At 55.6% G+C, this 284,652-nt stretch overlaps 1 protein-coding gene across 1 annotated transcript; it reads right to left on the bottom strand.

Moving 5' to 3' along the window:
- Positions 1–44,232: 44,232 nt before the first annotated feature.
- Positions 44,233–265,269, bottom strand: GRIK3 (glutamate ionotropic receptor kainate type subunit 3). The gene is made up of 16 exons (XM_038557875.1): positions 265,120–265,269; positions 131,065–131,241; positions 122,230–122,487; positions 115,559–115,740; positions 113,063–113,116; positions 103,873–104,046; positions 102,934–103,077; positions 97,815–97,922; positions 94,439–94,552; positions 87,078–87,281; positions 72,903–73,126; positions 67,345–67,463; positions 64,971–65,188; positions 53,703–53,925; positions 52,957–53,207; positions 44,233–50,404 (listed from the first exon to the last, which is right to left on the bottom strand). The coding sequence occupies exons 1-16, from the start codon at positions 265,232–265,234 to the stop codon at positions 50,210–50,212; spliced, it is 2,760 nt and encodes a 919-aa protein (XP_038413803.1). The 5' UTR covers positions 265,235–265,269; the 3' UTR covers positions 44,233–50,209.
- Between the last annotated feature and the right edge of the window lie 19,383 nt (positions 265,270–284,652).

Genomic DNA, 284,652 nt, shown 5'->3' with positions numbered 1-284,652 from the left:
AAAAAGTTGGATCCTCCACCTCAGTGTCATCAAAATAAATTCTACATGGACGAGTGGTTTAAACCATTAAATTTTAGACGAATCAGAAGGAAATATGGGTGAATATCTATCTGATTTTGTAATGAGGAAGGTATTTCTGCGCACAGTGCTTTGAAGAACACACAAAGAAGGGAAAGAATGACAAATCTGAAAACAGAAAAGTCAAACCGTAATGCAGATCAAAATATCATAAACAAAATTAAAAATCAAACAACAAAATAGGAAATAATATCCGTAACATTTGTGATAGTCGAAGTGAAGAACTCTTACCGATCAATAAGAAAAACCCAAAACCCTATTAGAAAAATGAGCAAAGGACATAAATCAGGAATTTACAATAGGAAACGACATGTAGCCAATAAACATAGGAGAAATTTCAGCATCACTAGCAATAGAAGTAGCTCAAATTAAAACGAGACACAGAGTTTGCTTGTCATCTTAGCTAAGCTTTTCTTTAAAAAAAAAAAAAATCGTAGTACTTCAGGCTGGCAAAGGTTTGAAGGAAAGGCAACTCCTCTGCCCTATGATGGGAGTGTGAATTGTCACAACCTTTTGATAAGGCAATTTATTTACTTGGATCAAAGGCTTTAAAACATCTGACCCTTTGATAAAAACAATTCCATTTATAACCATTTCTTCTAAGGAAATAATTAGACACGTGCACCAAGATTTATTTCCGAGGAGGTCCCTGGCGGCGTAGTACACAATAGCAAAAGAATAAAAACAGCCAAATGAAGATGATTTACTTAGGATGCCCTACGTTAGGGGATTTGTTGACTAAATTATGTGAGATTCATATGAGGGAACGCCATGAGGTCATCAAAAGCCACGTTTGCAATCGTATTTAGTTTTTGCAAAAGTGCCCGAGGCATAGCGTCAGGTGGAGATTAAGGAGAGTCCTGGGCTGTATTGCTTGTGTGGGGGATACACTTCCAAGTAAGTGTGCTTGGGGGCGTGTTTCTACCTCCACCCGCCCCACTGTCTGTCTGCTGGAGGCTGCTTGTCCCTGCAGCACGGCCTTCCCTCCTGGTGTCTCTGCCATTCCCCGGGATCACACCAGCTTGCTGGGCACTGCCCCTTTCCCGGGTCCCGGGTCCCTTACCCTCCACGGCCTTCTAACACCTGCAGCCGGACCGGCTGGTGGCGTGTTGGATCGCCTGGTACCAAAGCCTCGTCGGGGCTTTCACGTTCTAGAATCCCAACCGGACACAGCCAGACGACAAGAAGGCTTATTGGTTCACAAGCCATGGGAAGTGGACGGATGTACTCAGAAGACAGAACTGACCACAGCTGGGAGTTGGTCCTCCAAAGTCTCCCGCCCCATTTCTCACGTCTGCTGCTGCTCTTGCCTCCTACTCAGACTGGTCTCTTCCGAGGGGTGGGAGAGGTTGTCACCGATGATTTCGAGGATCATGTCTCATGGCTTTGCCTTCGGAGGAAGATTGACCCTTTGCAACTTACTTCTGATCTGAAATTCTCAGAGCGGGTGCCTGATTGCCTGGACCTGGGTCAGGCCCTCTCCCACGGGGCTACAGGGTTCACTCCTGGTTGACAGCTCCCCCTTGAAGCGCAGGGTTCCAGTAGGAGAGGGAGCGGCTCCCCAGAAGAAGGAAGGGTGGCAGGGAGGCAGGTCCAACGGCTCTCTCAGGGGAATGCCAAAGGAATACGTTAACCTCCCCAAGGCCTGGGGGGGAGGGGGGAGTTAGTCAAATTGCTCCTTTTCTTTTTCTTTTTTTTTTAAAAAATATTTTATTTATTTATTTATTCCTGAGAGACACAGAGAGAGAAGCAGAGCCACAGGCAGAGGGAGAAGCAGGCTCCCTGTGGGGACCTGGACCCCATTCCAGGACCCCAGGGTCACGACCTGAGGCAGATGTTCAACCACCGAGCCACCCCAGCGCCCCAAATTGCTCTCTTTATCTTTGCTTAGGTTCCCTCTCTCCTTCCCAGGAGCACAGACAGGAGTCCAAGGTGCTGGGCCGTGGGAAATCGCTCTTCAGGCTGAGGCTCAGAGCTCACACATTGTCCCCTCCACCCACCTACCATTGGCCTGAGCGACCCATTTGCTCAAGGCCAAAATCAACTGAGTGGGGTATTATCAAATCACTCTTTTTCTCTTATTTTAAAGAGTCAGTGTATAAAACTACAACCGTATACTACGGTGCCCCTATTAGGATGGCTAAAGCAAAACAAACAAACCCCCCCCCCCAACAAAAAATACACAAAGAATCCCAAAAAACAGCCTGACAACACCAAGTGCTGGTGAGGATGCGGAGAAACGGGAACTCTCCTGTGTCACCAATAGGGGAAGCACACTGCTAGCGCACCTTTGGAAAACCATCCGACGGGTTTTTATAAAGCTAAACATAGGCTGACCCTAGGGCCCAGCAAGTCCGCCCCCAAATATTCGCCCAAGAGAAATGAAAATTTACACTAAAGCCAAAGACGCTGGATTGGGGAGGCTACAGACCATTTCACTCCGTTTTATAAGATCCTCTGCAGAAGGAAGGGTTGTAGGGACAGGGAAGGGAGAATGGGTTTTAAAAAATTATGCACGGCCAGTGTGGTCTCATTCTAAAAACGCCTTTTGTTTCCTTCGGTGAATTGTTTTTTTTGTTTTGTTTTGTTTTTTGTTTTTTTTGGTGAATTGTTTTTGTCAGAAGCCTCTTCCTCTCCCTAGCCTGGACTGATCTGGTCACTGCTGTGTATTCAATATGTTGCATAGCCTGCATTGCTTGGAATTTCCCCTTTTCTGCTATCGAATGACAGAAATTTCTCTCTAAATCTAGTGCTTAACCATCCTCAGGGAGGGTGGCTCCTCTTTGGTTCTGATTTCAAGCAAGGTCAGACTCTGTAACTAGTTTTCCAGTTGGTAGTGGCTGGGCCTGACCCAGGCCGCACCTCTGCAGGCTGTGCGGGCACCAGGAGCAGCATCCGAGGGGGGTGTCCCCAAGGAGCCGGGGGGGGGGGGCAGGTCCCAGACTCAGGGAATCCAGGCTTAAGAGGTGATGGGTGGGATCTTTAGTGAGGCTGGAAAGACAACACCAACGGGGAGAGGGACCCCAGGGCAAAGGAGACTCAGGCTCTAGACCGCTAGGCGAGGTGACAACCAGGCCTGGAGAGGTCGCAGCAACTTGGCTAGTTGCATCCCCAGAGCGAAGCCAGGGATGCAGCAAAGGCGGGGCAAGAGGGTGGATGCAGGCCTGCCAGCCCTCCGCTCTGCCCAGCTTCCTCGGTGCTTGAGGCCCTTCCCGCCCTCCCCCAGGAGCCCCAGCCGGGCCCTCAGCAGGTGCAGGATGCTCATGCGCAGTGAGCAGATCTGCGGCTACGAAGGCTGCAGTCCTCTGCGAGGATGCGCTCCCCGAGGCAGATGGTGGGTTGTCCTGGGGCCCCGGCCCCTTCCCCGTGTCCCCGAAATGACCTCTAGACAATCAGAGACTCTCTTCCACCCGCTAGTCTGCTCTGTGCGTGCAGGCAGCCGGCCGGTCTCCGTGGGCTGACCTCTGGCTCGGAGGCGGCCACAGGGCAGTGGTGGCATCAGTGTGCAGCATCTGCCGCCACCCATCCCCACCCCGTGATAGAGCTCCCCCTTGACTCCCTCGGCCCGGACACCTCTCACTTTCCCGGATCAAGCTTCCAGCTTGGCCTGGCTGCCGTGGGATCCTGACAACGGGTCCTTCTCCTCGGCTCAGTGGTCCTCTGTCAACCATCCAGGGCAGTGACTGGGCCTGGAAAGGGACATGAGGGCTGGGGGCGTGGATCTCGAACCCAGGGAGGGTCATCTTATTCCATGAGGTCTGGGCTGAGCTGGCCTCTGCTGACGGAGGGAGGAGAAACCGGGCAGAGAACGTTCGCCAGGAGACCTCAGCGTGGGTGCTGAGCCTGTGGGTTCAGGGAAGCCACGTCCAGTAGTGGCTGGCAGTGACTGTGTGCGGAGCTTCCATTCTGCGATCCTCGGGGCCTCTGTGGGGCCTTAGTTCCCATCCCAGTCTGGTCCCAGCTGTGCTGCAGGGAATGACCAAAGAGCCTCATCCTTGTTTGGGACAGGGTGGCAAGGGGAGGCTTGGGCTCTGTTTTTTTCTGAAGCCCCTTGGTGGTACGAGCAGGGGAGAAGGCAGGCTGGCACCCAGAGCAGGGGTGACCTGAGGGTGGCACCTCGAGGACAGATGATGGTGGGTGTGTGCTGGGGGAATGTTCCACACAGCACCCTGGGGGCATGTCGAGGTGGGGCAGGCTCTTGGGAGGGTAGATGGTGGTGGGCGGTCCAAGTTCTGGTCATTTGAGAATTCCTGGGGGATGTGACCTCCTTCTGGGGTCCAGCTGAGGAGGTGGTGACATCCTGGCAACAGAGGGAGGTGGTGTGAAGTGGCTCCTTGAGTCTAGGGGTAGAGGGTGCTTTCCAGAGGGGCTGGATCTCACATCGGTGAACAGCTTTGTTCAGAAACGTTTGTCTGCATCTCCCAAGATTTTTTTAGGACAAATTCCTAGAAGCGAAATTTCTGCGCCAAAGCGTAGGGGCAATGGTCAGCTTCTCTTGTCTGCAGTAGCAGAGCCCCTTCAAGCTGGCGTACCAAGGCTAAGCAAGTGCAGGCAGGGGGAGTGGTGACACCCGCAGAGGAGAAGCTCGGGGGGCCCACATGGTTTCCGTCACAGTCCATGGACGGGTCTGGGACACGGTCAATGCTGTCAGGGCCTCGTTCTCTCTCCCTTCATCTCTGGCTCAGCTCTCTCCCAGCTCCACCCCTGGAAGCTCCAGCTCCTTTCCCACCAGCTCAGCCGTCAGCACAAAAAAGAGAATATCTCTTTCCTCTTCGGTCCTCACAAGTCCTGGGCTGGGTCTCAGCAGGACTGGCTGGAGTCCCCGAATCAGTCACCAAAGGCGGGGAGTTGACACAGTGCCTCCGTTGCCCTGGGTCTTGGGTCACGCACTTAGTCCTGGAAGCCAGAAGTGTTGTCCACCCAAGCCAGTGACCCAAGAGTGAGGGAAGGGGGCATCCCAAGAGAAAATGGGGATCCTGTTACTTAAAGAGGCTGCACAGCGAGCTCCACAGATGTCCACTACTGGCAGGAACATGGCTAGTGACCATCAAAACTTATTTTAAGCGATCACTCAAGGGGCCATGGAGAACCTGTCGGAGCAGAGGACCAAGGAAGGCCGGAAATCCTCGAAAGAATCCTTTGCTGCACATGGATGGAAGACCAGTGCGCGTCAGGAGTGGGGCCAGGCATCGTTCCAAGCCCAGGGGCCACTGCCCGCAAAGAGCATCCCTCCTGTGTGGGGCACACGTGCAGAAGGAACAGACGGTCAGGGTCAGCGGGTCACAGCGCAGTCACCTGGGCGTCTGGGAGGGCAGGGGCAGCGCGGGGACGCGTGCAGGGAAGGCAGGGATTGAGGCCTGCAGGAAGACCGCTGTGCCTCGAGGCCTGGCGAGGGACCGCTCCGCGGGGGAAGCAGCCTGAGCCAAGGCTGGACGGGAAGAAAGGGGAAGAACGTGTAGTTGAGATAAAGGAAGAGATGGGGAGGGACGGCCCGGCCACGGGGCTTGCACTTGACCCCACAGCGCAACGGGGCGCCAGTCAAGACTCAGGGGGAGAGTGACTCGGGCGGATTACTCAGGCTGCCGTGGCAAAAACCACGGCCGGGCTTTGTATCTTTTAATATTTATTTATTTACTTATTTGTTTGTTTTAAAATATTTTATTTTAAAAAAAATTAAAAAAAATAGAATATTTTTATTTTTCTTACATTTGTTTTTATTTAAGTTCGATTTGCCAACACAGAGTATAACTAGCCCAGTGCCCATCCCATCCCGTGCCCGCCTCAGTGCCCGTCACCCAGTGACCCCAACCCCCCCTGCCCACCTCCCCTTCCGCACCCTTTTGTGTGTTTCCCAGGGTGAGGAGTCTCTCTCATGGTTCGTCTCTCTCTACCTAGTTTTTCCCACTCAGGTCCCCTCCTTTCCCTTATTTTTAATCAGCAGAGTGTGTCTCCCAGTTCTGGAGACCAGGAAGTTCAAATTCAAAGGTATAGCCCCTGGGGCTCTGATGAAAGCCCCTCCCCCTGGCCTGTGGACGGGCGACTTGTCACCCACGTGGCCCTCATGGGTGCAGGTGCCAAGAGACAGAGATCTCTGTCTCCCTCATCTTCTGAGGCCCCTACTGCCACCACCACCACCACCACCACCACCACCACCACCACCACCACCAGGAGGGCCTGTCCTAATCCACCCCTACTTTCCGCCCTAGGGCCCCGCCCTCAAACACCATCACAGCGAGGGGGTGGGCTTCGACATGTGAATTTTGGGGGGCAGGGGGTAGAGATGGTTTGGCCAGGCGTGGAGGGCGTATGGAAGGTGAATAACGATACAGGGGCACACCCCTTCTTCCCCTCACTGCTCCCCGTCCTGTGTCTCCAACCCCTCTCCCTCCCCCCGTCCCCCCTTCTTCCCTCTTCTTTTCCTCTCCTTGGAGGATGGGGAGCTGCCTTCCCAGAAGTAGAAGTTTATGGGGAAGTTCATCCTTGGCACGAGAGACATTCGCCTCACTCCAGAAAACCCCCGGTAAAATAAATCTAATTAAATCTGTTACTGTTCACAGAGACTAGTTTTGTGGGCAATTGACCTGTTTTATTTATTATGTAAACCATCATGAAACCCAAGCTCCATATTATTTATGCTAATGGAAGGGAATAGGTAATAAATCCCGCCTGAGGATGTGGGCAGACCAGATGGTGTGGTGGCACTTTGATGGCTCGTACTGGAGGAACCCGTGCCAGACGTGGCTCCCAACCCCGGGAGAAGGGTTGGGGGGCGCGGGGAGGGGGTGCCGTGGAGGCCTGGGGGGCAGCCTCACTCTCAGCAAATTGCAAAGTGCTAATGAGAAGAGGGGGGCTTTCTGGGTCATCTCCCTCTCAGAGGAAACTCCAATCTGTGTTATATCCCTTGGGGAGACGGGAATAAAAATAGACTCAGGCGCTCCTCCCGTGTGCCACGTCCTAGGGCGGCAACTGCCATCTACACAGTCACACCAGGTTTTCACAATAACCCTGAGAAGCAGGTCTTACTTGTCCTACTTCAGGGGCCAGAAAAGTGAAGCTTAGTGTCGGAAGTGGGTTTGAACCCGGTACGTTGGACTTGCAAGCCTCAGGTGTAGGTAAAACAGATCCAGGGAGGAAGGAAAGGAAGGAGCCAACGGGGTGGGGGGAGAGGGAGCGAGGAGGAAAGCAAAGAGGGGAGGGCGGAGGAGGGGCCAGAGGAGAGATTGGAAGGGGGGGCAGGGAGGAGGGAGGAGAGCAGAGGAAGGCAGAGGGAGGAGGACTGACGGGAGGACAGGAGGAGGGGGAAAGAGGCAGGGTACTTTCTTTTGAGGACAAGCTGGCCCAAGATCTATTTTTTTTTCTTTTTCAGAAGATTTAATATATTTTTTTAAAATTGTTTTTATTGGAGTTCAATTTGCCAACATTTAGCATAGCACCTAGTGCTCATCCCGCCAAGTGCCCCCCCCCAGTGCCCGTCACCCAGTCACCCCAACCTCCCGCCCACCTCCCCTTCCACTGCCCCTTGTTCATTTCCCAGAGTTAGGGGTTTGCTGGCCCGAGACCTTGAGGGGAGAGAGGTGGTTACATGAGGATAGGCCCAGGGCTGGGCGGCTGGAGCGGTTTCTAGGGGGGAGGGTGGTGGCCTCTTAGGGACAATGACGAGCAAGGAGCTTATTTACAGCTGAAGGCCAAGACTGTCTGCTCCTCAAAGAAAGGAAGAAAGGAACACAGTTCAGGAGCGTGACCCTGGGGTCCTGGGATCGAGTCCTGCGTGCAGCCTGCTTCTCCCTCTGCCTGTGTCTCTGCCTCTCTGTGTGTCTCTCATGAATAAATAAATAAAATCTCAAAAAAAAAAAAAAAAGAGAGGCAGCGGGGTCAGATGGGAGTTTCCAGGGGCCTTGCAAGTAAGCAGAGTCGGCCGCCCGCCTGCAGCCCCACGGCAGGTGGCACCCGGTAGCCACCGGCTCCCATGGCAGGTCACCTGCAGATCCTAGTTCTCCTTGCTCCTCACGGGCTAAGGGGCCACAGGAGAGGACCTGGCTCCCCAGAGTGGTTTGATTCCTTTTCAAGCAGGTAGGCACCGTCAGAGAAGCGCAGAGAGGGGTACCACCAGAGGGTGAAGGCCCTGGGGCTGCCGCTGGGGGCCGTGTAGACTGGTGGGTCGGCCTCCGCTTCCCCAGGGGACGGCAGTGCCTCTCCAGTGTTGTGGGTGGGGACGGGCCGATGCGGTGCCTGGTGCACGGGGGTGCTCCCTGAGCTGGGGAGGGGATGCAGGGAGGTGAGTGGGGGCTCTGGGGAGGGGAGGACACGGGCCTCGGGGAAGTAGGAGCTGTGATGCCTCGGCCCACGGGGAGCTCTGCGGCTGGGGTGGATGCGCATCAAAGGGTGACCCGCTGACCCAGTTTGCCCAAGGTCCACAGGGTGCCCAGGATGCGGGGCTCTCATCCTGGGTAACCTGGGACATGCGGGGTGCCCCATGTTGCCGACTTGTCCTTCGTGGCGTGGGGTCTGGACCTGTGTATCTCGGTGGACGTGGGCTGTCCCCAAGGAGGGGGCTTCGCCGTGGCGAGGTGACTGCCTTTGGCTGAGATCAGTTCCTGGAGAAGGACGCGGCTGTGAGCTGCCATTGCCCACACTGCGGGCCGCTGGGGACAGGTGTCAGTGAAGGTGGAGGCTGAGCGGCTGCGGTATCCACGGCGGTGGCTTGGCAAATGCGTCTTCTCCTTGCTGCTTGTGACCGAGGACAGGGTAGCTGTAAAAAGAAGTTTCCGGGACGCCTGAGTGGCTTAGACGGTTGAGCGTCTGCTTTCGGCTCAGGTCATGATCCCGGGGTCCTGGGATCGAGCCCCACATCAGGCTCCCTGCTCTGTGGGGCGTTTGCCTCCCCCTCTCCCTCTGTCTCTCTCTTTTTCTCTCATAAATAAATAAAAAATCTTAAAAAAATTTTATAAAATGAAGGTCCTTTAAGGCGTCACAACTGGTATCAGCTGCTGCCATGGTTTTTCTTTCTTTTTAAAAATCTACTTCTTACAGATTGTCCAATTTGTTGGCATGTGATTTTTCACGATTTTCTCTTATAATCCTTTGTATTTCTCCTCCATTTCTCATTTTATTTATTTGACCTCTCTCTCTCTCTCTCAATGGATGAGTCTAGCTAGGGGTTTATCATTCTGTTTCTCTTTTCAAAGAACCAGCTCCTGGTTTCATTGATCTGTCCTATTGTCTTTTCAGTCTCTATCTCATTGATTTCTGCTCTGATTATTACGGTTTCCTTCCTTCTATTGGTTTTGGGCTTCGGTTGTTCTTTTTTTTTTTTTTTTTTTTACCAGCTTCTTTATGTGTGAGGTTACGTTGTTTGAGATTTTTTGTTGTTGTTGTTGTTTCTTAAGACAGTTCTGTATTACTATGATCTTCCCTCTTAGGACAGTTTTTGCTGCATCCCAAAGATTTCGGACCTCTGTGTTTTCATTTTTGTTTTTCTCCAGGTATTTTATTTTCTGATTTCCTCTTTGACTTCTGGGTTGGCTCATTCACTGTTTAGTAGCATGTTATTTAGCCTCCGTGTAAAGGTGCCCTTTCCATGTCTTCCCCCGTGATGGATTCCTCGTTTAACATGGCTGTGGGCAGAAAAGACGGGTAACGTGATTTCAAGCTTCTTGAATTTACTGAGACTTGTTCTGTGGCCCGACATTTGAGCTATCGTGGAGCATGTTCCATGCACGCTTGGAAAGAATGAGCATTCCCTTGTTTTGGGATGGAATGTTCTGAGTATGTCTGTTATGTCCATCTGGTCCCATGTGTCATTCAAATCCACCATTTCCTTGTTGATTTTCTAACGGGATGACGTGTCCACCGATGAGAGTGGGGTAAAGCCACTGCCATCTTTAAGAGCCCAGGAGGGCTCCTCCAGACCTTGTTCTTGGCTTACTTGAAAGGGAAGATCTTGTGCTCCTGCCGCTATGTAGAGACTCTGGGGGTCTGCACCCAGGGGCCCAGGGAGGTTCCCATCACTGGGTGGGACAGTCTCTTGGAACATCCACTCGGGCCGTGGAATTAGCAGATTTTTGAGCAGGAGATCCTTTTGCTTTTCTCATGGTGATTATTTTTTCTGTCCTCTAGTCTGGGAGTCCCAAACCATCTTTGACTCAGCTCATTACCATAATTAAAAATAATAGCAGTTGACATTTATACAGCCCTTTCTAGTGCCAGGCACTGTTCTAAGTGTCTACAGGTAATAAATCATTTTACCCTCCCAGCCACCCCGTGAGCTAGACACAGTGATCCCTATTTATCACGACAGAGCCCGAAGCCCAGAGAGGTGGAGAACCCGCTCAAGGTCACGCAGCTAAGAGGCACCAAGACGAGGATACAGAGCCAGGTGGTTTGCTTCCAGGACCCGTGCTCTCATGCACCCAGCAATGACACCACTAGAATGAGACCGCCGAATAAATTCAGACTTACTCTGTTCCCGCTGGCAGCTTTATCCCTGCACCCTCTAATAATAATATTATTTTTAAAAATATAGGTGCAATTTGCCAAGTGCTAATTCTGCATCAGACATCATGCGAACTGCTTTACCTTTATCACTTCTTTCATTATCTTCACAAACCTGTGATTCGGTTCTGATTATCCTCATTGTACGCATGCCTGTCACTTCCCTAAGGTCACAAAACGGGGTGGGTGGGGGGAGGAGGGCAGAGCTGGTTACTTATTTCTGGGTGAAAGATTCTCACAAAGCTGGTGGCCTCAAAAGAGCCACACGTGTTTTTTTTTTTTTTTTTTTTTTTTTTTTTTGCATCTGAGTGTTTTTGCGGCTGAGGCGCTCAGCCGGGTCTCAGGTCGGTGATTCCTCGGTGCCAAGTGGCATTGCCTGGGGTCCCTTGATGGTACTCAGATGGTTGCTGGGCCGGGCTGGAGGGTCCACAGTGGTTTCTCTCATCTGTCAGGTACGTAGGTGGGCTCTGCTGGGCCCCCTTGGGTCTCCCCGTGTGGTGTCTCCTCAGGCAGGTGCACTCCTCACATGGCAGCTCGGGGCTCAGGAATGAGTGTTCCAGGAGGCAGGAAGTGGAAGCTGCCCAAGGCCTGGGTCTGGAACCTTCTAGTGGGCTCCATTAGGCAGACCCATCCCAGCTCACCCAGGTGCTGGAGGAGGGGACCTGGACACCTGCCATGGGAAGCATGCCAAAGGATTTGCTGCCACCCAAATCTACCACAGGGAGTGAGTCCATCCACCTCCAAAGCCCGCACCCCCACATCTCTCCATCTTCCTTCACTTGCTTCTCCTTTCCCTGTGATGCCCTCACTTCAGAACACCCAGCGACCAACAGGCTCTCCCCAGCCTCCAGACCTCTGAGACTGGCCTCCAGGAGAGGGTTGTTTGGCCGCCTGAGCCTGTGCCCCCTGACAGCCTCCCATAAAGCTGCAGGTCTGACTTGATCTTGGTCCCAGACAATGGCCCAGGTTCTCTCCTTCCCTCCCTCCCCTCCCCTCCCCTCCTGTGGCCCTCCCCTCTACTGCCTTCTGTACACCTCTCTCTCTCTCTCTCTCTCTCTCTCTCTCTCTCTCACTTTCTTGCTCTACTTTCTCCCTAGCAGCCCACCCCCCAGCCCTCTCGTGGTTCCCAGATGGCCACAGTGGCTCCAAGCCCCACAGCCTCCCAGGTAAAAGGAAGTGCAGCCGGAAAGTACTAGCTGGGGAGCTGAGGCATGAGGCTGCAGGGTAGACACCACAGACCTTGCACGTCTTCAGCCTGAGGCAGCCAGGGGATGACCAGCACCGGACTGGAGCCGGCATCAGCGCTGACCGGGGAAGGCTTTGCTCTCACCCGGGGAGGGGGGAGGACAGTGGGGCTTAATGGATTCACCCCCCTCCTCAGCTGCATGAACCGATGATTCCCTCTACATTTAAGGGTTTCAGTCGGGGTCTCTGTCATGTGCAACACAAGAGCCCCGGCGATGGTGGGTTTGCAGCGACGCGGCCTAGATATTCAGGCCTGGGTAATGGTAGCACCTCTCTCCTCTCCAGAAAGAGCGTGGAGCTTGCCTGTCTTGGCTGGAGCGCCTACACGGGGGACCTGAGGTCCAGGGAGGCAAGGTCGCATGCAAAGGGAGTGAGGTCTCCGGACTGCAGTCCAGTGGGCCTTCTACCTTCTGAGATGCCTCAGCAGGGAGGAGGTTGTAGGGCGGTCTCCCGAGGCCTCCACTGGTCAGCACGGAAGGCTGGAGGGCCACAAGGCCGAGGCCCGATTACGGAGGGTGGGGGTGTGTGGACACCACATTTTCCTGTTTGCCTCACCGTAGTCCAGCCACGCTGGCCTGCTCAGTTTCTGGAATGTGCCATCAGATTTTTGTATCAGGGCCTTTGCACATGCTGTGCCATCTGCGTGGAAAGAAAGCTCGGTCTACCCTCCCCCTCTTTGCTTTGCTATTCTTTTCTCATTTTTTCAGGCTTCAGTTTAAACATCACTTGTCCAGGGAAACCTTTTCTTGTCTGCCTGTGTGGTTCGATAAATATTTATTGAGCCCCTAATAGATGCCAGCCACTTCTCTGGAGGCCAGTGGTGAATGAGACCAATTAGAGTTGGGTGAGAACACACACACACACACACAGAGACACACACAAGCTAGGAAAGAAAATGAAACAAGATGCAGGGTAATAAATGCCTGGGGAAGCGGGTGAGAAATTTCAGATCGTACGGTCAGAAAAATGACCCTGTGAGGTTACATCTGGGCCCAAAGTCGAGGAAAATGAAGACTGAGCCGTTGAGAAATCTAAGGCTGGAGTGTTCCAGGCAAGGGAGTGGCCAGCGTGGGGGTGGGGAGGCTGGCTTGAGGGTTTGGAGCCTGGAGGAGGCAGGGTGGGTGGAGAGCAGCGAGGGAGGTGAGGTCACAGGTGTAGACAAGGGTGCGGGCCAGGGACGGCCTTGGAGGTCCCAGGAGGGATTTGGGATTATATTTAGTTTTGTAATAAGAAGCCATGGAGGGTTAAGCAGGGGGTGATGTGATCTGATGCCCATCGTTGCAGGCTCCCTCCGGCTGCTGTGGGGGTGACGGGTTGTGGGCAGCAGAGCATGGGGGCAAGAGACTGGCCGGGGTCACGCTGGTGGGCTGGGCAGCTAGGACGGCCCCTGGGCCCAGATGACAGCCGTGTTGGTGGGGGCAGGGGTTGGATTCTGGATATGGTTTCAAGGTAGAGGCCAGCAGGATTTGCCAACAAGCTGGATGTGGGGTGTGATACGGTTTGGGCTCGAGCAGCTGGGTAATGCCAATGAGATGCAGAAGACTTGGGGAGATGGGTTTTCAGGGAAGCCTGAGAGTTGCAGTGAGGTTAGATAAAATGAGGAATGCTGGGGCGCCCGGGTGGCTCAGTCGGTCAAGTGTCTGCCTCTGGTTCGGGTCATGATCCTGGGGTCCTGGGATCGGGCCCTACATGGGGCTCTGAGCTCAGCGGAGAGTCTGCTTCTCCCTCTCCCTCCGCTGCTCCCCCCACTGGTACTCTCTCTCTCTGACACATGCTCACTCTCTCTCTCTCAAATACATAAAATAAAATCTTAAAAAAAAAATTGGAATGCCTCTCGGGTCAACGGGGAGGTCCAGTAGGCAGTTGCATCTATGAGTTCGATGTTCCAGGATGAGATGAGCTCCGGATGTGAACATTTGGGGGTTCCTGGTTCACAGAAGGCCTCTAGGGCCACGTCCTTGGGTGAGGTTGCTGAGGGAGGCAGGGTGGAGACAGGAGAGGAAAGGTCCAAGCTCTGAGCCTTGGGGCCACCAGCGCCGGAGGGCGGGCCTAGTGGGGGCCTGCGTTAGCTTCCTGGGTGCCTTAGGACAGCGGAAACATCCTCTCACGGGCACGAGTCTGAGGTCAGGGTGTCTGCTGGGCTGTGCTCCTTCCAGAGGGTTCCAGGAGAATCTTTGCGGGCCTCCTCGGGCCTCTGGTCGCTCAGGTGTTCCTTGTCTTGGGGCTGAATGATTCCGGCACCACCTCCGTCTTCATGCAGCCTGCCCTCTTCCCGCCCTGGGCCCCCTCTTCCATCTCTCCCCAGGGCACTCACTGGATTTAGGGCCCACTGCACACTCCAGGACTGTGTGTCTCATCTCGAGATCCTTAACTTACCTTCATTTGTGGAGATCCTGTTTCCAAATAGGTTCATATCCACGGCTTCTGGAGTGTGGACACATCTTTTTGGAGGCCACCACTTGACCTACTACAGGGGCACGGGCACAGAGAGGGGGTTGGCCAGAGAGGGGAAGTCAGGTGGGAGTGCCTTTGAGAGGCAAGCAGAGATTTCCAGGAGGGGATGGCGACAGAGGGGTCAGGATGAGGCTCCCCCTGACCGGTGGGCTTGGCCCGTCGAGGTCACCCAGGGCCCGCCGCAGGCTCACAAAGCAGCCTGCCCCGTCTGTCCGTGCCAGGCCCGGAACTACAGGCGTATCTGTAGATGTCTACTTGCCCTGCAAGGCCGAGGCCCCCAAAGGGGCAGGGACCATGTGGATTCTCAGGGCCTAGTTCAGAGCCTGGCAGACGACGGAGGCTCTATAACATTTCTTTTTTTTTTTTTTTTTTAAGGTATTTATTTATTTATTTATGATAGTCACAGAGAGAGAGAGAGAGAGAGAGAGAGGCAGAGACACAGGCAGAGGGAGAAGCAGGCTCCATGCACCGGGAGCCCGACGTGGGATTCGATCCCGGGTCTCCAGGATCGCGCCCTGGGCCAAAGGCAGGCGCCAAACCGCTGCGCCATCCAGGGATCCCGCATTTCTAATGGATTCCAGAGGTGGCGGGTGGGAAGGACGGCCCACTGACACCCAGCAGGGAACTGGACTAGGCAAGGCCAGCTCACCATTTTGCACAATGTCTGCCTGTTTCCAAGTGATCTGACCTAAGGAACCTGCTCCCAGGGGGCTGAGAGTTGAGGATGACAGATCGCAAGGAACAGTCAAGGGACATCTGGGGCTCCCCAGACACCCCAGACCATGGTTTTCCAGACTTCCCCAGAACAAGGCTGGGGTCTTAACAGTATGAGCCGAGGTGGCACCTACCCCGTCCTCCCTGCCTCCTCCGCTGAGGGTGGAGGCGAACAGGGTCTCACTGGGATCCAGGGTGCGGGGTGCGGTCCTGAGACAGAAGGGATGGGGGTGGGGGTGGGAGGGAGCTGGGGGGGGCAAGGGGTGGGCTCCACGGAGCAAACTGCCGGCCAGGCCTGGGCTGCGGGGAGGGTAGGAGCTCTCTGGGCTCTTCTTCTTTCTGGATGGAAATTCACCCTACATCCTCCCCTCACACCTGGGGAGTGCTGCCTACACTACAGCCAGGGTGCCAAATGCTAATCCTGGTCTGGGCCCGGATAAGCTGCTGTTTAAATAGTCAGAGATTAGTTTTCAAATTGACAAATAAAGCCCATCTGGAGTGTTAGGAGCCGGCCCCTCCAGGGCCTGGCTGAGCAAACCCAGTTTAATTATCACGGTGCTCAGCCCGGCAGGGGTGGGGACAGATTGGGGCAGCGGGGGTAGGGTGGGGGCTTCTCTACCTCAGCTGCCCGGCTAGTCCCTGCCTGAGCGTCCTAGCCCTCAGGAGTCAAAGGACAGGCATGAACCCACTGTGCCTCCCCCCGAGGAAGGGTGGCGGTGACATCCTTCTCTGGGGCACGAGCAGCTCCAGCCGCAGGAGGACCCCCCTCTGCCCCCTGCCTCCCGTCTTCACCTGCGCCCAGCGTGCCCCTCCACCCATCCCTGAATCTGCCAAAAGAGCCCTGTGCACCTACTGTTTTCCGGGCACTGTTCTGGGCACGAAAGAGGGAAGGCCCTGCCCCCGGAGCGTGTTAGTCTGGGGGTGGGCAAGCGGCCAAAGGATCACACGGGTATTTAGTCATCGACTCTGAGATGTGTCGGGGCTGGATGTGGTTGGCGGGGGTGAGGGGAGGCTCCCGAGGAAATGGCATTTGAGCTGAGGCTTGAAGGGCAACGGGGAGTCAGCCAGGTGAGGGGGTGAACGTGAGCGTGTGTGCGTGTGGATGTCGGTGGTACTCCAAGCAGAGGGAGCACCCAGCACCCAGGCCCTAAGGGAGGGAGCGCAGCGCCCCTGTGTGCCTGAAAGGAGGCCTCTGCGGATGGGGAGTGATTCCAGCAGCGAGGTGGGGGCCGGAGGGGGGGGCCCTCCTGGTCTGGGATCCAAAGAGCTGGGAAAGCCCTGCAGGCTTCAGGCAGGTGCACGATGCTTAACATTTTTAAAAGATGGCCCGGCTGCGGCCTGGAGATGGCCCTTCCTCTGCCCGGAACACTGCCCCCAACCACTCGACCCCCGGGAGGGAGGGAGAGCTCGTTGGGACTCAGCTAGGCCCTCCCCTCCCCGAGTCCCCAACCCCCTCCCCCCACCTGCCTGGAGGCCGCCTGTCCCCACCTCTGCAGCTCCCCTTGGACTTGGTCTGACTTTTCAGGGCCCAAGTCCTCCCTGCATCAACGAGGAATGAATGAATGAACGAACGAATGAATGGAGTCTTGGCTCTGCAAAGAGGAAGGCCGGTTCTGGCCAATGGTGGGTCCTCAGGTTCGGCCTCAATTCCCTTCCTTCACACGTTGACCTCTCACGGACCTCTGTCGTCTCCCCAGGCTCTGGGACGGGGGGGGGGGGGGGGGGGGGGGGGGGGGGTGGCGGTGGGCCCCTGGGGGAGGGCGCGGGGGCACGAGGCCCGATCTGCGGCATCTGCTCATTTCTGAACGATCCAACCGTGGGCAGCGTCACGGGGAGCCCACAGCCCAGTGCCCCCCGCCCCTGCCCTGTGCTCCGTTGTCCCGGGACCCGGCTCCCCGTGTGCTCAGGACCCTGTTTGGTCCAGCTGAGCCTCAGGCACTCAGGGGCACCCCGGCCCTTCTGACTCCCCACCGCCCCGGGGGAGGCTACACCCCCTGCCTTGCTGTTCCCCTCTCCCTGCTCAGCTGGCAGCTGGGAGCCCCCCATTTCGGTCCTGCCTGCCCCCGGCTCAGGCTCATTCCCCTCCCGTATCCTGAACTAGCACTCAGGGCTCTGGGTGGCAGGAGGGCTGCAATTCGGGGGGGCACGGTGAAGCCCCCAGTTGTCCTTCTCCCAAGTTTGCTTCCAGTCCCCCTGGGCAGAAAGGTGGGGGGCGCTTGCTGGGAGCGGGGGCTGTCACCCACTAGCCTAGCCTGTCCTCTTCACGCAGCCCCGAGGAGCCCGGCCGGGCCCCAGCTGACCGGCGCTCTGCTGTCCTTTGGGGGAGGTGGCCTGTGAGCCCGGAAGGTGGCAGTTGGCACAACAAAAGTGGGGCCGGGCGGGGCGCAGGCTGGGGCTCCCTGACGGGCCCGCTTTCTGCCTGGTGATTACCCATTACTTCCCGTCAGCGCCTGATAAGCCGTTATCACGGAATTACCTGTCGCCGGCTCGGCGTCCCTATGAAATCCATTACTGTCCGTCAAGGCCTGTGGCTAATGCGACGCGCCCGCAGTGCCCGCCGCGCCGGCGGGGCTCGGATGGATCCGTGGCCTGTCTTCCCTCAGCAATCACACCTCGTAATGGGGTCCGGGTCGGGAAGTGACATGAGGTCCCGGGATGTGTCATTCCGAAGGGTGGCGGCGGGTGGGGTGGGTGGGTGGGGCGCCTGGCTGGCTCTGGGGCGTGGAGTGTGACCGGAGGGGACCCGAGGGGTCAACCCCTCGTGCCAGGCCCTGAGTCGGAAGGCAGCCCTGGCGGCCGGGAGCGGGGGGGGGGGGGCCCCTACGGGGATCCGGAGCCGGCAAGACGCGTTGGACGGGAGGCAGGATGGACAGACAGACGGGCCGATGCTGGGGTCCCAGGCTGGATCCCAACAGGCTGGAGCGTGTGCCTTGTTCTGTCCGGGGCGGACTGCGGCCCCCACCTGAGCTCTAGGTCCACCCCTGTGGCGGCTCCCACGCTCCCGCAGCAAGGCCTCGGGCACCCGAGCCGCTCTCTGCCTCAGTCTCCTTATCTTGCAAATGGGGCCAATACTCAAGTATCAGCAGGTGGCTGGCCGGGGTCATCCTCATCTTGTCCCTCCCCAGGTATGACTTGGCACCTTGCTGCCCGCCCACGGGCCCAGCGCTTCAATCGCCAACCCCTCCCGGGCCTCATCCGCGTAGCAGGGCCAACAGCAGGTACCTTGCAGTGCAGTAGAGGGGATCCCGAGAGAACCTTCACTTCTGTGACCTCATTTATCCTCCTACCCCTGGTCTCTCCGAGCCAGCCATCCTGGCCTCCCAAGTCTTCAGACACACCAAGTCCACTCCCACCTCAGGGCCTTTGCACTGGCCGTTCCCTCTGCCTACAATGTCCTTCCCCAGGCCTCCTCCAGCTGATGCAGCCCTTCACCCCATGTCACCGTCCCTGCGAGGCTCTCCCAGATACCTGATCCCAAACACCGCCCTCTCCCTGTGCCCTTTCCCTGTCCTGCCCAGCGCCTGCCACTACCTGAACACCCTATATATCTGGAGGAGCTGACTGTCTCTCCCTCCCTCTAGAATGGAGTCCAGGCAAGGGCAGGAGTTCTGTCCCTTTTGTTGGTTGCTGTACCCCCGGCCCCCAGGGCAGCGGCTCTGTCACAGGTACTCAGCACACGTAACTCGGAATGACCGAGGGATGGATACAAGCACAGCTCACACGGAGGTACTAGAACCGCCACCTTCATGGCGACCCCCCTTTGCTCACGTGCTTCCCCGACTTTCCCTGTCGCCTCCTGTCCCTTTTGTAGGCCACGGCATCTCCCCTACCCCACGGACCAGCACCTCCCCTGTCCCCTCCCATGTCCTCTTCTTGCCCCCCCAGAGTCCATCGTCCACACAGCAGTTGGAGTGCATTTCTTTAAATATGAATCAAGATATATACATACTTTCTCCTGATTAAAAGCCTCCAGTGAATTCCCATTGTCACTAGAATGGATTCCAGCCCCTTCTAGGTCCTTCACGCTCTAGCCTGAGCCACCTCCCAAGTCCCCTCCTTCCTTCTCACTCGGGCATGGGGCATGACGTCCTGCCTGCACCCCCTGCCTGGAACGCTCTTCCTCTAGACCCTTCCATGGCTGGCTCTTTCCCATCGCTGTGCAGGGAGACATTCCCCAGGACCCTCAGTCCCATCCCTTCCTTGTTTTCGGCAGGGACTTATCACTCATTGAGGGACTTATCCCTCCTTGGAATTGTTTTTATTTAATTGCTTCTTAAAATTATCTCTCCCTCCACCAAAAGGTAAGTGCCTCAAGGGGAGGGGCCGATTTACTTAGTTCTCAGCTGGGACCCCTGTGCTCTGTAAATATCGGGTTATGGGAAGAAAGAAGGAATGGAGGAAAGGAAGCAAGAAAGGCAGGAAGAAACGGGTGGTGGGGAGGTTTCCTGAGGGCTTCTTCGGCATCCGACCCTCGTCCTCCTCTCCAGTGAGTCCTGCTGCCATCCTGGGGGCTCAACGGCCACACGGGCAGGCTGTCCAGGCCCTGGCCTCTCAGCCACAGATGCTGCTGCACCCTGGACCCTCCCCTTGTTCAAAGCCTTGCTCAAAGTCTTCAGTGCTCTTCCCTGTCTCTGTCCACAACCTCCTAGTCTTTCAGCGGATGAGCTGTGTGATGGCAGGAAAGCCACTTAGTCCCTCTGAGCCTCCCTTTCCTTGAGTGTGTCAATGGGCAGAAAGTGCTTAGCTGGCGCCTGGGCTGGATCCTGTCCCAACCCTCCCCACCTCCCTGCCTCCAACCCAAGGCTGAGACTCGGGCTCTGCAGGTCCATGGGGTGTGACCCAGCAGGGTGACCAGACCCAGCGGAGCAGTCCCACAAGTGCTCGAAGGAACACTGAAGCCCGAGGGCCAGCAGTGTGGGCCGGAGAGTAGGTGCTCAGGGCCGCTGAGCGAGCACCCACAGCGGTGGTCTTAGAGTGCTGTGATCATCGACCACCTCACAGATGAGGGAACTGAGACCCAAGAGGTTAGGGACGTAGTGTAGGGTCGTGGGGGGCTGAGATGGGAACCCCGGTGGCCTGGCCCTGGAGCCTGAATCCTCAACTGCTTCCTGTTCTTGGGGCACACTGTGCACCTGTGGGGGGCAGGGGGGGATGCCTTTGGTCCTCCTCTTCTCCCAAAGCGTCAGGTTGGGTGAGTTCGTGGAAACAGAGCAAGGACAGGGTGTGGGGAGAAAACTGGGGGAGCATTGAGCAGCCCGCGGGCTCAGCCAGGCCCCGCGGAGACTCCCAAACCCAATTAGCAGTTTTATTAAGGACAATTGGATTAGACGTGTCTGCAGCAAACGTTTGCTTGGCTTGAGCTGGGGGAGTTTACTCATTTTTCATTAATGTGCCTGCTCCCTGCTCCGCTGTCGGTCCTGGGAGCGCTTGGCTGGCGGGCTGGCCACACATCCTGGCATGGCCGGGGCCTCTCTCCTCTCACTTCACCTCACCCTCTGTCCCCCCTGCTCCTCTCCAGCTCCCCAGGGCAGGGTCCTGCCTCTCTGTGCCCCCCAAGCAGCAGAGAGGGGCCCCCGGCAGGTCTGGGGCTGGACCCAGGAGACAGGAGCCCAAGGGATTGGCCTCTCTCCACTGTCCGCAGCCTTCATCCCTTGAAGCAGAGAGGCCACTTCACATCCTTGGGCCCCGGCTCCCTGCAGGGAAATGTGCTGCGCACGTGACCACATCTCCTTTATTATTCCCTCTTCTGGGCTTTTGCACCTGCTGATCCTTGGGCCTGGAAGGTTCTTCTCCAGCTCTTTGCATGGCTCCTTCTCACCTTTCAAGTCTAAGCTCATATGTCCCTCATCCCCTCCCTGATGATCTTAGCCCAAGCCAAAGAATAACCCCAAGTTATTCTTTGGATCATCACCCTGTTTTTTTTCCTTCATAGCTCTTACCCAAGCGGAGATGATGTTGTTTTGCGTCTCTTGGGTAAGTAAATAAATAATAATCCCTGCGACAACCCTATAATGTTCATTATTATCCTCACTTAACTGCTTGGGAAACAGAGGCGCAGAGAGGTTAAGGAGCTTTCCAAGGTCACACAGAAGGTTGGTGGTGGAGCAGGGACTCCCTCCCTCCGCCAAGCTCAGTGGATGCAAAGCTATTACTGTTTCCCTGCCATTCCTGGGGAGCCTCTTCTTAATGAGTACAGGGTCCCGAGGCGGCCCTCCTGCACCCACAACCTCGTCCTAACACAGAGGCCTGGGAGTCCCTGATGGCTGGGTGGCTAGGCCAGCGGGTTAGCCTCCAGGTCCTGCGCCTGCCAACTGCTCCAAAGTAGGGGTCAGGTAGGTCGTGGACCGGGTCCGGGAGGGGCAGCCACGGGCCTGTGTGTCCTCTAACCCCCAGCCCAGCAGGGCCAGTAAGTGTGACCACATCCAGCAGCAGTATATTCCCTCCCGCTGCAGATATTAATTGGGGGGTTTATAGAAAAATCCATACGATGTGAGTTATCCAGGGCGGCGGTCGCAGGGAGAGGCACAAAATCGATAGTGAGAGATTGTCTTATTTCCCGGCCTCTGTAAGCGGGGATGGCGGGGCGCTCAGGGGTATGTGCCAGCAGGCGGAGGTCAGCGGGCTGCGGGAGCCTGTGGCTGCCAGCCCTGGGGGAGGCTCATCTCAGCGCCTGCTGGGGCTGATTTGTATTCTCCCTCGGCACTGTCAAAGGGCTCGGTAAATATTTATTAACACTTCTCCGCAGGCAAGAGCGGCTTCTTGGCTGCCAGCTCCTTGGGCACCAGACAGTGGCAGTGATGCTCTGTGCCGCACCCAGCAGCTTGCCCGTGTTAAGCAGCAAGGGTGTCCCCAGGAAATGGGGTAACCCCCCCCAGGGCTGGAGCAGCTCATCAGGGAAGGCTCCTGAGGTTTTGTAAAAGAGGGAACCTTGCAGCTGAGCCACCCCAGCCTCCCGCTCCCTCCGCCTTGGCTCCCTCCCGTCTCTTGGTTGGGCCACTTGACTTCATTCATTTGTAGGCTCAGGCCTGCTCTTGGCCACGTCTTAGCTGAGATCAGATGTTCTGGAGCAGTGCTGTCCAGAGAAAATGAATACAAGATGAGCCACAAATGGCAGCCATGTATGTAGTTTAAAATTTTCTGGTAGCCGCATTAGAGGTTAGAAAGAGAAAGATACAATTAAAGTTAATAATATCTTTTATTCAACTGGATAGATCCCCAAATATCAACCTGGGATCAAAATGAAGAATTATGAAGTGGAGGTGGGCATGGTGGGGGATGGGGATGGGTGACTGGGTGATGTGATGAGCACGTCAACCAGTGAGTTATTGAAAAGCACGTCTGAAACTCATGACGTACTGTATGTTGGCAAATTGAGTTTACATTAAAAGAATCTTGCACAAAATTTAAAAATTATGGATGAGACATTTTAAATTCTCTTTGTCACAAGAAGTGTTTGAACCTAGCCACACTTCAAGCGCTCAAAAGTCACATGTGGCCACCATGTTGGACAGCTCAGCTGCAGAGAGCGCTGTCTGGGACTCAAGTCGATGCCCGGTGCCAACATATGGCCAGACCCAGAGCGGGTAGCAGGGCCTGACCAAATGATGGTCATTAGTGTTGTCCATCCAATATTTCCAGTTCTGGGCACAGGTTAGGACTGTACTTGCCCAGCTTCTGAGGGTAGAGGTGATCACTCACCTTGTCATGGCTCATGAAGCTGAGTGATGTGGGACCTGTGATCTCCAGGCAGGAGCTTGAAGAGCAAGGATGCAGTTCCCCGTGCAGTCCTGTCCTCTGCACAGTGACCACAATGCTCCACAATGGCAACTGTGCCAGCCTGAGCCTCACAGTGAAAGACCAAGGAGCCTGATGAATGGTAATGGGCCTATAGCGTGAGCCAGAAGTAGACTGTTGTGTTGAGCCCCTGACACCCCAGGGTTAGTTGTTACTGCAGCGTGTCCTGGCCGATCCTCGCTGGCCTACGTGGATGGTGGCCCGGAAGACTCCATTCACCCATCATCCAGTGACGCTGAGTGAGTGAAGGCTTCCTAAAGCCCATGGCCTGGGGATGCCACAGAGATGCAGCCAAGCAAGGGCCTCACCCTCCTCACAGGGGACCCAGGTGCTAAGGAACAGCTTTCTCCGTTGTGTGTCTGATAAGAAGTGAGATGCGCGTTCCAAGAAGAGTGCGAGGAGCGATGAGGCTTTGTGAGGGGATTCGGAAAGGCTCCTGGGAGCAGGAGATGCTTAAGCTGGGTGCTGGAGCATGAGGGGGAAGGAGGCAGGTAAGGGGATCGGGGTGCAAGCACTCTGGTGGCTGCGGGAACCCGAGGTCCCAGGGAGAACCGTCCTCCCCATGGGAAGTGGAGAGGAAACGTCTGCTCCGGGGGGAGCAACCTCTTCCTTCCATCCCCCTGCACCTGCCTCCCCGCTGGCCTCCACAGGAGCAGGGGGCCCTCCCGTCTTGGGGAGACTGAGCTTGCTCTGCTCGGCCCTTTCTCCCGAAGGTGTCAGTGTCTGGATGTGGAAAGAAAGAGGATGACTTGTCCTTCCCTCAAACCTCCATAGCGTGTGTGGGGAGGTGGCCCCGGGCTGCGGGGCGGGTAGCAGAGACGAGGGTAAAGGGGCCAACACGGCTCAGATTCTGCTAAGCCTTGTAACCATGGTGAGGGCTTTAAAACATGATCATATTTGTGTTTTCAAATGTCCTTTAGGAAGGAGAAGGGATTGGGGGTGTCGGGAGCAGAAGCACGGAGAGTGGCTGGGGGGCTGTGGCAGGCGGGCGTCCAGGCAAGAGAGCACGGTGACCTGGGCCGGCGGGACGGGGGCGGGCTGGGGGGACACCGTGGGGATGGGGAGAGGCGGCGGACAGGACAGTGGTACCGGGGGGTGGAATCAACAGGACCACAGGACCGGGTGTAGGGCGGGGGACAGACAGGAGTCCCGAAAACCCAGGTTTGAAGCAGGGGCTTGTGTCCGTAGGCCACCCGGCTCCTTGACCTGCGCCGCCTTCTCGAAGAACTAACCCTTGTGTCTTCGCCCCCATTTGTCCAATTCTGGTGGGAGGACGAGGTTGTCATTTATCGGGCTTGCTTAAGCCCCACTGGCATCCGCAGAGGCCTCCTGTGAAAGACCTGAAAAAGGAACCGGATAGATATGTTTTAACGTCAGGGAGTTCTGCGAAATGCTTGGTTTTGGATCGAGTGCCCTCGATGCCCCACGGGATGCCGGGGACGTGTTGTCACAATACGGCGGGGCACCCTAGAAAGCGCCGGGGCCACCCGGGTCACACAGCCCGCCGCTCACTCCCACGTGACCTTGGACTAAGCACCTAAACGAAGGAGTGGGATTTGGGGGTTCCACAAACCTGGGGTCAGGGTGTGACTGCCCTACATACGGCATGGGCCTAGAAAAATCACGGAGTGCCTCTGAGCCTCAGTTTCTCTATCCAATGAGAGTAACATGAGTTCCTCCTCGGAGTGGGGGGGTGGTCCCAGCACGCAGTTCGTGGAGTGAGGTGGGCCCCACGACGGGTGGTGACCTTTGCCACCGGAGGTAACTCAGAGACACCACGGCCCCGAGGACAGTTCTGGAAGCTCCAGGGATGGGCTCATCGTCCCCTCCCCTCCCCTTTCTCTTCCCTGTCTGCTCAATACCCTTCAAAAAGCACCCCCGCCACCCCCCACAGAGGCGCAGAGTGTGTTCCACAGAGAGGGATCAACCCGCAAGGTGGGGCCGTGGGGCCGATTCCGCGCCAGCGCATCTCTTGGCGTTTTTTGACCCCCCACCCCCCGATCGGACCTCTTTATTTCATTGCGGAATTGGGGGTTTTGCTCATAGTGTTTACCGGGTATGTAAAATATAATCACAGCGTTATGAATATGAACTAGATTATTTTAATGATTGCAGGTAATTTAAAACTTAAGGGCAATCACCCTCCCCAGCCGCCTTCTGCTGCTTCAACAGCACGAGCGAGCGGCTTGAAGAGCGACCTCCGCACGCCCGCTCCTCAGCGACGTGCCTGGCCAGCCCCGCGCTACAGTTATCTGGTTATTGTAATTGGTGACATTAGGAATAAGGAACGCGCACAGGAAAATCCCGGCGCCTGGCACGCCAGGGCGGTTTTATTCATTGTCGGAGAAGTTCCTAAAGCTGAAAGACGCAGCCACGTGGGCCAGGGCGGCACAAGGCAGGTGTCGGCCCCTCCTGATTGGTACATAAAATGATTGATTCCGGAAGCCCACCCTAGCTGACAAGTGAAATAAGCTGTGCTCGGCCTCTGTCCTGCACCGCAGCGCCCTGGGAGTCACGGGCTGTCACCCAGCGTCGGCAGGAGGCCCCCGGCCTGCTGTGCCCACGGCCAGCTCCAGGGTCCCCGCCGTTCTTTGTCCCAAGGCCCCCAGTCTTCTACGTTCCTTGTCTCCGGTGCCGCGGTCGCCGTCTCTCCCTTGGGATGTGATGCCCTCTCCCCAGTTTGGCCGCAGGGTCGGCACCTTTTGGGGTCTGACTGCAAATAACAGACATAGGGGCCCGGAAGCTCTAGAGAACCCCAGCCTCTCTCTTTTAGGGAGCAATCGTCATCCCCGTAGGTGTCCGCTGGCAGTCTTGTAGTTAAGTGAACACCTACGATTTATCGAATGTTGCGGCATGTTGGGTGGTATTGGGAGCACTCGACGTACGTCATGCTCCACACCCAGCTCGTGTTGCAGACGTCATTGTCCCCACTTCATAGACAAGGACCCCGAGGCTCCGAGAGGCCAACTCACTTGCCTTAGAAAGTATGTTTTAGTCGGTGGCAGTGACAAGATTCAAACCCAGGTTCTTCCAGCTCTTACTTGCTCTGAGTAGCTTTTCCTTAGAGGGGTAAGGGAGGGAGGAGAGGAGGGGCGGGGTGAGTGCACACAGGGGGCACGGGGAGACAGGGGCGTGGGGATTTGGGGGCACTCCTAACTTCTCGTGGTTTTCCTAGGAACTGGAAGGCAGGTCCTGGGCTGAGCAGGAGAGGAGGAGTTAGGTGAATGATGGGTTAGAGACTTGAGGGGAGCAGAGGCATTTTAAAATGTGGGGTGGGGTGGAGGAGGACGGGGGCGTTTTCCTGATTGGAAGCATGGAGAGAGACGAGGTTGAGAGTACAGGCCAAGGGGGATACTTGGGAATGAGGGGAGAGCCCAGGCCCTATGGCTGCGTGGGGGCCTGCAGCCGTGTAGGGAGCTGCAGGCACGGAGACGGGGAGGATCGCCGCGAGGAGACCAGGTGGCAGGAGCCAGAGTCACAGGGGTCCAGCCCCTTGACCCTAGGGGACCGTACCCAGGCTGCGCCCACACCCGCACCCTGCCTCTCGGCTCCACCCAGAGCCCGTTCTGCAGGGTGACTGCAGATTCCCAGCTAGGGGACACGGTTAAGGTAGGACGATTTGCCTCTCATTCCTGCTAATTTGCTGCTTCTGCTTGAGCTCGTAAAAAGTTTCCTAGCAAAACCATTCCGGCCTGAGTTCCTGCTGGAGCCCGCTGTGCTGCTGTAATTAAGCTTTGATTAGCCGGCTATAAATTCCCTTTTGGAAGCCAGCACTGCCCTTGGAGGGCCTCTGCGGAGGGAGCCAGCGCTTGGTGCATGCATGCCCTACAACTTGGGTCAAGTTTCTCTGCCCCCTGGGGGTCCGTGGGGGAAGGTGGTCGGGGATGGAGGCAGGGGGCGCTCCGCTGGGGCTGAGACAGGGACCCAGGCCCATTGGGCACCTCCCAGAGGTGCGCCATCCAGGAGCCGAGGGTGTGGCAACTCCCAACCAGAGGCCCCGGCCAAACATATTTTTCTACCATCACAAGCTTGTTGCAAAGTTGGTTTTATGGATGCACTAAACCTGCCTTTTAAATTATCGTCGAGTGTAATAAAAAGGCAGAAAATCGTCAATTTTCCTGAGAATGTGAGTAAAGTGAAAGTTAGTTACATGTCGGCGTGGGAGCCGCGGTCCAGCTGTGTCTATGATCGGAAATAAGCCCTGAAAGCTTTGTGGGAACAGCTGCTTTGGGATGGAGCAGCCAGGCTTACACTTCACTGTGAGGAGGTGGAGACAGAGCCCTGGGGTCCCGCACGTCTGTAGGTTCCCCCCGCCAAGGTCCCCACCTCCAATCAACCCCAACCCACCAACTTCTGGCTGAGAGCTAGGAGGGTCAGACCCCTGTGACAGGGAATGGCCAGGGGGTGATGCGTGTGTAGCAGGTGATCCCCAGAGCAAACCAGACCAACCCCGATGTGCAGCATTTGCCACGTTCCTTGGTATAAATAGTCCCAGCTTCGGAGCACCAGTGTGACGCCCCGGAAGTGGGAATTGGGAAGAGATGCTCGGGAATGCACCTTCGCATAGTATTGCCGGACTCAGTCGATGGAAGCAGGCTTAAGGTCATAGGTAATGGTGAAGTCATGAAGACATGATGAGTTTTGTGCATTGATTACCTTTGTTCATGATTTAGTTTATTGAGTTGCTAGTTTACGTAATTCAATTTTTCATAATGGCTGAGTTTAACAACCGGCTTGAAAATTTGTGAAAAATTAGGGCAGCCCCGGAGTCTCAGCGGTTTAGCACTGCCTTCGGCCGAGGGCGTGATCCTGGGGTCCTGGGATCAAGTCTTAGCCCGGGCTCCCCGCATGGAGCCTGCTTCTCCCTCTGCCTGTGTCTCTGCCTCTCTCTCTCTCTCTCTGTGTCTCTCATGAATAAATAAATAAAATTTAAAAAAAATTTAAAAAATTGTGAAAAATTAATGATGGGCCCGGCCAGAAGGCCCGAGGAGCAGGCCTCGCTGTGGGGAGCGGGTCTCAGAGCATCCTGCTGGATCGCCAAGTCGCAAGGCAGGCCCCCCTCCGTCTTGGGTCTTGATTTTGTTCACTGTTGGATGCCTGCCACCCAGCTCAGTGTTTGGCGTTCAGTAAATGATTCTAGAATTTATGAGTAACAGGTGGCAGGAAATGTCCCTTGCAATGCGTAGTGCGGTGGCGGGACTGATTCAGAGCCAAACCACTCTTCTGTGCCGGGGACCCCACCAGCCATCCCCTCCTCTGCCCCCCCTCCCTCCCCCCACTGCACGCACATCTTCGGCTGGGGTGGGCCCCCCTCAGGGCAGGCTAATGCTGCAGAAAGAGAAGCATACGGATCTGATCGGATCAGGACTCTGATCCTGGCCCTGGCTCCCCCCTGCTGCTGACCTGGTGCAGGTTAACTCAGTTTCCCCAAGACACTCAGATAAATGGAAATAATCTCTTCTGCCTTCAACAAATATTTATGGAGGACCTACTGGGTGCCCGGCCCTGCTGTAGGTACTGCAGGTACTCAGAGGAACAGAGCACAGAGGAAAAAGTCGACACACGCGCTTAGCAACCACTCATAAAGCATCACAAAGTATGATCATGCTATGGGGGGAAAGGACTCGGTTTGTGAGAGAATGATGGGCAGCGTGATATGGAGGTGGCCGGGGGCCTCTTGTGAGGACACAGCACGCAGGGCCTTAGGAGATTGTCCCGTGGCAAAGGGGTAGAAGAACATTCCAGGCAGAAGGAGCACCAAAGACGCAGGTGGGCCGGCGTGGTTGGGAGGTCTCCGTCGGTAATGCAGATGCTTGGTATACAGTAGGAGCTCAGCACACGTGCCTTTCTGTCCCTCCTCCCCTCTTCTGATTCTCAGTGGTTTTGACGGGACAGGACAGCTACTGTCCTGAACAAGAGGCGCCCCGCCCTGTCTGCTGGAGGCGGCTGGAAGCACCGGGCAGGTAAGATGGACCCCTGGGGATGGGACCCAGGGCCTGAACCCCCCCCCCCACGTATCTAGTGAGGGGTCAGGCTTCAGACCCAGATAACCCTGCCGGCTCGTAGAGATTTCCACGTTGGCTGCTGTGGAGAAGGTCCAGATGTCCGTGCAGCCTCCAGACCAAGAGCACATGTGCCACCTGTTTGCTCCTATTCCTTGGGCCCCCCGCCCCCACCTCACCTGCCCCAGAGCCCATGTCCTTCTGCTCTGGCCTGGAGCCAAACTCCTTCTAGTAACTTATGGTTTGTGCTTTCTCTCCCGACCCCGTGCTCTGAATTCACCTGTTCTTGTTTCTCCTTCCCTCAGTGTTCATTTAACGTGTACTGTTTCAAGCTGTCTCGGATTCTTAGCTTGAGTGTGGTGGGAGAGATTGGGTAGGGAAGGGAGGGAGGGAGGAAGGAGGGAGGAGGGATGAGAAGGAAGGAGGGAGGAACAGAGAGAGGAAGAGGGAGAGGGAGGGAGGAGGGATGAGTATGGTGAGAGGGAGGGAAGGAGGGCTAGAGAGAAGAGGGAAAGTGCCGATGAGAAGGACGGAGGCAGAATATGGCATGCGGAGAGGGAGTCAGGTACGATCCGAGGGAGGGAGGGGTTTCTTGCAGGCTTGACGTAGGCGGGATCGGTGGGGAGGAGGTTTAGGAGTTGCTCTTCTTCTTCTTTCGTTGCTTTCTGTTTTCGTTTCTTTTCTTGGGAGGAGGGAGGGAGAGGAGGGAGGAGGGAGGGGGAAGAGACAGACACACAGAGACACACAGAGGGAAAGACTGAGACAAGGAGGCCCACAGAGCCTCCACTGTAAGGTGCAGGGCACCTTGAAGGCACCATGAGTTGGGTGAGGTCAGTGCCGCCCCCACACCCCCAGGAGCGCCCCCCCCCAGGCTGGCTCAGCATGCCCAGACCAGCAGCAGACCCGGAGCAGACTGGCCGGTCCTGGAGCCCGAGTGGGTGGGCAGGCCGGGCTGGGCGTGGGCCTGGTGACCCGTGGGCTGAGCCTCCGCCAGAGGAGCCTCCAGGGCCTGAGCCTCTGCGGGATGAGCCTCTGCGGGCCCCACAGACCTGCGACCTCCGACCTCCAACCTCCAGGGGCAGGAGCCAGCCGTGCAGGCCTGCTGAGCAGCCACTGCGGGAGGCAGAGCCCTGCCCGCCCTGGGGGCCTGGTTCTCTCCTCAGCCCAGGGCTTCCACCGCCCTCCTCAGGCCCTGCTGGAGCCTGGCGCTGGGCCCGGCACCCCCAAGTCCCGGCCTCATGCTCCTGCCCTGACCCCTACCCTGGGGGTGGTGCCCCGGGTGCACTGCGCTCTTTCCCTCATTCGTCAGGTATCAGCAAAGCCCAAGTCTGCCAACCAGTGTCCGTGTCCTCCGGTGGGTGAATGACGGCCCCTCGGGGATGGCCGAGTCTGAATCCCTGAGCCTGCGAGTGGTACCCCGCAGGACCACGCCAGCTGGGTCGATGCCGTCCAGTTAAGGGGGTTGACATAGGGCGACTATCTCGGCTCAGCCGGGTGGGCCCGGGGTCACTACGGTGGTCCTCGTAAGGGGGAGGCAGGAGGGGTGCCTCCAGGAGGGGATGAGGACAGAGAGGAAGGGGCCTGAGGAGGCCCCGCTGCTCAAGGACGAGGACGGGGACACAGCCCGAAGGAGGCGAAAGCTGGAGCTCCTCGGGAGCTGGACAGGCAAGGATGTGGACCCCCCCGGAGCCCCCCAGAAGAACCAGCCCTGCCGACACCCTGACTTTACCCCCGGGACGCTCACGCCCGACTTCCCGCCTCCGGATCTGTAAGAAAAACGTGGTCAGTGTTACAAAGACCCCGAGTTTGTGACATTTCGTCATAACAGGAGCAGGAAACTCAGAGAAGCCCTGAGACGCACGGCCAGCATCTCGCGTCCACCCCGGCCTCCGAGCCTGATGCGCCAGGCTCCTTCCACTCGGGGGGCACTTCTCACCCCTGATCTTGACGCTCCTCCAAGATGCCCCTCTCGCCCCTACCTCGGGAGGTCCACCCAAACTCTGACTTGCCGCTACTCACGCCAGCTTCTTACCCCAATGTCTGGTCTTTGGGGGAGACCTCCGGCTTCTCAGTTCCTGGGTTTACCTGGGGCCTCCCCGACCTGGACCTCCCCCAGGGGCCCCTTTCTCCGAGGGCGGAGCAAGAGGATAGGTGACTTCTGGTGACCTCTGCCTTCCTGGGCTTTATAGGGTCCAGTAGCTGCACGCACGGAACACCAGAGCAATGGCCCAGGGGGAAAGGCTGGGCACGTTCACCAACCAGGAGAAGAGAAGTGGCTTGTTTTGACTACATAATAAATTCAACCAAGGGGTCAATAAGTATTGAGCTGAATTGACCTGAATAGTCTAATAACAACCAGAGCTACGGTGCAGGGAGGAACCAATCGGCCCGACACATCCGCGACACTTGGGTCTAATTCCTACGGTGACCTCTGGGACAAAGACTGTTACTTCTCTCGTACTCCAGCTGGAGAAATTGAGATTCAGAGAGGTCACGGGACTTGCCCAAGGACACGCAGCCAGAAGACAGAGGAGCCAGGATTTGAATCACCCAGTGTGGTCCAGCGTCCACATTCTCAACCCTACTCTTAACTATTTGCTGTCATCTGAGCCTCAGTGTCCCCAGCTGCAGAAAGGGGTCAGGTGCATGAGTACCAACCTCGTGGCTCAGCATGGTAGTTACTGGAATTTCTCTGGGCTCTTCCAGTGACAGGGGATGATGCCTGGGCTGGGCACGGGTGGCCTCCGGGTCCCCAGGGAACCCACTCGCCTTGTCCGGTACGTGCCGTTCCCAGGAGCAGCTACTCGTCTCCCCCAAGGCCTCCTCCGGGTTTCTTTGAAGAACTGCTCTGCCCCTGGACGATGTTCCGTGTGACACGCTGTTTGTCTCGGAGCAGGAGCTCGGGGGGTGGGCTGCTGCAGGATGCCAGCCGGCCCGCCGATCCCGGGGGAACGACTGCTCTCGCTGCCTCTGTGCTTCTCGGAGATGCTTTCCAAGTGGCCCGTCCGCTCTCGCCTCCCCAGTGCCCGCAGACGCCGGGAGCGCTCACAGTCCACCCCGTGGCCGCCCGGAGTGCCGGAGGCCGCCTCCCGGGTCCTGGGTGATGCAGTGCTTAGGGCAGAGGTCTCCAGGTGGGGAGCCGGGTATCAGGCCAGGTAGGGGTCCCTGCTGACAAGCCGACGTCCCTGGGTCCCGGAGGGCCCCACGTTGCCCAAATTCTTCCCCAATCCCAGTCTGATCCAGTGCTTTGCATTCCCCCAGCTCCTGCACCCCCTACTGGTGTTAGTGCCCTTACAGGAGGCAGGTCAGAACGCAGATGGGCATCTCCAACAGGTGACATTAGCAGCACAGGACCTGGCTCCTTCAGGGCCTCCCAGGACTGGAGATGCCTTGAGTCCCCCTGAGGGAGACACCGAGGCAGGGGCCAGAGCCTTTAGCTCAGACTCAGAAGCAACCCAAGCATAACCTGGCAGCGGGGGGGGTGGGGGGGTGGGGGGGGGGTGGCGCCTCCTACCAGCCAGCGACCCGGGGCTGGCACCTGGATGCTGGCCTCGCCTCTCACATGGAGCCAGGGACAGAATCCGCCCCAAAGAGCGCTGCTGGGAAGGTGACGTACGGCACGTGCCTAGCTCAGTGCCTGTCTCATGCTAAGTGACCGGCAGCGGGCTGAGACCCCGGGACCCCCAGCCCAGGATCCCCACGGTCCCTGCTGCCAGGACGGCCCAGCCTAGGACGGAGCGGTCCATCCGCCCCTGCTCATCTGTCTTGGCTCCATCCCCTGCGGGGGCCACCTTCCCAGTGGAATGGGGTGGGGGGGGAGCCCTTCAGCATTTCCAGCCCCTGCTGAGCTTGTCGCTTACCCCTCAGCCCTCCCGCCAGGCCCCCTCTCCTGTGCCTTCCTCATCCTCCCTCCAGCTCAGGCCTGAACCCAAGCCCCCCTCACCTTCCTCCTTCAGGTCCCGACTCACTGCTGAGTCCACAGCAGCTCGTGGTGCCTCCGCGTCCCACCCCACGGCTGGGGGATGAGGCCTCCCTGAGCCCCGGGGGTGCCCGAGCACTGGTTTTCTTAGACGGGGTCCTTGAGCAGAAATAGAGGGTGCCCCACCCGCCCGAGACCTGCAGGCTCAACCCTCTGGGTGTGGGGGGGGCACACTGGGAGGCCGGGGGGACGAGGACTCTCCCCAGGCCCCCCCAGGTGCCAGGACGGGGCCGGATCCTCTGTGTCCTCGGCTTACAGGGGAAGACGTGCTTCTGGGGCTGTGCAGGGAGGGCGTCTGAGAGGCACCTGCAACTCCGGAGGACCCGCCCAGAGAATTAAGAGGTCTGGTGACTCTTTGGGGCCCTGCCTCCCACGATGAGTTTTCCTGGCAATCTCAGTAAGAAGCTCTGCCTTCATTATTCCAGTTAGCCTCCAAGGAAATAAAAATATTTCACTCCTTTGACATGGTTTTTTGTGCTATTTTGCTTTTACAACCATTCCCTTTTAAGTGCATTTAGTTTTAAGCTCCTCAAATCCTTTTTAAGGACACGGGGATAAGTCTGCGATGAGTGAAGCAATAAATAGAGAAATCTGAAGGAGGGATCCCTGGGTGGCGCAGCGGTTTGGCGCCTGCCTTTGGCCCAGGGCGCGATCCTGGAGACCCGGGATCGAATCCCACGTCGGGCTCCCGGTGCATGGAGCCTGCTTCTCCCTCTGCCTGTGTCTCTGCCTCTCTCTCTCTCTGTGTGACTATGACTATCATAAATAAATTAAAAAAAAAAATTAGAAATCTGAAGGATTGTGAGTTTCCTTCTCTTCCCCAATTTGCCCCCTGGCTCCTCCCCAAAGCCTGACCGAGTGCCCTGACCCCCTCCAGAGCTGGGCCAACACCCCCCCCCTGCCTCGCCGACCTCCTCCCCACCCCGCCCCCCCAGGCAGGGGATAGAGGGTGACCCCAGGGTACGCAGCGGTGTCCGGGCGCAGGGCCTGACTGGCTGCTCAGCCTGGGACAGCCCCAGGTCGTGGCCAGCTCCAGGCCACCCCCGAACCTTAGGTCTCATTTCTTGCACCCCTGCTTGGCGTCTGAGTCTCTAGAAGCAGAGCCTATGACGGGGATCGGAGGTGAGTGGGTTGAGGGGATGCTCTCCCGACCAGGGCAGTGAGGCAGCGGGAGTCTAGCTTCAGGCCCATCCCGCTGCCAAGCTCTGGTGCACGGAGCCGTGACCAGCCAGGAGTCACAGAGGCGGAGGATCGCGAGGGCCTTTCAGGGGAAGGGGGCCTGGGCTGGGAAGCTACCTCGCCTGTGGAGGCCCAGCCCCCCGGAGTATGCCTGTCTCCCTCCCCTCCCACGGGGCGCCCACTTGGCCCTGACTGAGCTCCTGCTGGGGGCCAAGGCCTGGGCTCAGCATCCCGAGTCCTTCACGAGACCCTCACAAGGCGCGGCTTCTGCACCCTCACCTACTGGCGAGGCTCACAGTCCTCTGACTGATGATGAATCCCAGGGCATGCAGCTGTTGGATGGGAGAACCAGGACTCAATTTTCTTTTTTTAATGATTTTATTTATTTATTCCTGAGAGACACAGAGAGAGAGGCAGAGACACAGGCAGAGGGAGAAGCAGGCTCCATGCAGGGAGCCCGTGGCGGGACTTGATCCCGGGTCCCTGGGACCATGCCCTGGACTGAAGGTGGTGCTAAACCGCTGAGCCATCCGGGCCACCCCAGGACTCAAATTCAAATTCTGAAAAGCCCATGTTGGCGCTGTGTTCTGGGCCCTGGGCGGGATTCCGCTCGGCAGGGCCTCCTCCATCCTCGGTGGCCCGGCTGTGTGGCCCCTTCTGGATAGTTTCTAGTCCTGGGTGCTGGCTCCGTGTTACACACCCCTTCCCGCCCCCCAGAAGCCCCACTCATCTCTGGTTTCAGGGTCCCCGCCCTTCACCCCAGACAGCCTCACGTGTCTGCCCCCTGAGCCCTGCCTCTGCCAGGAGCCGGGAACACCTGACGTGCCCAGAGATGACCTCTCCCTGGCGCGGGATCTGCTTCTGTCACCATCGACTCCGCTGGCGCCTCCATCAACGTAGATCTTCCTAAAGACAACAGACATTTATCCCTGACAGGCAGAGGTGCAGCTGTGATCGGATGCTGGGGGCCTGGGTTGCGTGCTGTCAACAGATTGATGAGGGCTCGTCAGTCAGTGTGTCAAAGGGGCCGGAGGAGAGGGCTGGGGAGTCAGTCAAAGGCCGCGTGTCCTCGGCAGGGGCCACGTCCCCCCCGGGGCCCGGCCTGAGCTCTGGTCGCAAGCCGGCTCACCAGACGCATGACAGAGAGGAAGGAGGGGCGGTGGCATCCTGAGCGGAGCATGAGCTGGCTCAGGGTCTGGGAAAACAGGCTGGACGTGGGGGCAGACAGGAGATGACAAGTAGGGCAGGAGGCGTCCCCGGGATGGTTCCTTCCTCCGTCCGGGCCGCGCAGGACACACAGGTGGTCAAGCACGGTTGGGCCTCTGGTCCCTGAGACGCCGTGGAAGGAATGCGCATCACTTGTGGGCGGAGGCAGGAAAACGCTTCCATCCACCCCTCGCTCTGCTGCGACAGTCGTAGAGGACACCTGGCTCACCGATGTGCACAGCGGCGGCTGGACCGCAGGGCAGTAAACGTCGTTGCACTGAGTTCTTGGGACTCTGGGGCTGTTTGTTGTCGCAGCAGCGCCCGGCCTGGCCTGACCACTGCAGGTGCGGTCTGACGATCACCCACTGCGAGCCCGGTCGGCGGTGAGCACTTCCCTTGATCCTCTCACTAAATCCTGCGGCATCTCCCGATGGATGAAGGGAAACTGAGGCATGGAGGGAGCAAGCGACTCTCACACGTTGTCACATCGTTCGTAGACGGCAGGCTGGATGTCGGGCCCAGGCCCGTGTGGATTCCAGAGCCGGAATTCTTTTTTTTTTTTTTTTTGAAATATTTAAGTTATTTATTCATGAGAGACACAGAGAGAGGCAGAGACACAGGCAGAGGGAGAAGCAGGCTCCATGTGGGGAGCCCGATGTGGGACTCATTCCCAGGACCCCAGGGTCATGCCCTGAGCCCAAGGCAGACGCTCAACCACTGAGCCACCCGGGTGCCCCCAGAGCTGGAATCCTTAGCACAGGGCTTCCAGAGAGGCCACCCTGATTTTTCTGTCCTCCCTGGGCTCCGGGCACCAGGGCTTGGTAGGACGCAGGGGAGCACGTGAAAGCCGTCTTCAGAGTGTCCCAGGCAGTAGCGGAGTTCCTGACCGGGGCCAGTCGACGGCCGCACGCACACCTGTCTCTGCTCCCATGGAGTTTGAGTCAGGCGAAGGCAGTGGCCACGCATGGTGTGGAGGCCGGGCAAGCGGTGTGAGCGCAGGTGTGCATGTGAACACGAGTGAGGGGGGGACCGAGTGTGTGCAGCCAGCAGCCCGGCCTGTGTAGCCCAGAATGAATGGATTGGTGGGGGGATAAGGGTGTGCCCCAGGCCGGAGACCACACGGAGCCCCCCTCTGGGTGGGGGCCGGGGGTCTGCCCCGTGTCCATCAATCCTTCCCAAGGGGGCCGGGTCCCCCGACTTGTGTTTGGGAGGCAGGGGGCTGGCCAAGTACCCCTTCCCACCCCTCGGGGTATAGAGTGGGGCTCATGACAAAGCCATTCGTGGGCCGTGGCCCTACCTCCACTTCCAGAAGCAGCGAGCACCGGGGTGTGGCTCAGTTTCAGCTCTTGACGAACCGAACGGAGGCTGAGCCTCGAGCTGGGAGGAAGGCAGCACGTGGAACAGAAAGGCAGACCGATGTGGGTTTACACGCAGCGTAGACTGCTTGCCCCCGGCGACCTTGAACCAATCCCCTCACTTCCCATCATCGGTATCTTCATCTGATATGCAGGAACAATCGCTTTTCCCTTGAAGGCCGCTGCTCAGGAGGACTAACTGCCTCGCCCTCCTTCCTCTTCTACCCTTTCCAGAACATTCTCTCCAGCAGCCCCAGAGTGATGGGGGTCGGGCCACAGGTCCTCCCCGGCCGGCCGGGAGCTCAGCCGGGACCCCGTTCTGGACCACGGAGGAGGCCTGCCCCACAGGGCTCCTGGCGCCCAGCTGCAAGCGGCCCCTGCCTTCACCCGGAAAAGCAAGATCAACCTGAACATAAAGCACCCCCAACGTCGCCGAGCATTATGTCCCTGGAGGGAGTTTGCAGGCGGAGTAATGTATGGGTCCATTTTTAGATGTTGCTGAATTCCATTTGCCGGAGATCTGTGTTTTATTGCCGTATCAGTGTTTCTAAATTGCACTATATTTTCTTAGCTTGATGGGAATTTACAGCACCCGGATTGGAGCGAAATGGGGCTCTCCCCGAGGCTTGGAAATCACTGGGGTCGATTGCTACGGCTGCTGCCTCCCCCTTGGATTGCTTCTGCTAATTAGTCACATGAAGAAGAATGGGAATCTGAGGAAGGACACCCGGGAGGGTCGCTCGGTGAGACCGTTTTGAAGGCTGGGAGGTCTGCGGCTGCTGCCTGCGGGGATCTGGGTGCCCCAGATGAGGGCCATGGAGCAGGGTGCTGGGGCAGAGACAGATGGGAGGCTGGGGAGCTGGGGAGGGCCCAGCCCGGCGTTTCCCGGGGTGGGGGGGCTCGACATTAGGTTGAGGAGCAAAACCCCAGGAGCCGTAAAGCTGCGCACTGCACATCCTTAGGGTGGCCTCAAAGCGCTCGCGGATGCGACTTCTTGATTCTCCTCCCGAGAGGAGAGGCCGACAGGGGTCACCAGCCCCATCCTGCAGATGCCGAAACCGAGGGCGTAGGGGGCCAAGGCACGAACTAGAGCTGGGAACCCAGGGCCGTGGGACCACAGTGGTGTTTATTGGCCCCTGCGCATGTGGCCAGGTGGCATCCCCTGTCCCTTTCCACTTTGGAGGCTGGGAAGGGGTGCTCTCATTTGCTGAGCCCGCCAAGCGGCCGGCTCGGCCCTAGACACTCCTGGCCTCTGCTTCTTCGACCCCGTAGAGGTGGGTGCGGCCCAGCCCACGGCATGCAGCATCTGGGGCTGGTAACAGGCTTGGCGGGCTCCCACGGCGACATGCAAGTAGCAGAGCCGAGAGCCGGGCCAGGGGATACCTGGTTCCCAAGCTCATCCCTCCCCCGCTTGCTCCCCTGCTTCTGGTGACACCTGCCACCGCCACTCCTGGTGCTGTGTGGGGGGGTGACCACCCGAGCCTGGGGTGGGCATCCGATGCATTCTGGGATCAGATGGTCGCTGTCTGGCGCTGCCGTTCCGCGGGCTCTCGCGAGGGAGGCCGGGGCGCTCAAACTGCACCTGCGCTCACAAAACCACAGTCTCCCCTGCCCCCAGCCTCCCCGCCTGCTGCAGTAGCACCCGGGGCACGGGGCCGGGAGAGGATGGAGTCCCGAGGACCCAGCTGGGGGCTGCAGAAAGTTCTGGCTTGCTCCTCTGGCAGGTCCTGGCAGTTTGTCTCACTTGGCAGTGATCCTCTGTCTAAAAGCACGTCCGACGTTTTGTGCAATAAAGTTAATGGACTTCTCCATCTTAGAGCAGCTGAATTCTCTTGGAGCAGATGCTGAGGGTTATGGATGTTCTAATTAGGAAGCTGCCTTTGGCATCGAGGGGAGGAGGGGAGGCTCGTGACGTTGCGCGGCCCGCCAAGACCCCTTGCCAAACCGCCCCCCGGAGCTCGCAGGGCGCACACGCTGCGGCACAGGAGACAGAGCCGGTTCCTTCTGCTCCTGTCTCTCCCTTGCCTTCCAGCACCAAGGCCCTCCTCGTTTCCAGAAGGGACCAACAGGTCCAGACGAGGTGGCCGCGGCCTCCCGCGTCTGAGGAACCACAAACAGGCTTTAGTGTTACAATCCAATAAAACTTACAACCAAGTTAATCTGACACATTTATTGATGTGCATAATTGTTATTGGGCTGCACTGCAATTAGGCATAAATGGTAGGTCATTCCTGTGAGCGGCTGTAATTAGTAATTCTCATTTTTGGCTGAATCGAGTTCAGTTGGTGTTTTTTTTTTTTTTTTTCCCTACAAGCATAGAAATTCCCCAGGGTCCATAAACAGCATTGGTTATCGACTGTTTTCTGATTCACTCATTCATTTATTCGCTTACCCGTTTATCAAATCTGTGAGATGGGGGTTCCAGCCTGGAGGTCTCATTCTGATGCTTTCTGGGTGATTGTGGCTGAGTCGTTCTACTTTTCTTAGCCTCCATTGCCCCATCTGTAAAATGGGCATGATGTCCCCTAGCTCATAGGGCCATGGTGAGAATGCCGGGAGCTGAGGTCCGCAAACTGCTCACACAGTGCTGGGTCTGGAGTTGTCACCTCGCTGGCCAGAAGGTAGTATTGGGATGATTATTATTTTATTCATGACACCTTCTCCTCGAAAAGGAGACCAGCACTGAAGAGTTCTCAAGCTTTTGACCATCTGATCACAGGGCGATTCCGGGTGCCAAGGAGGCCGGACCCTTGTACTTTGCAGGTGGCTGAAGGCAGGTTATTCAAGAGGGCACGGAGCCGGTGACATTTGGGTTACAGCACCCACTGTGACCTCGACCTCACCCACAGGTGAGCAGGGCTAGGAAACCTGTAGTTTTCCCCATGTCTTGGCTCACCACTGCCCAGGCGTTGGGAAATGTGGGAGGGAGTCAGACCTCCCCGAGGGGGAAAGGACCCACAGAGGGCCGAAGGCTTTTACTAAAATGCTGGGGCCTGAGGCTGGACTGGGGAGAAGCTGGGCCTTGTGGCAGGAATGTGAGGAAAGGCTTTGGGCCAGAGGGGCTGGACAGAGGGGAGCACTGTCTTGGAGGAGAATCTAGGGGCCTGTGGCTTCACCCTGGGAGATGGGCTGTGACTGTGGGGCCCTGGGCAAGGCTAGAGCTGCAGTGAGGAGGGATGGGGAGGCCAGGGCTGGATGCCAGGAGGTGGTGAGGCACCGGTGGCCCCCTGAGCTGGCAAGGCAAGCAGCCCTGGGTTAACTCTGGAGCTCGGGTAAGTCACCTGGCATCTCCGAGCCTTAGGCCACCCACCTCTACAAGGGGGTCCCAGGAGGTGCTGTCAATACCTTATGTGTCTCCTGTCCTTCCCACCTCCCCACCAATGGCCCCAACTGCCACCACTCGCATTGCTTTCCCTGCCCCAGAGCCCACCTCGGCAGCTGTGGTGTGCGAGAAGTACCCAGGTCCCCCTTCGGAGACTAGCCTCGATCAACGATTGGTGTATACATACCCCTGCTCTCTCCCCCCTGGGGTGAGAAGCCAACTAGCATATTGTATGCTGCTCTCAGAGGTCCTTGGGGACATGAAGCTTCAGTTGCCCTCCCCCCTTCCCCTTACATCTCGCTGGATACTGACAGCTCAGTCTTCAAGGAACTGGGGACAGAAGCCTGAACCAGGCTGAGCTGTCGCTTGGATCTTTGGGAATAAAGGATCACGGCGGTCCTGGGACGGAGGCAGGACTTGGGGGCTGGTCTGGCTGGCTTGTTCCAGGGCCGGTCAGATGCTCTGGAAGTCATCTCCACGGGACCTCCTCATCCCAGATCTGGTCTAGAGGCCGAGGCGGGCAATAAATCCCCTCGGTAGAGCTGGTCCCAGCATGGGCCACCCTGCAGAAAGGCTTCATCAGCGGCCTCATTTGCATAAGATAATGAAACCGCAGTAAAAATAGTAAAAGAAAAAATGGCCTGGCAACTTTGTTTCCATAATGACAGATGCTTCTTAAACACTCGGCTTCTGTTTCCCAAAGAAGTGCCATCAAGGCCCCTGGGGAGCCGCGTGTCCCTGCAGCCTGATCCGTGGAACGGCGACCTGCAGCCCCAGGAGCGCCCGGGCTCTGACCTCCTCCTCCTCCCCGCTCACTGCACTGGGACATGGAGGGGACAAGGGGAGGTGAATGAAAGGCAGAGAAGGACCCTCGCAAACACTGAGCCAAGCTGTCTGACACCTGGTGTGTGCTTTCACGGGGGCTTTTCTCTTCTTGCTGTCATGAGCACCTCGAGGCTTAGGACTGTGAACCAAGCTGTGGGCTTTGGAGAGCAGGGCCATGACCTAGAAGGGGGTGGGGATGGGTGGGAGGTGGGGGCCAGCTCAACGGGTCTCAGATCCCTGCGCTCCAAGGAGGGTGAGACGGCCAAGGTCAAGGCAAGGGGATCCCTGACATCAAGGGTATAGTTGTCTGTGATGGGGCTCCCCAAGGCGAAGAGGCCTAAAGAACCCAAGCAGAATCTGCTTTGGAAATGTCTGGGACTATCATCTCCAAGCCACCAGGGCTCCACAGTGACTGCATGGGAAGCAGAAATAACCACCACAACCGCAGTGATGATGATGATGATGATGATGATGATGATGATGATGATGAATAAAATAAAGAAGGAGCTTGTTCCCCCAGCAGAGAGGGAACGCTCTAATAGTCTCAATTGGCTAGGGGCGTGTTGGGGGATTTTCTGCTGTGCCACCACCTTCCCTCTAAGTGAGTCTGTGGAATCTTTGGCCAGATTTGGTTGTTGGTGGAGGGGGAACAAGATCATGCGTCCTTCCAGACAGTTTGGGTCTTAGACCAGGACCCAGACTTTCGAACTTAAAAGCTGAGTACTTGGCTATCTTTGTTCCCTCTGTCCCTGGCTTTGTGCCTGCTATGGGACAGGACTCCACTCATTTGTTACTTTCTCCCTCAATAAAAGCTATCATTGGTTGAACTGTATTGGTGCCCAGTCATTTGGGCTCCTCTTCCTTCCTTGGGGAGGGAGCAGCGAGAGACCCCCCTGAAAGGAGAGAAACAGCATCTCCTGCTCTTGGGGTTGCAGTGGGGAGGGAGAAGCAAGGTCTAGGATCATTTCTTGCCTCCTTAAGACAGGGCTGTGGAGAGAGCTCAGTGCTTGGGAGGGCCAGCCAGGTAGAGATGGGCTGTTGAGAGGTAGAGTCAGGGGCTCTCAGAGAGGCTGGGGGGACCGGGGAGTTTCTGTCTTCTCTGTGTCCAATCCACAGACAATCAGAGCCGCCCTACTATTCTGAGAGGCCTGGCTGGCCCTGATCAGGAGCCCAGAGTGTCACAAATGGGCTCCTGGACCAGGCTCTGAGCCCCAGCAGGGAAGGAGTCTTGTCTCACTACTCATCAGACTATCACCTGTGGAGGCTCAGCATATAGTAGGCCCTAATTTTTTTCTCCTTTTCCTCCTTCTTATTAATGAAAATTGCTGTCACTTCTTGTTGGCTTATGGTATGCCCAGCCTGTGCTAAGTACTTACTGTGCTTTTTTTCATTGAGCCTGCCTGACCGTTCCATGAGGGGAGGATTTCATGATGACTGATACATTTTATTTTATTTATTTATTTTTAAAGATTTTATTTATTTATTCATGAGAGAGAGAGAGAGAGAGAGAGAGAGGCAGAGACACAGGCAGAGGGAGAAGCAGGCTCCATGCAGGGAGCCCGAAGTGGGACTCGATTCCAGGTCTCCAGGATCATGCCCTGGGCCGAAGGTGGCGCTAAACCACTGAGCCACCTGGGCTGCCCCAACTGATGCATTTTAGATGAGGAAACCAAAGTTCAAGCACGTAAAGTTGCGGTGGTGGAGCTGGACTCACACAAAATATTCAAGTTTATGAGTGGATGGATGGATTGGGGGTGGGTGGGCAGCTAGACAGATTGGTGGAGTGGTTGATGAATTGGTAGATGGGTGGAAAGATGTCAGGGGAATGGGGACAGATGAGTGGATGGATGGATGGACGGATGGATGGATGGATGGATGGATAGATGGATGGATGGATGGATGGATGGATGGATAGATGAGTGGAGAGATGGATGGGTGGATGAGTGGATGGATGGTGGGTAGTTGGGTACATGAATGGATGGGTAAGTGGGTAATTTACTTGTTCCTTCACTCAAAGTGTGAGCCTCATTCCTACTGGCTCTCTTCCGTCTCTCTTATCCACATTATCCTACTCCTTGCTGGGCCTGGAGTCCACCCAGAACTCTGCTGTGTTTATTCCTAGGTGATGGACTTTACCTCTGCTTCCCAAGGGCTGACAGATGTCCTTCAACCCAGGGCCTCTACCTGGCTTGGACCCAAAGCCTCTTCCTGGGTTGTAGTTGTAGGCTAGAGCAGAGTTCTCAGATACAGTGGCCCACTGGGGTTCTGGTCTGCTCTTCATTCTATAGAGATTTTGGGGACCTTGACTTGGCACTTGCCAGCCAATGGAATAGGACGGTGGATATTTAGGAGGCCTGCTCAACTCACATAGCTTTCTTTGGGAATTTTGGGTTTTCTCAACTCTCCTAAAGCAAAGAGCCTGGGTACCATGATTATATTATGGGACCCTTCACCCCCGCTGGTCACAGCTGATTGGACCGTAAGTGACCAACTAACCAGAGCTGGTCCAATAATAGTCATTCTCCAGGGAATTAGAGTGGCGGCACTGAGAAACCGAGTCAACGGTGGTGGAGATCTGGGCTGAAAGATCATACAGAGTCAGGACTGAGCTGTGTCAGGTTCTGAGGCAAGCGGTAGAGGAGATAATGGACGTCTAGAGCTTAGCCTAGCACATGCCACGTAGGAAGCGCTCAATAAATATTATGACTTCTTATGATTAGGATGATGTCATGGAGGGTTGTGGATGCAAATCTCTACGACGCTGATGTTTGCATGAGATCTGGAAGGCAGAAGAGAGGCAGAGGCCATTTTTTGCCCACTTTTAAGCTGTCTCTGTCACAGAGATATGAGAGTTTTTAACAGGATTGGTTCCTAGGTGACGAGAAGCAACGTCATGGGGGCGGTGGTGGCAGCAGCTTCCTGACCCAGGCTTGCTGAGCCCCAGATCACAACCCTGGGATGTGCTTTTGCCTCAAAGCTCTAGTCTCAGTGTCTCCGAGGTAGCTACTCCCTGGGTGGGTCATTGCTCTGTTGTCCTGGGAGCCACTGGAGGCCCGGGGGGGGGCCTTGCCCCCTCGTCTCTTCCACTTGTTTTATAAACATCTGTGTTCAGTTCCTTCCTTTTTAAAGTCCCCTGTCCCGGACCCTGGTTATGTGTACAGTTTCCATCTCCCGAGAGTAACCGACTTAAACCTTCCTTATTTCCACTTTGAAAAAGCTTAGGCCAGATCTCTGATGGGCCGTGCTTGGATAAGAGGCCCACCTGCCATCCCAAGCTGTGGCCAATGGGACGGGGTCACATAAGGACATGACAATTCGCCGGGTAGCTCTGTGGGTGGTGACAAGTTGGGGACAGATGTGCCCACGGGAAGACAGAGGTCAGACGATGTCAAGGGCAGACACCTCACCTTGTTATCTGAAAGGAGAACCGGGGGCTGGGCTGGTGCCCCCCACCCACTCATCCCAGGGTCTCCTGCCCAGGAGGACACAGTCAGCCTTGGGGAGAAAATGACACAGCTGCCCGGCACCCTCTGGTTTGACGGAGAGAGCAGAGAAGCAGAAAACACACCTCAGGGAGGGGGGACACTGTTTTCTAGAAACATTTCTTTATTTAAAATTTAAAACCATATTACTTCATACAGCAAACTGTGCACTTTGATATATCACAGTGTCTTAAAAAGGAAAATAATCAGATTTGTTTGGAAAGTTATTTACATCAGCCTAGAATGATTGGCAAGTAACACAGTTACTATGAAACCCAAATTGTTACAAAATGTTTACAAAAAACTATATTCATAGAAATTCTGCATGTCCACAAAGGGCATCCCCTGAATGGCCCAGAGACCAGTGTGTGGGAACCATGTTGAGTGGGAGTGGGGGGCATCCAGGCACTCTGGTCTGGGTGGTGGGACAGGCCAGGGGTCTCGCATGGCGCTGTCTGGGGGCTCAGCCCTGGGGCTGGGAACCCAAGTCCCCGACAAGGGAGGCCCAGGCAGACATGGGGTGGGGGTTTGGAGCACAGTGGCATGAGGGCCCCTGGAGCCAGGACAGGCCCCTCCTCAGGGGGCTGGATTCAGATGTGCTCTGGCGGGTGGGGGGGCCCCAGAGGCAGATTAAGTGCACACCAGCCTGACGCCCACGGCCGAAGCAGAAGGCCGGCTGCTGACCACACGGAAGCCCACTCCAGTACCTTCTCTCCTGCAGATTCCAGAGGTGCCCTGACCGGTGACGGGGGCAGGGCCACAAGCTAAAGGACTGGGATGGTGAAGCATAGGGGGAGCCGGGCAGGGCAGGGCCACAGGTCGGCGGGGACGGTGGGGGTGCTCCCTGCCAGCTGCCCAGCCGGGGGAAGAGGAGGCAGGCGGATGGCTTGGGCTGTGCTAGGGCAGGAGGGCCGTGCTGCTTTCTCCTCTTCACCTGGTGTCACTGCACTCTCCACGTGTCCGGCTCCCCGGTCACTCGCTCACAGCCGGCCTCTGGGTCAAATGGGCCTGGGGAGGTTGTCTGCAGTGGGACAAACCTGCTGGCATTACTGCCATCACTACAGCTGCTGCCCTGTTTCTGGAGGCCCCAGAGATTGGGTCTGCAAGATAGAGACACACTGCAGGGTGATCTGAGGTCTTCCATCCTAGAAGGCAGGGGATGGGGACAGGGCCAGTAAGTAGGGCAGAGGGACACTGCACTGGCATGCAGACAATGCCTTCGGGGCCATTCTCTTTAAAAAGCATTTTCCCTAGCTGTGAACCGTGACGCTGTGTGTGGGTGAGAACCTGAGGCGGAGGCCTGTGCCACCTAGAATGCTCCAGCCTCTCGGGATGTTCTAGGTGGAGCCTGACACCCACCTGGCCACTGTGACGAGAACAGGTCGCAGGAGCCAAGTGCTGGTGTGACATTTCCCCAGACACAGGCCCTGCTTGCTGTCCTGCCTCAGATGCTCTCAGATGGAGACCAGGCCCCTGGGTCTCTCCCGCCTCTGGCCAGGGGGCACCTGCTGGGCCAGGCCCATCCGCCAGCCCCTGTGGTCCAGTCCTCTTCTTCGCGGTCTGCAGCTGGGACGTACGCAGGGCCTTCCCCATCCCACGGGGCTCTCTGCGGCTCCTGCCCCGGGTGGCCTCCCTCCCAGACCTGCCTGCTGTCGCCCCGTCCCTCACCTGGTCCCCACCCATACTGGCTGGGTTATGTACACTCTGTGTGCAGACGTGCGGGGAGGGGTGCGTATACACATGGGCTACGGGGCATATATACACTGTGCATATATATATATATATACAGCATATATATATATATCTTTTTACATTCATATATATATTGTACAGAACATTAACCTTCTACCAAAAACAGTTTTGTGACGTCACATATGGCCTCAGCTCTGAAATTTTAACTCCAGGGCAAATCCAGGACTGAAAAATGAGAGCTTGATTCAAACTGGCACGGGGACAAGGAGCAGGGCCCTCTCACCGCGGCAGGCAGCTGGGCCCGTTCCAGATGCGTCTGTCCCGCCCGGGAGACTGTTCCAGATGTGTCCATCCGTTCAAGACCTGTCGACAGAATTGGGCTCAGTTCTTGCGTCTGTCTGCGGGCCCGGGGCCCGTCCCAGATGTGAAGTCCATCCAGCTGTTTGTGGCGAGATCACCGGGCCCTTCCAGGGGGCTGTGCACACAGGGCCAGTCCAGACACGCGGCCAGGGTTTGGCCAACTTCCAGATGTTTGTGCATATCACTGAGAATGGCTTGGGAAGGGCCCAGCTTCATGCTGGGGGATGAAGCAGCAGCTCGCAGACCTCCACACCGCACCCCTGGCAGAGAAGGCAGGGAGGGGGCCTCTTCTCTCAGCGAGCGTGAGCCCGGCCCCACCTCTGCTCTCCTCCAGCATGAGGAGGGGGTGACTTCTCACCAGGTGGAACCTTCTGCCAACCCTGCCAGGGCCTTCCCCCCACCTGGGCTATCACTGCTGCCTGACACATGCACGAGGGAGGAGCCAGGTGTGCTCTTCTTGTGGAGGCAGTCTTGGCTGTGAGGTGGGGGGAGGCCCTCTGAGCTTTCAGGGATCCAGAGTCAGCTCATCTGCCCTCACGAGGGCATTATTCCTCTTGAGAGACACTTGCAGAGGGGCCACCTGAATGGTGACAACGCTGTCAGGGTTTTCTTATGTGTCCACAGCAGAGAGACCGGTAGCAGGTCAAGGGGAGAGAGAGGAGGAGGAGGAGGAGGGTTCACCGTCCAAAAGCCCCAGGGCCTTGGTGACTGGCGGGGGATGGGGATGGGGGGGTCTCCTCACTGCTGCCCCCCAATCTGGCCAGTCTGAGCCGGTGGGAGATGGGGGTGGGAGATGGGGGCGATCTTTTGTTAAGGGAGGGCCAGACAAGGACAGTCCAGCACCCGCCCGGGGAGGTCCCATCTTTTGTTCCATCGAAACCAACGCTGACACTTCCACGACCCCCCTCGGTGCTGCTGGGTGTGGGCACAGCCTCCTGCTGGCACGCCTGACCAAGCCTTTAACTCCTCCTGGTTGGCCTCCGTGGGAGCACCTCCTCCTCCCTCCTCCCTCCCCTGCCAGTGTCGTAGTGCCACCTGGCCCTGTCCATACCCGGGAAGACGCTCACACTCAGGCAGAAGTCGTCTCCACTGCACTCTCAACGCCGGGCTGGTCTCGAAGCAAACAGGGCACCAGCCGGGGTCTGCACATGGGCCACACAGACGGACATAAGGCTTGGGCGGGAGGGGAGGTCGGGCAGCGTCACCCCACCTGCATTCGGAAGTCTAAAGGACTAAAGGACTAAAGGACTCCTCTCATTGAACTGTGCCTCTGCCATCTACCCTTGTCCAGACGAGACACCTTCCCAACCCATAGGCCACTGCTCTCCTCTCCCATCAGACACGCTCACGGAGCACCATAGGCAGAAGCACATGATCTCGACAAATCCTTGTGACAAACGATCTCTCCCTACAGCAGAAGTGCAAACACACCCCGATCCCCCGCCTTCCTGATGGTCCATCTCTGCTCCTGCTCTGAGCCGGAACACATGCGTGAGTTTGAACACACGTGTGAGCAAGCCTCCCCCCACCCCCTGCTCCGAGACACTATGGTTCCACGTGGCTTCGTGCATCGACCTGTGCGGCTCGTCTGTCTGGTCCTGTCCTCCGCCTCGCTCTCCACTGCAAATGCAAGCCCACGCGCACATGTGCACACTCGCTCACACGTGGACCCCTTGATGACATGGCTTTTCCTTTTAAACATTTGGCAATGCTGCGGGTTTTATCCTGTCCTCCACTCTCTGCCATTGGTGCATAAATGTGCACGCATGTGTGCACACACACACACACGCACGCATGCATGCACGTAAGCACACCCACTCGTGCATGCATGTGTACGTATGTATACCCCCAGAACCCCATTAAGACATGGCTTCTCCTGTTTTTACATGTATGGGGCTCTGCTGCTTGTCCAGACTTGTCTCTCTCATCCCAAATTCACACACATGTGTGCACACACACGTCGGAACCCAACGGATTCTATTATTGCGTGCCCTGGACTCTTGTCTGATGACCAAATCGGTCCTTCACCCCCGGTCCCTACAGCTCTCACACACACACAAAGATACACACAAATGCACACACACACACAGACACACACGCACTCCTACACACAGCATGGCTTTTCCTGTCATTACATGTGTTGGCGATGCTGCACGTCCAGCTCTCTTCTCCTACCTCCAAGCACACAGCCTGTTGGAACTGCTGGGATTATGGGAACCAGCTGGCTTGGTCCTGCAGCCTACAGTTTGGAGGAGGAACAGTATTTATCACATGAGCCCACTGCGCTCTCCTGCTCTGGGAGTCCCTGGGGGGGAGCCAGAGATGATCCTTCACCCCAATTGAGAAGGTCCTTGAGATCTAAATGTAGCTCTTCCCTAACCAGACTCCCTAAGCAGAAGCAGGAGAGAGGTGACGGGGTAAAAACGAGTGTCTTCTGGGTCCCCGTCCAGAATCTCCAGGCTTCTCTCCCCCGCTCAGAGACCGCCCTCGGCCCTTGGCATGGGAAGCCCTGCCGGCCTCGTCGTATTCTCTAAGGACACTTTGCTCCTAACCCTTCCATGTCTCATTCCTTTTCTAGAATCTTAAAGTCACAAACTTGTAGAGCATCCATCCTACCTAGCTGGAACCCACAGGTCATCTGGTCTGGCCCTAACTGGTACCTCATCTGCTACTATTTCTTTGCTGTACCCCCAAACCCCACAAGGTCCAAGCTGCTCTGGACAAGAGATTGGGGCCTAGATGGCCTGTATCTCTATGTGGGGTCTTTGGTTAATTCTCCAGGAGGCAGCTTTTCTTTCCCTATCCTTGGGGCCTCTATGAGCTCCGATGTCCTGTCCCTGAAAACCTTCCTTTCTGGAGAGCATCTCTAGGTTTGGCAAGTCCAGGAGGCCAAGAATTCTTTAGGGCTCCTCTGGCTTTCCCCATCTACCCCAAAGTAGACCTGAATCCCTCTTTGGAAGAGGGGTGATGACTTTTACTTCAATCTAGGTTTCTCTTCTCCTTCCAAGATGACAGGGGAAGTCAAGGTCAACTGGCCAGGAGTGGGGAGTTGCTGAGGAGTAGCTGGCAAAGAACTCAAGCTCTCAAATGCCACTAGGGTTTAGAAAACAGCTCAGTAACCAGCAAAAAAATAAGCCATCCCAATGGCTCGTGGGCCTCTGGGATTTCCATGGAATCCACTGTTCTTCTGTCTTCAAATATGGGCTGAATCTCTGGTCAGCCTTTGTGGGAGATTCAGGGGGTCCTCTATCCTCTGGCCAGAAAGTAGAAAATTTGCTCTGACCACTCACTCCCCCACTTTATACTCCTGGAGACCTCCTTGAGGGATGGGAGCCATTGGGACACTGTCCATAAGAATTCAAAATGGCACCTTTGTGCATTCTCCTCTCTCCCATACCCCAAACTCCTCTTTTCCTCTATGGAGCTCTGTGCCTTCAACTTTGCCAAGATGGGGGCTGCCATACATGGTGCCAGGTCCAAGAGACCAGGACTACGTGAGCAGCCCCTAAGGGATGAAGTCTTCTTCTGCTCAAGACATGTGGGGTGGCCATCCCCCTTCTTCAGCTCCCATTGGCAGCCACACTACAATCCTTAAGGTACCCAAGGTTTGTGTCTCTGGGCTCACGGTCATGGCCCAGGAGGCCCGGGCTCACAGGGAAGGAGTGGCAACATACAAGCTGATTCCCATTTTCTTTGGCCTCTGCAGGGCCGGGGTAGAAACTTCTGACTGTGGAGGAGAGTCGAGGGGCAGGTGAGTTTGGCCTGAGAGAGGCATATGTGCTTCCTTTGGCCTTGGCTGTCTCGGCTGGCAGGTTTCGAAACCCACAGAAGAAACGAGAGGCGAGTGAGGCCCAAGTAGCTGGCCTGGGGCCTGCTGGTTTCCCAGTAGGTAAGGGCAGAGGGCTCCTGGCCCAGCAGGCAGGCAGCAGCTCTGACCCCCAAACCCAGCATGGGCACAGGGGAGGGGCCTTCCAGTCTCCTTGCTTTCCTCTGCCCTGCCCCAAGGCCTTTGGTCCCCACCCCACCTGGGCCTAGGGGAATACGGGGGCCAACGATGTGCTGCAGGCCATGCTGTCCTTGCCCGGAAGCCGGCGGTCGTTGAACGTGTGCATGTTGATGACAGCATCAGTCTTGACCATCATGGGAGGCTGTGGCTTGTGCTTGACCCGACGCTGGCAGGTAAGGGAGAAACGGATCTCATCGGCTACGGTGCTGCAGAAGGAACGCTGGGGTGGGGTGGGGGGCAAGGGGCACATGGGTGAGGCCTGGTCTTGCAGCCCCTGCCAGCCCCTCCCCTTCCTCCCAGGGCTGTGCCAAGGCTGTCCCCCCACCCCTCACCTTTAGGCCTCCCACCCTCTGCCCGCTCCAGATGACCAGTTTGTGAGGCAGCCTAAAGCGTGATGTCCTTGTTTGGAGGCTAAGGTAGATGGATCGCACCATCCCATCCCCGTTTCACAGATGAGCAAGCTGAGGTCCTGACTGGCATGTACATCAAATTTGATTTTTCACCACTAGATTCTGAGGGTGGGAACCAGCCAGCTTCATCCCTGTGAGCCCAGCTCCCAGCACTCGGCCTGGCCCCGTGTCAGACCTAAGAAACACCTGATGAATGTATGGGTCATTCTACCCCTGGGAGGGCTTCCCACTAAGGGGAAAATCCCCATGGTCCCACTTGGGAAAGTCCAGCATGTTTCTCCAGGTGTGCCACGGGGAGGGAGGTCCCCGCAGGGCAGGTGGTGGCAGTGGCTTCTGGCCTGGGTCCCTGTGGGTACCCGAAGGGGGCGGCAAAAGTGCAGCTTTGCCTGCAGGTATCTGATGGCCATGGCTCCTAGGAGACCAATGGCCAGAGCCTGTCCTGTGGCTCGTCTGGAAGGCAGTGGGGCTGTCGATAGCTCGATTATGCAGTGAGGCCAGGGCAGGAGCACCCGGCAGCTGAGCGCTGGCTGTGCAGGGTAGGGGGGTCCTGGGCTCTGGCTCCGCCTCTTAGCGCTTTCCCTCCAAGCTTCCCCTTAACGCCCCCCGCTAATCTCTGGATAGCATCCCTCCTCACCTTCCTTTATTCATTCTAGGAATATTTATTGAGGCCCCACTAGGCGCCAAGCACTGTTCTGGGTGTTAGGCATACAGACAGGAAAAAGACAGTTAGGACCCAGCCCTCAGGGAGCTTAGGGTCTGCGAAGTGATAGCAACAGGTGATAAACCTGCCAACAAATATAACACCTCAGAGCATGGTAACTAGTAAGAGAATAAAGCAGCAAGGTGGGATAGAGGGGTGCTGGCCGTGGGGGCAGGAGGGATGGCCATTTCAGCTGGAACCCGAATAACCAGAACATGCCAAAAATGTGGTTTCCCAGTAGAAATGGGGAAATGGTGCTCCGGCAGGAGAGCACTGCAGGCGGCTGGAGCAGCACGTGCCAGGGGCCTGGGGCTGAAATGTGTTTGGTGCGTTAAGCACTAAAACTGAGTCCAGTGTGTGTGTGCGTGGATGGAGGAGAGTTAAGGGAGGAGAAGAGGGGCAGGAGAAAGTCCGACAAGTGGGCAAGGACCAGATCTGGTAGAGTTTTTGGTGGATTGTGGGTGCTCATCCCGATTGCAATGGGAATTCCTAAAGAGTTTGTTTTTTTTTTTTTTTTTTTAAACGTATTGTGTGTGTTTTTTTTTTTTTTTTGTTTGTTTGTTTTTTTTGTGTGTGTGTGTGTGTGTGTTTTTAAAGCCATCCTTCATTACCGGACATGGGGTGGGGGGTGTTCCCCTCCATTTTTCATGTGATCATTAACACTCCAGTGAACACCCCTGTATCTATCTTTGGCCACTTCCATTTGGGTACATTTCTAAAAGCACGATTCGCTGTCAAAATGTGCGGCCACTTTCAAGACGCTGTCCGCGTCCCTCCAGAAATGTACCCACGGACGGCTCCCGGCTGGACTGGGGAGCGTGTGCCTTTCCCCGTGCCCGTGAGAACCGTGACCCCAAGAATGATCTTTCCCCTTCCTGTTTGCTGACTCTGGCTTACAGATTATAAGGGCCCGCATCTCATCTCTGATCGATGCAAAAAGTGCCTGTTTTGAATGGTCCCGTCCACACGGCCCAGAACCGCAATCTGCTTCCACCCTGGCCCTGGGTCCCCTTGGATGTCTCCGAGAGGCATGCGCACATTTAAATTACCCCGTAGCTACTCTTCCTTAAGACACCAATGCCAGGCTCTGCCCCTGACCAATTAAAACAATCTCTGGGAGTGAGGCCAGGACATTAGCACTTAAAAAACTCTCCCTGTGATTCTAATTTGCTCCCAGGACCCAGAGCCACTGCTCCTCCACCCTTGAATTAATCAGATGGGTTAAGCGGAGCCCAGCCAACTGCATGCTTGGGCCAGACCTCTTAACATTCCTTTCTTTTTTAAACTTTTGATTATGGAAATTTCCAACTCTATGCAGAAGTAGAGAGAACAGTATAATGAACCCCTATGTAGCCATCACCCAGCTTCAACGATCACCCTGGAGGGTTTTATGCAGGGGAATGACATGGTTTGAATTAAGTGTTAAACAGGGCACTGGCTGTGTTCGGAGAGCGGATGGGAGAGAGGAGGCAGGAGGGCCGGGCTGCTGCGGGGTGCCCGCTGGAGATGGGGGGGCATGGCCTGGCCCAGAGTCCCAGCAGAGGGGGGCGGGCTGAGGCAGGGTGAGCTCGCACACCGCACACCACCTGTGCCTGGGAGGCGGGAACCCGGCTCGAACCCGGTCCTCCACTCGCCCTCCTGTCCCCAGCTCTGGACGCTCACCTGCTCTCGCTCTGCCGTTTTGCGGAGCTTGTACACGAACTCGCCCACAGCCACCAGCACAGACAGGACGAGCCCGGCGGCCAGCACGATGAAGATGCCCCCGATCTTCTGGATCCCCAGGGCGCTGGCCTCTTTGTTCTCCTCCTCGGGGCACCCGCTGCCCCTCCACCACTTCTCCTTCATGATGTGCAGCTTGTCCTCCTCCTGCAGCTGCAGGATGGCGATGGTGATCTTGTCCCGGTACGGGGAGCCTGAGTGTGGGAGCGGGGGTCTGGCTGGCAGTGGCACCCAGGCCACATGGTTCGTGCCCCTGCCAGCACCCTGGGCAGCGCCGGCCACCCTCCCCAGCCTCCCTGGATGCTCGTAAAGGCCCCTCTCTGAATCTTCCCATGGTGTCTGGATGGGAGCAAGGTCCTGATTTGGGGTAGGGGGGTCTTGCCTCGGCCCCTGGAAGGCCCTGTGGATCCAGGCTGCATCAACAGGAGTGAGGTCAGAGAAAGCAGGCATGAAGCTCTGAACTGACCCCCCACCTCTGCGCAGGCCTGACGCTGGCCTCACCAGGTTGTGACTCTACTCCTTTGTCTCTGGGTTGAAGAGATGCCACCTTTTGAGGCTCAATGGGATGAGCTGGGAGAGGCAGCAGGAGACTGTGTGCAGAGCAGACTAGGGGGTCCCGCCCATCCTAGATCCCCCAGCGGCCCCCACCCCCCGCTGGCCCACCCGCCCGCCCGCAGCCCCTTGCTCACCCATGGGTGTGCCAATGCCGTAGCCCTTGGAGTCGATGAGGCCCCCGATCTGGGTGAGGTTGCAGTTCCTCTGGGTGACGTACTCGATGGTTGTGGACTCCATGAGCAGGGCATAGTCTGCCGTCAGGGTCCTCTGGATGCCCTCCTCGTTGTTCTTTACCAGCGCCGAGGGCTTGCTGCTCATGAAGGCCCACATCTTCTCAAAAGTGGAGATCTTGGATTTCTGGGCCACGACAGAAGGGGGATGCACACAGTTACTGAGCGCGCCAGGGGCCCAGCACCACACGCCCCCCTTAACAGGGCTCTGGTCACCGAACTCTGTCTACCACCCTCTGAGGGAGGGAAGGCCACCCCTTGCTCAGATGTGGCAACTGAGGCCCTGGGAGGGAAGGTCCCAAAACACATAGCTGGTAAGGGATGAAGCCAGGATTCAGACTCAGGCCCACCTACTAGGAAGCCCTGGCTCTTTGGCCACACGGCACAGTGGTTTTCAGACTGGGTTTTAAAGAAATGCCTTCTCCTTCTCTAACATTTATGAAAGGTTTCCATGTGCCGGCTCCGTTCCGAGAGCTTTGTCTGCATTAACTCACTGATTCTTCACGACAATCAGGGGAGGTGGGGGCTACCCTCAGCTCCATTTGACAGAAACTGAAGCCATGGCCAAGGAGCTCGCCCAGGGTCACTCAGATACTAAGTGGCCAAGCTAGGCTTCCAACCCGGGCCACTGGCTCTCGTGTTCCCCACCACTTCGCTGCCCTGCCCCACAGAGAACCCCGTGAGGCTAGAGAGGGACCCCTGAGTACTGTGTTCCAGGGGAAGACGAGGGTTTCCGTCTATGGCGTTTCATTCGGGAGCGGGCGAGGAGTGGGGGCGCTCAGAGCAGGTGGTGTGCAGGCCCTCCAGCTCCTACCGGGAGTGGCCCCGAGCATCCTGGGTCGGGCGCTGCCGTATGAGCAGAACTAGCGTCCCTAAGACCAGGCCTGGTGGGTGGGCTGCCGTGCTCGTCCCGCCTGGCCGGGGAGGCTCAGAGAAGGTGCTGGGGCCGGCAGACCAGGCCGAGGTTGAAGGGCCCCCGCTGCCTGAGGCAACGGGCAGATCGGGTGCGTGGCATTCACGAGATTTCTCAGGAAATGACTGCCAGCCATCTCCCTGCTCCCTGCGGGGAGTGGCCCTGCCCCACGGATCCCGGGGCAGCAGGTGGCTCTACAGGCCCCGTTGGACTGGGCTGCTTCCAAGTCTGGCTGTGCCTGTCTGTGATGTCAGCCTGTCTGACTGGCACCCGGCCCAGCTCCGGTGTGCGTGACGGCGTGGGGGTGCTGGAGCAGGCTGGTGCCGGGGGATGGGCAGGGGACTCGGAGGAAAGGGTCTACTCTTCTCCGGGGCCTCCCCAGCCCTGGTGAGGGTTGTCCTCCCCAAAACTGGCTCCTGGAGCCCCAAGCAGGCCCAGGGGAGCAGGGAGCCCTGAAGCAGCAGGCAAGACCCCATTTGGAATTTGATGGAGACCCAGAATCCATCAAGGGCAGAGATGCCTCCTCCCGGCCTGGGGGCAGACAAGCAGACAAGCAGCCACTGTCCTACCTGTGATTTCCCTGCCTCGATGTGGAAGTCTGGAAGGGCTCGGATGCTTCTAGCTCCTGCCTGCCCGCAGCCATCCTGCTTTCTAGCCAGTCCCGCTTGCAACTACTCGGGTCACCACCAGTCCCTCCGGCCTCTCCAACTCTCACCTTCAAACCTGTGCTCCCCAGCTACTCCCTCTTGCCAGCTACTCCTCCCCCTCAGCTTTTCCTGCGGCCCCAGCCGCCCTCCCCTCCTAGCTACTCCTGCCCTTAAAAACATTCCCGATTTCCTGCTTTTCTGACTCCTCGGACATTGCTTAGTCTCTAGATAGTCTCTGATGTCCAGACTCACCTTCTCTGGCTCCTTTTCTCCCTCTGGGTCTTCCTCACTCTGTGACTGTTCCTGCCCAGACCCACTCTGGTAGGAAGCTTCTATCCAGCTCCAATGACCCCTGTCCCTGGTACTCATGCCCTTGTGTCATCCCCTCCCCCTTGAGGGTGGGCCTGTCTAGCTACTCGCTTTTTTAACTGCCCCCAGAGGTGTCACTTCTGAGGTTAGGTTACAAGAGACTGACTCTCCTGCTCGCACTCTCTCTGGCTCTTCTCCCTGGCTGCTCTGATGGCAGCCGGTGGCCCTGCTGTGAGTCGCCCTGTGGAGAGGCCCACGTGGCCAGGAACAGAGGGCAGCCTCCAGCCAACAGTGAGCAGAGAACTGAAGCCCTCAGTCCAACAACGCAGGAGGAACGGAATGCTGCCAGCAATCACGTGAGCGAGCTTGGAAGCAGAGCCCTGAGATGACTACAGGCTTGACAGCAGCCTGTCCCAGACCCTGTGCAGAGGACCCAGCTGAGCTGTGCTGCCTCCCGACCCAGTCAGTGAGATTACAGTGCTGTTGTTTTAAGACACTAAGTAACCTTCTGTGCAGCAAGAGGCAACTAGTACACTCTCTTACCCACGTACACACGAGCTACTTCTGTGCCCCAAATAATTGTTTTTTCAGGTAATCAATTCCAGTGATTCCTCTAATCAGATCATCCAGGTCCAATCCTCTCTGGTGCCAGGGATGCATGCTTCTCAGATATCGGCCCTCGTGGTCACTATAACTAAGTACTATTACTCTACCCGTGGCTCCAGCACCCCAGCTCTTTTTTCATCCCAGTCTCTCCTGCCTTCCAAATTCTTCTATGGGAAGCAGGGGGCTGATAAGACCATTAGGGCTCCCCTTACACCTCCTAATGCATCCATCCATCCATCCATTCATCTATCCAACCACCCATCAATCTATCCATCCATCCATCCTCTCTCATTCATCATGTTCATGTTCCATCCCCGTGCTACCTACACACTAATTCATTCAACTAACTACTCAACTGCCCACCTAGCCTTTTACTTAACCATCCATCCAACCAACCACGTTCATCCATCCATCCAACCATCCAACCAACCACGTTCATCCATCCATCCATCCATCCATCCATCCATCCATCCATCCTCTCATTTATCATGCTCATATTCTCACCTACATACTACCTACACACTAATTCATTCAACTAACTATGCAACTGTCCACCTGGCCTTTTAGTCATCCATCCATCCATCCATCCATCCATCCATCCATCCATCCATCTATCCAACCAACTAACCATGCATCCTCTCATTCATCATGTTCATGTTCTCACTCACATACTACTTACCCACTAATTCTCTCAACTAACTACTCAACTGTCCAGCTAGTGTGCTACTTAGTTACCCATCCTTTCATCCATGTATCTAACCAGTCATCTATCTATTCTCTTACCCAACCATCCACCCACTTCTCTACCTCACCTCTCTTACCCACTCGCTCTCCCATGAAGCCAGTCATCCATCAGTAAATCTCAAACACTGGCAAAAGTAACTTGACAATGAACCGGTCAGGTAGCCCTGCTCCACTTCTTCTGTCTCAGGAAGGGCTTAGCACTCCTCTTGTTTCTGCAAACTCCTCCCCGTATCCTCACCCAACACCCCATTCCTCCCTTACATAGGATGACGAGCAGAAACAGGGTTCTGACATTAAAGCATATGGTCTTTCCAGGAACACTCCACCATAAATGGAGACAGAAATTTCTTTTGGGGGTTGGAGGGCTATTGAGGCTCATAGGCTTTGAGGAAGACACATGAAAGCTCCAGCGGGTAAAGGAACACAATGAGGAAGAACACGAGAGAGAGGTCGGGCCAGTTGAAAGGAGAAGTGACAATACCACGTGAAGCTGGCTGTGATGCTGGTTTCAAGTGGATCTGCTCTCCCAGCCCCAGAGGCAACACATTCACACCTCCACCAGCTTTAGGCAGGTGGCTCTGAAATCTGCATCCCTAGAATGGCCACGACTGTACTTGTTCCGTAGCTTGGGGCTCCCACGCTCAACCACTTCCACTCATGGTCTCTGCTTCCATTTATGTTCCTTCCTGTGTTCCAGTGATTTCGTGATTCCAGGGCACATCCCCCCAAAAGCTCCTCTCTAGCAGGGCTGGTCTGAGGCAGAGAGGGAACACCTGGGGCCCCTCCCAGAGTCTCGGGTCCCTCACTCATCTCTTGGGCCTGGTCACCAGAGGTCTGAGTTTCTGTCACTGGCCTGAGCTCTAATCACCACCCCAGGGAACAGAGTCCCACATATCCATGGCTCCCACGTCATCCTGCCGGTCCCAGCTCCAGTGGGAATCTTACTTAATAAGCATTGCTTCAGGGCCAGTCACCCAAATCAATTAATGGAATCGTTTGGAGGAGCCAATACAGGGCGACGTGCCAGGACAGAGAAGCTTTTTTTATCAGTAAAATTGGCAAGAAAGTAAGTTTCAGGCTCACGACTTTCAATTCCAGCCTCCTCAAAGAAGTAAATTGATTTTCCCCAACTGAAGATACTTAATCTTGAGAATTTAACATTTCTGTACAAGAAAAATGTATATAGGTATATATATAAATGTATATCAATTTCAAAGGAAGCTGAATCCCAGGGAATGCGTGCAGGGAGGCAGTGGCAATGTGATTCCATGCGAGACCTGGGGTATTTTCCACGGTGGAAAGGAGACCTTTCCTCAAGTTAATTGGCTTGCTTATCCCTGGGTGTGGAGGCTTTGGCCTTATCAAATCCACATACTCGAGCAGTTAATCATGTCTCTGGGATTATTTCTGCGGGGACCAGGCATGCTCCCCGAGTCTGTGGCCTCTGCCTGCCGCTGTAGCCCACCTAGCCAGGACAGACTCACTGACCCTTCAGGCCAGCAGTAGCCCCTGCTGTTGGCACCTGACCCCTGAGGCTTGCCTGTGTGTGCATGTGTGTGTGTGTAGGGGTGGAGGCTGCAGGCTGGCCTGGCCCCTGCAGGGGAGTCTGGGTCAGCTCTGCTGCTTGGGCTCTGGTGTCACGCTAACCCGGGTTCCAATGCCGGCCCAACTCCTGCGTGGCCCCTGCATTTTGGCCTTCCGACTCTGCTCCTGCTGGAAGGCAGGGCTCTGACTCTGGACAGGCCAGCAGATGGGTCAGGAGACCCTGGAGGCTGAGATGGGGTGAGCCTTCCAGCTCAGGGGAGAGTCTGCTGAGCACCTGGAAGGTGGGGGGCTGGGCTGATGGGCCTCTCCAGGCCCTTTCCAGGCTCCGTGGCTGCAACAGGACAAGGCTGTGCGAGGGGGTGGGGACCAGACGATGCTGGAGCCCTGGGGAGCCTGGGAACCTTGGCCCCCAGCTCTGGTCTGCCCCCTGAGCGGCCATCCCCTGCTGTGACGGGCCTCCCCCAGAGGGCTCTCCTTGGAGGAGCTGCCTTCCGACAGTCTCTGCCTTCAAAGCTGCCCAAGTGATGTCACATCTCTGAGCCTCATGTCCCACATCTGTGAGATGGGAGTCGGCTGAGCACAGAGCCCGGCGCCTAATAAGTGCTGGACAAGCGGATGACATCATTATTTCTCCTGAAGGCTCTGTTTTCTCATTTGGAAACTGGGGATAATCTAGAGTGCAGAGTTTCTGTAGAAATGAAACGACACAGTGCTCAAGGCAGAAAACCCCCACTGTGGAGAGGGGCCGGGGAGGGCGCTGTAAATACGGAAAGAGCGCCGAGTGGAATTCTGATAGACTGGGAGAGCTGTTGCCTCTTGGCTCCCACAACTGTTGCTCAGCGGGAGAGCAGCTCTTTCTGGAAAGCCAGATCTTTCACATTTTCAAGAAGCTGGAAATGGGAATTTTTTTAAATGCAAAAATCTCTCCATTTTAAAATGCTGGCAACTCACGTATGAAAATGTAAGCAAACCGTATGGCCCCCCAAAACCGTGTCTGCGGGCTGAGCAGGCCTGTGTGTCACCACTTTCAACAACAAACAATAGGGAGAGTTGACACTCACTACACTGCGATCTCTGTGTCAGGTGTTGAGCTGCTTATGCACATCATCCCACTGTCCTCATCTCAGTAACTGCGAGGTGGCTGCTATCATCAGACCCATTTCACAGATGACCAAAGGCAGGGGCAGAGAGGGCCTCCGTGCCAGGAGCGCTCAGTCACTCCCCCCTTCACTGGCCGGGCCCTGTACCTGTCCCTGCTCCTCGGCTGCTGTCTGGGCCTCTGAGTCCTCGACGAAGCCTGCGGCCCCCACCTGGAGGGACTCGGAGGAAGGGAGACTCTCCAGGTGTCTCCGGGCGGGACCCCTCTCCAAAGTGGTCTGGTTAAGCCCTTTGAGGACTACGGGGCAAAAGGAGAAGAGCGTCCAGCCCACTTCCCAGTCTTCTGGGTCAACCAGCTGGAGGGGCTTCGGACTGGAGTGCTTCCGTGTGCCCGGTGCTGGGCTGACCGCCGGACGTCCAGCAGTGTGCTCAGTCCTCTCGCTGGTGGGCATCAGTATCCGTGTCACACGGGTGAACAGACTGAGGCTCGGAGAAATAAAGTGACTTACCCAAGGTCACCCAGTGGAGACAATGCCCAAGACTCAAGTCCTGGTGTGTCTGACCTTTAAGACCGGTGTGACCTGACTGCGCCAGCAGGGTGCCCGGCACCGAATCCTGCGTGGCCCCCGCATTTTGGCCTTGTGACCCTGCTCCTGCTGGAAGGCAGGGCTCTGATTCTGGACAGGCCAGCAGATGGGTCAGGAGACCCTGGAGGCTGAGATGGGGTGAGCCTTCCAGCTCAGGGGAGAGTCTGCTGAGCACCTGGAAGGTGGGGGGCTGGGCTGGTGGGCCTCTCCAGGCCCTTTCCAGGCTCCGTGGCTGCAGCAGGACAAGGCTGTGTTGGGGGTTGGGGAGGCCGGACGATGCTGGAGCCCTGGGGAGCCTGGGAACCTTGGCCCCCAGCTCTGGTCTGCCCCCTGAGCGGCCATCCCCTGCTGTGACGGGTCTCCCCCACGGTGACACCAAAGGGCACTGGATCCTTGGAGGAGCTGCCTTCCGACAGTCTCTGCCTTCAAAGCTGCCCAACGAACACGCTCCCCCAGTGTTCTCCTTTACATTTTGCCTACATATTTTTACAGCCAAACAGTGCTTTCAAAGACTTCCTTTTTCATCTCCTAATTAATTTTTATCTTCCCAGACGGAGGGAGGACAGCGCGGGAGACGCTGTTTGTGATGTTTGCTGCTCCCCGACAACTCTTCAAATGAAATTTCCTCTGGAACGCCGGGGCGCCTGGAGCTGCGCGTCTCCCGGGCTGCAAGGTGCGCGCCAGGGCTGGTGCCACCACCACCCTCCCGACCGAGAGCCCAAGAGGAGTGTGTTCTCTTTGGTTCCTGTCCTTAACACGTCTCCTCCTCTGGGCCACTTGGCTTCTGCTGTCCTTGTGCCGCTGGAGCAACTAGGACGGCTGCGTCAGGACTGTTAGGCTGGGGCTAAGCGCACCCGGCTGTGGCTTGGCTCCTGCCCCATCGAGTCAGAGAAGCCACAGGCACACGGTGACACAGCATGTGGGCCCCGGTGCCGGACCGTTGGGGTTCAAATCCCAGCTCTGCTTTTCACGAGCTGTTGATGGTAAAGCAAGTCAGTGGGAACTCAGGTTGCCATGGAGCCTACCTTCCTCAGGTGTCGAACGGAGACGAATGATAATGGTTTCCACGGTCCCGGCTTGCCGTGAGGGTGACACGCGTTACATTGGCTCAAGTGCCCCAATGTGGCCGGCACCTACTAAGTGCTCAACAGATGCTACCATTACCACTGACCTTGCCAGTGTGTCCTAGAAGTTCCGTGGCTGGCCCCTGAAGCTGATCCTTGCTCAACCCCAGTGCCGCACCCACTCGTGGGCAGGGGAGAGGCCTAGCCCTCCAGAAGAGCCTAGAGTGCGCGTGGGGGAGCGTGCTGCGTGTGCACACAGAATTATCTGACCTGACGTCGTGCTTCCTCCACTGACCTGCTGTGTGATCACAGGCAAAACCACCCACCCCCTCTGTTTCTCCGGGTGAAACTCAGGTTTCCTTCCAGCTGTAAAAACTGAAAGTGGTGAGTCCATCAACAGATGAACGGATAAAGATGTGGTCTCTCTCTATATACAATGGACTACCAGTCCATTGTATATATAGAAAAAAAAAAAAAAGTGAAATCTTGCCCTTTGCAATGACATGGCCGGAACTAGAGGGTGTCATGTGCGCTAAGGGAAAGAGGTCAATCAGAGAAAGACAATTATACGTGGAATTTAAGACACAAAGCAGAGGATCGTGGGGCGAGAGAGGGAAAAATAAGACAGAAGCAGAGAGGGAGACCAACCATTAGAGACTCTTCATCACGGGAAACAAACTGAGGGTCGCTGGAGGGGAGGGGGGTGGGGATGGGGTACTCGGGGGACGGGCATTAAGGAGGGCCCGTGATGGGATGAGCCCTGGGTGCTATACAAGCCTGATGGATCACTGACCTCTACTTCCGAAACCAGTAATATTATATGTTAATTATTTGAATTTAAATTAAAAAAAAAAGTGATACTGAGGAGGCTACCACTTTGCCCAGGGGGCTGGGAGGCAGGAGGTGTGACTGGAAAGCCCGGCTGGTAGAGTAAGGAGGACAGAGGCACATCCAGGGAACTTGGGGGGGGGGGGGGTGTTGTGCTTCTAGCTCATCGTCTGGGGTGGAGTCAATAGCCCCACATTCGGGCTCCTCTCTGCCTGCAAAGCACCCCATTGCTGCCGTCAGGGAAAGGGACCCTGGGCTAGAAGAGCCTCCTGAGAATTAAAGCAAGAGACAAGGTGGCCAGACGTCCAGGGCAGTTAACTGGTGATCGGGAGCTGCTGTTCCTGGCCAGGAGCCCTCGTGAGTATGGGCCCCGGTGCCCCAGGCCCAGCTGGGTGACAGCATATATGCGCGAGGGCGGGGTGGGCCGCCGGGGGTGCCGCTGGGCGCGGAGGACAGCGGCCCGGTGGGGAGCTGGCCCTGGGCTCTTGGAAGCCAATGTGAGCATCTTAGCGTGGAGGGCGGGGGGAGGCCAGGGCATCCAATCTGCGGCGATGAGCCCGCACCAGGCTTATTTATGCCGCTTCCCTTTGATCGGGAGCCCTGCTTAGAGACGGGCTCATGTGTAATGCATGAGAGATGCTCGGGCACAGTCAGAGGGCTGGGCCACAGCCTGGGGACACCAGCAGGCACACTCGCACCAGCACACACACGCGGGCAGGAACCACGACATGCACACGCAGACAGTGCATGCAGGGGCTGTTGCACACACATAGGCACGGCCCGTTACATACACAGGCTGACACCTACACAGACACGCTTGCATGCAGGGGCCATGACACACACACATGCATGGCCCGGTACATTCACAGGCTGACACCCACGCAGACACGCGTGCATGCAGGAGCCGTCGCGCACACACAGGCATGGCCCATTACATACATAGACTGACACCCACACAGACAGGCGTGCATGCAGGGGCCATCACACACACATACGAGCCATTACACATATGCATGCCTGGGCTGGGACACACACAGATGTCATCCCCCGTGCTCACCTCTGTCCACATGTACCCGTGGGGACATCCAGGTAGACAGACACACATGTAACCTCCATGCACATATACATCTAGACATTCTGGCACAGCCACACTCATAGGCACATGTCCATGCACCCAGATCACAGAGACGCACGCACACGTATGCTTGCCAGTACACGTACAGATTTTTGCAAATACTCACGTCCAAACACAAAGATACACATACACCCACACAGGCAGACTTTGCACACCAGCACCTGTGTGTACGCACGCACCCTTAAATGCAGGTTTATATGGATCACGCACGCACGCAGGTGCACACATGCTCACATACCGCTCACAAACACGTAGGGTCCCAGAGAGCTCCTACTATGCCTGTGACGATGCTTTTATGCGCCCAAATGCATGTATAGTGACCCCTCAGGAAGGCCACACTTGCCACTTCTCAGTGGCAGCAGCAGTGTCACACGAGGGGAGCCCTTTCCTTCTGTCTTTCCTCTTTACTGAACACCTGCTTCCATCCTCAAGGAGGGTCACAGGGGAGGCCAGAGTAGGGGAGAGTGCTGGTGGGGCTGCAGGGCGCGGGGGGAGAGGTTTTCCCTCCCAGTCCTCTCCCTCCTGCCCTCTCCTCACTCAGGCCCCACTGGAGGCTCAGTCCAGTCCTCCAAGGCTTAGCCCGGAAGGAAACCAGAGCTGGAGGATAGGGAACAGGGCCCAGGCTTCCAAGTGACGAATAAATAAACGGATGAATGGACCTACAGCCCCCAGAGCTCCCGAAGCCTGACCACTTCAAAGAAACCATGAGAACAGAGGCACCTGGAAACTCATAAAAACGTGCATTCTTGGCCCTGCCCCAGACTTCCTACACTGGAAACCCGGAAGGCGGGGCCCGGGAACCTGGGTTTTCCCAAGCCTCCCAGATGATTGGGATCACGTTCACGTCTCAGAACCGTGGCCTAGAGAATGGGCTTTTGCAGGAAGGCAGACCTGGGTCCTTCAGCTGTTGAGTTCTTGGACAACCTGCTTCGTCACTCTGAGCCTCAGTTTCCACACGTGTACCGTGGAAATAATCGTGGTGTCTACCTCACAGGAGTTGTCGTAAAGGGTCAGTGAGGCCGCGCTGCTAGTCTGGGGGCGGTAGCTCTTGTGATTTTTACCTTAATTCCTGTAAGAACATTTATCCCATCAGTCTCCTAAACCCTAGCTACTCTAGTAAGTGAAAATCCTTGGGGGAACTGGACCAACACCCCCAAAGCAGGAGGAGCAGTAAAGCTGGGGCCAGACCCCATCAGAACAGGAGCCCTAGCAGGGACAGGGGCTTTAGCCGGACACCAGCCGTCCAAGAGTATAACATGCGAAGAAATGTTTATTTTTTGCTGCTGCCCCCTCAGGGGTGGAGAGTTTGCCGCCAAGCGCAGGCCAGCCTCTTAGGACACGGATGTCGCCGAAACCTTAAGCCAAAGGTGAGGGAGCCCAGTGGCCCCCGTACGTGTCTGTGTGTCTGGACCACGCTTCTCCTTCCCCCTTTCCCAGCCTCATCCTTCCACCTGTCCTCCTCCGATGATTTAGAGAAAAAACCAGCACATTGACCCCATGCATGGTCCCAGGTGTGAAAATGTGTAGGATCTGTGCTGGGACACACTCTGGTGGCCGCACCATCATCACAGCTTCCCCAAAGTCAACTGGTCTCCAACAGGGAAGGGCCCGAGCCCTGGGGATTCCTGCACGGTTTGGGAAGGACAGTGACGGGCGTGGGAGGGTCCGCTCGTGCAAGGGAGGGAGAGGGTCTCACCTTGAAGAAAGTCATGGTGGCCCCATCCTTGACGGCCCCATACTCAATTTTGGTTTGCTTGGCCAGGTCATCAGCAGAGTCGATGGGCGACTCCATGCGTTCCACTGTCAGAAAAGCAGCCAGGTTGGCCGTGTAGGAGGAGATGATGATGAGCGTGAAGAACCACCAGATGCCACCGATGATGCGCGTGGACAGGGCTTTGGGCATCAGCTCTGACCCTGGGAGGATGGAGAAAGGCACGTGGTCCCTGACACCGTCTAGGGCTGCTCAGGGCCCCGGTGTCACAGACCCCACTGATGACCTAGTAACAGCTCAGCAGTGGTCGTCACTGTGCTCCCCGGACCAGCAAGCAGCGCCTGGGGTCTTGCTAGAGTCCCCAGCACATTCTCAGGCCCCTTCCCAGGACCTACTGATTCTGTCCCTTCAGGGGTGGGGCCCAGAAATCTGGGTTCGGCCCAGATCAGCCCTCCAGGTGGTTCCCGTGCTGCTAAAATTTAAGAACCAGATGACACGCGCACGCACATTTCATAGGACCCTGGGGTCCCTGGGTCAGAAGGGCTGGGGGTAGAAATCCCTGCACTCAGGTGAATCCTGCTCCCAGCTCCACGTGACCGCGCTGGACATTTTTCCTCTCTGGAGACTCATCCATCCTCAGTCCCAGCCTCTCACAACTACCGTGAGGCCGCCGTGCTTTCACTGCAAGTGAGAGTGCAAATACGTGCCGTATACAAACACAAGCCGGCTGGGCGGTGCTGTGCAGCAGGAGGAAAATCAACACTTTTTGAAGCTCTTTGCCAAAATAGATCACTCTTCCTCCCCGACCTTGGGCGTGGAGCACAATTTAGATGAAACCTTCTAAGTGAAGTAATTAACTAGGCGGCTTTCAAGAGATTTAAATAGCAAGTGACTCCTGAACTTTCCAGAATATTGGGACCTGCATTCTGAAAAGTGCTTTGATACGGATGATTTTTTTTCCCTTCTTCTTCTACTCAAAGAAATCACTCAAAGGAGAGTTTTTCAAATACATGACTATTTTTTCTCCCTCCTAATCAAAACCCCACGGGGAATACATCAGGGGCCAGGCTTTGAATAGCCCTGGAGGTGGGAGAGGAGAAGCGATGACTGCGTTGAGGGGCTTCCGGGTCTTTCCCAACTGTCCCTGAGAAAAGATGATGGACAAAGAAGTGAGGTGAGGCTCCAGGACACACATTAATGGTGGGACAGAAAGACGCACTTGCCCTGAAGGCAGCCTGTCATCGCTTCCCAGCTCCCCTCCGCCAGATTGCTCCACCCCCGAGATTGCTCCAGGTCATCAGCAGAGGGTTTGGCAGGTAGTGGTCACTCAGGACACGCTGGGATCCTGTCATTCGTTTGGCATTTGCCGACAGAGGTCTCCTGAGGGCCAGGGTTTGTGCTGGGCCTCGAGAGCACACACAGCTGAGTGCCCTTGGATCCCCTTCCTTTCCTTGCCCCCTTGTCACCCAATGCGCCTTCATGGGATCCTAACATAGGCAGAGACTTTGGTCCCACCACCACCTTCTTCTCTGAGTTAAGAGGCTCTGGACATGTGACTCGACAGGTTGAACCCATGAACTTGTGGATCCTGGCCAGAAAGGCTGGGGATGGGGGGTCCTCCCTGGGAGGGGGATGCTTCTCTCCTGGCACCCACCCTTCTGCCCATGGTGTCTCTGCAGCCAGTGTGGGTGCTCTGCTTTCTGAGACATCTGACTAGCTGCAGAGCTGACCAAAAGCAGGGCCCCCAGGCCAGGGTCAGGTGAGATAACCAGCCGTCCCTCTAGAGAATGTAGGAAAATGTTGTCCTTCTGTGCAGACCCTTCCTGATGCACTCAGGCTGATAGCCCCACCTTGACCATGACCCTGCTCACTCCCAGGCTCCCCACGGCCAGGTGGTCACCGAGTCCTATCCTTGCTACATCCTGAAGTTCTCGGAGTCCATCTCTGTCTTCCACCCCCATGGCCACCACCCAGGTTCAGGCCTTAACCTCCCTGCCCCCAGTCTCCTCCATCCTCAGCTCGACTTGACTCAGCCAGAGTGTAAGGTGACAGGGCCATCAGCCGGGTTGGCCCCAGCAAGCAGGACGCTCCTGCTCCACAGCGGTTAGGGATGAGCCCTGCACATCACGGGTATAGGGTGGCTTATCTGCTTTAGCCTCACACCCCGAGCCCCGTCCAGCCACGGTAGCGAGGGTGGACGGGGACCTGAGACCAGGGTACAGACCAGGGCTGACAGCTCAGCAGGTCTGAGGCTGCTCTGGAGGGTGGGCAGGCTCTGCTGACTCAGGGGCACCCCGCGCCCCCGACCTGCCCCCCGACCCCCGGGAGGAGGGAACCCCTGGGGAGAGAGGGCACATACCTTGCTGCATCAAGGACCCCATTCCGAACCAGAAGCTGTTCAGCAGAGTGAAGTTGTTTTCTACGACCTCGGAGCCAGGATTGCAGGGATGAGCATCGTACCACTCGTAAGGGCTGAACCTGGAAGGGAGAGGGGGGCAGTGGGGCAGAGCTGCGGGGAGCCCACGGAGGAGGGGGCGTCCAGGCCACGGGAGCTGCCTGTTTAGCAAACATTGATGTGCTGCCACTTTAGCATCAATTTACTCGGTGCTCTGCTGGGGAGGCAGGGAATGGGAAATCAGGGCCATTTTGCGTCTTGTTCTTTATCGTTAGTGCCCTTTTCCGGTTGTAAAAGTAATTCAGCAGTATCTCTGAAAATTAAAAGCACACATGCCCTTCAACCTAGCAATTCCGCGACTCATTATCTGGCCTAGGAAAAAAAAAAAAACAAACGCCCTGACATGAGCTTATATAAAGAGAAGCGCGCAAGGGTGTTTATCAAAGCATTGTTTGTAATAGCGAAAAACTGGAAACAGCCTAAATGTCCTTCAACAGAAGAATGATTAAGTAAACGATGTCAGAGGCACCCTCTGCAATGTCACACGGCTGATAGAACAGAACGAGAGACGTCTGGAGGTACTGACGGGGAAAGATCTTCCACCCATACTGTTTGGCAAAAAAAAAAAAAAAAAAAAAAAAAAAAAAGATAAAATAAGAACAATATGATCACATTTATATAAATAGATTCGCAAAGATACAGCTCTCTGGTGCCTTACGTACGTGTGTATACAAACGCATTGGAAGGGTCTGGAAAGATCCACATCTAAAAAAATACCAGCGTTTATTACCTCCGGGGAAGGGGGGTTCAAAGGGCGGCCGGAATTTCAGAGAAGCCTGTTGCTTTAGACAGATTATACGAATTTTTAGAAATGAGAATGGGTTTTTTCTATTACTTGTATACTTAAGATGGGGGAAAAAAAAAGCAAAGCATACTCTTCATAAAATATTCAAGCAGTAGAGAAGACTACGATGAAAAAGTGAAGGAGGTCCTCCAGGATCCCACCCCCGGGGAGAGAACAACGTGTTATATAATTGTTCAGATTTTTCTCTCTGAATATACAAATACCTGAGTGACAGGGAAAAAATGTTACTTAGAGCTGCGCCCCTCCCCACCCTACTGCCTGGTAAGGAAGAGAAGTCCTGATAACTGGAGGGATCTTTGCTGCATGGATTCCAGGTGAGGACATGTAAGCAGGGGGAAGCGAGAGCACCCTGGGGAGACTGGGAGACCCTGGGGAGACCCTGGAGAGAGCCCCCCCCCAGAGGCTGGCGTGGCTGGCGTGGGGTCGGACGCTGAGATGACAGGCCCAGCAGGAGAGGCGCGTCCAGTGGAATTTTGTTTTGTTTTCTAATGCATGATATGCTTTAAGCGTGATGTTGAGACTTTTCTATCCCCCTTTTAAAAGCTTTAATAAATTATACATTGATCACCAAAGCTCGCGTGAGAAGAATTCCGTTTTCACCACGTGGGGAGACCCTACCCATGTGAAATCTTAAAGGGAGGCTTTAAACCAAGATGGGGATATTCAAAGGGAATGGCCACGAACAGGCTTGAGGCTCTAAAAATCCACAAAGGAGAGGCGAGGCGGAGGCTGCTGTGGGAAGGTTCTGGAGAAAAGCCTCGGGAGGGCGGTACATTCAGGGGTCCCTGCGTCCCCCCTGTGAAGTCCAGGGAGTGGGGTTGCCATGAGCCCGGTGGGTGGCCCTGCAATGAGTAGAGCCTGCCTGGGGGTCTGGAGGGCCGGGGTCGGGCTGCTGGGTGGCTCCCGGGTGCTCGCAGGAGCGCGAGTCCCTGTCGCACGGCATTGGTCTGCAAGCCCAGATGCAGCCAGATACACGGACACTGGGCCAGCAGCGCGTCCCTGGACCAGGTGGGCCCAAGGAGACAGATCCAGCCCCGCGCCACCTTGAGCCCCGTCCGAGAAGGGCCCCAAGACCCCAGAAGGGAGAGGCCATGGGGCAGGGGCTGCTGGCGGAGGAGCAGGCCGGCCAGGGAGGCTCTGCGGGAGGGGGCCCACGTGCCAGGCAAGGCCAGAGGTCTGATTTGCCGGCAAAGGTAGAAATGTCGAGGACTTGACTGGACCCAACCTTCTAATTCCTGATTTGCGACAGTGTTTGTGGTTAGAGAGACACCGAGGGTCTCTTTCTGTGACCTGGAAGCGAGCCAAGAAGTGACAGGTGCCTGCAGGGCTCTGCCGGGGGCAACGAGAGCCCCAGGTCGGAGCCCCCCAGAAGGCCGGGTCGGGGTGGGGAGACAACGTAGAGATGATTTCTGATGAGGCCACACAAGGGTTGTGGGTCTTACGTGCACACACGTACGCGATACCGAGGGTTGTTTTCAGACACAAGGAAGGATGATACCGTAGTGCTGCCTGCAACTTGGGCTCCTCACTGAGTACGTCACCGGCCTCCTGCTAGACCCGTTTTTCCAGATGTGCTTTTTCCTCTCTGAAACTACCTCCTAGGGGTCTTCGATCCCTCCTCCGCTGGCGGTGCTGGGCCCGTCCCCGTCTCCCACTGCCGCACACTCTGCCGGAAGAGACGCCCCTGAGGACACCTCCATAGGCACCCATGCCCACGGGCAGGCCCTGTCCTCCAAGGAGAGGTTTTCTAGATTTGCGGGGGGGGGCGGGGGGCGGTGGAGACCATCAGTGGTGACTTTCAATAGGATAAATTCCCAGCGGTGGAGCTGCCCATCATGATACAACCACCTGGCTCTAGAACGGGCCTCTTGGTCCAACAGGACTTGGAGGTTGACAAAATGACAGGTGCCCATTTTGCAGATGGGGAGGTGGTTTGGAGCAGTCAGGGGGCTGGAGGGCCCAGATTCTAACCCCTAAGGCCACAGGAGAGGACAGAAGTGGGTTGGATCCTGGATAGTAAGGAAGGTGTCCCCCAAAGTTCACGAAGGATCTTGGATTAAGGGCTCGCAGCTGCGAAGGACCGTCCAGTCATGCACACGGGTAGGAGCTAGGAGAGGCTGACCTGGTGATACCTCTAGGTCTCCACTTGTGGGAGAAGCTGAAGTCCAGCCCTGGTGATGGAGGTGTAGACAGAGCACCGGCCAGCTGGGGCCATCTCTTCCCCGGGCTGCTCATCTGCACTGGATTTGACCAGAATGTGAGTCCCGGGAGCTGGACTGGCTGGCAGCTGACCCTCAGCCCTGCCCCGGGGATCCCGCATTTAGGACCATGTCCTTGCCATGAGGGCCAGCCATCCCGCTGTCTCCCTTCCTTTCTCCTTCTCCCTCTCCGAGCATAAAGCAGAATAAACAGGTGGCAGAGAAGAGCGTTGGTCAACGCGGGGACTCCTGGTGCTAGACAGACACAGGCCAGGCCAGCTGGCAAGCTGGGCATCCCCATAACACGCCACAGCTGCCCTGGAGCGGCCCGGGGAACTGCCCACGCTTCCAAGACCCCATGTCTGGGGCAGCTGCGTCCGGCTCTCCAGCAGCCAGCGTGGAGTGGTCCAAAGGACACCGGTCACGTGGAGGGGGGACAGAGGCCACATCCATCCTGTAGATGCGCCATGCTTGACTCGGTGTTGGAAGACATCGAGTTAGCGACGACCTGCACAAGCCACGAGGTGACACACAAAAAATTTGACTCTCTGTCTAAATAGCATGAACGTTGCAGCGCGGGGCCTGCGTCCCTGCTTAGCACAGTGTGTTGGGGCCAAGGAGCGGCTGCCCCGCTGGCCAGGCGTGCGTCCTCCTCCTGCTTCATTCTCTCACGCTTCCTGTCCGGCCCCGGGCACACCAGTGTTTGCCACCCCGATTTAAAGATGGGCGGGTCTGGCTCTGGGGTCCAGCCCTGGAAGCAGAAGCTGTCTGACCTTGGGCCCTGGCTCGGCCTTCCTGAGCTTCACTTGCTGCTTCTGCACAGTGGGCAGAAGTATCCCCACCTCCTCAGACCTCTGTAAGGATCCGACGGGATGGGTGCGAATGAGGTGAGTGTGGTGCAACGTGATAGCTGTCCTCTGTTCAGGGCCCTGTGGCCAGGTCCCTTGTCCCTCTCCTGTCCCCTTGGCTGTCCTGTGTCATTCTAGCAGCTGCAGAAGTCCCAGCTCTTCCAGAAAGCCTCTCCAGCCTAACCTCAGGAGGGGGGCCCCTACCTTCCCTGCCAGGAGACAGAAGGTGAAAAGCAGGCTGAAAGGCTGGGATGGGGAGACTGGGTGGGGGGACTGGCCTTGCATCGGTGGGCAGGAATCCTGCTGGAGAAGCCAGAACTGCTTTCCAGGGGGCAGGAGCCGAGAGCCGGCTAGAGCTGCTCAAATGACGGTGAGAGCTCTGGAGAGGGGCGCCTGCTTTCAAAGGCTCGTTAGGCCATTAGAGAAAGAGGCGTGATGAAGGCCTCTCCCGGGGGGCTGGGCAGCGGGCGGGGCCGGGCAGGCAGGCGGCACCGGCCAGCTGGCAGCCACGGGCGTCCGGAGAGGAGAGGACGATTTCATCCCTCACATCCTTCCCTTTGGTCTCTCTCTGTGCGGGAGGAGGGAGCCAAGGGGGCTTGGTGGGAGGGAGCCTTTCAAAGAAGACTCAGGAGGGAAAAAAAAAAAAGGCCCAAACACAAGTCCTTGAATCTCCAATTGCCTCTCCAAAGAAGTCTCTCTTCGCACCTTGTTAGGATGTAGAGGACAAAGAAGGAGGGTGGGGGCTGGGGCTGGAGCCTGGAAGCAGGAGGCAGAGGGCTGGGGGTCCAGGAGGCACCGACCTGGGGCAGGGGCACAGGACACACGTCCAGGGGGCCGGGGATGTGCCTGACACACACAACACCGGGTGGTCAGAGCTCCAATGCCAGTTGTGTCCCTTACTGCTGGGGTGGCCTTGCTGGGCACGGGGCCTTTGCGAGCCTCAGGTGTCTCCCATTCGTGGCGGTGACGGGGCAGGGGGGTGGGTGGCGCTGAGAGAATTAGGTCATGAACAGGGCTGTGAGGCACAGAGCTCGGCGCTTGGCAAGCAGCAGGTGCCCAGTAAACACGGAGCTACACCTGACCCTGGTGACCACCTCCGACCGGGCACCAGCAGGCTCGTGCTACGTCTAGTTCGTGCGGAGGACCGAGTGTGCGAGGCAGCTGCCAGCATGTGTTATGGACAGGGATGCGTGTGTTTATATGGCACTGTTCCTCCCACTCTGTGGACACGGTCTGTTTTCCAAGTTTCCATCCTGTCACCGGACTGTCCGATGCACGGAAGTCTGTCGTCCTGGGCGCCTGGCCCAGGTGGTGAAGCTCTGGGCAGTGACCTAACCTCTCCAAGCCTGCTCGAGGGGCCTGGGACACTCCTGCTGCCTCCTGGATGCAGACCGGGGTAAGGCCTGGGGATGCAAGCTTGGGGTGGGGTGGGGCGGGGAGGAGGGGCAACAGAATGTTCTGGGGGTCTGAGCCTCAGGAGGGTAGAGAGGGGCAGGAACAGCAGTGGCCCGAACCTGGGCCTTCTGTGCTAAGGCCCCCGATGTGGTGACCAGTGTGGCTTCCCTGAAACCCCAACCTTGGGCCAGAGCCCTGGGCCGGCATCGCCCTTACCTGGCAATGACAAAGAGGACACAGCTGACCCCCAGGTAGGCGAGCAGCACATACATCCAGATGTCTGGGGACAGGGGGTTGAGGAAGGAGAAGACACTGGGGTTGGTGCCGTTGGGCTTTCGATACAGGATGCTCACACCGAGCGTCATGAAGGGCTTGGAGAAGTCGATGGCCTTCTCACGGACGTGGGTGATGGTCAGGGGGGCCACGGCCAGATCTGCCTTCTGCAACGAGAGGGAGACACACACCCAGACGTGAGTAAAGTCTCAGACGAGCAGGGGACAGACACCTCTTCCTGGAGGAGGGGAGGGCAGGGGGTCAAGGGGAGTCTGTCTCCAGAACCTTGGGGTCACTCGACCGTTCTTCAGTGTTGACAGACCCCCTCCTTCTGTGCCAGGCCGGGCCCGGAGTGCCGAGGAGACAGTGGTGACTTAGACCGAACCCCTGTTTCCCAGGAGCTCACGGTATCAACGTGCAGCGGAGGGAAACCCATGAAACCTGCACCCGTGTGGTTCGCTCCCCAAATGGCGCTTTGTCAAATACACACAGTTCAGCAAACCTACACACACTTAGAAACAGCTCCTGCTCTTTACTGGCGACTTTTCAGACATCACGAAGAGGACGCGGAGTCCGGAACAAACCTTCCTTGAATCTGCTTTCCTGTCCTGTCCACTTCTCGACTGCTTCTCCCTCTTCTGGATATTTTATGCACCCTCAAAGCCTCAAAATTCAATTGGGCCCATATAATACCCTCGTTAGAGGGAGAGGGGAGCCCAGAGCCCCCTTCGGTCGGTCGGGTGAGGGGAGGGAAGAGGGCAAAGGCGGCTCGGAGTGTTCCCACGCTGGCCAACTTGAGCTCATCACAATGTTCAGGAGGGTAATAATTAAAGGTCCGTCTCTTTGGTCTGAGATTTCCTGATTAAACACCTATAATCCCTCATTCCCATCTTCCCAGCCTCCTCCCCGTGGCTCTCCTCCTACAAAGGCCCCATTTAATTGCTTCCTGTTCCCCACATGCCCTTTCCCGCCTCCATGCTTTGCACACACTGTGCCCTGCCGAGAACACCCTCTCCCCGCTGTCTCTAACCACCACCCCTATTTCCGCGCATATGCCGCCTCCAGTGCCAAACACCCATGAAGCTTGCTCACCCCCACGGTAAGGTCCTAACCCGCTCAGTTCCAATGCAGGATGCGTGGCCATGGGACTCTCTGTCTTATCTGCCTATTTACCTGTGACTTCCTAAGCGCAGCTGGGCCATAGCTGGGGCCTTGCTTTGCTTGTCCATTCCCAAGCCCATCTCAGCCCTGTAGTATTGTTGACGGTGTTCCCCCTGGGAGGGCTCCTGTGGATAGTGACCTATCACAGCGTGAACCGGGTTATCACTTCCCTGTCTTAGGAGAGGGCAGGACGGAGAGGTCAGGTTCTAAAGAACAGCACGAAAGACCCTTTGGCCAAGGGTGGGCAGCTGCTTCCGACACCCTTTCTAAGGCCTGTAGGCAGCCACCCAATGGCTTGGTCCAGTTTGCTTCATTCATTCATTCACTCACTCGTTCATTCATTTTATGAGCTCCGCTAAGCACGAGAGATTCAGAGCTGAGCCAAAAGGACGTGGTTCCTGCCTCGGGGCTCACAGCCTAGTGGGGGACACAGACATTCATCAAACTGTTTACTAAATGGTAGCTGTTAACACCATCTCTGATTTCACCAATCCTAGCATAGGGACCAGCCGCCAAACTGAAGTCAGACTTCCAGGAAGGGAAGCCTGACCTGGGTAGACTCCGCAGCTTCCCCAGGCTGGGGGCGGCGGGGGTGGAGGGCGGCCTTGCTGGCAGACACGAAACCACGACACTGCAACCTCCGTGTTTTTCCTTTTAAGGGCAGCCCCCACATCCGGCGACTGACATGCGGAGCCCAAGGGTCCAGTGACCCTTAGAACCTGGGACACCAGGGAGGAGGAGCCTGTTATAAAGGACGTGTCAGAGTGGGATCGTCCTTTGGTAAATTTTGGAATGTGTGAGTTGGAACTTGCCTTGCTTCGAAGGCAGACGAAGAAGAAGTGCACAGCTGCCGCCCCCCCGGCCCCCCGGAGCCCTCAGGGTGTATACAAAGAAGAGAACGATCAGGGAAGGTGCAGAGTGAGAGACCCAGCTCCTGCTCTTACGGAGCTTCCGGTCTAGTGAGCAACCAAGGGGGGATGTTGACAGGACTCAGTAGGGTGGGGACAAAGGTGTGATATCCTGGAAGGTTCCTTTTATTCTCGAGTTCAGGATCCTCTATAATGTTGGCACAAGGCGGGTGTAGTGGGCTTTAGATTCTAGAACTCAGCCTCCCCTGGCCCTGGCCCTTCAAAGCACATTGTTTGGGAGGCTGTGCTCTGACTCCAAAGTCATCATCGCTGTACATTTGGAGCTGGTCTCTGGGAACAGCTTCTGGGGCTTGGACTGGGTTCTCGGGAAGGATCTCAAAGTCAACGGTGCCAGTCTTCCTCTGGCTTTGATGGCAGGTTGGACGAAAGGACTAGTGACCGAGGATCAGGGTGTCTGCCGCCATGCGGGTTCCACGAGAAGGGGTCCGGGACTGGCAAGGAGGCCAACTCTAGAGCTGCGGGCACCTGCTTCTTCCCTAGCGCCATCCTGGAACCTTCCTAGGATCCGCCCGCCAGCTTCCCGCTGCTCTCGGGCTCTCAGAGGTCAGGAGGTGGGTGTCTACACACATTCTGTGCCTACAGCAGCCAGTCAGCTGGTCAACCTGCTCTCCTTCACGGGGAGCTTTGATGCGTGTTCTCCCTCGGGCTTCAGGAAGCCTGGCGTTCTCCACTTTGATTTTGGTTTAGGCAAGAAACACTACATTTCACCGTTGGTTACGATTTCTCTGAAAAAGGCATTATTTCGTCCGGCTTCCCTTGCAAGAGTGGAACAGATGTCAAGCCTCTGCTTGTCAGTTCATTACTTGGAATGAAAGGCCCAACCTTGGCAGGCTCTTCCCACTTGTGCAAGAGTTCTTTGAGGGTGATTCATAAAATCATAGGCTGTCAGAGCTGGACCAGAGACCTTCAGGAACATCTATGCCAACCCTCCACTCTTATGGAGGGAAACTGAGGCTCCATGAAGGTCCAAGGCCTTTGCTCTCATGCTCACGGTGCTCACAGCTTTGAACAAACCAAACCTCTGACTCGTCCAACATATTCATTGATCTCACCGGTGATTTGTTGGCCCCGTCTGCCTCAGGACCTTTCTCTACTTTTGTCTAAACCTCTCAACTGGGCAGGACAACCCTTCCAGGACATTACTTGAACCCCATAAGCCGGTTTCCACCTCCCAAGAGTCTGTCAGGACCCACCTGGCTCCAGCCTCTCCCACTCTGCTCCATGGGGCCACTTGGCGCCCTTTGCTCCCCCACATCTCCAGCAACCAGAGCTGAAGGCAGGATTGGCTAAACCACCTGCAGCTCCCTCTTCTGGCCCAGAGCATCCTGCCACCTCAGCTGCTGGCTGGACACTACTAGCCTTGTCGCAGAAAGTGAAACCGGGGAAACCTCCTCCAGATTCCAAGAACAGACAACAACCATGGTCCCACTTCTTGTAACTCATTGCTGATCAGCCTTCTCCTCTGCCAGGGGTCCTCCAAGGGGAAAAGCTCAGGCCCCTGAGCCCCAGGGGGGTTGCTACCTGGGTCTGGTGACCCTGCTGGCACCTGCCTACTTGCATTCTCAGGTAAGGTCTCCACCAGATCCCCTGTCTCTATGCTCTGCCTCTTGTTTGGGATCCCCTGGGTGGGGTGCAGGGGGATCTTGCTGCTCAGATTGTGACCTGCTACGGTTAAAATAGTAAGAACCACTGTCATTCACAGATGGATCCTATACCCCAGGCATTGCTAAACATGCCATACAGGATCCTCCCAGCAGCCTCACGTGGCAGTAAATGTCCTAGCACATTCTAGATGAGGGTGCTGTGGCTCGGTCAGGCTATGAGGTTTGTTCAAGCTCTCCTTGTCTGGGTGGCCAGTGGCGTCGGTGATACAGTAGTGAGTGAGCAGAGCTGCCTTCCAAGCTGGTGAATGGCTGGGCCGGTACCTGGACTTGGTTCACTGCGACCTCAAACCCCCATGTTTTACCACACTATCACGCAAACCACATGTAGGGGGGTTGAATTGTGCACCCCCTCCAAATATGTTCAAGTCCTAATCCCTAGCATCCGTGAATATGAGCTTGGAAATAGGCCCTTCCACTCCCCGCCCCCCAATAAAATAGTCTTTTATTATTGCCACTGGGATTAAACAGCATCGGCGAGATTGCCGGGGGAGTATCGGGCACTGTGTGCAAAAGGGGGCACAGTGTGTATCTTCAGTGGGCGTGTTTACTTCCCCCAGGATCGGGCTCTCTCTGGCCCCTGCTGAGTGTCCCTGAATCCATCACTGGGTCCAGCAGCCGCTCCTGGGCGTGCAGCACCGCGGGTCTGTGTGCATCCGGTCTCTACCTCGCAGGTGTTCCTTTGCATGTCCCCAGCAACACTCCCCACGTGGTTTCAAATTCTCACAACACTCCTGCCTGCCTCTCCAACAGCCAAAATTAAAAAAAAAAAAGATATTGATAATACCAAGTGCTGACAAGGATGCATAGCAACCGGGCCTCTTCTAGCTTGTTGGCGGGAACGTAAAATGGTGTGGCCACTCCGGTCGCCGGTTATGAGAAAAGACTATAACTCCGGAATGGCTGCATGGAAGAGATGCATAGGGCAAGGTATGTGGGAAGGGAAACGAAGCTCCCGCGTCCTCCCTCTTTCTCTCGGGGCACGCCACTCTCCCCACATCTCCATGGGTTCACCAACCTGGACGCTCTGGAAATAGGGTCTATGCAGAAGTAACGAAGTCAAGAAGGGAGTCACACTGCATGAGGGTGAGCTCTACGCCCCAGGCCTGGCGTCCTTACAAGCGGAGAAGAGGACACACAAGGACAAGGACACACAGGCCCCGTGACACTGGGGGCAGATAGCGGAGCGATGCAGGGTCAGGCCAAGGAACACCACGGATGCCCCCCGCAGTGGAAGCCGGGGGAGGGGGCGTGATGTGATGAGCACTGGCTGTGACACGCGGCCGATACATCACTGCACGCTACCTCTGAAGCTAAGTGTGTACTTGATTGAGCTAATTGAGCTTGAAGGAAAAAAAAAAAGGACCAATTCTTCCAACACCTTGACTTCTGATGTCCGGCCTGCAGAACTGAGAGAGAATAAATCTGTTGTTTTAAGCCACTTAGCGTGTGGCCGTCGGCCACGGCAGCCCTGGGTCCCTCGTACACCGGCCACTTAGATCCTGAGCAGGATGCACAAGGCTCCTCCCACCTCCCCATTCACAAGAGCAGGCCCTACGGCTGGGCCCGCGCTGCCCTGGCCCGAACGTGGGCTGCATTGCTGGAGACGTGAACCCCACTCCGGCTGCCGACCACGGCCGCCACGGGGTCTCCCCATTGTACGCTTCGCATGGCCTGGTCTGCCTTCTGAGCCCTACGGCTGCAGGAACATGCAGACTCGCCCCCGCTTCCCTCCAGATCCTTCTGCTCCTGCTTCCTCGGCCCCTTAAGAAAACCAGTCTCACTCCTGCCACGCACGCGGGACTTCTCCCCAGGGCTCTGTGTGCCGCCTCCCTGCCCACGTACGTGGTGGTAGCCACGGGCTTCGCCCTGCGGTCTTCCCTCAAAGTCGCGTCGCTCCAGCTAGGATGCGTCCACTCTCAACCCTGCTGACTGTACATTGAGACCCGCCTCGGCCCCGAGGATAAGGCGTTCTCATCAGGGGTTCCGTAGCCTTTAGATGATCTAAGAGAACTTTCTGCAGCGCCAGGGAAGCTCTGCATCTGCGTCGTCCAGCCCGGGAACCGCTAGCCCTACGCGGCTTGGGTAACTGAGGAGCTGAGTCCATACTTGAATTAATTTTGAACTAAAGAATTTTAAAAGTCGTCTTTATTTTAAGTTCAGAAGTAAATCACCCCCCATAGCTGGTGGCTACGGAGCTGGAAAGGGCACACGGGCCCTGCCCGCCTCTCCAGCCTTTCCTTACCTCCTGTCCCCTTGCGTGTGTTCTACTAGCTTCTTTCGGAGCCCCTCACCTCAGGACCTTTGCACGTGTGCGTTCCTCTACCTGGAGCTTCCGAATTTCTTCCTCCACAAACTTTTTGTCTAGCTAATGGCTACTTGGGGTCGCAGCGCAGTTACGCCCACAAACAAAATCCTCCGATGGTGATGTCCGGTTTCCCTAGTGATTCTTCTCACGGCACAAGTATTTTCATGCCTAGTGTTGACCACAGCTGGGTTTTAGAGAGGCTTGCTGGTGTCTCCCCTGCTGGGCCATCAACTCCCAGGAGCAGGGCCTGAGGCTGTGTCTTTCCACCGCTGTGCGCCCCACGCCCGGCCCAGCGCCCGCCGTCCGAAGACTCTGGGACTGAGCGAGCCAGCGTGTGCGGGAGAGACACGAGCAAGCACATCCTCAGAGCCAGCTGGCTGAGCACCTGCCACTTCGTAAGGGCTCAAAGCAAGTCCCAGGGGGTGTCTGCTGATGACCCCCCAGACTCCAAGCTTAAGGAAACCCAGCGCTGCTTTGAGAGCCACCGGATGTGAACCTGACCACCAACAGCCCCAACAACCCACACACCAGAACTCCGGGGAGAGAACCCTGGAAAATTCTCGAGTTGTCTACGGATGGGTCAAGTCCCAGCACCTGTAGTCTCCACACGCTGGCTTCCTGAGCCGTGGCGGCCTCACTGCCCGCCTGGGCGAGCTGCTGTGCCCACAGCCCCTCGTGCTGCTCCTCAGGGCCCTTATCACAACTAACTTACTTGTAAGTCACTGTTTAACCCCTGGCTCGTCTGCTGGTGTGTAAGCTCCAGGAGGGCAGGGGCCAAACTGGATCACACACGGGTGTATCCCTGGGGTCAGCACGAAGCCTGGCCTGAAGGAGCTCAGTAAAGTTCTTTTGCAAGACTGACCTACAAAATGCCCCTAACGGTCCTAACCAACCTTTACCACAGCCTAAGGGGGGGGGGGTGCTGAGCTCTGCCTCGGTTTCCCTGCTCGGCACCCCTATTCTCCCTGAAGCCACCTGACCCATGCTGGTCTGCTTGGGTCCTGCCCTCTGCCTGTCTCTCATCCTCCTCCCTCCAGTTAGGACCCTGTTCCTGGGACCCTGGCCCCAGAGGGCCCCTTACTTCTGGCCTTTCCACTGAAAGCCCTCACCTGTCCCCATGACCCTCCTCAGGGATGTCTTCAGCTCCACATCCTTCCCCGGTCATTGCCCTGGGCTGCCTGGCCACCCTGGGGAGGGTCACCTGTCTCTCCCACCCCCAGCCTGGCCTGCTCCACCTAGGACTCTGTTCCACCCCCAGGTGAGCTCCCAGCAGGCCTAGCTTGCAAGCGCCCTGTCCCGGGCTCGGGGAGGGGGCCTGAGTGGGGGCTGGGACACAGCCTGCCCTGGCCGTGTAAACAGGGGTCGGGTCCAATGCGTCCAGGTCTGCTCCCTGGTTGGAAGACAATGGGACACAGTGGGGTGATGGCGGTAATGTCTGAGACCAGATCTTCCCCTCACACCTGCCCTCCTACCTGGAGGCTGGGAGACATCGTCCCAAGCCTGTGTCCTCCTTCACTCACCCGACACGTGTGCCACCTTCATTGCACGCCCGGAAGCCACAAATGACCCGGGCCCCCTCCCTGGATTTCTCTGCAAGCTGCCGGCCAAGGGACAGGGAAGGTATTTCAGAACTGCCCCCACCTGTCCCAAGTCTTTAGCAACTTCCTCCAGGTCCCAGGCAGGGCGCAGCTCGGGGGGCGCCCCCCGCTCCGGGACATGTGATGGGGGATGCCCCCCTCCACTCCCACTTCTGAAGGAGACCCCCTTCCCACACCTTGTGTCACCAGCAGGCAGGCAGGGGTCCACCCAGGGCCCAGCGCGGCAGGGTCCTGCCAACCCTGCAGGCCCCCTGCCGAGGGTGGAGACGTGGGCATCCTTGGTGCCCCCCCCAAGCAGGTACCCCGTCTGTACCCCGGGTAGCTCCTCCTCTTTCTTCGGTGTCAGTTGGAGTCCCTTAGGCAGAGAAGCCCGAGTCCTTGCTGCTTGTCCTACACCTCCCAAGACCCCTCCACCCCGCGGTGGCACCGCCTGCAGTTGCAGAACAATGCAGCCTGGCTGATTCACTGTTCCCATGGGGCGGGGGGGGGGCGAGGGCCGTGGACGTCTGTCTTGGCTGCTCCCATCGCTCTGGTCACCGGGTCTGGCACCTGCTGGGTGCCTGGTTCGGTCCTCTGCCCTCAAGCCCCAGCCCAGGCGCTCTGGCTCTGTCCAGCCACCCGCAGGCACCTCACCTCCTACCCGCCCTGCCCCTGCGGGTCCTGTGGCAGGGTCCCCCCCCACCCCGGCTCCCATGCCTGCTGCGCCCAACCCAGAAACGCATGCACGTCAGGAGGAGCCCATGGGCAAACCTGTCCCCCTCTTCTCCCCAAGACACACTCTGTCAGTCTTCTCTAGGGTGTCGACTCAGGTTCTGGTGACACTTGGTACTGACAGGCTCAACCGTGAGTCCTCGTATTGACTTTGGTGCTCCTGCTCCATGTCCCCGCCCCTCACGTGCTCCCTGGCGCCGCACCCCCGAATGAGCTGGCGCCCCAAAGCCTCTGCCTTGGGCCCTGCCATCCAGGAGCCAGGCTGAGACGGCGTTCCCTCAAATCCGTGGGATGGACAAAGGAGCCGATGACCCTCGGCGGGGGTTGGACAGAGCCCACCCGTTGTTCCCTCTCAACGCCCTTTCCCTCCGAGCCCCCTTCACCCTGGAAGCTCCCCTGTACCTGTGCCTTGACCGCTCTTGCACCTGCCTGTCTGCACCCCGACCTCCAGCAGGGCTTCTCCCCAGGTCTTCCCCAGGTTGCTCTGCTGGCTGAGTCCGTGCCCCTAGAGTCCTTCGGTGAACCTCACCCCGGCCTGCTCCCCTGCCTGTTCTCAGGCAGAGCCGGAGCTTCCCCAGAGCTCCTCCGTCATTGCCCTGGCGACCCGGCTGCCCTAACAACAGTCCACCTTTGCACCCCATCAGGAAATCCCCTGCCCTCAGCTGCCTCGTCCCATCCAGGACTCCACCTGCCACCGGTGAGCTCCCAGCATGCCTTGCTTCAAAGTGCACTGCCTGAAGGTGGTTTGGCTGCACAAATGGGGGCCTGAGGTTCCCCCCCGCCCACCAGCCATGGGGGCCAAGACTAAGATCCAGTTACTGAACGGTGGGGGACATGGTGGGTGATGGGTCACGGCCTTGACACCTGGCCCTCCGCTTGCACAGGATGGGCAGCTCCATTGTTAGGACCCCACCGCCACGTCTCCGGGGAAGGTGTGTGGGTCCATGTGCTCACTCACGCGCCCTCGTTCGTCACCGCCTGCTCGGCGTGCCCAGCCCAGGTGCTCAGGCCGCAGCCAGGAGCATGCATCGGGGCCTCACTGTCTGGAAGAAGGGTCAGGCGGGGGAAGTGGGCACTTGACACCGAGCCATCCTCTCTGCCCGGCACTCAGCCCTACAGGGAGGCAGACGGGGTGTCCGGGCAGCGCTGCTTCCACCCGTGACCACCCCAGTGTCCATCTTGTTTCGTCCCCCATCTTGGTGGATCTTGGTCAGGCCCCATCCACGAGCCAGGGAAACCCCCCGACCTGCTCTAGTGAGAGGTGACGACTGAGAGACAAGAGAACTGATGGCTTGCTGTGGCCAGGAGGGCATTTCTGCACTCCCTGCGGGCCAGGCTCCTGCGTCGTCTCTGCCTAACCCACCCGCTCTGACTGCCGGGCTCAGGACAGCGGCCGGACAGGATCCCTGGGTCCCTGAGAATGAAGCTTGCGGGAAGCCAGGCCAGGAGCACTCGGGAGGCCCACGCGGGGGCCGCCCCTACCCGTCGTGCCAACGCGTGGATGCTGTTCATTCCTCTCCGTAGACCTCCCTGCCTGCCACTTGTCACCCTCTGCCCGTGTCTTTCCAGTGGCCTCTCCTGTCACCCACGCTCTCCTGGTTCTCCTCCTTCCTCTCCGGCCTTGGCAGGCGTCTTGTGGACTCCTCCTTACCCTCTCTCCTTACACGCCCGTGTCGTTCGCGTCCTACCCAGGCTCCCATCTCTCCTCTGCCCTCAGTCTCTCCCCCTGGATGTCTCCCGAGGTCCCCCCCCACCCCGAGGTTGTGCTGAGGACTCCCAAATCCTGACCTCCTGCCCCGCTCCCTCCTCTGACTGCTCAGCCGTATGGCCAGCCGCCTACTGGCACCTCAACCCCAGCCCGCTCTCCGTACCTCCCCTCCATCCTCTACGTGGCCAGGAGGCCCTTTATTTGGGGATGACACTGTCCTCTTCCCAGCTCTGGAATTTCACCCCTTGTCCTTGTGCAAAAATCCTCCCTTTCCCTCACCTCCTTCATCCAACCAATCACGAATCTTTTCAACTCTACCTTCCGGTCTCCTTGCAGAGCTATCTGGGCCTTCCTTCCCCACCGTGGCCCTCCCTTCTTGCCTCCACCATGTTCTCCTTCACCCAGGTCCCAGCGATGACCTCCAGACTGGCTCCCGTTTAGCCCAGCAGCTCGGTGACTTCCCTCCAGGCCCATTCTCATGTCACCCCCTCGCCCCACATCCTCTAGCTGTGCCCTGCAGCTCTCACACTGAGGACCAAACGTCCGTGTGCAGCACCCAAGGCTCTTCAAGAACATCTCTTGCCCCCTTCTGGAGCAGTAGCCTTTCTTCTTGGGTTCAGACTCTCCACTCTCTGAAATCGCTGCCTCCCCTCAGCACCCTGACCCCCGAGCACGGTGCTGGGGACCGTGTGTCAGGACAGAAGCTCTGGATGGCAGGCGTCAGGAAAGGCCAATGCTCCAAGTGAAGCAGAAGGGGCGATGCCTTGGTGTGTGCCTCTGTTCTCCATGAGTCTGAACAGTGTCAGTTGGTTTCCCGGGGCTCCTATTTGTGTTCAGAGGGGCCAGGCTTAGATCCCGGGTCACTGTGCCCCCCCTGCCCCCCGGGATGACCACAGCTGAGGGGCCGGCCCCACCACCGCCATGGTGTTCATCCTCCAGGAGGAACAGCTCCCAGGTGCTGCCCATTTACCAGGCGCCAGGCGCTCTGCTAAGCATCTCTGTGCCGCAGCTCATTAAATCGTCCTACAAACCCTGGGAAGAAGGCTTTTTTATGACTCCCATTTCGTAGATGTGGAAAGGGAGGCCAGAAAGGTTGAGTATGTGCTAGACCCGGATTGTGAAGTCATCTCTGTTGGATTCCAGAGTCATTAAAACACCTGCGAGTAATTTAAGGCTTGGGTGTGTGAGACCTTGGAGAGAGGGGGAAATGGGAGAGAGCAGGCAGTAAAAGTGGAGAGAGTGGCAGTCTGGGAGAGCTGGGGTGACGGATGGAGAAATCACTGCTCCGTCCAGGTGCGTCTGTTGCATCAGCGGGAGGGGGGCACCCTGCACGCGCCCCATCCTCCTCCATGACCCTGGCTCCCTGGAAGGCCGTGTGGCACGGGTCGGAGGTGAGCGGACTCTCTGGTCCTGCTGGTCAGAGGCTCCGCCCGGGGCCTCCGAATGGGCCTCGGGGGTCAGATTCCTGCAAAGGCAGGCATTCATCACTTTTACGTCTGCGTTCAGATCCCTAATAAGGAAGTAATAATATTGCCAAGCCTCTACCACGCTATCTATGAGCTAGCGAGAAGACTAATTATCTGACGACACTAATAAATGGTTATGATGTTATTAAAAATGGCACCAAGCTAGGATTAATAGGCTCATCAATTGCAGGGAATCGGGTTTAACAAGGTCCCCTGCATGTCCCGTCAGGGCCCGCGCCTTGATGGATACGGCGCCGCACGGAGCCCGCGGACGAGGCCGCCCCCCTCTTTTCCCCGGCTGAGGGTCAGCTTAGAGAGGTCAGGCCGCTGCTGGGGTTTTCTGATCCACCCCCTTTGCGAATTGCTCTTCAAAGCTCCCGACGCCGGAGAGGCTGTGCCCGACAAGACTGGCACCAGCTGGGCTCGCTTCCACAGGTGGCCTCGGTGCTCCACGTGACCCCCTCCGCCTCCCCAGCCCGGCAGCCTCTGCAAATGACAGGCTCGGGCACCCACTGGGGCCCCACATTCCAGATCCCGGGCAGAAAGCGGGAGTAGGGGAGCTGATAAATGGAGATGCCTCTGGGGACTGCTGACTAATTTCCATAATAATTATAGTTATTACTAATAATGGTGACAACACCACTCCCTTCCGTTTAGACTGGATTCCACAATCTGGGAGCGCTTCCCCACCAGCTGCCTCCTCCGGGCCCCAAACCACGCTGGGAACAGGCCGGGCAGGTATTCTCGCCCTGGAGTTAGAAACTGGAGCTCAGAGACATAAAAGGATTTCCTGAAGCCCCCACCCCGGCCTCCTCGAAAGAACAGCCTTATGACAAAAATAAAAATAAGAAGAGCAGGTAACGACATGGTGCAGACTGCGGAACGCGCGTGTATGACCTCACAACCCCCGGGGCTCGTTCTATGACTGCCATTCCCGTTGTACAGAGAGGGAAACTGAGACCCACAGAGGCCAGGAAACATGTCCGGGGGTGCACGGCGAGTGAGCAGCCCAGTGGGAACCAAGCCCAGCCCCCAGGTCCTGCTGGCCACCGCGAGCCTCTCCCACCAGCCTCCCACGCGGGCCCGAGTTCCCGGGGCCTAGGAAATGAAGGCTCTGCTTGAGCCTTCCGGCCACTCTGAGCTCCAGCTCCGAGGCTCCAAAGCGGGGAGGGCAGGAGGGTGAGCAGGACGCCCACCCAGAGACGCAGGGCGGTAGCCATCCCTCTCCCCAGCCCCCGGCTGGATCCGTGCAAAGATCCACCCTGCATGAGCCTACCTCTGCCCTGGCTCCCGGGGTTGGAGGACAGGGCTTCCGAAGGCAGAGAGCCTCCAAAGGCTCCTCCGCTTGGAAGCCCGGCTCCATCACCTACGAGCCGTGGGGCCTCACCTCTCCCTGCCTCAGCCCCGTCTGTAAAATGGGTGCATCGCGGGGCTGTTGGGGGGGATAACTGAGAGGGGGAGAACAGAGTGGCCTGGCATAGATCAGGCCCTCCCTCACCTTCCTTAGCAGGTCTTCCCTAACAGATGCCTCTGGAAGGCCAAGGGCCCTGGGCCAGAAGGCAGGACACGTTTATTGTGGGACAGACAGGCCTGTGCTCCTCCTTTCATTCCCGCAACAACCGTGGGAGCTTTGCTGGTTGTCACTTACTCCTGTGTTAGACGTGGGGAAACGGGGCCTTGGGGAGGTTGATGATGAGTGTGCGCCGTCGCACACCTGTCAGGTGCTGAAGTGGGGCCTGGCTGTAGCTCTGTGGGACTGCCGCCTGGCCTCCTAACTTCCGGCCTCTGACAGGTCTGGGTCGTACCGTGGGCTGTGCCCCGCACCTCGCACTTCCAACCAAGAAGGAGGGATTAACGCCCAGGCCACAGATGGGGAAACCACTCAGAGAGGCCCCCAACGGCCCCGACTGCACAGCTGGGGAGGGAGGGCCCCGCGCTCGAACCCGGGGCTGTGGCCACCCCACACGGTGGCCTATGCCTTCCTCCTGGTGTCCCACACGCCCCAGGCCCCACCCACGAGCTGCTCCTTCTTCCCAAAGCCCAGCCTGTCTGCTTCCCTGGGCTGAGCAAGCCCCACCTTGGCCCAGTAAGTCCCTTCACGCAGCCCTCAGCTGCCTGCACCCCCCGTCTCCCCATCATGCCCAACGTTACTCAAGGCAGCAACGGATCCAGCTCTGTGCCTAGGGTTTGTGACGTGTTTTGCGCTGGCACCTTGCCCACATGGCTGGGGCATCCTTTGGAGGCTCCTCAAGGAGCAGGAGGCAGGGACAGGCTGAGGAACCCCTGCAGGGTGAGCTCACCAAAGACACCAGTGCGAAAGGCACAGTCAGATGGGGGCCGTGCGCGTGTGCTGGGGTGCAAGGCCATGTCTGGGAGCAGGGAGCACGAGCAAGGCGGGCCCAAGGGAGCTGGGTCCTTCCCAAGTCACCACCTCTGTCTCCGTCTCCCCTGCCCCCAAGGCCCCCACCTGCCAGGATGCCCCCTACCCCCGACGTGCCTTGCCGGGGCTTGGCCAAGCCTCCCTGGGGGGGGCGGGGTGAGGGGGGGGCAGCCCCCCGTGCTCCCTTCCCACTTACATGGTCAATGAGCTCCTTGATCATGCCGTTCCACTGGCCCTTGTCGTCCTGCGCCCCGTACTTGCCGTCCTCCACCAGCCGGATCTCGTAGGAGAAGCCCAGGATGTGGGCCAGCTCCTTCAGCAGGTCGATGCAGTAACCCTCAAAGCGGTCATTCCCAAACAGCGTCCTGTCGGACTTCCGGAACATGACAAAGGGCTCCTCCTACGGGGACAGATGAGAGGGGCTGATGAGAGGGGAGAGGGGCTGACGACGGCTGAGCGGCTGGGCAGAGAGCCTGGGCTGGAACCTCTGCTCCTGTGTCTAGGAAACCTCTGGGTGGCTTCGAAGGGTGGTGTCGAGTCAGGCCAATGCCGGGCCTCCCCAGCGGCCACTGGCTAGCGGGCCCTGGCCCTGAGCGGGGCTCGGTAGGTATTGGCTGATTACCTGTCCCATGGTCCCGGAGCTAGTAAGTGGTGGAACAGGCATTCGAACTCAAGACCATCGGATGTGAATCCTGTGCTCCCTGCCCCACCATCGACGCAAGGCCCGAGGTTCTCAAAGTGTGGTCCCGGCCAGCGGCTCCAGCGGCACCCAGAAACGTGTGAGAAACGTTCGCTCTCTGGCCCCTCCCGAACCACTGGGCCAGAAACCCTGGGAGGTAGCCCTCCAGGGGAGGGGCGCCTGGTGGCTCAGTCTGTGAGCATCCGACTCTTGATTTTGGCTCAGGTCACAATCTCAGGGTTGCAGGCTCGAGCCCCTCTGTTGGGCTCTGCACTCAGAGCTTGGGCTTCTCCCTTTCCCTCCCTTTGCCCCTCCCCTTGCTCATGCTCATTCTCTCTCTCTCTCTCAAATGAACAAATATTTTATTTATTTATTTATTTATTTATTTATTTATTTATTTATTTATTTATTTATTTATGATAGGCACACAGTGAGAGAGAGAGAGGCAGAGACATAGGCAGAGGGAGAAGCGGGCTCCATGCACTGGGAGCCCGACGTGGGATTCGATCCCGGGTCTCCAGGATCGCGCCCTGGGGCCAAAGGCAGGCGCCAAACTGCTGCGCCACCCAGGGATCCCTGAACAAATATATCTTAAAAATAAAATTTTTTTAAAAAAACAGCCCTCCAGGGGATTCTGATATCTGCTCATGTGTGGGAACCCGGCTGCACAAGACCCTCCGTCCAGGGTCCTCCCGGACACCTCCCCCTGATGGCTTCCCACACCCCCTGCTACCTCTCTCTCCTTCCGGGGATCTCAGCCCCCAGCGTGAGGATCAGTGAGCGCTGACAACCACGAGAGCCTGCATTTGCGTGCGGACACACTGGCCCTGTCACACCGCCCAGCCGGGAGTGCTCCCAGACAGACACGCAGCATTGCCTGGTTAAACCCCGACTTCACTGTGCCGGGGGAGTGGGGACCCATAACCCCACCTTACAGCTGCAGAGAGTGACCCCAGGAGGACGAGCAACTGGCGTGAGCTCACCCTGTGGGCAAGGAGAGGATCTGAACTCTGGCTGGTGTCGGCCCAGAGTGCAAGCGCTTAACCACCTCACAAAGCCCGAGCCCCTGAGCCCCAGGGTGCCTCTCCCTGGTGGGTGCAGGGTCCTCGGCAGGTGGCTCGGGGTGGCAGGGGGAAGAGCACAGGGCCCGCTGGCCCATGTCAGGGCTCCTCCCTGCCGGGCGATGTGGAGCCAGCAAAGGGCTGGGAAGAGCCACAAGTCTGACTGATTTCTCATTTGGAAGCAAGCCCCTGGTCACCCTGGGGAGAACCGGGGGGAGGAGGCAGGACGGACCCGACAAGGGAGCCTACGGAGTGAGCACCGAGGGCTCTGACGTCCCAAAATCCAGGCCCGTGGCCCGGCCCCGAAGTCCAGGTCAGCACACACGTCTGTGTTTCCACGGGCCCCGTGCCCCCAGCTTCACCGACAAGTCCCCGTCCCCAAGCTGCGCTGGACGAGCCACTCCTGAGCCAACTCGGCATTTCCTGAGCTCCTACTATTCACCAGACACGGATCTGGGCACTCTCACAGGCTGCTTGATTCAGGCCTCACAGGCTTGCAAGACGGGGGGCGTTACTCCCGTAGCATAGACGAGGAAACACACTCAGAGAGGGTCAGTAAGTGGCTCCGGGTCACACAGGGGTTGCACTGCAGTCTGATGGAGTCCCACTGCATGCACTTCTTCCCACCTGTAGCCCCTTGGCCTCTTCCTGGGCCCTAACCTTCCCCAAAGCCATCTGGGCATCGTCCCCCCGACCCCTCACCTATCTGAAGGCCCCGGAGGCTGAGCAGCAGCTGACTGAGCGCGTGTGCACTGGGAATCCCTCGTGCACATGCCCGCGGGAAGGGCACACGTCGTCACTCCGTCAACCAGCTCGGCCCTGCCTTTGACACCATGGCCCCGGGGGCGGAGTGAGCCATGGGAGGCCCCGGAGAAGACCCCTACTGGGGCTCCTCGGGCGCAAACCCGCCAGCAGCCTCCTGCTGGGCTCGCGCTGTGGCAGGTGGGCTCCATTCTCTGGCCCCCGGACCCCCTGGTACTGCTACCTTCCAAAATCCCATCCCACCGCGGGGCTCCTTTACTCTCGATTTTCAACATTCCTTTGGGATGCTTCAGGGCCAGGCTGGGGGCTCCTGCCCCCCCCGCCCCGGGATCCCGAGAAAACCACTTCTCGGTCTAACTGGGTGAGACACGGGGTCCTCGGCCCGACTCTGCGCCGAATCTCCGTGCCTCCCACCCCGACCCGCCACCACGCAGGCAGCTCACGCACGAGTTTGGCGAGAAGAGCCCAGGTGGGGCTGGGGCAGGTGCTGGGGGCGCAGTGAGCAAGGACTGGGGGCCGGAGCTTCAGTCCCAACCCCTCCTTCCGGTTGCACGTTCTTGTGCAGTGAACAAAATGCACCACCGTACCTGGAGGCCCTGATGTTAGCTCGAGGAAAGAATCGGAGAGAAGGTACTGTCTCTCCCGGGGGAGTCACCAACCACGCACACAGGTCCCTGGGCACAACCTACCTCCTTCTGTAAGTAGACTAGGGGTAAGACTAGAACCCACCAGACGGGGTTTGTCGAGAGGAGGACACGAGCCAATCTGTGAAAAGCGCTTACAACAGCGCCTGGCAAACGTCAGCTGCCAATACGGCTGATTGATTGATTTTTTTTTTTTTTTATTAATATCATTGCCTTCTTTCTGCGTGCTGGGCAGCCTGCGACCGCAGGGCCCTTTCCGGCCTAGAGACCGTGCCCAAGGTCACCAAAGGTTAAAGACCAGAGCTGGGAAAACCTTTTCTCCGGAAAGGTCCCTGAGCCCTGAGCCGGCTCACTTTCTGACCCTCCCTCCGCGCCCCTCCCTGGGTCTATTCTCTAAAATTAGCACTTCATTTGTGAAGCCACCACAGCCCCAGAATCTATACATCTCCATATAAATACGCTGCCTTCGGAGCAGCTGTAAAATGCCATTAATTTCGGGAAGTGCTCTGCGGATGGCATACATATTTAACAGCCAAAGCCCAGAGCATTAAAATGGTGCTCGCCTTAGTAATGTGTCTCCAGACCTGCAACATTTCCTAGGGGGTAATTCTGAACTCCGCCAACTACTTATTCATGGACTATTTCACAATTTATTACTGGAAATGTCCAGACAGCCAATTCACAAGCTCTCTCGGCTGCTAATCGATTGCTCAGTGAAGGTGCCCTCAATTTCATAACTTTACGCTCTCCTATTGCTCTGGGAGCCGGGTAATATTTCTCTTCAACAAGTCACAGGAAACAGGGGTCCAGAAAAATAACCTTTTCCGACTTTTCGTTGCCAGGGCTCTTAGTCTGGTTTTCCACTCTGATCGCTTACACTGACGTGAGAGCCGGGCCTGGCGCTAAGCAAGCTTCTCCCGGCGGCAGGACCTGTGGAGTTGGAAGGGGTCTTGGGGGAACGAATCCAACGGTGAGCTGCCCGACACCTGCACCCCTGAGCTCCCTGGTGATGCAGGCCCTATCCACATGCATCCGTACAGGCGTGCGCCTGTGTACACGATGCCACCAGCCCCGCCAGACCACGCTCTGGACGTTGTCTGCTGAGGCCTGCTTGGCCGTGGAGGCCGAAGGCCCTGGACCCAAGGCCATGGTTTCTGCTGGTTAGAACCGGGACAGAGCACTGGGAGTCCTGCCTCCCCCGCAAGTGGGGCCTAGACTGGTCCTGGCCCGGGATGGTCCTCCCAGCCCACGTCCTGGCCTTCTTTTGCTTTTCTGCCTCTCCTGTTTCCACAGGCTAGGTGTCCCTCCCACCTGGCCGTCAAGTCTCAGGTGGTCACATGCGCACAGGAGTCCCTCCTGCCTGGTGGTTGAGTCTCAGGTGGTCACAGTGTGCACGGGGGTCCCTCCTGCCTAGACATAGAGTCTCAGGTGGTCACATGTGCACAGGGGTCCCGCCTGCCTGGTGGTTGAGTCTCAGGTGGTCACAGTGTGCACAGGGGTCCCACCTGCCTGGCCGTTGACTCTCAGGTGGTCACAGTGTGCACATGGCACACAGACACCCATCAGTGTGTACCCACACACCCACGTGTGGCTGGCCCAGGCCCACACCCACACATGTACCCGCACACGTGTCATCACTGCTGCTTTCTTCAGCAGCCCAAAGAACTCTGAACCTTCAAAGGCAGGGCCCCCAGGAGCGAGCCAGGTGTGTTTTCTCGGTGTGTGAGCTGTGGTTGGAGTGGATGAATTTTTCATGAGGCCGTGGAAGAGCAGAACCAGAACAGAAGCTGGGGCCCGGGGAAGAAAGGGGAGCGGGAGAGGGGAGGCTTCCAGGCCCTCGACCCCAGACACGGGGAAGGCCACCTGCAGCTCTCAGGGGCCAGGGCTCTGTCCATCTGTGCATCCAGGCTAAGGGCACCCTTGGCTCCTAACTCTGCTCTCAACCATCACATCCTGGTCGCAAGGCACGTCTGTCCCCAGCAGCTGCCGGACTCGTGTCTGCAGGTACGAGGGGCAGCGGGTCAGCTGGGGGTGTATGTGGGGCCGTGGCCCAAGAGGGGCTTGTCAGCTCCCTATCCCGGGGGGGATGGGGTGGCCAGTGCCTGAGAGCTGGCGGGTGGGACTCCCAGCGAGGGACTGAGTGCATCAGGTCGGGGCCTTTGCAAGAAGCCGTGAGTATTGATCCAGAAGCTTGGAGAAGGGGACATCTGCTGGGTCCCACCTCTGCGGGTGTAGACAACACCTGTGCGCCTTTGCAGAAGTCTTATGCCCTTGAAATCTGGCTGCTGCCATTTTAATAAAACGCGTACCGGTGGTGTTTCCAGGAGTGTGACCCTGCATCCTTCCGGGGACCTCACCGCTCCCTCGAGGGCATTGTTTTGTGGCTGAATCATCGGGCCCACGTCATCGCCCTTCCTCCTAATCTCTCCCAGCACACTAGCTTTGCACCTTTCTTAATCTTGTCTTGTGCAAAGTGTTTTATTTATATCTCACATTTTATGCATCTCTGTTTTTTAATCTTTTACCACCTTTTTATTATTTCATTTTTACCCTTTTATATTTTAGCCTTGTCTCACTTTTATCCTTTTGCTTTCCGACATTTCGTCCTTTTTTTTTTTTTTTTTTTTTTTTTTTTACCTTGTCTAGCTGGAGCTGTTAATTATTTATTTTAATTTTTCATCTTCCTTGATGGCTTCCCTTTTCATCTTGTGCCTTATTTTTCATTTTTTTCTCGTTATTATTTTTCCTTTTCACCTTTTCATTTCGTTCCCTTTCAACTCTCTTCTCTTCTGTTTGCCATCCACATCAATGTCCCCTCAATTGCTCATCAGTCTTTAATCCCTTTGCTCTTTTTTGTCTCTTTTTAATCTTTCTAGTTTTTTGTTTTGTTTTGTTTTTTTACACAATTGTTCCCTTGTTCCTAATGAAATCTTTTGACTTAATGGTCTTAGCAGTCTGATTTATATATATATATATATAAATATATATATATATGTATTTAGTTAACAAAAATTTGATCAATAAAGGCAGGCAGGATGTATGGTGATGGGGGAAATGCTTGGGGGAGGAGGGCTCATGCCCAAACCGGGGGGGGCAGCAGGTGTCTCCCCAGCCCTCTCACCCTGGCTCTGTCACGAGTATGTCCATGACCACTGTCAGGACTCCATCACCTTTGACGGGATCCTCTCAGTGCTAACCCTGGAGACTGGGGGTGAGATCCACAGGCTACAGGTGCTCCCTAGAAGCTGCTACTACCCCTGGTATAGGCTGCTTCCTGGGAGAATGGGGTTTAACAACTATGTCCCTTCTTGCGCCAGCGTGTGCACCACCGGTCCACCAAGTCACACTAGAAGGAGAGCACAGGACCATCCCATGGGGCAACTGAGCTCCAGCACCACAGAAGGGCCGAGTGCTGGGTGCCCTGCCCTGCTCTCAGGTTCCATCCCGGGGCAGCCTTACTTTGTCCAAGCACTCCAAATCGGGTTGAGCCCTCTGTTTTATACAGGATTTGTTTTATTCGTGTTGCATTTATTGTACTGTGTGTGCTTTATTATAAGGAGAAGATGACAAAATTGTCCTCAAAAGGTCTTTGATGAGAATCTGCTGGGTGGTCATCAGGCTGCCTCTGCCCAGGATGGCCCAGCTTGGGTCCCCAGGAAGAGTATGGGGTCTTTGGACACCCTAGAGGCCTTCTAGGAGGGCTAGTGTGTGGGGAGAGGGCATAGCAATGGCCTTCTGTCCATCCTGAGCTCCAAGGAGCAGAGAGACCTCCTTGGGTCAGAAGAAGGAGGCGCTATTCAGTCCTGGGGCTTGGAGGGAGGGTGGCAGGTGGGGTGAGCATGGAGGAGAGCTCTGGGGATGGGACCCTGTGGCCTGTGGCATGTGTGTGGGCTCCCGCACCGGCTGGGCTTTCTGGGGGTGGCCACAGCACCCACCATAGCCCGGGGGACCAGTGAGAAGGGCCTTTGCCCTGGGGACTGAAGTGAAGAGGTGGGCCATTGAGTCCTGGTGCAGAGGGCAGGTTAACCTCCCTCCTTCAACCCCATGGTGGCTCATACTTGGGCTCCGGGGTGGGGGAGGTGGGGGTTGCAAACCCATAGGCCTCTGCGGATGGGCTTCCAAGCAGGTCTTTTTTTTTTTTTTTTTTTCCAAGCAGGTCTTGAGGACCAGCTCACTGTGGTTTGGGGAAGAGGTCACCAACAGTCACCCCCTGGGGTCTTTGGCCTGTGACCATGAGCAGTCGCTGCGTTCCAATGACTGAGGGCTTGCTGAGGGATCCCCCAAGTTTCCACCCCCACCCCATCTTCCAGCCTCGCAGCAGCCCTGAGAGGTGCCCTGTCTATGCTGGGTGGGGTCCCTCTGGCCCGTCCCCAGCTCACACAGTTCCTCCTGCGGGGCTGCAGGCTCTTACCAGCACGGTGGTGACGATGAGGGACCGGTTTGTCAGAGAGTCAGTGACATTAGGGCCTCGGCCTTTGGCGACCTCCGTGATGTTGAGCCCCTCCGCGGGACTCCACACGCCGACCTGGATGGACAGACAGATGGAGAACAAGGGTGAACCCCCCGTCTTTCCGTCCTTCCTCCACACCAACAAGGCCATCGACTCGTTCTCCTTCCTGGGAGCACCGTCATCATGGCCAACGTGCTGCAGGCTGACCTTTCTGACAGCCCCACCACCTCTCTTCATCTCGGAGGCGGCTCTCAAGGTGTCGAGTCTCCCAGGATGGCCACCACCCGCCTCGCTGGCCACCTCCGCACAACAGGCAGGGAACTTGCAGAGGAGAAGGTGAGTGCAAAGACAGCCCAGGGACCTCAGCCTCATCAGGAGCAGAGCAGAAACACTAGGAAACCAAGGGTCTTGAGGCAGAGGCGATTTGGGCCTGTTGGGCCTCCCCCTTCCCAGGGAAGATGCCCATCACCCAGCTGCTCAGTCACTGGGTCCCACTCAGTGCCTCCTCCCTGGGGCCACCCACCCTCCGCAGCAGAGGGCAGGGCCTGGAGCAAGGGAGATGCTCATTGAACATTTGTGGGGAGTGCCTGGGTGGCTCATATGCATTGAGCATCTGCCTTCAGCTCAGGGCATGACCCTGGGGTCCCGGGATCGAGTCCCGCATTGGGATCTCCCCGTGGGGTGCCTGCTTCTCCCTCTGACTCTCCCTCTGTCTCTCATGAATAAATAAATAAAATCTTAAAAAATAATAAATTTGCAGAACGGGTTAACAGCTGATGAGGCGTGTTCACACGCAGGAAGGCAGGCTGGGCAGGAGCTGGTCTTTGTAGCTGTTTCGGGGGTGGCAGCCCAGAGCGGAGACCCTCACTGCAGGCCTGGTGGCCGCTGGGCTGGAAGGCAGGTTGCTTTGTGGTGGTGCTTCTAAAGTGGGCCGACGTGGCGGCCAAGGTGGCATCATCCATGTCCTCCCAGTGCCCTTGCTGCTACAAGGCCCGAGGCTGGAAGAGGCCGGGAAGACGGAGTTCACCAATCCTTCTAACCCCCTGGGCCCCACTCTGCCCTGCTCCGCCCCCTCTCAGGTCCTCTCCCTCAAGGAAGGTGCTGGCAGGCCCATTCTGTCCTTGGCCAAGCTGGGGGGGGGAGGCAGGGGGGCACTCAGGAAACTTAATCAATTAAACAGAGAGGCCGAGTGCAAACATCCCATTCAGAGAGCTGCGCGGAGCAGATAGCAGGGAGCCGTGTAATTATGCCTGGGTAATTCGGCCCTAATCCTCCCAGAGCCACCGGCGGGAGCTGGCGGGATCAGCTGTGACCCGGCTTAGCAAACAGAAGCCATGATACGAGAGGCAGGGTGGCTGTGTTTGGGCTTAGCACCCTCTCCAGGCAGGATTTCTATCTGTGCAGACCCCTCCCCAGAGCCCAGAGGAGAGACACGCAGGCCGCGTCAAAGAGGCTCTTGTCTCAAGTGGGCCGAGGGCACGAGGGTCCCTAGCAGCACACCTGTCCAGCGGTTCCTGAGCAGCTGGATCCCCGGCTCCAGCAAGCCGGTGTGGACTTCCAACTGCATGGCCTGCTAGGCACCAGGTGCCCCGGGGGATGTGAGAACAGTTAGGACCGAGGAGGAGGCCCCAGCCCTGCAGAGGCTGTAATGCCCCCCGCGCCAGGTGGCTGAGAGTAGGAGCCCCTGGAGGGCGCAGGTCAGCCTTGGTCCTGGTGCAGCAGGTGGGCTTCCCTTGGGTGTTAGCTACAGTCACTCTGTCCGGGGAAGAAGGATGCTGTGGAGGCTCAGATGGAGAGCACTCGCCCGAGCCTCTACCGACGTCTGCTGCGTGCATCCGAGTGGGCAGCTAACTGCCATCCTCAGAATTTTAGGCCATCCCCAGAGACGGACAGGTGAGAGCAAAAATGAGATGCCACTCGAGCGAAAACCATTGCAGTCTCCCTGGAGGAGGAGGAAGGGCCCCCCAGCACCGCCGGGGTTTAAGCAGCGGCCGGGAGACTGCTCCATGAGGACTCGCAGTGTGAGCAGGCTGGGCCAACTGGTATCCTTGATCTTAGGAGCACAGGCCACAGCCTCTGTCCCTAGCAGACACATGTGGCAGAGGAAAGGTGGGGTTTCTCTGGCCACCCCAGTCTGGGGGTCCCCAGGAGCTCGAGGGAAACTCAGAAGAGAGGAAAGTCAACTTGGCCACAAGGTACAACCCAGCCAGAGCTAGGCGTGTGCCTGAGGGAGTGAACGTGGGGGACAGAGGCCACCTAGGCCATGGTGGCCACGCCTACAACCAGGGCCACCAGGTGGGCAAAGGACAGGCCAGCGGGAGTGGGGGTGACTGGGCCCTGGGGAATGTTTTGGGGGCACTGGAGAGGTAGGGTGGGTTCATTCTTGGAAGGCCATAAAGGCCCAGGGGAGAGGCTGGAGCTTAACTTGGCACCAGGGGACCACGGAGCAGGGCAGAGCTGGGCTTTGGGAGGCTGTGTGTGTGTGTGTGTGTGTGTGTGCGTACACTCAGGATGGCTGGAGGCTCACAAAGTGGGGTGGAGAAGCCAGAGCTGGGTGCTAAAATCACCCAAGGGAGAGGCCTGGCCCAGGGCAGACGGGTGGACAGGAGAGTAGTAATCAAGGCATCCTGAAGGCCCAGCGCATCAGAGCATCAGAGCCGGCCCCTTCCCCTCCTGGCTTTGCTCCTTGCTCTTTGTACACCCCACCCCCGGGCTGGACAGATGTCCTGGTGTGAGACGGGGTGGCTGAGCCCCCGGCCCCAAGGTCCCAGGAATGTGGAGAACTAGGGGCTCATGCTGAGTGTCCTCCTCAGCCCAGCAGGATACATTGATGGTTCCCAGAGAGCAGAAGTGGCCTCATGACAAATACCTGATGGTGGCCACACGGAGGTCCACCCCCCTGGAATCATTGAGGCCTTAGAAACCAAGGGTGGGAAGTTCAGAACCCATGTGCTTCAACATCTCTCCAAAGATAAGAACCAACTCCGGTTCCCAGACAACCAATCACGTTGCTTAATCTTTGCTTAAACGTCCCCAGTGACAGTGAGCTCACTACTCCCCAGGTAGGCACCCCCTGGTGGGTAGAGTTTCTCTTACCCAAAGTCAGGTCTGTCCATCTGCACCCCGAGCCTTTTGTTACTTTTCCTAGGTTAAGCCTCCCCGGTGGCCCTCGCTCAAGGGGCGACAGCTGGGGCGTCCGCCATGGCCGGGCCGCTGGGGTCTGCACCCGTCCAGCCTGCCCGCCCCGTCACGTTCTCCGAAGGGTCCAGGCCCAGGCCACACCGGGTCCCATCAAGCCCCCACGGTCTCGTCCCTCCCTCTCCTGAGCCCCGCGCACCTTCTCCAGGCCGTCCTCCTTCAGGCTGATGATGTCCAGATCAAAATCCGTCCGTAAGCCACTGGTTTTGTTGAAGACGATCCGTCCAGTTAATCCTTCCCACTGAGCCTGCCGGAAGGGAGAGGGGAGAGCGGCAATTCCTCGGGCTCATAAATCATCATTCGGTACAACTGTACAATGCTTCATTTTAATTACTCTTTGCACCGATACTGTTCCCCCAAGACCATGATTAATTAATAATCACCTCCATCATTGCTCGGGCTGTGGTGCGAGCCAGCGATTTCCATAAATTCTATTATGCTCTTTAGCCAGCTTTACATTTGCACCTTCTCGTGTACAACATCGATCTCAGATGCACTCAAATGAGCCCCCGCCTTGAAGCGACGAGGAGGGGGGGAGCCCGTGTCGGGTCCCCAGAGAGGGGCAAGGAGGCAGGCGGGCGGCTTGGGGCAGGCGAGAGCCGCGTGGAGGCAGAAAAGGCAAGAGGCCAAGCCGGCCCTGGCTGGAAGGACCGAGACTTGGGGTAGAGCCCGAGGAGGCAGAGAAGCCACCCCCACTGTCCCCGGGGCTCCAGCCCCACGGGGTCACGGTTAAGCACACGGGGGTCGGAATGCCGGGTCCGACCGCAGTGAGCTGTGTGAACTCGGGGACTCCACTTCGCCCCTCTGCCTCGGGTTCCTCATCTCCAAGACGGAAATCCTAACAGGACCAAAATGCCATGAGGGTGGAATGAGAGAAATCCCGCAAGATACTTCGGACAGCGTGCGGTACGTACAGCCCGAGCCCTGGACCACTGGGAGCTTCTGTGATCTCTCATTGCCCTTAACGACATCAACACAGAGACGCAGAGGTCCAGAGCGCACGCGGGACCCAAGCTGAGAGAAGCCCCACTCTTCTAGCTCAGCGGTGGGCAAACCGTGGCTGGCGGCCCACGTTCCCCCGCCGCCTGTTTTTGTAAACAGTTGATTAGAGCACAGCCACACCCGTGTGTTTACTCATGGTCTTTGGCTGCTTTGGCGCAGCCACGGGCAGGCCTGAATAGTCACAAAGAGACCATCTGGCCAACAAAGCCTAAATGTTTACTATCCAGCCCCTAACAGAAAAGGTTTGCTGACTCTGTTCTAGAAAATAGCCTTCCTGTGGGCCCAGGGGATGCCCACAAAGTACTTCCCGCTGCTCAGGGCGGGTAACCCACAGCCCCGGCAGGTGGGCCAGGTGAGGTCACGATTCCCATCTCACAGAGGAGGAGGCAGGCACTTCGCCCAAGCTCACAGGGTGGATGAGAGCTCCACACTGCCCCTCGGGTCCCAGGGCCCCACCACCCAGGCTGGAGCCTCTCTCTCCCTCTCTCCTCTCTCTCCCTTCTCCGTGGAGGTAGGAGGCTGCGAGCACACAGGTAAATGCCTAAAATGCCACAGGCTTTCTGCGTCTTGGAGGACAAACCCATATATCCGGGAGTCCTTGGTAACCAGGAAAGGCTGGGGTCTGGAGGACAGGAGAAAACCTGGAGCTCACACAGCCCACTGGGCCTGTGGGGCAGGGGAAGGCCTGAGCGTCACTAACCACACCGGGGTCATGATGCCTCTTAGGTTCTGAGAAGGGTTCCAGGGCCTTTCCCTAGCTGAGCATCCCTGACACTTATGCTCCCGCTCACAAGGTGACATCCAAGTTCACAGGATCATGGATCCCTGGAGGCCAGAGTAAAAGCTGTGGGCTTCTCCAAGCACTTGGGCAGCTGGAAGACATCGCAGTGTGTGCAGAGGAGAAGCCTGGTACAATAACTTGGGCAGAGGGGCAGGGTGCGGTACTCTAACTCAGGCAGAGGGGTGGGGCCTGGTACACTAACTCGGGCAGAGGGCAGGGCCTGGAAGCAGTCCAGAAGGCCCTAAAACGAGTTGGACGGGATGAGGGGAAGATGACCCATTACCTAGGTGTTAAAAGAAAATGTATCACGTGCGTAGCGAGTGCCGCGCACACATCCCGACTAAGCGGTACATCCCCTCATTTCCCCTTGGTTGTTTCCTTCCACGGGGCTCCCCTGGATTCGGGCTGGCGCTTGGCTGGGAGGAGGGCTGGTCACCGGGCCAGGGCCCGAGGCCTCCATAGAGACCTGTCATAGCGGGCTAACCTCCTTCCCCGAATGCCCTGGTTTTGTCTCATCACGATCCTGCCCAGGTGGGTGTCGCCGTCACCCCCATTTTATTAGAGGAGACACCGAAGCTCAGAGGGGGACTGAGCCAACAGTCATCTGCAGGACACAATCCTGGTCTGCAGGGATGGCGTTGAGGAGCTTCGGGTCACTGTGCCCAAGTCCTGCGGGGGAGGCTTCTAGAGCCCGGGGGCCGGACACGGGGCTGGGGCCAGGGATGCAAAGATCAGAGAAGGTGGAGACCACTGTTCATGGCTTCACAGAGCGGCTCAGCTCCCCCTGACCCCCCAGGCTGGCTCCCCCTCCTCTGCACCCTCACGCTCCCTCCGAGCCCCCAGGGGAAATCACAGCAGGTGCCTTCAGACCTGCACTCAGCGAAGCCTTCCCCCTTGTCAGCTACAGAGGGATTAAATGCCAGCAGGGGCACCGACTGCCTGCGGGCGGGCGGGCGGGGAGGGCGGGCAGGGCCGGGCAGGGGCAGGGAGCGCCGGCAGCTCCTCCCCGTGACATTTCCCGGCCTGCCCGCCCCTTCCAGCCACCGCTCAAGACTCGCTAAATGAAAGATGCTTCACGCGCTCTGAACTCCGGCCTGGTATTTCCCAGCTCCTCTCGGAAATGCCAAGTCTTTAAAATGATTTACTGTCATGCAGTCAGAGCGGGAGGCGGGCGACTTGGAAATGGTCTGAGGGAAGACGGGTGCCGGGCTCAGGCAGGGGCACTTGGGTCCCGGTCTCGGGCAGCCGCGGTACTGCGGGCAAGCCACGTGGCTGCTCCGGGCCTCCGTCTCCACCGCCCTTCACCGCTGAGCCTCAAAAATTCCAAGGGGTGCAGGGAAAGCAGAGTGGGGGCCCCCAGAAGCCGTGTGGCCCAGAGATCCTCGTTAGCTGGAAACCCATCATGGAACAAGAAGCCCCGGGGAGGGCAGTGGTGACGACACAAACAACAGGAACAGCAGCCACCCTGTCGAGCCTCCGCTCTGTGCCGGGCTCTGGCCTAAGCGCTCCACACACACCCTAACTCGCTTCCTCCTGCCAACAACCCCAGGAAAAATCTCCAGAGTAGAGTCGGACCGGAGGCACAGAGAGGTTCAGCAGTTGGTCTAAGATCACACCGCTAACACGTGGGTCAAGCTTCGAAGGCATTTTTGTGCAGCTCATAAGGTCCCAGGGTTGTGGCTTGGGTCACTGACCCCCACCCAGGGGCCTGTGGCCACTCAGGCAGAGGCCTGCCGATGGAGGGGGCACAGGGGGCTAGGCGTCAGGCCCCAGGGCTCCCCGAGAACCAGCGGGTGCTCTCCCAGGCTAACCAGGCCTGCTCAGGGCACTGGACAAGCAGCTTTCCTCTGCAGTTTTGAGGGGCGGGAGGAGAAGGGACCATCCCGATGCTCTCCTACCTACATACCTGACCCTGGATGGAGCCCCTTCCAGATGTGAGGGGAGCTGGTGCCAAGGGCTTCATGCCTCCCTCACCACCACGGTGGGATGACGCTTGCCAGGTGAGGACACGGACACCCGGGGACGTCTCGGACACACGTGAAGCCACCCCACTGGGAGAGGCAGACAGCTCCACGGGCCCGTGCCCCATCCCTGCTCCTTTCAGCCCCGTTCCTAAGCAGGATGGTGAACCGGGCACCTGCGGGAAAGCTGCCCTGCCTGCTGACTGTACGCTGGTGGGTTCCTGCGTTTGTCACCCTCCTGCAGCTGCCTTCCTTTGCCCGTGGGATTGCATTCCTGATGCCAGGACTCGGCTCGTGTCTGCTCCCTCCCCGGGCTATGAGCTCTGCGCACGCAGGAGATCGTCCATCTCAGCCCCATTGGATCCCGGGGCACAGCTCGGTGCCTGGCACCCAGCAGGCCCACACAACTAGCTGCTGAGTAGCCGAACGAGGGCTCAAGGCAGCCTGCCTCTCTCCCGGTCCAGTGTGGCTGCTACAACCCGCCTCGGGGGCTTCCCTCGACTGCACCTGGAGCTGCCCGGACATGTCACTCCCTCCGACCCGGGGTCACCCTGCCTGGATCTGCTCCCCGAGCCTTCTTCATCCACCATTTACTGGGATTTGACTCTGCCCATGTGCTGGGCTAGATGCTCTGTGTACAGTTTGCACACCGTCTCCTCAACGACACTGAGGCAAGTACTCTTTATGCCCACTTTACAGTCAAGGAAACTGAGGATCAAAATGTTAATCCTCTCACCCAAAGTCACATAGCTAATTGTGAGGCAGGCAGGATGCTTGCTTGGCCTTGGCCTTAGCTTCCCCACCCATAAAACGGGAACCATGAACTGCAATCCAGAGCTTACAAGGGCAATGACGATGGAGGGTCCTTCAGAATTACCAGTTGGCATCGCGAGTGCCAATGGTCATCTTGCAGCAGGACAGATTTCTGCTCTCTGGATCCCCTGAAGCAGCCCCACGGATGGGACTTCTTCACAGCTGCCTTGGTGCCAGCAGAGCCAGGCCGGGGGGCCCAGGACATGAAGAGGAGTTTGGAGGGCTGATTATCCAGCCAGCCTCCTCTGCCCTGCACCTGCCCTGAGCCCCTTCCCTACACGGCGTCTCATCTCAGCTTTCTGGTATCCCTCTGGGGGGCATGCTTTGTACCCCCTTTTGCAGATGAGGCCATCACAGCTCAGCCAGTTTCTCTAGCTTGCCCAGGGCCACACAGCCAGAGGCAGAGACCCTCATTGCACCGGAAAGCCCAGGCAGGTCCTGCTGACACTGCTGAGCACCCACGGAGAACCTCCCACGTGCCATGACCTTAGCCTCCCAATCACCCTGTAAGACTGGTCCTGTCCAGCCCATTTTTGCCCAAGGACACTGAGGCTGGGACACGCAAACCAATGTGCCCAGGTTTGTGTGGCCTGGAAATCAAGTCCTCCTGACACCACACCTGTGTCTTTGCTCTGCAACACGAAAGACCCCCAGGGGAGGTGGCCTTGGGGGGGTATAGGGGGTTGCAGGGGAGCACTCACCTCCTTGATGAAGTTCATGAAGCGGCCGCCAAAGCGCCAGGCCTTGTGCCGATGGCACTGCAGGGAGTTCACGGTCATCTGGGGTGCCCGCTGGTAGCACACAGACACGATGTGGACGGCGTCGTACAGTAAGGCCGCGTCGGTCTGGAGGGGAGGGACAGGGCCTGCCTGAGAGCAGCTCCCAAAGCCCGAGCGTCCTTGACCCGACCTGCTCTGTCCCCTTTCCCTTCCCCGACCAGGCACTTGGGGTCCTGACCAGGGAAAGGCCCCCAGTGACCCCATCCATGCCCCCAGTGAAGGCCAGACTTGCATGAGCGTCCCTGTTCTTCTTCTAACACCCAACTCCAATCTTCTCTGTAGCTCAGACCTTCTCCTTCCAGACTCTCCTACCTCATTCCATCACTCCTGCTGCTCCTGGGCCCCATTCACACCTTCTCCTTTCCTGCCTCCCTAAGCTCCAGCTGGTCACAGCTCCAAGTCCTTCGTGCCCAGGGCCCCATGTCCTTGTCCCTGCGCTTACAAGCCTCCCTTACCACCCTGGGGTGGGACTTTCTGACTCCTTGTGTTCCTAAGGTCTGGCTGATGATATACGGGGCAGGTTTTAGGAGGGGAAGTGGTGCAAGGGAAGAAAGAGATAGGGAGGGAGGAGAGAAGAGAGGATAGAAGAGGGAATGGAGGGACACCTGGGTGGCTCAGCGGTTGAGCACCTGCCCCTGGCTCAGGGCGTGATCCGTGGTCTCAGGATCAAGTCCCACATCAGGCTCTCTGCCTGGAGCCTGCTTCTCCCTCTGCCTACATCTCTGCCTTTCTCTCTCTGTGTCTTTCATGAATAAATAAATAAAAATCTTTAAAAAAAAAAAAAAAGAAGAGAGAATGGAGCAGGGGTTGGGGCTGGGGGAGAGGAAGGGAGGCCCTGGCTCTGGCCCCTGGCTGGAATACCATCATCACTCCATCCAACAGGCCGGACTCTGCCCGGGGAGCCGCCTGCAGCCGCTCCATGGACCACTTCTCCACGATGGCCGAGACATGCGGGTTGTCTACGTTGAGGATCCGGAACCCCGTGAGGTTCACCCCAGAGTAGCGGTAGGGCTCCAGGTCTAATGCATACAGATCCTTGACAGAAAGAGGTTCCAGTAAATAAAGGTGTGGCCTGCTATAAGCTCCAGCCACCCCTCACCCCGGCCACCGCGGCCCCACACCTCCTTCTCCCAGCGCCCAGAGCCCAAGGCTGCAGAGCCCTGCCCTGCAGGAGGGGAGGCCTGCGGGTGATGGAGCACCTGCAGGAGCATCGGACGTGGCTTGACTGGAACTGCCTCTGCCTGGTGGCTGACCTCACGTACTCACTGCCGGACCTCCGGCAAGGGGTTCAGCCGGTTTCTTCGTCTACAAAATGGGGATCGTGCCTCCTTTATGGGACCTGGTGCAGCAGTTCACTCCCAAGGCCCAGCCCAGAACATCAAAGGAGCTTGGTAATGGTCACAACGGTCATTTCCAACGGCGGGGACCAAGAGCTCTGGGTCTGGGCTTCTCCAAGTTACCCAGAGGGAAGCTGAAGGCAGTTATTTTATTCCCCGCCCCCTGCAAGAGGCTATTCTAAAATACTCTTTTCTAGCTTTTGCACCGTGAAGGGAACCATCAGAGAAATGAACGGGCTGAAAGGGAGAGGTACTTGAAAAGACGCTCCACGTCACTCATCATCGGGGAAATGCCCGTCAAAACCACGAGGCGCGACCGCCTCACGCCTGTCAGAATGGCACAATCAGAAAGAAGCCAACAGGTGTTGGCGAGGACGTGGAGAAAAGGGAACCCTTGCGCCCTGTTGGTGGGGATACAAACCGGTGCACCTGCTGTGGGGGACTCAAAAAATTAAAAATAGAGCTACCCTAGGATCCAGCAATTCCACTTCTGGGTATTCATCTGAAGAAACCAAAAAACAAACAAACAAACAAAAACTGATCTGAAAACATCAGTGCACTCCTAGGTTCACTACGGCATTACTTGCAACAGCCAAGAGAGGGAAGCCATCGACGTGCCCATCGATAGATGAATGGGTCAAGAGGAGTAGAAGTATAACTCGGCGGCAAGAAAGAACGAGATCCTGCCCTCTGGGACACCGTGGCGAGGCCCCGGGGGCGTTATGCGAAGTGAAGTCAGACAGAGAAAGACAAATACCGCTTGATTTCACTTATAAGTGGAACCTCTAAAACAAAACAGACAACACACGAGCAAACTGGAGGGAGAGGGGTGGGGGGATGGGCAAAACAGGTCAAGGGGATCGAGAGGTACAAACTTCCGGTTATAAAATAAGTCAGTCCCGGGGAGGTAAGGTGCAGCTTAGGGACTGCAGTCAACAAGGGGGCGGTCACTGGTGACCAGTGATAACCACAGCTTCGGGGGCGATTATTTAGTAAATGCGTAAAAATACGGATTCGCTATGTTGCACCCCCGGAATGAATATATCATTGCAGGTCGGTGATAATTCAATAATAATAATAAAAAATAGTCTTTGTGCTTGGGACTCCAGGAATACTGCTGCCTTCTTCTCTCTGCTCACCTCCTACATCACCAGCCAGGCCTCCTCACCCCCTGCCTCCTCGGGGTGGCTGACTCCCAGGCAGCCCGTCTGTCCACGGCCAGGCCTCACCCGTCTGATGTAATGAGTGGGCCCCCCACCCCAGGCCTTAATGTGTGGGGCGGCAGAACTTCAGGTGATCTGCAGCTCCAGCTCTGGGGCGAGGTGAATGGGGGGGGGGGGGTGGCGGCAAGGAGGCAGAGAGCGATGGGGTGGGGATGCAGGGAAGAAGCCGGGGAGCTAGGCTAAGGGGAAGGGACAGTGGCAGGGACGTAGGGGAGAGCTCCGTCTTGTCAAGAAAAACGCCCCAAACTTGTAATTAAGGCAGAAGGTGAGCACCGTGTCCTTTCCGTGCCGTGTGGAAGCATCCCGGCCCAGGCCTGCCGGGCACGGAGGCCACGGTCAGCTACTGGCCCCGGGCTCTGGGTTACCCTGGAGCTGTCTGCCCCTTGAGAAGACAAGCCCGGACGCTGTGGTTTGTTGCCCTTGCAGGACAGGAATGCATTTTGTGACTAGCCGAGCAGTCTGACTCTGTGCATCTCCCTCCATATAAAAACCCGATCCCCCAAAAGCTCTCTGATTGCCACCCTACTGGTTCCCTTGTTAGCGAACGGACTTCATCTTTGATACGTGCTCATCCTATATTTGCGTGGATGACGCTTCACTTTCTGCAAAACACACTATGATAATCTAGATTGCTCCCTTCCTCCCAGGGGGGGAAACAGGAGTCCTAAGGTCCTCCTGGGCAACTGTGTCTTCTTCCCCTGGCTCCACCCTCGTCCAGCTGCCTTCTGTCCTGGCCCCTGGTCCACATCTTCTTTCCTGGAAGAGAATGGCAGCCACCGCCCCTCCCCGTGGGCCATACTTTTCTCTGCATGGCTGCAGTCATCGGAAATGGGACCCAGGCCGTCACGACCCAAGCTCCGGTTAACTCGATGGTGGCTCAAGGAACCATGAGCCCAAGGAGCAGCTCTTCTGTGTGGCGCTGACTTCATTTGGTCTCTCGGATGTTCCTAATTAATGCTAAACGGCTCCTGCACCCCCGAAATGGGCCCTTTCTGGAAGACACGGTGTTGGCTTCCTCTTCGAAGGTTCAGGGAGTAGGATATCGGGGAGAGATCTGGAGCAGACTTGAACCCCGGGCAAGAAAATTTAGTCCTAGCTTTGCCCAACCACATAGGGCACTGATTCTAGGCCCAGACTTTGGGATGGGCAAGGGGCCGGGGGGGAAGCAGGAGGTAGGGTCTTTGGCAAGATGAGCCAAAGGGTGCCTGGCCAGTGTCAGTGGGGAGTGGAGGTGCCCACCCTCCCACCATCCCATCCCGACACTCCTGCAAAGTAGCTGCTTAAATGGTAGTGACCTCTTGCAGGTGAGGAAACGGGGGTGCAGGCATGAGGTAGGTGACTCTCCGAAGGCCATAAAGCTCCTGAAAGGCAGAGCAGGATTTGAACCCAGGGCTGTTTCGATGGTATGCTGGAGCTGGCTCGCGCTGGCCTGAGGGAGCCAACCTTAGCACTTCTCAGCTCTTTGCGACCAGCGACCTCACATTGGCAGCCTGACCCCGGCCGCGGTGGGAGCATTTCTCCGTGGGAATCAGAAGCACCGCAAATCCAGGATTTCCCTCCCGTGCACAGGGAGAGCCGGTTGTACACCACCGTCTGTCTTATTCAAAAACTCCGACGCTCTTAGGTCCCCAGGGGTTACCAAACACACGATACACATCACAACTGTCTTTGGAGCTTTTCTGCGGGGGGACGTAGAGGCCACAGAGAGTGTGGGGGCGCGGCCTGGCAACCCTGTGACCTGAGAAGCCCCTCACCTAAGTCATTGCTCCCGACGGGACCTCGCTGGGGGCAGGCGTGCAATCAGAGAGCGGTGGAGGGGAGCGGTGGGGGGGTGCCTCTGTCCCCTGCAGCCCCGTCCTGAGCACGGGGCACGGGCACGGGCACGGGAGACAGCCCGGGCAAAGGTCAGGTGTGCAGCCCGCGAAGCCAGGCCATCTGGGTTTTGGGCACACCTACCCTCCCTACCTGGGTGGGTTCGGCTGCCAAGTGTTGGCGATGATGACAACGGGACCTAGCAGGTGGGGTTGTCATGAGGAAGGAACGGGGTCGTGGTTGTGCGCAGGACACGTCGGGTGCACGGCCCACGCCAGGTAAGCGTCTGACAAGTACTTGTCTTCTGCCCCCTGTGGCAGCAGGTAGTGACAGCCACGGGATGCAGCCCCAGGGACATTCCTGAGGCCTTTCTGCCTCACCCGTCGGGGCGGCACAGAAACAATCACCCTGAGCTAGTAGCAAACGTTAGAGCAGCGGGCCGCGTTCCAGGTGCCCTCCGTGCACTAATCCCTGGAGTTCTCATTTCCACCCTGCCCCAGGAGGGAGTCCTTATCACCCCATTTTGGGGGAAGGAACTGAGTCCCAGAGAGGTCTAGGCTTCACGGCTGGAGAGCAAGGGAGTCCAACCCAGGCAGTCGGGGTCCCGAGCACCTCCCTCTCCCTCCGTCCACACAGCATTCAGAGGGGCCTTTCGGAAGGATCAATCCCAGCCCGTCCCTCCGGTGTTCCTGGATCCTTACTGCCTTCTCAGAATGACTCCAAGGTCCTTAGCTTACAAAGCTCTCGGCCCCTCCCGCCTCACTTGTCCTCCCATCCTCCCCCACGTTTGTTTCCGGAACCAAACCACCTTTGTTTCCCTTCCCCCCTCCTCGCTGACCACTGACCCCACCGTGCAGCCCCTCATCCCCCCCGTGCCAGCATTTGTGCAGATGTTCTCTCCTGTGGCCGGGAGGTCTCTCTTCTCAACCCTCTTGCATGGGCTATTTTCTGAGATCCGATTCAAATGGCACCTCTTCCAGGAAGCCTCCCCTGACTGCTCCTTTACGCACCCAACAGGGTGGGTCGTGGGTGCTTCTGCTTTTATCTTGAGACCTCTTGGCTCTCACCCCTCTGATAACAACTCATAGTGTCTGTCTCCCCCCAGGAGCCCCTGAGCCAAATACTCCTGCAACGCAACATGGAAAGAGGAAGGGTCAGCCAGCCAAGTCGCCCTCTGGGGGCAGCTAAACAGCACTGGGAAGGGCGTGGGCCGGGAGACTGGTGTTTCCCATCCTCCTCTCCTGGGACGGTGGAGGCAGGGTTGGGTAAACTGCCTGGGGGGAGGGTGGGACCTGTAAGGGGACAGCTCACCTTCCATGAAGGCAGGTAAGGGAAGGTTGGGCAGTTTTGTTTTGCAGAATTCGAGATTGTGAGTTTGGGGCCAGAGCTAACTGCAGGGGTCATGGAAGAGAAGCTGACCTCTGCTCCCTCCGGGGGGTGGGGGAGAGGGGTGCCAGGCTCACGCCGCCCCCGCACGGGGCACAGCCCCTTCCCATGCAGGCTGACTGCATGGATACGTGAGGCCTGGAGGATGCCAAAGCATCAGCCTGCCCAGGGCATCCGTGCCTTGGTTCACCGTCCTCTGGGACCTGAGGCCAACCAGACTCTGGGAGGGGTGGCATCTTTGGTCTGGGTGGAGGGTCCGGGGGCTGCGGACACCAGCCCTTCCAGGCTCCAGATGGAGCACTGGGTCCGCGGACGCTCACACAGTGGCGAGCTCGGGCCTCACGGCTGGGGTCCCCTCCCTCCCTGTCACGCCGAGCCTGGGTGCGCAAAGAGTCGTAGGGTTTGCTGCACCAAGTGTCCCCACTCCCGGGACGCGAGGGCGGCGAAGACCAGGGAGCTGCCCAAGAGGCCTCTTGGTCCAGCTCCAATCCCGTGTCCAAATCGCCCCGGGCCGAGACCCCCCAGCGCCGCGCACGGTGAACTGTGCACAACCTTGTCGCTTGGCAAAAAGTTGCTGTTCTCGATGCCAAATGTTGACACGCTGAATTCAGTATCGACGAGGGACCTTTTAGAAACATTCAGCATAACATAATAGACTAATTCATTAGCACCCCATGGGTCTGATGGGTAGAAGCTGAAGCTCGGAAAACATTGCCTTAAGGAATGACAGATGAAAATATCTTTCCCATGATATAACTGTTATTGCCGGGAAGTGGCATTAATTGTGATTGCTTATCTATTAATTTATTATAATTCTTTTTTCACCTCCAGGCTTCTACCTACACATGACACGGACCAGGGGCTCAGCTGGGGCTGATTAACGCAGGGTTATCTGTGAACGGCTCGAAGCTGGCTGCAACAGATAGTGGCCGCTGGGGTAATTAAACTGTCTTCTGCGTGGAAGAGGCAAGTTTCGAGAATTTTCTCAGAGGCGAAGAGTTGGTGATGCAAGTTTCCTAAAGGGAAGGAGATCCGTGCCAAACACCGCGGCCCTCCGAAACGCAGCCTCCGCTGGCCAATGGACAGAGAGAGGCAGGATCACGAGGTGGACTCTGAAGCCAACGGGACTGGAAGGAGGATCCTGGAGCCGGAGCCGGACAAGGGCTGGAGTGGAGTGGAGGGGCCCGAGGGACAGAGCTGCTGTCCCGGCCGGCAGGGGGGTGAGGGGACAGATATGCCGGGGGACCCCCGCCCCGATGCATACACACATCCTCAACTGCAAATGCAGTACTCTTTGTAGTGCAGGGGGTGTGCCTCCCTGGGGGTGCAGATCCAGTCTCCCCGACCCTCACGGGGAGGCCCGGGGAGGGACGGGCGGTGGCCTGGAACAGCCACGCACAAGACCGGGAGTCAGGAACCAAGGCCTCTCTACCCCTGACCGGCTGCGAGACTCTGGGCAAGTCATGCAACCTGTCTGGTCCCAAGTGTGCCCATCGATTGACGGGGAGCGAAACCCCTCCTCTATGAAGAGGAAAACCAGCCATGTGGAGAAAGGGCTTAGGAACCTGTGAGGTGTGGGCCCTGCTGAGATTTGTGGAGCCTCCATTCCCCCCATTAGTGTCAATCACCATCCCCGGACCAGCGCTGCGGGGTGCGGCCAGAGGAGCCCAGCCAGCACCGCACACAGCTTTCCGCGTGACAGCTCCCGGCACCCCCCCCCCCCACCTGCCCTGCTGGGCCCCCTTCTTGCTCGGTGACCGTTATGGGCCTTGGTTTCTCCTTTCCTGTAAAACCAAGAGATCATACCTCCCTTGGAGAGGTGCTCTGAATTTCGGATGAGATGGAGTCCGCTTAATACACAGGAGGCACTTCATCCCCCGAACCCTTACGGACGTAGCACTCAGATAATAAACACCAGGCCCTCGACCTACTGCTCGCTCAGCGTAGCCATGCTAGGAGGCAGCGCTGTTTCTGTGGCTCGTGTAGGTGGGAAGAGGAGGCACAGGGGGGTGAAGTCACGGGCCCAGGAAAATAGAAGAACCTTGACTCTAACTCAGGCAGGCTGGCACCAGCGTCCACGCACGGTCTGAGCTGCTGCTATGACAAGGGTGTCGATAACTTCACTGGTTACTCTCTACTTTGTATGCTGGTCATTCACTCATTCAGCCCCTAATACGGCACCTCCTGCATGCCAGGCACTCTCTGGGCGCGGGAGCTGGACAGGTGAACCGGACACCCTCCTCGATCCTTATCTGCACCCAGGAAGCCTGCCAGCTGGAGAGCTTTGTGTGGAGCCTACACTCTGCACACACACACACACCCTCGCCCCGGTGCCCAGCTTGCTGCCGGAGGCCTTGAGAGCATCTGTACGGCTGCCAGGAGTGAGTACATGGCCTGAATCAAGGAGATCAAAAAGTAAGAGAAGTGGATGCTTTTAGGGCTAGAGGAGGCCCCACGGCCCTAGGACCCTGCCCTGAGCCTCCCTCCAAGACCTCTAACCTTGAGCCCAGGAGGGCAATGGCATTAATGAAAGGAACATGGGGTCACTAGGGAGGTGCCCTCTCTTTGGAGTCTTGTCTGAAAGGTCATGCCAGGCCACAGGGCTAGGGCCTAGAAGTTGGTCTCAGCACCCTAGGGGCCCAGGATGGGTGGACATGGCTCCCATGCCGGGGACAGGGCCTGGGGCCCCTGGAATGGGCCCCCTGCACCTTCCCAGCCTTGCTCCTCTGCCCTGCTCCCAACTCCACACGGGGTGGAACATGCGGGGTCTGGTGGCCTCACCTTTTGGCCTCTAATGACCTTCCAGGATATAGTGTGACGCGGAGAAGTCAGCTTGGGGAGGCAGAAATCCGGAAGGGACTTGGAGAAGAAGGTGCTGGATTTCAGTCACCAGCTTCCAGGACCCCTTTCTCCCCATGTGACTCCTGGCAGGTCCCCGGATCTGAGCTCTGGATCAGGTGAACGTGCGGGGGACGGGGTGGGGGTGCTGAGCTCTGCTGTGGGCACCGGGTACAGTGGGTGGCGAACGAGCAGTGCTGTGCTGGGAAATGCTTAGTAACCAGCTCTCGGGGGAGCGGAGGCTAAATTTGTAGTATTTGCCAACTTTGGTGGCACCGATAGTCGTTCCATGGCCAAATTCCAGGTACTACGTGCGACCACCGAACGTGGGTTTGGGAGCAGAAGACTACGACGGGCTCTAGCAACCAGAGCGAGCCTAGCCCAGCTCCCCAGTGAGGTGCGAGCTTGCCCCTTGGCCTTTGCTTATGCTCTTCCCTCCGCGTGGAACGCTCTTCCTCTCTCTCCTTGGCGAACTCCTACTGACCCCTCAAGGCCCTGTTTAAGCATCCGCTTCCTTGTCTCAAATGTCATGAGACACTCAGCGGAGCCCGGGCGCTGGGGAAGGAGTGTTACCTGGGTGCCAGATGGACGAGGGGACGCGGAAGCCTGCCAGGTGGAAGCGAGGCCGACGGGGACGGCAGGAGCCTGTTCCGGTGCCAGGAACGGTCAGAGATGCCGCCACTCACCCCAGAGCTGGGCTGGGTGGGACAGTCCACTTGGGGCCCCAGGGAAGTGCGAGAGGGGCTGGCTCCAAGACAGGGTGGTTGGTTGGGCGGTGGCGTCCCTCTGGCACAGGGATCTCTTTACTCTGCTGATTTCAGGCCACAACTAATCATCCTAATGGGTTTAAATGGCCCTGAATGTTCTGCGAGTTTGGACAGGACCCATCTGGAGCCTGAGTGGGCTGGCCCAGCTGACAGCCAGTGGGCAGACCTCAGCACGACGCTGCGGGAATCCAAAGCAGCATTTCCTTTTGTTGCGCGAGGGCCTGAGACATCACAGGGGAGCGTGTGGGTGGGAGCCCAGGGGCAGCATCCTCAGAGCAGCTAATACTTGCACAGCTCTTCACACCAACCAGGCACCGCTCACAGCATTTTGCTTTCTGAGCTCATTCAGCCCTCATGGCAATTCTAGGAGGTAGGAGCCACTATCGTGCCCATTTTGCAGACGAAGAAACTGAGGCAGGGAGGTTCAATGACTGGCTGGTAATCGGAGGGGCTCGTGTTTGCTCCTGCAGGCCTAGAGTCCCCCACCGCCCGTGGTCACAACGTGATGGCATTTCTCAAAGTGGGCGGCCCATGAAGATGACGTCTCCGGGCCCTTGCCGGGGGCCACGCCCAGAGCCTTCGGAAGCACGGCCAGCCTGAATCTCCGCAGCTGTCCCCACCCAGCTGACCTTGCTCCCAGGGCGTCACCCCCCCCCCCGACCCGTGCCAGGACCCGGAGGTACGTTACCAGAGTAGTGAAGATGAAGTGGTAATACTCGGTCATCATGCCCATGGCCATGGCCTGCGGGAGAGCAGGGCGTTAGCAGCCTGCACAGTGTGCCCGAGAAGCCCCCTCCCCATCTGCACCCCGGCGGTGGGGACCAGACAGACTGGCAGGGGCTCGGGGGAGGCTGGCCACCTGGACTGGGATGTTCCCCGAGACCACCTCCCCAGGCAGCCGTGGGCTTCACACTGGGGCCAAGTCACTTGGGATGGACTAACATGCAGAACCTTGGGGCACCTGGGAGGCTCAGTCCCTTAGGCATCTGCCTTCAGCTCGGGTCAGAATCCGGGGGTCCCGGGATCGAGCCCCCGTGCCGGGCTCCCTGACCAGTCTGCTGGTCTCCCTTTCCCTCTGCGTCTCCCTCTGCTTGTGCTCTTTCTCTCTCTCAAATAAATACAATCTTTTTTTTTTTAAAGAAATGCAGACTCTTGGGCCATACTCTGCAAGCAAAGATTCCAAATTTTGCAGGGCCGGGCTGGGCCCAGTCCCCTGGCTTTTCAGTGGGCGTCTCTGGGCCTGCAGTCTGGGGCCCCAGGTTGCCTTCTCGGTGCCCCGACCCCACTGAGTTGAGCTCACTGTAGACAGAGCCGTGTGGAAGCGCACCCTCCACCTGCCCCCCCAGCCCAGAAAGGCTGCACTGGGGCAGAGCCTCCGGGGGTTGGGGGAAGGAGGGTTGGAGCCAGCCCAGCCTCCCTGGTCCAACTGACCACCAAGCAGGCCGCACAGCTGCTGTGGAATTATGACCGTGCACCAACACGAAGCCTGCATTACGTACATTTACGTATTTTATCCGAAACCTATCACCTGTAACGTTCACGACCACAATGCATTGTCTACAGAGTTCTTCCGAATGCCGGGCCCACTAAGTACCCTGGAGGAAAAAATGTCCCAGGGTCAGGTTCACGTGGAAAGTGCCCCTCGTTCTCTCGCCCTCTTGGGGATCCACACCCCGCATCAGCAGGTGATTCGAGGTTGGGACCAGGCCGCGGTCAGTAGACGTGTTTGGTAGGAGGGTTCGGTGTGTCTAGCGGAGCAGCAGGTCTCTAGGTTTAATCCTGGATGTTTCCAAGTCAGGCATATGTGGGATGGATGACCTTGGGCCCCTTCCTTTCCCCTGGAGCCTCGGCTTCCTCACCTGTAAACTGGGCATGATCATCGTTGCCACCTGCCGGGGTGGCAGGAGCTACATGGACCTGGCCCACAGTCACTCCTCAGTGTGACCCACCAGGGCTCTGGCTGTTATAGGTGCGGGGAAGAGAAGGGAAGAGTTGGCAGTCACCCGGGAAGGCGGGGTAAGGGACTTGTGGGGAGCCTAGGTCTATTTATTCATGAGGGATACAGAGAGAGAGAGGCAGAGACACAGGCAGAGGGAGAAGCAGGCTCCCTGCAGGGAGACCATGCGGGACTCGATCCCAGGATCCCGGGGTCATGCCCTGAGCCAAAGGCACACGCTCAACGGCTGAGCCCCCCAGGCGTCCCTCCTCCACAGTGACATTAAAGACGGCCCACACCCAGGGCTGACTGAGCCCCGGACACTGGGGTACACTCTTCCCTTGCCTTATCTCAACAGAATCCTCCATCACGGCTCCATCTACGGAGGAGAGGATGACGCTGGTCCCCCAACACCAGCGGCAGAAGCAAGATTCAAACCCCCCAAGGAGTTATTTAGCCACTGTGTGAAGGAGCCTGAGGGAAGACACAGGCTGCCAGGCGGCTTGGGCCCGACTGGAGGAGGGTGGGACCTGGAACCCCCCTCCCCGCCCAGGACTTGAAAATGCTCCTATCCTGGGGGCTCAGCACCTACCCCCCACCCCCCACTCCGTGCGCCTCCTCCCCAGCTCGAGGTCGGGACTCCGCACTGCACAGAATGCCGCCTTCGCTCACCAGGGACCCTTTCTGGGGCCATACGATTGCCTTTTACACAGGCACTGGCTCAAATGTGAGTGTTTTGGGTTTCGGCTGTGGCACCCTCAAAGGAGGCTGTGGGCGATTTTGCTGTTTATGTCTCCGGGAGCTGGCGGGGGCTGCTCTGGCTCCCCGCATGCCACGCCGGGCTGTGTCTGGAAAGGAGCGGAGGCCCATCCAGGACCGAGAGCGGCTCTCCTCCCCCACGGTCGCTGCAAAGTCGAGCAGATGGTGCGGGGACTTCAATAAACCTCCCAGCAGCAGGAGAGTAACACCAAGTGCTGCGGGCTACGGGGAGCTCCCGGGAACTGGCGGCGCGGCCCTCCTGGGGCTGCTCCTGCGACCCCGGGGCCCCTCCGTGCTTCCCCCGAATGTCCTGGGTGGCCTCGGGCCCCTCTGGGCAGGCAGCGGGCTCACCCCCGGGTCATTCCAGCCGCACGCCGGCTCAGACCCTGAGGACACACTGCGCACCTTCTGTGCGGGAAGGGGCGGTGGGGGGGCAACAGGCGGGTCCCCCCATCCCCTCCAACCCCCCAGCTGCCAGGACTCACGCACCTGCTTGAGGATCTGGGCGGCCATGGTGTGGCTGCAGTCGAAGATGATGCGGAACTCCCGGCCCCGCTTCATCTCCTTGAGCAGGGGACGCGAGTCGTCGGAGTCAAGGGGGAGCTGGCGAATCTTCAGGCGGATGTTGTACCTCGACGGGGCCATGATGAGCTCCTGCAGTCGGATGAGCCCTGGGAGGCCCCGGGGTGCAAAAGACACACGTGTGCACACAGGTAGACACAGCCGCCGGCCCGCCCAGGCTCGGGTGTGCACGCAGGTCTGCGGACACAGACACGGATGCGTGGCCCACTGCGTTGGGTGCATGTGCAGGGATACAGCCACATGGGTCCAGACATGGGCACGGGGACACTCGGGTACAGCGCTGTGCACCAGGCTGTACACACCTGCACACGTGCACACACACACACACACACACATTTATGTGGGTATGCATGTTGACATGGACGTACACCTGGGCTTATTCACACACGCAGACCAAGGCGTGTGCACACAGATACATATACACCATACGGAGTCACCAGTAGGCACGGATGGTTGACCCCCGTTGACCACACCTACACGCTACCCCCTAAACTATGGCGTGCACACAGATTTACTTGGAGGCCAAACCAGAGGCCACCCCGCTTCATCACCCCACCTCTAACGCCGGGAAGCGTGGGACGTGCTCCAGGATGTACCCGTGAGCTATGCTCTAGGCTCACCTGTACCAACTGCTGGGCAGGGTAACCCCAGGTGGTATTTTGCACCCCTGACCCAAGGGCAGGCTGCCTCATTAACCTGACCCATTTTTCCAGGCTCAATGCAACCGCCTCCTCCAAGAAGCCTACCCCTACTGCTCTGTCGGAACAAGCCACACCCTACCCCCAGCGGGTGGCCTCCCGGCTCAGCACTAGAGCCTCCGCGGGCCTCATCTTACTCCCTCGTCCCACCAAGTGCTCCTTAACCTCAGGGCTGGGTGTCCACAGCCCCTAGCACAGGGCCTGGCACTTAGGTGATGCTCGACACAAATTTCCATAATTGAATTGACTTTCTGTTTTTTTTTTTTTTTTTTCTCCCCACACTGAAAAATCCATCCTCCACCCTGGCATTTTGCAGAACCACTTAATCTGGGGACTTCCAGGGAAAACTGAATGTCACTTCCTGGAGACAAATGGCTTACTTAGGTCTAATTAAGTTAATTTCTGTCACTATTTCAAGGTCCATTCTTGTGACTCTGGCCTGTTTAGCCGGGGAGCAAGCCTGCTTGCACCCTCAATACCCTTCCCCACTGCAGGGAGGGGCTGAGCCAGCAGGGGCCAGGCGCCCAAGGGGGCCATCCCCTCCCGCCCACTGGGTGCCCTGCCCACATTCAGGGCTTGGGGTCTGTGTCCTGACTGCACTGTCCACTCAGCCATGGTCCGTCCCCCACAAACAGCACTCTGGTTCTCCTTTGGGAAGCCACTCCTTCCCCATGCTCGGACCATGTGACTTGGGAGGGCCCCATCCCCAGCTCGAAGGGCACAGCATGGGGCCCCAGCCTGGCCAATCAGCATGCATGTTCCCCCAGGCATAGGGCTCAGAGACGGGTACATGACTGCCAGCTGGTCCTCTCAGGTGACTTCCAGAAATGGTCCCTGAGCAACCGGTAAGAGATGCCCCCTTTTCGACTTACCTCCGAATGGGGAGGAGGTAAAGCTAGGCATCACCACATAGAACCTGAGAGGGATTCCAACACGGCAGGAGTCAGGACGCACGAGGTCCTGATGATACCCATTTGAGCCTCTGGATCAAACAGAACCTGAAGCTAAAACGGCTTCTGAACTTCCCAGTAGAGGCAGCCAATCAAATCCACTCCTCCCTTTCTTTGTGGTTAAGCTGGTTTGCTCTGGATTAAAGTTTGCTATCAACTATCACAGCGTCCCCTATCTGGACGGAGCCCCCCTCCCCCTGACCCCCGAGTTTTCCAACAGAGCATCCAGGTTTCCAAAGCCATTTCCGACACAAATGCCTGCATATGTTCGGCTTCTCCTTCCCATTCCAGGGACTGGACACGAGGAAAGCAATCTGGCGTCCATCATTCCCCTCTGCGGGGGAAGACAGAGACATATCCCTGTGACCTAAGCCTCCCAAGGAGCTCTCCAACAAGCTTGGCCATGGCCATCAACTGCGGGCCACCCCCTAGTCCCCTGGAAGGTCTCAGACCCAGGTGTATGGGCTGCCAGAGGGCCCTGGAGTCCTAGAGTGCCCTGGGTCTTCCCCACACCAGGCTCAACAGCGGGCAGGAAGAGGCCATCAGCTGACCTGCACAGAGGACGGAGGGGCCCCAAGCTCCTCTGGAACATGCACCCAGCCTCACCCTCCCCTCCCCAACCAGCTCCCGAAATCCTCCGTTGGGTTGAATGATGCCACCCGCTTACACCTGTCACCCCGGGAGGCTCCCAGTCTTCACTGTGCTCCCGCTTGCTCAGAGTCACGCGCAGTATCAGCGGGCACGTGAGCTTTGGGGATGCAGGACGTGAGGGCCGGGACCGCCTGCACGCCGCCGCCGGAGCAGAGGCCACCAGAGTCTCCCTGTCAGCCAAGTGCACTGCCCCGTGTAATACACAGTGACCCACATCCTCCAGCAGCAAATGTCAGACCTCCTTCTCCATCAGTGTATTCCCCAAGGGGACCAGAGGCTCGGCTCAGCCCACCCCAGCAGAGGGTGAGGCTCTTGGCTCGCCCGAGATGAGCTTTCCTTCCTGGCTGCTTCCCTCATCAATCTCTCTCAAAATATCTGCAGTGAATCATGGTTGTTAGAATCCTGCTTTTCACTTACAAAGCACTTCTGCACTCATTACCCTATTTAAACATCTCCCTGTCCTAGAAGGCATGTAGACGAGGGACTTTTGTTCCAATGTTACGAAGAGACTGAGGCGGTTAAGTGACCGGCCCGAGCTTCTGCAGCGCGCCAGCCACGGGACCCAGACTCGAGACCCAACCCTTTGGCTCCGAGGCTGGGGCCCCTTTTCTCCACCTCGGCTTTTCTCTAAGACCCTTCCCTTCACTGTTGACATGAGTTTGTCTTTGTGTGCAGCTCAGGTCACGAAGGTGTGGCTCATCAAAGGTCCCCAGGCAAATGCTGTCGCCTCCCATGATAATCATTTGTGATATTCTAGAACTGATGCCCTGACATCCTGAGATCACGTGCCCAACGAAAGGCCAAAGTTGTTTATGTTCCTATTATCCCTGCGCTTTTGCGTGTTCACAAGATCATATTATAAGCCCTCCAACCATAAGCCCCAACATCTGTTTTGCTTCCTGCCCCAAAGAGGACATCCCCAGCTAACAAATCCCACCTCTCATCATTATAGTCTATATTATGGTAATAATACAATTAATAATAAAATAATTAGAGGCTCTAGAGTTATAAAAAAAAAAAGGCTCTTGTCCATGCTTGAGGCTCTTGCTCTTGTCTTCCAACTAACCCCAGTGCTTCTCCATGACACCCAACACACCAATGGTGTGGCCATACAGCGAGCTGTAACAACTCTTCTCTCAATGGTGTAGACCTCTCTGCGTCATCCTGTGGTCGTCCTTGTCTGCTGGATCCCAGGTGCACTTAGAAAGAGTTCTCCCTGCAGGAGGTGGCAATGATGACTCTAATTCTTCACCCGTCCCTCTAGGTAACCCCCTTTGCCCCATAACTAACTGTGCAGTGGGCTCCAACTGCAGGCAGGTGACCTGCCCCACTCACAACATTGGGCTCTAGCATGTAACCCGTGTTGGCTGGGGGTGTATCCACAGGCATGACACGAGCAGACATTTGGAATGGAATTGCACACTGTTCTTTGGCACCTCTGCCATGGTTGTGACAACATGTCCATGCGGGCCTGCTGGTGGGGGCACAGCCGGTTGCCCCTCTCATCTCCACCAACCGTCCAATGACCCCCTACCCCCACCCCAAGCAGGTGAGCGATCCAGCTGAGACACAATAACCACCTAGCCAAGCTCGGCCACTCACTCCCTGACCCTACGGACTCGGGAGCTTAAACAAAGGCTGGGTATTTTAAGCCACTAAGTTTTGGGGTGGTATGTCTCACAGCATCATTATAGAAATATCATAGAAACTGCTGTGTCCCCTTCTAACGTACTAGGAGAACCAAGGTTCTGTGTGGGTGGCTGTGTGCCGGTCCCGAGAGAGGACTCGTCCCTTCCCTTAGGATGGCAGGCACAGATCCGGTGAGCTGCAGGGGATGGTCGGCTGGGAGGTTCCCAGACAAGCTTTCCTCCTTGAAAAGAGGCACAAGTCCCATGGAGAAAAATCCCTTGGGCTTCTGCCCCTTCCTCTCTATCCCCCGGGGTGTCAGCATGTGAGGATGTGATGCTCGGAGCTGCAGCAGCTCTATTTTGACCATGAGAGAGAAAGCCAAGAGAAGCGTGATGACACTGACCCAGCGCCCTGACTCTGTCGAGCTGCTAAACCAGCCCCAGAAAGGCCCGTCTGCAGACTTTTTGTCAGTTAGAGAGAGAAGCACCTAGTGCTCAGGTCAGTTTGGACTGGGTTGTCTGTCATTCCCGCCACGACATCCGAACGCACACAACCCCCATAGCAGAGACAGCCCAAGCCTGGTCTTCAGGTGCTTCCCACTCTTGGGGGGCGGGTCTGGTAACCCACAAGCTGTCCCCTTGAAATATCCTGATTCCAGGAGCACACCTCCTCTTACCATCATCATCATCATTGAAGTCGTATTATTATTTGACTGAATCCACCCCCGAACCCCTAGGACCCGGGTGTTCTTGGCCAAACCCTCTCCATCACTGACTCCCGTATGTTTTGAAATGTCTGTTAAACGGAACTGATCTGAATTGAAAATCAGGTTGAATCAACTACAATTAAATACTGTCAGAAAGGGTGTCCTAGGCACCGGTAGGGGTGACAACATGATGACAGGATCGCCTCTTCCTTGGGAAGTTAGTTAACCATACTGCAGGCGAGTGCGTGCCCACCCAGGGGGACCACAGGTCATTCCAGGCCACCCGAGTTGATACTCAAGTGACGTGCACGCATCTCCAGAGCTAAGGCACCTGAGGGGAGGAGCCCCAGACGTCAGCCAGCGTCAGCCCTGAGAGCCTCATGGGCCCGGCACCTGCCGCTTTGCACAGCCTCTGCCTGGAGGCCCCAGAGCTGCTGGGCCGTGGGCCACGCCACGGTCTGTTCTGGCTGCGCCGTGTCCGGCTACAGTTTTTTCAGCATCGCCTCCGTCCACATCCAGTTCTTCCCTTCCATTATGGCCCCCAAAGTCTCTTCCAGGCAACCCCTCAAATCCAGGCCTCCTTTGCTCCCGCCTGGATCAATATAGGGCCGCTGGCCTTCTCGCTCTTACCCGCCCCAGCCAGGCTGTGCTTTCTCCAAGGGCTGCCATGCACCGTCCCACCCCCGCATTTTTTGCTCCCGCTGTTCCCGCCGCCTGTGATGCTTCAAGACTGCTCTCCCTGTCTGTCTACCCTCAAAGCCCAGCTCATGTCTCCCCCTGGTAAGTCACCCCAGATGAGCCAAGGCCGCAGGGCTTCCCCTCCCCGAGTCCCTTGGTGCTGACTCTATACACTTGTCGCCTGATTCTTAGCTCTGATGGGCTGGAATGACCGGTGACCTCTGGGTGCGTGCTCACGCCCCTTCGATATAATTAACTCCTCAAAAGATGACGGGAGCACCACATCCTCATTCTTCTCCCTTACTGGCACCCGCCACTCTCTTCCTGCCATATTTAATTATAATTTATTTCATCTTGATTTTGAATTCCATTCAATTCACTTCAGCTCAACAAGCATTTAAAAGCGTCTACATTGTACCAGGCCCTGTGCTAAATCCTGGAGGCACGCAAGGCTCAAGGGCCGGACAACAAAGCAGGCTCAAAGCGGCACGATCATCCCCAGTGGTGTGCTAAGACAGACGATCTAACAGGGCTGCCAAAACGCTGGCAGCGACCTGGAGCTGGGTACTCGTGCCCCTCAGTGGCAGACACCTCACGCTGGGGGCACTGAGCAGAGGTGGGCCCCCCACCCCCGGCCTCCAGGATCTCCTATCTGGTACTTTGGGCATAGCAGGCACTCCACAGATGCTCGTAGAATCCTGAGTTAAATAGACAACTTTTCTGAGGGATTCTCTCCCTATGATTCCTACTCCCCATTAGGAGGTAATCAAGAGCTGACAGAATCACAGGCTGCAGAGAGCTGGAGGGTTCTTTCCAGGCCGGATGCTATAGCTCTTGACTTGACACGTGGGCAGAGAAGGGCCAGATGGGTTAAGTGACTTGCCAAGGTCACTCTCTCTTAAGAGGCCAGGCTAAGAAATGTCTCGGGACATGAGGCTTTGGAAAGAAACAGGAAGAGAGGAAACGGTTCTGTGCTACTCAGCTCACGAGCGTCAGAGCCAGTGCACGCGCCAGCCTGTGTGAGTCCAGAGCTGGTGCTCATAGCCAGCCCGGGGCGGCACACGTTTGGTGCAGATGGGAACGTGAGTGTCAGAGCGCAGGCAGGTGTGGGCACAGCTGTGCCCGGGGCAGTGCAGGGGCCTGGGGGGTGCTGAGTGCAGACAAGAGCGTGCTGCGGGGGTGCGTGCAGCGTGGGGACGGTGTGAGGCAGGCTGCGGCTGAGTGAGGGGTGAGGGTGGCTGGAGTGCCCTGGGCCCGGCTACCCACCTGTACTGTCGTCATAGACCACGGTGGCAGACCGCCACTTGAGGTACTGGACCAAGTCGAGGATGGCGTGGCTGAGGGAGGCGTAGTCAGGGTAGAGGTTCACGTAGAAGGTGTCCTTGTTGTCCAGCGGGTGGTGTTTCCAGCGCAGCTGGATGTGGGGCACCTCCAGGGCATTGCAGATGGACTGGACGGCGTTGGTGCAAGAGCCCTGTGATGGTCCGAAGATCGCCACCACGCCCAGCGCCAGCTGGTCACAGGCTGCAACGGAGGGGAAGGGGCGGGGGTCAATGCTGGGCCTCAGCGGGTGGTTGGGGGCTGGGGACAGGGTGGTGCGCTGATTTTGGTGATCCCATGAACATAGCAGAGATCTTCCGAGGGCGGACGACTGAGGCTGCCTGTGAACCTCAGCTCCCTCATCTGGGAGCTGGGGTTGCAGTCCCCCCCGCCTCATGGGATCATAGGAAGGTCGAGCAAGACTGTGCGCACAAGACCCTCAGCACCGCTCCAGTGATGTGGTCATCACTGTGCTGAGCACCCCCAGCTCCAACCTGCCCTGTTCCGGGGTGACGGCTGAGACACCGGCAGGATGAAACACCTACTCACAGTGACGTTAAACCCCAGCCCCCGCCTGCTTCCCCACTTCCCATGTGCTCATCTCACCTCACTGGACATCACCATGTGCGTGTCCAGGATGCGTGTCAGACCGAATGTGTCCCAGATGCAGCCCCCTCTGCCCCTCCAGCCTCCCCTCCTCAGTAAACCAGCTCCACCGTCCTTAGTGCCTTATGCCCTGAGCCCTGGCTTCCTCTTGACTCCTCTCATTCTCTCCTATCCTGCACCCCAAGTGCTTCAGCTTCAGAACGTGCCGGAATCGGGCCACTTCTCACCATCCTCTTCTGCTTGCACTACTGCAGGAGCCTCCTCGGCTGCCCCAGCTTCCTCAGGGGCCCTCCCTACCTTCTTACCTCTCACCACCTCAGGTGGTTACATCACACCTTGGCTCTAAAAGCTCCAATTTCACTCAGTCTAAAAGCTAAAGTCCTCACGGTGACGGACGAGGTCCTGCTTGCTGTGGTTCCTCTCCACCCATGTCCCACTCCTGTCCTCATCACCACCACTACCACTTTTCTGACGTTATCCCATATCCAGTCATACTCCCGAAACCCCATACCCTGCTTTGTTTATTTATTAAATGACCACCGGAAGTCTTGTTCATTTGTTGCCTTTCTACTCCCACTACAATGTCAGTACAAGGCAGCAAGGGCTTGATCTATGTTGTTGAGCACTGTCTCAACAATAAACAGTGCCTTAATGGTACCTAAACGTGCTTAAAACAGTACTTGGTCTGAGTAGGTGCTTCACCAGCCTCTGCTAGGTGCATTAGTATTGAATCCTGGTCTTCCAATAGTTTTCATTCTTGGGGGAGGCCCAGGGGCTCAGGTAGGTCAGAAAGCAGAAGCTTCTGGGGAGGGCAAACAGCGATAGGTACAGCAGAGCTTTAACCAAGCAGCCCCAGGGCATTTGGGGCTCAGAGGGTGGGTGTAGACTCACACAGGGATTGTGCCTGAAAGATCCTGAAAGTGGGACCTTTCAGGGCCAGTCAGGGAGCTCTCGCCCTTTTTTCTGGCAACTGGCTCTGAGTTTCCTGTGGGCTCCTTCGCCTGCTCCACTCCCAGGCCTTGAGGACTAGAGCCCGAGCCTTAGGCGCTGGCCTCCTTCAGGCCCCAGTCATTGGGTTTGAGGATGGTCATATGACCAGTCGGAGTCAACGGGATGCCATGAGACCTCACACCAAGAAGTTAGCACCTTCCCTGTGCAATGGGCCATGCATGGTGTGGGGAATAAGATCTGGCTGTACTGTAGCGACCTTGTGCTCACAAAGAAAGTGCAGTGCTTAAGGAATGGAGTCAGTATGGAGGGGAGCAGAGTCAAAGGCAGAGGAAGAAGAGCTCCTGACCGAGTAGAACTTTGGATTTTGGTTACGTGAATCAATACATTCTTTTTGCTTAAACCATTTAGGATTTGGTGTTTTGTCACCTGCAACCAGAGGAGCCTTAAGCAATCTTTCAATAGAGTGTCAGCAAACTCACCAGCCTGTGGCCATCTCTACCTTTCTCCTTTTGCCTCTAGGACCCTCTGATTGATTACTTAGTCAAACGACTAGTATATTTCTTCCCTTCCACTATCACCTCCAAGAATCTGCCTTTTGGATTTCCCCCTCTGATATGTGCCTGAAGCAGGCAGGCAAATACTTCCTACACCCTCACCCTCACCCAGCCCAACCTCTTAGGTCATGTCTGCCTGCCCGGGCCCAAGGTCTAGATATCTGGTTTGATGGAGGCAGGCGAGAGTGGACCAAACACAAGTTAAGTTTCGGCAGAGGATCATTTAAGAGTGATTTTGAAGGAGGCAATTTTGATTTTGATACCAATTGTGAAGATAATGATAAAGGTGATTGCAGTGATGGCTGTGATGGTGGAGACCATGGTGTGAGGCTGTTGATGATCATGGCCATGGCACCGCTGAAGATGGAACTGATGATAATGTTGATGTTGTAGCATAATGGTGGGATGATGATGGGATTGACGATGATAAAAATATCAATGCTGTGACAGTAATGGCGATGATGCTGGTAGGAATAATGACCATGATATAAGCGTTGATGAGAGAGGAGGTGACAACAGTTTGATGCTGATGACACTGTGGTGATGATGTTGGTGGTGATGGGGCTGGTGATGATAAAGATACTGACACTGTGACAGTCATGAGGAGGAGGAGGAGGATGATCTTAGGGGTGGTGATGTTGGCAAGGGTGTGAATGGAGGTGGTAACTATTTTGGTGGCATTGATGAGATTGGTGATGATGAAGATGTCAATGTCATGACTGTGATGATGGCAGTAGGGAGGATGGCCATGACGCTGGCATTGATGAGATTAGTGATGATGTAGATATCAATGTCATGACTATGATGATGGCAGTAGGAAGGATGGCCATGATCTTGGCACCGATGAGATTAGTGATGATGAAGATGTCAATGTCATGACTGTGATGATGGCAGTAGGAAGGATGGTCATGATGCTGGCACTGATGAGATTAGTGATGATGAAGATGTCAATGTCATGACTGTGACGATGATAACAGGAATGATGGTGATCATGTTGGCCCTGATGAGGCTGGTGATGATGAGGAAGATGTCAATGTCATGACTGACAATGGCAGTAGGAATGATGGCGATGATGTTGGCACTGATGAGATTAGTGATGATGAAGGTGTGGCTGTCTGGCAGTGGCGTGGTGATGATGACAGTAGTAATAGTGATGGCGGTGGTGATGATGTGAAGAGTGGAGGTGATACCTTTGTTGATGGTGATGATAGTAATTGTGATGATGGGGCATTGTCATTGATAGTAGTGACAACAGTGGTACTAGGAGGATTCATCCTGCCAGAGACACAGTGATTAGGTCTCGTGGCTGGGTAGCAGGAAACAGCAGTTCTGTCCTTCACCTGTTTTTCCTCTTTGGCCTCTCTCCTCATCCCCTTTTCTGTCCCCTCCTGTTCCTTTCACCTCCTGAGGATCTTCCAGCCCAGAAGAATGCTGCTGCCCCTAAGGGACCAGGGCAGGGGTTACAGCAGTAGCAGTAGAAGCTTTATCTCCAGATGTTTCCAGGGTAGCAGCCAACTCTTGTTCTGGCAGCCCTGAGCACACACTGCAGTAATTACATTATTTGTAGCTTCAATTTGGAATCCATTTTCTGGTCATTTTACAGTAACTCAATGGTTCACAGTCATTGCAGGAGTCCACAGCCTGAATGCAGCCCCCCCAGCCCCCTTTCCGTGGCAATTGTCATTAGAGCAAAAATTATCCCAATCAATTTGTGTCTTAAAAGGAATTGAACAGCCCAGAGAATAAGTGAAGGCAGAGGAGCCTGGGGAGTGCTGGGTCGATTCCAGGCCTGCTCCGGTCAGGCTTGGAAGAAAACACAGGCACTCTCTGGGTTGCTGGCTCGGGCATCGTTTGGCAGTCACTCATCTTTTAATTTTCCACAAAACATTTAAAAATAAAGACAATAAGTGAAAGTCCCTTTTAATGGAGGAAAGGCCTCTCGGGCCTCCTGTGGAGGGAAGGCGTAATTCTAGCGGAGCTGGTGGGGCATGCAATGCCAGGCCCTGTGCACCGTGCCCACTCCCCCCACGTGGCCCAAGGGGCTGCATCCAGCTGCAGCTGGATTATCATCCTCATTGGGTTAATTAGAAAGAAGCTCAAGGTCATATCCCAGAAGAGTCCTAATGATGATGCTCCAGAGGAATACATTTTCAAAAACCGAAGATCAAAAGAAAAAAATAAAGATCAGGGGAACAAGGGGTTCCCCAAGGGATGGAGTGTGCCTAAAGGGGAGAACCATCCGACTGCAGAAATGCCTCCAGGGTCAGACAGCAGTGGCTCTAACTGCAGCAGGGCTCTGTCTTAGGAATAGTATGTATCGGAGGGGTGTTAAGGGAAAGCGAGGCAGACAGGAGCCTCAAACTTTTTTCTCTGGAGACATAACCCAATACAATACAGTGCATCAATTTTAAGCATAGACTTCTATGAAATTTTACATATAACTGCATCCATGTAGCTACTACTAGGATCAAAATATAAAACATTCCCAAAACCTAAGAGGGTTATCTCTTCCCCTCTCCAGTTAATACCTGCTGCACGCTCCTCCCTCCCCCAGAGGTGACCCCACATTACACCTGCGAGGCTCATCCATGATGTTTTGCATAAGCAGAAATTTTTTTTTCTTTTTTTTTTTTTTTACTACTAATCCAAATTCCATTGTATAAGTATACCCCAATCTATCCATTCTCCTTTTGATGGACCTTTATTTCCCACATTCGGCTGTTATCAATAAAGCGGCCAGGAACTCCCTTGCACACATACATTTAGCTTTAGTGAGACATTTCCAAACTCCCCTGATAAGTTCAACCAGTTTTCACTCTCACCGACACTGTGTAGGAAAAAAAAATCAACCTCAACTCCTACCTCCCACCAAACATAGAAAAATCAGTGTGAGGTAGATCATAGAGCTAATCCTGAAAGACGAAACAACAGAGCTTCTAGAACGTAGGAGGAAATCTTCACGACTTTAGGATAGACAAAAATAGAACACAAAGCCATTAAGCATAATGGAAAATATTGATAAATCAGACTTCTTTAAGTTAAGAACTTTGTTCCTCAAAAGATCTTACTAAAACAGTGAAAAGGCAAGCTCATTTGCAGCAGATACATGCAATCACAAAGGATTCCTACCCATCATATATAGAAGATTCCTACAAGTCAATAAGAAAATGACAAGTGACTCCATTTTAAAAGTGCTTGAAAGGCTGAAAAATCACTCCTGAGGAAAAGGGGATTCAAGTGATCTATTAGCATATAAAAAGATGCTCAAGATCTCTGGTCATCCGGGAAATACAAAGTAAAACCACAATGAGATATCCACCACACCAACCACCAGAAACAAAACTTAACTTTATCACATGTTCGTGATGACATACAGTGATTGCCGCTGCCCTGCGCTGTCCTGGGGGATTGGTGTCAGAACTCTGGAACGCTGTCTGGCCAAACATATGACATCCTATGACCTCGTATTTCTACTCCTGGGTGTCTGCCCACCAAAAAAATGTGCACATTTGTGCACCAAAAGACATCTATGAGAATGTTCATAGCAGCACTACTCTATGGGCCCAAATGGAAACAACATGAATGTCCAATAATAAATACGAGTTTTAAAAATTGTCTTTGTATAATGGAACACTGCACAACAGTGATTAGATTACTGTTACATCCAGCAACATAGATGGATCTCACAGGTATATTGTACACACTGCCAACACGTACACACTGGTCTTCTATTTATGTGAAGTTCAAAAACAACCAGAACAGTCTATGTATGGCACCAGTAGTCAGAACAGTGGTTCTTTAGTCCAGCAGCAAAGAGGCAAGAAGGCGTGTAACCTGGCAGAAGATATGGACAATAATCACATGATTACACACACACATACACACACACACATATCCACCAATCAGGGTTGTGAAAGAGAAGTCCAGAGCTTTATGAGGTGGAGACTTGACTGTGTCTGGGGACTTGGGGAAGGCTCCCCAGAGGACCTAGACAAATGGCAGGGCAGAGGTAGGCTAGGAAAAGGGCATTACAAACAAAGAGAATAAACATGTGCAAAAGCCCTGAGGTGGGAGGAAACATGGCCCTTGGAGGATGGCAGGTAGGGGCAGAACCCAGAGGCCGAGGGAGCAAATGGCACAGATGTGGCTGGAAGGTCACCTTTGGGCTAGACTGGATAGGCCCCCATGGGCTCTGAGCATTTGGGGAAAGAACAACAGGACACGCCAGCCAGGGTTTTAAGCAAACAAGTTACATGGTGGGGGGTTGGAGGGTGTGGCTGTGGTCACAGGGACCCACTGGGCTGGACTTCCAGAGCTGCGTCTTTCTGTCTCAGGTCTACTCACTACTTGGCAGTTCCATGTCATGTAGAACTCTAAGTTCCGGCTGGAGGAAGTGCCTCAGAAGACTCTGGAGTTCTGCCCTGGGCTCACTGCTGCCTGGGGAAGGTCCCCGTGCTGACTCACAAGTGTGCTACTAAAGAGTTGTTGTATTATTTTAGTAACTTTTAGAAAACATGGACAGAATATACCCAGCCTAGCCCTTCGGGGTCATCGTGTCCACATAAACCTCTGTTCTGATTCCAGGCGTTTGTTCTGTGTCCTCACCTTTCCACTGAGCATTTTTGGTTGAGTTCAGCTGCTTTCTAGCTGGACGAGGCCAGGCAGAGGATGCCAGCAGGGACTCTCAGTGGGGAGGTGGATATCTGACTGTACAGGGTTGGCCACAGGGCATGTGGAGAGAGAGCTGGGAGGACACCGGTAGGGAGGAGGGTTGCCAGCGCAAGGAGAAGGGTGATGGGCAAAGGACCACTCTTCGAGGCTATCAGAGTGGAGTTCCTCTAGTGTGTCTGCAGGCTGGCTCTGGGACTCAGGACAGTGGTATCAAAAAAGTCAGGGGCATCGTGCTCAATGTCAGGGATCCTGTGTTCTTGGGTTCACAAGGCATGGAGGAGCAGGGCAGGTGAGATGAGGCCAGCAGTGGAGAAAGTGCCTGTAGATGTGAGGCCCTTAACCTGAAGGCTCAGTGGGTAGAAAGCAAGACAGCCAATGTCCTGAGAGCACAGGCCAATATGGTACCTTGTATGTGCCAGACACTGTTCTAGGCACTTCGCAAAAGTGTGTCCGTTTTGTAGACGAAAAAATTGTATTTTGTTCAAGGTCACAACCAAGATCAGAATGGACAAGGTGCAAGGCTAGGCAGTCTGGCTCCAAGCTCATGCTATGCTGCTTTTCTATGCTAAGGTGTTTACCTACAATGGGGCTTTGGGAAACAGAACCAGCCCCAGGAATCACCTCGGTAGGTCTATACCTGGGAGCCCAGGAGGCCTTGATTAACTACTAGGAACCCCTTTGAAAGACCAAGGGGATCTTTTGAATGTGCCTCAGTCTACCCAAGATGCATGAATGACACTGTCCCTAAGCTCAGCAGGCAGAGGTCCTGGGCAAAGATTCTCAGACTCCCATGCCCCATTCTCACATCATTCATTCATTGATTCATTCAATAATTATTTCACTGAGCACTTACTATACATCAGTCTTCTAGGTGCTAGAGTTATATCAGTTAATAAGAGACAGCCTTCCTTTCAGTGGTGTTGGAAAGAAGGGGAAAGACATCAAACACACACCATTAATTAACTACAAATTGTGACACGCGCCTTGAAGAAGAATAGCAAGGGACTATGATGGCAGATTATAGGAAGGATGATCTTATCTTCCCTGGGAATGAGATTCCTTAGGCCTGAGATTTTTAAATGGAGTTCTGTGGAACTCTTGGGATATATGGAAGCTATTTCTAGAGTTATCTGAGCCTCTAAGTTAATTTCAATTAAGTATGTACATGTGTATAAATTATGTTTTTAAAACAATAACAAAGGAATATATGTGCTATATGCCACACAGGAAACTGCTGGCTCATTCAGGTATCAACAAGTTGCTTTTTTTTTCTCCCTGAGGAGCCTGGAATAAAGTTCTCTAGTCATTTCTGTGGAGTCATTGGAGCTCATTGTAAATGTGTCACTAATAAAGAAGGATGCAATTCAACGTTCGTTTGTTTTGTTCTTTAGAATTCAGGCGTGGGAAAAACTGTTTTACTGGATTTACTAAAACTTATTTTTATGGCATAATTTTCCTGTTACTGTGCAGCTAACACAAAATATGGAAACTATTGAATGCGGAGGCTAATATCAAACTTCAAGTGTCATCCACAGCCCTCTGGGGTCAAATTACGTTAGCCATAGAAGCAGCCTCATTGTTTTTAGTAAGTCTTTTTACAGCAACTAAATGTTGTATAGTTGAATTACTCATATTCTGGGTGGGGTTTCAATGAAAGAAAAACAAGTCTGGAAATGCCGGTTCCGGTTCAAAGGTGCTGGGGAGAAGAGCTGACCTTCTCATTGCTAACTCCCCCACCCCACCTTGGGTCTCATTCTCCACCTCCTCCCATGGTTCCCTCATTCCTTCACGGCACATGCCAGTGGCTTGGAAATTCCTGAGGGACAATCTGGGGGAGGACACAGCCTACACTGAACTGGAAATGTGGCAGGTCCCCAAACCAGGCAGACCAGGCTCTAAACATCCAGCCTACGAGAGCATGGGCCTGTTTTCAGGACCCCGGACAGCAAACACAACTCCTCTGTCCACAAGCTTGGAAGAGTCAAAGCTGCAAACTCACCCTTCTTGGTGGCCTCGAAGCTGTCATGAAAGTGAATCCTCTGGATGTCATAGGTCAAGGTTGTGTTGGGCAGCAGAGTCCTGTTCCTGTTGATGATGTTGGCAGAAAATCGAAAGGCATGCTCCTCAGCATTCATGACCTGGGCGTTGGGGCCGTCCGCATACTCAAAGATTCCTCCTGTAAGAGATGGGTAAAATCATGTGTAGCTGGGGAAGGGGGTGGGTGGGGGTAGAGCATGCTAACAAAGATGCTTGGCTCAGAAGGTTTTATGGACAAGATTTTCCCCCTCACACAAAATGCTCAATACTATCCTAGATAATTCCATGCTTAGAAATCATGCTAGAGCATAAGAAATACCAAGATCCTCCTAGTTCATTTCACTCAGCCAGCAACAGAGACTGACAACACAGACTGCCAAACAGAGCCAAATAAAATGCCCAACTTATTAATATTGTTATGAAAATTCTCAATAGAGTGCTGGCAAGTAGAATCTATTAGAATACTACAAGGATAACATACCATGACCAAGCACAGTTATATTCAATATAAAGAAAAGGTGGTTCAACATAAAGAAATCTATGAATATCATTCCATCGCATCAATAGTCCAAAGGAAAACATAACATATGATCAACTCACAAGATGCAAAAAGGCATTTCATAAAACCCAATATCTACTGCTGTTTTTTTTCTACTGCTGTTAAGAATGCTTAGCACCAGAAAAGCTACTGCCATGAAGCCTCTTTAGATCAAATTCGCTTTCAATATCACACTAATGGTGAACACAGGAGACATTCTCATTAAAGAGATAAAGGAAGGAAAAAAAAAGAGATAAAGGAAGGGTAAAGATTCAAACCATACCATTAGCCAACAAAATAAGAAAGAAAAAAGGATTTAGAGACACACCTCTTAGAAAGAAAAAAAATTCTTGCAAACAAGATAAATGTTTTCCTACAAACCCTTAATCCCCCACCCCCACAAAAACTAGTTAAGAACTAGTAAGAGAGTCTAGTTAAATGACCAGTCAGCACAAATTAATACCATTTCTTTATATCAGTAACAACCAGTAAGAAAAATTAATGGCAAAAGATCTTCTTTCTGAGACCAACAAAAATATTAAATAACAAGTAACAAAAAAAAAAAAAACAAGTGTGCAATTTCAGCATTAAAAATGACAAAAAACACTAAAAGGGAGAGATGTAACAGCAGACTTAAGTGAGGAGGCATGGCATGCTCCAGGACAGTTAGGCTCAAGAATAGAGGTGTTGGTTCATTACAAATTAATTTTTCAATGTAATGCCATCCCAGTCAGAATCACAGAAGGATTTTTCTTTTACTGGACAGGATGCCTCTAAAATGCATCTGGAGGACTAATCAGGAGATAGCAGCCTAAAGAGATGACAGGTGATCTGCACTGCCAGATTTAAAATGTATCATAAAAGCCAAAATAATTAAAAACATGTCCTAATGGCATATGAAAATACAGACAGATCAATGGGATGAGATAAAAAGCCCCCAGAAAGAGAATCGAGTAGAGATAAGTATTTAAGACATGACAAAGGTGGCTATTTCCAACCAGTAGGTAAAATATAAATTATTCATTAATAGTACTGAAACAATTATTCAATTATTTGGGAGAAATTTAAGTTAGATTCCAATCTTAAGCCATCTATCAAAATAAGTTCCAAACAGATTAAAGATTAAATAGGAAAAGTAATGGAAGGCAGGAGGAGAGAAAAGCCTCAAAGTACCAAAAAGGAAGATGTAGGTGAATATTATACAATATTGAGGAGGAGGAGACCTTTCCAAGCATTATAATAAAGTCAGAAACCATAGGAGAAATGCTGATAACTCCATAGAAATAACATATATCAAATAATAATATATCAAAACTACCATCCAGAAAATTAAATGGCAAACATCAAACTTGGAAAAATATTTGTAACATATTTGGCAGTATAAAAGTTGATATTCTTATTTTATAAAAACAAACACTTCAAAGTCAACAAAAAAGACAAATACTCCAATAGAAAAATGTGCAAAGGGCAACCATGGGCATTTCACTAGAGAAAAAAATATTACAAAGGAGCTATTAATGTATGAAGCAACGTGTGCTCTCCCTAAAAATCATAAACTCCATTTCAACCAACAGTGAGAAACCACATCTTGCCCGCCCCATTGCCAAACATAAAATAACTTATAACACCCAGCTTTGCTGAGGGCATTTGGAAACAGACACTTGCTTAATTGTTGGTAGAAGTGGCAACTGGTATACCTCGCCTTCCTGGTGGTCACCAGAAAATATCAAAAGCCTTAAAAATGCTTAGGTCTTTGACTAAATACTTCTCCTTGACTCATTACTTCAGTTTCCAGGAAGTGACTCCAACAGCAATGGTGGACACACTGGTCATGTATGGGGAGGGGATCTAGAGATGTCCAACACCAGAGAAAGAGTCAATACATTATAATAAGCTATATAATTCCCATATAACAGCAAAAGTATAATGATTTGGGAAGTGCCTACGACATATTTTTTAAGTGAAAAGCAAAGGTTATAATGTTGGAGATGCAGTGCGATTCCACATTAGAAGAGAAAGAACAGAATGGGGATGGCTGGGTGGCTCAGTGGTTGAGCCACTGGGGTCCTGGGGATTGAGTCTTGCATCAGGCTCCCTTCAGGGAGCCTGCTTCTCCTTCTGCCTCTCTCTCTGTGTGTCTCTCTTGAGTGAATAAATAAAGTCTTTTAAAAATAAAAAAAATTTAAAAAGGAAGAACAGAAGGAATATAAGGAGGAATTTATACAATTGACAAAAAATAGGAAGCACTTCAAAACAGCACAAGTGAATAGCCCTATGTTGTAGATTTCTTATTTTGTTCTTTTTACTTGTCTTCATTTTCCAAACGAAGCTTTAGGTTTTCTTTACTCTTTTAAAAAGTCAGCTTCGTGGAGGTAATATTGACATTAAGAAATTCCACAAAATGCATCTTGTTTTATGTGTACAGTGATTTTTGGCAAATTCATGGAATTGTGTGACCATCATCACAATTGTGAACATTCCTATCACCCCAATGAGATCCCTTGAGCCCGTTTACGGTCAAATCACTGTTCTCAGCCCCAGTCGCAGGCAACCGCTAATTTACTTTCCATCTCTAGAGATTTATCTTTTCTGGACATTTCATACAGATGGAATCATGCAATAGGTGGTCTTCTGCACTTGGTTCCCTTCACTTAGTGTGTTTTTGAGCCTTATTCACATTGTAGTGCAGATCAGTGCTTCATTCCTTTTTACTGTTAAATAATATTACTTTCTACAGTTTTACTGCATCTTATTTATCCATTTACCACCAAGTTAATGGGTATTTGGGTTGTTTCCATCATTTTGAAAAAAAATTTTTTTGAAGTGACTATTTTAAAAAGTGAACAAATCAATCTGCCCCCCACCCCAGTCTTCCAGAAGGCTTACAATTTGTAACATGTAGTGTTGTAAGCATGTGAGTCTGCGTGGGGGTGCATAAACATGGTGGGCACACCCATAAAACAAGACGAGAAGAACGCATTCCAAAATGTCAAGAGGGCTTCCCTCTGAATGGCACGATTATGGGTGACTTTAATTTCCTTCTTTGTGTTTTTCTGTATTTTCCAAAAGTTCTGCAGTGAACATGTGTTATATTTCTAATCAGAAAAGCCATCATGTGATAGTGTGTATGTGTTTAAAGGAAAATAGATGATCAAAATACCATATGATCCAGTAATTCTGGGGATTTTAATTTAATGCTAGGGATTTAGCATTTCTAGGGATATAAATTTAGAATAAGTTAGAGATACATAAACACATTTATGTAGAAGGATATTCTTGACATAATATTGAAAAAATAGAAACAACTTAATGTCCCAGAGAAGGAGATTAATCAAGGTATTAAAAGTCATCCATATGGCAGGATAACTTGCAGGCATTAGGAGTCAAGGAATAGGATGGCATGATATGGTATCCAAGATTTCCTTCAAAATCACAGGGGAGGGGAGCGTGTGAAGGACGTCCAGATAGGGCAGGAAAGGTCATGGGTTGCTGTTCCCTGGGGCCAGGTCATGGGTACCCAGGGCTCCATTATACCATTCTCCCTAAGTGGCTATGACAGACATCCTCCGTAATAAAATATTCTTTAAGACCATTGTATAAATAAGACAAAATGAGCAAATCGTGGTAGTGCAATCTGAAAAGAGACACAATATTATTTGCAGACGCTTATTACTGTTTTCTTAACAACTCAAGAGAATCAGATGGAAACCAAGTAGAAACGAGACAGCTCATCAAGGAGCCAGCATGCAAATACAGGAAAACAGACAGCCTTCCTATACATCAGCAATAAACACTGAGGAATTATAAGGACAAAGAGAGACCCTATTCACAAAGGCAACAACGACAAAATAAAAAATAAAATACTTTACAATAAACGTGCAATTCTTATACCAAGGAAACTACAAAACTTTACTGGAGGACATAAAAGGAGGCTTGAATAAATGGAGAGACATTACTTTCTCCTGGAAGAGAAGGCTCAATATTGTAAAGATGTCAGTTCTCCTCAAATTAATTTATAAATTTAATGCAATTCCAATTAAAACCAAAAAGGACATTCCAGAAGGGCATACACCAAAATGTTAACAGAGGTTCTTTCTAGAAAGTAAAAAGATAATGGATTGCTTTGCTTAGTGCTTTTTTTCCTCAAGTCCTCTGCACTAGCAAGAGCTTTGGCAATAAGGAAAAAAGCTTTAAAAAAAAAATGCTCTTATGGAATACTTAATGATATAGAAAATGCTCATTCTCCACCCCACCAAAGCAACAAAATTATATTACAGTTTGAAATCTATTTATCAAACTAAAAGCACATTATCTCTATTTATAGAAAAAAAGACTGGAAATTTTTGTACCAACATTTGACCAACGAGTTTATGGATAGAAGGGGTTTATGGATACTTTTAGCTTGCTCCTTGTATTATCTTGATTTTTCCAGGTTATTTACAATAAATATGCATTACTATTATTTTATTTTTTTAAGGTTTTATTTATTTATTTGAGAGAGAGGAAGCGAGAGACAGAACACAAGCAGAGGGAGAGGGGCAGAGGGAGAAACAGGCCCCCTGCTCAGCAGAGGGCGCCTGATGCAGGGCTCAATCCCAGGACCCCGGGATCATGACCTGGGCTGAAGGACCCCAGCTTAACTGACTGAGCCACCCAGGTGCCCCTATTTTTATTGCTTTAAAATGTAAAAGAGAAGCCCAGGAGGAAGTCTGGTCATTATAGATCCCCATCCCAAATGAGGATTGCAGGTCAGGGGACAAGGAGCCATTTCCTAGGGCTTCACCCCTTCCTGGTCTCTCCCATCTTGGCAGGTGGGGAGGAAAGGTGAGAGGTTGATACCTCAGTGGGGGTGGTGACACATCGCAGGCACTGAGACCCCAGCCAGGGGATCTCTGCCACAGGCCAACCTGCCAGTGAATCCTAGGGCACCAAGAGAAGTTAGCAGCAGGCTCCTGCCCACAAGGAACGCTCAGGCAACGCTAAGCAGCCAATAACCAGCCTATGTGTGGGGCTCAGCTGTTGGGACTCAAAAGTGCAAAGGTTCCCAACTCGGACTCCGGTGACCATTATGCCTCCATCTGAACCCTGGCTCTTTCCCCTGGGAGAAGTCACTCAATCTCTCTGAGACTCAGTTTCTCCATCTGCAAAACGGAGTGCATAACTTCCAAGGGTTGACCCTTGCAAGGAAGGAGGAAAACAATGTAACGAAATGCACGTCACAGGGAGAGAACGGAATTCATGGCAATTCTTAAAAAGAAGAAACAACGCCATTTAGAAAACCAAAATGAGTTTTAAACTTCTACGTTCTAGGGCAGGGGCTGACACACTTTTTTTCTGGAAGGGATCAGATGGTGAGTATTTTTGGCTTTGTGGGCCAGATGGTCACCTCAACAACATTTCCACAGTAACATGAAAGCAACAGACAATATGTATGCAAACAGGTAGAGCGGCGTTTTGATAAAACTTTATCTATAAAAACAGGTGGCTGGCTGGATTTGGCCAGGGGGCCATAGTTCACCCTCTCTTCTAGGGGAAGGGCAGTCTTCATCTTAGAGGTAAATGTCCTGTAGGGTCTGGGTGGAGAAGATAAGACGGTGATAGTACTAACCTGCTGGCACGGGGTACAAAGATGGGATGATGATTTTGAATGGGGAGGTGGGGAGAGGGGCCTAAGATGAAGGGGGCAGGTATGATGTGGACCCAAAAAGAGAAAAAGGAAGAGAATATGACCCATGGTCAAAGGTGGAGGAGACCAGTAGGAAACCCTCAGTGGCAGGAAGAGGCCCTGTTAGCACAGGGGTGCTGGGTGTTTAGTCTTCAGGGAGCCTGCCCCTGTGCTGTCTCTTTACAGGAGACCTGACATTTAGTAAAGTCGGCCACGGAAAATGGACACCAGCTTGTGCTCTTTGGGGAAAGCGACAGGAGGCAGGCAGTGCCCAGCACAGGGCGAACGGGGGCAGAAAGAAGACAAGAGGTGCAGGAGGTGGGATGGGAGAGAAGACAGGTTGGAATAAGCAGAGACTCAGAGACAAGAGGCCCTGGAGCATTCTCGGAGACACTGCCGGCAAGAGGTTGTCCCTCCCCCACTCCCACGCTTGGGGCAAGGATAGGCATCATGGAACTTGAACATGTAAAGCGCCAGGTGACCCCAAAGGTTTGAATGTCTAGGGACACCCAGGCAACAAATATATGGGTACAACACAGAGGCTCAGAGAGTGGGATCTGGAAGCAGCAGACCTGGGTTTGAACCTTCCATTCCTAGGCTGCCCTTCTCTCCAGAGAACTGCACTCAGTTGAAGGGGCCACCTTGCCCAGAAGGTTACCCCACTCACTTTGCCCCCAGGGGCAGTTGGCAGCCACTGATGACTCACGAACACTGGGGCCCAAAAGGGTGTTCCCCTTGCCTCGGGATGGGGTTAATTTTGTGATGCACGCATGCTCCAGAGCCCCCCTAGCACCGCCACCATGTGGCATCAGGCAATGGCCAGATCTCACCCCAAGCAGCATCTCTGCCTAGACCTGTCCCCATGTCTATGCTGCTTTGCTTATCCCCTGACGCAGTTTTCCTAAAGAAGTCTCTTCCCTCCTACCGACCTCCTGCATCTCAATCCCTGCCTCAGGCTCTGCATCTGGGAGACCCGACCTAAGATGCGGATGACATTGCTCCAGGGCAAGTATCAACCACACTTCACCTTTCATGCTTCTGAAGGAAGGGAAAGGGGGCACTGAGACTCATCAACCGATAGACCATCAAGGGTTCTTCTACCCTCTTCCTACTGGTTCTTCCTTTCTCCTTTCGTGTAGGGGTCCTGCACAGATCAGGGAGCTTTAGGAGCTCAGGGTCTGATGGGCTAGGGTTCTGATCCACGCTCCACCCCATGGAAGAAAGGCTGCTTTGGGTCTTGGCTTCTGGAGAGAGCACCCTGCCCCACATAGAAGCAGTTCCCCCACTCAATTGGCTCCTCTCCATTCTCTCCCTTCCCATACATTCCTCATGATCGTTATTTAAAGAGGCTAATAAGTAGGTTGGCACCGTTGATTAATGCATAATCTTAATCATGATTGCATAGTGTAATTGGCATTAATTTGAAGAGCCAGTTCATTATGAAAATAATTGTCACTGCTTTCTGCTTTAATAAAATGGAGCAGAGACACCAGGGTTGCTGAGGAACTGGGATGGGGTGTGTGTGTGTGTATGTGTGTGTGTGTGTGTGTGTGAGAGAGAGAGAGAGAGAGAAAGAGAGAGAGAGATGGGTCCCCGTGCTCTCTGGGTGGAGCACAGCCAGAACTAGAACATTTTCTTTAAACAAAATCTTGAGTGGAAACCCACTGGGGTAAAACTACTACTACTACTACTGCTGCTGTTGCTGCTGCTGCTGCTGCTGCTGCTGCTGCTGCTACTACTAAACAACTTATGTGTCAGGGACGATGTGAGTGCCTTCCACACGCTTCATTTAATACTCAAAGAACCTCTACAACCCCACTAGATAGAAACTACTATTGTCCATTTTACATAAAATGGAGGCCCGGGGAGGTTCGGGTGCTGTTGTGACCACAGTGTAGTAGATTCCTTTCTGCAACCTAAGCCAGCTGATTGGAGCCGATTGTGACATTTTTGGGAGTTTTCAATGTGCGCTGGCAGCTTGAAATCAGCCGCCATAGGAGTATTTACACCACAGAAATAAGCAGATGCTACAAGTTAGGGTTTTTTGTTTTTGTTTTTGTTTTTGTTTCCCTGAAAAGTGTATTTCCCTGCACTCCACTGCCCTGGCCTGTGTCCATCACCTGGGCACTTAAAGACTCGATACCACGGTTTCCCGAGAAGGGTCTGGTGGCTCCCAGGGCAACCCCAAGCACAGCGCAAAAACCAGTAGCTCAAAACTCCCCTCATCTCCAGATGGAAACTCAGGGGCAGGGGTGGGCGAAGGAGGGAATGCATCAGCTGGCCAGCCAGAACCAGCCTCCTTCTTGCTCCTTCTCTGATGATGTGCTGTTGTATATTTTGAGAAACATTCTGTATACCCTAAGCAAAATGCCCATTTTGGCTGTTTACTTGTCTGTTAAGTAGGCTCCACACCCAGCATGGAGCCCAAGGTGGGGCCTGCACTCATGACCCTGAGATCATGGCCTGAGCTGAGAGCAACAGTCAGACACTTAACCGATGGAGCCACCCAGGTGTCCCCAAAGTGCCCATATTTTAAAAACTGCTTTTTCTACTTCTGGAAATGTGCCCAAATGGCAGAATTTTCCTGTCTCCCAGGTGAGCCTACCATGGCAGCCTGTGTCAAGCTGAACTGTGACCACAAAAAACAGGAAGAAGGACTGTCACAGCTTCCCTGCCAGGCCTCATCCCTACAACATTAAGGGCAAGGACCCCGGTGGCACCTTCAACACCTATTCCCTCTGGTCAGATGGCCCTAGAGATACCCAGAGGCTCAGGTCTTGGGGCAGATGACAGTGGAAGGCTGAGTCCCTTTGCTTGAGCCCATGATCCCACCACTGTCTAAGGCTGGTCTCCAGTCCGTTGGGATTTTCCTTTTTTTAAAAAAAATTTTGAACAACTTTGTGCTCCTGAATTTGGCCCCTGCATAAAGCAGCCCAGCCCTGAGCGTAGTGAGCCTAGGAGACTCGGCAGGGCCTGCGCTTGCCTCCCCCGTCTGTCTGGCAGCTGAGTCCCAGGAGACACACGCGTTCCCAGCACCAGGCCCAGGCACTATCTTGTCCTCCGGGAGCTTGAGTCTGCTCTTTCTTTTCTGGTCCACTTTGTTCTTTTTCTGAAGTTTCCAAGGTGTCGTGGAGATTAATTGAGACACTGATCAGCGAGATTGTTGCTAACAGCCTCTTCCGGGGGCCGCCTCCCTGTCTGTTCCCATCAGGTTCTCTTCTCCCTGCCAGGGCCCCTGCGGCTCTGTGCAGCCTGTGGGCTGGGAGAACCGGGCTCTGCTCTCTATGCACCTTAGCCAGCCCTTGGGGGACCCCGATGGTGCCTCTGAACTTGCTTTTGGGCCTCTGTGTGCTGTTGTCACAGCAGGAGGAGGAGTCGGGGGACAAGTTAGCTGGCTTTCCCCGCTGGGCGTAATAGGTGGTTTGTGGAAGGCAAGCAGTGCCCAGCAGAAAAGCCCGAGGATGGCCTTTCTGAGGTCGTGGGCAGGGAGAGGGGGCAAGGAGTAGGTATGCCTCCCCTCATTCATTCCTCCCTCCCTCCCTCCCTCCCTCCCTCCCTCCCTCCCTCCCTCCCTTCCTTCCTTCCCCAAGCAGTTTCTTGGCTCCTGCGGGGAACAAGGGCTGTGTGCTGGCCGCTGTGCCTGAGTCAGCTTGCGGCTGGGCATCCTCCCAGGCCTTCAGGAGCTCACAGCGTGGGCAAGGAGATGAGAGGAGGGGCACAAATGAACACACTACACGCCTAAAGATTCTCCATGTGACAAGAACGGTCAGACAGCTGGTGAGACTCAGAAGAGTGCCTTGGAGGGCTTCACGGAGGAGGCGGCATCTGACCTGCCCCAGCTGAGCAGCGGTGTGTGGGGAGACTGGGCCTGGGCTGGCGGCCTGGGCGGGAGACGCCTTGCTGCGGAGGGTGCAGGGGGGGGAGGGCATCCAGGCAGGAGGGGGCACTGGTCAGTGAGGAGGAGCCGAAGGGATGTGGGGTCTGGGATGGGTCTGGATGAGGACGCAAGTAGGTCAGGGAGTGGGTGCCGCAGGGACCCCACCACTTCCCGGCTGTGTGACCGTGGGCAGGTCCTTCCCTCCTGGGTGTCTCCCTTTGGTCTGTGGAAACCAGGGCTATTAGCAGCACTTACCACACAGCTATTTTGAGGCCTAAATGGCAAAAATCATCGAAGGCCCCCTGTAAGCCCTGGAGAGGAGCAAGAAGTTCCTATCCCGAGGGGCCAGGACGCTGGGGAGCACTTCCCGGACACGGGGCATCAGAGAAGCAGCGGAGCCAGCCAGAGGCCCCAGGGGAGGGGCTCCTGATTGAGTTCCGGGGCCTGGTGGCAGTTGTTTTAATTGATCTGGTGATATGTGGAGCTTTGTCTGGAGAACGCGGGGACGTGCAAGTCAAATACCGCAGGATCGACCGCGTCGGGAGGGTGGCTGGAGGCTCCAGCGGTGCCCAGGGACCCTGATGACCGATGAGCTGTCATCAGATGCGAGTGGGGGACCCCCGGGGGCGGGGCTAGGAGGGGGCAGCTGGGGCGGGGCTAGGAGGGGGCAGCTGGGGGCGGGGTCTGGAAGGGGCTGCGGGGGGCGGGGCTAAGAGGTAGTTGGGGGGCGGGGCTAGGAGGGGCTGCGGGGGGCGGGGCTGGGAGGGGGCTGCCGGAGGCGGGGCTGGGAGGGTGCTGCGGGGGGCGGGGCTGGGAAGGGGCTGCCGGAGGCGGGGCTGGGAGGGTGCAGCTTTCGGGGGCAGGGCTGGGAGGGTGCTGCGGGGGCGGGGCTTGGAAGGGCAGCGGGGGGCGGGGCTGGGAAGGGGCTGCTGGGGGCGGAGCTAGGAGGGGGCTGCGGGGGGCGGGGCTGGGAAGGGGGCTGTCGGGGGCGGGGCTTGGAAAGGCAGCGGGGGGCGGGGCTGGGAGGGGGTTGCGGGGGCGGGGCTTGGAAGGGCTGCGGGGGGCGGGGCTGGGAGAGGCTGCTGGGGCCGGGGCTAGGAATGGGGCTGCCACCCCGGGGCAGCTGGCGGGGCGTGCTCTTGCCCAGCGTGCCCTTGCCGGAGGGGCCGAAGGAATGAAGACCCAGAGTCCCTGAGACGCTGGCTGGGCGGCCCACCTGGAGGGGCAGGGCCGCGACACCGCCCCGGTCATGCACACAGGCCCGCCCAGGGAGGCCCAAGCTGGCACGGGAGACCCTTCCCGGTCCACCGACCTCCCCCAGCCTCAGCTGCTCTACACGCATGTCCTGGCCCACCACGCGGTGCCCGCTGGCGCCTGTCCCCAAGCGTGTTCTCCCTCCGCCTGGATCACCTTTCCTTCTTCGTCCCTTCCTTCCCTCCTAAGCTGGCTCCCGCGCTTCTCTTCCGAGCCTGTGTCCTTGTGCCCTAGTCCCCCCCAGGGGCCACCCGTAGGCACTTCCTCTGCGTGGTCCGGGCTTTCTGCACGGGGAACATTCTCTGGCAGTGGTGCAGGTATGACCAGTCCCAGCCACAGAGCCAGGGGGTTAGGAACTCTGCAGACCCTCTGCCCTGGAGGCAGGGAGCAGATGGGTGAACTCGTTTCCTTGCCCCTTAGACGCACAATTCTGATACGATTTAGTTTCTCAAAGGGCCCCAGTGGGGCTGAGCCCCAGGCGTCCACACCGTAGCCCACCGGCTGACACGCTTCCACTGCCTTTCCTCCCTCCCTGACTTGCTTCCCTGTCCATCACCACCTCCCTGGGATCACCTCCCCGATAAAACTGCTCACACCAGAACCCTTGTTGTGTCTGCTTTTGGGGTCCCCTCCTCAGACATCTCCGCTGAGCTCTGAATTCATCCTCTGGAGGCCCCCATACATTCTGATGCATTGCATGACCCCCCCTCCCCAAAAAGCCATTAGGCTGTGGTCCTCTGGAAGATGGGGACACACCTTAGCCATCCTGGCCCCATCTCTTTCCCTCCCCCAATGCCCAACACACTAGCACAGAGAAGATGTCAAGACCCACTTGTTAAATAAATGCATTTGCCAATGCACATCACACACACACACACACACACACACACACACAGAGCTTGTTTTAAAAACCTAATTCGAGTTCAGGATGTTAATACTTTAGTGACAAAGCAAAAAACACACAAACATCCTTCAGACCACCTGTCAAAAGATGCTCAGTCAGGAGGACACAGGGTCTCGCAGTTTCCAAGCTGCTCCCACCCCAGCCTGGCAACATTGGCTCTTCCTAGATGAGGAAGCTTCAGCCGAGGTGTTCTCAGAAGCACCCTTCTAGCCACCCCCCAACCCTCCACCCCCATCCCCTGCGTGGATGGCTAGGTGCCGTGTGCTTGGCGGCACTGGGTGGCGGCAGAGAGAGGAGCTGACCCTCCCTGGCTGAGGGTGAGCCAGCCCTAACTGGGGCTCATCTCCCCACCCCGGGGCCACCTGCTCCATGGTGGTGCCAACATGTGAACGACAGCCCTGCCTCCGCAGCCCCTCAGTGCCAGCTCCCCATCCTCCCGCCCACCCACAGCCCTGCCCTGAGAATGCCAGGAGGCCCCACTGAAGGCCGCTCAAATGCGGAGTGAGCAGAGGTGAGGGGCAGGAGGCGCAGAAGCCAGGAAATTAGTGGAGGAGAAGGAGCAGCCCGTTCTGCATTATTACTCCCATCCTCATCTGTTTTAAATATCAATTGCTATGCAGGTTAAATACTTATTCAGATGCCTTTTAGCTTAAAAGCAAGCTAATTGATCTCTGGAGATCCTGAATGAACAGTGAAGAAACTGCACTAATTATAGAATCAACTTCCACTTCTCTGTTTTGTTTCTTCTCTGACAGCACCGCTGGAGTGACAGGGGCCTGGCGGAGCAGGAACACATGCTGTTTTCATTAGCCGCCACACGCATGCACATGCATACATGCACACACACACACACACGCAAACACACGGACACACATGCCAATGCACGAGGCCCCAGACTGAGGGGTGAGCTCTCCCGGGTGGGCCTCGTAGGCACACCTCTCCCATGTAGGAGCTCTCACAGGTAGGACCCAAGATGCTGGAAATACCAGCACACTTCTCCACTGCCCGGATCCACTGAAGCTGTCTGCCCTCAGCCCACCTCCCCTGTAGGCCCCCCACCTGCACCCACACAAAACCCAACACAAATGCTCCCAAAGCAATCCCAGGTCTGCTTCTTGTGCACAGACCCTGACCTCCCCTGTGCTCTGGCCTAGTGGTGTTTCGCTGGCCTTCCGGAACTAGATGGTACAGCTTTGCCCTGCTGTCTCCCCAGTCCCTCCGCTGGCTTCCAGCTCATGCTCACTCGGTGGTGTGGCGGTGGGGGGCAGGCTACAGTCACAGGGTGCCTGGACTGTGTGACAGCCTGGGCTTTCTTTTGTGTTCTCTACCCCTGCCCGGGTTCTGACTCCAGCTACTCTGCTGCTTTGGGTGGAGGATGGGCACTTCCGGCTCGCTTGGAGGGCAAATTGCATCCCTGCTATTGTGGTGGCATCAGGAAACCGCAGTCCGTGTGCAGGGAGACTAAAGGTCTCCCGCATGTTTGGGAGACTAGAAATTAAATGAGGTCGAGCAGATTCCTTTTCTGCAGGACTTCTCTGGGCATTTATTCTGCTCATGTGCAGCCTCTGAGATGGGGGTAGCGTAAGCAACATTTCCCAAACTTACTTGACAGCCGTGGAAACCTTTTCTGACAGAGCATCTCACTGAAAACGCGCTTTGGGAATCGCTGCGTTACAGTGCTTTGGGCAAAAGTGGTCTTTTTTTTCCACCCCCTTCTGAGGTGTGAGCTATTTGAGGTCCCGAGCCAGAGCCTTCACATCTAAGTCTGCCCCACACACCTGGTCCCCAGCCTTGAGCATTACGGACACACAGAGAGAATGGAGAAAGTATGACAGTGAAGGTGCCCCATCTACTTAACACCGGGTGGGGAGGGCCTCATGTGCACATTTTATTTATTTTTTTTCCAGACTGATTCTGGGACACTCGTGATTGGTTGTTTTTCACAGAGCTTCTAGGAGGTGTGATTACTCCACCAGGCCCCATCAGCCTGTGTCTTTGCGTGTGAGCGCACCTGGGCAGGTGTGGGCACACATCTCACCTGGGGTGGGGACACAGCAGGGAGGGAAGCGCGGGGAGCCAATTCATCAGCCCAATGCTTTGCGTCTCTCTCCCCAAGGGGTTGAAATAAGAGATTTCTGGCTTAATTATGATCATTAGCAAATGAGGCTGCCTGCGTCTTCACCAGCCCTGGGCTCAGCACAAAGAAACTCCAGGCTCATACAAAGGAATTCCAAGTGACCTTGCTCCCTCCCCACTTGGCTGATAGAGACATTTATCTCCTCCGCCCTTCCTTTCCTTTAACACCAGGGAGCACCTCCCATGTGCCAGGCACCTGGTATACAGACATCTACCTTGCTTATTTCCCCAAAGCTCTTTTTTTTAAATTCTCCCCCCCCCCCCCACCCCAGAGCTCTTAACCCAAGTCCAAACGGTCTCCAGAATTTGCCATCTGGTTGACGGGCTGCCACCGCTAGAGCATCAGCCCTTCCAGCGTACTGAGCTCGTTTCTCACTGTCTCCCCAGTGCCTGAAACAGTGCCTACCTACACAGAGCAAGCACCCAGCAGCTATTTCTCAACTGTAACCAAATGCGTGTGAAAGACAAGTATAAACAAGCACCAAGTGTCTGACTCCGGAGACGTAACCCGGGGACAGTGGCTTTCAACCAGGGCCGCTGACTAGAGCGGCAGAAGGGGACGCCACAAAAAATCATAATGTAATTCGGGGCCTTTAAGTGGCAGTGTTGGGGGCAGTGGGGGCGGGGGAGGGGGGAGGAGATTATAGGAGCATCCGGATCAGAAAGCCAAGCACTTCTTGCCAAAAGCCTGGAAGACGCAGAATCAGAGGTCACAGCCACTGAGAAAGCCCAAGGCAGTTTGTGACAGGCAGGACGGACGGATGGATGGATGGACGGATGGACGGACGGCAGGGGCACATTCAAGAAGCGGAGCAAAGCTGCAGTCTTAAAATCTGCATGGACTGTCAGCGGGTCGTGGGGAAGGAGCTGGAATTCGAAAAATAACGGCTTAAAGACGCCACCCACTAAACCCTGCACTTTGAACAGAGGCAGAGACAGAACTTTCTGCACAACCATCTGGTGTGGATCAGCTGGGCGACCGAAAGCGGTTCAGGAGGGGAGACTCCTCGTCAGGGCCCCTGAGAACTGCGTTCCCTGCCTTCTCCACTCATTAGTTCACTTAATCCTCAGAACCACCCTATGAAGGGGATTTGCCTATTATTCTCTCTCTCTCCTTTTTTTTTTTTTTTTTTGGGGAGGAAATGAAAGCTCAGAGAAGTCAGCACCTTGTCCAAAATCAAACAGCTTCTGCAGATCTAGAACTCCTGCTCTGGTTTGAGTCAGGAGCCTGAGACTGCAAAGAGCACACAGGTGATAGAATAGAGAGCATCTATGTCGGAGCCGAGCTGGAATCTCCTCCCTGCGCCTCATCTGAGAAAGGTTAACACCAGCGCCCACAGAGTGCTTCAATCTGTGGCTTTAGTGTCGCTAGACTGATGTTTAAATATTGAGGAAATGGTGTGTGGTTCTCATTCGACGCTGTGGATTCAGTCATTTCCAACTAATTCTCTCATTGCCTTAAAAGGTCATAATGAACAGCAACAACAACACACTTCAAGTATTTCCAAGCAGAGGGAATTAGGCCGTGAGAATAAAAGGGTGGACTCCTGTTTTCCAAGAAGACCAGTCAAGTCAATGCCCCTCTTCCAGCACGGGCCCTGGTCGTGCTTGGGTGGGCTGTCTGTCGTCCTCACCTAGGACACCCATCCTTCCACGGCGACCCCGAACACATGTCACATTTGATGAGAGGCTGGTGGCCTCCGGGCTGTGGATGGGGAACAGGCTTCTGTCGGGGTAAAGGCTCTCTGTCCTGTGATCTGCCTTCAAGTCCTCCACGAATGCCCTCACCCAACGCTGCCCAAATCTAACACAGCATTTTCTCTGCGAACCTGCTCCTTTCCCTGGGCTTCCCATCTCGGGGAAGGGCATCGGTGCCCTTCAGGGGCCCCGGCTGGAAACCTCAGTGTCTTCGCCTCCCATCCCAAATCCCTCCCCACCCTCTGGCCCCCAAATGACTGGGGCCTGTCACTGCCACCTGTGATGCCACCTTCCAGTTCACATCCCGCACCAGGGCATCTGCCTCCTCAGGCCCTCCCTCCCCTCACCCTCTGTCTTCCCAGCACACCCTCCTTGCACCTGCCCAGTGGACCACAAAAGCCCAAACCCAATGGCACCAGTGCTCTGCCTCACGCCCTCCATGGCTCTCTCCTCCCCAGAGGCTCAGGGTCCCAGTTTTTGTTTCGATTTTCAATGTCTTCGTAAGTCTGGCCCCATCTATCTTTGCACCTCATCTCCCGCTAATCGTCTCTCTGCAACGCGTGGTTTAGCCACAGCAGCCAGTTTCTGGGCCGTGCCCCCAAGAACTGCTGCATCTCTATGCCTTTGCTCATGACATTATGCTTATTAATGGGGACAAAGTACTTGGTTGGTTCTCGTGCACCACATACTGGGCCAAAGGCTTCCCGAGCATCATGTGTAATCAGCATCCCTAAATATTAGATTCTCCCTACATTACTAAGGAGGAACGGAAGGGTCAGAGGGAGTGTGACCTCCCTGCCGTTGACACCTGAAACCCAGGTGAGGCCAGGTACATCCTCCCCACACATCACACTGACTGGTCCCACCTTTGGTTTGTGCTCACCTGTCACTGCTTCCGTGTTGGGCCCCAGCTAGACTGTAGGGCCTTCGGGGGATGTGCTGTCCCGAGCCCAGTGTGGGCCCCGGATACAGAGCAGCGGGCAGGAAGCCCACGCCCTTGCAGGCACCACGTACCTACTACATTGTAAAGGGCCACTCCAGGTGCTGGAGGTGCAGGGTTGATCTAAGCAAACAGGCTCCCTCCCTTGGAGCTACCAACTTTGTGATAAGAGCCAGGAAAGGAATAAGCGGGGTGCCCATGGGGGGCTGGGTTTTCTGGCTCTCCCAGGGAAGCTCACTTCTCCCTTCTTGGTGCGGGGGCAGCAGGAGAATGGCTAAGTCCGCCAGCTCCCTGGGCTGCTCACAGACTAAAGGGAGAAAGGATCAGATAAATGAATAAATAACAAGAAGGGTGATGACTGCTCGGTTGCGGTAAACACGGAGTGCATTAGGAGTGCAAAAGACCAGGAGAAATCCCAGGAGGGCTCTTGGAGGAGGTGATGTTTAAGCTGGGCCTTGAAGAGGGAGTAGAAACAGATGGACCGGGCAGAGGAACTGGGGGAGCAGAGCCTGGAAGGGCCTGGTGACTTCGACAGGCGGGCAGGACCCGGCTTGGCCCCACACAGGCCCCTGTCTCCTCCCCGACATTTGTTTTGCTCAGTCCCCGCCTCCGAAAGCCACGCTGCCTGGAGAAAAGGCTGCTTGCTGTCTCTGCAGCACTGCTGTGCCCGGCTCACAGCGGACACGCTGCGATGATGGGTTCCCCCAGCATCTCCCAGCACGTGCCCGCCTGCCAGGGAGCCCCACAGAGGAGGACCGGAGAGTCCTGGAGGAAAACACAGTGCCCAGGGCCTCCCAGGTCCTGCGTGCTGTGGGTGAGCATCCTCAGCCTCAGGAGGGAGACACGGGGGTGCCAGGGAAGGGACCAAACGCCCCCTCTCGCCGGACAGCCGGCTCCACCCTGGCCACCTGCAGGAGCATGCAGGCTGCAGCACAGGGGGGCGCAGTGGATGCTGCTTGGCTCCCAGTTCTCAGAGGCAAGGTCTGTGTCCCCGGCACCCGCCCCACCCCGCACAGCACCCTGCTCAGCCCTGCTCAGCCCAGAACCGTGGCCGAACAGCACCGGGAGGGGATCAAGGAGCTATAGCACGCTCGCCCCTGAAGCTCATCTGTGCCAATGCGTACCCTAGCTCTGGGCACTCATCTTGCCCTGCGGCCTCACTTTTTTGATTGCCTCAGTGTCCCTAGAAGGACAAGACCACAGCGGTCTGGAGTCGGTAGGTCAGGTGCAGCTCCCATCCCAGCTCGGCCACTAACCAGCTCCCCTCCTCTGCCTGTCAGTTTTCACACCTGTGAAATGGGACTTGTGCGTCCCAGGGCCACGGGGCAGGTTAGAGCAGGTGGTGTGCCCTTGGCCCGGTGCCTGGCGCACAGCGGACACACCTTGCGGCCTCTGATTCTCCCTCCCTGCTGCCCTCTGCCCAAGCCTCGGGACGAGCCTGGCTCCCGAATTTGCAACCTCTGGGCCAGCCACCTTCCTTCCATGCATGCTGCATCCTCGGGAGCTGCCACCTGCCTTCCGGACACATTCTGGGGCTGTCCATCTAGCATCTGTCCCTTCTCCCTGTGGCAGGTGGCTCTGGGCCCTCCCATCTACCTGAGGTTACCTGGGGTCAAGTATCCCCAGCTCCGGGCCAGTTCCCTGAGGAGGCTGAGCCCAGGCTGGCCCTCGGAGTCTCTGTGCCCCCCTAAAAGGGAGCCCAGCTGCCCCAGAGCCATTCCCCACACCCACGCCTGAGTTTTGCTTCAACCAAGGCCCTCATGCTGCTTGCCTGGTAATGGTTGGGAAAGGGAGCTGATGGGCAAAAAAGAGGCTCCATTTCTCTCTGGGACCAATTTATGAGTTTTCGACAGCAGCTCTCGCGCTCCTCGTTTCTGCCTCGACTCCGCCCTCCTGCTGCCCCCACTCGCTCCGCTGGCTGGGAGGATTCCAGAGGAGGCCAGAGAGGTGGCCAGCAGCAAGGGGGCGGGAAGCAAATGCCCATTCTGGGATGGGGTGGGGGGAGGCCAGAGAGAGGCTGCGTCCCGGACGTGGACGTTTCTGCACAACCATCCCCTCTGGCACCCTCTGCTCTTGCAAAGAGGCCGTGATGCCTGGCGGTCAGGAGCAACCCTGGAGGTAGCAGGAGCACGGTCGGAGCCCCGCCTCTGCCAGCTGCTAACAGGATGGCGGAGCTGTCTGTCAAACCTGGGGCCGGCCACCTGCAGGCTGCACACCTCAGGCAAGCTCGCGGAGCTCCGTGGGTCTCTGAGTCCTTCCCACAGATCCCGAGGGGGGCCTGCTAGGACTTAAGCAGAGTTAAATGCTCTTAATCATTAGGATCTTCTGTGGCCTTGTGACAGTGCTTAACCTCTCGGAATGCCACCTCGATGCCCAGGGTCTGTGAGGTTGCAGCGCGGGGGCTGCTGGTCCCCTCCGCAGAGAAGCCCGTGTGTGGAGAACCCCCGGTAACCGGCAGCGAGTGCTGCTTTCATTACCGTATTTCATTGATTCCCAATCACACTTTTCTCCTCCACATTTTAACATCCATGAAATGGAGATGGGTTTGCCATAGAAGATAAGAAGGCACTGTGTCATAGTTTAATCGGTGACATTTTTGTTTCTTAGGGAAGTACATAAAATTATGTATCTTACAGTCAGTGGTGTTTTAGAATTGATGAAATCCAAGCAGACCGAGGCAAGAAGGAAAGTTCTCAAGACCTGGGCCTGCTGCTCCTGAGGGTAGCCCATCTGCTGTGGCCCCTCCAGGCCCCCAGGGACAAATCTCTCTGGTCACCTGGGACCAGTGTGTCCCCCAACCCACCCCTCCTCTACTTCTCCCTGATATCTACCCACCCTCTCCTCTTGGAGTGAGGTCAGAGTCCTTCTAGAGCCCTTGGGTAGAGAGGCACTTGCTTTCCTTCTCTGTTGCTCACCAGGGCCTGTGTTCATGGCGCCAGGCTGGGGGTGCATGAGGTGGATGGCCAGGGGGTGGGTGTGCGCTGGGCTTCCAGCTGTGGGGAGCACCCTCGGTAACCCCATGACTGTGGGAAGACAGGACACAGACCTGAGCTGGCGAGGTGTTGGTCCTAGAGGTGCAGGTTGGGAAGAGGGATAGTGTCCCCAGAGCTCTGGCTGCTTCATGGTTTCTTTTCTTTTTTTTCTTTTCTTTTCTTTCTTTCTTTTTTTAAAGATTTTATTTAATTATTTATTCATGAGACACACAGAGAAAGAGGCAAAGACACAGGCAGAGGGAGAAGCAGGCTCCATGCAGGGAGCCTGATGCGGGACTCGAACCTGGGACCCAAGAATCACACTCTGAGTCAAAGGCAGTTGCTCAACCACTGAGCCCCGCAAGTGCCTCTGCTTCTGAGAAAGGAGGAGACACTGAAGAACCCAGGCAAGCCATGATTTAGGGGGAGGCTGGGTGGTGGGTCTGTCCCTTGACCTCCCCAGTCAAGTAACATCCCCAAGCACCTAAAGTTCCACTGCTGCCTTAATTGCTCCCACTCCATCCTTGAACTTCCCAGGACCCAGTAACTAACTAGGTGCTTAACATCGGCCCTAGTTTTGACTGGCCGCTGCTCCTTCCCTCCCAGCCTGGAGGGGACTTGCTCTGAATATCACCCCTGAATCCCCCCCCTCAGCTAATTCAGACTTTTGGCCTCCTTGGGATTGGTCCTGATGATACGGGGCTCTGAGCATACTGAGCCTCAAAGAAGGAAACCTTCTTATAGGGAGCACCCACCCTACCCCTGGCCTTGCACCTGATTTCCACACACACTTTCCCACTGACTCCTCCCAACAGATCCAAGAGGGAGACGAGGGAACGGAGGCTCTGGAGGTGCAGTGAAGCTGCACTCCAAAGCTCCGATTTGTCTGCTGGCATCTCCCTGCACACACTCCTCAAAGTAAGCTGGGCTCCAACCTCTCCCGTAACCCAGAGTCTACCAACAAAACGATGATCAAAGGCAGGGAGACGGTGTCTGTCTGGAGCCTGGGGTAAAGGAAGGCCATGCTGCTGCACGGGAGCCCATGCCAGGCAGGGAGCAGCACCCCCAGCCCTCACCTCTGGTCTGCAAAACCATTAAATATGCACAATCTCATCTTGTTCCCGGGCAGCCGAGGGCTCTGAGTCATGGGAGGTGACATTGCTCTCCAACAGGTAAGTTGTTCAACAGATGGGCAGTCGAGTGGCAAAGAAATACATTATTAATGTTTCTGGTTAAATTAACTGATTAAAACCACCCCAGGTAAAAATGTACGTATCAGCGCTTTGCCCACAGCAAATGAAGAATTAATGGAATATGGCTGCGTCTTTGTAATGAAACACAGACAGGGGCTGTCTGCAAAGGTTCTCTCTCTTCAGCAGCAGCGGCAGGGGGTGTGTGGGGGGAGAGGCCTGATCCATCTGTTAAAGGGACCTGCGCTGATTGACACAGGGGCGGTGGAGGGGGGAGAGAGACCCAAGAGGGCTTCCATAGGCCAGACAGGAGACCTGAGCAATCTGGACTCTGGGCCCCCCGATGTGTTGGAGCCTCGGAGGAGCCTCAAGTCAGAAGCAGCGGGCCACTCCGAAGGCGAGGGCCTGGGTGGGGGTGTGCAGGGGGGAGAGATGGAGAGCACCACCCAGGAAGCAGGGCCAGGGGATGTGGCTCCAGCTCTGTCCCTGCACACTTCACACAAGCCAACTTCCTGGCGGGGCCTTAGTTTCCTTATCTGTCAAATGGGGAGGAGACTGAGACAGTCTTCGGTGCTCTCTCCCAGATCGGTTTCTCTCACATCACAGGTTTCTAGGATGAATCCCTATGTTCACCTTGTCCTCACTCTCAGCAGATAACCTAGTGGGGAGGTGAGCCCCATTTGAGGTGTGTCTGGATAGCCTGGCCCTTGCAGTGCTCTTGGGAAACCCCATTTTTGACGCAAGAACAAAAAGGCCCTCCTGTGTCTATGCAGCAGGTGGCATGCACATGCGTATCCATACACATACACGTATGCACACACTTGCACACACATGCACTGGCTGCCCCATTCAGGCATGTGTCTGCATCCAGGACCCACACATACAAGCAAGTGTGCACACGGACACACACATACTCAGAGCTCCTAGGCATGAGTGCACAGATGTGCACACACAGCTGAGTAAAATGTGAAGCCCTGTCATGTCACGCACGGACGGGAGGATGGGTGCGGGGCACACTTCAGAAGTAGCACTGAGGGTGAGGGGCAGAGAGGGCACTGCTGGGGGAGAGGGTCAAGGGCCACTTTCCTCATCAATGCCAGGGGTTCAGGAGTTCCCAGAGGCTATGACCCAATTCAGACAAAAGTGAGGTTTTGCATAAGTTAAGCAAGTGATCACATTCCTACTAGGGCTGCCCTTTTTTACCCAGGGACCTGGAGTGTCCAGAGTGCCAAGCCCCCCACCCCCAGAGCCCGCTGCACCTGAACTAAATCAGGGGCTGGGCTGGTGCTGTGCGCTCCCCACACCCCCACCCAGGGTCCCGGGAGCTCTCCAAGGTGCTGACCTCAGGAGCCAGGGGAGCTCTCCAAGGTGCTGGTCCCAGGGGCTGGGGGGCTCTCCAAGGTGCTGATCCAAGGAGCTACGGAGGGGAGCCATCCAAGGTGCCGGCCCTAAGGGCTCCAGGGGGAGCTCTCCAAAGTGCTGATCCCAGGAGCTAAGGGTGTTCTCCAAGGTTCTGGTTCCAGGAGCTCTCCAAGGTGCTGATCCCAGGAACTATGGGGCGGTTTCCTTGGGGGGGAGGAGCTCTCCAAGGTGCTGATCCCAGGGTCCAGGAGCACTCTGAGGTGTTGGTCCCCAAAGTGGGGCCCCTGAGCTCTCCAAGATGCCGATGGTAGACTGGCTGAGAGAAGCAGTTTTTCTCCTCCATGGCTAGCCTGCCAGCTGCGGGGAGGGCAGGCGGTGGCAAGGATGTGGGTTGGGTCTAAGCGCCACTATCCTATCACTCACCCAGCCGCCAAGTGCCATGCTGGGGGAGAGGGAGGGGGGTGCCAGCCAGAAGCCTCCTAATGACTCCCAGCATGCGAGGAGGCCTGCCAGGGGGGGTCAGCGCTGGCATCGCAGTATCATTAGCTGTTTACCCTGAGAAAGTTCACACTTCTTGGAGGCCGCGCTCGAGCTGTCAGAAACACTGCACGCAGCGCTGGCAGTTCTGCCAAGTGCACTCCCCAGGGCCCGGCAAAACAAATATTTAGTAGGCGCCTGACTCTGGAGCACACCTACTCGCACGGGGCACAGCATGCCAATGCACAGACACAAACATCCACACAGACTCATTCCCCAGATGCATACAGAGACCTAGAGGCACACATACCATCAGTACATGAATGGATACATGCATGTAGACATGCACACACAAACCCACATTCTCAGGGTAGTAAGATAACACCCTAGGTACTGAGCACCTACTATGAATGTTGCTTACAAGCAATTAATATGCATTATCCTATTTGACTCTCCTGACAACCCTGAGTTATAAGCATTATCACACTCCTATTTTTCAGCCGATAAAATCAAGGCTCCAGCAGGCCCCCCTGACAGCTAGTGCTATTACCATTCACTACACTGATACACACCTGCCCACCCAAAGGCACGTGTACGTCAGACACATACACAAAGATGTGGATGCACAAGCACACAGAGGCAAACTGGGACTCACACATGTGTGCATTCACAGAACCATACTTGCACACACACATGCACAAGCACTTGCACGTGCGCACAGTGCAACCATCTTCCTCCCAGCCTATGCACCCTCTGCCTCAGTGTCCCCAGAGGCATGGACACACTGCTCCAGAGAGCCAGATCATGCACTCTGAGCCCTTCCTCCACAAGCTGCCCAGCTTCTGGTTGGGAGACCTGTCTGATGTCAGTAACAGCACTGGCAGATAGGAGAGAGTGGGCTTTGATTGGGAGCAAGTCCAGATGGTGGCAGTAAGCCCCAGATGTTATATAGAAACAAACAAGCCTGCTGAAATCGGGAGCTCTGCTTCAGCCTGGCCCTGCGGAGTGGAGGCTGGAGCTCTGCTGAGGGTGCAGCCAGTGTGGCCACTAGCACAGGCCGAGCCTGGCACAGTTGCCTGCTGACAGATGGGGAGGGCTCAGCTCTGGGGTCAGGACTTCTGCAGAGCTCTAGGCAGCTTAGCCAAAGGTTACTGGGGTCCCAGTAGCCCACGGAGAAAACGGGTGTTCAGTGCTGGTGTGACAGGAGCCTGGCTAGGGAACCCTGAACATCATCCATGATCTCAGCTCCTTGTTGGCTTGGCCCACCTAGGCACCGGGGCCAGACCTGCTGTCTCCAGGCTCCCTGAATAGCCTCCCTGGAAGCCATCAGGCTCTGATTCACCAGATCTCTACTCTGACTTCCAAGGTCACTGTGCAATGATTCAGGTAGTCATCAAACAAATATATTTGAGACCATTTCCTGTAGATTCCTGAGATCGCAGTGATTCCTAGGCCCAGCCCCTACTTCTACTTTAGGAAGACCCAACTCTACCCTCTGCCCTGGACCTTTGGGCTCCTGACAGAAAAACAAGCCCTGTGAGCAGTGCAAACTCTCTGACTGGATGGTTAGCATCACAGCATGGGGGTGGGGGTGGTCTCGGTGGTGATGGCGGTACATGCTTTAGGTGAACCTGGTAACATATACACGATGTACGTACCTGGAGCTCCTCCTTCCTTCCCCCCTCTCTTCTTCTCCCCTGCTACCCCCTTCTATTTAGCAGAATTTCCCAGGCCAGACCCAGGGCCTTCCCACCTCTCACACTCCCCAAGTTCTTACATTCATGCCCATTTTTTGTTCTCAAGAAAAGATCTTATTAACCCCACCCTCTGATGAGGCAAGGAACTGAGTCTGTATGGGCTTTCCCAGGGAATTTGCATGAAAGGGGGTCATAAGCCAAAGAAGCAAACCTGTGAAAGCAGACTTTCAGACACAGAGCTATGAGGAGGAGCTCCTCGCAGACACATCTCCCTTCCCCAGGTACTGCCTGAATTGCAAAGCAAGGAAAACATACACAAATAAAGTGTCATGTCCTGACATTTGATAATTTAAGTCAAACGTCGAAGAGCATCTGCTAATTACACAGAGCTGTGTGTGAACACCAAGAGACAGGCTCTGGGGAGGCAAAGACCCCATTCAAGAGTGCTAACAGCCATGCAGCCCAGGATGTGCAGACAGAGAGATTTGTCTTTTGAGGTTAAATTAAAGCCCACGTTTCATTTTTGACACAATCCTATTCTTCTGGTGTTCTCCTTCTACCTTCCCAAACTGGGGCCTTAAGTGGAAAAGATGCATTGAATAGCAAATGCAATTCAACAAATATTATGACATGCTGTTCATCACGAGCCCTAAATATTTAACGGTTCAACTTTATGGGCTTTTCATTTTGTTTTATTTTCTTTTTTTGCCAGACATGATGAATTTAGCACTAACAGGCCCCGTGCTGTGGAGCTGCTGGTGCCCTAGTTTGCAAGACGAATGAGGCGAATTTCGTGGAGGTGTCTGTGACCTCCCTCCTTTCGGGCCCCATCAACCTTATCTTGGCTCTGCCCAGCTGGCTTTCTGTAAAAAAGAGTGAGATCGAGAGAGAGAGAGAGAGAGAGAGAGAGAGAGAAGGGGAAAAAGGGAGGCGAGAACGGAGAGGGTTGTAAAGCCTCCATCGGCCAATTCATTTCTGTTTAATCCACCTCCGCGCTGCAGAAAGCGCCTTTGTGGTGATGAGACCAAAGGTCGGTAATAGATTTCAACAGGTTCCGAGAGGCTGTTGACTGCTTGGAGCCGAGTGGGAGAGTGTAAGGCTCCCCGAGAGGCAGGGGGAGAGAGATAATTGGAGACCTGAAGCCCCAGTTTGCCCTCTGGTTCCTGATTTCACGGAGTTAAGAAGAAAAAGAGATTGTCTAGCTTTCCGCCTCCAGAATTGTGCGTGTGAGAAAGAGAGCAGAGGCGGGGGCGCCAGGCCTTGCCTGGAACCCCTGGAGCTGCTGGCATATGGCCACTGTCTTGCTCAGAGCCAGAGGCTGGAACAGAGGTCTGGGCACCTCTGAGCCAGGCTGCTGGTTGGAAACCACCTCTGGAGACGGGGAAGGCCTCGGAGTCATTATTCAGACCCCCTCAGAGCTGTGGCTCGGTGGAGAGGCAGCCACCCACTTGTTGGGCCGAGGGGGGACAGGGGAAGAGGTGATGGAGGCAAGGGCTGGGGAGAGCAGACACTGAATGAATTTACCAGCTGTTCTCTGCAAAAACCCTCGGAGTGTGCAATGCAGCTGGAACAAGGTAAGGAACTCCTACATCATGGCCTAGCTCCCAGTTCCCTCCACCCCAGGGATGTGGGCCCCAGGGACCTAAGCTGATTCCCTATCATCACTCAGACTTTTCACGGTGGCTCCCCCGGTGAACAAAGAAAGAAGGGCATTACTTGGTATTCCAGATGTGTCTGAACAAAAGTGACAGTGCCACGGGGTGGCGGGAGCAAGGATGTCACCCCCCTGCCATGCAAAACCACAGGCTACCTACCCAGGGCTCAGAGTGGCATTCTGCTCATGTGAGTGTAGGGGCAGCCATGTAAGACAGCATCCTGATGGCAGCTGAAGCCAGGCCTGGAGATGCAGGACCAGATGGCCACACCCCTCTTCCCAACACTCCCTGGTTTCCCATCACCCAGGGAACCCAGCCTAGGCTTCGCCCTGCAGAAAAAAAAAATAACCCAAACCCACCTCTTCAGCCTCATTCCCTTATGTTCTCTGCTTTGGCCATAGCAGGCCTCTAAGTGTCCCCAATTATGCACTAGGAAAATGCTCTGATGGAAGTAAAGGCAGGGGACACAATGGCACCTTAGTCAGCTTGGGGGTCCAGGTGTCAGAGAATACTCCCCAGAGGAGGTGCACCTGTGTTGAACTTTAGAGAATGAATAGCACGCAGGAGGAAAACAGCTCACGTTTACTCAGCCCTTACTACATGCCAGGCACCACATCAGTGCTGTACCTACGTTACGTTGCCTAATCCGTAAAATCATCCCTATGGGATTGATACAATTATTATTAGTTTGAATTTACAGATGAAGAAACTGAATCAGAGAGGTGAAGAAACTTGCCCAAGACCAACCAGCTCGTAAGGGACAGAACTGGGCTTCAGAATCAGGCAGGATGAAATCTGAGCCCTCACCCTAACCACTGGACTGTGAGCCTTTGAAGACAGAGGCCACAGGATTCATTTCTGTACTCCTGGTGCCCGGCACGGGTTCCAGCAGAGACGAGGCATCTGTGAATGTTGCTGGATGGATGGATGAATGGATGGATGAAATAATGGTAGAGTGAATGAAGGCAGATGTATTCAAAACCCAAATAGACCCTTTATGTAACAAGTACGTAAGATTACAGTACATCAGTATTTAAGTACATTAGTACATCAAATCTTCCATTTGTCCTAGAACAGCAGTTCTCAGAACACATTCCAGAGGGCATGAATTCCTGGAAATGTAGGCACAAAAGAGTAGCCGCAGTCAGGTGAGTTTGGAGAACTCTGGGTTAAACAAAACTAAACAGGCTTCTTTACTCCAGGCCTTCTCAAGTTCTTTCACTGGGTGCGCATCTCCTGGGACCAGAGCCCCAGTAAACAGAATTTGGGAAGCACCGCCTTTGGGGCACGTTTTGTAGACTATGAGGGATGGTGTAGTCATTATTTACTACAGTGGAAGAAATGGTCCCCACACTTGGCAACTTAAAATAACAATCAATATTATCTCACATGGTTTCTATAAGTCAGGAATTCAGAAGCAACTTAGTTGGCTAAGGTTCTTGCCTGAGCTGTAGTCAGGGTGTCAGTCAAGTCATCTGAAGGCTTCACTGAAGCTGGAAGACCCAAGATGGTGCACTCACGTGGCAGGCCGGTTGGTGCTGGTGTGAGGCCCGAGTTCCACACCATATGGACCGTCCACAGGGCTGCTCAAGTGTCCCCATGACATGGCTTCCCAAGAATGAGTGATCCAAGGGAGCAAAAAGGAAATGGCAATGTCTTCCGTGACCTAGCTTTAGGAGTCCCAGACTATCAAGATCACCACATTTTACTGGTCACGAGATGCAACCCTGATACCACGTGGAAAGGAACAATAAGGGCATGGATGCCGGGACACCAGGGTCACCGTGGGGCCTTCTTGGAGGCTGGCTATCCAGATGGCCTCCTGGTTTAAGCTTCTGGAGCTTGGTGATAGGTACGTGTACGTGTCTCCTCTCCTCAGGTCTGCAGGTGAACACAGCAACGTTCAATTGTCAATTCCCACAGCCGTGCCCAGCGGCTACTGTGGGGTGTTTTCACACTCTGTTCTCAGTAGTTGCCTCTGTTGACCTCTTCAAGCTCTTGACCTTGTGCAATCATAAATCCTAAGTATCAGAGCTGGAAGCTCTCAGCCAGTCCAGATTCAGTTCACAGGCAAGGAAACTGAGGCCAATAAAAGCAAAGACACTGCCTAGGCTCACGGGGACAGTCAGTAGCGAACCGTGGCTTGCAGGTATGGTGCCCCATGCACCACAAGACGTGTGTGTCTGTCCACTGTCCTGAAATTCCGAGTCTGCTTCTCATCCCTACTGAAAGCCAAGGGTTCAGGGGGCTCCAGGTCAGGGATGGTGTAAGTAGAGACTTTATGGAAGTGAGGGTATGGGAAGGGTGGCTGGGTGGCTGTCAATTGAGCGTCTGCCTTTGGCTCAGGTCATGATCCCAGAGTCCTCCTCAGTGGGGAGCCTGCTCCTCTCTCTCCCTCTGCCGCTCCACCTGCTTATGCTTTGCACTCTCTCTCTCTCTCTCTCTCTCTCTCTCTGTGTGTGTGTCAAATAAGTATGTGGAATCTTAAAAAGAAAAGGAATTGGGGGTATGGGGAAAATATTATGGGCTGGGCCCCGAGGAGCCCATTCATATTTGTCCGATCTCTGAGTGACTCTGCTGCTGTTATCTAAGGGAATGGTGGGCACTAGGAACTGTCTCTTCAAAACCCACGTCAGGATCCCTGCAGGGAACCTGCTTCTCCCTCTGCCTGTGTCTCTGCCTGCCTCTCTCTCTCTCTCTCTCTGTGTGTGTGTTTCTCATGAACAAATAAATAAAATCTTCTTTAAAAAAAAAAACAAAAAAACAAAAAACAAAACCTACATCTTGAGGGTAGCCTGGGTGGCGCAGCGGTTTAGCACCGCCTTCAGCCCAAGGCGTGATCCTGGAGACCCAGGATCGAGTCCCATGTCGGGCTCCCTGCATGGAGCCTGCTTCTCCCTCTGCCTCTCTCTCTGTGTGTCTCTTGTGAATAAATTTAAAACAGATTTTTAAAAACCTGTGTTTTGAGACCCACCCTCGTCTCTACACCCAAGCTCAGGCGACCACACAGGCAGTAGGACCAGCTACCCATGTAGGTGGGAGCGCTGAGCAGGAACACCTGAGATGCTTGCTGGCCCTGTATCTCTGACATGGCTCGGATTTGCACTGCACATTCCCAGGGACGATGTCCTTGGAGGCCTGGTGCCCGCCTTTCTGCTCAGTCACAAGTGGTTGCTGGGGCCGGTTCAGAGGGGTCACCCCTGCACTCAGCCGTTGGGACTCCCGGTACTCGTCATGAGTTTCCACAAGCACGTTCTTTCTCTATAAAGTCTGTTTGTCAAATTGTTATAGCAAACCTGAGATGCCGAAATAAGGGCAGGATAAACAGAGAGACTCCGTGGGGGCAAGACCCAATAGAAACAGAAACACCTGCCCGCCCTGGCTGGTGAACTAAGCTCCATCTCCACGCCTGTCCCGGCCAGAGAGAGACACGAGGGGGTCCTCGTCCCCCACGCTGGCCTCAGCTCAAACCTCCCCTCCTCACAGAGGCTTCTCCGACCCCTTCTGTAAGGTCTCCCCCTGTTCTTCCCCTCGTGAATCTGGTCTGTTCCTTCCTAGTACGTAGGACGTGTTGTACTCACCCAGGTATTTATTTACATATTTATCATCCAGCTCCCTTAGCACAAGGTTCATGGGGTAGGACAATGACCCGCGACGGGACCGCTTGCTCCCCTGCCCCATCCTCTGTGTCTAGAACAAGGCTGGCACTCCGCAAATGACCATGCTTGACTTAGGAGAAGAGCATTCGTTCCCCCCTTTGCTGTATGTGGGAGGCCCGGGGACCTAATCTGGCGCTGGGACCAGAGGGGAGCCGCTTGGACTCACGCCGGCAGAGAGATGTGCACATCGCCCTCTGTCTGGGCCTCGGCTGCTGTGTCTGTGGCATCCGGCAAGGACCCTGCGGGCTGTCCGGCTGGGGCTGACTCGCTCACCCCACCTGTGTCCGCCGCCACGTCCCAGGAGGGGACTGCCCATCTCATCTTCATCCTGTCTAGTCTCAGTTGGATCTTGGAGATCGTCTACGTGACAATCTTACTCTTGCTTTAATTTTTATTTATTTTATTATTTTTAAAGATTTTTATTTATTTATTCATGAGAGACAGAGAGAGAGAGAGAGGCAGAGACACAGGCAGAGGGAGAAGCAGGCTCCATGCTGGAAGCCCGATGGGGGACTCGATCCCGGGTCTCCAGGTCGCGTCCCGGGCCGAAGGCAGGTGCTAAACCGCTGAGCCACCCAGGGATCCCTTGTTTTAATTTTTAGCATGCTATCGCACTTCCAGGTGTAGAGAGTTGACCCTGGGTTTTGGGTGGTGCCCAATCTCTAGAAATTCGGGGAGTCTTGCTCCTGAACAAGTGGCACATGCGGTCTGCTCTGGCTCTCGGGACTTGGATGTATGGCAGTCCTCTCCTCCACCTGGGGAGGGACTTGGGGAGGCACCTGAGCCCTCCTAAGGCCTTGCCTTGCCTTTCTTTATCAACTGGTACCACAGACACTTGGAGTTCATGTCCCTTCGCTTCTGGGGTAAGAAGTGAGAGGACACAGAGGCAACATCCCCAGTGCCTTTCTTTCCAATAAAGGGTCAGCAACCAGGATGCCCACTTCACAGCCAGAGGCACCTCCTCCACTAAGAAGGTTCTTGGCTCAAATTAGATTTGTATTGTTTTCTAAGCCACCACATGGCTGTGTCTTACACTAAATACCCCACTCCCTAAAGGCGCTCTCCTTTTCTTTCATTCTAAACATTTTTGAAGAAGAGAGGCGGGGACACCTGGTCCCTCTTGTAGGTGCATCTACAATCAGCGCTCGCCTGTGAACACAGGCCCCACGTCTGTTTTGCTCCCCATTTCACCGCGAGCCCAGTGCCTGGCACATGAATCTATTTGGAATGCTTGTATTGGGATAATGGAGGGGGAAAGAGGTCATGGTGATCCCCAAATCACTGCTAACACTAATCACCGAAACATGCCAAATGACACACTTAGCGTCAGCTGATTCGGTTACAATCACATCCAATATGTAGAAACACATTTACCACTCATTCTGCAGTCTGTTACACTGTCTGTTTCTATCTGAGCTATCTTTTTTGTGTGTGAATAGAGAACAAAGCCTACACTAACATGGTTTGTCACTGAGCAGGCTGAGCTATTTGCTTTCTAAACAGTCTGGCAGCCAGCATAGGCCAACGCGAGGACGGCGAAGCCCAGCAGCTTGCGGGGCTCGAGTTTGCAAGAGGCCCCTCCCCGACCCATGCCATTCCCCACCTCTCAGCCTGGGGACCTCAGTCCAGAGGCCTCCCAGCCCATCACCCACAATCGTATTTTCATCAACGCGCTCACTACTCCCCTCCCAACCACGAGCTGCCCAAAAACGGACTGCAGCCGGGGTGGGGGCCGGGGCGGGGGTGCATGTGGTCATGCTGCCAAGGGCACAGTTGGGGACCTAAAGAGAACTGTGCAGCTCCAGACAATTGGCATCTTCTGAAAGAGAGAGCTTATTACTGCTAGGTAATCAATTTGACTTTTTGCACACCTGCCCCCCCCCGCCCCCGCTCCATTATTTTCCTTATTCTTATGTGCTTTCCCACAGTTCTGTCACCAGCCAGCCAGTCCACCCACAGATGACGGAGCCACTGTATCGTCATCAAAGGTAGGACGTCTCCGAGTGCTTCCGCTGGCTTGAGGCAGCCGTCTTTCCTGTGTCTTACACTCTCCTTTCCCCAACATTGCTTCCAAGTTCCCAGGCAGCAAAGCGAAGCATATGGGGCACAGGGCTGAGAGTCAGAACTCACTCCCTGGGGCTCCTCCTCCATGATCTTGACTGGGTAAAGCAGGAGAGCCTGTGGAGGGGCCTTTGCTGCTCCTCCCCCTCGTGCTTCTGCTTTTTCCCACAAGAAGGAGGAACTTCCATTTGGGCTTCCTGCCCTCCTCTGCACCCCTCCCCTTAAGCCCCACTGTGGATGGGAAACTGTTAATCTGAGTATTCCAATCCACCAGGGCCCTATTGCCTAGGGGGCGGGGATATGTGCCTTAGAAGTCAGGCTCTGAGCAGTCAGGGCCCAGGGCTGCTCTCCAGGTCTCACTTTTAGGGTCTCCAGTCTGCCAGTGGGTGGGTTAGGTGGGGGGGCAGGTCTTCCTTGAGGGCCTGGCCACACTCAGAGAAGGTGAAATGAGGGGGAAGCCTTACTCATTCAACAGATATTACAGAGCCAAGCCCCAGTCCTCATGGAGCTTCCAGTCTGGAGGGAAGTGAAGGAAATAACAAGCACATGGATGTGTGTGTGTGTGTGTGTGTGTGTGTGTGTGTGTAGGGGGGGATTGGGGGGAGGGGGGAGTGGAGAGGCGTGGCCAGGGGGCGGGGCTATTTCAATAGAGCCAAGGGGAGAGCATTCACCAACAAAGGTGCCCTTTCAGCAAAGATCTAGTTCATGGTGAACCCATGCTGGCTCCAACTGATCGCTACTTCCTTCCTAAGATCTCTGTAGCTGGAACTCTGAAACGGTAACGTTTTATGAACTGCACCTGAGATTTTTTTTTCTATGATCACCATCAAATACCCTGGAATGTAGAGACTCTATCTTTGGAAAGCACGCGGCCACCTCCTGTGTTCTAACCCCTTCCTAGTGACTCCTCAGTCTCAGGGGGACCTCACTTGTGATCTTCTGTGCCCCGGGTGGAATCTGGCCAGGACAGTCGACAGGCTCTAGTCTGGACAAACACCGGAGGTCCTTACATTTTCTTCCCCCATCTCGGGCTTTAGTTCCCTCTCATTGAGGCTCGCTTTCCGCTCTTCAGTCTGAGGATCATTCCCTTTGACAAAGAAGAGTTGAGAGGTTTCTCTTTGCATTATTTATCTCTCCCTGTGGCCAAAATAGGCCTATTCCCATGTCTGGGATCTGTTTGTAGTTTCTTTCTTTCTTTTTTTTTTTTTTTTTTTACCCTGAGATTCAAGTTTCTAGAAGAGCACATCTAGGAAGTGAAAACAAGAAAAGTGCATGGCAACAGCGTTTTCCTTTTAAATTTTCAGAAAGCAATCCGAGGGAGTTGGGGGGTGGCGGCTCTCTGAGCACACCATCAATTTGCGGTTAATTGGTTTAGAATTCATTAACCACATTTTCCTGCCTGCCTCTGCCGGTCTCTGGAACGGTGCTTGAGTTCTCCAATTCTTTGAGTTGCCAAACTAATAATTCACCTACTTTATTTCCTGACTCGCAGTTAGTTTGTTTTAGTCTAAATAATGCATATTCAGCTTCATTAGCATATATTTGGATCATTTCCGACTTGAATGTATTCAATCCCATCAATTTACCATTAGTGTGATCATTCAGGGGGGAAGTTTCCATATCTTTCACGCTTGTTCAGTCACTCTCCTCTTTCCTGGGTGTGGGGGCAGGGCAGGGGAGAGAAGATGGGGGAGGGGCGGATGAGGGGAGGTGGTCTTCCCCAGACAGGGAGCTGCCACAGGCACCCCGGGGATCCCAGATTCAGAGGACCCTCTGCTTGAATGGGATGAATGTAATCCACATGTGGTGGGGTTTTCTGGATGCTAATGTTTCTGCATCAGGAGATTAAGGCCAAAAAAGGTGCACACCACCTACTGTGACTCTGAAGGGTTATTTTTTTCTCTACCCAACCCATTCTCTGATTCTCCGATACCAACCGGGTGTCCCAACAATTCAATGCAATCCCAGTGCTAAGTACCCAGAGTTAGTTCAGACCCCACATGTTAACGGCTCAGTCCCACGAGGCTGTCTCCACTTCAGGTGGCAGTTCCAAGGACAGTCCTGGGCCACCTGCCCTTTTAACACACTGGCTATAAATTGAGGGTTCCCACAAGCCCCACTCAGGCTCCATCATTTGCTAGAATGGCTTGGACAACTCAAGAAGACAGTCTACTTTCATTTATTGCCTTCTTAAAAAGGACACAACTCAGAAACAGCCAAACGGAAGAGATGCATGGGGCAAGGTAGGGCGGAGGGTGGGGAGCTGCAATGATCTTTCTGGGCATACCATTCTCCTAGCACCCAATGTGTTCACCAATCTGGAATTTCTTTATTTTTTATTTTTGGAATTTCTTATAAACCTCATCACTGGGGGTTTTGTGGAGGTTTCATTCTGTAGGCATGGTTAACGGAATCACAGGTCATTGGTGACTGAACTCGGTCTCCAGCCCTTTCCCTTCCCAGGAGCTTTGTCAAAGAGGGGGGAACTGGAAATTCCAAGTTTCTAATCAAGACTTGACCTTTCTGGCAACCAGTCCTCATCCTAAAGCTACCTACACCCCAAGAGTCACCCTATTAGGCCAAAAGATGCTCCTCTATCACCCTTATCACTCAGGAAACTTGAGGAGTTCATAGGAGCTCTCTGTCAGGAACTGGAGATCAAGACCAAAAATCTTATTAAATCACAGTGACATTCTAACTGGGTATGAGCACCCAGGATTCGATACCCAAGGGCTCTGGACACTCAAAGTGAGATCAATAATTAGCTCCTTGAGAGGAACATGATATTGGTTCATTCTGTCAATATTCACTGACCTCCCCTACTATGTGCCAGGCACCACGTTAGGCACTGGGTGTACCGTGCTGCATAAAGCATCCGTGAAGCCGTGCGAGTGTCATGGAACTTGCAGTATATGAGTGGTGACGGTCATCAAACAAATATACCTATGTGTGTGTAACAATACAAACCAATCACCAGACACTCTCTTGCTCTCTTTACACCTTTGCTCTGGCTGGTGGGCAGTGGGTAGGAAGGGATTGATGAAGCAAGAGAGGGCCGAGTTACTCTAAACAAGATAGGGAAGATCAAGAGTCTTGCTTTTGCACCACCCTGGGGGCTTGCAGGAGAGAAGCATGCAAGCGTGCAGGGCAGGGGAGAGCCAAGGATCCACAGACAAGGTGAGAACATGGACAGGACCATGGGTCTGGAGTTCAAGGGTCAGCGGGACTCCCAGGGGAGGGAGTGTGTGCAGAAGTGGGGAGGTCAAACCGGAGGAGATACCCAGTTGCCAGTAACTAGCTATGCAGGGGTCTTGTGAACCCCCTGTTCCTTCCCCTTTCTAGATTTCCCCTGGAAGTGTTATACTGGAAAATAGAACTAGGCTGAGGGACCTAAAGGGGGAGAGTTCTGTTTCTCCCCCAACCTGCTACCCAATGAGAGGCAGGTCACAACGCCAGAGCGGGATGGCACTGTGAATCAGATGAAGAACCCGAGCGTGCTCTATCAATGGACTAACTCTAAAACTGAGTGCACGGAAGCCACATCCCTGGAGCCCAGGACAGGATGGGGACACAGCTTGGGGGCCCAGCTTAGTGACACACTCTCAGGAGGTCCATAAGCCCAGCATGAATCAGCTCCCCCAAGGAAGTGCAGGCCATCCTGTTAATGGAAGCAGGGAATCTAGAAGGCAGAAGGTGATACCTTGCTCCACTCTGTGGGCAGGGACAGAACCTGGACTCAGTTTTGAGGTGCAAATGTTGCAGCTGGAAGATACAGATGTTATCACACCTTGCGAGCTATCCCTGTCACCAGAAGACTGTCTCAGGCCTCACACGTAAACAAACTCCATCTGTGTTTATTGTGGTTCAGTGAAACAGAAATCTCCGTACAGAGAAAGGACCCCAGAGATGTGTCCTGCCCCTCACATACCTAGATGATTAGAGTCGAGGGTAGAGGTGGGGAGCAGAGGTGACCCAGGCCCAGTTCCTGCCCTTTGCAGGGGTGACAGTCCCCCTGAGGAGACCAGTCAGACTCTAGGGAAGGAAGGAAGAGAGGGAGAGAGAAAAGAGAGAGGGAGGGAGGGGGAAGGTGAGTGAGAGGGGGAGGGGAGAAGGAGGGAGGGAGGGAGAGTCAGAGACATGGAAGAAAAAAAGAAGGAGGGAGGGAGGAGGGGGAGGGGAGGAGGGAGGGAGAAAGGGAAGGAGGGGAGGGAGGAGACACAGAGGGGGGAGGGGAGGAGGAGAGACAGAGGGGGGAGGGGAGGAGAGAAAAAGAGGAGGGAAGGAGTGGAGGATGGAGGGACAGAGGGAGAGAAGAGGGAAGGAGGGAGGGAGGGAGAGAAGGAGGAGGAGAGGAGGGAGGAAGGAAGGAGCACTAAGAAGCCAGTCTTCCAACTGCTATCACTTCAGGCTCCTAATGACCCATGAGGCTGCACAGTGATCTCTGACCCCCCAGGGGCCACGGAGTCCAGGCGCTGGCCTGGCTGGAGGACGGCCTCCTTCTCAGTCAGCCTGGGCCCCAGATAAAGGCGGCCAGACTGTGCTGAGACGTCTCTCCAAGACACCCGGGTCTTCGGCTCACTAATGTCCCAGCATGAATTCCAAGCGCAGACACGTTCTTTCACTAATAAGTAACAACTAAGCACCCTTTAAGGATATTCCTTTAAGGTGCCCAGCCCTGGGTTGTGTGTCAGGGACAAACCCACAAGCAGGACCTGGTCTGTGTCCTCCAGGCTCTCATGGGTTGGCCGGGGAGGACCACCACGATTCCCAGGCTGTCTAGACTGCAGGACGGCAGTGGCAGGGACACAGGGCATCGGCGGAGCCTGGAGGACAGGGTGGGAAGCAGAGGGTGGCCCCCGAGAGCGGGACAGGATGGGTGCCGCCTCTGGGGTTGTCTGCAGCTGGCTGTGGCTGGGACCGGATGGAGGGCAAGGACGGGGAGGCAGGCCCCATTCTGGGCCGGCCAAGGGGAGCGGTCTACACCTGTTTCCTTTCCCAGAAAGCGCACTGGGCCGTTTTCTGCCCGGTCCTGCCCCACCGAAGCCCTGAGCTGAATCGCAGGCCACAAAGCAAGAGTTTGAAGTGATTAAACAGTAAAACCCGGGCTTGCGGTTGCAGGGGAAGGAATCGATAGTGTCAGTCAGCAATTCCGCGGCGCCTGTGTTTCTGTTCATCGGAGAAATGTGTTTTCAGCCTGGACGGACTCTCAAAGTTCTTCTCCTGCTGAAAAGGCCAGGAGATGAAAAACGGCCCCCCTGTGCCCATCGCCATAGGCTGCAGTAATGTTGCCCAGCTCACCGCACTCTCCCAGCGGCCAGGCCTCTGCGACCCCCACAGGCCACCTCTCCTGGGACAGCGATGCTCCAAGTATTCCCGCTCGGGGCCCATTTCTGACCGGGGGCGCCTGTCCTCTGACCTGGGCCAACTGCCTGGTCACAGAAATTGGTGGAGGGGGTCAGCAGCCAACCCAAACTTAGTCACCTGAGTCCTTCTCTGAGGACATCCAAATGGGAGATGGGGACAGAAGATGTTTCTCTCTTGACATAACACTCTACGCAAGGACAGCCTAGAGCTCCCAGAGGCTATGGTTCTGACCCGATGGAGAACAAAGCCGAGAGGACAAAGTCGACTCAGGGAAGAGCAGGACTCATGAGCCGGAGCAAGAGGGTGGGGCAGGGGGAGGGCAGAGAGATGGACTGTGTCCCTGGTTCTGGCTGTCCCCAAGGCCAAGCCCACCCTGCCTCCCTGCATGTGGCTACACGAGCTGCTCCGTGGATCTCCGGACGCACCACCTGCTTCATGTGTCTCCACCGCCGGCAACCAAGGCCCGACGTCCCTCTCCCGCACGGTGCACAGAGGTGGAAGCTGCAACACGGATGGTGCACCCGTGAGGGAGCCGCTGGGGGAGGCACGGTCCCCGAGGGATGACGTGACCCAACATAAATGTCACCACGGCAGCCTCTCTCCTGGAGGGTTGCCGCAAAGGAAGGAGGTCTTCCAAACGAAACAGTAGAGAAGCTCCTGCCCTTGGCTTTGGTCACTTGGCAAGCGGAGGCCAGGCCCCTTCTGCTGACGGCGAAGGGAGGAAGGGGGCCCTGCTGACACTACCACGAGGACGGCTGCTCCATCCTGGTTGAGATGAGCCGGAACTAGAGCCCGAGTGGGGAAGAGGGAGGAGTGGCCTCACAGGAGGGAAGACTAGGGGAGGAGGAGCGGTTCAGGTGGCAGGATGGCGTCTCACCCACCCTCACCCAGGGAAGAAGACCAGGTCTAGGGATGAGGCTCTGGAGCCCCCAGGCTGGGGCAGCCACAGTTGCCGTTTGTGATGCTTCCTGAGCTAACCTCTGCCCTCTCCGTAAAGCCAGAGAACCGCCGGCCCCATCCCCCCATCCGCGCCCCACAAACTTGCCTTAATAATCGCAGCCAGGATTCCCCGCCCGGTGGCTTCTTATGGAAGAATTCCACACGAATCAGAAAAGCAGACAACAGAGCAACAGCAGAGACCAGGAAGGAGCTGGCGGGGGAGCCATGGTGTCCCGACTGCAGCTGTCCTGCGCCATCCCCACACCGTCATCCTTGCCGTACCTGGAAGGCTGCACGAGCCAGAGCCTTCGCAGATGCCCCTGAGTCCGCATCCCACTTCCCGGGTGTCTCCCCCTTCTGGGTGCTCTTCTAGGAGCGGGGGTGGGGTGGGGGGGTGGGGTGGATGAGACAGGCCAGGCCTCTGCCCTCAGGGACATGCGGGAGTGTGCGCAGTTGGAGCAAGCACACCGAGGAGCAAAGCGATGACACATGTAGTCAGTGTATGTGACCCTGTCACCCTCAGTAACTCAGAAGGAGGGGACGCAGGCGCCCCCGGGGGACGGAACCCACCGCCCCCCCACTGCTGTCCCCACACCTCCACCCTATGGCCCTGGAAGCCCCAGGGAGGCCCTGTGGTTCCATCCAGAAACGTCCGATATTCTCCTTGGTAGCTCTTGGGGGGATGCCCCAGCCACCGAAGTCCCCACTGTCCTCGGCTTGTGGTTGACTTGAACCCCCGTGTTTGCTTCGCCAGGGATGGCCCCAGGTTACCCCTGTGGTCCTGGAGTAGCTAGGAACCCCACCCATGGTCACGCGCAAGTGTCCAGGTTTACACAGCACGTTATCCGCACCCCCCACCCCACCCCCATCCATGGAGTTCCCAAGCTTCTGACTCCCCGAAGCGCCTTGACGGAGAACCAACGTCGGGCATCTTCTCTAGATGTCGGACAAGGTGAGGCGTCCCGCCGCACTGTGCCCCACCTCCCTGGACACGGCCCAGCCTTCAAGGGCCCCGGCACAGGGAGGGGCGTCTCCTCAGGTGGCCTTCCCTGCCCGGCCCCTCTCCTACCCCCCAGCTAGGGCTCTGCACTGTCCCTCACCCCTCGTCCCTGCCAAGAATTTCTCCTGAAGAACTAGAAGCCCCATCCTGCCCCAGAAATGACAGGCGTGGGGGGCAGGTGCCGATCTCTTGTGCTAGAACGACTTCAGCCCAGGACGGACACCAAAGATCCGCTCTCTGGGGCCAGGATCCCCGCCCCCCGGGAGGGAGGGAGATCCCGAGCCGGCGAACAGCCGTGCCTACCTGGGTACACACACGCCACGCTGCTGGGCACCCTCCCCGCAGCCCAGCCAGCACAGCTGGGTGGCAGCAGGCGGCCTCTTCATGCAAATTAAATAAAACAACCTTTTTATCTGTTGGCTGATTCCCTCTTTTGAAGAAATCAACTACAAATTCATTTTTCGGGAGAAGCAATTATGATGATGGATGGAATGTCAGAGAAAGGGAATCAAACAGCAGCCTAGAGGCCTGGGCTGGGGGCCGCCTCATGGGGCAGGAGAGTGGGGTAGGATCCTTTCGGCCCCCATCCTGGTTGGCTCTCCCTGCCCCCTTCCCCCGGCTCTGGTTCTGTGAGGGAAGATGCTGGAAGGATGCTGGAAGGGCCCTTCCCACCGCAGCTAGCGGCCGTCCACTGCGCCTCTGCAAGAGGTCAGAGGAGGCACAGTTAGAGCCACAGCTTCTGGGCGACCAATCACGAGCCCTCATGGTGCGGAGCACTTTCCAGGTAGCAGGTCGTCATGACATCTGCAGATCTGCTCTGCAAGGTAGACATGACTTCACCCATTCCACAGATGGAGAACCCGAGACGCACTGCCGTGCTCGAGATCACGCAGCTAAACGGGGAGCGGAGTCAGGATCCAGTCTCTACTCAGCTCAGAGCCCCAGAGGCCAGATAACCCACCCCTTCTTGCACCCACTCTGTCTCCTGTCGGCCCCCATGAAGCTGGAGCATGGCTTAAGACCACAGGGCCCATCATCGGAGGAATCCACACATTTATTCCACTAATAAATTATACACAGTTTTAGGTGCCATTCAAGGATGCACAAGCCCCAAGTTCTCAGTCAAGGGCTTCAACCCTGGCCCTGGCCCGTGGGTTGGGAGATTTGGAAGAGAAAACATCCCACGGACCTGACACGGGCCTCCCCTGGGGGGGACCCCAGCTCCACTGCACCACCTACGGTCACATCAGCCTTCTGTGCTGGAGAGAAGGACACCAGGGGAGGGACACACGGGACCCCATGCGGCCAGCCCAGAGCCAGCAGCCCCTGGTACTCAGGGAAGGACTGAGCTGCTGGCGGTGTCTGCCGGCCTGTCAGTTCTGAGGAAATCCTTCACAGAGATGGGTCTGGGCTCCCACTTCAAAGGCTCCTCCAGTAAAGACCTGCTAATTGTTGGAAACACATTTTCAGTGAAGTGTGAATTCTCTCTCTCTCCAAAGCTCCAGCGAGTTCCAGGAGACCTCAAGCCAGAAGGAGACTGCGAGGCTGCTCCCTTGCCTGGAGCTAGGGGGTCCCTGGGGGTCAGGGACCACCCCATCCCCCATCGGTCCACCTCCCAGGGACACCTTCCAGGTGACAGCTTGGGTCAGCCCCGGCGGGTGTGGGGAGGGCCAGCTGTAGGATGACGACCGGTTACCCCGCTATTAAAAATAACAGCTAACAGGGGACACTGGGTGGCTTAGTTGGTTGGGTGTCTGACTCTGGATTTCGGCTCAGGTCGTGATTTCAGGGGTCGTGAGATGGAGCCCCACGTCGGGTTCCCTGCTGTGCATGGAGCCGGCTTGAGGTTCTCTATCTCCTTCTCCCTCTGCCCCGCCTCACTCATGTGCATGCGCATGCTCTGTCTCTCTCTCAAATTAATTGTTCGGGGTTTTTTTTTGTTTGTTTTTAAAGCTAGCAATTCCATGAAGCTTGCTGTGTGGCAGGCACTGCTCTAAGCGCTGTGCATACCCAGCGCTACTCATCAGCATCCTCCCCGCAACTCACGAAGTAGGGACTCTGATTTTGCCTCCGTTTCCAGATTAGGACACGGATGCTCGAGAGTTGAAGTAGTTTGTGCAAGCTCATGGTCGTCCGCTGAGCAGAGGAGACAGAGGACCAGCCCGTCAGCAGTCAGTCCATGCTCGGGGCGCGGGACACAGAGGGAGGGGACATAACACACGGGAGGTGAGTGTCCGCAACTCGCTCTCCCTCCCTCCCCACATGCCAGGGCCCTGCTCAGAGGTCAGGCAAGGCAGGGAAACTGAGGACCCTTCAGAGAGAAGAGCAAAGGCATTGGAGTCACCCGGATCTGGGAATAAATATTTTCCAGCCAGGTGACCAGGGGAAGTAAATTAGCCCCGCTCTGAGCTCGTTTCCTCATCTCTAAAATGGAAATTACAATACCTGCCAGCAAGGTTATTTTCAGGAGCTGAGATAAGCAGGTACTCCCATGACCTCGAGAGCGAGTGTCTCCTTAAATTTTGTGCCCGAGGCACCTCATTAGTCTCTCCCTAGTCCCGGCCCTGGAGATAATTACATGTTAAGAATCTGGACCAGAAAATTCCTGGCAAGAGTAAGACGAGGAATGAGCAAAGGGAATGAATAAAGGGAAAATTGAATGAGTAGTAGTCGAGTGAACAATCGCTACGGTCACTCATTCATGGTCCACACTCCTCAGGCAGGACAGGAGGCACAGGGGGTGCAAGGATGGAAGGCGCGCCCTGTCCTCGAGGAGCTTCCATCCTGGGGGTGAGGGAACCCTGTGGAGCCAGGGAGGCCCCTCTCTGCCTGCTGCCCCACGGGGGTGGTGGGCTTCGGGTACTGGACCCACCCAGTGCCACTGGCCCCACGGGTACCTGCTGGGTACCTCTCTACAGGACAAGGCTTTGCTCCAGACAGCGACCCAAGCCCAAAGCCTGGAGGTTTTGAGGCTCCAAGGCCACAGCTCAGGCCCCGCAATTCCCCAGGACATTGGAGCAAACCAGAGAACTGCCCCAGGGGCTCGGGGCCCTGTCCCAGTCTCTCCACCCTACCAGGGGCTCAGGGCCCTAACCCAGTCCCTCCATCCTACAGGGGCTCGGGGCCCCGTCCCAGTCTCTCCATCCTACCAGGGGCTTGGGGCCCCGTCCCAGTCTCTCCATCCTACTAGGGGCTCAGGGTCCTGTCCCAGTCCCTCCATCCTACCAGGGGCTCAGGGCCCTGTCCCAGTCTCTCCATCCTACCAGGGGCTCGGGACCCTGTCCCGGTCCCTCCATCCTACCAGGGGCTTGGGACCCTGTCCCATTCCCTCCATCCTACAGGGGCTCGGGGCCCCGTCCCAGTCCCTCCATCCTACCAGGGGCTTGGGACCCTGCCCCAGTCCCTCCATCCTACTAGGGGCTCAGGGTCCTGTCCCAGTCTCTCCATCCTACTAGGGGCTCAGGGTCCTGTCCCAGTCCCTCCATCCTACCAGGGGCTCGGGACCCTGTCCCGGTCCCTCCATCCTACCAGGGGCTTAGTATCCTGTCCCATTCCCTCCATCCTACAGGGGCTCGGGGCCCCGTCCCAGTCTCTCCATCCTACCAGGGGCTCGGGGCCCCGTCCCAGTCCCTCCATCCTACCAGGGGCTCGGGACCCTGTCCCAGTCCCTCCATCCTACTAGGGACTCAGGGTCCTGTCCCAGTCTCTCCATCCTACCAGGGGCTCAGGGTCCTGTCCCAGTCCCTCCATCCTACCAGGGGCTCGGGACCCTGTCCCAGTCCCTCCATCCTACCAGAGGCTTGGGACCCTGTCCCAGTCTCTCCACCCTACCAGGGGCTCGGGACCCTGTCCCAGTCTCTCCATTCTATCCCATTCTGGGACATGCACAGCTGGCCCAGACCAGGGGCTCCTCAGAGGATGGCAACCATGACTTAGAATTCCACCTACCACCACCACCCCGCAGGAGGAAGGCCTGGAACGAAGACGGGAGGAGAGAAAGGAGAGAGGAAAGCAACCTTCCCTGAGCTAGCCCTGCTAGTGACTGGAACCTTAGGAAGGCACAGGTGAACCCCAACATCTGAGGATCCTCTGGAGGTTGACATTGGCCATGACAAAGGGGGTATCCTTGCTGGAAGGCCCTGCAAACTGAAAGGCACACAGGCCTCCCAGGGATCTCTGCAAAGCATCCCCCACATAGAGGAACCTGGGGGGCAAAGCAGGAAACTGAGGGTTGTGGGATATCAGAGCAGGGGGAGGGAAGTGGGGCAGGGAGAGGAAAAGAGGAAGGGGAGCAGGGTGGGGGGAGAGGGGAGGCAGCAGAGAAGGTTCTCAGGCTGCAGAGAACCTGCCCCCGGGACACAGACTGAGGCCACAAAACAAAACGCAAGAGGAGTGGGGCCTCGAAGACCTCGAAGACCTGGCATCTCCGGCAGGAAGTCTGGGCCTCCTCCCGTCCTCCTCCCCTGACCCCCACGGGCTGCGGCTGCGGCTGCCGCTTCAGAGAGGTGCGGCCCCAATCAGTCTCCTGATCTGTTAAACAGGAGAACAACAGCCTCGCCCCCTGAAGGCCGCCCCCACCTGCAGTAGCAGCCTCCGAGCTGACCTGGTGCTCTCTCCAACCCCGAGGGGCTGGCTGCCCAGCCAGGGGCCAAGACAAGGGCATGGTGAGGCCACCCGGCCTCGCGAGCCTGTGGGCAGGTGTGCCTGGCTGTCCCCCCACCCCGGCCGCTGGCCGCCGGCCACACTGTTCATTAAGCAAATGGCCCACGATGGCCGATGATGAGCAGAGCACGAGGGCAGACGCCTCTCCCAAGTGGGCCTCATCAAAGGCAGGCGGCAAGCTCATTTAAAGATCTAAGTGGAACATATTTCTCCTGATGCAGCAGTTTCAACGGACTCGTATTGTCTCCAAATAAACACTGGAGTCACAGCAATTAGTTTTCTGGACAGGACTCCAGGTTAGGAGAGCAGGGGCAGCACAGCGGAGAGGGGCCGGGGGGAGTGGCTAGGACCGGCAGGCTGGCAGGGGGTGGGGGGCCGAGCCCTTGGTCTGGGCAGGGGTGGGCTCTCTGGCCTCGAGGTTCCTGCCCGGGAATGGAAAAGTCCCGGTGTCCATCACAGGCCTCCAGAGCTGGCAGGGACTTGCAGCACCATTAAGACTGATCCTGCAGCGTCATTTAGACAGATCCTTCATGCAACAGATAGGAGGACGCCGGACACCCCAGAGAGTGCGGACGGCTCAAAGTCGTCCATCGAATTGGAGTCAGGGCCTGGGCTCCTGGCTCAGGTATTAAAACACAACCCGTATTTCCCAACACGCTGCAGCCAAAAAGGTGCTCTTGGTGCTTAGCATCTCATTGAAGCAACACAGTGGCCCTGAAGGGTGGAATCACCATCCTCAACGTCAGAGTGGAGGAAACAGAAGCTCAGAGAAGGTAAGGGACTTGCCCAAGATCACACAGCGGAGTGGTAGCCGTGGCTGTTCTGCTTATCGTACCGCCCCATGCTGGGTGGGCACGTGTCTATCATGCCCCTGGGCCCCCGGGCCCGAAGCCTCGTGTCCCAAAGAGTCTCACTTTATGGAGTCCCCATGTTTCCCCAGGGCGACACACCCCCAGCCCCCTGGAAGTTCCTATCTGATGGTAAAGGCAGAGGGTCTCTGCCCAGGGTGAAAAGCCAGGGATAGACATGAGAAGGCCAGAAAGTGACAAAAGAGGACAGGACTTTGGGAGGCAGCCTGTGGAACGCAGCCGAGACGCTGGCTGGGCCTGCATGCAGTGGGATGCCAAAACCCCCACCGTTAAAGCTGCAGCCCAGGCCCCAGGCCAGGCCAGGCCAGGGCCAGGGCCAGGGCCAGGAGCCGAATCTGCACCGGAGCTTCCCAGGGAAGCCCAGACACCTGCGGCCCGCGGCTGAGGCAGGGCTGCCGCCCTGAGAGAGAGAAAAGATGCGACATCTGTCCTTTGCCTGAGGGGACATGGACCCTGGGGGCAGTACCCCCCAGCTGCAGGCTGGGAGCACGGCCTTGGGACAATGAGAACATGCAGCTCCGGCAAGCAGCAAGGAGTCTCCAAGTGTCTGCCGGACCCGTTGCAGGGAGCCTGGGGCGGGAGGCGGGGGGTGTCCACTCTGTCCTGTAGCAATGACAGTGGCTACATCCCCCCTACCTGGAGGTCCGAATGGACATGGGGATGAGCACCTCAGCAGGAGTGATTTGCGCTGACTGGCCTGATCCCAAACCCCACATACTTCCCTGGGGGCGGCTCCGGGGCCCGCAGGACCTGTTGGGGTGAACGGCCTCACGTGCGGATAATGAATCACAGCAATGAAGCCTCATTCTGTGCCAGGCCCTGTGCCAGCACCTGCATCTTCTCATTTCTCATTGCACGGATGACAACTCGGAGGCTCCGAGATGTGAAGCGTGTCACCCGACGTCACACAGCGCTTGTAAACAGCAGGACGGGGACTGAAAGCCAGCACCTTAGCGACTTCTGGTATTGTCCCCACCCCGCCGGGGCTGTCAGAGGCCCCACAGAGGCCCCGGGCTAGTTGAATTCCAGGATCTCCTCCAAGAGGGTTGGCTCAGGAGGGTCAAGGAGGGTAGAGAAGAAGGAGAAACACATGCCAGGCAAAAAGCAAGATGCTCCTCAGGGATTTGGATCCAGTGTGGAGCTTCTGCACAGTAGGGGAAGGCACTGGGGAGGAGAAAGGGGGATGGTGGGCAGCGTGGAGGGGCTGGGGGTGAGGGGAGGAGGGAGAGAGAAGCAGGAGCAACAAGGGACCATCTGCTCCCCAGCCCACTCGGGGGCCTGCTGTTTTGGTTTCTCATCAAGAGGGTCCCACTCATCCTCAAGTGCCTTTTTTTTTTTTTTTGGCTTTTTCCCCCTCCTTCAACCCCAGATGAGTGGACAGTTCCACGGCTAAGTGTCCATGGCACCTGCCCCCCTTGCCTGCCACCTGCCCACCGCCTGCCTCCAGGCTCTGGCCTCCCCGACCTGCAGCTGCCACCCTGCGCCCCCGCCCTCCACATCCAGCCCTGCCAGCCTCTTCCTCCCGAGGCTCTGCTCACCTCTCTCCTCTGCTCCAAAGCCTTCCGAGGCCGGCCACTGCTTATGGACTCAAGTCCAAGTTCCTCATGCTGGCGTGTGAGGCCCTCCCTCCCTTCTGTCTCCCTCCAGGGTTCTCTCCCTGGTGCCACATGCGCCCTCCCTTCCCGGATCCAGGCCTGTGCTCACAGGTCGGGGTAGCATCCTGTCCAGTTACCTTCCAGAGGAGCCCACCCCTCGGGCCCTTCACCCCCTTCTCCTGCTTCGGGTTTTCCTCAAAGCAGTATCAACGGCTAATATCCAATGTACTGGATTTTTGATCCTCCTGCCTCCCCCACTCTGCACCTGGCAGCAGGGATGGTTTTATTCGGGGGCCACATCACCTGTTGCCTGTCACGGGCATTTGGTGCCCATTGAACAAATGAATGTCCGCCCTGCCGCCCCATGCCGGATGCTCCTTGCCGCGGCAATTCAGGACGCTGCAGCTGAATCCCACTTTCTGCCACTTGCCTTTGTACGAAGTTGACATGGGACCCACATCCATCCCCAGTGCCTCCTCTTCCAGGCAGCCCCCCACCTTTCACCAACCTCAGTCGGCGTGTGACAGTCTTTACAAACGGCTAATATTTCATCGCTCGGTAGGATCTAGCCTTAACTAGGAATGAATAGTCTGCGTCTTCCCCACCTTGTTCCCCCCCTCCCCGCCCAGAACACCTGGTACCAAGCCACGTGCATACTAGGTGCTCAGTAATTATTTCTTGAGTGTAGTGCAGAGATTGAAGACTTGGTTCAAGCAAGCATTTTTCTGAAACCTACCTCCTCTCAGGCAAACCCTGGGTTGGCTGAGGCCCTACTATGTGCCGACCATCATATGCTGGGCGACTTCTACTGTGTGCCAGGCCCTGTATGGGGGGAGACCTATTGTGTGCCAGGTTCCAAGCCGAGACAGCACCTCCTGTGGGCCAGCCTGAGTTGGCCGGAACACTACTGCGTTTGGATCTGGTGTGGGTGGACTCCTATGAAGGCAGGGAGGGGCATCTATGTGCCCGGTTACATGCTGAGAACGCACCTACTGTGTGCTAGGTCCTTAGCCAGGCAAGGTAAGTAAAACCCAGCCCCTGCCATCCAGCACCTCACAACCAGCCCGAGGCGAGCAGTAAATGGGAAAGGAAGGGGGAAGAAGGAAAGCACAGGGGAGATTAATAACAACTATTTATTCTGGCAAATTATGAGCGCATGTAGGGCCATCTGTGCACACAGCTCCATGCCCGCTCATCACCAGCAAAGTCCAGCGCAGGAGCCCAGCTTGGCTTTGGGGAGCAGCGTGGCCTTCCATCAACTTGTCATTGCCGAGGGGAAGAGACGCCCAGCCTCCTTGTCTCCAGCCCTCCGGCCCACTGCCCAGCAGGTGGACGGGCAAGAGCGACTCGAGAAATACAGCCAAGGTCTGGCACAGGTGTGACGAGGGTGCTCCTCCCTCCGCCTGCTAGAATGCAGTTGGCCACTGCTGGAGCTGGAAGATGCTCAGGGACCAGGACACCCAGGGTAGCGCCTGGGGACTCCCCAAGGAGGACGGAGCCACTGCCTGCTGCGGTGTGGCTCCAACTGTTTAGGAAGGAAGGTACCATGTGGCCCCTGGAGAGGCTGAAATGGGTCCAAGGATGAATTCACTGAGGGTTGCACTTGGGACCCAGGGAAAGGCCCTTCCTGGATGCCCGGCCAGCAGCACGGAGCAGCCCTCACACCCTGCCTGCTTCCACTGCAAAGTCAATACTGAGCCCCATGTGTACTTGACTGAAGCTTCTGGAAGGCCTCTGTCTCCCTCGACTCACAAACAGGCAGGCAGAGAGAATCCTTTTGGAGAAAAGTGACCGCATGAGCCACACGGGGCTCTGAATCCTAATGGTCTAGAAAGAACGTGAAAGAACGTGTATTTAATAACACAATACTAAGAAGACAAATAGCATTTATTGAGCACTTGCTGCATCCGGGGGCCATGTTTAGTGCTTCGCATGTATTGATGCCTGATTCCTAATAACAACCCCATTTCACAGACGAGAAAAAGAGGCACCAGAGTAGTTAAGTAGCTTTCCCAAAGGCACACACCTGGTAAGTAGCAGTCAGGACTCGAATCCAGGTTACCCGGCCCTAGAGCACCTGTATGTGCCCACGATACTGGAGTTGTTCTGAACACACACCAGCTCCCGCTTCAGTCCCTGCATGCACGCATGCACGCACACACTACACACTACACACTACATAAAATCTCATTTTCTTTTTTGGAACAATGCTATGAAATGGCTTTTATTACCCCAGTCCTAGAGGTGCAGAAGTTGGAACTCTGAAAAGAGAACTGGCTTGCCAAAGATAGTGCAGCTGAGACTCGATCGAGTTGGCATTCAGATCCAGATTTTTAAATATACTCATTCCTGCTTACCAAATACATGCACACCCCCTAACATAAAGGGAAAAAAAAAACAGCGATACTTAATCATTGTACCATCCAGAAGAATCACTGTTCGTATTTTGGTACGGGTCCTTTCTAGTCTTTCCCTCATTTACGAGATGCTGGTTTTTTTTTTTTTTCCCCCAATAAAATAAAGATGCTGTTTTTTTTTTTCCAACAAAATAAAATACTTTTCCAGCAAAAGATGTGGGTGCTGCATAATTTCCTTGACAAATCCTAACAGTTGGCAGCTAGGTATTTAAGCCCATCTTCCCCCACTCCCAGAGAAATCTGATTTCCAGAAGAGCAAACCAGAATGGGCTTGGCTGTGTGGCCAGCAGACAGCACAGAGCAGAGGATGCTCGGGCCAGCTGGTACCCTGCATCCCACTACACAATATGCTCTGGTAAAGCAAGGGCCTCCGTGAGATTTGCCTGTTTTATTCTGGGGACGGTCTTGATCAAAACTTGATGTTAGTAGCCCTGCTGCAACACAGAACCGGGCCTTTAGGGCCACAATTGGAGGGAGCAGCTTCTCATGAGTGATTGTGTGCTCTTACCTACCGATTACACACTTGTCCCCCCCAAAACGCTACAGTGACGGTGGCGTAAGGTCTGGGGTGGGGCACAGCAGGGCCTCAGCTACAGGCTGGGGTCAGAGGTTCTTCTCAACATCAGCCAAGGCATCTGAGAACAGATATGCTCAGACCCAGAAGGAATATGTCCCAGGGAGGAGAAGGTTGGAACCTGCAGCCGGGTGGGGGGCGGTAGCCGGCTGGGGGGTCACCCAGCGCTCTTGCTCACAGCCATAAGGCTGCTCCCAGGGGTCCCCTGAGGGTCAGAGCGTGGGAGTGGAGGCTGGAGCAGGCGACTCCGAGCCCCGCAGCCCCCTCTGAAGGGAGGGAGGAATGCAGCCCTGAATTGAGGGTAAAAGGAAGAGTGGATCATGATCAAGGACACATGCGAGCAAGGGACAGCAAAAACCCAAAAACTTGGGCCAGGGGCAAGGACACGGAGAGGAAGGGACAGAGGACGCCCTGGGGTCTTTGTTTCTCCTTCCCTCTCCTCTGTCTGCTTCCCACTGCACACCTGGGGGTGGCCACGTGACTACCGGGGACCAAGTGGCCAGAGCCCAGGGCCCCTCTCCGCCGCGGCCTACTTAGGGATGTCGGTGCCGCCCATGCTGGTCTCGCACAGATTAATGAGGCCACGGCTGAGGCCCGGCACCGGGGGACTGGCCTTGTTTCTAGGTGACCAGGCACTTGAGCCTAAATTAACTTTGACTACCCTTTGTGTTCTCCCCCTCCACAGGGCGGGAGGACGAGAAAGAGAGAGGAGGCGGAGAAGGGGAGGAAGAGCAAGGATTCTGCGGAGGAAGGGGTGCAAGGATGGGGGCAGCAGGCAGGGGCACAGGAAGGTCCTGCGGCAGGAGGCGTGCGGCTGCCCCCCTGTCTCTCCCACGCCACCAAAGTGCCCCTCGAGGATCTGAGCCAGGCGGGCCCTCTTGTGAGGGGCAGAGGGTAATGAAAGTCCCGCCCCGTGGCCCCTTTGGGCCCCTCGCGCTGTCAGAACAACCCCGGCCGCTGCACTTGACAGGTGCCAAAGCAGGTTCAGGGAAGAAAGTGACCTTCCGGGAGTCACGGGGGGCAGGGGGTGCAGAATGGAGCCCAGGCCCAGACTCCCCGCCTGGGGCTCTTCCTGATGTGTGCAATGCACCACAGTGACAGCTCCTCATCCCTCAGAACCCTCCTCAAAGGGCCCCTCCTCCAGGCAGTCTCCTCGGGGCCCCCACGGCCTGCTAGAGTGCGTCCCTCTGACCAGGGTCTGGGGTCTCCTGCCCTGCCAGCCTGAGACGTCTCCCTGCTGGCACTGCTGGCTACTCAGCCTCCTGGCCTGCTTCCCAGCATGGAGTGGGAGATGAATGAATGAGTGAATGGATGAATGGATGGATGGGTGGATGGATGAATGAATGGATAGATGAATGAACGAATGAATGGATGATGGATGAATGGATGAATGGATGGATGGATGGATGGATGGATGGATGAATGGATGGATGGATGAACGGATGAATGGATGGATGAATGGATGGATGGATGGATAGATGGATGGATGGATGAATGAATAGATGGATGGATGGATGGATGGATGGATGGATGGATGGATGAATGTATGTATGTATGTATGTATGGATGGATGGATGAATGAATAGATAGATGGATGGATGGATGGATGGATGAATGGATGGATGGATGAATGGATGGATGAATGGATGAATGGATGGATGGATGGATGAATGGATGAATGTATGTATGTATGGATGGATGAATGAATGGATGAATGGATGGATGGATGGATGAACGAATGAATGGATGGATGGATGGATTGATAGATGGATGGATGGATGATTGGATAGATGGATGAATGAATGGATGGATGAATGAAGTTAGGCCTTCAGGTCAGGCAAATGTGGGTTTGAACCTCCGCCCCACCTCTCCATAGTGGTGACCACTGGGGAGTTTCTCGGCCTCTTTGAACCTCTGTTTTCTCATCTCTAACATGGGTCCCTCACAGGGTCGGAAAATAAAGTACACAATGCAATCCCTCCTTCATTCATTCGCTTACACCCTTATTGGGCGCCCACTGCATGCCACGCAGGTTCCGTGAGGGGCCCTGGGTACCCGGCAGGGAATATGTAGACACGGTGTTGGGGGGTGCAGACAGACAAGGAAAGAGTATACAGATGAACGTCTATTTAATGGCAGAAGGTGCACGGCAGGAAAAAGCCAAGGCGCAGAGCAGGAGAGTGGGGTGGGGGCGAGGAACCGTCAGGGGAAGCCTCTTTAAAGGGGGACCATATAAAGCCAAGATCTGAAGGTGGAGAAGGAGTCCGGCCGTGGACGGGGAGGAGCCCTCCAGGCAGCAGGAGCAACATGTGCAGCCATCTACAAGGCAGAGGATGGGGAACATCACCCCGTGGGGTCTGCATGGTGTCCCCTGGTGGGGGGCTTGGCTGAACCAGGGCTGCTTGGAGGAGGAAGGGGCGTCGAGAAAGGTGCCCATGTACCCTCCACACATGTATTCCCTCAGGACACGTTTGCTGAGCCCCCCAGTGAAACAGAGTGCGTACCTCCTTGCTGGCACCCAGGGCATGGTCAGGGAGGGGAGGGGAGGGGAGGGGAGGGCGACCCCAGGCCCAGCCACAGCCTCACGGCCATGGTGGGGAAGGGATGCCAGACACCAGTTAAAAAAACCCACCACAAGCAAGCCACGCAGGTTGCCCAGCATGATCAGAGCGGGTGGCAGGAGGACCCCACCAGGCATGAACGGGGTTGGGGGCGTAGGGGAGGAGAAGGGAGGGAGGGCAGGAGAGGCCGAGCTGAGATCTGTCCATGGGTTGAGGGGCCTGGCAGACTGAGCAGAGAACTTGGGGCTTATGCTCAGGGTGGTGGTGAACCTTTGACAGCTTTCGGGGGTGGGGCTCCGAGACTAAATCTGTAGAGCAGATGGGAGGTGGGGGTCGGGCAGATGCAAGAACAGCCTCGGTGGCATGACCACGGCCCGGGGCGGGGGGGGGGGGGCGGGCGCAGCAGACTGGGTGGAGAGAAGGAAACGGAGCTAGGCACGCTTGGAGGAGGAACCCAGGGCAGGGGCAGGCGAGGCGGGCAGGAGCCCCCAGCGATCCTGTGGGTTCCCAGCCCGTGGGGCTGGACACCTGAAGGCGTCATTCGCTGTGAGCTGGGTGCTTCCGAGGTGACCAAGTGGAGACCCAAGGAGTGGGACCCACAGTCTTGGAGCTCAGAGGAGATACTCACTCCGGCTGCATTAGCTTAACATCGAAGTGTGGCTTTGGGGGGGCTCCCCTGGAAGGAAGCACATGGAGGGACCCCAAGAGAGCAGCTTGGGTAAGAATGCTGCCTGTGGTCAGGGGAGCCCAATCAGAGGCTGGAGGACCCCCAGACGGTGCTCAGGACATGGGGACCACAGCTGGGCCTCTCTCTCTGCGGTCAGACAGCCCCTGGCCTCCTCCCCGTGCCGGCTGCTGCACCCAGCCCCGCTGCAGGAAACCTTCTGACCCGAGGAGCAAAAGGATGTCCCAGAGCGTGAGGTCTGATGCTGCTGGGTGGGCAAGACAAATGCAAAGGGTGCAGCTTCCCCTGGGAATCCGGGAAGAGGGGCTGTGTTCGGACTCCAAAGACAGAGGGCCTTTCCAGGCCCGGATGGAGGGACGGGGTTCCTGCTGGGAAGACCCGGCCGTGGCCGAGCACCCGTGTGCCTGGCAGGCCTTACCTCCTTTCACCCCAGCTCTGGACATGTCACTGCAGGAGCCTGACGGGCCTGGGGTGCTAGGCGGGACTCACCCTGCCTGCCTCTCCTGGGCGCAGCACATACCCAAGGACCTGCTCAAGAGAGTTTCACGGACGCCCCTCTGGGTCACAGCAAAGACAGAGGCCGGAGAGCTCATCCAAGGGGCCGGCGGGAGGGAAGCCAGGAGCAGCCTCGCCTCGAAGGCAGGTGGTCTTTACTGAGGAAGTAGTGGGGAGCACTGAGAGACATGTGGGGTCTCCCGGGCGTTCCGGGGTTGGGAGAGGGCCAGAGGCTGGAGGGCAGACCAACAGGTAGGACAACACATCTGTGTTCCAAAGGACAGGTCCCTCAGGCTTTCCCTGATTCGTGTAAGGAGGCCGGGAGTGTACACGCCTCACCTCCACACACAGGCCCAAGCACACGCACACAGAGGCACACGGGTGTACACCTGCGTACACACAAGGACAGGCACGTGCATGTGCACATCACAGAGGCAACCAGACAGACACATGGGGACGCCCAAGTTCAGACCATACAAAGACACTTCATTGCACAAGTACAGAATGGCCAACTGCCTACGGGTGTGCACAGAGGGACACGCTCCTGTGTGAGCCTGCATGTGCACGCACACACACGCATGCACACGGGTCCACGGGAGCAGGAACCCCAAGCGGGCTATGAGGCACGGCGGTATTTTAGGCAGTGTCAGGAGAGGCTTCGCCCGCGTAGGCCCCCAGCCCCAGGCAGCCCTAGACGGCCCTCAGCAGAGTGAGGAGGTGCCCAGACTGGGCCTCGAGGTCGCCGATGCACTGAGACGCGGGTGCACATGTCAGCCCCCAGCCAGCTGCCTCCCTTCCTAAAACAGCGGCGGTTGATAAGTGACAACCCCCCTGGCCAACGGCGGGGCCTGGCGTGGCTGGTGTGAACCCTGCCAGGAGGACAGGAGGGGCAGGCCTGGCCCAACACTGCCTTGAGGGTGTTTCCCCAGCCCTGAGAAGCACGCATCATGCACGCGCATGTGGGCAAGCGCACAAACACGTGGACAGATGCACGGCAGCTGACCAAGGCATGGACATACACACGGCACCAACACACAGAAGCACAAGTCCTGATCATTGGAGACCTCAGGTCACCCGAACACAGAGGCACAGACGCATGGCACACGTACTTGTACACACACACACACACGCACACACACACGTTGGCCAGACACATGGAAACACAGGCCATAGCTACACGCATTCACATACAAGCGTATCTGGACAGACTCACAGACAGCAGTCCCGTAGGCCACGCACAGGGTCAAACATACCCACATATACACAAAACATACTAAACACACACACACACACACACCCCAAAGCATTTGTGTATGTGGATACGACAGCGTAACGTTCAGATGGCCCCGGCGCCTGCTGTAGGGATTCAGATCCGTCAAACACGCCAGGATTCAGGACCCCCCCCACACACACGTGTGCATACACATGTGCATCCAGAGTGCTCCATGACCTCCTACATGAGGGTCCTCTCCCTCCCGTCCCCCCTGCTGAACAAGGCCAGGGGCGCGTGTTTGCACTGCTCGCCTGTGTAGGGTCAATGCGGCCAAGACCAAGGTCCCCAGGACCAAGGCTCAGCATCCAGACTGACTTCTCTGACCGGGCAGGTGGTGGCTCAAAGAAGCAGAGCCTGGGGAGCCACCTCCTCTCCCAAGCGCCGGTCTCCCTTGGCTGCAGGGTCAGGGGGGCACACAGAGGGCCTCTGGGCAGGGGTCCTGAGCCCTGGCACCCTGCTCACTGTCTCGGCCCGCAGCCTGTGGAGCGGGGGGGTGCCCAGGGAGCTCTGACACTCACCCTTTCCACCACCCCCCTCTTCCCTGTCCAGGTAAGCCAGCGCTGGGCTGAGCCGGGGCCGCAGAGCAGGGGAGAAGCCCTAGGAGGAGAAGGGCTGGGGCAGGGGCAGGAGCCGGGCCCGGCGGGTGTGATCGCGGAGCCAGCAGCCGCCTTGGCTCGCCACCGGGCAGAGGTGCTGCGTAAGCACAAGTGCAGAGGAGGGAAGTTACTTAGGAAGATTAAATGAGTCAGTGTAGCATCTCACCAACAGCCATTTAAATGACGCAGAGCCTGGATTGTGAAATGGCCACAATTCCCCCGGACGGCGACATTCCAAGTGCACACCAGAGAGAGGCGGAAGGGCCACTAACTCCTTCCGCACCGGTGTGCAGGCGGACGGGCTCTGGCTTCGGGAAGAAGTGCCCACGGCCGAGGCCAGTCCCCCGCCGCTCCCTCGGCCAGCACCCGGCATCGCCATCCTTACGAGGTCTTGAGGGATCCCCCGGAGCCCGGCCCGAGCGCCGGCCCCCGCTGGGCAGGTGGAGCGAGCGCGGAGCAAAGCCGGCACTCAGAGGGTGGGGACAAACCCAACAGCCAGCTGCCAACTGATGACAACGGCCGGCCCATGATGAGCGATGAGCACATGACTTCCAGTCTCTCTACTTTGGTAGATTTTAAAATGTTCTAAAATAAAAGGTTTTTGGGTTTTTTTTTTTTTAAGGCTTTGGATCTCCTCTCTTAGAGACAATCTCCATTCATCATTCGTTCACTCAATCACACATTCATTCAATCTGTCAGTTGCTCGGGAGCCCTGCGCTCAGAGAGCTCCCTGTCCAGTGGGGGACCCGGCCTGTGAGTACACGCATCGGCATCACACCGGGCGGGGGCATGGGTGACGGGTGCCCAGCACGCATGGGGTACAAGAAGCAAGCCCCCCTGTGCTGGAGCCGGAGGCCTTGAGTTGGTCTGGGGTGCTCAGCAGGACACGCCTGAGGACTGAGGAGGTTGGTGGCAGGTTCCCACCTACAGCGGCCGACCTGGCTCCTTTGGGGACCTGATGCCACTTGCTAGGATTGGGGTGAGTGGAGGAGAGGAGGCAGGGGCCGGCCAGGGCAGGGGAGGCTGGGCCTAAAGGTAAATTGCTAGATGGATCCTTTATAAGATCTGGGTGCCTGATTCAGGGCAGGGGGAAGGATGGTGGGGAGGGAGTGGCAGGCTTACTGGTGGCAGGAGGAAGAGAGCAGGGCTCCAACACACTTTGAGCCCCACAGTGCACCAGGCTCCATGCCAGGCACTATCCCCACCCCCCACTCCCGTCATTTACATGAGGCAGGAATCATGATGCCCAGGGACAGGTGTCCAGGACTCATGACGCCCCAGGACAGGTGTCTGAGGCTCTGACCAACAGGCCCCAGAATAAAGCTGGGTCAGGGTCTGCCTTCTGACTAAAGAGAAGATGTTGACACTGACGGGAGTGCCCGGGGCGGGAGGGGGAGAGGCGTAAGTCTGCGTGCACTGTGAGGGCAGAGGCCTGTCTGCAACCCCAGGGCAGGGCACCTGCTGGATGCTGGAGAAACATCGTTGAGAGCATCAAAGTGAAAGGCAGGTGAGGGACGGGGGGGTGGGGGGCTGCAGAAGGAGGGGACGCCAAGGACAACAAGGAGGTACGCCAAGGGGCTGGCTGGCTGGCTGGTGGCCTCGGGGGCTCGGGATCTACTGCTGGGCTGAGCCCACGCTCCTCTACTTCAGGATCTGATAAGCAGGAGGGCAGGTGGGGTGGCCCAGAACCTCAGGTCAGCCCCATCCCCTCCCCATCAGCACCTCCAGAAGTCCCATGCTAAGCTCCAGCTCCTCAGGGGATCCCTCCTCCCCAGTCAGCCCCAGGACACAGAACAGCCCCTCCGGCCCTGCTGCCCGGCACAGCAGCCCCCCACTGATGACCAAGCGTGCCCAGGGATGAGCACCCCGAAGCCCCTTCTAGCCAGGACTGGCTGGGGAGCTGCAGTGGGGGTGGAGTACAGTCCCCAAAGAAGGAAGAGAGCGGATCTGGCCCTTCCCAGGGAATGGCCATGCCCATGTCACTGCCGTAGCTGCCGCGGGGCAGGTCCAGTGTCGTGTCCCCCCCTCGCCCCGGAGCTGGAGCCAGACACACGGAGATGACCTGCCCTCTGCCATCCTAACTGGAGATCCCGGCTCTCCGATCGGCCTCTCCGTGTTCTGCTGGTTTCTGCAGACATCTGGGGCGGCGTGTGCCGGAACAGAGCAGGGCCCCGTGCAGTGCAGGTGCGCGTGCACACGCGTGCACACCTACGCACTCCTACGTACACTCTCCTCCTGCCACTGCCCCCAGCGCCCACCGCCGCCACCGCCCCCCACACAGGGGACCTGCCTGGCTCAGGCCCTGCGCTGGGGTTAAAGGGCATGCAGCAGCGAGCAGGCAAGGGGCCTCGGCCTGAATTCCAAAGTCTGAAATAGCCCACCACAATTATCTTTGTTCTGACAGGCTGATTAGCATAATTATCCCATCAGAGGGAAGAAAAACAGGAGGGAGAGGATGAGGACAGTGGCAGGCAGAGAGACAGCCCGGGGCAGACAAAGACAGCAACAGGCACCAGGACGAGATAGGGGGCATCGTCGGGAAGCAGCTGCCCCAGGGAGCAAGAGCAGGGCCGCTGGCCCCACAGAGCCCCGAGGGGGGCCGGCCAGGCTGAGTGTGGGCTCCAGGGGCTGTCCGTAGACAGGAAGGGCCCGACAAGGCCGTCTCCCAGGTCCCGGCAGCACCTGTGCGTGGAGCTGGCACGGCTGGGACGTGCGAGACAGAGCCGTTTCACCAAAGGATGCAACGGCCACCGTGTCCAGGTTGTCCTGCTTGAGGTCAAGTCACGCCTTACACCTCCTCACTTCCCAACCCCTCCCAGGAAGAGCCCAGAATGTGCCCCTCCTCTACGCAGGGCCCAGCCAGGCTCTGGGGACTCTGCAAGGACCAGGACCACAGAGGGATGGAGAGACCCAGGCAGGTAATTTCAATGCCCAGGGATGGCTGGTCTGGGAGTCTGAGCACAGGGACCTGGACTACAGACGAAGGACACGGGGTTCAGCTTGTCGGGGGGAGGCACGGGAAGGGGTCTAAAGGAAGGGAGGCCCAAGGAAGGACCGCGTGAGGGGCAGGGTGGCAGGTGGTGGTGACAACGGCAGTCCTGGCCCTGATTCCGGACTCATGGTGGATAACCACTGCTCCCTAACCACCCACTACCCGCGTCTGAGCCAGTTCACACCTATTTGCTTCTCTTGGGCAACCAGATGGAAAGAACCTTGAGACCAGGCCCTCTCCTGTTTCTCCTACATCCCCCACAGCCCTGGGCACGCAGCGGGCTTAATAAAGCCTCACGGCACAGACGCTGTGCCCGGGGTCCCAGGCCTGGGCCCCTGATGCTTCCCACTCCTTCTCCTTCAAGGGACTCAGGGGCTCCTCCAGGTGTGTGCTGCAGGGGGGTCAGTCCCAGCCCCAAATGCCACCTTCCAGGACAGGATCCAGTCGATGCTTTGGCTCCTGGGAGAAGGGGCAGGGGAGGAGAAAGAGAGCCAAGCAAACCAGCTGGTCTAGAAGAAGAGCTGGGGAGTCCTGAGCAGAGCCCCAGGCTCCCCTGTAGGGGAGGCTGATTCACCCTGAAGCGGGAGGCGCTGGGGAGGGAGGTGGTACAGATGGAGGTGGGGGGCAGGGAAGGAGGGATTAGGAATAAATCAGAGAAAGAGATGGAGAGAAAGAAAAGAATGAGCATCACACACACACACACACACACACACACACACACGGAGGCAGAGAGATTAAGAGACAGAGAAGCGAATAGAAGGTCAGAGAGAGGGAGAGACACACAGAAGCAAAGAGAGGGACCAAGCCAGATGGAGAAAGGGATAAAAAAAGAAAGAAAAAAAAAGCCAGAGACGCAACGAAGCAGAAAAAGAAAGGGAGACAAACAAGCAGCCAGAAAGGATCTGGGGTGGCTGAAGAGGGGGGGACGGAGGGAAACAAACAGGACCAGCGAGCCTCGGGGGGTGAGGAACCAGCCGAGGGGGCACAGGGGGAGGAGGAGGAGCGTCCCTAATCCAGGCCGGGCCACGCCAGGGGCAGGGTCCCGGGCAGGGAGGCCAGGCGCCCACCGTCCTCTGCTCCGTCTGCGCACCGGAGCTAGACCCCGCCTTCCACTCCGCCAGGCTGGCAGGCCTCCCTGTGCCTCCTGCCCACTTGGCTCCTCGAGTGTGTCTGGGGGAGGCGGGCAGTGGAGAAAACAGCTCGGGGAATAAACAATCCTGCTCAGCCTCCTGAGACCAGGACACTCAGGACGCCAGGCGGAACATGAAAGTCACACCCGTCACACTTCCTGGTGGCCTCCCGCAGGCCCAGGAGGAGGCTTAGGAGCTACACCAGCAACCACAGCGTCGAGGAATGCTTTCTGCGTGGCAGGCACCGTGCCGTGAGCCTGGTCCGTGCGGGATTTCACGGAGCCCTCCAACAACTCCGAGCTGTGTGCCCCTTATCCCCTCCATGGGAGGCCCAGAGAGGTTCAGGAAGTTGCTCAAAGTGGCACAGCTGGGAAGTGGCCCTGGGGGATCTGAACTCCTGCTTTGAGTTTCTATTCCTCGTGATCTATGAGGAAGAGTGAGGGGGTGCTGGCCTCTGTGGGGGCGGCTTCCCACCTACTGAGGCTCCGAGTCCTTTAGGAAGGAATCCTTGGCAAGAGGCTCCTGTGGTGTCCTTCCTACTCGTCACATTGGTACGGCCCCCAGAGGCACCTCGGCATTGAATGGCTGTCATTGACAAGGGCATCCCAAAGCATTCAGTGTGTCAAACGGGTCCCAGATTGCCTGTCGGCCCCCCAGTCAGCCCCAGGGTAGGGGTGGGGAATTAGCTGGTGAGAGTGAAGAGGCAACGTGTAGAGCCGGGAGGCTTCTCGTCCCAAGCAGAAGCCCACCACCCTTCTCTCTGAGCACCCTTGACCATAGAGGGCCTACGGGACAGAGCATGGGGAAGCGGGAGGTGCTGAGAAGCTGCAGGCTCGGCCTGGGCAGACCCGTGAGTCTGTTCACGTAGTCAAATGAGGCCTGGGATGGATGGGGGTGCGTTGGGCTGCTGGACCCCAGCCCTCTGGACAGCACTGAAGCCCTTCCCCAGATAGTTCCCCCTTGTCTTGCCCAGACGGGTGCTGGCTGAGGGTTCAGGATTGGTCAGGTGACCTCTCCTGGAGGGTGCTGGTGAGCTTTGGCCCAGCCGCCTCAGTTAGCGCAGCTGACAAAGACCCCAAAGGCAAGAAATGAGACCACAGGCTCTGTGTGATCCAGGGGTGGCCCCCACACAGTGATCCCTGCCCCTTTCTTTATACACAGAGCATCTCCAGACGAGTCAGGTCCCTGGATACCAAGAGCCCCACACCTCTGCCCTTCAGATAGAGCCAGCACGGATGGGGGATCCCCGTGGGCCAGGCCCTGGCCTGGGTAGCTTTCGCCCATCACACCTTTATGATCTCCACCAAAACCCTGCAAGGTTGCCCATTTGACAGATGAGGAAACAGAGGCTCAGTGAGGTGACTGCACCAAGACCACACCCACAGCGAGTAGCGGAGCTGGGATCCAGGACTATTCGTGTCTTTTATTACCATGCCCCAAGACTACCCCACATGATAGGACCACTGTAGACCCAACCAACAGCATTGAACTCAAACCTCAGGTGCTGCTCTGAAAAGTGGAGTCCCAAAGGGATCTAACAAAGGTCTCACGCCAGAGTCCATAAGGAAGGTCTCATAGCTGCCAGGGCCACCATCATAGCCCTACCCCATTGGCTGACTCTCTTTCCCAGGGAAGGAAATACTAATTGCTCCAGTTATACAACACATGTGTGTTGATCCTATTAAGATCAGCGAGATCTGAGGGCCCGCAAGATGGAGGGGAAGGCATGTAGAGCCCAAGAAAGGAGACTCCGTTCTCATCCCAGAGCTGCCTTCCCTTGGAGTATGACCTTGGGCAAGTCACTTAGCCACCCCAGACTTCTGTGTCCTCGTCTATCTAATGAAGGAGCTGAATTATGTGGTCCCCAAGGTCCCCTGAAGGCTGAACCTTCTAGGAGCCTGTGATTCGTGATTCAATTAAAGTTTACCAGGCTGTCTATCAGCGAATTTAATGACTCTTCAAAGTTGACCAAGGCAGGCAAAAAGATTATAAATGTAATTTCATTGAAATGGGGGAAAAAATGAGAAAAAGCCAGCAAATAGCTTCTTAACACAGAGGCCACGCTTACCAGCATACAGTGTGAGTCACTGCCTTTGCATGGTGGGGGAGAAGGAGGAACGAAATTGGATTCTCTGGAGCTCACGTGGACTTGTCTTCCCAGAGTCTTGGTGAGGACTGGCCATAGCCAGGGGCCAGATGGGACCCTTGGGGTTAATTCAAAATGAAGGGAGAGAGGGAAGGAGGTCCCAGGAGAATGTGGAGTAAGCCTGCCTGAAAGAGGAATTTATGACAACCGCAGTCCAGTCAATTCTTCTCCATTTGACCCAAAGGCCTCCAGACTTGCTGGGGTGGCTCTGAGAGACTCTGAGATGGTTTATATTGAGTCCCAAAGGGAATTTCGGTCCCAGAAAGGTTAAAGGTCCTCCATGGAACCGCAATTCCCTAAGAAACATGGCAAAGAGGGTAATTTAAGCAAAAATACTATTTGTTTCCCGATTTACAAGCAATTACACATGATTTACAGCCCAGCTTGCCTCTTGCACAAGCAGCTCTGTAATTTACAAGACCATAAAGTCGGGGGCTCCCATGCTCCCGCCACCATAAATCTGGCCTGGATGGTGACTCGGGGCAGAAATGATTAATCTGCCCTTCCAGAGATGAGCCTTCAAACTGCTGTATTAGCCGGGAAGCATCATGCTGAGACGGCACTTCTCAGCCCCACCCACAACACAAGTTTTGCTGTGGAAAAGAAATAGGGTCCACAGTCCCAAGAGACTCTGGGCCATCGGGCATGCTGGCCGGTGAGGGGTGCCAGCCAAGGGTGCAGGTCCAGCCAGCTGTACATTGATGCACCCTATCTTTTGTCCTCAGGGATCACCTGTGACATAGTAAGAAATATAATATTTGGGCTCTGCCTCCGGTTCCTGCTAATGTTTGGTCTTTGAACCTGGATCCTGACATAGAGTTCACAAAATCCTTGTTACTTCTTCAGTGATGAGGGGGTAGGAGCATCTTACACAGAGCCCCTAAATCTCTTTGAATTTCCTGCATGATAGGAGCATCTCTTGTTCTAATGAGGTGACTCTGGATGGACTAACTGGATGGGGCTGGTCACCAAAAAGATCAAGCCAGGATTCAGAAGCTTGGAGCTTTCAGCCCCACTTCCGGGGCTTGTCTGCATTAATAATCGATCATGTCAGGGGCGCCTTGGGGGGGGCTCAATCAGTTAAGTGTCTGACTCTTGATGTCAGCTCAGGTCTTGACCTCAGGGTTTTTGAGTTCAAGCCCCATCCATGTTGGGCTCCACACTGGGCATGGAGCCTACTTTAAAAAAAAATTGATCATGTCTACATGATTAAGCCTTCAAAAAAATTCCTAAAGTTCACAGAACTTCCAGGCTGAGGAACACATCCATACTCTCGGAGGGTGGTGCATGCCAACCCCACAGGGACAGAAGCTCCTACACCGAGGATCCTTCCAGACCCTGCCCCATGTACCTCTTTATCTGGCTGTTCATCTACATCCTTTATCATATCCTTTACATTATGCTAAGCCAGCATAGGTGTTTCTTTGAGTTCTGTGACTTGTTACAAGAATTGCTGAACCTGAGGATGGGTTCTTGGGAACCTCAACCTATAGCCCGGTCAGACAAAAGCGTGGGTAGCATGGGGACCCACTACTTGAGCCTGGCATCTGCAGTGGGGGTAGTCTTGTGGGACCGAGCCCTTCATCTAGGGGAGGAAATGTTAATTCCAGCAAGACAGTGTCAGAATCAAATGCAATGGTAGGACACCACCCACTTGGTATCTTCAGAGAACAGGAGAAATGATTGGTACAGGGGAAAAGCTCCCAAATCTGGTGTCAGAAGTCAAGCACTGAGGATACAACACAAGAAAACCAGTGATTTCCCCCGTCATTTTCCCAATCTGCTCTCCATAGACCCAGTCTGCATCAGCTGAGGCAGCTTGTGGCAGATTTGTGAGGTCGGAAGCAGGAGATGAAACCAGACAGGCTACCAGACGAATGTCAGACAGGCCAACATTTGGCCTGGACTAAGCCTAAAGACTTTGCCAAACCAATGGGGGCCTTGGAAGGTTCAGCAGAACAGGTCGGCTTGGGTTGGGTCAGTCTGGACCACAGCCTCTTTGCCAGAACCAAGGTGGGGTTAGTAGGTCAGCATTGGGGATGGCTCCCAACAAGGCTCTGCTTGGCTGAGGCTGGGGATGGCTACAGCCTTTTGACTTTTAGGTTCAGGTCAGCCCTACCTGGGAGGGCAGCTGAGAGAAATTCCTAGTTGAAAGGACAAGACTGGGAAGGCAGATCCCCATCTTTGTGGAAAGGTTTCATCCTCATCCACACCAAGAGCCCTCTTTCCCCCATGAAGCTGGGTGTCTCTGGACACTCCTGGACCACTCTGGACACCATTGGTTCATCGTGGTTTCAGTGGCAGCCTATTTCTCAGGATCCTCCTCACCAGAACCTTCTCCCCGGGTAGAGACCACCCCACCCAGCTCCCCCGGCACTCATCTTCATCAGGATTCCAACCTTTAGACTTGGGCCCAGGGAAGGAAGGGCTAATAGATCCAGATGTGCGGAGTCTCTCATTCATTCAACAACTATGTACTAAGACTCACTGCTTGCCAGGCAATGAGCTCGTTTCCGGGGATACGATTATTTAGAAATGTAGAGAATCTTTCGTCTTAATATATAAAAAGAACAAATAAGTTGATGATAATTATCACCAATATCTGATGAATTCTATGTATCAAGACTTGTGTTGAGCCCCTCTATAGACAGTATCTCGCTTAATTCTTAAGAAACTCTATGAAAGAGGTGTTATTATCATCTGGTCACACAGCTAGCAAGAGGAGAAGCTAGGATTTGAACTCAGGCATCCTGACTCCAGGGCCTGCCCTTTCGTACTGTGACAGAGTGGAAGAGGCCTGTGGGTGCGTAGAAGAGTCTTTCTGGTCCTTAATTCTCTTCTCCAGCCTCTGTTTTCCCTTCTCCACTGACAAGCTGAAAGACCAGGGGCTCAGGCTTGAGCCCCTTCTGCTGGGCACCACAAAATCCTGAGAAGTGCCTTCCTCTGGTCTGTCTTGGCCCTTTGCTCCCATCTCCATGCCCAGCAGGACCTGACTACCCCTGCCAGGGGTCAGTCACAATGCAGAGCTCAAATCCCTTGAGAATATAATTAGAAATGAGGGAGCAAAGACCCTTGGGTCATCTGCGGCTACCTAGAAAAGCCAACACCAGGATATCTAGCCACTGGCTATGGCCTGGAAAGGTGGGGGGTGACAGAACAGGAAATAAAGAGGAAGTAGGATGGAAAAACCAAGACAGAAATCCATTGTGACAGACACAGAGCGGTGTGGGCACGGGGAGGGTTCTTCTAGGCAGTGCCCCCAGAAGGTATATGATGAACAGTAGAGGACAGAAGGGTAAAGAAGATACACCTTGGTGTCAGATAGGCCTGGGCTAGATGCTCAACTTTGCCGCTTATGGGCAGATTACTTAAACCCTGGAAGACTCAGTTTTCTCATCTGTAAAATGTGGCCAATAAGAGCAAAACCACATCCTTCTTGTGAGAATTGAGACAGCAGGTCTATGACCCATAGTGAACACTCAGTAAATGACAGTAAGATCATTGACAAAAATGACACACTCATCCACTGAGCTTATTCTGAAGAACCTGGCTCTCAAGCACCTGGGAACAGATTCCCAAATTCACCTCTAGTCTCTCTATTACACTGAAAAGCTGAGCTCACAGAGTACAGGCACTCTATGATGGTACAGACTCCTCCCCCCACTGCCCCAGCCACCCCCTCTATGTCTCTCTTGCAGGTTAAGATTAACCTTAGAACTTGTACCGTGAGCCATGGGAGCTTTATTATTCACTTCCCCACAGTTTCACCTGCTCTTATGTCTTTCTCTCTATGACCCTGTATTTTCTGTTTTGTCTCCCTTTGTTCATGCTCTCTCTCTAGCTTTATTTTTCTTCCTCTCTCTTTATTTCTCTTCTCCCCCACCCCCATTATTACCACTGTCCTGCAGGGCAGGATAATTGGTGGCCATTGAGATTGACATGTTTCCATAAGGCAAGTCAGAAGCTCTTTGTTAAGGATGGCAATTTGGTATTCTTCCCCCAGGTATGGATACTCCCCCAAGAACAAAGAACATTTTAACCCGTTTCTAGTCGAGCCTTGGACAGCTTGGAAAATATCTTTAGCTGTCTTTTTAAAGGCCTCTGATTTATAGACCTTCCCCCCTCTTATATACACATAGACATCCCATCAGTCTACTAGTATCGGGACACGGTGGCAGTAGCTGCATCCTCTTCTAAGCCTGAAACCCCCCACTTCCCATCCCCCAAGCACAGCTCCATATGGCACTGGCCAGGCTCTCCTGGGGCCCTTGCCAAGACATCCTGGCCAATAACTTGATAGGAACATGGTTCCCATTTCCCAACAGTGGGTGTCTCAGGAACAGGACAGCACTAACACCTCTACCCAGGATGCACTCTTGACTGGAGTTTGACAGTTGACAATTTGAGCAAACAGAATGACTCATCCTGAAGACAAAACCAAGGCAGAGAGCCTTTCCAACCCTCTCCCAAGGGAAGCAAACTAATTAAATAGCCTCATCAGAGTGCCCACTGAGGAGCCAGCCCCCACTCTCTGCTCCCTCTGTTCCCCACAAGGAGGCCAGATTAATGGAATTGACTGCAAATGCCACCCTCTCTTCCCCCAAATTACTCTGGCTCCCAAGACAAAGCATCCTTTCCAGAAAAACAGGCAAGTGTCCTCTGGCTCATCTCTTCAATCAGCTCTTGCTGATTCCCTCGCCAAGAGTCTCCTTGGGGGCTGAGCGGATGAGTATCCACCAATGGCAGGAGCCTGTCAGGACAGCCAGGGAGAAAGCAGAGGAATGAACCCAAACAACTCCGAAAGATCAACTCTGTCTCTGGCAACCAGCACAGGGGGCTGTGTCTGGTCATCTTCACCCCATTATCTCCCTGGGAAGGTCAGTGGCAGGTTTTAACAAGGAGCATGGGACCTATGTCTGAATCCATTGCCTGGGAACAGACTTGGTTTTTGTTTTTTGGGGGGCTAGTTTGCAGAGTTTTGATCTCGACAGAGTAACCTCCTCACACACAATTACTAATAGATAGCTTTGTTCATTCATCCATTCAACATTTTTTTGACACCAACCATGTGTCAGGTCTGTGGTGAGGCCTTGGAGGTACCAAAAAGAAACCCTAATGATGGAATTAATTAGGAATTAGGATGGAGCTATGTGCAGGGTGCCCTGAGAGCCTCTGGTGGGGAAAGATTCACGATTTCTTGAGGGCATTAGAAAGGACTTCATCACTGAGGGACACAAGCACGGGCTCTAGAAGGAAACTGGAGATTCATCAAGGGGAGACACAAAGCTCACAAGCTTCAATAAAAATCATAGGTCCTGGCTTCAGGGTGCAACACAAATCTTAAACCCATCTAGAGCATAGCACGCTCAGGAATCACAGTGCTTTCCTGAGAACACCATGAAAATGAGGAGGAAGAGAATTCTATTGCATGAGCCAAGAACAACTCAGCTAACAGACGTGATCATGTCGAAACTAACAATAGGAAATCCTGTTAAGAAATCCCATCTTGGCAGGGGGGAAGCACATAACACCAGTCTCACCGACAGCAGTGTGAAGGGTGAGGTCAAGAGACCAAGTAAGGCGTGATATATCAGAACTGCACGGCTCCTGTCACAGCATCCAGTCCTGCTTGTTGGGGACCCATGTTAGCCAGGACCAAAGGTTTAATTTTAAAAATGCATAAGAGTTGTGGTGGTTGAGAATATTTTATCGACTAACTGCATGGTTTCTGTGATTTAAGAAAAGAGCAAGCACTATGTTTAGAGCAGGGGAAGGTCTTTCTGCCCATGAAACCCCTATCTTGACCTGTGAGATTGTCTCCAGGTGTCCAAGGGTGGTGAGTGGAGTCAACTCCCCATATCAGGACTAGTCTCCCTCATGGAAATCCTTACACCTTACACCTCTGACACCTCTCTGGTATTTTGACAGATTTAGACATTTTCTGACTCAAACTACATTTCCAGCCTTTTCTTCCACTAGCTTACTCTCTAATCTGGCTGGGATGTTCTACTCATCACCCCCCTTACATGCTGTACTGTTCTGATCACCACTATTAGCTCAATTCCTAGCACACAAATTGTACTCAGTAAGTATCTTATAGAATGAATAAGAAGGTGGATGGACGGACGAATGGTTACATAAGTCCTACCACTATGCCACTTGCTCTGCCTGGAACTCTTTATCTCAATCCAGCCTATCTTTGAACTCTTGACTTATAGGACTTCTCCCTTCCAGGACCCTTCCCTCTCCCAGCTCATCTCATCTCACAGTGGTTACTTGTCTCTTTTAATTCCTGGTAATGGGCCTGCCATGCTCCCCAGGATATAAATCATGTCTTGCTTCTACAGATTGCCCCCGCAATGTCTTACATTCCTTTTTGTCTCACAATCACTTTTCACATCAGTTCTCCAAGGAGCCTACCGCTATCACAAAGGAAATACCCTGTGTGTTATCCCAGGACAGTCCCAGACCATTGGACAAGACCTGCTAGGAACTCAGTAGGTGTTATAGGATCATAATAAGCCCTGACTGTGGAGCCATGCTGAGGACTGAGAAGCCACTAGTCAAACAAAGTATAATTTCCTAATCCCAGCTCTGCTGCTACGTGATCTTGGCTGGCCACCTTAGGACATGCTTGGAGAACCACCTATACCTTATGGTTCCGATGGAGCTGTCGATCACAGGACTCTCTCTCTCTCTCTCTCTCTCTCTCTCTCTCTCCCTCTGGCGTAGAAAAGTGTTAAGTGTCCAAACTGGCCATCAGCATTCCCATTGCCACAGAGATCAACTCCAGGATGGGCATGTGACTGAGTCCAGGCCAATGTGGAGCTAGCAGGGCAACATCTTCCCATGCAAATGGAGGAAAGTCTATGCTGTAAAAGAGAATGAGGCCACTGCTAGGCCTCACCGAAGCAAAGTCAAGGAATGGCATGGCCTGATTCCCTAGGTCTATTCCTATCTGAAGCCAGTCTACCCTGAGATTTTCCAATTTGGCAGGCCTTCCAATTTCCGTTTTACCTATGATACTTTGATTTAGGCTTCTAAACTCAAGAGAGTCCAAAGTCTAAGTTCTCCCTCTGTACCAGGAGGGAGATAGAAGATGAGCAAATTGCTCTGCTTTCAGAGAGAGTCTGGGGGGAAAGTTTATGCTTGGGTATCAGAAGCCTCTTAGGGGCTCTTGGAGGCTCCTGGCCCATTCACTGTCTTGCCCCAATCCCAGGCAGGCTCTTGAGGGGGATCTCGTGACTCTTGGCAGTTCCAATCATCTATCTTTGAAGACCTCCAGATGGATAGCAGAGTGAAGGAGACCATTGCCTGATACCCCCTCTCCAGCAGAGTCACCAGCACCCACACGTCCCTAGTGAACATCCTCCTTTCCTTCCATTCTTCTTGCATCCGCATTATGCAAATAGACCCACCAGCCAGAGAGCCCCAGAGACACCCATTTGGAGGGAGCAGGAGAACATCTCCAGCTTACCTCTCTGCAAAGTACGTCTGCGGCAGAACCACTCCCCAGGGCCAGGCACCATCTGTTGTTAGAAATCCCCTTTGCTAATTATTAAACTTCTCTGAACGGAAATGAATCACGGAGGCAGGCAGGAGGGGGCTTGAGGAGGTGCTGGCAATTTACTTAGCGCCAGTAATCATCCCAGCCGGGCCACACGCAGAGGCTCCTGATCCATCTTTGGCACGCACTCCACCACGTGCTCAGCATCCCAACGAGGCCATTATTTCTGAAGGGGAATTCACAGGGCTTGGGAGCCCTGGGAATTGCCGTGAGAACCTCCCTGGGGCTGGAACCATTCTCTCTAGCTCCAAAGAGCCATCCCAAGCTGGAAGTAGATCTTGCTGGAGCAGCCAAGCCTTTCCTGACTTCAGCATCTCGGGAGCAAAGTACCAGGCCCATCTGACCTCAGCTAGCCCCTGGACGAGGATATAATGCTCACTAGGAAGAAGAATGGAAAGGGTGGGGAGTAGACTCTTGAGAAATGGGAGGTGGACCCTATCTTACTAAGGTCTGTCACCACCTCCAGGGGTTCATTCTGCCACCAGTATGTGACCTTTCCCTCAAGCAAGTTGGGGCAGGTGATGTTCACGGGACCAAGATGAGTGTAGGATACTAGGAAAGATAACTCCCATGTCCTGAGTGCTTATTATGCTTGCAAGCACTCTGTTGTGTTCCTGGCAAAGTTTTCTCATGGAATCTGCCCAACAGCCATGCAAAACAGACACTAGTACTCCTATTTAACAGACTGGGAAACTGATGCTAAAGGAGGGGGGAAAAGTGGTTTTCCCAAGGTCCTTCAGCTAGCTGGTAGCAGAAGTAGGACCCATTCCATGGAACGCTTTCCTCTCTACTACCCTGGAGAACAAAGGATGGGGTTGAACACGTATCCAGAGAAGGATTTGCTCATGCAGAGGGAAGAACACGGGGCTCAGCTTACCCAGGTGGTCTCAGGCCCAGGATCTCCACCATCATCACCATTGACTCTGAGCATGTACAGGGGTGAACTGGATGGTGGGAGTGCAGAACCCGAGAGGCTCCCACCATAGTCCCCTGGGAAGACAGTCAGGTATTACGAGTGAGTGAGCCATGACCATCTAGTTACTCTGTCTCAGGAGAAGGGAACAAAGACAAGGCCCAGGTGGTCACATCACACACACACACACCCTAGTCTTGTTTAAACTCTTCCTAGGTGTCCCACAGCTCTTAGGAAAGCATATAAATGTCATCGGGGCATTCAGGACCCTCCATTGCCCACCTCCCCTGTTCCTCCTCCCTGTTCCAGCAGCTCTGGCCTTCTGGAAACATGCCTTGCTGTGTCTGTACACCAGGCCTTCATCTGAGCTGTTCCTTCCACCAAGAACACCCTTCCCATACCATTTACCTGACTAGCTCCTACTCTTTCTTCAGGTGACGATGTAGACATCCCTTCCTTTAGGGGACAACGCTCCCAAAGCATCAACTGAAGTATAAGGAACGTTTTTAGATAATGCAGCAGACATTTATGATGCAGCGTGCCCTGTCCTCCGACTCCCCCGATTTCAGCACAGCTGTAGTGGACAGTTCCCTGCCCATGGCCTACTTTAAGCCCAGGTCCTGGAGTCTCCCTAATTCCTTAAGCTTTGGGAAGGCTGCTGAGCCCCCCAGGAGCCCCTAGGAAGTGTGGAGGGAGATAAAGCAATGGGTGTTAGAGTTGCAGATATGGGCCCCACTTTCCTGTCCTCTGATGGCATAATTCTTTTTTTTTTTTTTTTCTTTTTTTTTACCTTAAGATTGTATTTGAGAGAGAGACAGCACAAGAGCAACGGGAAGGGCAGAGGAAGAAGCAGACTCCCCATTGAGCAGGGAGCCCGATGTGGGGCTCGATGCCAGGACCCCAGGATCATGACCTGAGCCGAAGGCAGATGCTTAACCCACTGAGCCACCCAGGCGCCTCCTCCAACGGGGTAATTCTGAGGGGTGTTCTATTTGGTTCTTCAGAAGGCTGAGTAATGGGACAGAGCCCCACCTGCCCACAATAACCAGTTCATTATTTCATTGGCTTCTAGCCCCTCCTTGTTTCATTTTTCTCTACCCCTTTACTCCGGTTTCCTAGAACTACTTCCCAAATAAACTATCTGCACTCAAGTCCTTATCTTAGGCTCTGCTCTCAAGATAAGAAATCATAGAAAACTATCTCTTTACTTTAATATTTATGTATATGCTTTAACATATATTAAAATACAAAAGGCACACATCATATGGCCCAAAGGTAAAAACAACCCAAATGTCCATCACAGATGAATGCATAAACAAAATGGTATATACACTCAACGGAGTATTATCCAGCCTTAAAAACAAAGGAGATTCGGGTGGAGGCTACAAAATGCATGAACTTTGAGGACGTTATGCTCAGTGAAATAAGCCAGGCACAAAAGGACAGTATCGTACTCTTCCATCTGTATGAGCTACGAGGAACAGGCAAATCCAGAGACAGGAAGCAGACAAAGGTGACCAGGGATGGAGAGAGAGGGTGAGGAAATCGATTTTTTTTTTTGATAATGGAAAATTATTGTTTCATGGGTACAGAGTTTCTGTTTGGGATGATGAAAATGTTGAAATGAAGACTGGTAATAACTGCACAGCATTGGGGATGTACTTAATGCCATGGAACCATGCGTTTAAAAGAGTTAAAATGCTAAACTTTATGTTACATGTATTTTACCACAATAAGAAAAACTTTAAAAATAATGTAAATAAAGGCAGCCCGGGTGGCTCAGCGGTTTAGCGCCTGCCTTCAGCCCAGGGAATGATCCTGGAGTCCCGGGATCGAGTCCCGCATCTGGCTCCCTGCATGGAGCCTGCTTCTCCCTCTGCCTGTGTCTCTGCCTCTCTCTGTGTGTCTCTCATGAATAAATAAATTTTAAAAAATCTAAAAAAATGTAAATAACACATTAAGACCCATGATTTTGAAGATGATTTTGCTTAGGACAAGGCTAAGAGGGTCAGCAAGCCTTTTTAATGTTTTTAAATGAGAAATAAATAATAGTACAGACGGTGTGTTGATATGGCAAAAAATGTGCGGGTGGAACTTAGATGATCAAAGTTTGGAGTCGCCAGCCTAGATGGAATGAAATCCTCACTGCCACGTGGGTCCAGAGCGCTCTCCACTTTCTCCATCTTATAATCCCCATCACAACTGTAAATGCTTATTTCCTTGTCTGATTCCCCACTGGCCTACAGGTCATGTGAGAGCAGTGACCCAACACTCCTGCCCCTTTCTCTCACCCAGCCCGTAGCATGCGGTGAAGTGTTCTATAAATAAATGCTCTATTGAACAGGATGGGGTTAGAAGTTCTCGAGAGGGTTTCCCCAGAAGAGGGGAGACTCCAAAAGTGGACAAGATTCACCCCGGGCAGCAGACGCAGAAGAGCATCCCACATAGAAACCCCACACAGGGAGGCCTGCAGTGTGCGCCATGGACGTGGACGACGAGCTGTCACCCCGGGCTGGCAGAGGACAGGTGGAAGGGGGGTGGGAGGGAGTGTGTGCTGGGGTGGTTGGCTGGAGGAGGGTGGAAGGCCAAACGAGCCCTCGAATGCCGGTTGGAGGAGTCCTCAGAAGCCCCTGCCTCTTCCCTTTGCCAGAGTATTTCAACTACTTTCTCCCCAAGACAGGAGGCCTTAGCAGGGGATGGTCTTCAGGGCATCGGTGACCCTTCACCTTGTATGCAACTCATAGAAATGTGCGTTTTTCTGGGGAAAGGGTCCGTAGCTTCTAAAAGGACTTTGTGATCCCTCAAAGAGTGAGACGGTCCTAGCTCTGGGGTTGGGTAGGATCCCACACCACTTGTCCACCACCCTCATGGGCCCCGGACTTCGGAGGCAAGGGCGGAGGGCTCACACACTCTCCAGACCTCAGAGCCATCGGGGTTGGGGACCGGGACTCAGGGAACGTGAAATCAAGTGCATGTCAAGGGGCAGCTGCTGGTCCTCTTTCCCTCCTCATGGCCCCTCCCACCTTCCTGGGGCTCTGAATCACCCCCATCGCCTTCACTCCACACCAGCCCAGTTCCAAAGCACCAAGACTCAAGTGCTCTCCCCTGTAGGCCCCACTCAGGGGTCAGGGAGGGCTGACTGGCTTCCTCCCTGGTTACTCATGTTTCTGAACTACATACCTTTTGCCAGAAGGTCCCTTGGCCACAGGCCACACGACAGACACGTCTCTGCCCTGACCTCAGCCCCACATCTCCAGAATGGGCTCCGTGAGACAGTCAGGGTCTCTCACTCTCAAGGCTGGCTGCCAGTCCCCTCCTTTCCCCTCAGGAAACCAGTCCACATTGTCCCTCTGATGTGGGAATCAGGGAGATGTGGAGTCAGATCCCACCTGGGCCATATGTCAGCTCTGTGCAAATTCCTGCCTTGTGAGGCCTCCATCTCCTTAGCTTTGTGACGGGGTTAACAATCCTTACCTCGCTGAATCCCTATAAAAGCAACCAATGAAACCATGTCTGCCTCTCTCAAACCAGGTTCCATTGTTCTAAAGCTTTGATACCCTTCTATCTCCCTCTTCATTATTATATTAAAGGCTCTGAGAAGTTCTGCAAAAAAAACTTATCTCACTCAGTTCACCCAGGGTTGGACCATGAGACGCAGCATCTGTGCGCAGCCCGTGGAGAAGCTCGGAGCTAGTAAAGGTAGTTCACTGGCAGACAGTAGATGCTCAATTAGTAGGCTCTCTCTTCTCCCCCTTGAAGAGCCAGGTATGCAGGAAATGAAGAACATTCAGATAATAGAGCATCCTCCTCCTGAGGTTTTCTGTGATCTGTCTGAAGGTCCTTTTCGGGGAGGGAGCTACAGAGACTAAGGGCCCAAGACACAGCTTCCTCGGACCAGCTGGCTGATTCTGGGGAGGCCACCCTGCCCTGCTGAGGAGGGCAGGTGACTCCTGTCAGATCTGAATGCTTCCTAATTCTTCCGAGGATTTCTTTTCTGACAGCCAAGACCCACCCACCCATTAGCAGGACTCTGTGGCCCGTTACAGTGAGAAGAGAAATCAGTGAAAAAGCAACAAGCCAATAAACAGAATCCACCCACCACCACAGCCCCCCTGGGCCCCACCGGAGTCATGTCTGGGGGGCGGGCCCTGCATGGGCAGGACCTCCCTTGCATGGCCACAGGGACCCAATGGGACTGCTCTGGGAAGCTCCCAGGCCACCCTCTGCATATCCCACCTTCCCCCCTCCCTTCATGGTGTCCGCTGATTAAGGCAGTGTTCCCTACTACAGCATAAACGAATGCATTATGTCTTTGTTATGCTAATGTCATAGCACGACGCAATTTAAATAGCACTTCCAGAAAAATTAAGTATGTTCATTGACACAGTGAAATGTTTTCACCCTCGATGTAACCTTCACAGATTCTGTACAAAATCCATCAGTCAGTGAGCTATTCATTTGCGAATGCTTAGCAATTATTATGCTAATGCATCACAATGCATTACAGCAAATTCTCTGTAAGTGGCAGGAAGTGCAGCTGCCTGGCCCACACCACACACCACACCCAGATTACAGGGCATCTATCAATATACGGGAGTCATCACTGCAACTTGAGTCCAACCACATTTTACGTCCTGCTTTCAAGGAGTGAACCTCCTAGGCTCAGAGGCTGAGCTACCCAGCACTTAGCAAGGCGTCCTCCCCTGAGGTCTCCCGGCCAAGGGGTGTATCAGTTAGCCACGGCTGCATAACAAGCTGCCGCAAAACTCAGCGCCTTAAAGTGATAAGCATCTGCTACTGCGCAGGAGTCTGCAGATCACGCGGATGGTTCAGCTGATGTGAGCCAAGCTAGACAAACCTAGGCTGGGCTCCCTTGTGTGTCTGGTAGGCAGGGGCTCACTGCTCTAGGGTGGCCTCATTTCATGACTGGCAGTTGGCCGACTGTGTCAAATGCAGAAATGGGGTGACTCAGCCACCCATCTCTCATCATCCCATGGGTATGATGGCCCTGTTCACACAGCAGTAGCAGGACTCCGAGGGAGAGAAAGTAAAAGCATGCAGAGTCTTGAAGTCCTGATATTCCTTTTGCCAAATTCTACTGGCCAAAAATAGACCACGTCTTGATGGGAGATGCTGTCGTCATCTCACACGCACCAGGAATACAGAGAGGAATAAAAATGTATAGCCATGAGCCATCCACCTACTACCAGAGATGCCTGGACAACGGTATTTGAAGACCAAGAGAGGCTGGCATTGACCATGCTCGGACACTACTGGATGGGTTGGGGACAGATGAATGGTTATTGGTCATGGTGACTCCTATAAACTGCATTTCCCCTCTAAGTGTGGTATCCAGCCCTAGTCTAATGGGCCAATCACCAAGACAGAAGACTCCGGATCCACCAGCCCTCACTACAAAATGTACTCTGACCATGATGCTGGCTTGCAAAGAACCAGTCACACTCCCTTGCTGGCACCAATGGCATGGGCTAGTCAACCAAAAGGCCAAATTTTGGTTTCACGATGGCCAGGGATCCAAGGTCAGTTCTCGTCACTCAGAGCTCAAAGGTTTTGGCTTCCAGCATGACCGATTAAGCAGTCAGATCCAGAAGGCCTGGAGTTTGGAGCTCTGGTGCAGGATTTGTCTATGTCTGGAATAAGCCAATGATGTGCCCGCTCTATCTGCACCCTCTCCTAAGAGAAGTGCCACATTCATGGTACTTGCTGCCTTGTAGACCGTGGTTTGGATCCATATCCTCTTTGGACACAACTGATCAGACAAAGAGGCAGGCACTTGACCCAAAGACAAACAAACTATGACCTGGCTCATAAAGAAGAGTTGATCCAATCAGATTTTTCTCTTGGGAATCTGAACTAAGAAACACAGAAAAGATTCACTGGTCGGGGGCAGGAGGTGCAGATGAAAGATGATGAAGGGTGGACAGGCCGGAGAGGGTATGATGGGCTACGGAGGCCAAGTGCCCCACGGGGAGCAGAGGGTGGAGGTAGAGGGAGGAGAACAAGGAGGACTCCTACATCTCAGGGCTGAAGGCTGACTTCTGAGATGGAGTAAGGTGGGGGGAGGGAGGGAGGGAGAGGGGCCCAGATCAAAAGAGAGGCTGCTTCCAAGGGCCTCTGGATTCCAGAGGCTTTCCAGTTCCAGTTCCAGTCCACATGCATCCTGACAGCAAGTCCTTTTAAGTGGCTTTTATTCCCTGCAATGCAAATCTGAGCACACACTCCACAGATACATGGTTCCAGTGTGTCCGGGTCTCCTCGTGTCCTTGGTTTCCTAGCAAAAATCCCCTGGGAAGAACCCAGTATCATGGCGGCATAGCCAACAGGACCAAACCATGGATGGACCCCAACCATTCTTCAAATGGCAGCCAGAGGATATTTTTTAAACTCAAATCTGATTAGGCCATAGCCCTTGTATACTTCCTATTGCTCTTAAGATAAACCCCAAATCCTCCCAAGGCTGACGGAGCTTGGTATGATTTTGGCCTCTCCCCAGCCCTCCGGCCGACCTCCCACCTTCCCCTGTGAGGTGGGCTCCACGCAGGCACCCAGCTTCCCCGGCATACGTGTACCATGCTTCTGCTCACACAGGGTCTTTGTCCCTGCTGCTCCCTCCAACTGGGGCTCTCTCCCTCCTCCTGGGGTGCCATCTGCCCCCGCTGACTAGTGGGATCAGCTTGTGTGGTTTGGATACTAGACAGGCCTGGGGACACCTGAACCTCACACGCGGTTGGTGGGTGCTAATAACAGGCCGAGGGAGCTCAGGCCCGTTTTCCTGGAGTCAGCACCGCCTACCCCGAGTCCTAGGAGGGTCTGGCTTCCCTCGGTGGGGCCCCCTCACCCTGCGGAAATGGGGATGGAACAGAGCAACAGGTAAGAAGGCTCAGTTTAGGTTCCGGGACAGCAGGAAATCATGAGAAGGACCATCCTGTTCTTCCTTTTATGGGTGAGGAAACTAAAGCTCCCACCATCCATCTGTCCCTCCTCCCCTCCTGTCTCATGGGCTTCGCTGTACGAACCAAGAACTAGAACCAAAGGAAATAATGGCCACAGCTGTAAATGACTCAACGTTGACCACATACCAAGCACCGAGCTAAGTGTCAGATGTGGATGATTTTATTTCATTCTTACAACGCCCCCATTGGATGAAGAAACTGGGGTTCAGTGAGGTTTCAAGTGCTCCCCACTTGCTAAGTGGGGATGAGATTTACACCCAGGTTGTCTTGTCTTGCTCCAGAACAAACCCCCGCTCCACTATCCTGAGCTGCCTCCATCAACTCAGGCCGAGTTGGGACTTCATGGAAGCAAGTGGCCGGAGGGTGCCCGGAGAGAGAGGGGGCCAGCTGGTGCCCACCTGCCATCACCACGGGGCTCTGAACTGGGTCTTCATGCGGGGCAGGGGGTCATCCATCACCACGCCCCCTTGGCTGGGTGCCTAGTGACCAGGGAGGTGGGGTGGTGAAGCAGCTGGGCAGCTCAGGGGTGATGGAAGAGACGGTAAGAGAACCCCTATCCGAGCTCCACTTTAATGATGCTTTTAGACGCCTCATGGCCACATCCAGGTGGGGATCACTGCTCCCATTTCAGAGTTGAAAAAACCGAGTCATTGAGAGAATTCGCCTAACAGCACCAGCTTGTAAGTGGCCAAGCTAGGGAGCATGGCCAGGCTCATCGGACCAGAGTCTGCTTCCTATCTGCTCCATTTTACCACCCAGAAGCCAGCCTGGTTGTTCCTCCAGGAGGTCATGGGGGTGAGGGGCACGTCAGCCTCCAGTTAGTGACTCTTGTTTATTCTTTCTAGGAGGACATACAGGCCGCCTAGGGTGTTCATGCAGGGTTTTTGTTTTTTGTTTTTTGTTTTTTTTTTGAGCACCTACTGTGTACCAGGCACTGTTCTAGGCAGTGAAGACAGGCCATTGAACAAAGTCCCCCCTGGACCCTAGAGCCTTGTTGAGGGGTCGGGCAGTAAACCAATAAATGCAGAATGTGACATCCAGTAGCCAATGACACCAAGCCGAGCGACCAGGGAGCAGCATGCCTGCGTCGCCCTCAGGTGTGCCTGCACACGGCGGGTGGGGGGAGGCTGGGGTGCTAAAGGAGGCCCTGCGGGTGGCCAGGAAGGAGTCCTCCCACTTCCCCAGGCTCCCTCATAGACTCCTAAGTCCTCCCACTGCCCCCAGCTCCTGGGTCGCACTCCTGCGGTCACCACCTCAGCCAGCATGGCTTAGGATCCCCCAGGAGGCATGTTTCCTACAGACCCTGAAGGTGCATCCCCATCTGTCCAGCTGACCTGGGGGTGGGGGCAGGTGGAGAGGGACGGTGGTGCGGGTGGGAGGCGGCTCCCCCCAGAGAGGACGCCCCTGCTGGGTTCTCAGGCAGGCGGCCAGAAGCACAGGGGTGCTGAGGCTGTGGGCCTCCGGGACCAGGGTCGGCGTGCGGCTACTGCTCCTGCAGCTCCCAGGGGAGGCAGCCTGGCTCGGCCGCCACCCAGAGGGATGGGTGGGGAGGACGTGGAGTCCTTGAGAAGGGCCACTTGGTCCACAGCTGGCGCCTGCAGGCCTCTGGTCCTCCTTCCTCAGGGGTGGAACTCAGAGCGGCCTGGGCACCAGCACTACCCCCAGGGGCTGTTAGCAATGCCGAGTCTCAGGCTCTACCTCAGGCCCCTGTACAGGATCCGATCCCTGTAGGAACAATCTCCCCGGGGACTCGGAGAAGAACTGGCCCAGGTCATTATCTAAAGCCAAGGGTCTTCAGGGAGCAGGTGGGAGGGAGCGGGGATGCCCTGTTCATGGGCACCTCCGAGTCTCTAGAGGGAGGGCCCGGGGGAGGGGGGGTAAATCACCGCTCAGGGGGTGGCCCCAGGGTCCTGGGTCTCTAGGCCCTGAGGAAGGTGAGGGGGTGAAGGGGAGAGGGGGAGGAAGGAGAGGGGCACACACACAGAGCTCCTGGCCGGGAGAGGAGGGAGCTGGGCAGCGAGCAGGAAGTGGGAGAGGAGGGGGAGGCGGGAGGAGGGAGGAGGAGAGGAGCGGCTGCCAGCTGAGCTGAAGGATGGTGGCCTACAAGTAGGGCAAGGAGCCCAACTGCCGCTCTCACAGGGCTGCCGACAGCTCCCCGGAGCCCCATCCTCTCCACGGACAATTAAAACCCTGCTGTCTCCCCGTGAGCCCCGGCCGCCCTGGGCACACCTGCTAAGGCGGCCCAGGCTCTGGCTCCAGCCCTCCTCCCCACCCACCCTCCCCCCCCCCTCCTGCTCCAGTCCTCCCTCCCCCTCTCCAGTCCTCCCCCTCCCCCATCCTGCTCCAGCCCTCCCCCACTCCCTGTCCTTCTCCCTGGTCCTGCTCCCCCATCCTGCTGCACCCTGCCCCCTGGTCCCGCTGTCGCATAGCCACTCGTTCCTACGACCCTCATGCTGCACATCAGTGCTCACCATGAATGTTCGCACCATGAACAGCATCCCCCCCCACATGCCTGGGTAGCTGCTCTGCTCCCAGAATGGCTGCCTCACTCACACACACACACACACACACACACACACGCATACACTCACACACATTCACACTCACAGCCCCCTCCCCAGCCACCTTGTACCTACCCAGTCCCATCCACACCAGAGTTCCTACAAACACACACAGTGGGGGGTCTGGACCCACAGCCCCACACCAGCTCCGGCACATCATGTCTCACGTGCATGCACCTGCTCATGCCCACACGGACACAGCACCTCGGGGAGGGGAGACAATAATCCCAGGGAACCCCGAGAGCCTCCTAGGTGCCAGGCACCGTCCTTTGTGTTCGCCGCGACCCCAGGACACAGGAGCCATGATCATTCTCATGGCACAGAGAGGTCGAGGACAGAGAGGTCAAGGCACCTGCCCCCATCACACAGCTGACACCCGGCAGAGCTGGGTCTCAAATCCGAGCTCTTGGCCAGAGCCCTATGTTGCTCCATCCCGCGATGCTCACGGCGAGAAACCTTCAAAACCGAGGCCCTCCTTGACCCCCAGTTTAAATGAGATTGCTCTAACATATGGTCTTGGAGCGCTCTGGGCTTTCCCTTGAAGTCAGTGATTACTTCCTTAAAGTTAATGATATATTTATGGGATTGTTTCACGTTTACTTGTTCATTCTACAAATGCTGACCGAGACCCTGCCAGGCGCTGTTCTGGGAGGGTCTCTGTGTCTCCCACCACCGCCCACCCACGGGGACCGCCCTGCAGGGGAGCAGCTAGGGGCACCTGGCCCCAGGAAGTGACCCTGTGGGGCAGCCAGAGACCTTGCACCCAGCTCTCTAAAACACTTCTCCCTGTCTGCCCAAACTCCAGCACCTGGGGGGTGGGGGGTGTCTGGGAATCAGGAAGACAGGCCGATGAGGGCACTGAGGTGCTCTGAGGGCGGGAAGGGTGAGCGCGCGGTGGGGAGAATGGGGGTGACAGCCAGGAGGGGAGGGAGAAGGCAGTGGGTGGCTGCCAGGGTCTGCCCAGGGCAAGGACAAACCCCTCTTCAGCCTGGCCCTGAGGGCAGCGCCTCCAGGCCACAATCAGGGGGCCACGTGCAAGGCTGAGGCGTGGGGCCCAGGCCAGGAGGGCCACGGCAAACACGGGGAGTGGGCCAATGATTAATCAGGGCGCTCCAGGCCTCGGGGACATCTCGGGCCGAGCCTGGCACATACAGAACTGGTAGGACAGCTGGACAGGAGGCTGGGACACGGCTTACAGCCGGGCGGGGAGGAGCGCAGTGGTCACCGGCTTTGTGAAGCAGAAAGAACACGCGGGGCACTGACGTGCAGCGCACCTCCAGACAGGGCCACCGCCACCAGGGATGCTCAGCGGTGCCGACGCCACACAGACAGCCAGAGGGGTCAGAGGAAAGACTGGAATCAACAGGAGAGGAACAGGGGGCCAGGGGTCAGCAGGCAGGGACTCTCTTCAGAACCCTGGGGACACAGTAGGGGTCGGGGCGCTGCCCTGTCCCCTCCTCGGGCTCCAAGGCAGGCTGGGATGTTCCTGCCCCTCCCTAGTAGCGCTGCCCCAAGTGCTCAAAGCCTGGTGTGACGCTGCAGTTGAGGCTCACGCTGCTCCCTCCCCATCTGCCGCCAGCCCCTCATGTCTGCACGTGCCTCCCTCCTGCGCTGCCATCCTTCTGGGGCGGAGGCAGTGGGGACAGGCGTGGGGACCCTCAGCCCGTGTGCATGAGGCACACGCGCCTCTCACCGTCGTTGGCCTCCCTTGTCGCTGCTGGCGAGAAAGGCGAGGGTGTTGCTCCTTCCCAAGGTGGCAGGGATGGGTCTCCGGCATCCCCAGCTACTGTCACTAACCCCCAAGGCCCTCCTGCTTCCTGTCCTCTAGGCTGTTGCTCTGGCCTCCCCCAGACCTCCTGGGGATGTGTGCGGTCTCCCTCTCCACGCTGTCCGCCTCCCTGCAGTCGCAGTCGGAGCTCAGGACAGGTGCCTGCAGCCCCCTCCCAGCTGTTTCCTCCCTGTGGTGCAGCCCCCAAGGTGGAGGAAGAGTGAGCTCCCCGGAGGGTGGAGGAAGCCTCCCTGAACCACAGCTCCCAGCCCAGCGACCTCACCCAGGAGCCCACATGCTCCCCCCCAGGGGCCCAGACCACTCTCCTCTCCTCTCTGAGCTTCCAGGGAGAATCCTGAGAAGCCTGCTGCCAAGAACACGGAGTCACTGGAGAAAGCGGTTGTTTCTTGGTTCCGAAGCTCAGCCTGCGCACAGAATGCCCCGCTTCCTCAACATCCGCCGTGAATCTGCCCACCTTCCCATCCACCGGCTCACCCACCAGCTCATCTCTCCCAGTTTCCCTCCATCCATTCCTGTCAGTCCATCCATTCTTCCATCCATCCCTCAGTCTGCCTGCCCATCCATCTACCCACCCACCCACCCATCCGTTTATCCCTCCCTCCATCCACCCATCCATTCCTCCCTCCCTCAGTCCAGCAGTTTATCCCTCTTATCCATCCCTCCCTCCCTCCCTTTCTCCTTTAGTCCAGTGGTCCATCCATCTATCCATCCATTCATCCACCCCACCCACCCTCCCTGCATCCACTGATCCCTCAGTCTGCCTGTCCATCCATCTATCCATCTACCCACCCATCCATTCCTCCCTTAATCCAGAGGTCCGTCCATCCATCCATCCATCCATCCATCCATCCATCCATCCCTCCCTCCCTCCCTTTCTCCTTTAGTCCAGTGGTCCATCCACCTATCCATCTACCCAACCTGCCTTCCCTCTCTCCATCCAACCATCCATTCCTCACATGGATATATGGATGGATACATATATCCATCGATCCATTCATCCACTCCACCCACCCTCCCTGCGCCCACTGATTCCTCAGTCTGCCTGTCCATCCATCTACCCACCCATCCATTCATCCTTCCCTCCATCCACCCATCTGTTCCTCTCTCTCTCCCTTAGTCCAGTGGTCCATCCACCTATCTATCCACCAACCCATCCATTCATCCCTCTCTCTATCCAATGCATTCCTCCCTTAGTCCAGTGGTCCATCCATCCATCCATCCATCCCTTCTTTTCTCCCTTAGTCTAGCAGTCTATTCATCTATCCAACCATTCATCCACCCCACCCACCCTCCCTGCATCCACTGATCCCTCAGTCTGCCTATCCATCTATCCATCCACCCACCCATCCATTCATCCCCCCCTCCGTCCACCCACCCATTCCTCCTTCTCTCCCTTAGTCCAGCAGTCCATCCATCTATCCATCCACTCACCACCCCATCTGCCTTCCCTTTGCCCGTCCACCCATCCATCCATTCATCCATCCACATCCATCCATTAATTCAGATCATGTTTCTTGAGCTATGGCTGTGCCAGGCCCTGGGCTCTGCAGACAAAAAAAGATGAATCGACAGTCCCTGCCCTCAAGGAGTTCAAAGCCTGCTCAGGGACCAGATGTGGAGACAGATAAACTGCTAGACAGTGTGCTAAGTATAATTGGCAAGCCCTGAACAAAGAGCTGTGGAAACACATCGGCCAGAGCCTGGAGGAGCTGGGGAAGGCTTGGCAGAGGAGGTGACATTTCAGCTGAGTCCTGAGAGAATGAGTGGCAGTCTTCTAGCGGGTGACGTGGGGGGAGAGAGCTCGCTCCAACATCCCTCACAGGTATCTTGTGACAGTTTCAGCTCCACAACTAATAACTCTGGAGTTCAGCCTAAATCCTCCCCAGCCATTGAGGCTGGACCCGATGCACTCATTTTAGACCTTGAACTAGGAATTGGAGCCTCACAGAAAACAGTCACTCACCCTTCCCGAGGACATAATCTGCCTCTGGAAATCCCAACACCTTCATTTGGGGAGCTGTGCTAGCTGGGTGCGGACTAGCTGAGCGCTCCCTCCCTCTCACCCAAGTCCAGATCGAGTTCGAACTGTCAAGAGCAGAGCCCAAAGCAATGGGCATGCCGCATCCAAAGTCCACCTCAAGCCTGTGGGCTGGGGAAGCAGATCCAAGGGCCGCGTCTATCAAGTGGGCAGTGGTGTGGTTCGACTGCACACACGCCTAGTAAAGTTTGCCCTAAAATCTGTCCCTGAGACAAAGATCTGAGTTCAAGTAGTTTTTTTGGGAGGCGATGCCAGGAAACACTACTGAGGGCCCATGACGGAGGGAATGGGGGAGAAAAAAAAAGGCAAAAAAGGAGGTGTCGATGAGTAGACTATGGCTAAGGGCCGTTTGGGCTTAGTCTCACCGGGTTGTGCTGGGAGATGGAACATGCTACGCCCAGGATTATTCCAGCAGAGGAGCAAAGAAGCCAGGGCACTTATCTTCCTATTCCCGTCCACCACTGGCTGGGGGTGTCAGCACCCCAGAACCCTGGCCTGGGAAGGAGTCTTAGGTATTTGCAGCAACACCCTGCGAGCATCGCTGGTATGGTGAGCGCCAAGGGGACACAGGCACAGCACCAAGAGTGTGGGGCCACAATGCCCGTCCCAGGACCCCGTCTGAGCACAGGAGGCCAACACGGGCTATCTTCCAGGATGGGGCAAGTCTTACATTTCAGATACTCAAAGGTTTCAATTCTGAACAGTGATCAGTGACACCTCAAGCAGCTAAATGACATCAAGATGACCAGGGTCTGCCCTGATAGAACTCAAGCAGGCACGGATGGCACCGGGACAGGGCGCCAAAGAGCAAATGAAAACCCAAGCTTGGGTGCCATCCTCCCAGAGCCCCATCCTCCTGCCTAGCCACCCCTTCTGCCCCCAATCTCCGCAGAGCCCATGGACCAACAGATGGACAGACAGTGGCAGAGCTATGCTAAGCTTGGCGGAGCCACTGCACCACCAACCTCCCCGCCCTATGGGGCAGTAGGAAGCAGTGGGGCTGGTTTGGTGGCGAGAAGCACCCCAAAGCTTTGCCGAGCACCGAAGCCCGCCCAGAAACCCTGACAGCGGGGCGCGGAGACGGCGTGGCCAGATGGGCGAAGATCAGAGAGCCCCTTCCGTGAGAGGACTAGCGATGGGACCCGAGTGCGGGGTAACTTCACTCCCGAGTGTCGCAAAGAGAAACTCCACAAAGTGCCGAGTCACAGAAAACGCCAAGATTCTTCACACATAGAATAATGAGGCAATAAAACTCAACTATAAAGTTAAATAATTTACCATAAATATCTAAAGCTCTCAAATTATTCTCTACATTAACTGCCTATGTTTAAAATGATCTTTGCATTCACTATGTCACAGATGGCAAAAGCAGACAAGAGAGTCCTTGACAACTCTAACTGCAATTAGCCCTTCCCAGCTGCGGTGATTTAAAGGCCTTTTCAGTTAAGCTGAATGAAACACCCGCGCTTTATAAATAAAGGCTTTACCAGGACTGACAATGAGGTATTTGAAACGTACAGGCCCGAGCTGGTGGAGCGGGGGTGGCGGGGCGCGCTGTCACTACATCCTAAACCCGAGCCCGACGCGCCCTCAACCCACCTCCCCCTCCGGAGCCTCGACTCGCGCGATGCCCAGACACGCTCCCCCTCCTGCCCGGCACGGCTCCCCTCCTTTCCACACACATCCCCCACTCCCACCCGCCCGCCCCCCGTAGACACCCCCAGGCCCCTTCACATTCCTACGGGCTTCATGCACGCTCCTGCAGCCGAGCACACACACGCACACACACCCTCTCCCTTCACGCGGATGCATACAGGTGTCTCCACCCCTGCTTCACAGGCACGTCCTCCCACCCTTCTCTCCTCTATGTGCACATGCATGCACACACGTATGTACACACACATGCATACACACACAAGCGCATGCACACACACCCTCTCCCTTCACACATATGCATACAAGTGTCTCCACCCCTGCTTCACAGGCACATCCTCCCTCCCTTCTTTCTTCTATGTGCACACACATGCACACATGCATACACACACAAGCGCACGCACACACATTCTCTCCCTTCAGGCGTATGCAAACAGGTGTCTCCACCCCTGCTTCACAGGCACATCCTCCCACCCTTCTCTCCTCTATGTGCACCTACACGCACATACACACATGCATACACACACAGGTGCATGCACACACATTCTCTCCCTTCACGCGCATGCATACAGGTGTCTCCACCCCTGCTTCACAGGCACATCCTCCTACCCTTCTCTCCTCTAAGTGCATACACATGCACACACCATGGACGCACACAACACAGAGCTGAGGATGTTGTGCATCCCCAAGAAAGGTGTCCAGGCCTAAAGGCCCAATGAGGTTCGTTGTCTTGGTCAGAGACCCAGGAGCCCACACCCACGGCTCTGCTGGCAGAGGGGGACCAGTGCGCTCCCTGAGCCGGGGAGGAGCTGCCCTTCAACAACGCTGGAGCACCTTGGAGATGGGAGGTAGGAGGCGGCTGCAGGAGTGTGCAAAGGAGGTCAAGGTTACCCTCTGATTGCCGCCGAGCGCTCCTCCCAGGGGCCCGGCTGGTTAATTGCTTGGAGTCTGGTGTGGCAGAGGGAGCTGTCAGCAAAACAGCCCCTCTGAATCGCACGCTCTGATCTCGGGGATCCTCGTGGGGAGGCCAAGCCTGCACCCCCACACCTTCCAGCCCAGCCTCACCCACCTCGCCATGGACACAGGCCAAGTCCCCACGTGGCCCAAGAAAGCTTGGCTGCCCTCGTGCTTACCCACTCTCAGGTCCACAGCGTCCCCGTCCTGCACGTCCCGCTGGGACCACAGCTCATCCTGACCACGGTCTTGGCCCGAAATAGTCCTAACTCATGGCCTCTCCCGGATGCCACCCACCGCACAAGGACAATGACACCCCCCTAGCACACCGACTTCATCTCAGGCAAAGGGCTAAGTCTCTTTCCGACACCACTTCCCACTGAGCCTCACTGTAGTTCCACGTCGCAGATACTTAGCCTCATCCCCGACTTTCAGGGAGGGGACCTGATAACCCAGGGAGCCTATGTAACTTGTCTAAGATCTTAGACCAAGGAACAGAAAGTAAGGGTTCGACCTCAACACACACGCTGAACCAGGACACTCAGACGAGGCTGTCACTGCTTGTTTGCCAGGCTCCTGTTGGGACCGCAACCCTCCGGAGCCCAGACCTATGCAGTGGAGCCCCAAGCCCCGCACGGCCCTCGCCGTGCTTGAGCTCTTAGGCTTGAGCTCCCGTTTCTGGAACACGAGCCAACCCCGACAGTCAGGATGTCCCACCTGCCTGGGCACTGCCTCTCCCGTCCTCACCCCATCCTGCTGCATCCACCAGGCTAGACCTCTGCACAGCCACATCTACACCATCCAGGTCTTCCATCATGGCATCCTGCCTGACTTCCCAGCCTGGAGGGACCACTACCCGGGCACCAGGGCCAGCAATGTGCCCACATCTCGGGGCTGGAGGAAGTCCAGGAGTTTCTGGCTCCAGGCTGAGGCCGCTGGCAGGGCTGGCGAGAAGTTCTAGAGAAGAATCTGGACCCCTGAATGGCTCCACCCAGACAAGGTCCCAGCAATTCATGGTTTTTAATATCGGAGTTCCAGGGAACTGCCTGGGCTGGGGTTCAACTTAAAAAGGGGAAAGATAGTTGGAGCATCCACCTCTTGGTTTGAGCTCAGATCATCACCCCAGGGCCATGAGATCGAGCCGGGTGTCAGGCTCTGCCTTCTGCTTGAGATTCCCTCTCTCTCTCATCCTCTGTCCCTCCCCATGCTCACACACTCCCTGTCCCCCCCATCCTCGAATAAATACATACATCTCTTTTTTTAAAAATGGAGGAAACAAAATTCAGTTCATTTTCTCTAATGGCAAATCAAGGCATTTACAGGATCTTCAGATCTGTTAAGGGGAGGGATGACACCATTCCTTTGTGAGCATGGACATAGTCACAAGGGACAGCTGTGAGGTCTGTAGCAGCTGGGCAGCTGCAAACCTCGGAGCCTGGGGCTCTGGTTGCCTGTGGAAGATCCCAGGGAGTGGGGAGGACGATCTCAGGCCCACTGGGATCAGATGATGAGAAGGCAAGGTGCTCAGAGGCAGACTCAAGTCTGGGCCTTGCTGGGGCCCTGAGCTTCCTGGGAAGGGACAATGATTTGTCCTCCATGGTCCATGGGAGTGTGGAGACTGGGTCCTGGGTCACCAACCACCTGTCCATCCCTCGGCTCCCCAGCTGCCCCTTCCTTGGGGTGTGTGGGGGGAAAGGGGACTATAGAGAACCCTGAGCTATTTGAGGGAAGCACAAGGGCTCCAGAGTCAGCACCACCACGTCCGTGCTGTGTGGCCTGAGGCAAGTCACTTCATCTCTCTGAACCCATCTTCTCATCTATAAACTGGGAACAAAAGCCCTCACCTCATCCAGGTGTTCACGTGCACGGGGCACCTAGCATGGTGCTGGCACCTCGTAGGTGTTTCATACCCATCAGTTCCTCTACTCTTCCTCCCCCATCTCTCAAACTCCCCTTCACAGGAGTCCTAGACCATCACAGGTCAGGGTTTGGAGCAGCCACAGAAACCATATATCCAGTTCTGCATTTGAAAGACTCGAGAAAGGAGCGAGCAGCCCCCAACACAGTCGTCAGGGGCGGAGGACAGACTCAAACCCAGGTCCCAGTGTTCCCTTAGCACCTCGGCTGTCCCCCTGGGCTCACCTCCACGAGAGGCTGCTTTATGAGCCTCCTGGCAACATCCCTCATTCTACGGACGACGCAGGCTTCAGAGGGAGGAGAAGCTGTGTGCCCATCCCTGGCCGGACCCCCAGCAAGGGGAAGGGCTGGGATTCACACCCCAGGCTCTTGGCTCCCGAAACGAGCTCTTCTCAGGAATCCACCTTTTCCCAGCTGAACCTGAAGATCCTCGAGGGTTGTAGCTTCAGGCCAGCTGCTCCTCATCAGCCGAAGGCTCAGCCAAGGTCCAGGAAACAGAAGTCCAAGCCTAACAGCAAAGGTTATCAACCACGCGGCAGAGAGGGCCCGGGGCCGGGGGCAGCCCCTGTAGGGAGGCTTGCCGTCCACGTCCTGGCGGGATGAAGGGGCACAGTGCGCGGCAGCCAGCCCTCAGCTGCTCCCAGCAGCAGGTCGTGCAAGGCTGGCCAGGGAGACAGACGGGACTAGAATGGGGCCTGGGAATCTGGAAAAGGTGGGGCTTGATGGGGATGGTGCCCAGAGGAAGGCCTGGCTTGTGCTCTCCAACGGAACTGGCCCCCTTCCTGTTGTCAGCTCTTACGGTGGCTCAGTTTACTAAACCCCTGTAATGAGTGGACCCCGAGTCAGACATGAACTGTAGACGACGGACTGCCCTTCCCGGGGTCTGGGGGCGGAAAGGAGACTGACCTCAAGGAACAGCACCCAGGTGAGAGAGGTCGGGAGGGCAGAGGGCTTTGTGGGCAGGCAGAGGCTGCGGCGGGGGCTCGGGGGGATGCAGAGAGGCACAGACACCCACCTCAGGAGGGTGAGCCTTGCCCCGGGAGCAATAGGGAGCCACCGAAGGACTGGAAGCTGAAGGAGCTGTGATCAAATATTCACACCAGAAAATGCAAATTCAGGGGCACCTGGGTGGCTCAGCAGATGAGTGTCTGCCTTTGGCTCAGGACGTGACCCCGGGGTCCCGGGATCGAGTCCCCCATCAGGCTCCCTGCATGGAGCCTGCTTCTCCCTCTACCTGTGTCTCTGCCTCTCTCTGTGTGTCCTTTGTGAATAAATAAAATCTTAAAAAAAAACATTTTTTTAATTTAAAAAATAAGGCACATTCTGGTGGCTGAATAGCAGGGGATGGATGGGGGGGGGCGCCTAGGAAATACTGAGTCCAAGTGGAAGATGAAGGCCACGGTCACAGAGGCAGTACTGATGGGGGAGGTGGGAGGGACACGTGCCCCACGGGAGGCAGAGAGAATCGGGCATCGAGGGTGAGGGAGCACATGCTCCTACCTGGGACTCGGTGCACGGCGGCGCTCAGGAGGACCATCAGGAGCAACAAGCCAGACAGCTGGCTCCCACGTGCGGAGCACTAGCTATGCGCCAGGCCCTGTTGTGAGCACTACATGAGCATTAGCTCAGCAGACCCGCACAACGTCATGAGGCGGGTGTATACCACAATCACCCCCGTTTTACGGATGAGAAGGCTGAGGCACAAAGAGTCACAGTAGGTTCCCAAGGCCATGCCCAGGAAGTGGTGAGCCAGGATTAGAACCCAGTCTAATCTCAGGGCCGGAGCTCCTGCCACCTGTGTGCCCTGCAGGCCTGAGGTCAGATGATAAGGCCAGCACCAGCTATGGCAAGTCCCGGGTGTCTCGGGGACATCCGGATGGGTCACCAGGGAGAAAACGTGCGCCTGATATCTCAGGGAGATGGGGGGATGGAAGTTCTGGAAACATCAGCCAGGGGGTGGGGGTGCAGAGGGGACATTCAATGCATCTGCAAAGTGGCCACGGGTGGCAAATCCAAGGTGCCATGTGCGCACGTGTGCTGCGGGGCAGCACCCAGGGCCGGGTGCGAGGAGCACTCCGGAGGGGGGCGGGAGGCTGGACGCGCCAGTCCCCACGTCACCCTCGCTGAGTGTGCATCCTGAGCCGGTGTCTTAACTTTAGCCTTTGAGCCCATCTTCCATCAAGTGGGGGTGTTAATCGTGCTCCATTCACAGGGCATTTGGGAGGCTAAGATTGCAACGGAACATTAAAGAGCCTTTTGTTAGCAGGAAATCTGATGGATATTAATAAGCACCGTCAAGGCGATGGTGACGTGACGGGAGTCTGGGCAAGGTGTGCACGGATGGCATGCGCCAGACGGGGAGGGGGTGGTAGCCACTGAGATTATGAGAAATAAGGTTTATCCCCGACGGCCGGAATGGCCCCAGCCAGCAGCCCATCTGGGGGATCGCCTCTCCTGTAGAAAATGGCTTCGCCCCAGGTCGTATCTCCGGTGGTGGCGGCCCATGGCACAGACTTTGGAAGGGCCACCCCGGCTCCAGAGCACCTTGCGGGGCTCCCGGGACCCAGGCTGCCAATGCACCACAGCAGCACCGCTCTCTGCCTCCCTGCTTCCACCCGTCCCTTCCCAGGTGCAGGTCCCAAGTGCCCTCCTTCACCAACATCCTGCCGGGAGCTCACCAAGCCCACGCTTCTGCACCATCAGTGACAGAGCAGCTCCCCTTCCCAGGGTGGCCTAGCCCATCAGTGACAGCGCCAGGCGTCATGAGGTTCTCCCGGCGGGAGGGTCCCACACCTCTTCTAGCCTCATCACGCATCCAACACCAATCAGGGTCACCCTCCTTTCCAGTTCTCAGCTCTGGGGCCTTGGACCTGCTGGTTTGCCTGTGAGCCTTGGCCTCTTCCTCCATCAAATGGGCACAGGAACCCCCTGCTGCGCACAAGCATCTAGCCTTCTTACGGTATCCCTGCGCCACCTCGTATGTGCCGTGGGCTCTGCCTTCGAAACCATTTTGCCATTCAAACTGACCATTTCCCAATCCCAGTTTCTCAGATAATTATACAAATGCCCAGGTTTCAAGTTATTTTAAGCTGAGTGACCTGAGGCGAGTTACGTAATATCTCAGTTCCACAGTCCTACAATTTGGGAAACCGCATCAATCTCATCAAGAACCCCACAACGGGGTCTTGCATGCAGTAGGTTCTCGGTAAATGTCAGCGATTATCTTCAGGACCCTTTCATCACTTGGTACCCAGAACCAGATGCACTGCTATCGGCCATGGTCCCTCCCGCGCCGAGCGGCGTGGTCCTATTACCTCCCTCTCAGATCCTTTACTTTGAATAACGCCGCTGCCCGGGATTTTTCAAGAATGGGGCTTTTAAGTCAACACACGCACCGAGTGTCATTCTAGGATCCCTGGCAGGAAAGAGAAACAAAACACAAAACCACCTGTTAACACTCACACACATGCTTTCACAGCGCGTCTTTGCCTTTGGACGCAGGTTGGATTCTCCACCTTTTGCTCTGTCCCAGTGAGGCTCCTTTCCATTTGGTTCTGCCTGTGAAAGCCCTTCACAAACAGAAGGGCGGAGAGAACCCACAAACGAATCGGGTGGACACTGCCCGCGACCTCAGCACTGGGGTGGGAGAAAGAGGCATCTGCGGAGACAGGCGGTGCAGGTGCCCGCCAGAGGGAGGAGTGGTTACGGAAACGACAGAGCCATCAAGACAGTCGTGAACGTTGCTGTTGTCACCCGACTAATTGCAATTTCCCACGATTTCACGTGACAATGCTGAAATTAACATCCTGACACCTGCCACACCATCAGTAGTAGCGACTGATCATTATTGTTCACAGTGGTCTTGTTCAACCCACCACACCTGCTGAAAGAGCAGCCCTCGAGCCCCTCTGTTTGCATCTTTTGACCCCGCCAGCCTTCAGCCCTCGGAGCTTCAAATACTCCCTAAGGCTGGAGGCCCATCCGCAGCAGGGCCAAGGCCCAAGGGCCTCGCGTGCATAGCTGGTGGGCCCATCAGATTCCTTCTCATAGGAGTGTACGCCAGGCAATACTGAGCACTCGAGCTGCCAGTGGGAGCTGGATGACCAGCAGGTTGGACAGGAAGGAGAGGTCATGACAGACAGTGTGCAAGTGACAGGCACGGGGGACTGGGAACTTGGTGTGAACACAAGCTCCGAGCCAGAGAATAGGATGAGGAAGCAACGGGCAGTCAGGCAGACAGGGGGGAAGCTGGGAAGCCCAAGTCCTGTCTCCGGGGCACCCTTGTGCCTGAGGTCCCCAGACCTTGGTCAGCTGCTGCCTCACTTGAGCAAGCCCTGGTTCTTTCACTATTACTGGGTCCTACACGCAGGAACCTGGCAGCCCATACCCTACACCTGTGAGCCAGGGGCAGAGCCCTGTGGCACTCCAGCAGAAACCCCCTGACCTGCGGACAGAATCATTAATAAGTGAGCACCCCTGGAATGCAGTCATTGGGCCAGTGACCCACCGACCCAGCTGTCCCTCTTGAAGTAGGAGCTCCTCCACCTTGCCCACAGGGACAGCTGAGCAGCCTATGTGAATGCCTGCTGAATTCAGGCCGCTCCTGGGCTCAAGTTTGATGACTCTGTCGAGGACAAGTTTAGTCACGCAGAATGAGGCCTCATACCTGACATGCCATGGGACACATGACAGGTCTTCAAGAAAGCTTGGTTTGGGTTTATGGGCGTTCACAAACCTGAGCCTCGAGCAAGCTCCCTGACCTGTGGTTTCTGGAAACCACCACTGTCCTTTTAGGGATCTGCCCATCTCTGGTCTCCCAGGGCTCTCCTGTTCCGCAGCAGGGCAGTGGTTCAGGGGTGTGTGCAGCAGGTTGTCTCAGCGCCCTGGCCACCCTAGGGCTCTCTGCCCCCGAGGTCTGGGCTGCCCCTTCCAGGCTGACCATCCTTCCTCTCAGTGGTGTGAAGTGTCATGGGTGAGTCCCTTGTCACCCGTGAACATGAAATCCTTCTCTTGTTCTTCATACAAATTGGAAAGACTTACGCATTCTTCCTACCTTACTTTTGCTCCCTTCCTCTTCTTTTGCCCCACAGCCCGCTTGAGAGCCCCCCTTGAATGTCGTTATGACATTCCCATGGCGAGTCCCTTAGATGGAAGGGGCCTCCTGTGTACTGGACACAGGCTACACACCCATCTGTCTTGACGTATCACATGGATGAACAAATAACGAATAAACAACCTTTGATCTAGAAAAGAGACATGGATGACTGAGTCAAGGCCACACAGCAAGTAAGGAAGTGGTCAGACCAATCCCAGGTCTGTGGGTCTGCAATCCTGCCTCCACTGTGGACTACGCATGTGGCTCTGGGCAGCCACTGTTGTCTGTCTCCGATTCCTCATCCGAAAAGCCAGAGTAGCCAACACTTCCTACCACCAGGGCTGTTTTGAGGACTATTCGAGCCGTGACACGGAAAATGTTCAGCACCCTACCTGGCACATCGTGAGCACTCAATAAAGAACGGCTGTTATCGTGATGTACAGTCACGTGTCCCTAAGCACATTCTATATACTGCCTTAGTCTCAGCATCTGACACGCCTCCTGGAGGCGATGTGTTCCCAGAAGCACATCCCTTCTCATGCGCCTTCTTGATTAACCTCCCTTCTTTCCGTCCTTGGAATACAACCGCTATAAATCCAGCCTACCCAGAATGCTCCTCACTCAACCACGCAGGTTCCCTTAGGAACTGCCCCATAACCCTTCTACCTCCTTGGGTCAGTTTACAACTACCCTGTCAGAAACAGGAGACTGCAATTGACCCAGTTCTCTGAGCACCCCCTATCCTGCCCCCAACAGACTCAGGCCGAGGGACACCTGTTCACGTGTCCTCTGAGCTTCAACACGTCACTTGCTAAAATTAAGACTGTATCCTCCCCTGACACCATAGATGGAGCTGGTCCCCATCATGCCCCTTCACCAGCCATCTTCTTCTTGGTGAGAATTTGGTCCCCAGTGGCTCTTCCAGTCATATTTTTTTTGTTCTGGGAGATGGAACTGTCAGCAGGCAGGTCTAGAACCGACGGGAGGCTCTCTTCAGGACCAAGGGTACTCATGGCTGATGTTAGGAGGTCCGGCTCTCCTGCTACCATATCCCCTGCCTCTGTGTCAGCAGGCGGAGTGCCAGGAAAGAAGTTCCACTTCCTCTATGGCCAGGCCAAGGCCAGAGAGAGATGTTTCATGTATAGGAACCTGTCCAAGTCTTCTCTTTTCAGGATCTTATGGAAAAGGCACAGGAGGGCAGTGTGGGCAAGATAGGCCTGGTTCAAATCCTGGCTCTCCACTTGCCACTCACTGTGGGCAAGTCTCTCTGGGCCTTGGCTTCATCACCCATAAGATGAAGCCAATAAGTCCACCAGCTTGTGGGAGGGAGGGAGATGATGCCCGTAGGGCACATGGATTCTCAGTAACAACTTCCCTGCCTTCTTCCAGGGTGGTTCTCTTAGCCCCTCAGGGACCATTTGGTGGGATGAGCAAAGGACAGCCCTTCCCCACAACCCCATTTTGCTCCATGGAGTCGCCCAGGACCTGGGATTGTCAGTGCTAAAACTAGACGAGTTGCGGCAAGCCAGGACAAGTTGGTCACCCTACCTTGAGGTTACACTCAACAAGATCTGGCTCCCTGCTATCCTAAGCCGAGCGTGGAATGGGAGAAAAGAGGAAGAAGCTATGAGGACAAGTTGGTTCCTCAGGCAGAGACATGTGTCTGTGGGCTCCAAGGCAGGGCCCTTCTCACTCTCCGCTTCCCCACAAGACACTTTCCCGGTGTCCTGGAGTGGGAACAGATGCACCTCTATCAACTTTAGCTCCCCATTCTGTTAGAATTTGGTTGGGGCGGGGGTGAAAATGAGCTTCTAGTGGCTGCCAAGCTGTGCCTGCCTCCTGCCTCCTGGGGATCAGTGATGCGGGGATGGTACCTCCCTTTAAGATAGTGGTTCTCAACTGCGTGGGAGGATTTTGCCCTCCAGGGGACATTGGGCGGTGTCTGGAGACATTTTTAGTTGTCACAACTTGGGAGGAGGGTGCCACTTGTGGGTAGAGGTGCCACAGATGCTGCCAAACACCGTATACTGTGTAGACGACAACCCACAATGAAGCATCTGGCCAGAAGTGCAAATAGTTGGGAGGGAAGTTGAGAACCCCTGCTTCGGGGCAGCCAGGAGAGGCTGATCCTGGGTGAGGAACCAGGCAACCAAGAGTTCCAGGAGCCCATGCCTGCATCTCTAAGGAGCACAGCATCTGAACTGGGCCCCCCGCCCCCTCCCTGCCCCCAGGCAGGAACCGGGATGTCCCCCTCCACCAAGTCAGAACTGGAAGTTGCAAATGCCAGCCGCAGGCCTGGAAAAGGGGTGTGGGGAGTGGGGGCAGGGATAGGCACTTTTGGCACAAGGCTGGCAAGGAGCAAGCTTTATGGCTTGTTCTGTTCAGAGTTTTAATTAAGCGTCTCAAATAAGGATTTAATTGGGTTGTAACAAGCCAGGCTATTGTATGTGAGAGAAACACCTGGGGATTATTAGAAAACATTTTTAAGGCAGTAAAGCTGCAGCAAACACTTGCAGTTGTTAAGTCAGGAAATATAATTCCAGAGCTCAATGCCACACGCAGTGAGGGGGAGCCAGCCCCCCAACTCCGCAGCACTGGCCAGGAGGGGCTGGCTGCAACCACACAGGGAGCGGTGGCAGAGGGAGAAGGAGAGAGAAACTTCAGCAGACTCTGTGCTCAGCACAGAGCCCGGCGTGGGGCTCCACCCCACGACCCCAAGACCCTGAGCCAAAACCAAGAGTCAGATACCTAACTGACTGAGCCCCCCAGGAGCCACTATCTCCATTTTATAGAGAAACTCCCCTTTCCCTTCCACTGCTCTTCCCAAATCTCCCCATTGAGCTGGTGATGAAGGGAGCCCCCCTCCCACCTGGGAAAGGTTGCTTGAATGTCAGTTTGAGGCAGTAAGCAGGGCAAGGCAAGTCCCTAGGCCCCTATAACCAGGGATGGGACCCTCCTGATGAAGCCCAAGGGGCTTCATGTCCCTGGATATCCACCAGCAGGGTGTGCAGTTCCATCAGACCGCCTCAGACCCCATCCCTGTCTTGCTCTGCTGAAATTCAGAAGTGGGGTGTGTGTGTGTGTGTGTGTGTGTGTTGGGGGGTAGGGAGAGGAGTCAGGATGAAGGCCGCTCAGGACAATAGGTGGGACATGGGGTACAGAGTAGAAGGCTCAGGGGCCTGAGGCTGGGGGCTTGAGTGCACAAGGTAAGTCCATCACACATGGAGGGACCCAGGAATTGCAGAGGGAGGTTTGGGGACACCAAGCTGGGGGCCAAGGTGAGTGGTCTGGGGAAGAGGACCAGGTGTACCAAGGCAGAGAGGCAGCTGCTGGGGCAGATGGAGGACAGGTCACTTTCCTGGACCAGGACCAAAGCTCCTGTCTCAGAAGGAAGGAAACTGCAAGTCAGGAGCCAGGTGTGAGGAGCCAGGTGAACACCAGGCCAGGTAGAGAGCACAGCGCTCAGCATCTGACCTTCAGATTCCTTTCTGGAAAGGACCCAGAGGCCCTAAATCTAAGTCAGTGTCCCAAAGGGGCCGAAAGCAGCAGGACAGGGGCCTCAGGCAGTGCTTCCTTCGCCTGCCCCACCCAGCCTAGATTTTCCAGGGCCCTATCAGTCCAGGGTCCTCTGGCTGAGCCTCGGGACAGCACCCTCCACCCACACCTAGCAGAAAGCACCTGCAGGGAGGGGCCCACCCCAGCCTCTCAACTTTCTCTGCTTCGAGGCACTGAGCTTCAGATCTTTGCTCAGACTTCTCACCCAGGTCCTGGGGGCGAGGACCTCGATTTCACATGACACCCCCCCCACCTCCAGTCCTCATCCCTGGATTATTTTGTCTCCTAGACACTTGATCTTATGAAGCACACTCTACATTTCACTGTAATTATTACGCTTGTGGTTAACGTCCAACGTCCAGCTTGTGCTGGGACGTGGTCCTCTCTGAGGGCAAGGAGTCTTGCTGTTTTGTTCTTTGCTCACTCGCCAGTGCTCAGGACAGTGCCTGGCGCATAGTAAACACTTAAGAAATACCCGCTGAACCAATGACCTTCAGAAATCACTGTCTCACGTGAACTTTCAGCCTTCCCATCATTACAGTTGGCAAGACAGGTGTTCCTTTTATTATTGCTATTATATATACGAATGAATAATAATTATATATATGAGTGAATAATAATTACAGTGCTAATAGCTAACTTTACTGAGCATCTTCTGTGTGCCAGGTCTGGTGATAAATGTTCCACAGACATAAATCTAATGAATGTCATCTTCACAACAATCCTAGGAGGTTAAGTGCTATTAACCCAACTTGACAGATGGGGAAAATGGACTTCAGAGAAGTAAGGTCACTTGTCCGAGGTCACACAGCCATGTGCTAGGCACCACGCTCAGTGTTTCACATGGATTACATCATTTAATGCTTATGACTGTCTTACAGGGCAATAATTCTATCTTATGGAAAGGGAAACTAAGGCCCAGAGAGATGCAGTGACCTGTCAAAGGTCACCCAGGTAGCAAGGTGCAGAGCCAAGACTCCATCCCATATCTCTCTGAAGCCAAACTCACCTCCTTTCCCCTCTGTCCAGCTGGGCAGGGAGCTTCCCATCAGAAGTGGGTGTTCAGAGGGGCTTGAGCAGAGTGGGCACGATAGTATAGGCCTTGAAATCGATGGCCTAGATCTCAATTCCTTTCTTGGGTCAAAATGCCTGTGGGGAGCTATGCCACCTCTAAAATCCACGTTCCACGAGCATCCACTGGCACACACACCAAAGCACTGCACGGAGCCCTGTTTTTACCCACTCCCCAGCCGGGGAAGCTGGCAGCAGTCCCTGGGTGCAGCAGTTAAGGAGCGACGTGCATGTGGCCGCAGCAGCTCCTACATCAGTGCTGTCCATAACCATCCAAGGGAACATCCAAGGGATTATCAACCCATAATTTTTCATTCCTAACTCCAAGAATCAAAATGCCTTCAGGCGCTGCAAATACATGTTCCGTGTCTCCCACCCCTGTTGCCCACAGTACTCAGAAAGATGAGCTCCTGTGGGCAAACAGCTCCATTTTATTGTCACAAACCAGGAGTGGCCAAGGACAAGTGGTCCTTCATCTGCCTATTGTCAGAAGGAACTGTCTGAGATCAATTGTTCTAAAGCAATTGATCTTTGATTTCATTGCATTTGGCAGTTGCCCTCTCAAGTATAATGAGTTTATATTCAGTAACTCTATAAGGCAGAGAGTTTAGCTTGCTCACTTGTAGGGGACGTACTGCACCTGATTCCTCTGCCAGGGAGGCACAGGGCTCTGGGAGCATTACGAAACTTTTCCCTGCTTGCCGAGGGGGCCTGGGATGGCTGGTCAGGAACCCCCCCTGATTGGAACCATCACACCAGGTATAGGGCTGGTCCATTTGGGGGAAAAGACTCAGGACTGGTTTTGAAGAAAAAAAAAATAGGGCCCTCTTTGTGTTAAAGTCAGAAGAAAAGAATCTGGATAGGTTCCTCAATTCCTCAAAAGAAAGCTTTGAGGGAATCTGAATTTCTCCAGAGGCAGAATCCAAGACAGAGTTGAGTGCCCTACGACCCAGTAATTGTACCACTGGGGTATTTACCCCAAAGAGACAGATGTAGCGAAATGATGGGACACCTGCACCCCAAAGTTCACAGCAGCAATGTCCACAGTAGCCACACTGTGGGAGGAGCCACGATGTCCATCAACAGACGATGGCTAAAGAAGACGCGGTATGCAGACGACGGAATATGTCTCAGCCATCAGAAAGGATGAATACCCGCCATTTACATCGACGTGGATGGAACTGGAGGATGTTGTGCTGAGTGACATAAGTCAACTGGAGAAAGACAATCATCATATGGTTTCACTCGTATGCGGAATATAAGAAATAGTAAAAGGGACCATAAAGGAAGGGGGGGGAGACTGAGTGGGGAAGATTTAGGGAGGGAGACAAACCATGAGAGAGACTCTTGACCCTGGGAAACACACAAAGGGGTGCAGAAGGGGAGGTGGCGGGGGAGATGGGGTCACTGGGTGACGCGCACTTGATGGGATGAGCACTGGGTGTTATACTGTATGTTGGCAAATTGAATTTAAATAAAAAAAAAACAGAGTTGAGCGCCAATAGTTACTTGGGAGGTGATCTTGGGCTGCGCAGGCAGGGGGAGGAAGTGACAGGGCAAGGGGTGGCTAAGAGCAGATTCTTTCTCAAATGAATTACCACTGTGGGCAACTGGGCTCAATCCAGCCACCACGGGCGACCTCTGGGAGGGGGATGGCCGGGAACCTGCCTCGGAGTGATCCCAGCAGAGGGGAGAGGAAGCAGGGGTAGTGACCATAAAACCTCGCCTGCCAGCAGGGGAGGGTTCATTCAGCCCTCCAGCTCCACGTCAGAGCCGCAGGTACAGGTAAGCAGCCCAGGAGGGTCCAAGGAGAAGGGTCCAGGAGGAGGGTCCAAGGAGAAGACGCCCAGCCTCGGGAGGGCACCAGACGACCCACTGGGAAGAGGAACAAAATTTTAGCTTCCAGGGGCACCTACCTGGGTGGCTCAGTAGGTTAAGCATCCAACTCTCTTGATTTCAGCTCACGCCATGGGATTGAGCCCCACTTCTTGCTCAGTGGGGAGCCTGCTTAAGATTCTCTCTCTCCTTCTGCACCGCCCCCCCCCAGGCTTGTATGTTCTCTCTCTCTCTCTCCAAATATATATATTTGCACACACACACACACACACACACACACACACATTAGCTTCTATCTACATTGATCTGAATCTCACCCATTTTAATTACTTACATCCTCAGGTGAGGTATAAGGTACATAGTATGTGGACCTGGGTGGCCCTGTATATGACGGCTGCATATATGAGCACCCTATGTGTATATGACGCATAAAGAATGAACGACACTTATCAGGGTGCACGCTCAACTGTTAGTAGTGGGTGATCATTACCAATCAAAGAATCCCGGTGATCATGGCTCGCAGTTCAACGGATTCAAGCGACCTGGATGTGCGCTCTTGCCAGAGATGGTGGCACCAACCCCAACCGTCTCTTGCCCAACACAAACCCAAAGTCCGATGGAGGAGAATAGCATTTTGGAGAATGGGCAAAGCACGCCAGCCACCTACTCCTCCAGCCATTTTAGGGTTTCTCCTTGATCAAACAGTACACTTGGAGCGTATTTAGGCTCCCGGCTTGGTTTTGTCATTATGAGTTTTGCCATGTGGCTTCAGCTGACATGAAGGGCAGATAATACCCAGCCTCAGTCTTGGGAAATCGGCTACTGCCATTTGGTAGAAGGATTTTGTGTCTCTTAGTACCTTCCACATAAAGCCCTAGGTGAAGAAATACTTTAAAATGAACGGTTAAGGGGGACCCGGGTGGCTCAGTGGTTGGGCATCTGCTTTCGGCCCAGGGCGTGATCCTGGGGTCCCGGGATCAAGTCCCCCATGGGGCTCCCTGCATGGAGCCTGCTTCTCCCTCTGCCTGTGTCTCTGCCTCTCTCTCTGTGTCTCTCATGAATAAATAAAATAAAATCTAAAAACAAAATAAAAAATAAAGGGTTAATAAAAGCTTTATTTCACCCCAGAGATACTAGGTTGATCTTTTATAAAGGAAAGGTAAAATTTTTGCAACCAGTAGTACTGGCCACTAGCAAGCACAGAGTCAAATATTTGGCCCCATTAAGGCAACCATCATGGGCATTAGGACTCAACAACAATAGGATTTTATCATTCTTCCCAGGAAACATTTTATTTCTAATTTATGTTTTTCCCAGTCCTCGATTCTTTGAAAGATAACTTAGCTACGTTATTAAACGTAATTTTTTTTTTATTTATTCATGAGAGACACAGAGAGAGAGGCAGAGAAATAGGCAGATGGAAGAAGCAGGCTCCATGCAGGGAGCCCGACGTGGGACTCGATCCCGGGACTCCAGGACATGCCCTGGGCTGAAGGCAGGTGCTAAACCGCTGAGCCACCCAGGGATCCCCTATTAAACGTAATTCTTGTAAACAACCTCAAATTATATCTGTGGAATGAGATGGAGTAGTTACTAATTCATTAATTAAAAAAATAATCCCAGCTGAGAGCCCAAATTGCACTTTTGGACACAAACACAGAACACCAACAATGCCCTCCTGGGTCAGTGCCACGGAATTTCAGATGCTGAGCCGGCCTCGCACAGGAGAAAGGTCCTTTGCTTAAGGTCCGTGCCATCAGCCTTGACAGGTGAAAGGGTTGAGCTTCAGCATCGCAGAGGGGCCGCGGGGTCTGGGTCTGGCCAACAGGTATTCCCCACCCCCCCACCCCCGCAAATAGGAGCACCACTCACTTTGTTTTCGTTTGTACCCCGAATCGACTCTTGGTCTTTCTGAACTGACTGGGAACCCACAGGTCTCTCCAAAAGCCTCTGAGCCTCTGAACTTCTGGAACCCGTCCTTGCAGGTTCTAGGATGGACCCTTCTGGGAGCTCCTCGAGAGCTGGGCTGTTCTGTTTTTCTGCTCCTCCCAGTCCAAGTCCGGCTCCACCAGCTGCCACCCTTCTGGCAGAAAGGGCCATGTCGCCGCTCCCCCCACCCCCTGCCACCCCACTGGTTCCCCAGCTCCCACTCTCTTCTTTCCAGTGCTACTCAGAGTGAAGGCACAGGGGTTGGCACCTGCTACCATGGTGACCCCCAGAGCCAACCTGAAGGAGGGTTGAGGGGGGATGAAATACTTGGGGGAGCACTTGGCTCAACCTCTGCCCTCGGCACCCCCTCAGAGACACACACACACACACACACACACACACACACACACACACATGCCCCAGGAGCCATCAGCAAGGACGCCTGCAGGCCGAAGGAGGCTGCTCTCCAAAACAAGCACGCATCAGAGGGCAGAGGCGACAGGCACCCGCTCCCTCTCCAATCCCCGCTCCACAGCCCACCCTCTGAGGGGCCTGGTCAAGCCAGGCACCTTCCCTGAGGTTCAATTTCCTTATCTATAAAGCAGAGATAAGAATACCTGCCTACCTCACGGGGTGTGGGGGGGGGTATCAAATTGAAAACTGTGCACAAAAGGGCTTTGAAAAGGATAAAGAATCACACAAAGGAGTAGAGAATTGTTCCCTCTGAGAGCTAAGTGACCCCAGAAGAACCAGGGAAATATTGAGCTTCGGGATCTGGAGTGGAGCCGGGGGCTGGGGCCTGGCCAGGAGGGGCCCCCACTTCCCTGCCCCTCCCCCAGATAAAAATCACTACTCCCTTTGTTCACACTTAAACCCTTGAATCAACGAGCTTGGTCTTGAGGAGCCTGGGTGGTTCAGCTGGTTGTGTCTGTATTCAGCTCAGGTGGTGATCCCAGGGTCCCCGCTCCCTGCTCAGCGGGGGGCCTGCTGCTCCCTCTCCCTCTCCCCCTCCGCCCCTCTTGTGCGCACACTCACTCTCTCTAATAAATAAACAAAATCTTTAAAAAAAAAAAAAGGAAGAGAGAAATCAAGAAATCAAGCTGCTTCTTCAGGGAAGGGACCTCCAGAGGCCATTCGCGGTCATCTGGTCCCACCCCCGCCCCCGTGCTCCATGCCTGGTGTCTCTTTGCTGTCACTGAACTGTGTGAGCATCTGGGTGTCCCTCTAGGTGTGTGTGGGTCTGTGTGTATGCACGCACATGTGTGTGTGCACACGTGTGCCCTCTAACGCCTTCTGATGGAGACTTCACACGGGACGACAGCAGCAGGGACAAGCATTATCTGCGGTGGCTGAAGCCCACATTTACGAAACACCTACAGTGTTTACCTGGAGCCTCATTTCCCTTCCCTGCTGAGACCCCCTGGATCCCCACCCTCCTGTCTCAGCCCGCCTTATCTCGGGGTCCCTCCCCAGCCAGCCCTGCATGGCACAGTGAGCCCCACTGAGGGGGCCCTCTGGCCAGCTGGAGCACTAGCCTCGGTCACTGGGTGCGACACAGCATTGCGGCCTTAGTTCCTTTGATGCCAGTCTCAGACACCTGCCTAATAGTCTCTTCCCTCTAAGGACAGTTTCTCTGATGACAGCAGCCCCCAGTCCTGGCCCACTTCTGGCTCTTGCCTCAGAGCTCTGGAGCTCACCTGTTTCTAGGACTCCTCCTCTAAGCTCTGTCACTTTCTGGCCCCTCCTCTGCCCGGTGTCGTGCCTCTCCAGTGACTCCTTTTTTTTTTTTTAAGATTTTATTTATTTATTCATGAGAGACACAGAGAGAGAGAGACAGGCAGAGACACAGGCAGAGGGAGAAGCAGGCTCCACGCAGGGAGCCCGATAGAGGACTCGATCCCGGGTCTCCAGTCCAAAGGCAGGCGCTCAACTGCTGAGCCACCCAGTGTCCCTCTCCTGTGGCTCTCCTTGTTCTGGGTCCCTATCTGATGTCGGTCGCCAGCCCTTGTAGACATCACACTCTGCCTTGCTAAGACCAGCCCCCATCCCTCACCTGTGGCTGCATCCCTGCCCTCACCCTCTACCCCTCCAGGGCTGGTTCTGCTCTCCCGGGAAGTCTAAGTCCCATCTTATGGACCAACCGTCTCTCTCACATCCACTAAAGGCCACACAGGAACTCTGAAGCCCCAAGAAGCCATGGGTGTTGAGGTACGCTCACCCATCCGAGACCTGAGGGATGTGCGGCCAACGGTAAGAGCAGATGGGGCCTCTAGAAAGCCAGATAACAAGGAAGACATCGGGTGCCTAACAAGAGATGGTGCCAAAGCTACCAGGAGGGATCACAGGGTCTGGGCTACCAGGGAAGGTGTCCAGGAGGAGGCACGACCTGATCTGGGCTTTAAAGGGTGGAACGTAGGTGGACAAAGAGGTGGGAGGTTTGCCCGCCTGCACATGGTGTGCAGAGCAAAACCACGAGGGTAAGGAAACTGTAGATCACTGCATCATTCATTCATTCATTCATTCATTCATGTAGTCCCTCATTCATTCATCCATCCATTCAGCAAACATGTATCAAGCACTTCTGGTGTTCTAGGCAATCCTCAAGGCGCAAGGCATATTATGGTAAATAAAGCAAATGCCCCAGTCCTCACGGAATGTATTCCCACGGGGTTTACGCTTGCTGGCGAGGATGAAGAGGTAGGTGGAGGCCAGATCATGGAAGGCCTTGAATGCTAGGCTGAGGACATTGAGCTTTATCATGCAGGCGCCCCCCCCCCCCCCGCCCCACGCCCCAGGAGCTCTAAGGGTTTCTGAGTGAGGATACGGTGACCTGAAGAGATGTACCAGCAACTGAGAATCCCTGACCTGGGCAGGTGACCTGGGTCAAAGTAGGGAGGGGGTAGAGCACAGAGAAGGGCATGCAAGTGAGTGAGTGGGGGTGAAACGGGCACGCAGGGAGGCCCGAGGTGGGGGGAAGCTCCTCGGGAAGGCTGTCTGCTTCCTTGGGGCCTGTGACCCTCTCTCTGAATACACAACGGTCAGAGCCAAGCCTGAACCCCAGACCTTGCAGGGCAAACTCCAGCTACCCCCCCCCCACCCCCAACCCTGTGAGCCTTAGCTCAGAGCAACTTTAATAATGCAGTGGGGAGGAACTCAAAAGGCCTGGAAGGCCTAAATATAGCCAGCCAGGCCACGTGCAGAAATGCTCCCCTGAATTTACTTAAGAGCAGAGGTTGGCATGTTCCACTGGGGACCGCACTTTGTTTCAGGATCACGCCAGCCAGGCTGAGCCTGATGGGTCCTCGGAGCTTTCTTTAAACACAGAGAAAACATTAAATGATTTTTCTGCAAAAGCCTCAGCATGAGAGGAGGAGGCAGCTAATGGAGGTTCGAGTCAAAGACCTTCCTGGTCAATGCCCCGCAGGACTCAGGTGAACTTATTCGTGAAAAATCTAAAAATCGAAATCCCTCTGGACAAAGGGCAGTCTCCATGCAAACCAGGCACGTGGGTCACACGTCGGCGCTCTGTTCCCAGGCACCAGCAGAGCTTCGGGGAGGGAGGGAGGCAGGCAAGACAGGCCTGGGCTGGACCGTCCTGGGCGGTGGGACAAGCGCCAGAAGCGCTGCAGCTTCGCTGCGCTCAACACCCTCGGAGGCGGAACGAAGGCCTCTCTGCTTCACAGGATGGGAAACTGAGGCCAGGGAGGACCCCCGGGAACTAGCCCAAGGCCACGGAACAAGCCAGCAGTGCAGGCAGGATTTGAACTCATGCCCACGCTGCTGCCTACGGCCCAGAAAGGCACCCTCTTCACAGAGATGACCCTGCACCACACAGAGGCCTCTGCCTCGGCCCAGACCTACCGCCGCCCGCCCCGTCCACGAGCTGCCCTGAGTTGTGCCCATTGCAGAAGCATCCTGTCCACCTGCAGAGCCTCCTCCTCACTGAGTCTCACACCTGGGGGCTGAACGCAGAGTCGGGTCAGCTCGGCTCGGCAATGAGTGCGGGAGGCCCCCCATGTACACAGGCTCCGGAATGCTGGTGGCGGGCACCGGGCAGATGTGCTTTCATGTCCGAACTCAGGCGTGACTCAGGCGGGTCTCACGAGGAGGGAGGTATTGTCATCACAGCCATTTGCAGATGAGGAAAACCAAGGCAGAGAGCACACAGGAAACTCACCCAAGTCAGGCAGCCACCAAGCCACAGGGCCCACACGCCGGACTGACCTTATCCTCACTGGTACCAGGTACCAGGGAGATGGCAAGGAGGGGAGCCCCTCGAGCAAGGGGATGCTGGAAAGCCTTCTGGAGGAGATGAGATCTGACCTTGGTGGATGCTGGGAAGGGCATTCCAGGCAGGGAGGAGCCAAGGAGCCAAGGCAAGGAGGCCTGAGTGCACGGTGGCCTCTGGGAGCCGTCGGGCCTGGCCGAGGACAGGAACAGCTCCCCGACCGGGTTCAGGTGCCAGGCCCAGGCCGGCCGCTTTCTGCGCGTTTTCTCAACACCTCACCCACGCGTGGCCCATCCAACAATCACTTCTTCACATCCTGGCTGAAGCGGGGAAGTGGCCGGCCCAGGTAGGGGGCTGAGCACTGTGGGAGGAGCCAGGGAAGGCTTCTGAGGAAGGTGGTGATAGGTCACAACCCTAATCCAGCCTTCACTGGGTGGCAGGTCAGGCAGGCGGGTGGGAGGACCCTGGAGCCTGGGAGCCACCCGGCCGTCAAGGGCTCAACTTCTCTTCAGAGCTCTGGGTCCCTGATGGGCCTCAGAAAAGGGAGCCCCTGTCACGAAGGGTAATGCGCCCAAGGCTGCCTGAGAGAAACATTCTGTATCTCACCTCCACTTCCATTCTACCCCCTGACCACCCTGCACACCTCCTCCCAGCACCCAGAGGGGCCTGGGTGAGGACGCCTCTGCCTGCCATTATAAAGGGGACTTCAGAGTCTCATGGGAGTAACAGAGAACAGAAGAGTTCAAAAGAGCATCCCTGGGGGTCTGGGTACTCTGGGTACACCTCGTAGCTCCACCCTGGAGCTGGGCTGGGTGGCACCGCATGGGTAACTCCATCTACCTGAGCCTCTGTATTCTCACCTGTGAAATGGGCCATGAGGATCCCGACTCTGCTGGTCCTGCTCCAGGGCTGAAATGACTGTGGACACTGCCCGGACACTGCCAAGGCATAAGGCAGACGGTGACTAAAGAAACACCCTGTGTCTAGGTATTCACTGTAACGTTCTTTCAACTTTTTTGTACATTTCAATTTTTTCGCCATTAAAAGTTGGGGGAAAATAAATACCATATTTTCTTCCCCCAACACGGCAAACCTAGTAGGGTCACCCTCAGATGAAGCCACCCACCTAGATGCATCTTTCTGGCTATTCCCCAGGTAGGAAGACAAGGGGTTCAGGCAGGTCACAGTGACAGCCTGGGGATGGTGCAGGGCCGGCATCCACCCCGTCCCTGCTGCCCTGGGGACCTCTGTGCTCTCACTGCGCCCACCCCAGACAAGGGAGGGTCCAGGTTGCTCAGGGATGGTCTGAGCTCCAGCACCTCCGAAACACACAGTCCAAAAACTCTGACCTCCTGATTTCTCACAAATGTCAGGGACATAGACTGTGGCCCATTGCTTACTCCTGAGTCAGGCAAAAAGTCAGTCATTATCACAGAATTAGAACAACAAAGTGATTCCAGCTCATTTCTTGAGTCTTTCTTTGGTGAAAAGGAGGCGGCAGCTGTGTTATCATTAAGACTATAGACTCTGAAGGTGCATTATCCAGGAATAAATCCAATCTCCACCATTTGTGCGCTGTGTGACCTTGGGCAAGCTACATACCCCTCTGAGCCTCAGTTTTTCCATCTGTCTAGTGGGGATGACCTCAAGCTGTTGCCACGAGAATTAATCAGTTAATGCACATGAAATGCTTACCGTATGGTGAGCGACCAAGAAATACTGAGCTAGGGGCACTGGGTGACTCAGTTAAGTGGCCAGCTCTTGGTTTCAGCTCAGGTCATGATCCCAGGGTCATGAGTTGAACTGGCATCAGGTTCGTGCTCTGTGGGGAGTCTGCTTGGGACTCTCTTCCTCCCTCTCCCAGGGCCCCTCCCCCTATACTTTCTCTCTCCCAAATAAATAAATCTAAAGAAAGGGAAATACTGAGCTATTTATTATCTTTAATAAAACTCATTTTTTTAGGCAAGTTTTAGATTCATAGAAAAAAAAAAAACGAGCGGAAAAGAGTGTGTCCACATACTCCTGACCCCTGTGCATGCACAGCCTCCACCACTATCAGCAACCCCGGCCAGAGTGGTATGTTTGCTACAATCCATGAATCTACACCAAATTCACTCTTGGTGTCATACATCCTGTGGCTTTTGACAAATGTGTAATGACCTGTATCTACCATCCTACTATCCTATAGAAGAGTGTCACTGCCCTAAAAATCCCCTGTGCACCACCTATTCATCTCTCTTCTCCATCACTCGCCCCACTCCCCCACCTCGCTATTTTATTTTCATTTGATTAAGGAAAATGATTTCCATGAACTTCATTTCAGAGTGCCTGAGTACCAATGGGCTGAAGATAATGGCGCGATGTGGACGAGAGATTTTTATCTTGCAACGGTCTCAAGGAGGAGGGGAAACTGAGGCACAGGGCCGGGGGGGGGGGCAGGTCGAGGCTGAGCGGGAGCCTGGGTCCCCTCACTCCCCCAGCCCCAGATTCTCCGTGGAGCCCAGCTTGGCAGCCTCTCCAGGCACAAGCCCCAGGGGGCTCGCAGAGATAAGTCTGCATACAAATCAACTTGGAGGAAAGAGACCTTTTTCATTTTTTTCCCTTTTCATTTAAAAAAAAGAATCTGTGGAACTGGGGCTGAAATGGCAGTGTGTGTCTATGGCTGGAGGGGTGTGTGTGTGCGCGTGTGGGGTCCATTTGTGCAGAGCCCATGTTACCAGAGTTTGGGGAAATGTCAGGTTCTTGGAGAAGGAGACTTTAATTAGGTTAGAGTTGCCTCCAAAAAGTACTAAAATTAAATATGAATCCATAATGCATGGCATCATAACTAATGGGATGCAAATGGGGCTGGGCCGGGCCAGGAGGATTCAGAAACTTGGGTGATAACAGTAATTGGGGAAAAAAATGTCCCCTGGCCTGCAACCACAGACCCCAGGATGCAGATGGGCAGGGGCAGGGGACAGGGAGCAGGGGAGAGACAGAGCTCAGAGGGGGGCAGTCACTCCCCATAATGAAGAAGAGGGTGCCAAGGGGGGCCACCCCCAATGACAGGGCAGCACGGTGCTGGCTGAGCGTGCACCCACACTGGGGAAGGGGGAGGAGTGGCACCCCCACCCCCTCCTTCCTTCCCCACCTCCTCCCTCTCCCCCACTCCCCCCAGCAGGGCCCCGCAGTGTAGGGTTAGAGGCTCCTCTGCAAGCCTGAGGATGGTTTGCATCTGGCCCCCCTCGTCAGCCAGCTGTGTGACCCAGACCTGTCCCCTAAGCTCACCCTCTCTTTGCTCAGCTACGAATTAGCAAGGACCCAGCACCACCCGTTCTATCTTCCCGAGCTGCTGAGGGTCAGAAGGAGCTGTAAATGTTTAGGGCTGCACAAAGGGATGTTTATTCCTTTTTATTTCGCTGTTTGTTGGAGAACAACTACGAGGTAACATTTACTGAGGGCCTGCTACATGCCAGGCACCTTCTCCCACCCGGGCCTCTCTATAACCAAGGGAAACCGAGGCACAGAAAGTCTGGCCGATGGCACGTGGTGGATCTGGGATTCAAGCCCAGCACGTCTGGCTCGAGGACCTGCTTGCGTCTCACGACGTCTCACGACGTTCCTGGAGGGACGGGGGCGAGGGTGGCCAGGACAGCCCAGCCCACCTCCGGGCACATGGTCCCCCGTTACAGTGCACCTAGGAAGCACCCAGGAGTCACCTACCTACCTGTGTGCTCCCCGGCAAGTCACTTGAGCCCCCCGAGTGGGTCCAAGCCCCTCTGAGGGCCTTTCCAACTCCACAGCAGCACAACGGCCCCAGGCAGCCCCGCACAACAGAAAAACGCCTGGAGCTGCCGTCAGACCAGCCCTGGGCAGACCTCCACTCGGAAATCCTGGGTGAGCCACGCAGCCTCAGTGTGCTCATCTGTAACATGGGGAGCCTCTTGTCTCAGCCCCGTTGTGACGATCGGATGAGACCGCGACATTAGATTCCATGCTTCAAGCTCTAGGAGGCGGTCGCCGTTGTAAGCCCTTTACCCACTGTTAGCTCATTGAATCCTCAGTGGCTAAAAGCAGCCAACACTTGGACGGTGCTCGAAAGTTCCAGACCCGGGGTGCTTCCCCACAGGAACTCAACCCTACGGTTGTATTCCACAACTCTAGGGGGGTAAACACTTTTTCATCTGCATTTTACAGATGGAAAAAACTAAAGCGCGGAGAAATGCAGAAGGTATCCAAGGTCAAGAGCTAGGATTTGAACCCGGGCAGCGAAGCCCCACATCTGGACTCATAATTAGCATGCCCTGCTGCTTCGTCCGATGCAGGAACACTTAACACAGCACCTGGCTTCCCTAAGCATGCAGTAAAGGTACTGTTACGTCGAAGGGAAGGGGGCATGAATGGTCAACTTCCAACATCTGCCTTTTGGTGAGGGTTCAGTATGATTACACATGGGAAGTTCCCAGCACAGAGCAGGGGCTCAAAAAAAAAATGTCCTATAAATGAACGAATGAATGAATGAGTGAATTGAAGGGAAGACTGAGTCTGCTCTGGCTCCTGGTTCTTCCAAGCAACGAAGCTGATGCCGTAACTGGCTGTCATTCCCCCAGCAGAGCTGCTAATGAGGAGTCTCACAGATGGGAGGACACCCAGCAGCAGGTGGCTGTGGGTACAGTGTGCCCTGGAAAGCAAGTCTGTTCTCAGAGGCCTAGGTAGATGGATCAACTCTCCTCCCACGGGGCCCCCAGGCCATGGACCAGAAGCCCCCGCCAGTGGTCCCAGGATGCTCCACCTCCTGTCCAGGTGGGTTCGGGCCTGAGCAGCGGCCCCGGGAGTGGTACGCAGAGAAGAAAAAACGGGACAGGATATGGCACCAAGGTTTCTGAGAAGGGAAAAGTGCGGAGCCCTTCCTTTGTGTGGGAATGAGTGCCAGGGGGACACTGCCTACTGAGTTTCCATCAAGGTAATTTATTGATCAATACAGCTAACACGGCTAGTTCAGCGGTTTTGTAAAAAATAACCATGTGTTGGACGCAAGGAGCACTTTACTGGATTGCGGGGAGCGGGGCCAGGCAGGATCGCCCGTGTTTTATGGCCTTCTGGGAACCGGGCCCTGGCAGTTACGTCTCCGTGGCTTTATCTTCATGACACCAAAACACTGGGATGGAGAGAAAAGAGATGGGCCAATCTCCTAGAGGTTTTGTCTAACCTGGCAGCAAATATCAAGACGTTTCTGCACAAGGTCACAACAGTGAACCAGAAACCCTCAAGGCAGGAAGAAGGGGACGGGGTAGGGACGGCCCCGGCCCAGAGTTGGCTCGGGAGGCCAGAGGGACCCCTACTGAGGGCCTGCTCTTTACCAGGCCCCCAGCTAAGCGCTCTAACACGTAGCATGCTTCCCCACATTTGCAGACGAGAACAACCGAGGCCGGACCCTGTGCCCCCGAGGTCACAGAGCACCTGTACGGTGAAGGAGTGGCTCACCTTTGGGCCTAAAGCGGGATTTTCTTGATCCTACCCACGTGACTTTGCTTTTGCCAGCTGGCCTCACCGAACCTCAGTTTCTTCAGTGCAAACGGGGGAGCCTCCTTTCAGCCCTGCCTGCTGAGCCCACTGCTGGAAGCACCCACAGGACAGATGTGCATGCACTTGGGCAGACCAAAGACAATTCTGCTACCTTTATTGATGGACTCTCTTCCAACCGTTCCCCCAAAGTGCCCAGCCTGGACCCGGACAGTAATACATGTTGAGTAATTTATCAGCGGGTTGAACCAGATGGCCACCCTCAAAATCCCAGGTGCCTCCAAGAGGGTATGCGCTCTTCCCCCCCAGAGGGGCGGGCCATGCACAGGTACAAAGTCTGGCACACGCCTTGTGGGGGGAGCCAATAGAGCTTTCACTTATTTAACTCCCACCGGCCCCCAGGATGAAGAGCCCCTGGAGGCCTCCACCTGGCGTTCACTCACCTGGATGCTGGGCATTGGCCAGGAGACACAATCTCCCTGGAAGAGAACCCCTCCCCTGCAGAGAGCCTGGTCTTCCGTGGGCCAGGGCTGGCTCCTCCACTGCTGCATCCAGCCTATGCTTGGGATGGGCCTGGGTGAGCCCCCTTGCTGGGAAGAGGTGTCCCTCTCCAAGAGCGGCACCACGGAAGGATGTACAAAAGAGAGGATGAGGCTGGGCCCCAAAACCTAAACAGGCCACAGGAACCAATGGTCTGTGGCATGAGGCTGGCCTGTGTCTCGAACCAGAACCTGTGCCAGCTTGGGAAAGCCCCGAGATGACACGGGGAATGGGACCTTGGAAAACCACCTCCCAGCCTCACCCCACCCCCTGTACACCAGGCCTCATACACCACACGGGCCTTCTCGCTGGTCTTTGACCACCCCACACTCTTCCCCGCTCTCAAGGCCCTCACACAGGTTGTTCCCCCTGCCTGCAACGCCCCCTTGCATCCTTCTCAAGGCAGTTACCCCCACTCTTCAGGCCTCAGCCTGAACACTATCCCCTCGGAGAGGCCCTCCCTGCCCCCAAAGGCATAGAGTGGCCTCTCAAGTATGTTCATGCATACATAGCATTTGCTCTAACCCCTAAGTGCGCATTCCTTGCTTAGTGTTTGTCATCCCAAAGGGACAAGATAGGAGCCCATGAAGAAGGGAGTCTCACCCCTCTAGGCCCAGCACCTAGGACACTTGACACATAGTAGAGCTCAATCAGCTCTACTTATTGAAAGAAGGAAAGATGTGGAGATGGAGGGAGACAGCGAGACAGGGAGGAAGGAGCCAGGCAAGCAAGGTGAACTGTAGACCAGCTTCTGAGAACCAATCAGGATGGGCGTGTTCCAGCCACAGAGTTCCTTTTCTGGCCGATTCTCGGACATCTCTTCACTTGGATCCCACTTAGATGGTCTGGTTCCTCCAGGAAAACTCTATCCGGTGGCTCACTGAACCCCACTCTGGGCCAGGCTGGGACAAACCACGTAGTTTACATATGGCGCCCATCCACCAACAGAAGGTAAACCACACCCAGTGGCCTCTGCTGAGCAGCTGGAGATAAGCAGGGAGGCCAGATCACCAGTGGGGTACCACAAAGGAGCCACCCCAAGCGGGCGTCTAGCCATCTGAACCTGCCACGTTGACCGTGAGCTCGTTCTGACCCTACCGGGCGTTTGAGAGTTTGTGCATCCTGATATCAAACATGCTCAGTCTCCCTTTCTCCTCTCGGCCTCTGTCTCCCTCTCCGATCTCTTTGTCTCTTCTCGTCTCCTCCATTCTGAGCGTCTCCGTCTCAATCACTGGCTTCCTCTTCCTGACTCATTCTTTGTCTCTTGCTAAGAATTCATCCACATTGGTTCTTTCAGGGATGGAAACAGCGGGCTCAAAATAGAGTCTAAACATCCTGTTCCTGTCTTAGCATCAAGGGATCCTCAAGCCCAGGAAGCTCCTGCCCAGATTTTATCAGGACTCTAGGTTCAGAAATCCCTACCCCACAGTGACCTGGGTTTTCTCTAGCTACGGAGTAGGCCTGTCCTAGGGTGAATGGCTGCCCTCCACTGGGCATCCAGGCTCTGCTGCCCACGGGCTGAGTGACCCAGGCAAGTCCCCTCATCTCTCTGAGCCATCAGCTCTTTACCTGCAAGAAGAGGATGACTGGACCATCTCCCAGGGTCCTTATGAGGACTAACGAACGAACACCCAGAACTGCTTCTATAGTAGCCGGCATTGCAAGTGCATGAGGAGGGCTGGTGGCAGTTTTTTCCTGGTCTTGGTCTACGAGTTCTCTTTCTGCTTATTTGTTTGAAGGGAGGGCCTGTCTGCAGGGACGGGGCAACGAGGGAGGTAGAGCTGTCCGCCCTGAGAGACAGGAAGGCCTATCTCCCTGGGACCACATGCTAAAGCACAGGGAAGCCGTGGGGCTCTGGGAGGCCCCTGCCTGGACTCTTCTCAAGCCCCAGAGGGGCTGGCACCTGCCCCAGCCAAGGGGGCTAGGCCTCACCCTTAATGTCCTTCCAGCTGACCTAGGAGGCCCAGAGCCTGAGTGCGATGGCATATTCCACCATCTTCTCTCTCTTCTATCGATTCTAAGCTCTCAGGATGTGGAGACACTAGACCTGCAGACATGTGGGTGGGGCTGGTGACCCCTGCACGACGTCCTCGGGGCTGGGAAGAATGAAGGCCGCTCAGACTTCCACAAGAGCTGTGCCTCCAACCTGACCTTGAGGCCACAGCATCTCCAGAGGTCGAGACCTTCCGTTCCCACAGTGGGGTGGGGCTGAGCTCAGCCCCCGGGAAGCGGTCCTGAGCTGTGCACCCAGGGCACCTCCGGCCCGCTCCCAGGTGATGCCGGGAGTCAGTCACTCATGCCTCGTCCCTGCCACAGTATCTAACGCCATCCGCCACCACTGAGGATGAAGAACATCCCAGGAAGGGACCCGCTCCCAGCTTCCAGACCCAGGAAGGCCAGATGTCTAGACTCTCAAACCAGATGTGCCTGGGAAGGCGGGATTTACAGGCACTGGTCGGCGCTTCATTCTCTGCTAGATCTTCCCCCTGCACCACCTCCCAACCCCTGACACCAGACAACCTGCACTGTCCTTGTAGGTGCCCCTCAGCCGTCACCTGGTCAAGGCCCGGGTGCCCAGCATCCCAGTGCTGCCGGGGGTGGGCACAGCCTCTCCCCACTTTCCCCTACCCTGGCCAAGCACAAATACAGGCTGTGCAGGGGCCTCCTACTCAGCGTCCCTGCTCAGAGCCTGGAGGCGGGTGGGAAGGCTGTGCATCTGCGTGGCCTAGTATCCATCCAGGCCTGACAGGTTGCTGGGCCTGTGTCGGCATGATGGGCCCCCAGCCACGGGAGCAGACAAGGACAGATGTTGTTAAAATGTGCCCACAGAGCTCTGGTGCCCCCACCGTGTCCCGGGGCCTGAAAGACACGGTCAAGCGAAGGGACTACCGCAGATTTCCTGCCTGCACCACGTTAACTTAACTCTGGGTAATGCTGCCCTCGAGATACACAGCCCCACTCAGAGGCCTCCAGGTGCCCAAAGGAGGGAGAGCCAGGAGCACCCGAACATGCCACTCACTGCCCATCCACTGCTGGGAGGGCACATCCAGGACCCCATCCCCTCCATGACTCTCGGATTCAGTTTGGGTTGTCAGGTACTCGTCTACTGGGGCCTCATTCGGTGCAGCTGCAGGGAATACGCAGGGGAATCAGGCTGGAGTGGGGCAGACCGGCTCAAACCCGCCAACCCCCCCCTTCCTGAAGGGGGTCCTTCTCCTTTCGAGGGCTCAGATCCCTCCCCTGGAAAGACAGAAGAACTACATCCACCTTAGGGACATTGTAAGGGTTCAATGAGATGAGGAAAAAGGCCCAGGGAACACCTGCTCTTGGCATCAGGATAAAGAGGACTGGGATAAGGTCCTTGCCTTTGGGGAACCCCTGGTCCACATGGGGATCAGGGACCCAGCGCCTGCAGGGTCCCCAAGGAGCCCTACAGGAAGCAGGACCGTGACACACGGACTTTGGAAATGAACGGCCCTCTCACCCCGCATCTTCAGCATGTAGGACGGTAGAAACGCAGCTGCACCAGATGTTTCACCTTTCCCTCCTGACGCCGCTGCACAAAGAGCGCGGGCATGGTGGCCAACGGCCCCGTCTCGTGGAATGCACTAGAAGGGCTGCGGCAAGTGGGAAGGTGGCAAAGGAAGCCAGAAACCCAACATTTTATATAAAGCATCCCGATCTTGGAATGTGGGCTGAGTCAATTTAAAAAAACCAATACAAAATAAATAAACAAATTAATTAATTAATTCAAATAAAAAAACTAATACAACTTGGGAAGCTTGGATGGCTCAGCAGTTGGGTGTCTGCCTTTGGCCTAGGGTGTGATCCCAGGATCCTGGGATCGAGTCCCATGTTGGGCTCCCCGCAGGGACCCTGCTTCTCCCTCTGCCTGTGTCTCTGCCTCTCTTTGCAGATGGAAAGAGGTGAAAATGAAGAAGGAAGTTAGGTTGAAACAAATACAAGTCAAAAGGAACAAAAATTACAAAGAACCACACAGGAAGGAAAACAAACTATGTACTAATTTAGGATGGTTGAGTTACATTTAAATAAACCAAATGTGCTTTGTTAAAGTTCAAATGTGCAGCAGTAGCTTGGGTATTTTTGGTTTATATGCCCTCAAGTAAAAGAAAAGCAGAAAGGGTTAATCCTATTTTAAAACCATATTTTATTGTATTTTGATGAGATGTTAAATTCTCAAAAGTTTTATTAAAAATTGTACCAAGTTATTTTATGACATGAGGAGTTGTTTATGTTATAAATTTTTTTGAAACACAATACCTACAATAAACTGGTATGGAATAATTTAAAAAAAAAAAACAGTCGGAAGCAAACACAAGAGGTCCACAAGCTTCAACGTGGGCTCTGGGGTCACCAGGGGGATAAAGGAGAAGGAGATCATTTCCGCCCCCATAAGAAGTGCTGTAAAAAGGGGGCTGGAGCAAGGCTCGGGGAGGCCCAGGGAAGGTCGTGCCACTGCCTGGGGGCATCCAGGGGAGGCTTCCCGGAGGAGGTGAGCCCACGCCAGAAGATGGAGTATGAGAAAGAAGAAATCGAGCAGGAGGCCGGAGGGGCGGGCACCGAGGGGGGAAGACGCAGAGAATGCAGGTGCACAGAGTCACAAACAGCCCCGCCTGCCTTGAGCTGACAGTGGTTCCGAGTGAGAAGAGGTTGATGCGGAGCCCAGCGGGACTGGCTGGGGGAGGCATCTGCAGGACCGGGGCAGCGCCCGCCCCAAAGGGGAGCCTTGAAGGCGGGGGCGTCTTCCAGGCCACCCCCCACCCCGAGATGGGGGGCACTGGAGGCTTGCAGCTGCCAGGAAACAGCACCAAAAAACCCAGGTGCCGTCGCTAGAAGAATGGGGACGGGTGAGGAGTGGGAGACGAGGGAGGGGCCAGGCTGGGACACACCTGGCCAGCGGCGGGAGTGGGAGCAAGAGATCCTCGGGGATCCAGGCAGCTGTGAAGACCCCTTTCCCAAGCTTTTTCCCTTTCCTGACCCAGACCGCTCACCCCATTTTCTGCCCAAATTTGGATAATAAGCAAGATTCAACGAGCACTCCCCAAGCACCCACTTTGTGCCAGGCACAGCCACAGGTCTCAGCAGCCACCACGGTGATGGAGGACAGTGATGGCACCGACGAACACCTCGGGATGCCTTCTCCGCCGTGTGCATCGGGCCAGGTTCTGTTTCCTCGTCGCTCAAGTGCGGACACAGTCCCTACCTCCTAGACTCCCTGTCTTCCATGAACGACTGTCAAGAAGATGCTTAGCGCAGCATCTGGCACGTCGCAAGCCGGTAAGAGATCATCCTTCTCCTGCCGGGGAGCGCAGTAGCTGCACATCAGCACCGGGGCTGGGGACAGAGACTGGGGCTGGGGACGGAGACCAAAAGGGAAGCACAGCGCCCGCAGCCGGTGCCATGCAGGGCTCCCGGCCCAGGTGTGGGGGACCCCTGCCCCTGTCCCGTGGCCTGGGACCTCCCCCCTCCCACCTGCCAAGGAGAAGGAGGCTTCCATCCTCAGCCACGGAGAAGGTCCTGGCCCCTCCTAGACTTCCGAGGGAAGAGCAGAGACAGACAGGGTCCCCTTCCCGAGCCTTCCGGCCAGGCTGTCAGAAAGGCCTAGGACTTGCAGGCCAGGCCAGGTGACCAGGCGTCTAAGGCCTGTCCGCCTGCAGGGTGGGGGCAGGGGGGACACCGGGAGCTGCCCACCACCCCGGGGAGTCCTCATCACCCTGGGCACCAGGAGATGGACACACCCAGGGTCCTCTGGGCAAACTGGGGAACAGGCCATGGGGCTGGAGGCCCAGTGAGCTTCCCGGACAACGTTGAAGGCGGGCTCAGAAGACGGGCGCGTGGCTCTGGGGAGGGTCCTCGCCTCCACACGGCAGCCTGCGGGTCTCTAAGCAGCCTTCCATGCGCCCACGCATGTCCCTGGACTCCTTAAACAGCTTCCTGGTGGCCTTCCAGCTTCCACCTTCACCCCCATGTAGTCGTTACTGGCAGCCACCAGGATGCCTTCCCAAAGGTACAGATCTGGTTATGTTGCTCCCTTCCTACAGTCCTCAAGGGCTCCCCAGTGCCCTTGGGGTACGGCCCAGCCCCCTCGCCTTGGCTTACAGAGCCTCACACGAGGCCCACTCCCCAGGCCCTACTTTTCCACCTCCCCTCGTCTTCCCCCTATTCACACCGGACCTCCTTGAGGTTTGCTTTTTGTTTTTTTACGTACAAGTCTGAAACACATGAGATTGCAGACATTTGGCCGCGTCCGACCTACAAAGCCGGGGGTTTCACATGGTTCCACTTCACGCAACGGTTTGCCCCTTGGGCATCTACACGTGCTACGTCCTCGAGCTGGGACACATGCCCCACTCGTGCGCATCCCCTGACCTCGCTGCACCTTGGTCCTCCCTCGGCCTCAGCCCGAAGGTCACAGACTCAGGGAAGCCTTCCCTGAAGGGCCCGCAGGCAGCCCACGCAGCCCGTCTGTAACACGCCCTGACCTTGGAGTGATGTCTGGTGTCCGTCTCTCCTGCCAGACTGCAAGCTCCACGAGGGCAAGGAGCACGTCTGTCTTCCTCACCCTTATGCTTCCAGAGCCCAGCACATGGCATGTGTTCAATGAAGGCTCGCTTGGCAAACAACCTCTTGTGTGCCCGTGTGAACCAGACTGAGTCCCGCCCCGTCCAGCTGCGTGACCTTGGACCATCCATCTCCCGTACAGACAGCCATTCCTACATCTGCAAAAGAAGGTCATCGCACCTGCCACAGAGAGGTGTGCAAACGACACGGCCACAGGCGCCAGGGCATCCAGCCTTATCCTGCTCAGAAACGTTGACAGGTCCTGCCTAGGGCTGGCTGCAGCCACCAGTCTCCTTCCGGACCCCTGGGCGTTGCCAACGGATGAACTGCCGCGGGAGGCATATGCAAGACAGAGAGAGACTGACCTTAACACCGTGGCTCACGACCACCGCTCTGAGCTCCGAGTTGACAGAGAAGGCACGTTCCTCTAGGGCCACTTAGAAAGCCTGGGTTCTTATAGCCTCTCTAGCTGCACAGCTGGGGATGCCTGGAATTTCACCCAGAGCCCCTCGGGAACATCCCTGGCCAATCTGTTCTTGATTACCTCCTATAACATGAAGCTTACTACTCCTCAGGTGGCTTACTTCATCTTCAGATAGCACTGAATATGAGACAGCTGGTGTTGAACCAGATTCTGTCTCCTTGGACCATCATCCCACTGGCCCCAGTGCTCTCTGCTGGGACTTCTAAGACCAGGTTTGCTCACCCCTCTACACAACAGCCTTCGGAGACTGAGAGATGACAGCCTTCGCCTCCCCATCACCAAGCTTTAGGTTTTCACCTCCCTCTCGGTCTCCATCCCAGCACTATGGGGCCGGCAAGGGCTAGACCTTATTCCTCTCCAGGTGGGGCCGACGCTGCTAGCATCTGTGCTCAAAGAGTGGGGATGCAGGAGCTCCAGACCTTCCTCCCTGCAGGCCTCAGATCCAGACTCTGGGATCAAAGTAGTTCACAGCAAAAGCCACCTTTTGCCGGGTGAGTCAGGCTCAAAGGCTGCCGGCCCTCCCCAGCCTCTGGGGGAGATGGCTGCCCATGCTGACGGATCACTCCAATGTATTAGGTAGATAAAGAAATTGATTATTCCATAAATCACTGTCTCCATGAAAAAAAATCCCAATTTTTAAAAAAAGAAAATATTATAAATCTGCCCAAGCCCATGTGAGGGCAAGTGTAGCCATCTCAGCTTAATTGCTGGAGAGCTTCTTTGCTACGGCCCTAAGAAAAAGCAGTCCCTGAAGCTACTGGCTCCCAGTCGAGATGTTCCTTCCCAAACCCCACATATGGCCATGTCATGTCATGGATGAGATGGATTTACATTGCAGCAGAAAGAATCTCAATCAGCCAGAAAGAAAAGCTTTCCCATCAAAGGAGACAGAACCATTTCTTTGGAGACAAAAGTCGGATGCTAACCCCGAGCCCCGCTTCTCCTCCCTGCAGACACACTCACCTGCCCCATCTAGAGAAGTTAAGGTTCCATTCTGACAAGAGACAGAGAATTGGCCAAAATGAGCCCAGTGGGATGGGGTGGGGGTGAGAGGTCGATGATGGGGCGTGACAGCTCAGGAGTGAGGAAACCCCCAGAACAATGGAAGTGACCACATGCTTTAGAAGGAGCAAGGCAAGAGGGAGCACACCTGGCTCCCCAGCGGGCTCTGCTGTGTGATTCTTACCTCGTGGCCCCTCCTCTCTGAGCCTCAGAGCTCCTCCCCAGCACCCAGGAAGGGCGAGGAAGATCCCAGCACGGGGCTCTGGTCTGAACTGCAGGTACCTACATGGGCAAGGAACCAGGGCTGTCATGGAAGGTCGCCCCACACGGACCTAGCAGGAGGCCACTGAATCACCACCAGGTCCAGGGAGGCGGCTCCACGCCCCCAGACCCTCAACCACCCCCTTCCCGGTGGCACTCCGCAGCACACAGAGGGGGCGCTCCATAAATATTGGGTGAATCAATGAGTCAGCCCAGAGTCCACGTGAAAACAGCAGGAAATAAACACTAAATTACAAACAGCATAAAAATAGCCACATTTCCAACGCAGATTTCTCTGATTCTGTGAATCCAAGCAGGAGAAGCAAAAACAAAACAAAAAAAAAACAAAAAAAAAACCCCACAAAACCATCCCCTGTCGATCTCTCAAGCCAGGGCCCTGAAGCAGCCCTGCCCCGTAGACACTAGAACCCACTTCCCCTCCGCCCGACCCGGATCTCTGCCGTGTGACTGCAAGGTGTCACCTTGCTTCCTACATCCTCAGGGCCCGTTTACTCAGACATCGCTCCTTGTTCAGAGGCACGAGCCATCTCCTCTGACTCCATCCTTCAAATGCTCTCAGACTCCTGCGGCCTTTGGCTTCTAAGCCAGGTGTTCCAGCTGACCCCCAGCACCTCAGTGACGGACAAAAGGTCCCCCTTTCTTGAGGCATGCTGAGGCCACTCGCTGAGTGACTTTCCTGTCTAGGAGAGACCTTTGTCAGTACCCAGCCTAAGCTCAAGGCGTTTCAGACGCATCCAGGTGGTGGAGCACCTGGTACTGCTGGGGTTCTTTGGGGAAAACCACGAAGCTGTGACACATTTAATTCCCATCACCTGAACGAGGAGTAATTTTATTTACGAGCAGAAAATACAGCTCTATTATAGGTATGCAGGGTTCCACAACTCAGGAAATAATAACACACAAAATACTTTTAAGAAATCACATTTAGCAGGATAAAAATACCTAGCACAAGCCTACTTACCAAATGCAATGTGAAAGATGATGCTGACAAGCTGAGCAAAGATGCTTGGTATCAGGTGTGATATTTGACAATAGAATGTTCACTCGTTTTGTCATCTGCGACTGCTCCCTAGCAGACAAGCTGTACAAGGCAGCAGAGGCTTAGGAACAATTTACGTGGGGCAGGGGGGGCGGGCAGGTGTAGGAGAAAATTCTCTCTCTGCTCTTCATTTTCCTCTACTGTGAATTTCTCGATTTGAATGACCACAAACAATCGTTCTTACTAGGTACCGTGGGCCTGCTCAACACCTCAGCCTGGTTTGTGAACACCACAGTCCTAGAGGAATAGAATTCGGGAAAAGAATGCCTGTTTAGCAAGACCTTGCAACAGCCACGTCACTCCTGCTAGAAGAGTCTGCGGGCAGGTGGCGCCCACTCAGGACCCCAGGGCCCGACTGCACTCTGTGGTGCTGAACACGGAGGCTGGCGTAAACCTTAATCTCCGGGCCTCTTGGGGGAACTGTGTAGTGGGTACCAATTATCTACCTTTCTAAACACACCTGAATCTGGTTTGGTATTTCTCCTTCAATGTGGAAAAAATGTTTTATAGGTCTGCTTTTCCACCTTGGAAAAATGTAGTCTATCTCAAGACCGCAAATGTAAAGCTTCCACTGTGTGTATGTGTGTGTGTGTGAGAGAGAGAGAGAGATAGGAACGGGGATGGAGTTTTCTTAATAGACTGGGGGGTCAGAGACCCACGTTTGCATCTGATTTTCCCATGGCTCACCAATGGATGGGGCACAAAGCACGTTCCCCTTTTGGTCCTCAATGTCCCAATCTGTGAAAGGAAGAAGTAAGGACAGATACTGTACTCTTGTAGCTTCAACATTTAGGGAGGGGCGTCCTACTTGTGTTCTGGTTCTTCCACGAAGTCCCAAATGGGATGACCTTGCCTGGCCTTCGTCAGCACCGAAAGACTTCCTGGAGCCAGAGAAGGACACAAGGCTCGGCTTCTCTTGCAACAGGCAAGGGATTCAATCTCTCTTGCTCAGCTCTCCCCCAGCCCTCCATCCCCATGGACTGGCCATAATTCAGCTAAACCTGAGAGTTCACCCATATTTTATTTACTGATTCGATGTTACGAGACAAGTAAAATAGACGGCTGTCACCTCTATTAAACTGGGCAGGAAAAATGGCCATGTAGGCAACAGGCTCTTTCTGCTCATAATGTGTCATCTGCTTCCTCGGGGAAGGAAGCAAGAAAGGGGAGGGCATGGCCTCAGGGGAGAGCCGGGTTCTGTCATGTGCTAGAGGGGAAGCCCAGGCTCCACTACCAGCCTGTCTGGGACTCACTCTCAGATACATAAATACGACAGACCCATCAGCCCAGTCAGCCAGGTACTGGGACCCCCAACTTAAGTCTTTGGCTCCCCACTGGTCCAAAGGAAAGTCACTACAGTCATTTGTCAGGCTTGGAATAAAGAATGGCTGTTGAGCCACCCTGGGAAGCATGTGCTAGAGAAGCAAACCTCCAAGTGGTCATTTCTTTTAAGTACACAAGCACATCCACGCGTAAGCATTCACACTCCCCAGAACCCAGACGATGCATGCATCCCCGGGGCTAACAGGCCCAGGCTGATGGTCTATACAGCCTGAACCTCCAGTTTAGCTGTCAACACCTCTGCTTTACACAATGCTTGCATGGAGACCTGTTGTCTATGCATCCTAGTAGGAGTAGGTGATGTGGTGAAGACGGAAAACGGAGGGGCCGGACCGCTGGCTGGCCGCAGCGCACACAGCACAGCAACAGCCCTGCCTGCCAGCTGTCCTGAGCGGCCTGCCTATTAAGGATGAATCACAGAAGCTCTCTTTCCTGGTTCAGCTCCCAGAGGGAGCATCAGAGATGCTGAGGGGCCAGTGGGGAGGAGAGGCAGGTGAGGTCATGAGCCTTTCTTCAGTTTCTTCTTGAAGTAGACAGCTCGTGGCTCCCTCGAGAGGAGACTCATCATGAGACGAACCAGACCAAGGATGTGAAGACCAATCTAGGCCTGTGAAAAGAAGGACTCACTCCTCTAAATATTCCAGCTCTGTCCAAGCTACCTACATGGACAGAGTCTGTGTCAGAACACCCACGACTCCACTAAAACTTTGACTTCATAGAAGAATCGCACAATGTCTTTCGCAAAGTCCTGTTGACCAGAAGGAAGAAGTGTTGAGTTGAATAACAGGGCAGGTAGGTGGACTTTTATTCAAATGACTGTATTTGGGGCCCCTGGGTGGCTCAGCGGTTGAGCTTCTGCCTTCAGCCCAGGGCCTGATCCTGGAGACCTGGGATCGAGTCCTGCATCGGGCTCCCTGCATGGAGCCTGCTTCTCCCTCTGCCTGTGTTTCTGCCTCTCTCTCTGTCTCTCATGAATAAATAAATAAAAATCTTTAAAAAACAAGTGACTGAAAAAAAAAACAAAAAAAAAACAAGTGACTGTATTTATCAATGCATTCATTTATTCAACAAGTAGTTATTAGTTACTAGGTGCCATGCACTGTGCTAGACACACCGGATAAAGCGGTAAAAATAAGCCATCTGGGGCCACTGCTTGTATTGTCAGTGCTATGGCAAAGGAAGTACAGGGTGCTGTGTGGACCCACAGAAGTGAGTAGGAGTCAAGAAAAGCTTCTTGGAGGAAAAGACACCTTTGCTGAAACCTGAAGGATGACTCAAAGTTGTCGGGGAAGAACAGCAAGAGCAGAGGCCCAGGATGTGAAGGAAAGGCACAGTGCCTCCTGGGGACTTGCATGTTGAGCACAGTGGAGCAGAGAGTGTGTGTGAGGCAAGGAGGGACAGAGTCAGGACAGGTCAGAAAGGGCCTAAAAGCCTAAGGAAGCCAGTGGGGTTTTGAAGTTGGTTAAACTTTAGCATAGTGGATCCTAGATCTCTGAGTTAAGCCAACGGACTTGGACATTGGTCATCCCCTGTCCAACGTGTTGATGGCCAACACAGCTGAAGGGAGGGAAGGCGGGTTCCTCTCGGGCTCAGATGGCAGGGAGCATTCCAGATAACAGAAAGGGAGCCGCGGAAGCTGCATGATCCAGAACAGGGCTCTGTTCGTAGTATAGGCCCATACCCCATTAACCTCTCCGCCACAGACCCCTTGGAGGAAGAAGAGAGGGAAATTCACCTCTACCTCCTGAGGATGGAGAGACCTGAACAGGCTTTGGTGGTCCAGAAACAATGAGTGAGACCTGAAGGTTCAGTGATAGGATTTACTGAAGATAAATGACAGGTCCTGCCTTTAGGCTCAAAAGATCAACTGCCAAAGGGAAGATGAGAGAAGTTATAGATCAGCAGCGATACCTGTGCAAAAGACCGGGTGATCCCCGGAGACCACCAGCTCAGCATAACTCAGCAAAGCAGAATGGCTGCTGAGGGGGTGGGGACGGTGATCTGGGTTGTACACGGAGACACGGAGGCCCAGGTCCGAGGAAGTGGTGCGCTTACTGGGTGCAACTCACAGGCAGCGCGGTGGTTAGCTCTCAACACCATGGGGCAAGAGCGGAGCATCTTTTTTTTTTTTTCTTAAGAACTGACCATCTTTAACTTGGAGAAATTCAATTTGGAAAAATGCCTTTATGTTTCCTTCCGTAGGGTTGCCCTAGGAAGCAAATCCAGACCAGAATCAGTGGGCATGGTGATCCAACGTAAGCATAATAGATACCATCTGTTGAGTGCTTCCCACGGCTGTGGTCTAAACACTGTATATGCATTCAGTCATTCAAATCCTCCAAACAACCCTGTGAGGCAGGTACTATCAGTACTATTACTATGAGACATTAATTTGCCCAAGATCCCATGGATGGGAAGTGATGGAGGCAGGCTTCGAACTCAGGCCAGCAGGTTCCAGAGCCTGTGGAATTATCCACAATGCTAGGGCATATTAATCCTCACAATGATCCCATGAGGTCAAAGCTATTGTTGTTCCCATTTTACAGGTGAGGAAATCTAAGGCTAAGAAGTTAAGTGACCTACCCAAAGTGTTAGAGTCTGCGGCAGGGAAGAGGGTTTAAACTCAGACACATGGATCTCAGAACCTATGCTCTCAACCTCCAGGTTCTATGGCCTTCACCAAAACTTCGGGGAGGCAAATTTTAGCGGAAAACATGCAACAAAGGTTGGAATAAGCCAAAACATTTGCAGGAAAGCACAAAAGAGGGTCCAGAGTAGTGAGCTTCCTATCTCAGATGGTATTCAATCAGAGACCCGATATCCACCTGTAAGGAGGGGGGGAGGTCCCTCCAGTGACCTAGACCAGTGGTCTTCACAGAGTAGTCCCCAGATGAGCAGCATCAGCATTCTCTGGGGACCTGTGAAAAAATGCAAAATCCCAGGCCTCGCCCGAAACCTACAGAATCAGAAGCTCTGCAGGGGGGGACCCAGTGGTCTGTATTTTAAGGAGCACTCCAGGTGATTTTGATGCATGCTGATGTTAGAGAACCAGAGGCCTAGAGTGACCCCTGGGGTCCTTTTCAGCCTAGAGTCTGTGATTCTCCATCACAGACAGGAAATGCGATGCGCGGAGCCCTGGGAAGTCCTTGGCTCCCCGCTCCTGCTTTTCCGCCCAATTGGGCAGGCTTTTTGGAATAGCGTATTCCAGTTCTGCAAAGCAGATGCAGGAAGGCTTTGCACAAGTCTCCCTCGTTCCCATATTTAAAGAGCTCATCCCTGCAGTTGTTCTGAGAACTCTATAAACGCCCTTCCATCAGCAGCCTGTCTGCATCAGTCCCTTTAACAGCGCAAGGCTTAATTGTCTCCTATGGATTGGAACCCTCTTCACACAAACTAGAATCTTCGCTCCTTCTCGCTCCCTTTTTTCCCCTGCCTTCCTTAACCACCATTCAGCATGGCACCAAAGGATTTGGAGTCGGAGCTGCCACTCCCCCCGGATCTCACTCCATCTCATTATCTCCGATCTGTATGATCACCATGGGGACTCTCTCCTCCCCGGCTCTTGCCGTGGCCTCATTACCTGATGTCTCCCAGCAGAGCCAGCAGTGTCTATCCCCTGGGGGCCCAGCCTCCAGCCGCAGACCCTCTCTGGGCTGCAGTGGCCTGCCCAAGACGCAAGATCGAACTCTACATCCAAGAAGGACCGAGGAGGACTCCCCGGATCAATTCCTAAAGAGCATCCCACCACCACGCTCTTCTCGGCTCCCGAATACATGCAAAATGCATTTCAACCCAAACGTTGCAAATATAGGGAAGAACCTATATTTGCCATAGGTTGCAGGTATGTGAAAAATAGCAGGCCAGGAGGAGTCTGGGAGCTAACATACAGAAGCATCCTAAAAGGCACCCCTCTGCCTCCCTAATGTGGTGGGTAACTGTCACAGGTAACCCTACCGTCTCCCGTATGGGGGACATGGGTGTGTGGGCAACGGGTAAATGCCACGTATTGAGCTGCACGGACTGCTGAGCACCAGGGTTGGCAGAAGGCAGAGGGCACATAAGAAGCAGACAGCCTCAGAGCTCATAGCCTGATGGCAGAGACATGGCCTCCACCTTTGGGGATCCTTTCTCTCCCAACATTTATTAAACATCAGGTACTGTGCGAAGAGCTTTATAGACTTTATCTTCTTTAATACCCACACTAACTCTGGGAAGATGAATCAGTAAGGCTCGGCCATATGAAATTTTTTGCAGGTTAAAAACATCCGATTATGGTTCTGCTTGACAGTAAGGTATCTATCTTAAAGACGAGGAAACGGAGGCTCCCGGGTAAAGCACCTTGCCCAGCGTCCCAAGGCACGGCCATAGTCAGACTCACAATCTAACTCAGATCCACCACATTTCAACAAACCCCAGACACGCCATGATATTTTGAGGTGCCGAGAGAGGAAAAAAAAATCCCGTAAGTAACCCCCGTTATGATACAGGAGACACACCGATTTCAGAGATGTGAGAGGGCAGAGGGGGAAAGTCCATCTCAGAACCAATGAAATACAGTATCTGACGCCCCAAAAGCTCATTCTGCCTCTTGGTAGTGATGGCGGGGGAGGTGCCCTTACGCCCTCTGGGTCACCTCCTTGTCCAATGGGGGAGGCAGGACACACAGGCGGGGGAGACAGGACACACAGGCGCTAGAGAAAGCCCTCGGCACAGCCACGGGCATAACCAGAGCCAAGGTCAGTCAGCCTGAGTAAACAAGGCACAGCGAGGGGTGGGGACGTGGGACAGTGACGTCTGGGGGAAGGGGAGCACCAGGCTCAGGGCAGTGGGCAGTGGGAACCCTGGACATCACTCCAAAGGAAATAAAACAAGGTAAGGTGGGTTCAAGTTGCTCTGGGCCTTGATGCTATAAAATGTGGCCAAGAGCTAACGAAAACAAAATCAGAATGACCTGTGGTCCTCAAACCCAACCCCTCGGGCCGTGCCTCACTCCCACTCTGGCATAGGGTCTTGTCTCTGGGACACAGAGAGAAGCAGAAGATGGAGGTGACTCCAGGAGCAAACACAGGCATTGGCCCCGGCCCCACGTCCAGGCCACTCAGGGGACAAAGTTGAGGAAGCGTAGACAGTGATGTCTCCATTCGGCCCCCTAGCCACCTCCCTCACCTCCCCCCTAACCCGGCCCCGTGCTGCTGCCAGACTCCCTGAACAGCACTGGGAGGAAATGCTGATCTTCGGACGGTGCTTAAGCTTTTCTTTTTTTTTTTTTAATTTTTATTTATTTATGATAGTCACACACACAGAGAGAGAGAGAGAGAGAGAGGCAGAGACACAGGCAGAGGGAGAAGCAGGCTCCATGCACTGGAAGCCCGACGTGGGATTCGATCCCAGGTCTCCAGGATCGCGCCCTGGGCCAAAGGCAGGCGCCAAACAGCTGTGCCACCCAGGGATCCCTGCTTAAGCTTTTCTGAAAAGATGTCACAGCCCTCTGACTCTGGGAGGCAGGCTGGGAGGTATCATCCCCATTTTACAGATGGGGAAATCGAGGCCCCGGAAGATAACGTGACCGCTCTGATTGTGCTTGTCCCAAATGTGTCACCTCTCTAGGGGCTCCCAGTGATGCAGTTGCCCCCACTTCCTAGAACGGCTCCGTGCCCAGCAGCCACCCTCATCCCAGTCTCCCTGCGTCCCCCAGAAGAAGGAACATGGTGGACAAGAGGCATAAATGTGAATTTGTCTCGGCTCTCATAGAGGTGGCCTGGCGGAAGGGTGGCCTGGGCAGCTCTGGCACTCAGGCCCCCACATCAGACCCACAGCATGTGTGGGACAGCACACGTTCCAGAGCCCGGTGTCAGTGGGCCTTACCCTCCTACTGTCCACCGGTCTCAACTCCCGGCAGGACAGGCTCTATTTAGAAGGTCGGAATGTGACTCTTGCTTAAAAGTAAGATGATCATAAAACCTATTAGCCTGGAAAGGATGTTGGAAGAGGGCGGGGATGGGACTGGGGAGGGAAAGGGAGGTGAGGGAAAAGGAAGATCGAAGAGCAATTCACCAACCACCTGCTCTTGCCAGGTCACTGGCTGGTGATGGAGATGAGGGGGAGACACAGACACGGGGCCTTTTCCTCAAGGCTCTGAATCGAGGTCTTTGAGGACAGCCTGGTGGCTGCCAGGGGGACGTGGAGGCCGGAGTCCCCAGAACAGAGAGATTCTTATTGGGGGGACTAGCCATCCCCAAGGGAAAGTCCATCCTTTATCTCAGGTTGAACTGGAGCATTGGTCAGAGTCCAGAAGCCCGGACAAGGTGGGATGTAGTCATTGGAAGCACGAGTGTTGGCGGGAGGGGTGAGAAAGACCACGCACCCTTTCCTCTAGAGGAAGCACATCGGCCACGCGGCCCATCAGCACGGACAGTGTGACTCTGCAAACTAGCACTGGCAGGGTTAAATGTTGGGGAACCCACACAGCCGTCTCCAGCACCAGGCCCGACAGGGCCCAGCCCGAGGAGGCCACACACAGCCCCCCGGAGCCATGCAGTGGGGGTGCTCCACCCAGCACCCCTGCAAACCGGTGCTTTCCCACCTTCCAACCACACGGACAGTCAAACACACAGGACCAGGAGTCGGGCGGACAGGGGTTCCTATCCTGCATCTCCCACACTGGCCGTGTGATCCTGGCCAAGTGACTTTGCCAAGCTTACTTTCCTTCTGTGCAAAATGGAAATAACGCCCACGGGGTGGCGAAGCCTGAAGAAGATTTGGGGGGGAGGGGGAATGTGGCAGCTGCATTTATTGAGCACTTACTATTCACCCGCATTGCTAGTTGGGCGTCTGGAGCCCCGGGGTACCTGGCACCTGCTAAGTGCTCCTTAAATGACGGCCCTGGTGGCGTCCATGTTGCTGTGCGTGATGCTGACGTCGCTCCAGCCCCAGGTGGGGTCCCAGGCAGGAGACGCCGATGCCTCAACACAGGCACACTGCCCCCTGGTGCTGCTGTCGGGGAATCGGCATCTGGCAGACGAGCTATTGCAGTGAAGGAGCCCGGGATGCTGTCTGCACCAGGCCCCGGGCCCATCCATCCTTCCTTCCATCCATCCATCCATCCATCCATCCATCCATCCATCCATCCGGTGCTCCAGCCCCATCACACCAGCATCAGGCGGACGAACCCTGCTCCTGGAACTTCGGTCCTCCTTGCTGCTGGGCAGGGCCTGGAGGGCTCCAGGCTCTCTTCCGCTGCTGCTGCCTCCGCTGCCCAGCCAAATGGAGCACCGGCTCTCGCCTCTCTGCAGTCCCTCTGGGGGTCCAGGGTAAACAAGGTGGGGCTCAGGCTGAAGCCACAGGAGGCAGGGCAGCTGTCTGTAACAGGACGGAGGAAGCTGGGCCTCAGCAGATCAGAAGCAAACCCAGCTGCTGAGCACAACCAAGTCTCCTCCGAAAAGGGCACCCTAAGCAGCCTCCGCCACCTCCCCTGTATGTGGATGGCCTCATGCCCCCGCCCCCGGAGGAGGAGGGAGACTTCTAATGTCCACAAGGGAATCTGTGCTTCCTCCCCCTGACCCCTGAGGGGGCTCCGTTTCCTAGGGACACCGAGTGGCTGTGGGAATACGGGGGTTCAGGGGGCTCATGGGCCCCAGAAAGGATCCTCAAAGCACCCAAGCAGCCTTGCATTCCCGAAGGGGTGGGGGACTGCAGGGTTGCCCCTCAAAGCCCTTTCAAAATAGCACAGCGGGCTGGACTTTTGAAGTCAGCTGTCGCGCCAGCAACAGGGGGATGCAAGTGACCTTGGAAGAGCCCAGTCAGGACACAGTGCCGGGCTCACCCTGCAGAAACCACCTCTAAAAAACCCCAGATCATCCTGATGTCAAATGACTGCTAAGCGCAGTGCGAGGCAGGCATCAAGTAGAAATTAAACTCCAGCTTGAGGAGGAGGCAAGCCCAGACTGACAGGAGCGGCTGGGCTGGGAAGTGGAGGCAGAAATTCCTCAAGTTAATGCCTTCCAAGGCCCCTCGGGCCACTCCCAGGTCTTGTCTGAAGCTATTTACTTCCAGGGGGGAAATCCCTATTGATCTTCATTCAGCTCCTGTCTGCTCCTACTAGGCGGCAATGTCTCAGCGCATCACCAGTCACGGTAAGAAATTCCTCATTGTTTTACATGCGGCTCCCAAACTAGGGAGATGAATGTTAGGACCGTTTGGGTGAACTGATGGCAAAAGATCGGGATGGACAGCCGGGGCTGGTTGGGGCACTCTGGGGGAGGGGCTCTCATTCCCCAGGGACGGACTGCTGCGCTTGCCCGCTGGGCCCCCCATTCCAGGCTCGGGGCCTTGAGGCTCCTCTGATCTGCTCTGTTCTGCTCTGTCTGTAGATGCTCTGAGAGTCCCGAGTGGAGCCAGCCCTTCCCTGCCACCCCCACCCCCACCACATACACCTGCTTTATGTCTCTGCAGTCATTTGGCTCCGAACCTCCCCCTGGCTGGCTAGAGATCATCACCAGCCACTAGAGCTCCCCAGCTGCTGCCACCACTGTCTGGTTCCCTTTTCAAGTTCCAAGCTGGCCTCGTAGCACGAGGGAGCCTCGTGGAACCGTGAAACCCATGATGACACGGACAGCACAGTGCCCACCAGTCTGCACTCGGACGTACTCTGGAGCCACGGAATATCCCAAACCATCGCAGCCAACCCAACAGTTCACAGGTGGGGAAACTGGGAGAAGGGGCAACAGTGTGATTTGACCGAAATGGCTCAGTAAGCGGGAAGATGACGGAACAGGAAACCTAGGCTTCCTAGCTCCCGGCCTCGGGCCCCTGCATTTCAGCTTCTAGGTCATGCAGCCAGGTCCACGTGAGGTCACTGAAGCCCATCTGGCTGAGGGGACCCCTGCATTAAACGGCTTTCCATGAGTTAAGACCAGAATCTGTCTCCACAATAATAACGATGATAACAGTAATAATAAAACGCCGAACAATATGCCTTGAAAACCTTCAATGAGCAACACTTGATAATCACACGCAGATACATCTTCCACATATTCATATAAAATAATCAATGATCATTTTTTCCCGCAGACTACAATCCAATTACTCTCTCTCCCTCGCTCTCTCCCTCACTCTCCTTTGTTACTTGCAAACCATCCAAGCAATCAATGCCTTGACCTCTCCCTCTGATAGACACAATTACAAAAAGACAGAGCAATGCAATTCATCTATTCAAGATGGATTGTTTGAACACTCTGTCACACTGCTGAGCTATCCATCTCCTTGTCTAAGAGGAAATTTCAGCCCCCAAAAAAAGGCACAAAGAAAGGGGCGGGTACGCTGCTCTCTGGCCCAGAGAGCCCCTCAGACACCTGCAAGAAAACCCTCTCCCAGGCTGGTGCTTGGGGATGCCTGCTGCTATAGGACTCGGCTCCAGGCACAACGGGAGCCCGTCCCGGGAACCAGAAACACCCAGCACACTCCGAAGCCCAATTTCCAGGACCTCAATTCCCACGGCCCCGGTCAGAGCCCTGGAAACCCACGGGTGGATCAGAAAAGGGAGATGGTGTCGGACACAGCCAAGGCGGTGTGTCTGGGTTTCGGCATAGGATTCTGTGTGTGTGTGTGTGTGTACGCGCGCACTTGTGCACGCGCTCCCATGATGTCCACTGTGGTTCACTGGCTCCAGCTAAGGCTCCAGCTAAGGCTCCAGCCTGGGCTCAGAAGGATGGAAGTTCAGCTCCCCAGGAAGCTCCAGAGAAGCCCAGAGGCCTCAGAGCCTTCTCATCCTCCGTCCAAGCTGGCACAGCTCCGGCGGTCACGTTTGGCATCCGCACAGCACCCCAGTCCTCGGGCTGGGAATCAAATGGGGCAGGCCTCTCAGATATAAATGGCTTGGGCCGACACGCTAATTAATCCTGGGGCTTAATACGAAGAAGATTAGAAGAGAGGAGGGCTTTGCCATCCTTAATTGCATTATTACAAGCTGAACCCAAGAAAGGGCAGGCAGGCTGGGGCTTCCCCTCAGAGCGGTGAGGAGCCCCCAGTGCAAGCCGATTCCATAGCAAGAGGGGGCAGGTAAGGATACATCATCCTGCCCCTCCTTCGCTCATCTTTCTGGGGTTGTCCTCATCTGCTCCTGATTTCCAGGGCCCCCAAAGACCTCCATCCCTGAGGCTGGGCTAGGAGTGTACCCAGCTCCCCGCCGCCCCCACCCATGCAGGGGGAAGAACCATGGAAGAGGAACCTGCAATGCGTGGGATGGGCACATAGCACCTTTTAGGTCTCCCCTCCTTTCTCCCAAGGGCACCCTACCATGTAGGCCCCTGAAAAACCAAGGAAAGAAGGAAGGAGGAGATAAAAGAAGTGCTGGCCCACTACTAAGGGGACCGCCTGCCCCTGGATGGGTGACCAAACTGGGGAACTGGGGCAGGCAAAAGAGCGGAGATAGAAGAGGTATCTGGCTTGCCAAGAGCAGCCCCGGCTGCAAAGGGTTAAGCGTGACCGTGGGGGATGTCCCCAGAGCCCCTCACTCCCGGACTCCTCTGCCTTCTGGTGTGAGTCGTTGGGGGTCCCAGGAATGGACTGAAAGACCCCAGAGTGGACAACAGCGCTAAGGGCTGCGCTCTACCCCCATCCGGATTGTTTATAGTTCAAGACATTGTGGGATCCAAGAGTGAGCCTCGGAGACAGACCCCCCACCCCCAGATTCCTGACCGCCTCCTAGGAAAACCCGACCTCGGTTCCCAGCACCCCCTCACCCTCTAGCAGTCGGTGCCTGGAGAAGAGCCACAAGGAAGGACGGTGGCTCCGGCTCAGCAGAGCTCTGGCTGCCTTGTGCCGGCTGCTGGCGGCGGCGCCTCGCGAACCCAGGCGGCCCAGGTCTCCGGCCTGGAGGCGGGCGCGGGGCCTGCGTGGCCGAGGCTCCCGCGTGGCCAGGCCGGGCCTGCACCCCGAGGGGGCCCCCCCGCATCGCCGGGAGCGCTGCCTGCAGGGCGCCTGGGGCGGCCACAACAAAGTTAAAGCCCCGAGTAAGAGTCTCGGGCGGCGGCGGCTGGAGAGCGGGGATGCCAACCTCAGAAAGCCTGCGCGCAGCCCCGCCAGCCGCCGCCAGCTGCGGAGGGATTTCGGCTAACTTTAAAACCCGCTCCCTTCCCCCCTCCCACCCCGACCGACCCACCTGGGGCTGCCCCTTCTCTGCCCCAGGTCCCAGGTCGCCGGGCCGCAGGCCTCCCCCTCCACGCCGGGAGAGAAGACCCAAAGCCCCCGCTCTCCATCCTGCGCAGCGGCCGCCGCGTCCCGGCCGCTGGAGCGGTGCCCCCGGCGCAGGAGAGGGGCCTGCGGGGAGCCAGGAGGGAAGAGAAGTTGGCGCCTTCCCCAGGGTTCCCGCGGCGCGGAGAAGCCGGGTCCCAGAACTCGGGGCGGCCGCGCAGGCTGGCAGTCGCCGGGAGATGGGAGATGGGAGATGGGAGATGCGCCCGCGCCCGCGCCCGGGCCGGGACTGGAACGCTCCGCTGCTCTCCATCAGCTCTGGCCTCCCCCGAGCGCGCCAAGGGCCCCTCGCCCGCCGCCGTCTCCCCACTAAGTGAGGCCCGTGACCCCGGCTTTGCAACTTTGTCCTCCCCAGAACGACCTCCCGGTGGTCACCTGCCCCCCACCCCCAGCCCCTGGCAGCCTGGAGAGAGGTCGGGGGGAGGAATAAACCCTCTTGGGATCGCGTTCCTCGGCGCCCCCACCCCACCCAGCTCCATCCCCGCCGCCGCCCGGGCGCAGCGAGACCCCGGCTCCGGGGAGCCCTTACCGATCCGGATGACGTGGGGCATCCCGCGCGAGTCCGGGATCCAGAAGGCGCACACGAGGAGCCCGGCCCAGTATTCCCAAACCAGACTCCGGGGGCGCCGCCAGGGAGCGGTCATCGTTGGGCGCCGCCGAGCGTGCCCGGGGCGCGGCCGTGGCGGGCTCCCCGGGGCGGCAGCTCTAGGCGCGGGCGCGCAGCAGCCCCCGAGGCGCCGCCTGGCCCAGCTGCCCGGCTCCCGAGCGCCGCTGCGAGTGGGGGGCGCCCCGCGGCGCCGCGCACATCTTACTGGGGGGCCGCCCCGCCGGCGCCCGCCCCGCCCGGCTGCCGCCCACGGGCCGCCCGCGAGCGCGCGAGGCTCCCGGGCTCCGCTCGGACTGCGCTCGGGCTCGGCTCCCGCGCGGGCTGCCACCTGCCCCGGCTGCCGGGCGCTGGCGGGCGGGCTGCACGCGTCTCTCCGGCCGCTCCTCCTCCAGCCGCCGCCAAGGCTACCGCCCGGGCTCGCACAAAGCCCCGGAGTGGAGTTGCACGCGCGCACACACTCCCTCCCAGCCCCCTCCCCGCGCCCTGCCTCCCGCCGCCCGCGCTCCCTCCGCGCACTCCCCCGCGCACACACGCACTTCACACTCACGCCCCGAGGCGCACACTCGCGCGCTCACACCTGCGCAGGGGGCGGGGGGTGGCGGGGACGGGGACCCCGGGCCCGGCTCTCAGGGGGACGCCCGGAGAGCGAGGACGCCCCCCTGCTTCCCAGCTGTCCCCATCCGCCCCGCCGCCCCCCAGCCAGTCCCTACAACTGCGAGGGCACGGAGCCGCGGAGCCGGGCGTGCAGCGACAGAGCTGGCACCGCGAGCGGGCGACGGCGGCAGCCTGGCGGCCCGACCAGCTGGAGGAGACGCGCCCGCCGAGCGGAGGGACGCGCAGCCCGCCGTCTGCGGAGCCTCGCCTTCCCGCTCCCACGCAGCGGGCGCAGGCTGGACGGCGGCGGGAGCGCACCCGGGGGCCGCGGCCGCACCGAACCCGCCCTCCGAGCTGGGGCTGGGCTCCGGGGAGACCGAATTCAAACAGAAGTGTCCGCCGCGCTGGGCTGGGGATGCTGCAGGGTCTGCTAGGGGCGGGCCTGGCCCGCGGACCCTCTGCGGTGGAAGGTGGCACTTGCCAGCGCCCTGCAGCCCCCGCGGTTTCCGAGGCCAAATCCTGAAGTCCGGAGGGCATCTGAGATGCACCTGGTACTTCCCATCCTCGTGTTCCCTCAACCGTGCAGGAGGCGCTAGCCCCCTTCCCCTTGCCTCCTGAGAAGGATGCAGAGACACCCGGCAATGGTCATGTCATTGCCGTGGGAGGCAGCAAGACCCACGGGGTGGGGGGGGGAGAGGAGGGGAGCAAGCTAGAAAGGGTTAAAAAATGGGGGGAAAAACCTTGTTTATTAGCAATAATAAATTTTTTTTTTCAAGTGGCGCTGGGTGTCGAGGGAAAGAAAGGGCTGTGGAGCGAGTCTGGAGCAGGAGGCTGGGAATTACGCAGTTAGGCGAGTTTAATGACCTTTTTGACAGAGACAAAGTGCCCGCCCGATACAGTAGATAAATAAACGGATCTGTCACCGGGCAGCGGCTAGGCTGTGTGTGGATTTATTTTTCTCATTTAAATAATTTGATCTATTCCATCATTCCCAATCTCTCCCATTTGCCAGCTGTCTGGTAAGAGCATGGCCCCCAACATCTGAAAAGCAAATCTTTAATTTTCTTACAAATAGACTATCAGTCCAGCCCTACCCCGGCTGTTAATTTGCCCCGTCTTTTCTTTCCCTTCCCTTCTGTTCTGGAACTAGGGGACGTGGGCATTGTGTGGAGATGTGAATATTGCAGCGTGGCCAATCCTGCCAATTGGAAGGGGACTCCCTCCCACCTTGCGGGGGAGGCAGCTGTGGCGGTGGGAGGAGGATTTCCCCGGCTCTTCTGAGAAAGGGAAGAGGTGTGCAGTCTTGAGGCCGTCCTCCAGCACTGGACAGCCAAGAGAGGCTACTGGGCACCGTCTTTGCCAGACTTGGGCCTTCCTCACCCCGGAGCAGGAGCGGCTGGTTTCCCAAGCAGCCACTGGAAAATGTTGCCCAAGAGACCAGGGGGAAGGACATGCAGACCAGAGCCAGAGAGGCAGCAGCTGCCACCTCTTGATAGAGAGTAATGGGCCCCAGTGGGTCCCAGCAAGGAGGAAGCACAGGAGAGGGGAGCAGAAGGCCCCCCCATACAGCCGGGGGAGTCTCTTCCTTGAAGAAGTCACACCCCAGCCCTATTTAACCTGGTTTAGTTACTCCAAGGAACCAAAAAAGTCCTGGCTCTTCTCTAAGGAAGGAGATCCGGTGCCCTGATGGGGGGAGAGGAGAGGGGATTTGGCAGGACCTGAACTCAAGGCAAAGGATGCGGGGGCTCAGAAGGCATCAGCAACTGGCAGTCCTCCAGGAGGGTTAGGGGGTGGGGAGGAGGGGAGAGCCTGGGTGCTGATTCTGTTTGGTCATCCTGCAAGCAGCCTCTTGCCAGGAGAGGGGTCGAGTGCAGGAAACTGGTGGCACACGGCAGGGAAACTGGGAAGCAGAAAGGGAAAAGGTGGGGAGGGTCTCCTCCAGGGAAGGGAATGGGCAGATTTGCACCCTAGATTAGAGCCCTGTGAAAGGCCAGGGGTGGGAGGGATGAGAGGTGGGGAGCAGGGGGAGAAGGAGGAGCCCCCAAGAAAGCCCGCACAAGGGAGGCCGAGGGGAATCGGAGGGGACCATGTGACCCTGTCCCCTGCAGGCCCCTCGCCAGGTCTGGGGGAGCGGCACGGGCTGGACGTGGCTCCTGCCGCATCCCAGAGTGGGCGGGTGTTAGCGGGTGCTGCGGAAGGAGGCTTCCCTCTGCTGCCACGTTGGCTGCGGTGGGAAACAGCCTCCAGCTGCAGAGGCTGTGGGGCTCCGTCACCGGGCCGCAGCCCAGGGGGAGCCCTGGGTCCCAGGGAAGCTGGCTGAGCCGGCCGGGCGCGGGCCCTTACCACGGTCCTAGCTGCGAGGCGTCCTGGGGCGCAGGGGTCTCCCAGGCCGGCAGCACCTGCTCCCTCCGGGCTGGGGAAGGGGAAGGGTGCGATGCTTTACAACAAACCACCAGCGATGATACCCTTGACTGCTGGTATTTATCACGTTTTCTATATTCGGAGGCGGTCACTCCCGTACCTCGTAGCTGGCGCGTGTGCATCCCTTCCTGTAACCCTGCCCGCGGCCTGCTGGCTTAGGATCCCTGGGGTTTTCAGTTTACAGTAAGGACCCCAGCCTCGGGGAGGTTAAGAGGCCCAAAGTTACACAGCTAGGATGTGACCTTCCTCCTTCCCCCCCTCCCTCCCTCCCTCCCTCCCTCCCTGAAAAAAGAAAGACAAACCCTCCTAAAAACAATGAAAGCAAAGAAGAAAGAAAAGGAAAAGGAGGAAGGGAAAAAGGGAAGAAGAAAGAGAAGAAAGACAAGAGAGGAAGAAAGAAACAGGGGAAGGAAAAAGAAGGAAGAAGAAATCCCCTCTCCGGAGAAAAAGGAAGAAAGAAAAGGAGATAGGCCCTCCCTTCTCCCTTCCTTCCTCCCTCTCTCTCTTCTCCCTCCCCTCTTCTCCTCCTCTCTTCCCCCACCTCCCTTCCTTCCCTCCTCTCTTCTCCCCTCCCTCCTCCTTCCCTCTTGCCTCCTTCCTTCCTCCCTGTAATACTTATGGGCCATCACTGCCAGACATTGTGGGTGAAGAGCCAAGATCTGCATGTGGTCCTATCTGCCTTCTAAGCTTGCAGCCTCAACCCTTGTCCTGTCCTGCCTGGACTGAGCAGGGGATGGGCTCCAGCAGATCCCCCCGCCCCAGCTCTGCTGGAGGCCCACTGGGGCTTCTGGCTGCTTGCAGAAAGGTGACGAGCAGGATAGGACTGGGGCAAACTGGAGCACCCCCAAGCCCAGGAGGAGAAACCTGCAGCCCTCTGTCCCTGTGGTGAGGCACGTCTTCAGGCTGTCCTGCCACCAGCGGGCACCAGGGCTGGCAGGATCTCAAACTGCCTCCCCTGGGATTGGGAGCCGCCAATCCTGGCTTTTCGAATTGTTGGTAAACAAGTCTACCCACCAGCCAGGCCTCGGCTCCTCGCTCCCCCACGAGGCAGCCAGCGCCGGATTTATGAGGCCTCCAAACCTCATTCAGACTAATGCAGCTTTTCATTCCAAAATAAAAGGGGCCGCTGTCTGAAAGGACAAGTGCTCCCGCATTTCATTAACATCCCCGAAAATGGCTGAGCTGGCCCAAGTCGCTGCCAACCAGATTCATGTCTCCCACTGGCTCACAGGTGGGGGTAGGGGAGGAGGAAACCCTAGCTGCCCGCCTGGCCCCTCCCGGCCCCTCCCGGGCCCTCCCGGCTTCTGCTGGGGCGGGAGGAGCATCCCAGTGGTGGCCAGGCGGGCTCATTTGGATGAGTCCCCTGTGTGCGCATTTTGTTTAGACCGATCCACTCCAGCCCTCAATCCCCCCACAATCAGGGTGAGTGATGAGGCCCTGGGCTCGAGTTACCGAGATTCATGATCTCCGCTTCCCAGGGAAACCACCGAGCACAGGCTTGTGGTTGCTGAGTGCAGATTCCTAGCACTGGAGTGCCCTCTGCTGAAGCCTGCCTCCCTTCATCTCCCTTCAGGCTGCCCGGGCGGGCAGGCCGCTGGCGGTGGCTGGATGCTGGGGCCCGGCCCCTCCTCCAAGGGGCACCCCCTGCAGGCCTGCACCTGGCAGGGGCCCTGCAGACCGACGCCCCGTGCCTGCGTGACAACGAGGGGACAGGCTGCCTCACCCCATGTCACCCTGAAGGGGGCCTGGACTAGAAGGAGGTCACTGCCAGCCCTCCCCAATCTCTGCCAACCACCAGAGCAGGGAGGAGGAGGGAGATGCCTTTCTCATACCCGCTCTTCCCTTAACAGCCTTCTCTCCGCGGCAAACTTGCTGCCCTTTACAGGACACCCAGACTTTTGCCTCTGGGCCCAGGGACAGAAGACCCTTTCATCAGCCCGGGGCATGGCCCTCGTCCTTCATCCCTGTCCTGAGAAGGCAGAAGCATGGCAGCAGCCGGCTGCCACCCGAGCAACAAGCCCTGCAAAGGTCGTATCCCCTTAGATTTTTGTCAACAGTCAGGCAAGTTCATTCCCACAGAAGTCAATTCCTGTGTTTATTGTCAGCTTAACCCGCTGCTGCGAGTTATTTCTCAGCAGTGAGGGAGACAGGTAGACAAGCCACCAGAGATATGTTATTTTAGTGACATGTGCGTCTCAGTAGTGCAGGCGCAGTTGCGGCCAACGACGGGGAATGACACGGGGAGGTCCTGTTGGTGTCTACACGTTGTGGAGCGGCCGCCCTGGGGGAGGGGAGAGGAGACAACTGCCCACAGGAGACTGTCCTCTCGCTGTCCTGTGGGCCTGCTTCCAGGAGTGCGGATGAGAGTCGCTCACTCCCTGGAGTCACTCAGATGTCCCCTAATTAATTTATTTGCATTCCTAGTCATTCACTCATTTGTTAATTTACTTACTCAATTCCTTACCCATTCCTCCATCCGTCCATCCATCCATCCATCCATCCATCCATCCATCCATCCATCCAATCACTTAATGCCTCATTCAGACACTCACTCATTCATCCATTTATGCAATCTTCTGCTTAATTACTTGCTCATTCATTCCCTTACTCCTTTACTCATTCATTTGCTTACTCACCCACTCTTCAATCACTCAGTTGTCCACACGTTCGTTCACGTGTTCAAGCCTTTGTTTGACCACCCCCTCGCTCAGTTACTCACATGCACACCTGCTCCTTCCCTCCGTCGCTCAGGAGTTCACTCATTGCCTGCCCACCAGCCCGGGCAGATGCCCACCTGCTGCTGCTGTCCTCAGCCACTTTTCAGGCTGAGTCGCAGACACCAGCCAACCTCGTGGGACAGCCTGAGGTGCACCAGCGGTGTACGGAGCATCCCAGCCAGTCACTCGGGCTTCTTGGCCCCTGCAGAACCCCCAGCTCTCCGATCTTCCACTGGATCACGAAATTCAGCAACCTTCAGAATTCAGCTCACACCCCTGACTGTGGAGACTTGCCAGCCAATCCAGGGCCCACAAAAGCCCAGAGCCCAGGTCTGATGATGGATATAGGGGCAGCCTGGGTGGCTCAGTGGTTTAGCACCGCCTTCGGCCCAGGGTGTGATCCTGGAGACCCGGGATCGAGTCCCACATCGGGCTCCCTGCGTGGAGCCTGCTTCTCCCTCTGCCTGTGTCTCTGCCTCTCTCTCTCTCTCTCTTTCTCTCTGTCTCTGTCTCTCTCTGTTTCTTATGAATAAACAAATAAAATCTTAAAAAAAATATTAGAGGTGCCGCATGATGCCACCACAAAGGGCCAGAAGCCATACTGGCTTCCATTCGCGTGATCTCTTCGTCCTTGAAACAACTCAGGTCGAAGAAATGGGCTCCGAGGAGTGAGATAACTTTCCCACACATAACTTGCTGGGGGCTGGAGGTGGCAGAAACGAGCAGATACCTTGGCGAGCAGATACCTTGGCTTGGTGTGATAGGGTGCGAGGGATGAATGACCAAATGAATGAGGTGTAAGGGGGTGGATGAGCGCATGAATGAGTGAATGAATGAATCCATGCCCACATGATGACCTGTGCCCACCCAACGCTCACAAAACTGAGCTTCTGACCCAAGTTTCTGGACACCAAGCCCAGGGCTATGTCATCTGCTTAACAACCGTTCCCCCTATCACACCTTGACCTTGCAGGTTATAGCAAGAGGCAGGGGTTGGAGGGAGAGGTGAGGCAAGGCTAGAGCATGAGCTGAACGGCAGTAGGGTTTTCTGGAGAAATACCTCCCACGGAGGCTGCACAGAGCCACTCTTGTCTACACCTGTCCCCCCCCCCCCCCCGCCATGGGCAGGAGGCTGCCACCATCCTTCCTGAGAGAGAGAGAGAGAGAGAGAGAGAGAGAGGTGCGAAAATCCAATCAGTGAGTGATAAGAAAATAAACAAGTGAACTTCTCCAAGTTTGCCAGACTTCCCTGCCCGAGGCCAGCTTAATTAAAGTTGATGTAGAATTTTAAAGTGGGAAAATAATTAGAGCGAGTGGTAGAAAAGAGAGAGAGGAAGGAAAACATTGTTTTGTTTTGTGTTTTGCTCCCTCTTAATTATGCCACAGACTGTCTCTCCCGTGGATCCCATCCCAAGTCCACCCTCCGCCAAGATTCCAGCAGGTGGTACGCTGTGTGAGCGGCGCAGGCACACCTGTGTCTCCCTGGCACGCAGGTATGGCACTTCTCTGCCTGCAAGACAGACAAGGCGGCAAGCAGCCAGGGCTGCGAGTGGAGAGGAGCACGTGACCTCGACACTCAGGAGGAGGACCCAGAGGGAGAGGGGGACAGCTGGCTGTTGGGAAGAGACGCCGCCTCCCTGCCACAGGTCCAGAGGGGAATGGTCCTCAGCTCCCCGAGATCCCGACCTCGCTCTGATCTGGGCAGTCCCGGCCCCCACCTCGTGGTGTAGCAGATCCCCAGGTGACATGGCCCCTATTTCACCTTTTCCTCGGGGAGATTTTCCTGCAGCAACGTGTAAGGAAGAAAGTATTGGCACTTGCGCCCGGAATAGGGCTGGGAGTCACCAAAATTCCAGCTGCAGCAGGTGCTAGAAAGCAAGCCCACCCGCATCCAAGCGCTCAGAGCTCAGACGTGCCTTTGCTGGTCGCTGTTCCTGAGGCCCCGTCCTCGGGCAGCCAGGACCGGGTGACGCTGAGCACCAGCCTCAGGATGCTGGGCAGACGCGGGGGCAGCCGGGGCCGAGGAAAGCTACGGGCTCCTCTGGGGGAAGGAGAAGGGACAGATTCCGGGAGATCTCCTTGAGTGGAGCTGGGCAGGCCAAGCATGAACTCTGGGGCCAGGCAGGCTGGCTTCCCATCTGCCCGGTCTCTCCCCAGCTGGGTGCCTCTGGGCAGTTTATCAAAATTTCTGTGCCTCTGTTTCCTGTCCGTAGAATGGGGATAATCGTAATATCTGCCCTGCAGGGTTGTCGTGAGGATTAAATGAGTTGATACACGCGTGATGTGCTTAGAATGGTGCCCAGCACCTGGTCAGAGTGGATTGTACTTTAGCGATTAACTCGCTCTGCTGCATGGACCTGTTGGGCCCTGAATAAGCTCCTGGGAGAAAACCCTCTTTCCTGCAAGCATCCAGGAGGAAGGAAAATGCACACACGTACACACACACACACACTCTCCAGGGTTCCCTGGTGGGGGGGGGGCTCAGAAGGAATAGAATGCTGTGTGTCAAGCAGACCCTCGACTCCCCTCCCCTCCCCACTGACACCACAGGGAGGCCAGCAGCTGGGGTTGCTGCAGGTGGGCGGTGGGTGTCTGTGTTCTGCAGCGGGCAGACTGGCTGCCGTCGGGGGGAGGAAGGAAGCCTAGGGCTTGTACCCCAAACCTGCTGCCAGCTCCCCACCTCTCTCAGCCTGGGCTGCCTCTCGGCTCCTGACATCGGTCCTGACATCAGTCCTGACATCGGTGACATGCTCTCCCTGTATCTCAGTCCAGGATATTCTCATCCCCCGGCCGCTGGCCTGAGAAACAATTCAGGAGATCTTATTTAAGAAGAGAACCTGACTAAGGAGGGCACTTGATGGGATGAGCATGGGGTGTTATACGTATATGTTGGTAAATTGAATTTAAATTAAAAAAAATATTTTAAAAAGGACATCTTGAAAGGCAAAAAAGAAGAAGAAGAAGAAGAAGAAGAAGAAGAAGAAGAAGAAGAAGAAGAAGAAGAAGAAGAAGAAGAAGAAGGAGGAGGAGGAGAAGAAGAAAAAGAAAGAAAGAGAACCTGCCCCTCCCTCCCAATCCAGGCACCCCGAGGTCTGGGGTCTGCCCACCAGTTAATCCCAGGCTCCCACCCCCCACTCGGGTTTGGGTGGGTTGAGTTGGTAGGACCAGGCGGGAACAGGTACCAGTGGCCACAGCCTCATTTCTCTGATGAGGCCTTATGTCATTCTGTGGACTCAGCCAACCGGGTCCCTTTGCTCTCAAGAATGCAGGTGCCATGCAGCCCGGGTGGCTCAGCAGTTTAGCCCCTGCCTTTGGCCCAGGGTGTGATCCTGGAGACCCGGGATCGAGTCCCCCGTCGGGCTCCCTGCATGGACCCTGCTTCTCCCTCTGCCTGTCTCTGCCTCTCTCTCTCTCTGTGTCTCTCATAAGTAAATAAATAAAATCTTAAAAAAAAAAAAAAAAGAATGCAGGTGCCTCCCTTCCAAGGACCAGGATGCTCAGTGACACCTGGAGAAGCTCTGAGCAGCTTCAGGACAGATGGGAACCAGAGAACAAGATTCTGATGCCCATTCTGGGATATGAAGGAATCTGACACGGCCCACAGGCTCTCTGCCTTGAGTGCAGGAGGGCCCCTCCGTGTTAGGTCAGGGGACTTGGGTCTTTAATGGTGTCCTTAATGCCCTAGAGAAGAGAAGAGCTGACGGAGTAGCTAAAAAGGGCCCCAGATGGCTTTTTACATGACTCCCCCTCCTTGGATGCCCTAGGAAAGAGCCCCCGTGTGGGATGTGCCCCTGGGAGTCAGGAGCCCTTAGCTAGATGGTTATTAACTTGCTGATTCTTGTCCTGTGACCAGAAGCCAGGACAAAAGGGCAAGGGTATGGACAAGTATTCCACAGAGCGTGGTGTGGAGTTGAGGCCCATGCTGCATCTGCACACATACCACTGAGCAAAAAATAGAAACAGTTTTTCAGATAATTCAAGGGAAAACACTTTTATACCAACCACACTTGCAGCTAGTTCCAGATATCTGCCCAGCTGCTCCCCTCATCTACGCATTTATTCTTTTTTGTTGTCATAGGGAGGCCAGGGTGAGCTAAGGTGATAGGGGGAGGGCTGCAGGGTCACAGGTGGGATACGTGGGGATTAACGGCAGAGGCTGAGGGGCTCAGATAGTGACCGGGGAGATGCAGGCCGGGATGGTGGGGTCACAGGAGGGTAACACGTGGAGAGTTTGAGCGGACAGAGGAGCACTTGAGGACCCAAAGAGGGGACAAAGGGGCAAACGAGGGGTCCCATCCAAAGCAGAAGCTCTTGGATCCCAGGTGAGAATTGGAGAAAGACAGGTAGGAACTGTGGTGACCCAGGAAAGAGCAGAGGGCACAAAGCTGGACACCCAAGAGGGGAAAATCTCCCCTATGCGCAGCTCCGGGCCTTGGAGAAGAGAAAAGTCCCAGATAAAGCTGCTGGCTAGAGGAGAGGGGCCTCCGAGCGACCCGGACTTGGGGGCTGCGTCTAGCACCTGCTCCAGCGAGGTTCTGAAGCTCTGGCCACACCTGCACCGAGGAAGCCGGGGGTGCTGTGCGCACAGAGACCCACCGTGTGCTGGGGGAGCACCCAGTCTGCACCCCTGTGCACCTGCCCTTGGGGAGCTCCCAGGACCTGGGCGGCGGGCGGCCTGGGGCATCCCACCAGTGCCAGGCGGGCGGACGCAGCGCTGCAGGAGCCCTGAGGAGGGACAGCCCTCAGCAAAATCCAATGGCTTCCTTGATAAAGATGAGAGAGCAGTTTAAGCCCAGCAAAGCGGCCCCAAATCCGGGTGAGCTCGGCACAGGCCGCCAGCAGGGTTGCCGTGACCTCTCTGTCCCTCTCCCCCACCCGGTCCGCCAGCCCTGCGGTCCCTCGTGGGGCTCTGAGTTCTCACCCCACGGCCTGCCCCCGCCTCCAAGGCTGAGCTGCTTACAGAATCCCCTGGGGAATTTTTTTTAAATAGCTTTATTAAGGCATCGCTTACATACCGTAAACTTCATCCATTTTAAGCGTACGCCTCGATGACGTTTAGTAACCGTGGAGTCGTGCAACCGTCACCACAGTCTAGTTTTAGAACATTTCCATCATCCCATCCCCCAAATATCTCTGGTTGCCCATTTATCTGAGGGGCTGTGATTCCGTCATCCTGGGGAGGGGTCTGGGAATATGTATTTGAGCAAGTTTCCTAGGGAATTCTGGGATGGGGGTTTTGGGGGGCAAACCGCATCTGAAGCACCGCTGGAGGGGCCTCTCCACAATACCACATGCAAGGAGAGAGCATTGCCCTCTGTCCCAACCCTCCAGGGCTGCTAGACGAGCATGCCAGGGTGGAGCGGACGGGGCTCCTAGGATCATCCGAGCGGGCCTCAGGCCCACCAAGGCTCTAGGCACTTGACAGGGGTTACGTCCTTTACCCCACAAAGTTGCCCTATAAAGTGGGCGCTGTCATCCTTTCCAGTCCGCTGATGAGGAAACTGGGACATAGGAAGCAGCGGGACCAGGTTTTGAATCCAGGCAGCCCCACCTTCAGGCCGTAGGTTTCCTACTTCTCTTCCTAGGAGGGAACACCCTCCTCCCTGTCCTTCCATGCCTTCCAGCTCCCCGACCTCTCTGCTTCACCCCTCTCTACTTCAGCCCAAACAGGTCACCTCCCCTCTCGTGCCTTGTGCCTTCGAGGCCTTGCACAAGCCTTTTCTCACACCTGGCTCTGCCCCCATCCTCCACCGCCTGCCCCCCGCACCACCACGCTAGGAATTCCTAGTTAGGCTTCAAAACCCACCTTTGCATCCAGCGCTCCCCCAAAGTGGACTCCAGCTCTGCCCCTCTGTGTTCTCAACACTTGGCACACGCGTCTCAATTAAGGATCTGCCCTCTTGGGGATCCCTGGGTGGCGCAGCGGTTTGGCGCCTGCCTTTGGCCCAGGGTGCGATCCTGGAGACCCGGAATCGAATCCCACATCGGGCTCCCGGTGCATGGAGCCTGCTTCTCCCTCTGCCTGTGTCTCTGCCTCTCTCTCTCTCTCTGTGACTATCATAAATAAATAAAAATTAAAAAAAAAAAAGGATCTGCCTTCTTCATGCTGTCCTCGTCCCTCTCCCCAACTTGACTGTGAGTTCCCCTAGGTCAGGGGTAGGGGGCTGCTTTCTGTCTGTGCACCACCCCCCCATGGCACCTGCGTCTACGATGGGCTTGGTGAACGGCGATGGGCCAGCCTGTCCGGTCATCTCCCCATCTTCTTTTTTTTTTTAATTTTTATTTATTGGAGTTCAATTTGCCAACATATAGCATAACACCCAGTGCTCATCCCGCCAAGTGCCCCCCTCAGTGCCCATCACCCAGTCAGTCCCCATCTCCTTTTGGGCCCGTGCCCCAGGATGGTCCCCTCCCCCCATTAGCAGGCCTTCCCCTCACTGGCCCCGAGCTGCCTCTTTCAAAGCTGCCGAGGGCAACACGTGTCAAACTGCAGAAGCGATGCAGGCTCAGCCCCTCTGTCCTGAGCGCCACCAAATGCCCTATTACCCAGCGGGCACTCCGACGCGTGTACGAATGAGCGAGTGTGGCAGGGAGGGAGTGAAGTTCCCAGACGAGGACTCTGTCTGGCTCATGTCCTCTTTCCACTTAAAGATGCCTGGATCTTTCCTAACTCCACTTATGCAGGAGGTTAATTCAAGTGCTTTCCAGCTTAGCAAGCAATAAACAATTTGGTGTTGCAGCGAGTTGTTCTGCGCGTCATATTTATGGATTGGAAGTGGGGGCGGGGCGGGGGGTGTTATTAAGTTCAGTGTTACAGGGAATGTTACATGCCCTCCCTTAATTACTTTCCTCCCTTTAATTAGATGTGGCGGGGAGGGGTGTCCCGGGGAGGGGATCTGAAAGTCACCGCAGACAAGGAAGGTGCGGGCGGCCTCCTGCCACCGGCTAGGACGGCAGTCATCTGTGGGGGTCGGGTGGCCGAGGGGGGCATCCCCTCTCCAGAAGGGACCCCACCACGCAGAATCCTCAGAGCCTTGCTCGTGCTTTGCTGTCCCTCCGCTGTCTTTCTCTGCAGGAGCTGTTTTCCCAGCCCATTCTTTCCGCCTCCAGCTCCTCTCTGTCCACCTGCTGGGAGCTGCTCCAGCCTCCCGCCTGCACCTGCCCTTCTCCTTCCTGACTCTGCTCAAAGGTCACAGGATGAGCTGTGTCCTCAGCACACACACACACACACACACACACCTTTCCGGTGGTGCAGCGTGGAGGACCTGGACGCCTCTTCCCTCGGCCTGGCCGGCCTGGCCGCGAGCTCGACGGTGAGACCTCCTCCCCAGCAGAGCTCTATCATGATGCCCCCTCCTCTCTGGAGCGCCCCTTAGTCTCCCGCCAGGGGAGTAAAAATGTGTGCAGGCACAGTGTGTGCACACATGGAGCCTCCTGGGGACCCTGGGAGGCGTGACTGTGATCCCTGCCGAGTGGCTGGCCCACACCGCACAGCTAGGGAGCTGTACCAGCGGGCGTCGGGGCCCCTCGAATCTTTTCCTGGCACCACTGCAGCCCGAGCTGCCGTAGAGTTCCTGCAAACTGCAGGCACAAGCCACCACTTCCCAGAATGGACCAGAAGCCACAGGGGCAGCCAACACAGCTGCTCTGGCTGCATCAGGCATCTGACAGTGGGGAGGGTTCCTCCAGGACCCGGTTGATGGGGACCCGGCGGGGCCCACCATTCCTCACGCAGGCTGGTGGCCTGTGCCAAGCCTCTTCCTCCTCTCCCCACTGCCTGTGGGGAGACGAGCTCCAAACCCAGCCCATCTGCTGCATTTTCCCGAGACTCCCGAGACGATCCAATTCCGCACACCAGATGGGAAATAGCATGTACATTTCGGATGGTGATTAGTGTTTTTGTTTTTTTCCCCAAACGCTCGCGTTAATGGAGCTCCTTCCTGAAAGTAAATTGGAGAGCCTTCCTCTTGATGGAATCTGGCCGACCACCACCTCCCTGCCCCCCGCCCCCCCAAAGCAAGCATGGCTTTCCCAGGAAGGGTGTGCAGGGCCCTCAGCTGCACAGGCCACCGTCTGCACGGACCCTGGCCTCTCGCTAGGCGAGCAAAGCGGGGTGGAAGACAGGTCTGGCAGGCTGCAGAAGGGCTCTGGGGAGCCTGGTGATCTCACGACAGGTGATTTAACTCCAGGCGAGGGGCCTTCGGGGATGAAGGGATGGGGCCAGGCTGCCCTCCCTGAAAACATCATCACACCTCCTTGAACTCAACAAGGGAAGTGGGACTTGACAGATGAATCTGGGCTCTGCTCAGGGCGTATGACTTGAGAAGTTCATATATGATGCCAAGTTCTAAAGGGCTGGAACTTGGGTCTTTCTACAGTTTGAGCCAACTCATGGTACATAGTAGGGTCATAGTAGGGTCATGGTAGGGTCACAGTAGGTACATAGCAAGGGCCAGCTTGCATGCTGAATGAATGAATGACAAGATAGATAAATAAGAGCATTTGTGTGCATGTAGTCATATGCAACCCTCATTTTCCTCCATATTTGCAAATTCACACATGCACACGCTCGCTCGCTCGCTCGCACACACAACTTCTCCCCCCAACCAAGGAACTGGAATTAAGGAAATACATATTTTATGTAATGCTTATACATATTTATACGATATATATAAACATATTTAGATAACATATATGTTACAGGAAAGACACTTTGCAGGACTTTTATATGTTGTTTTGCTGGTGTTGACCGTAAGTCTGAAAACCATGGTGTGGTTCAGAGACGTCTGGTAACGTGGACAGGATCCCACAGGTAGCAAGCATCAGAAGGGAGATTTGGATTAGGAATAGCTGACTTCAAAGGCCACCACGGGAACCCAGCAAAAGGTTTTTAATGATCCAGGCTCATGCTTTGTCACCCAGAACTGGGTATAGTGAGGGCAGAGAGCCTGGATCCTGGGAGACTAGCTAGGGGCTCGTGAGTGGCCATGGCCTAGGTTGGCAGCAATGAAAACAGAAGGTGACACTTCATAGGAAGGAGCCACAGGCCTCTGTAACAGGGTGTGAGGGACGGAAGAGGCTGAGAGGGCAGTGGCGCCAGGCTCCGGCATGCTTAGGGCTGGAAAGAAAACTGGTTTGGGGAAAGGGTGGGTGATAGGGGACCATCTGGGACCATTGGGTTTGAGAGGTGCACACGTCATCCATTGGAAACAAACTTTTGGAGCTTAGAAGAGAGATTAGAGGCTGGAGGGACAGATTTGAGAGTTTTGTCCTCACAGGGGAAGAAAAGGAGCTCGGGATCCGAGTGAGAACCCCTAAGCGAGTGTAGACTGTGAAGAGAAGCAGCCTGGAGGTCCTGTCACCCAGGCAGGGATAGGAGTCTGGAGGCAGGCAGGCTGAGAATGCATGCGCATGTGCAAGCACACAGGTTTGTGCTTGTGTGAAACAACCGGTATGCACACACACATACTTACGTGTGTCGTGTGCACGCGTCAGCATCACACACACACACACGTATACATACACACGTCTTCATAAATATACACAAAGTCACACAACCAGATGGGACCAGATGCATGCCTGGGGCAGGATGTCTCACACAGCAAGGTGACAAGACGCTTGCAGGTGAAGTGAGGGAAGGAGACTCTTGGCTCCTCTGCTCTGGGGCCTGAGCAGAAAACACTAAGGGAGCATCAACCAGATGGTGGCTCCCAGCGAGCTCATCTTTCTCCGAGGCCCCACACTCTCCTCTCCTGTGCCCCCCACCCCACCCCCCCACCTCCGGTTCTGGTACAAAGAACCCAGAAGATGAGCTTCATCCCACGACTGTGTCTCCCAGCGCCTTTCTCACTCGGGATGCATGTGTCTCCGTGTGCCTGTAACTGGGACATTTCAGTGTGGAGGTGCCAGACTGGCAAGCTGGGCACCCCTCCAAATCCACCGTGTAGGTGGCTGTGGCTTTGCTCGTGCTCAGGACGATGGAAGGAGAAGGCTGCAAGTGGAACGGGAACCTGCTGCCTCACTCTTACCAGGTCAGCCTAGAGACCTGGTGGCTCCGGCCATCATGTGTCCAGCTCTCCAAGACACAGGAAAATCAGCCCCCTGGCCATTCAGTCCCTCTCTCCAGAAAGCCCACTCATGCTTTATGGTGGCTGCAGATTCAGGTATGAACAAAGCAAACGTCCTTTGCTCTAGGCCCTGGGGAAACAAGACAAAAGCGATTCCATGTAGGAAGGCCAGGGTGGCTCCTCTACCTTCTGTGTGGGCAGGAGTGGGGGCTAGAGGGTCAGCTGCCTCGGACCCCCGCCCCTTGGCTCTTTCCTCTGCCCTCAAGGCAATGGGACAGGGAGGCCAGAGTGCAAGTTCACAGAAATTCATCCCCTTGAGTCCTTTCCGGCACTGCCAAGTCTGGCTCGGAGTGCTCCTTCCATGACATGCCAGTGCTGTCTCTTTTCACGAGAGGAAAGAAAGTTTCTCAAGTTGTTAGAGTGGGGTTTTCATCCTGAAAATGCTCTCTGCTGTCTCAGGGAATCTCTGGCCTAGAATGTAACGTGCATGAAGAGGCTTAATCTCCATGAACACAGACGCGTGGAACCTGCTTTGTAACAATCCCGTGCACAAAGTAGGGGACATGTGTGCCTCTGTCTTGCAGGTGAGGCCAGCAAGTTACTTGGTCCCAGTCTCTGTAGTATGGGATAAGGATATCTGCTTGAGCATTCTTTTTTTTTTTCTTTTTAAGATTTTATTTATTTATTCATGAGGGACACAGAGAGAGAGAGAGGCATAGACACAGGCAGAGGGAGAACCAGGCTCCCTGCAAAGTGCCCGATGCAAAACTCGATCCCGGGACCCCGGGATCAGCCCTGAGCCAAAGGAGAGGCTCAACCGCTGAGCCACCCAGGAGTCCCGAGAATTCGTTTCGAGAGCGCGGGGAGAGAAGGCAAGGTGCTAGGGGCACAGGAACACTCAGCCAAGCTTAGCTCCTAGCTGGGACTTGAACCCCGTTCTCTTGACTTCGCATCTGGTGTCCTCTGCCTGGGGTTCTCGAGCATTCTGTGATGGAGCAGCCCCCGGAGCCAGTCGCTGAGGATCTTTAGCTGAATTTGGAGGTGCCTTTCTAGCCACCTTCCTCCAGGTGTTGGGTCAGAACCCAGGCCAGTGTGCCTGAGTGTGCGGACACATGTGCATGTGTGTACGTGCCCGTGCGTGGCAGGCAGTCGAGCTACTGTCATCTGAGTCCTGCATATTCGTTTCACTGATGGAAATCAGAGTGGCTGAGAGGGGAGGCCATGCTAACTATCCCAGCCAGCGCCCACAGTGCCTGGCCGTTAGAGTCAATGCCAGGCTCATGAATACCAGATGCATGTGCTGCATAGACCAGTCCCTTAGGCTCAAGTGGGTCTGCTTTTCATTGCGAGAGCATTTCCCACCCACTCAGGTTGGCTGGGAAAGAGCCCCTTTCTTTCAACCCATGTCCACCCTCCCCAGAGAACCCCCAGGGCTCTCCTTGGGGTCACCGAGAGCCAGCTGGGCCTTCTGAGAGACTGTTTACATTGACGATCCGCAGGCACTTCATGCGGTTGTTTTCCTGATGCCTGGTGCCGCTTGTCTGCTCTCGATCCCCGCCTCCTTCCCCACCAGTGCCTGCCTAATTACAGGGAGGGGTTGGGGTTTGCTGCAAACCTGCTTCTGGCTTCTTTGCAGCCTGGCCGTTCCAGTCTCGTCTCTGCAAAAGCTACAGTCCCTGTGCAGAAACAACATCTCTGGGAGGAGCTGAACGGGGGTGGGGGGTGGGGGCTTCCAACCAGCCGGGATGGCCTGGGGGTGGGTAGAGGAACCCTCGCCTGGGGAGAGGGGGAAAAGCAGAGCCTGCATCTGGGCTCTGAAAGGCTGCCATGATGCCCGCCACTGAGAACCCAGTCCCGTCCTGGAAATAAAGGAGGTTTCCAGAACAACACATGTTGGAAACAGGGGGTAGGACGAGAAGCTACATGGCCCACAAACCTGCCAGTAGGACACCAACAAAACAACCAATCATCATGCCTTCCTGACCTAGAGACCTCTCTAAACACCTAAAGAGCCTCACACAAGGGCTTGCTGTCCCACCCGCCTGCATCACCCCTTGGACTGAGGTGGGGGTTTTTTCCTGGTCATTAAAATGTAAATAATAACCCCAAGGATGAGATCCAGTCAAGTCTCAGGTGTTCCTGAAAGGATCACATAATTTCCTAAAAGCAAGACAGTTTGGGGCACAAGGCTGCCCTCCTCCTTGAATGAACGGGGTAGAGGAGTGGGTCGTTGCATGTCCGGGACCCCGTGGTCTGTTCTATTCTTTCCGGCAATGCCCGGAGCTGGGGGGACACCCGAGTTCTGGTTCAGAGATGGGGCGCCTTCCCAGACGCTCACAGAACGCTGACCTCTGCACATAGAGCTGCTCCCCCCACCCCTTCTAGCTATGAAATCTAATAAATTTAAATAAAAATTTTATTTATTTATAAATCAATATTATAAAAATTTTAATAATTATAATAAATATTATAATAAATTTTATTATTATTTTATTTTAAGAAAATCTATTTCTAACTATGAAACCTCACCGGAGTAGATTTGTAAAGCTAGAAAAGGAGGCTGGAGGGGAAGCCATACCAGGTAATGTCAGTTTTGGGAAGAACTGTCAGTTATAGACCCCAAAAGAAGAATTATTAACAGGAACGAATCATCAACTATCAGGGAGGGATGTAGACTGCATCTCCTGCGGGAAACCCACGGACCCAGCAACTCAGCCGATGAGAAACCATCATCAACCTGAGCTCTTGCTTTCCTCCAACAGACTTTCCCAAAACAACCCCTCCCAGCTTCCTCCCTCTTTTCCATAAAATAACTTTCTTCTGCTTTGCTACTTTGTTCATTGGATTTGCCTACTGTTTTGACGTAGCTTGCTTGGCCTGAATGACGTTTCTCTATTATCCCCCAAATAAACCAGTTCTTTTTTTTTTTTAGCAAAACCATAGAAATTTATTATTTATTTATTTGTTTGTTTGTTTGTTTTTATTTATTTTTTACGATATAAATTTATTAAGCAGAGAATCAGAGAAAGCTCTCAAAAGTGAGAGGGGTCCCGACAGGGTTGCCCCAAATAAACCGGTTTTGCTCCAAAAATCACTGACACCTTTGCGTTTGGGGTTAACCTAACGTCCTGTAAACTCACACCTGTAAGGGGCTGGCTCTACGGAAAGTCTTTACTTCGCCTCTTAAGCTGTCTATCCATCCATTGCAACATGCATTCGTCCAATCGTATATTCAATAAATTGACACCGAGTACCTACTACGTGGCAACATGTGGGCAGGAGCTGTAAACGCCAGTGGCCTCATGGAGCATGAAGTCTGGCGAGGAGGTTAGACGTGAACAACTCGTCACTTAAGTGAGTAATTACAGACAGTGACAAGTGTTTTCTAAAGGAGAGCCGCCCAGTTGTCTGGAAGTGATAACTTGGACCTGAACTGAATAGGACACCTGGGTGGCCCAGCAGGGCCACAAGGAACAGTTACCTCCCTCCTCCCAGGTGGTACATGCTTCTAATGATGCAGCCCAGGTTATCTGGAGTCACCCTGGCCCCCCTCGCTCTCACTTGCCCTAGGAAGACAGGCCGTGACACATGTTCATGACCATATAGGGAAGGACCTGGGACTGGGACAGGGGTCCTGAGACGGAGGGTTGGAAGCG

The sequence above is a fragment of the Canis lupus genome, chromosome 15, assembly GCF_011100685.1.
Source record: "Canis lupus familiaris isolate Mischka breed German Shepherd chromosome 15, alternate assembly UU_Cfam_GSD_1.0, whole genome shotgun sequence".
Lineage (NCBI taxonomy): Eukaryota > Metazoa > Chordata > Mammalia > Carnivora > Canidae > Canis > Canis lupus.
Note: the sequence above shows the minus strand (reverse complement) of the source record. Positions and strands in the feature narration are given on the sequence as shown.

Bases quoted from the DNA above. Each gene is read 5' to 3' on its own strand.
- GRIK3 (XM_038557875.1), bottom strand. From the start codon at position 265,234: ATGACCGCTCCCTGGCGGCGCCCCCGGAGTCTGGTTTGGGAATACTGG. The intron at 65,189-67,344 runs GTATGTGCCCTC...CCATCCTCCCAG, and splicing joins GGGGTCCTTGATGCAGCAAG to GGTCAGAGCTGATGCCCAAA. The intron at 50,405-52,956 runs GTGAGCGTCCAG...ACCCCACCCCAG, and splicing joins AAACGGCAGAGCGAGAGCAG to CGTTCCTTCTGCAGCACCGT.